Genomic DNA, 288,358 nt, shown 5'->3' on the forward strand with positions numbered 1-288,358 from the left:
CACAGTTTCAAGGATCTAATCCATTGATTGTCTAGTTTAATGATCCAGATTTAAAACTATACGTAAACAAACAATTCTTAGTTGGTTACATTCAAGGGTTTCTTCTTGATTCCGGTTTTTGGGGGCAGGGACAGGAAAACGTGTTCCTGGAAAATCTCCGAATTTTCAGATATTTTCACCCAAATTTTGAAATGAATTTATAATTCAATAAGTTTTAGTGTCCAAAGATAGTACTTTTAACTCAGCGTGTATGAAAAGTGTTTCCTGTTCACCATGTTGAGCTATCTCACCGATGGTCGCGCGTTCGAGCCGTCTATACCGCAACGCTAGCCATTTTATTTTTCTAAGTTTGAATAATGCTAAAAAAATATAGTTCTCAAAACACGAACTCAATCCTTCTTCCTGGAGAACATAAGGTTACATGTTCTACCAACAAACCACATTCCGGCTCAATCCCAAAAAACAGAATAAAATAACCTTGCATGTTACCAACTGAGACATGTTTACTTATGCCAACAGTTAAACCTAAATCGTTGTAATTGAAAACAAATGGATTATATATTATAACCTATGTAGATGAATGTGTCGGCTAACTTGTATCTTATTTTAGTAATATATAATATGTCTTATATGTAGTTCCGATGTGTTGGTCCAATAGCTCATATATAATTAATTAACATGAGATTAGAATGGGGCTATAGAGGGATATTAGATGTGTTTCTCTAATCATGAATTGACATCTGACTATAGTGTGATTTCGTCTGTATCCTCCAATAATGCATTGTATTTGAAGGTGACTCCTTCATCTCCTAGCAATCTAATGAGAAACATGGATGCATCGGGGAAATTGGTGAGCAGAAGATCTAGAACTTTCGTGTGTGTTCCATTGGTGGGTAGAGTAGAAAGGTGTCTAGGTCTCCACTAAAATTGAGTATCAAATAATTCATCTGGCTTTAATAACTCGCTTGGAAGGAGATTTCCCAGGCTTCACTCTCTTGAAGAAATAGGTTTTGATTGAGCACAGACTTCAAGTCTTGACTCTGTAACATTCACTTCGTCTATGCAACATAAAGTAGATCGAGTTTAAGATCAGATCTTCATTGCGCATACAGATGCATGCATGAGGCATATTAGTAGCCGGATGTATTGTACCCAACAATGGAACCCACACTAGAGTTATAGATCATCTTCTCACCAGTTGCGTCGATGCATTGATATTTGTCATTCCATTGTTACTTGCTGGAGGAGTCATCTTTAACCGCAATTTATTATTATAGGATACAGAAGAAATAATCACGCCGCAGTTTGATGTCAAATCATTATTAGATATACATGTATCACCTCCCGGCATGCCCCCACGCGGATATCATGTTAATTAATTATATATGAGTTATCGTACCAACACACTGGGAACTATATGTAAGACTTACTATATATTATTGACTTAAGGCAAAAACAAACAAACACATTTATCCACATATGTTAAAATAGCTAATCCATTGATTCTCAATTTTAGCGGTCTCGGTTGTTTAGAAGCATGGTTTTATTTCTTCATTCCAGTTTTTTGGTAGGTCCAGAAAAACTAGTTTTCGGCAAATTTTGAAATTTCAAAAATTTCACCCAAAATTTTCGAATGAATTTTTAGTACTTTTAACTCATCTTGTATGCAAAGTGCTTCCCTTTCCACCGTTCTGAATTTTCAGCCATCTCAACGAAGGTCACGCGTCCGACCCATCTGCGCCGCCATGCTCGCTTATTATTTTTTCTATGTTTGAAAAATACTTACAAACATATACTTATGAAAATGCGGACTCGATTCTATGACCTGAAGAACCTATGGTTACATGTTATACCAACAGGCCACATTCTAGCCCAACCTCAACAAAGCAGAATGAAGAAAAAAAATTATTGCTCGTAACCAACAGAGACATGTTTATTCACATCAACTTTTAACTCTAAAGCGTTAAAATTGACAGTCAATGGATTATATATTTTAACCTATGTAGATGGATGTGCTGGCTCGTTTATCCAATATTATAATAATATATAATAGGTCTTATATATAGTTCCAAGTATGTTGGTTTAATAGCTCGTATATAATTAATTAAGATGATATTAATATGGGGATATGCAGGGAGGACATACATGCTTATCTAATAATGAATTGACATTAAGGGTGATATTTTCGGCCGTATCGTCTAATAATGCATTGTATTTGAGGGTGCCCCTCCAGATCCTAGCAATTCAACGACAAACATGAATATATGAGCGAAAGTGGTGAGCAGATGATCTAGAACTATAGTGTGCGTTCGATTGGTGGATATAGTACAAAGGTGTCTGGGTCTGTACTAAAAATTAATATCAAATAATTCATCCAACTGCTCTGATTGGTTTAATAACTCGCTTGGAAGGAGATTTTCAAGCCTTCATTCTCTTGAAGAAATAGGTTATGATTGAGCACACAGTTGAAAACATCATGCTCGAACTTTCACTGCGTCGATGGGATACACACTATATCGGATTTAAGATCAGCTCTTCATTCCGCAGACAGATGCATGCATGAGGTATGTTTTTTTGAAAGCTTTGCATGAGGCATGTTAGCAGTCGGATGAATTAGTTGATACTCAATTTTAGTACAGACCAGGAAACTTTTGTATTCCACCATATCAGATGTCAATTTATTATTATATAAACACGTCTGACCTCCGTACATACCCCCATGCTAATATAATGTTAATTACTTATATATGAGTTATTGCACCAACAAACTCAAAACTATATATTACCTATTATATATCATTAAAATAAGAGATAAACAAGTCAACACATTCATATAATAGGTTAAAATATCTAATCCATTGGTTGTCAATTTGAATGATTAGATTTAATTGTTGGCGTAAATAAACTTGTCTCAGTTGGTTACAAGAATGGTTTTTTGATCTGGTTTTTTGGGGATGGGACAGAATGTATCCTGTTGGTAAAACAGGTAACCTTATGTTCTCCAGGGCGCAGGATCGTGTCTGTGTGTTGAAAACTATATTTGTTTTAGCACTAATCAAGCGTAGAAAAATAAAATAGCAAACTTTGTGGCTTAGATGGCTTGAACGTGCATCGGTGAGAGAGTTGAACATGCTGACAATGAAGTACTTTGTATACACACTGAGTTAAAAGTACTAAATTTGGACGCTAAAATTTATTGAACTAGAAATTCATTTAAAAATTTCGGGTGAAAAATATCCGAAAAGTCTGCGATTTTCCAGAAACAGGATTTCCTGGGCCTACCCCCCAAAAAGCGGAATCAATAAAAAATCCTTGAATGTAACCAACTCAGACATGTTTATTTACGCAATGTTTTAAGTCTGGATCATTAAAATTGACAATCAATGGATTAGATATTTTAACCTATGTGGATGAATGTGTTGGCTTATTAGTCTCATATTTTAGTAATATATAATAGGTCTAATATGTAGTTCCAAGTGTGTTGGTGCAATAGCTATAATATAATTAATTAACATCATATCAGCCATGGGGACATGCAGGCAGGCTAGACATGTCTATCTAATAGTGTATAGACATCTAGACCGATTGGTGATGTATTTTTCTGTATCCTCTAATAATGAATTGTTGTAGAAGGTGACTCCTCCGACTGCTAATAATGCAATGAGAAACATGATTGCATCAGTGCAACAGGTCGGCCGACTATCTAGAACTCTACTGTGAGTTCCATTTGTAGGCAGAGAGGAAAGGTTTCTAGATCTACACAAAAATTGAGTATCAAAATATTCATCCGGTTTCTATGATTGGTTTAATAAATCGGTTGGACGGAGATTTCCATGTCTTCACCCTTTTGAAGAAATAGGTTATTATTGAGCACACACTTCAGGTCTTCACTCTTTAACATTCTCGCAGCATGTATGCAAAGTGCTTCTCTTTCTACTGTTTAGCATATTCAGCTATCTCAACGAAGGATCCGCGTCCGAGCCATCTGTGCCAAAATGCTTGCGATTTTTTTCTAAGCTTGAGTAATAATAAAAAATATGTAGTTTTCAAAACGCGGACTCAATTATGTGACCTGATGAACGTAAGGTTACATGTTCTACCAACATGCCACATTCTAGCCCAACTCCCGAATAGCATAATCAATAAAAAACATGCTTGTAACCAACTGAGACATGTTTGTTTACGTCAACTTTTATATCTAAACTATTAAAATTGACAATCAATGGATTAGATAGTTAAACCTATATTGATGAATGTGTTGGATGGTTTATCTTCTATTCAACAGGTCTTATATATAGTTCAGAGTGTGTTGGTGCAATAGCTCATATATAATTAATTAATACGATATTAACGTAGGGGTATGCAGGGAGGTCAGACGTCTTTATCTAATAATTAATTGATATCTGGCTGCAGTGTGATACTTTCGTCTGCATCCTTTAATATTGCATTGTAGGTGAAGGTGACTCCTCCTGCCCCTAGTAATGCAATGACAAACATGGATGCATCAGCAAAAGTGGCGAGCAAATGATCTAGAACTCTAGTGTGCATTCCATTGGTTGGTAGAGTACAAAGGTGTCTTGGTCTGTACTATATTGAGTATCAAATAATTCATCTGGTGGCTGTGATTGGTTTAATAACTCATTTGGAAGGAGATTTCCAAGTCTTCACTATCTTGAAGTAATAGGTTATGATTGAACACAGACTTGAAGACTTTACGCTCTAACTTTGAAACATTCGATGGGACGCCAATTAGATCTTAAAATCATCTCTTCATTGCCCATACAGATGCATGCATGAGGCATGTTTGCAGATGAATTATTTGATACTCAATTTTAGTATAGAGCCCCTTTGTACTCTTGCCACCGATGCAACCCAGAGTAGAGTTTTAGATCATGAACAAACCAGTCATGCCGATGCATTCATGTTTTTCATTGCATTATTAGAAGCTAGAAGAGTCGCCTTCAAGAACAATGCATTCTTAGAGGATACAAACGATGACATCACACCACGGTCAGATGTCGATACATTATTAGATAGACATGTCTCGCCTCCCTGCATGTCCCCACGACTGATATCATGTTAATTAATTATATTTTAGTTATTGCACCAGGACACTCGGAACTAAATATTACACCTATTATATATTACTAAAACAAGAGACAACAAGCCAACACATTCATCCACATAGGTTAATATATCAAATCCATTGGTTGCCTATTGTAACGATCTAGATTTAAAACTTTCCGTAAATAGACATATCTCAATTGGTTACATTAAAGGGTTTTTTTTTCTTAATTCCAACTTTTCGGGTAGGGCTAGTAAAATCTGTTTCTAGAAAATATCGGAATGTTAGGATATTTTTCACCCAATTTTTGCTAAATGAATTTCTAACTGAATAAATTTTAGTGCCCAAAGATAGTACTTTTAACACATCGTGTGTGCAAAGTGCTTCCTATTCGGAATGTTGAGCTATCTCACCAATGGCCGAGTGTTCGAGCCATCTGTGCCACAATGCTTGCTATTTTATTTTTTCTTATCTTGAATAATGCTAATAAAATATAGCGGACTCGATTCTGCGCCTTGGAGAACAGAACATTACGTGTTCTACCACCATGCCACATTCTAGCGCAACCTGAGAAAACGCTATAAAAACCCTTGGTTGTAACAAACTGAAAGATGTTTGTTTACGCCAACAGTTAAATATAAATCGTTAAAATTGAACACAAATGGATTAGATATTTTAACCTATGTAGATGAATGTGTTGGCTAGTTAGATTCTTATTTCAATAATATACAATTAATTACGGAATAGCTCCTATATAATTAATTAAGGTGACATTAGCAGGGGGTATGTAGAGAGGTCAGACGTGTTTATCTAATAATGTATTAACATCTGAGTGCGGTGTATTGTTTTGATATGTATCCTCTAATAATGCATTGTAGTTGAAGGTGACTCCTCCAGCTCCCAACAATGCAATGAAAAGCATTGATGCGGCGGCAAAAGTGGTGAGATGATGATATAGAACTCTAGTGTGCATTCCATTTTTGAGTGGAGTACAAAGGTGTCTTGGTCTGTACTAAAAATGAGTATCAAAAAATTCATCCGACTGCTATGTTTTTGTAATAACTCGCTTGGAAGGAGATTTTCATGTCTTCACTCTCTTGAAGAAACAGGTTATGATTAAGAACACACTTGAATACTTCACGCTCTAACTTTCACTTCGTCAATGCGACACGCACTAGATCGGGTTTAAGATCAGCTGTTCATTGGGCATACAGTTGCACTCATGTGGCATGTTAGCTGCTGGTTGAATTATTTGATATTTAATTTTAGTACCGACCAAGATACCTTTGTACTCTACCCACCAATGGAACTCACAGTAGATTTCAGTATCATCTACTCACCAGTTCACCGATGCAATCATGTTTTTCATTGCATTATTAGCATCTACAGGAGTCACCTTCAACAACAATGCATTATTACAGGGTACAGACAAAGACATCACACCGTCGTCAAATGTAGATACATTATTAGATAGACATGTCTCGCCACCATGCATGTCCCCACGGCTGCTATCATGTTAAATAATTATGTTATAGCTATTGCACCAACACTCTCTGAACTATATATTGCACATATTATATATGTTAGTGAAACGAGACACAAACAAGCCTACACATTCAACCACATAGGTTCAAATATCTAATCCATTGATAGTCTATTTTAATAATCCAGATTTCAAAGTTTTGTTAAATAAACATGTCTTAGTTGGTAACATTCAAGGTTTTTCTTTATTCCGGTTTTTTGGAGGTAGGCACAGGAAAACCTGTATCTGGAAAATATCAGAATCTTCGGCTATTTTTGACCAAAATTTTTAAGTAAGTTTCTAATTCAATAAATTTTAGGGTCGAAAGATACTAATTTTAACTTAGCACGTATGCAATTCGTTTTCAACATGTTGAGCTATCTCTCCGATGGTCCCACGGTCGAGCCATTTCGGCCGCAACGCTCGCTATTTTATTTTCTAAGCTTAAATGATCCTAAAATAATATAGTTTTCACAGCGCGGACTCGATCGTGCGCCCTGGAGGACATAATGTTACGTGTTCTACCAACATGACACATTCTGGCACAACCCCCAAAAAACAGAATAAGAAAACCATCCTTGTAACGAAATGAGACATATTTATTTACGCTAACAGTTAAATCTAAAGTAGTAAAATTGAGAACCAATGGATTAGATATTCTAACCTATGTAGATGAATGTGTTGGCTTATTTGTCTCTTATTAATAATATATAATAGGTCATATATAGTTCCGAGTTTGTTGATGCAATAGGTCATAAATAATTAATTTACATGATATCAGCATGGGGTTATGCAGAGAGGTGAGACGTGTCTATCTAATAATGTATTGGCATCTAAGTGCGTGATGTTTTTGTCCGTATCCCCTAATAATGCATTGTATTTAATGGTGACAACTCCAGCTCCCTACAATCTAATGAAAAACATAAATGCATTCGCGCAACTAGTGAGCGGATGAGCTAGAACTCTAGTGTGCGTTCTATTGGTAGGTAGAGTAGAAAGGTGTCTAGGTCTGCACTAAAATTGAGGATCAAATAATTCATCCGTCTTGTGTGATTGGTTTAATAACTCGCTTGTAAGGAGATTTCCAAGTCTTCACTGTCTTGAAGAAATAGGTTATGATTGAGCACACAGTTCATGTCTTCACTCTCTAACTTTCTCTCTGTCTACACAACACGAACTAGATCAAGTATAAGTTCAGCTCTTCACTGCGCATACAGATGCATCCATTGTGCATGTTAGCAGTTGGATGAATATTTTTGTACTCCTTTGTAGTACAGAGCAAGACACATTTGTACTCTACCCATCAATGGAACCCACACTAAAGTTATAGATCATCTGCTCACCAGTTGCATTGATACATTGGTGTTTGTCATTCCATTGTTAGTAGTTGGAGGAGTCATCTTCAACGACAATGCATTATTAAAGGATATGAGCGAAAACATCAGACCCCAGTCGGATGTCAATACAATATTACAGAGACACTTATCACCTCTCTTTGAGCCCCCACGTTAATATCATGTTAATTAATTATATATGAGCTATTGCGCAAGCACACTCGGAGCTATATAAGACCTATTATATATTACTAAAATATGAGACAACCAAGCCAACACATTAGTCCCCATAGGTTAAAATATCTAATCCATTGATTGTCAATTTTAACGGTATCGATTTAAAAGTTTACGTAATTAAACATTTCATGGTTGGTTATAAGCAAGGTTTTATTTCTTCATTCCGGTTTTTTCGAGGTAGGTCCACAAAAGCCGGTTTCTGGAAAGTTTTGAATTTCGGAAAATTTCACCTGAAATTTTCAAATAAATTTTAGCGTCAAAATATAGTACTTTTAACTCAGCATGTATGCAAAGTGCTTCCCTTTCTATTGTTCAGCATGTTGAGTTATCTCACCGAAGGTCGCGCATTTGAGCCATCTGTGCCGCAATGCTCACTATTTTATTTTTCTAAACTTGGATAATGCTATTGAATAAAGTATTCATGCGGACTCGATCCCGTGACCTGGAGAACATATGGATACATGTTCTTCCAAGAGTCCACAATCTGGCCCAACCCCAAAAAAGCGGAATCAAGAAAAAAACTTATGAAACCAACACTACTACAGGTTCAAAAACAGTGGCATAATATCTATCACCAAACTACTGTACTAATGATATAACTATGGCCTAACCACAACTAATATAAATATGATATTGAATAAATCAGGGCATAACCAGGAACCCTATAGTTAATAGTTGGCATACACAGGAAGCCTAAACCCTGGCATTTGAGCAACACTATATCCAGGGCATGAACCGAAGATTATAACCAAGCACAATAGTAGCATGGTAAAGAGCCAAAGACAGAAGAAACCCCAATCTGAATTTCTCTTTATGTATACGTTTCCGTAAAACAAAACTAGTAGCAACCATCTGATGCGCACAAATGTAATACACGTGATAGACGCGTCAACAGCAATTCCAAAATGAGCTACCATCTTTTCTTTAAGCTGCTGCGTCGGGAAAAACCTGGCCAGAACCATTTTTTTACTTTGACGAAGCAAGAACAAGATACAATGCAACGACTACAAGACGTAACATGTAGCACATGATGTATGCACAAGAAAGTACATGGGAACAAAGTAGAGAACCGGAACGGGCTATGCGAAGCCACACCACGAACTTAGCAGCCGACTCCACTGGAATAGACTGAGAAGAGCAGGATGAGTGTGCTCGGGTTAGTTGGAAGGACACCCGAAATCGAGACAATGAAGAGGTAGAAGCCACCCGCTTGCTCAGCGATCACATTTCATCGTGAAAAGCTAGGAGAGTTGCAACCCCCGTCGAAGGGCATCCCATGGTGACTTCTTCCAATACCCACAATGACAGACCACGGTGGGAGGTCCAGGGGAGAGGTCGGCGAACGAGGGGTGAGGCAGACGTATCGGCCACGCTACCGCCAATGTCATTGTATAGGGGAAGGGCGCCAAATGTAAATTCTACCATACGCACACATTCACTTGAATTCAAAAAAAAATTGTAAATTTTGAAATTTATTTGAATTCTTGTGTACAGCTCAAATGGCTGGAATATTTGATTGAAATGTAAATATTTCGTAATCTACTGAAATTATTGTAATTCAGTGAATTTCATCGTCACATATCTCACTGAAACCGCACACTCCATGTGGGAGGGGACTAAGCGTTGCACGTGCCATACCGTTCATGGGCCTTCCAGAAATTAATTATTCTATATCATAAATTCAAACATATATATATCACGTCTCTCGAAGCAACAAGCAGCCAACAGGTTGGTTATCACGGCACTTCCAATAAGTTGTCGGCCATGGAAGGGTGGTTTAGCTGGTGTTTCATAGGCGTATCCACGATACTAGCCCTCTGGTTTCTCAAGTTCTTAGGCGGCAAGAGCAACCCCAAGAAGAAGCAACTGCCTCCTGGGCCATGGACTCTTCCTATCATCGGCAGCCTCCACCACGTTGTTAGTGTCCTCCCACACCGCAGGATGAGTAAGATGTCTCGCCGGCATGGGCCATTGATGCACCTCAGGCTAGGCGAGGTCCCAGCAGTGATCGTCTCCAGCGCCGAGGCGGCGGCACAGGTGATGAAGACTAACGACCTCGCCTTCGCAAGTCGGCCGCAAGGCCCGTTGCAGGATATCGTCGGTTGTGGCGGCAGGGGCATCGTCTTCGGCTCCTACGGGGACCGGTGGCGCCAGATGCGCAAGATCTGCGTCGTGGAACTCCTCAGCTCTAAGCAGGTGAGGCGCATGGAGGGCATCAAGGCCAATGAGGTAGAAAACCTCCTCCGTTCCATCACCGCCGCGGGTGCTACCGTCAACGTCAGCACCAAGATGGCGGCGCTCAGCAATGACATCGTGGCGCGGACAGTTTTCGGCGGCAAGTTCACACAGCAGGACGAGTATCTCAGCGAACTGGACAAGGTCATCAAGCTTATTGGCGGCTTCTGCCTCGTCGACCTTTTCCCATCCTCACGGCTGGTCCGGTGGCTAAGCAATGGAGAGCGCCACATGAGGAGGAGTTACGGCCGTATCCAGCATATCATCTCTAACATCATCGAGGGGCGCAAGGCGGCGCGAACAACCGACCGCCATGCCTGCAGCACCGATCATGAGGACCTACTGGGCGTGCTACTCAGGCTGCAGGAAGAGAACTCGTTATCCTTCCCTCTAACCACAGAGATTATCGGCGTCGTTATCTTTGTGAGTACAATTTTTGCAAGTATCCATAATAACTTTACTGATTGGATATTTCGTACAAATTTTTATGTTGACTTGAATAAAAGTTATAACTGACCGGTCCAAGCAATATAACGGGAAAATATTTGGAATTAATATATGGACCATGTCCTCCAGTGAAGCGGTTTACCTACGGCATGTGGATGACTTGATTAATCCAAAATACTGCATCATCAGACTGTAGGCATGCAAAGTATAAATTCATCACGTCACAATTCAAACAAAAATATGCATGACTTTTTTTTCTTCAAAAAAACAAGTTATACTGATGAAATGGTTTATGTTTGCATATATATATATATATATATATATATATATATATATATATATATATGTCATATTTTGTTTCAAATCTTTATTTGTCTTTTTTACCTTATATACCGTTGTTTCTAGGACATTTTTGGAGCTGCCACCGAGACCACAGCAACCACATTAGAGTGGGCTATGTCAGAGCTCTTGAATAACCCTGAGGCTATGGCTAAGGCACAGCTAGAGGTCCGGGAAATGCTAGGTCAAGATCGACATGTCATCAAGAGTACCGACCTTAGTGAGCTGCGCTACATGAGGATGGTCATCAAGGAGGTGTTTAGGTTGCATCCTCCTGTTCCCCTCCTCATCCCAAGAGAGACAAGAGAGGACTGTAAAATCATGGGCTATGACATGCCTAAAGGAACTAATATCTTTGTTAATGTTTTTGCAATTTCCCGGGATCCTAAATATTGGGACAATCCTGAAGAGTTCAAGCCAGAGAGGTTTCAGAACAACAAGGTGGATTATTATGGGACACATTTTGAATTCACCCCTTTCGGGGCTGGGCGAAGGCAATGCCCAGGGATGTTGTTCGGCACGTCAACCGTGGAGATGGTCTTGGCAAATCTTCTCTACCACTTCGACTGGGTGATTCCCAACGGGCCTACTGCAGAGTCGGTGGACATGTCTGAGAATTTTGGTATCACCTTAAGCAGAAAGTTTGACCTGCAGCTGATAGCTATTCCATATCCACGCTCCAAAGCTATTTCCATATAGACGTGGCAATGATATAGTAATATGAATATCTAGCACCTTTACCGAACCAGAATATCTCTCACTGTAAAAGTTGGACTATCAGACTATTTTTCATATTATTTTGGGTGATATTATCTGTATAAAATAGTATCTCTATCAAAATATTTGGAAGTACAATCTGAGCAAGTTTATCCGTGAGTCAAGTTTGATATATGCACACCTCTTGTACAGATTTGATTTTTGGTGACTTCCGTCCTATAAAATGGTGAGAAAATACACAAGTTTTTCACAACTAACTTGTAGCTAATATAACTGAACAACTCATGACTATCACTAGTGTTTTTATAATGTCCCGTCATAGTTATGTTATCCGTATAATCAAAACTGGCAGAGCATGTTAAAAGTAATGTAATAATTCATCGCAACATACAAAAAAATTGAATGTTAAGAAAAAGTAGTGCTCGTGAAATCAGTCATGATTATTTGCATCGTCAATGGCCGGCTTCATATCCTCGTCATTGGAGGAGGACATCCCGGCAGCGGTTGCTGCCGTTCATAGCATCTCCGACCCCTGCCCGCTACCATTCCACACAATATAAGTTTTGATTTCGCTCGCGGCCCACGCCACCCGAGATGCGTGGTCATCGTGTTCTCCTCAGTAGCTCCCAGCGGCAGCCCAGTGCCGCTGAGATTGCGGACCTCATCGCAGTGCCTCACAACGGCGACCTAGCACCGCAAGGGTAACCTGACCTTGTCGACACACGGATGGACAGGTCACCATAGAAAGTTAGCTCGCTGGGTAGCCCCCCTGTTGATCGGGTGCTGCAATGCAAGCAAGGAATAACTACAATACATGCATCCATGTTGTCTTCTAATCAAAGGAAACTATGATCGATAACATAATAATCGACTTGCACAAAGGCGGCAAAGAATGCTCCATTAATTTTAGAATACAAATACACTATAGTGAAAGTCATAATTTGAGAATTATATTAGACTAAAGCCAGTTCTCAATCGCAACCATTTTCTTATCATTGCTTGAATGAGTATTTACACTTCACATCTATATTTAACTGGATGTAAAAATGGTCTTGCTCACAATCGCAACCATTTCCTTATCAGTGCTCGGTCAATTTTCAATGTCCACGCAAACATAGATGTCGATTGTAGCACCCTGATTGGTGTCCCTTTTCCTTTTTCTTCTTCTTTAGTTGGTTTTTCTGCTTTTTGTTCTGCCTCTTCTGGAATCAACTCTTATGGACTTAGCAGATCTAGAAATTATTAAAACCCATCTACCCTATTTACTATTCACCTGCAAACATCTCAACTTTTGCTCATATCTCAGACTTAAAGAAGTATATTCTTTTTCTAAAAGAATATGTGCTCTATAGCACTTGAGTTGTGAAAAAACTAACTTCTCTGACTATCCATAAATCGTCAAATAATTCTCATAAATTCTTTGGGTCAAATATACTCCAGAAAGATCCCTGGCCCTCCTAGGAACTTTTGCATTTGAGCCCCTCCTCTCCCTTTTACGTTCTATACCCTTTTTCAACTTGCACAGCAAGTACCAGCTAGAAGTGTGCAAATGAACTAAATATTTTCCTAGAGACTCACCTTAGAGGCTGAACCAACTTCCCCAAAGATCACAACCAGGCCCCAGCTAGAGGTATTATGTAATTGGTACACCGCAAATACTACATACCCAGGAACTTCTAGAAAGATCAGTTGGTATCCCAATCCTCTCCAAAGCGAGTGCCAGCTACCCACACGTCCAGTGCATCACCCCCTAGCTACTGGACAAGGTTGGGACCACCCGTGACTATCCGGGCCAAAGATGCCTTGCTGACCAGGGGGTTGGTATGCTAGAGCGCGAGCTCTGCGCATTACCCTGTCCATGGGCACACGAACAATGCCCAGCAAAGTGCCCTAGGCCCTAGTGCCACGCACAACCCCGCCCTCGCATGTCCGAGACCCCACCATGTCACATTATGTCATAAATCAAAGGAAGAACTTCTCCGCGGGAATGTGTCGATGTACGACCTTTGCTGCGGCACGTTAACTACGTAGAGTGGGTATCATGGAATTTTCGAGGCGATGAGGCATTTCTCTATCCGCAGCATATCTTTATGAAGTCTCCTTAGATCTCCGAATCTGGCCCCTAGCGTTGCTTCAGGTAGGATTGGTTCACCGGGGATATGCCATTTTGCCGCACCGGGGATAGGTATATGGTCTTGAACCCGAGGCTGCTGAGGCGGCTTGATCATAGAAGCAGCTTTGTTCCCTTTCCTCGGTCTCTTCCTATGCTTCTTTGGTACTGGAAGGTCGTCTATAATACGTTCAGCCTCCGGAGGCGGCAATTCAGGCACCGACTCATGACGCTCAAACCCTGAGTAGGCGCCAGTATTGAGACATTGTTGAGTGTCATCGTCATCCTCATCCTCATCTATGGCGACGTCATCAGCGACTAATGGAGCCTCTTCCCCACCCCGTCCGCTATCACCCAGCATGACAGCCGACACTAATTGGGTAGGTAGGTGGGGTGTTGATGTTCATACCTAACTTCGTGCTCGTGGGTGTGCTCCCGGCCACCTCCAGACGAAGCAGTCTTTGGCCACAACAGGACCCACCCATTGAAACCACCAAGCCGCCGCAGGGTCTCGTCGTCATCCCCCCTAGTACCGGAGGAGCCAAATTCTCGTGGCCCGGTTTGACACTGGCCACGGAAACCTTGAAGATGTCCTGGGGGATCGGCCGGCCATGGAACAATGGTTCCTTCGACTTCATTATCGTCGCCTTCCCCACGTGCACCTTCTGGTCGCCGATGGTGTACAATATGGTGCACGGGGTTATGTCGGCCTGCAAAGACATGTCTGCGACGTGAGACGTCCGAAAAGGCAACGGAAACGGGAGATTATACATTTATTGAAGAGGGCCGGTGTGATAGATACCGTGAGGGCGTCGAGCTCAGCCAAAGACGAAGCAGGTGCGGGAGCCGGTGTAGGAGCTGGTGTGGGAGCCGGTGCAGGAGCAGGTGCAGGTGCAATGCTAGTCGAGCTGCTCCCGAAGAATCAGCAAGGGGAAAGTCCGCTGCATTTTTTTCTGGATTTTGCCTGCCCCAACTGAGAACGGCCGGCACCAAGACACCTGACATATCTGCAACCGCCTGTTTTGCGTCAGCGTATGCTCTTGCGACTGTCTCAGTTGATTTCTTCTCAACCGCAATCTCAACTTTCTTGTTGATGTTTTCTTCATCTGACCTCCGTCTTTCCTTTCTCTCATCTGTGGTCTCACGGTAGTACTTCTTCCACGTGGAGCCGTCTCCGACACCGTGCACACGTCCATACGACGGCCGAGTCTCCACCGAGAGTCCTTTCAACATGTTCAACGCCCGGTTGAATGGGCTGTCCCACTTCGGCCTCGCCAACGCTTCAGACGGCGAGTCATTTTCGGCCGCAATCCTGTGCTGCTCTCTCTACAAAAGGAACAAGCATCGTTTGCAAATATGACTAAACGTGCAGTCGAATTGATCAAAAACTAAAATTGCGAGCAGTCTCATGAACTCCGTCGTGACCGGGTCCGTCTCGAAAACCTTCTTGACTGGGACCCAATGGTGTCGGGTCCTGAGGACGTCACGCTCCTGCGGTACGGTGAAGTCCGCCAAGGGGTCTAGGATGCCCAGAGTTTAGCGTTCCGCGTCCTCCTAGGCCCATATGGACCTCTTCCCGCTGTAACCACGGCTTCCGATGTGGTGGGACCCCATGTTCCTCTCTTGAAGCCCCTTCATGTACTTCGACTTCTTTTTGGCAGATTCGGCCTCGCAAGCCGCCTTGAATATTTGAAACTGATCTTCCATGATTGTCGGATTATCCTTTACAATCTCGGAGTAGGGTTCCGTTTTCTTGACGATCCGATGTTTCACCCTTGCTTTCCAGGCGGCCAACGCATCGCTAAACTTGGTCATGGCGTGTTTGTTTATCTTCTTCATTGCCGGGTCTTCATCTGGATTTTTATATTCCTTTTCATCCCGGCCCGGGAACAAAAATATCTGGTGCAACTTATTTAGGAGGGAGGGCCTCATATTATTTATCTTATGTAGTTTCTCATCGTTGATGGTGGCGGTTGTCCGTAGGATACAGCCTATTTGATTGTCGTAGCACGCGCGCGCTTCCACAGGCGCTTTTGGCTCAAAAATGCCGTCGTCCACCTCGGTGACCACCAGTCTAGTAGTCATGAGCTGGTTTGGGCGCCGTTGCCTATTTGCTTTTGGTTCTATACCGGCTCCGCTAGTCTCGGCGTCGGTCTCATTCTCAGCGCCGGTCTCGATGCTGGTCTTAGTCACATCGCCGGCCTCAGTTTCAGCGCCGGTCTCGATGTCGGTCTCAGTCTCCGATGTGACAGGTGGGCCCAGCAACATCAACCGTTGATCATCGGCTTCCCTAAAAAATTCATCTGCCGCCAGGTAGACATTGTCGCAATCACCAGAACCCTGTCCTTCATCGTTGCTAGCGATGTTTCCTACGATTAAATCTAGTCAATTAATTCTAGACCTAATAAAATGAATAATGACATAAAAAAAGTCCTATGTTTTGCAGGAACGTTGACTCCTTCCCAGTGCGGCAAATCCCGGACACTCGATATGTCCTAGTTTGTAGCACAAGTCATGCCGAAATTCATGGAAAATTTCGGCATGACCTTTGCTAAAAAGTGGACAAATCGAGCACCTGAAATTTTCCAAAACAGAAATGAATCAACATTCCGGCAAAATATAGGCCACTCGGCTTCATTCCCTGGAAACAGTGTTCAAATATCCATCTTCGACACCGCAACACATCTCCAAATATACACGAGCAACCACATGTCCAAATTTCACAAGCTAATTCAAAAACTAAGTGTAGAAGAAAATTCATTTAACTACTAATAGAACAAAATTCAATTAACTTTAGTGCTCTATAATGATGAAAGGAAAAAATTCAGTGAACTACCACTGGTAGAAAAAAGCCCTTTAGTCCCGGTTCGCAACAGCCTTTAGTCCCGGCTGTGCAACCGAGACTAAATATGCGCGACTAAAGACCCCCCCTCCTTTAGTCGCGCCTCTTACGGACCGCGACTAAAGGCTTTAGTCCCGGTTCTTGTGGCTGACCGGGACTAAAGGCCCGTCCACGTGGACGCCCGTGGTCCGTCGGGGCGGAGGACCTTTAGTCCCGGTTCTCGTGGCCACCCGGGACTAAAGGGCTCCTCCGCAGGTTTAGGGTTTTAGCCCCCCTAAACCTGGTTTCTTTTTAGTTTGGAGTGTTTTATTTCTTTTATATTATATTTTGTGTTTTATTTTAATTTTGATAAAGTTTCAGTACACATATTCTACGCTACTATATACATGCATATGAAATTTCAAACAAGAAGAATTCAAGAGGAATATATAATATATATTCAATCTCGGGTGACCATATACAACTTCGAACAAGTTTGCATACATAATTAGGATGGATGACCATATACAACTTCGTACAAGTTTCAATCTCGGGTATGCATATAAATTTCTTCGTCCTCGGTATAGTGTTCTCCTTTAGGATTGATGACTTCCCTCATGAAAAATCCTGCTAATTCTTCTTGAATTGGTCGGAAGCGAGCTTCTGGACTAAGCCTCCTCCGCAAGTTATCCGTCGCGTTCCGCACGCTATCCGATGCCTTCCGCTCAGAGGTGTGTCTCCGGATGTTCTCACAAACATAGTATCCACATAGATTGGTCCCCGGTGGCTGCTTATCCACATTAACTAACCTTCTGAAATCTAGCTCATGTTTGAATTCACCGACAATTTCTTCTGAGAACCGTCTCCAAACCCTACAGGGCAAAGAAAATTAAATGAACAAGGGAGTTATTAGTTACTTGATATTAGGAAATGAACGAAAGAGACCGATCGATATAGAGCTCAAATGATTGAAAATAATTACTTTTGCAGCATTTTTCTCATGTTGGCCCAACGCTTTGGATCCGAATCCATAGAGTCCATGATTAGAACTCTGGAGGTGTGAAGTTCAATATTTAGCAGAATCCAGTGGAACCTGCGGACACGTTACATGCACAGTCATGCATAACTCATCGATTAGACATACCATGCATGGAGTAAACAAAAGAGAATGGGCACAAGAGAGAAACACTCACCCAAAATGGTAAGGAAATAGAATATGACTTTTGAGTTGATGCTTTCTAAGAAACTTGTACAAGTCTTTCTCCACGTCTTCGGGGTGATGTTGTAACACATGTCCATTAACGATATGTGGGTCAATGAACCCAACATCATGGATGTTTCTTATTTTGCATTCCCAAATCTTCAATCTGCATAATAGCGTACGCAACAATATAGTTAGGACAATATATATATATATATATATAGTGCAGGCAATGAAGAACGAGATGAGGTAGAAATAAATCACTTACAGAACGTAGCAACTCAGCATAGATTTGTCGAGGTCGCGCAGATTGAACAGCTGGAACAATTCACTCATATGAACTTCTACAGAGTACCGTTTGGTGTGATGCTCATCTGTAACATCCGCATAAATATATTCTTTGTCGGCCCATGTTATGAATTGCTTGTACCAACGTAGCAGATTTCGCATTTGTGGTGGTAGACTCTTTTCCCGCGCAGGCTCGACGAGAGGCCCATTCCGCACATATTGTAATGCTATCTCACATACTGGCGCATCCTCAAGGCCTAAGAAGGCACGAAGAGTCAAACCCATCTCGGACGCTTGTTTCATGGCACTCGCTACAGTCAATCCAAGTGCTGCCGCAGCTGCTATGATCTCGGGGTCCTCTTCCGGACCGGCTTTCACTATGAGCGGGGGGATCGATTGTTTCTTCTGCATCCCGAGCTGGTCAACTTGTTTCCCGCTTTTTTTACTTTCTTCTTTCTCCTCCTTCAATATTTTTGCTTGCCTACGAAGTTCATGTCCATAGTCGTCAGGCATATTCAGCTCGGCTTGGGACGGTGTGGTCAAAAAATCCTTAGCCCACTTCTTTTGCTTCTCAGTGAATACTTTCTTGGGCTCAGGCTCTTTTTTCGCCTTCATATCCGCCTTCCATTTCTCATAATCAGCAGACGCGGCCAATTTGGTTTCAGCTTCACTAAGTTCCCCAGGCCTTGGGAGGAGAGGCTTCAGTGATGGCTCCGGTACCCTTGTGGTCTTAGGTACATAAGGGTCCGGATTAATAGTCCAGGAGCGGGTTTCCTTGCTGTCCGCCTGCTTCTGCTTCTTCGCCGGAGGTGGATTGGGGGGCGTCGTACCCGCCGGAGGAGGATTGGGGGGCGTCGTACCCGCCGGAGGTTGTGGATCGGGGGACGGCGTCGAATGGCGTGAAGGAGGTGTAGGTGAACCACCACGACCACCACCACCGCCACTGTAGGGGAACGCAGCAGAAAACAAAAAATTTCCGACCTACGCACCAGCCCAGGACCACTATGGAGACTGCATACATGGTTTGATCTTTTTTCGTTACCGACTCGTAGCGCAGCGGGAAGTAGAGTCGATGACAATCGGCGGTGCAGATCCCCGCAGCTAGGATTTACAACCTCCCAACCGCGAGGATGTGTACCCTCATCTGCTCCTCAGACAGCCCTCCGGGAGGCGGTCGAACAGCCCCCCCGGACGGTGTCGCGGACAGCCCTTCGGGAGGACCTTCGAAACTCGAACGGTCACTCGGACAGCCCTTCGGGAGGACCTTCGAAACTCGGACGGTCACACGGACAGCCCTGCGGGAGGCACTCACGAACTAAGACCGAAACTACGATCTCTCTACAGAGTTGCACACATACGGTGTCATCTATCCAGCAGGGCTTCGCCGTCCAGAACTAGTTCCTGCCGGAACCCAGACAGCCTTACGGCTCTACGAAACTCTTTTCGTGGGAGGGAGAGAAGAAGCCAGATAATGCATGGCATGTGTATGAGAGCAAGGGATGGATGTGGAGGGCTGCCCCTCCACCTCTATTTATAGGAAATCCCAAGGGGGTAGGGTAGTTTCACAAAAAACCCAAAATGCACATGAATGAAGTCCTTCCACAAGGACCTAGGAGTGAAACAAAGGAACAAGAGGGTCCCAAAGGGGGGATACCTCATGTGGCCGGCCACACCCCCATGAGGGGCCCAAAAAATGGCTCCTATCCATCCATGTCATCCCCAAGATCTTTTGGAGCAAAGCCCCAAAAGGTGGCTTTCCATAAAGCAACCATAAAGCTGATTTTCACTATTCACGACGACATTTTTCAGCGTCTGATCGAACTGAAAATATTTATGTGGGCTAAGAACATTTCTAGTACCCACTAAAATGATTTTCAACGCGTTCCGAAACAATTCCGGTTTTAGTGATTTTCATCTGCGAAACGCATCTGAAGTGGCTCCGGCAGCTCCGGAACATTTCCGGTTTTTATCTCAGAAAATTCCAAAAAGCTTCCAGAATGATTCTGGCATCCTCCAAGAATTATCAGGCATGTGCCGAAACCAATTTGACTTAATGGTGTATCCCGAAACAACTTTTCGGTATCATCGAAACTTATCCGATGACCTCTCTCTGCGGTACGATTCCGCTGTCCGAAACTTTTCGGTGTCCGAAACTTTTTCGGTGATTTTCTCTCAGACTCCCTGTCTAGTATTCAGCAGATAGATGACCCTTAAGCGTGTGACCCTATAGGTTCGGTGAAGTATAGACATGACCCGGAACCCCTTCCGATCAATGATCAACATCGGAGCCGTGGACACCCATATTGACCCCTATACCCACACGAATAAATATTCGAGTGAACCTCCAGTTGCCGTGTGCTATTCCTGTTGCTTCGCGATATGTTACAAATACCCGAGGTGAGACATGTTGGCATTCCTGTGGATCAACAACTTGTCCACTATGCTAGTTACCTCGTTACCGGTATTGTTCTCTTTTCTCGTTATCGTGTTCCGGCATCCCCGTGATCAAATCACAAAGTGTCTGGCCAGACGATGATGGATACCGTAACACCGAGAGGGCCCAGAGATATCTCTCCATCGTCGGAGGAGCAAATCCCAATCTTGAGCTATCAAGTTACTTGACACACTTTTCCATGAACCCGTAAGCCGCCGTAATAGCCACCCATTTACGGATGACGTTTAACAAACCCCAAAGTTCATGAAGCAAGCATGAAGAAACTCGATACTCTCATGGTCTAAGGAATCATGCAAACGTTAACCATCTCTGTGTTATGTACCAATAAACTTGTGACGAATGAATCTCATAGCATAACATCAATCCGGGTCGATTCAACACAAATGTTCTCTTAACATTGTGCCCTCAAAGTTGCTGGCATAGACATGCCCATGACCAGGAAAACAGAATCATCATGCAACACTTGAGCTAGTCTTAGAGGCCAGACTAGGAATACTTTTTACCGTTTATTATTCCACACGTGCATTTGAGTCTTCCTCCGAGCCTCGTGGATATTGCAGACTCGAGAATCATTGCAGTTATAGCATGGAACATAAACATAATTATGAACTCGGAGATAAATAATATCATTTATTATTGCCTCTAGGGCATATCTCCTACAGACTCCCACTTGCACTAGAGTCAATAATCTAGCTTATGCTAATGCACTTCACACCTGTGGAACACCGGTGTAAATATGCTTCGCTTGTGGTATAGCCTGATGTCCAACGGATCTGACGACTTCAGTTCCGTGTGTATCTTTGTATGTCCTCGTGTTTTCACGTTTTCACAAAATTCATATTTTGTGTGGACTTGGCTTTGTATGTATGTGAATCACAGGTCGAACCTGGATTCCTCAGACTGAGTTATGGAGCAACTACCTGCAGTAGTGTCCCATTGTCAAAAGCCATCTTGGAACTATACTAAGTTCATGAATGAACTATATGATTCAACAACTTCTTTGTCGCTTCTAAAGCGTCAACATACTTAGCCCTTGTTATAGAATTCGCCACAGTAACTAGTTTGAACAAATTCCAACTAACTGTGCCACCACATTGTGTGTTACACAAAACCCTTAACTTAAATCGAAAATCGCACGGTGAAAAGATGAAGACTATCGATGTAACATTTTACAGCGAACTCTTCATGATCTCCGCTTGCAAGAAAACATATCATCAGTACTTACTCTAGTACTCAATGACATCTTTCACTGTTGTCCCACGATCAGTACTTTGATCACTTTAGTATCCATACTCGCAACACCTTGGGAGTATTGGACATATCTGGTTGTTTTACATACCATGGAATACATGATTAATCCAAACACAAAAGTGTGTGGAATCTGCATCATGTATTTTACTCATCAGTGTTTTGGGACACCGAGTCTTGCAAAAACTCCTTCCATGTGACTTTGGCAAGAATCACTCCTTGGCGTTTTAAATGCTAAAAGGTTTTAGCATCTTGTCAATATGTATTCATTACTTAGCCCCATTAGGTAAATCTATCTCCATAGATCATCATGCCTAATATTGAGGCTATTTAGCCTAAGCACTTCATCGAAAAACTATTTTCAAATGAAGTCCTAATTCGTGTCAAGAAATTTATTTCCAATTACCAATGTGCCAAGCACATAAGGTTTTTAGAAATATTATTACGCTCCCACTTACTTTCTTGAATTACAAGCATCTTCGTTACCCATTGATGAAGTCAAAACCCCTTTGACCATTTCATCAAAACACGAAGATTCCAACTCCATTTTGCTCTCTTCTGTCCATTGCTGGAACTCTGAAGTTTGCATACCTACTAGCATCCTCTGGATCGACAAATTACTTTGGACTGTATCATATACAAGTCCTAGCTTTCATTTCCATCAGATGGAAATGCTTTTATCATCCATGTTTCATATCTCATGATTGAAATATGTAATAATTGCTAGTTCAACCCGAACCGACTTTAAGCATCGCTACGATGAAAACAACCTCATCGTAGTCAACTCTTGAACTTGTTATTTCAACAAGTCGAGCTTTATGGATAAAACATTTTATCCGTATCAGTTTTAAGTTCCATAAATATTCGTTAGACTCTAAGTCTTCCGAAAGGTGTATCAAGGTTTTAATCCTGAATCACTTATATGGAAACTAACTCGGGTTGTATTGGCATTTAGCCAATTCCGGAGTCAGGGCCCATCAACGCTTCCTTGTGTATCGTAGGTATAATGTTGTCTAACAACAATATCTCGTTTGCGCATCTGAGAGGTTTGCACGAGCCTTGCCTACGTGGTTCAGCTGCAAGTTCGACCGAAGTTCATACATTTTATTGTAGAGACTTCCGTATCAGTCGCAGTAGGAAACTCTGGAATTACTTCCAAGGTCTCTTTCCTTTGATCTGATGAAGATACTGTTTATCTCGTCGAGTTGCGCTATTCTCCCACTCACCTTTTAGAAAGAACCATTCTCTTTTAAAGCATACCGTTCTTTGTGGCAAACCTATTTGCCTCGGTATAGTGAGGGAGGAATACCCAATGACTTGGGATAACCTACAAAGTAGCACTTGTCTGATTTGGAATAGGTTTGTAACCTTTTACACAAGCCCCATATTCCAAATGTTAAGAAAAGATACAACATGGTTGGGCGTACCATACCATGGCTTCATTTCAACAGACCCGATGTAGCTCTTTTCAGTGTAAAAGCCGCAGTCTCTAAAGCATCACTTTAAAAGGGATAATGGCAAATTTATTTATGTCATCTTTGACCTTACCATGTCATAAATGGTTTGATTACATCTCCACGGACTTTCCACTTGCAGTGGTGTTCCGGGAGGTGCAAGTTATGAAACCCCTTTCACAACTCATCAGACATTCGCTAAACATGTAACTCAAATATTCCTTTGTGCAATCAAATTGCAGAAGCATAATTTTCTTGTTACAATAACTTCTACTTTATTTTTGAGAACCTTTTGAATGATTTCAAAAGATCCAGACTTACGTCTCATCAAGTAAATATCCACATATCTACTTGAGTCATTTCTGCAGATAAATAAATCCACCATTAACAACACTTATCGAACTACACACATCAAATGTATGATCACTAATAAGTTTGTTGTTCGTTCCTTATGGCCTGTGAACGGTATTTTAGTCACTTCACTTTTCGGAGGAAAGTTGCAAGTGTCAGATGATTCAAAATCAAAAAGACTTCAAAATCCATCATAATGGAATTTTCCATGCGGGTTTCTCAAATGTGACCAAATGTAGTGCCACACTTGTGTGGTATTCTTTTAGTCTTGCGACATTTAGCGTCAGTGTTATGGATGTATCATATTACCCTCAATATTCATAACATACGTCCCATCGATGATGGAAGTATGGCCCTTATGTTATTCATAATACTTAACAACAATTGTTGTTTTTATGAACAACTCTTTTGCAACAAACATTGTGCAATGGGCTAGAGTGTATGAAACTCTAAAATGAATTATGAAAGTAAACCCAGAGGTATTGTATTATTATCAATATTCATAACATACATCTCATTCATAATGAAAGTATGGCCCTTGTGTTATTCATAACATCGAACATAAAAAGTTCTCTTATGAACAACCTTCTTGCAAGATATCTTATGCAATGGGATAGAGTTTGTAAAACTCTAAATGAATTATGAAAATAAATACAGATGGCAATACACCGATGGAAGGTATAGTAACATTTACTATGTTCCCTGTGTATACCTTAACCTCATTTCTGGCTAGTCTTTTTAGGCCACAGTAGCTCTTACAGTGATTCGCAATTGAATGCAATCGAGCGGGTATCTTTGTGATTAACTCACAATACCCAAGAATTAGTGATTAACATGTTTAACCAGAATTCCCAAGAACTATATCTTTGACCAGCCTACTATACAACAAAAACTTGTATGACATTCATACATGAGCTGGATATTCCAGTCATCTTTCTTTCTGCCTTTTTACTTCTAACAGTTTAACTTTTAGTATTTCTCCTACTCGCAAAAGAAGCACCCAACTTAAGAGTGGCGTTAGCCCCGGACTACCTAGGCGTGTAAGTCATACTAACACCCTTTGGACACTTCCTTTCTCTTTAAGTTGTTGTTTTATTCACCTTTCATTATATGATAGGCGTTCTTCTGGATCCCTTTCCCAACAGTCAAATGCATAGTAAACACTTTTACTAATACTTGCAAACAAACATTGCTTTGTTTGTATCTGAAAATAATTTTCAGTTCCATGAATATCATATAACTATCCCAACTTTCGAAGTTTGGGTTTCATGGAAGCAAACATATTGCACTTGACTGAAACGGAATTATAGCTTTTGGATTGAAGGACGAGAGTCACATGATCCATAGCTTTAGCGGGAGGATACGGAAAGCATGCGATAGGACAAAGTCCTTCTCGGCACTTTTGAGGACAATCCTCATATTACGTTACCAATCGTAAAGTTTTAACCAGATATTTAACAGTTATTCAATTTTAATAGGGAAGGTGGAAACGCGAGCCATTATTCTACAACTATTTTGCAAGAAACACTTAGACACTGTTCATAATTAATTGCACTGAGAATTAAACATGTTAATTCAACAGTGCGCTCCCACTCAAATCAATATCTCTCACAATTAATTTTGAGTGATACAAGATCCAGACTTCAATTCATCGCCATAGAATCATCATCTCATAACGGGAATTTTAATCGGTAGGACAACTTGCCGATCACATCTCTATGTGACTCTTGCTCATCTTTCGATGCGTGTGTTCCGAGCTCAGGACGATCCTGCCATGAACGTCAAGACAACCAAGTGATCTTGCTACGAGGTCTGACCTCACCCGCCTCACACTTCTCTAATCGTTCGTACCCATGCATCCATGGCGCACCCCGAAAAGATAGGTGCCATGACGGTGCTACACTTGGGAGAACACTAACTACTTGATATTTTAAGTGAGAGATCACCCTAATAAAAGCGACTACCGCGCAATCAAGAAGGGTGCATCATAAGGGATAAACATATCAGGCAATTCATAATAGCATGATATGGTATAGCCCTTTCTGACGGAGAAGTATTTCATTTCTTCGTCTTCGGCATTCGCGTCGGTGGTCACCTTCACGAAGATTGCCACCACCTTGTCGATGCACCAGATAATATTGCTATCTCTATAGCTAATAAAATAATGCATTACAACAAGGTTGACACGCAGGTCATTAAAATGCAATCATATGGCTCCAGCCATCATGCCGAATCATGACACGTAGGTCATGTTAATCAAATTACATCATATAGTCATCTCATACATAATCGAATTAGTATGAGCACTGCTATACCACATCACATGCACATCCTGCAAAACCAAGTTAGACGCCTCTAATAGGTTTATGCAAAATTTTATTTTACGTGGCTTCTAAGGTTTTGACTTAAACCGCAGCTACCAACGTTTTATCATCAAGTATGATTATTCAGGTTGCTAGATTAACATCTCGGGGTGTATGAAACACGGGATAATTAAATCTCGAGCCCCATACTAAACTTCGTCATACGCATGACCCCCGTGCAGATCATATCTGCAATGCCCTTTCATCTGCGAATTTCATCTTTCTTTTGACTACGGCAGAACCCAAAGAACTGATAGCACTTCCATGATCAATCAGGATCACGGATTGCCAGAACTTTGCCAAATTCCACCATGCTGTCTCGAGATTGAGCAAACGCAAATTCTAGGGAAGCAACAAGAACCTCGGGTAACAGATTTCATCTGTCACCCGCATAAATAATTTTCAGCAATAGATCTCATCTACTACCTAATTATATTATGCAATACCCATACATCTCCATGTATTCTAGATCGAAACCTGCATCTACGCATAGCACGGCTCTTGATGCCACTGTAGGGGAACGCAGCAGAAAACAAAAAATTTCCGACCTACGCACCAGCCCAGGACCACTATGGAGACTGCATACATGGTTTGATCTTTTTTCGTTACCGACTCGTAGCGCAGCGGGAAGTAGAGTCGATGACGATCGGCGATGCAGATCCCCGCAGCTAGGATTTACAACCTCCCAACCGCGAGGATGTGTACCCTCATCTGCTCCTCAGACAGCCCTCCGGGAGGCGGTCGAACAGCCCCCCCCGGACGGTGTCGCGGACAGCCCTTCGGGAGGACCTTCGAAACTCGAACGGTCACTCGGACAGCCCTTCGGGAGGACCTTCGAAACTCGGACGGTCACACGGACAGCCCTTAGGGAGGCACTCACGAACTAAGACCGAAACTACGATCTCTCTACAGAGTTGCACACATACGGTGTCATCTATCCAGCAGGGCTTCGCCGTCCAGAACTAGTTCCTGCCGGAACCCAGACAGCCTTACGGCTCTACGAAACTCTTTTCGTGGGAGGGAGAGAAGAAGCCAGATAATGCATGGCATGTGTATGAGAGCAAGGGATGGATGTGGAGGGCTGCCCCTCCACCTCTATTTATAGGAAATCCCAAGGGGGTAGGGTAGTTTCACAAAAAACCCAAAATGCACATGAATGAAGTCCTTCCACAAGGACCTAGGAGTGAAACCAAGGAACAAGAGGGTCCCCAAGGGGGGATACCTCATGTGGCCGGCCACACCCCCATGAGGGGCCCAAAAAATGGCTCCTATCCATCCATGTCATCCCCAAGATCTTTTGGAGCAAAGCCCCAAAAGGTGGCTTTCCATAAAGTAACCATAAAGCTGATTTTCACTATTCACGACGACATTTTTCAGCGTCTGATCGAACTGAAAATATTTATGTGGGCTAAGAACATTTCCAGTACCCACTAAAATGATTTTCAACGTGTTCCGAAACAATTCCGGTTTTAGTGATTTTCATCTGCGAAACGCATCTGAAGTGGCTCCGGCAGCTCCGGAACATTTCCGGTTTTTATCTTAGAAAATTCCAAAAAGCTTCCAGAATGATTCTGGCATCCTCCAAGAATTATCAGGCATGTGCCGAAACCAATTTGACTTAATGGTGTATCCCGAAACAACTTTTCGGTATCATCGAAACTTATCCGATGACCTCTCTCTGCGGTACGATTCCGCTGTCCGAAACTTTTCGGTGTCCGAAACTTTTTCGGTGATTTTCTCTCAGACTCCCTGTCTAGTATTCAGCAGATAGATGACCCTTAAGCGTGTGACCCTATAGGTTCGGTGAAGTATAGACATGACCCGGAACCCCTTCCGATCAATGATCAACATCGGAGCCGTGGACACCCATATTGACCCCTATACCCACACGAATAAATATTCGAGTGAACCTCCAGTTGCCGTGTGCTATTCCTGTTGCTTCGCGATATGTTACAAATACCCAAGGTGAGACATGTTGGCATTCCTGTGGATCAACAACTTGTCCACTATGCTAGTTACCTCGTTACCGGTATTGTTCTCTTTTCTCGTTATCGTGTTCCGGCATCCCCGTGATCAAATCACAAAGTGTCTGGCGAGACGATGATGGATACCGTAACACCGAGAGGGCCCAGAGATATCTCTCCATCGTCGGAGGAGCAAATCCCAATCTTGAGCTATCAAGTTACTTGACACACTTTTCCATGAACCCGTAAGCCGCCGTAATAGCCACCCATTTACGGATGACGTTTAACAAACCCCAAAGTTCATGAAGCAAGCATGAAGAAACTCGATACTCTCATGGTCTAAGGAATCATGCAAACGTTAACCATCTCTGTGTTATGTACCAATAAACTTGTGACGAATGAATCTCATAGCATAACATCAATCCGGGTCGATTCAACACAAATGTTCTCTTAACATTGTGCACTCAAAGTTGCTGGCATAGACATGCCCATGACCAGGAAAACAGAATCATCATGCAACACTTGAGCTAGTCTTAGAGGCCAGACTAGGAATACTTTTTACCGTTTATTATTGCACACGTGCATTTGAGTCTTCCTCCGAGCCTCGTGGATATTGCAGACTCGAGAATCATTGCAGTTATAGCATGGAACATAAACATAATTATGAACTCGGAGATAAATAATATCATTTATTATTGCCTCTAGGGCATATCTCCTACAACCACCACCGCCACCACCACCACCACCATCGGAGGGGGGGTGGACTTGCTAGCCTTGGCGCCTCGCCTGGAAACACTATGTACTTCTTTTTCCATAGAATGAACTGGCGCTTGACATCTCCAAGTCTTCTCTCCCCTTCGGGTGTAGGTTTGTCAATCTCCAGGTCCTCAAACCCTTGGACTATGTCTTCCACCGTGACACGAGCATAGCCATATGCAATGGGGTTGTTGTGGTGGAGTGCTCCAGGTGTACAGGGTAAAGCACTGCCGCTAGCTACCTTCGTGGAAACGTTCCCCACGGGATAATGCAGATCACATTCTTTCATCTCCTTTACATCATCCACGGGGTAGTGAGGCTCCGGTGCACGAATCTCGATCATCGGTGCACTAGCAGCAAGCGGGGCATCCGTGGAAGCCACGCTGCTTCTCCGCTGCTGGCTTCCGTGATCCGCTTCATGATCTTCATGCGGCCCTACAGCCGATTTTTCTTTCACTAGTTCATGCACGGTCTGCTTCAAGTCATGGAGTTCCGATGCAAACTTCGTCATAAGATCTGCATCCCGGTCCGTCTTTCTCTTACGGCTTCTGTAACAGTACGGGTCATTGTCCTGGGAAAACCCTACTTTCCACGGAACTTTGCCTTTGCCTCGTACACGTCCTCCGTGTTCATCATTCCCGAGGGCTGTTGTCAGTGCGTCTTTCTCTCTGTTGAACTTGATCAAGCCCTCTTGAGCTTGGGTCATTGCGTCAATAAGGGCTTGGGTGGGAGCAAACTGTCTCTGCCGGTGAACACACACCCCTGTCTCCGGGTCTAGCGATCCCCCATGCCCGTACCACCAGCTTTTGGCCCTTGGGTCCCATCCCTCTGTACCTAGAGGGATTCCTCGCACCCTCAGGTCCTCCTCCATCTTCTGCCACCTAGGCTCCGAAAGGCGGTATCCTCCTGGCCCCATAATAGGATGGAACTTTTTCTTACTCGCATTATCCTTATTTTTTTTTCGATATTTCCTTGAAATGCTCCGATTGCTTTTGCCTCACAAATTCTGGCCAATCATCTTTCAGTTTCTCATGTTGTCCATTGAAATCCGGAGTCTTGCCCTTGTTGACATAGTCACGGGTTAAATTTTTCTTGAAGTTCCGGAATGCTTCGCCCATCTTCTGAAGAGCGAACTCTTTAACTAGCCTCCTCCTCTGACGTCCACTCGGAACCTCGTTACCGAATTCATCGACTTTGTTGTATTCCGGAGGTAGAATGAAATGTTCCATAAGCTTTCTCCAGCAATCCTTTTTCGTTCTCTTGTCGACAAAACTGAAACCAAGACTTGCCTTCTTTGGCTCCTTCCATTCCTGGACGGTGATCGGGACGTTGTCTCTAACAACGACTCCGCATTGGTTGATAAACTTTGAGGTGTGCTGTAGGGGCTTGCCGGTTTCACTGACAAACTCAATGGCATATGTTTCTCCTGTTTTCATCGCCTTGGATTTGCCACGCTTTGTCGTACTCGATCCGGAGGGCTAAAAAAAGAAAGAGAGTCGCGCGCGTTAATACATATGTATTCACATTTCAGTAAGTTTGTATCACGAGAGGCTCAATGTATATATATACCTCGCCGGAGGTGGTTGCTACTTGCAATTCGAGATCGTCGGTTGTTGACGGTTGACCTCCGTCGACAATGTCCGTTCCTTCACCTTCTTGATCATCGACAATCTCTGTTCCACCGTCAAGGTTCAGAAAAGAAGAGACTACATCCTCTTGTTGCTCATATTCTGAGCCCGGCACATAAGGAATCTCGTTATTGATGATGTCCATTAAATAACGTTCAGCCTCCGGATCCCTAAGCGGCTCGGTTCTATCGTCCGCCATATGTCACTCCTGCATGTAGTAAAAATTCTTTAAGTATAAAGGAATTAAAAAATAATATTAAGGGGACATAGAGGAGGAGGAATTAAAAAATAAGATTCTTTAAGTAAAAATTCTTTTTTTCTTCTTCTTCCTTTCTTCTTCCTCTTTCTTCTTCTTCCTTTCTTCTTCTTCCTTTTTCCTTTCTTCTTCTTTCTTTCTTCTTCTTCCTTTCTTCTTCTTCCTTTCTTCTTTCTTTCTTCTTCTTCCTTTTTCTTTTTTCTTTCTTTCTTCTTCTTCCTTTCTTCTTCCTTTCTTCTTCTTTTTTTCTTCTTCCTTTTTCTTTCTTCTTTCTTTTGGTTTTCATTTGGTTTTCATTTTTTTTCTTCTTCTCTCTTTCTTCTTCTTCCTTTCTTCTTCTTCCTTTCTTCTTTCTTTCTTCTTCTTCCTTTTTCTTTTTTCTTTCTTTCTTCTTCTTCCTTTCTTCTTCCTTTCTTCTTCTTTTTTTCTTCTTCCTTTTTATTTCTTCTTTCTTTTGGTTTTCATTTGGTTTTCATTTTTTTCTTCTTCCTTTTTCTTTCTTGTTTTTTCTTCTTCCTTTTTCTTTCTTCTTTCTTTTTTTCTTCTTCCTTTTTCTTCTTTCTTTTTTTCTTCTTCCTTTGTTTTTCTTCTTCCTTTTTCTTTCTTGTTTTTTCTTCTTCCTTTTTCTTTCTTCTTTCTTTCTTCTTTCTTTTTTTCTTCTTCCTTTTTTTCTTCTTCCTTTTTCTTCTTTCTTTCTTCTTTCTTTTTTTCTTCTTCCTTTTTTTTCTTCTTTCTTTCTTCTTTCTTTTTTTCTTCTTCCTTTTTTTTTCTTCTTTCTTTTTTTCTTCTTCCTTTGTTTTTCTTCTTCCTTTTTTTTCTTCCTCCTTTGTTTTTCTTCTTTCTTTTTTTCTTCTTCCTTTTTCTTCTTTCTTTCTTCTTTCTTTTTTTCTTCTTCCTTTTTTTTTCTTCTTTCTTTCTTCTTCTTCCTTTTTCTTTTTCTTTCTTCTTCTTCTTCCTTTTTCTTCTTCCTTCTTCTTCTTCTGCCGGCGTCGGGCGGCGGGCGGCGGGCGGCGGGCGGCGGGCGGCGGGCAAGGGCAGGGCACGGGCGGAGGCGCCGCTCACTGGGGACGGAAGCGGCGGCGCGCAGGGCTTCGGCGTCGGCGTCGGGGCAGGGCTTCGGCGTCGGCGTCGGCGTCGGGGCAGGGCTTCGGCGTCGATCGGCGTCGGGGCAGCGCTTCGGCGTCGAGAGAGAGGAGAATGGGAAATGGCGAAACTGCTAAGTGCAGTATTTATAGACGCACCTTTAGTCGCGGTTGGGGAGGAGGACCGCGACTAAAGGTACCCTTTAGTCGCGGCTGGCCACACCAACCGCGACTAAAGGGTACCCTTTAGTCGCGGTCCGCCTCCCCAACCGGGACTAAAGGGTTTTGGCGCCGCTTTCGTTCCCGCGCAGAAAGACCCTTTAGTCGCGGTTGGGGACAACAACCGCGCCTAAAGGGTACCCTTTAGTCGCGCTCCGCCTCCCCAACCGGGACTAAAGGTCTGTGCTGGAACTGGCGCGGTGCGGTGGGATGTTTAGTCCCACCTCGCTAGCCGAGAGGCTTCGACAGTGGTTTATAAGAGCGGCTGCGCTCACCACTTCGAGCTCCTCTCAAATGCAGGCTTACGGGCCTATTCTGTCACTATGTGCCTGTGGGCCTACTGGGCCTTCTGTGGGCCTGAATCCTGGCCCATTAATGGGTTTCTAGTCGTATTCAGGCCGTGGTGGCCCAGTAGGTGGCATATTTTTTATTTTTTGCCTGTTTTTGTTTTCTTTTTTGCTTTATTTATTTTGTTTCTAATTACTTATTTATTTTACTTTATGATAATTGTTTTTCTTCTGTTTATTTTATTCTTGTTTTCTTCTGTTTTTTTCTTCCTTTTTTCTTCTGTTTTTTTCTTCTGTTTGTTTCTTCCTTTTTCTTGTTTTTCTTCTTTTTTTTCTTCCTTTTTTCCTTTTTCCTTTTTTCTTCTGTTTTTTCTTCTGTTTGTTTTTTTCTTCTGTTTTTTTCTTATGTTTTTCTTCTGTTTGTTTTTTTCTTCTGTTTTTCGTTTTTTCTTCTGTTTTTTTCTTCTGTTTTTTCTTCCTTTTTCCTTCTTTCTTCTTCTTCCTTTTTCCTTTTAAAATCAGAAAAATGAAACTAATTCATTTTAATATCTTAAAAATACAATTATATATCAAAAAAATCAGAAAAATAAAACTAATTCATTTTAAAATCCCTTGAAGGTTTGACAAAAGGTTTGATACATCATTCAGTTCATCGACCAAATACAAACTTTGGTACAATAAATTATTACACATCAATTCTTCCCTTGTGTCCCTGCTTGCTTACGATTGTGCCGTATCCATGGAGCATCCTCATCATTTAACTTAATGCTTGGGTCAGTGTTCACTTTGAAGGGTGGAATTTCACCAAACATATTATAATCTTCTGACATGTCTGTCTTGTCCTCCACTCCCACGATGTTTCTTTTCCCTGAAAGAACAATGTGGCGCTTTGGATCATCGCATGATGTACTGATCGTTTTCTTATCTTTCCGTTTCCTCGGTTTGCTACTCATGTCCTTCAAATAAAAAACCTGAGCGACATCTTTGGCAAGGACGAATGGTTCGTCAAGGTAACCAAGATTGTTGAAATCCACCATTGTCATTCCGTATTGCTCGTCCACCTTTACCCCACCTCCTGTTAGCTTGAACCATTTGCACCGGAACAAAGGGACCTTAAAGGAGGGTCCATAGTCAAGTTCCCATATCTCCTCTATGTAACCATAATATGTGACCTTTTGCCCATTCTCGGTTGCTGCATCAAAGCGGACACCACTGTTTTGGTTGGTGCTCTTTTTATCTTGGGCGATGGTGTAAAATGTATTCCCATTTATCTCGTACCCTTGGAAAGTCGTTATAGTCGAAGATGGTTTCTTGGCCAACATGTACAGCTGATCTCCAACATCATTGTCATTCATTAAATGTTTTCGCAACCAACTGCTGAAAGTCTCCATGTGGGCCTTTCTAATCCAGGATTCAGGTTTCCCCGGGTTGTCCGAGCGTAAAATATTCTTGTGTTGCTCGAAGTACGGAGCCACCAAGCTGGAATTTTGCAGAACTGTGTGGTGTGCTTCAGTCATAGAATGACCGTCCATACATATCGTGGATTCCCTTCCGATCTTGCCTTTTCCACTTAGTCTCCCCTCGTGCCGCGATTGAGGAATACCAATCGGCTTAAGGTCAGGAACATAGTCAATACAGAACTCAATTACCTCCTCATTTCCATAACCCTTGACGATGCTTCCTTCTGGCCTAGCACGGTTACGAACATATTTCTTTAATACTCCCATGAACCTCTCAAAGGGGAACATATTGTGTAGAAATACAGGACCGAGAATGGAAATCTCTTCGACTAGGTGGACCAGGAGGTGCGTCATAATATCGAAGAAGGATGGTGGGAACACCAACTCGAAACTGACAAGGCATTGGACCACATCGTTCTGTAACCGTGGTAGATCTTCTGGATTGATTACCTTCTGAGAGATTGCATTGAGGAATGCACATAGCTTCACAATGGCTACTCGAACATTTTCCGGTAGGAGCCCCCTCAAAGCAATCGGAAGCAATTGCGTCATAATCACGTGGCAGTCGTGAGACTTCAGGTTTTGGAACTTTTTCTCCGCCATGTTTATTATTCCCTTTATATTCGACGAGAAGCCAGACGGGACCTTCATACTGCTCAGGCATTCAAAAAAAATGACCTTCTCTTCTTTGGTAAGAGCGTAGCTGGCACGACCTTGAAACCATTCTGGATGCCGGTCATCTGGGTCTTTCAAAAGTTGCTGGTCCTGCCGTGCTTCCTTTGTATCATTTGTCTTCCCATACACGCCCAAGAAGCTTAGCAGGTTCACGCAAATATTCTTCGTAACATGCATCACGTCGATTGCATAGCGGACATCTAGGACTTTCCAATATTCTAGCTCCCAAAATATAGATTTCTTCTTCCACATGGGTGCGTGCCCGTCAACTCCACGCGGAACTGATTGTCCGCCAGGACCCTTTCCAAAGATGACTTTCAAATCCTTGACCATATCAAATATCTCAGCACCAGTACGTTCCACAGGCTTCGGCCGGTGATCTGCCTTGCCGTTGAAATGCTTGCCTTTCTTTCTTACGTTATGATTTCGGGGAAGAAACCGACGATGACCCAGGTACACGTTCTTCTTACAATTAACCAAACGTACACTTTCAGTCTGATGTAAGCAGTGCGTGCATGCATTGTATCCCTTATTTGTCTGTCCTGAAAGGTTACTGAGAGCAGGCCAATCGTTGATGGTTACAAAAAGCAACGCTCGTAGGTCAAATTCCTCTCCTTTGTGCTCATCCCAGACACGTACACCAGGTCTGGCCCACAACTGTAAAAGTTCTTCAACTAATGGCCTTAGGTACACATCGATGTCGTTGCCGGGTTGCTTAGGGCCTTGGATGAGAATTGGCATCATAATGAACTTCCGCTTCATGCACAACCAAGGAGGAAGGTTGTAGATGCATAGAGTCACGGGCCAGGTGCTATGGCTGGAGCTCTGCTCGCCAAAAGGATTCATGCCATCAGTACTTAGACCAAATCTTATGTTCCTTGCGTCAGCTGCAAAATCTTTGAACACTCTGTCGATCTTTCTCCATTGTGTTCCATCAGCGGGGTGTCTCAACTCCCCGTCGGACTTACGGTCCTCTTTGTGCCATCGCAACGACTTGGCATGCTTTTTGTTCATGAACAGACGTTTCAAACGTGGTATTATAGGAGCATACCACATCACCTTGGCGGGAACCCTCTTCCTGGGTTTCTCGCCCTCAACATCGTCACCAGGGTCATCGCCTCTGATCTTATAACGCAATGCAGTGCATACAGGGCATTCATTCAAATTCTCGTATTCACCGCGGTAGAGGATGCAGTCGTTAATGCATGCATGTATCTTCAGAACCTCTAAACCTAGAGGGCAGACAACCTTCTTTGCTTCGTACGTACTGGCGGGCAACTCGTTATTCTTCGGAAACATATTCTTCAACATTTTCAGCAAATTTTCAAATGATGAGTCACCTACACCTTCCTGTGCCTTCCATTTTAGCAAATCCAGTGTGCAGCCCAACTTTTTCAGACTATTATCGCATCCTGGATACAACGACTTTTTGTGATCCTCTAACATGCGATCCAAATTCTCCCTCTCCTTGTCGGTTTCGCAGCGTCTCCGTGCATCAGCAATGGTCCGACCAAGATCATCAGCGGGCTCATCATGTGCCTCTTCTTCACCTTCACCTAACCCTTCCCCACCTTCAGCATCATCCTCCATGAAAGTATCACCGAAATGATCATGATAGTTGTCATCGATATCATCCCCTTCTTCATCTTCTTCCATTCTAACCCCTCTTTCTCCATGCTTGGTCCAACAATTATAGCTTGGCATGAAACCGTGCCGAAGCAGGTGCATGTGAACGTCTCTTGAGGAGGAGTAACCCTTCTGATTCTTACAGACAGCACATGGACAAATAATAAAACCTTGCTGCTTGTTCGCATTTGCCACTACGAGGAAATCTTTCAAACCCGTAGTGAACTCGCCGGAGAGTCGGGGACCGTACATCCATTGCCGATTCATCTGCATTATTATTATATAAAGTATATAATTAACCATCATGCATTTGTTAAACTAACTAGCTAGAAATAATACAAATTAAACAATGAACTACACACATGCATATTTTATCAATGACACATGAAAGGTTCAAGTTGCTAACCGCGATCGCGGAGGAAAAATAAATGAGAAAGCTCAAGTGTGGCTCGGACACTTCATATCATGTTTGTTTCAGGCTCTCGGGCATTTCATCAAACACCTTGTGTGCATAGGAGGAACCAAAAGCAAACCCACCACCCCCTTCTGAAAATTGTGAAGTGAGCTGAGTGAAGTGAAGTGAGCTGAGTCCTATATATAGGGATGGGCCTTTAGTCCCGGTTGGCCTGGCCAACCGCAACTAAAGGCCTTCGGGGACCTTTAGTCGCGGTTGGCCAGGCCAACCGGGACTAAAGCCCCTCCCGTCCGCCAGCTGGATGGGCCTTTAGTCCCGGTTGGCCTGGCCAACCGCGACTAAAGGCCTTCGGGGACCTTTAGTCCCGGTTGGCCAGGCCAACCACGACTAAAGCCCCTCCCGTCCGCCAGCTGTCGACCGAGCGCGCTGGGCCCAGATAATTGGTCGTGGGTCTCGTACCGAACCGCGACTAAAGACCCCTTTGGTCGCGGTTCGATTGTTTTGGGGACTAATGGGGGCGTATGGAAGCCTCTTTTTCTACCAGTGTACTAATTTCATTCATTTAGGTTATTCATTTAACTTCACCTAATTGACCTACTGTACCACTACTACTAGTAGGACTACTAACCTAATTAACCTAGCAAAACCCTACTGCCCTAACTAAAAGACATCTAATTAATATCTACTAGTACCGCTACTGCCCAAACCTAAGTAACCTCTACTAGTATCACTATATACTACTAGCAACACTGCTACAACATTTTCTTCATTTTTTTCTATTAAAAGAACATCTATGAAAACAAAAACCCTAATTAAACCCCACTGCCGTAACTAACTTTTGCTTTAAACTAATTTTTTTGCTCTAAACTAAGTTTTCCTCTAACATCTACTACTTAACATCTTTTGCTCTAAACTAATTTTTTTGCTCTAAACTAACTTTTGCTCTAAACTAATTTTCGCTCTAAAATGCAGAGAGAGAGGAGGGGTGGGGGCTTACAGAGAGGGGAGAGACGGTGGCGGAGAGGTGCTCGGCGATGGCGGCAGGGACGGGGAGGGCGGGCTCGGGCTCGGGCAGCGGCGGTCCTGGGCGGGCTCGGACGGCGGTGTGGTCGAGGGCGGCGACGGTGAGGTCAAGGGCGGCCTCCGGCGGCGGCTTTGGGGTTGAGGGCGGCCTCGGGGGGATACGATGAGGTTGCGGGCGTCGACGTCGCCAGGAGACGGCGGCGACAGTGTTCAAATATCCATCTTCGACACCGCAACACATCTCCAAATATACACGAGCAACCACATGTCCAAATTTCACAAGCTAATTCAAAAACTAAGTGTATAAGAAAATTCATTTAACTACTAATAGAACAAAATTCAATTAACTTTAGTGCTCTATAACGATGAAAGGAAAAAAATTCAGTGAACTACTAATTTCATTCATTTAGGTTATTCATTTAACTTCACCTAATTGACCTACTGTACCACTACTACTAGCAGCACTACTAGCCTAATTAACCTAGCAAAACCCTACTGCCCTAACTAAAAGACATCTAATTAATATCTACTAGTACCGCTACTGCCAAACATAAGTAACCTCTACTAGTATCACTATATACTACTAGCAGCACTGCTACAACATTTTCTTCATTTTTTCTATTAAAAGAACATCTATGAAAACAAAAACCCTAATTAAACCCCACTGCCCTAATTAACTTTTGCTTTAAACTAATTTTTTTGCTCTAAACTAAGTTTTCCTCTAACATCTACTACTTAACATCTTTTGGTCTAAACTAATTTTTTTGCTCTAAACTAACTTTTGCTCTAAACTAATTTTTGCTCTAAAATGCAGAGAGAGAGGAGGGGTGGGGGCTTACAGAGAGGGGAGAGACGGTGACGGAGAGGTGCTCGGCGATGACGGCAGGGACGGGGAGGGCGGGCTCGGGCTCGGGCAGCGGCGGTCCTGGGCGGGCTCGGACGGCGGTGTGGTCGAGGGCGGCGACGGTGAGGTCAAGGGCGGCCTCCGGCGGCGGCTTTGAGGTTGAGGGCGGCCTCGGGGGGATACGGTGAGGTTGCGGGCGTCGACGTCGGCAGGAGACGGCGGCGAAGTGGGGCGACGGCGAATTGGGGAGACGGCGGCGAAGTGGGGCGAGGGATTTTGGGGAGAAGTTGTGGCCGGGGGGAGGAAAACCGCTGGTTAAGTCAAACATAGCGATAGCGCGTTACTGAAAACTCGCTATAGCTAAGTTAGCTATATCGCGTTTCCCTAAACGCGCTACTGCTATGCCTTTCTCCTTTTTTTCCTTTTTCATTTTTTTTCGTTACATTTTATTTTTCTTTCTCCTTTTTCTATTTCATTTATTTTCATTTACTTTTCTATTTGCTTTTCATTTTATTTTATTTTTGTTAGTAGTAGGGCCTTTCTCCGTAAACGCGCTGCTACAACAATATTAGCGGTAGCGTAGTTTTTATAAGACCGCTACTACTATGTGTAGCCTATCGGCATTGTAGTGGGAATTTTAGTAGTACCGCTTTTACCGTGGGACGCGCTACTGCTACATATGTATTTGTAGCACGGTTATCCTGCACGCGTTGCTGCTATGTAGCACTAGCGCGCTTTTTTAACAAGCGCTACTGCTAAAGTTCTGTGTATAAGGTTTTACCTAGTAGTGACCGTGCTCCCATGGGCCACCATCATCAGAAGCCTCCTGGTGGACGCAGAGGCGTTGGCCGCACCCTACCGGATTCCCATGGCCCCTCCGAGCAACATTGAATGTTGGGCATACGCCAGCGCAGGCTCAGCCTGCTGCCATCGCACAATGCGATGACACCATGGCCTTGCCAACCCTGCCAAGGTGGCCCTCACAACCTCTAAGACTCACACCCCCTCTACTCTTTCCCCTTGACCTCACATGCTCGAAGAGCATAACCACAACATCTCCTAGGTGGCAAATCGAGCGGAGCTTTGACACTCATGCATCATCGTCGGCAGCCTAGTTGACTTCACGCTAGCCCAAACCATGGCCACCGTTGGAACCCCCTCTCTCCATTGACTCAGAATCCAAACCCTAGCCCAACCAATCCCTTCATATCATCAGAATTCCCCGAATCCTGAAGACTGCCGCCGCCGGAGAGGAAAATGCGACGCCTTTAGGTCACCTCAAGAGGAGCCACTAGTACAGGGAGAATCGTCAAGCCATTGCTATAGTGAGACTATTCATGCACTACCTCAAGCCTAGATTTCGCTGGTGAGGCATCGCCAAAGAACCGTCGTCCCTCTAGCTCACCTCCTATGCACATGAGGTGTTCGATGAACTGCCCGAGCCACACTTAAGCTTTCTCCTCTCGAATCTCCTTGTCCAAGCTCCATTTTCCTCGAGATTTGTCTAGGTTTGGCGGTCCGTACGTCCTGTCCCATCCCCGTACTCACCTCCGTCGATCGCCCCCATAGATCTCTTCACCGGCACCACCATGGTGAGCCTCTTGTTCTTATCTTCTTTTTAAAAGGAAAACATTCTTACTTGTATGATTTAGATAGCAACTTGTATAATTTTCTTACTTTTATTATTGTTTGTTATTATATCGTGCCATGGTTTTGGTATCCGCCCCCGTCGGCTCTCGTCTTGTCGATGATTCGGATGTGGTATATTATCTTTTATAACTATTTGTTTCATTTATTGTTTATGAAAATTATTCCGACCAACATGACATAGATGTTTTTATCTAGGAGGTATGTGAACTGGAAATTCAACCGACCCTCTTGTCGAGAGGTTAAATTTGGTCTAAAAAGAAAACAAATATTTGAAAGAAAAATTGAAAAGAATTGAAGAGGAGAAGATGAAATTGGAGTTGCATGTTGCCGATGTCGTCGACGATCACAAGTTCTAGATGGATGCAATGCGCTTGAAGCTTAGAAAGATTAGGGAATATGCCATTGATAATGAGGCCTGGTATCATTATGCTGTTGGCTCAATTTTTACCTTAGTTGCGATTTTGGTCGCATTTGTTGTGGCATTTAAATGTTTTACATAGTTGTATGTTAGTTCCAATGTAAGTTTTAATTAGATGCTCTATAGAGCTGTATGTTGTTCTATGAGAACTATGTATGAACTTTGTGTATTAATTTTTTCAATAATAACATTTGATCACGACTGTACTTTGGTTTTAATGTGGTTATGAACTTGTATTAATTTGGTCACTTATCTATTCATGATGTTCTGTAATGGTTTTCGATACACTTAATTATATAATGCACACAGATGAACCGGCAATGGATGTACGGTGACCGATGCACCTCCGACTACATTGAAGGCCTGCACAATTTTCTCGAGGTGGCTGAGGCAAACAAGCAAAATGTTTTTATGTATTGTCCATGTATTGTCTGTGGGACTACGAAGGATCACTCTTCCTTGAAAACCGTTCACATCCACCTGCTTGAGAAGGGTTTCATGCCACACTATAATGTTTGGACCAAGCACGAAGAAAGAGGGGTTATGATGGAAGACAACAAAGAAGAAGAGGATGATGAAAATTATCGTATGTTCCCTGAATACGATGATACTGCCACGTGGGAAGCTAAAGATCAAGAGGCACCAGACGATGCGCCTCATGATGATCTTGGCTGGGTCATTGTTGATGTACAGAGAGAATGCGAAAGTGAAAGGGAGAAGTTGAAGTTCGATCGCATGTTAGAGGATCACAAAAAAGGGTTGTACCCAAATTGCGAAGATGGCAACACAAAGCTCAGTACCACACTGGAATTGCTGCAATGGAAGGCAGAGAATGGTTTATCTGACAAGGGATTGGGGAAGCTACTGAAAATAATTAAGAAGAAGCTTCCAAAGGATAACAAATTGCCTGACAGTGCGTACGAAGCAAATAAGGTTCTTTGTCCTCTAGGATTAGAGGTGCAGAAGATACATGCATGCCCTAATGACTGCATCCCCTTCTGCGGGGAGGAGTACGAGAATTTGAACGCATGCCCGGTATGCGGTGCATTGCGGTACAAGATCAGACAAGATGACCCTAGTTATGTTGAGGGCGAGGGCCCCAGGAAGAGGCTTCCTGCCAAGGTGATGTGGTATGCTCTTATAATACCACGGTTGAAATATCTGTTCAAAAAGGAAGAGCATGCCAAGGTGTTGCGATGGCACAAAGAAGATCATAAGAAAGACGGGAAGTTGAGAGTACCCGCTGACGGGTCGCAGTGGAGAAAAATCGAGAGAAAGTGGCGGGACATTGCAGATGACGCAAGGAACATATGGTTTGTTTTAAGTGTAGATGGCATAAATCCTTTTGGGGAGCGGAGCAGCAATCATAGCACCTGGCCCGTGACTCTATGTATCTATAAACTTCCTCCTTGGATGTGCAAGAAGCGGTAGTTCATTATGATGATAGTCCTCATCCAAGGCCCTAAGCAACCCGGCAACGACATTGATGTGTACCTAAGGCCATTAGTTGAAGAAATTTTACATATGTGTGGTAAAAAAAGGTGTGTGTGTGTGGGATTTGACCTACGAGCGTTGCAATTTGTAACCATCAAGGATTGGCCTGGTCTTAGTAACCTTTCAGGACATACAAACAAGGGATACAATGCCTGCACGCACTGTTTAGATGAGACTGAAAGTATATATTTGGACAAATGCAAGAAGAATGTGTAGCTGGGACATCGTCGATTTCTTCCAACCAAGCATAAGAAAGAAAGGCAAGCATTTCAAAGGTGATACAGATCACCAGAAGAAGCCCGTCCTCCGTACTAGTCCTGATATACTTGATATGGTCCAGGATTTACAAGTAATCTTTGGGAAGGGTTCTGGCCGATAATCTGTTCTGAATGACGCTGAGGGACACACACCCATGTGGAAGAAGAAATGCATATTTTGGGACCTACCCTATTCGAAAGACATAGAGGTCCGCTCTGCAATCAACGTGATGCACGTGACGAAGAATTTTTGTGTGAACCTGCTAGGCTTCTTGGGCGTGTATGGGAAGACAAAAGATACACCGGAGGCACGGGTATACCAGCAACGTGTGCACGAAAAAGATGGCATGCATCCAAAGCAGTATCAATGTCCTGCTAGCTAAACTCTTACCAAAGCAGAGAAGGAGATATTCTTTGAATACCTGCTTAGTATCAACGTCCCGTCTGGCTTTTCGTCCAATATAAAGGGAATAAAAAACATCCCAGAGAAAAAGTTCCATAACCTAAAGTCTCATGACTGTCACGTGATTATGATGCAATTGCTTCTGGGTGCATTGAGGGGGCTTGTACCGAAAATTGTTTGATTAACCATTGTGAAGCTATGTGCATTCCTCAATGCAATTTCTCATAAGCTAATCAATCGAGAAATCCTACCAAGCTGAAGGAATGATTTGGTCCAATGTCTTGTCATTTTTGAGTTGGTGTCCTCACCACCCTTCTTTAATATTATGACGCACGTCCTAGTTCACCTAGTCGATGAGATTGCCATTTTGGGTCCTGTATTTCCACACAGCATGTTCCCCTTTGAGAGGTTCATGGGAGTCTTAAAGAAATATGTCCGTAACCGTGCTAGGCCAGAAGGAAGCATCTCCACGGGCCATCAGACAAAGGAGTTCATTGGGTTTTGTGTTGACCTTATTCCTGACCTTAAGCCGACTGGTGTCCCTCAATCGTGGTATGAGGGGAGACTCACTGGAAAAGGCACGCTAGGAGCGGATTCAATAATATATAGGGACAGGCATTCTTTGGCGCAAGCACACTACATAGTTCTACTGAATTCTACCTTCGTGGCATCGTATATCAATGAACACAAGAATATTCTACGCACCAAAAACATGGAGCATTCTGACGACTGGATTACACGTGAACACATCGGGACGTTCGGCAGTGGGATGCAAACACATCTCATGCATAACAGCACTATTGGACATGAGTTGTACTTGTTGGCCAGGACACCATGTTCGACTGCATTGACTTACCAAGGGTAAGAGATAAATGGGAATACATTTTACATGATCGCACAATATAAAAATAGCACCAATCAAAACAGTGGTGTCCGCTGACAACCCACAAGTATAGGGGATCACAACAGTTTTCGAGGGTAGAGTATTCAACCCAAATTTATTGATTCAACACAAGGGAGCCAAAGAATATTTGAGAGTATTAGCAAATGATTTTTCAATTCAACCACACTTGGAGATTAATTATCTGCAGCAAAGTGATCAGTAGCAAAGTAGTATGATAATTTTGATAATAGTAGCTGCAGCAACAGTAACGGTAACAGTGATAGTAATAGTTTCATAGCAAGTGCAATAGTGATAGCAGCAGTAGTAACTTAGCAAGATCAATATGTAGGAAAATCGTAGGCATTGGATCGGTAATTTGTTGGATGGTATTCATCATGTGACAGTCATAACCTAGGGCGATAGGGCACTAGCTCCAGTTCATAAATATAATGTAGGCATGTATTCTGTAAATAGTCATACATGATTACGGAAAGAACTTGCATGACATCTTTTGTCCTACCCTCCCGTGGCAGCGGGGTCCAGATTGGAAACTAAGGGATATTAAGGCCTCCTTTTAATATAGAACCGGAACAAAGCATTAACACATGGTGAATACATGAACTCCTCAAACTACGGTCATCACCGGAGTGGTCCCCACTATTGTCACTCCGGGGTTGCCGGATCATAACACGTAGTAGGTGAATATAACTTGCACGATCGAATCTAGAACATGGATATAATGGCGATTACATAAATGGTTCAGAGCTGAAATCATGGCATCCGGGCCCAAAGTGACAAGCATTAAGCATAGATAAGTCATAGCAACATAAATATCAGAACATAATGGATACTAGGGATCAAGCCCTAATAAAACTAACTCGAATACATGATGAATCTCATCCAACTCCTCACCGACCAGCGAGCCTACGAAGGAATTACTCACTCCCGGTGGGGAGCATCATGGAATTGGCGATGAAGATGGGTTTGTGATGACGAAGATCGAACACCCCCCTCTCCGGAGCCCTAACGGACTCCCCATCTGGCCTCCCGATGAAGAACAGGAGGTGGCGGCGGCTCCGTCTCGCGGAACGGAATAATTATTTCTCTCCGATTTTTTCTGGAAAAATATGATTTTATAGCGTCGGTTTCAGGGTCTGCGGGGCCACCAGGTGGGGACAACCCACTTGGGCGCGCTTGGATGGGGTGGCGCGCCCTGGTGGGTTGTCCCCACCCAGGTGCCCCCCTCGGTGGTTCTTGGCTCTAGAAATTCTCTTTTATTGTATAAAAAATCCTCGCAAAGTTTCCTTCCATTCCGAGAACTTTTATTTATGTACGAAGACAACACCATGGTAGTTCTGCTGAAAACTGCGTCAGCCCGGGTTAGTTTCATTCAAATCATGCAAATTAGAGTCCAAAACAGGAGGAAAAGCATTAGGAAAAGTAGATACGACGGAGACGTATCAACTCCCCCAAGATTAAACCTTTGCTTATCCTCAAGCAATTCAGTTGATAAACTGAAAGTGAAAAAGAAAAACTTTTATGAACTCTTTTGCTCTTGTTTGCATAAATAAGCTTAAGTAGCACCCAAGTTTTCAGCAAAGATTATAACTAACCATGTCCACAATAACTCTTAAAAATTATATTAACTCATATAAATAATATAATCAGCTAGCGAGCAATAATAAGATATCTCAAACAGCAACACGTTGTCAAAACAATCATGATATAATATGACAATAGTGGTATCTCACTAGCCCTTTCTAAGACCGCAAAACGTAAATGCAGAGCACCTCTAAAGTCCAAGCAGAGGCTAAACATTGTAATTCATGGTAGAGAAGATCCAGTCATGATGCACCCAACATTAGCTAGACACAATGCATCAGCATGACAGCAGTGCTCTCAGGTTCTGGTGCTTATTTGAGAATTTGATGACACAACATTAAAGTAAATATATAGTCCCTTCGCGGAGGGAAGCAGTGATTTGCAGAGGTGCCAGAGCTTAATTTTTAAAACAGAGGTAAATGAAATTTGGAGAGGTGCACCCTTCTTGTTTACTTTGCGACCACCATTTATCTATATCTTCCATGCTAAACACATTAGTAGCGGTTCCCAAGCAATAAAGTGAAGGTTATTGCTCCATAGGAGTTTTTGTTTAATTATTTGTAAGTTCGTTTTGCAATTTGAGACTGGGAATCCCTATTACCGCCCTTTTCTGGTGCAATGGTCAGTGAATAAACACCCATCCTGAGAATAACCTGCTTAGCATGGAAGATACCGACTACCTCTTGTCGCTCTATGAACAATCCAGGCACACAAAAAGGATATTTATTTGAAGTTTTTAGAGGTGGCACATGCAAATTTATTTAGGACGGCAGGGTAATACAGCATATAGATAGGTATGGTGGACTCATATCGAATAACATGGGTTTCAGATTTTTCATGCACAAGCAGAATTCCCACTTAGTGCAGGCGAAGGCTAGCAAATAGGTTGATAAGTGGCCAGCTAGAGAGCAAAAACGGTCATGAACATGCATTATGCATAAGTAACATTGGATACTAGCATGAGTAGGATATGAACACCATGAACATAAATTTCATAGAGGCTATGTTGGTTTTGATTTAACTACATGCATGAACATGTGTCAAGTCAAGCCACTCGAACATTCAGAGGAGGATACCATATCATCATACTACATCACAATCATTTTAACATGATGTTGACATCCAAGATAAATCATTATCCACTCCTCGCTACTTATGCATGGCATGAGAAACTATAATCTCAAATTGCCATTGCAAACATGTTTGATCATAATAGGCTGAATCATGGATACTAGGTTAAACATATTTACAAAAACAAAACAAGTTTAGTTCGTACCCGTTTCTCTCTGCCACAGCTAGTTCATCAAATATCGTCATTATTGCCTTTCACTTGCACGACTGAACGATATGAAAATACTAATAGTGCAAGAGTTCTGTGGACTAAGCTGGAATCTGCAAACATTTTATTCAAAAGGAGAAGACAAGGTAAAATGGGATCTTTGTTAGATTAACAATAATGCATATGAGGGCCACTCAACATTTTCATCGTGGTCTTCTCCTCGGTATGACTCAATAAAAAGAAAAGAAGTTCAGAGAAACACACTGAAATATTTTTGGAATTTTTGGTTTTTCGTAAACGAGCAAATAAAAAGAAAAAACAAAAACGAGAAAAAGTATTTACACGGGAAAGCTCCCAACAAGCAAAAGAAGAACAATGAATTTTTTTTGGGTTTTTCTTTTTAGTGCTACAAGAATCTAAACTAGAAAGAAAAATCAAAAAGAAGCAGGAAATATATTTTTGGATTTTCTCAAAGTTTTTCGAACACACAAGAAGAAAGCAAGAACATAAATCTAACATGGATAATACAATGAAAAAGTGTGGACACCGACAACTGGAATGAAATGTGTGAACATAAATGTAATGTCGGTGGAAATGCGTACCCCCCCAAGCTTACGTTTTTGGCCTAACTTGGTAACACTACAGGAATCAGCTACTTTGCCGTCTGCCGTGGACGGCAAAAGGCTCCGGCAAAGTAGGCATCGGTAAAGAGCTTCTTTGCCGTCTGCTTTTTTGAAGCGGACGGCAAAGGGGCCTTTGCTATCAGCGGCTGACGGCAAAGAAAGCCGACGGCAATAAATGCGTTGTTAGTCCGTTAGGCGGCTAACGGCAGCCTTTGCCGTCCGCCGCTGACGGCATAGAGCATCCGGCCTTTCCCGTCCGCCGAATGACGTCAGTTGGACATCACGACGGGACAATCCTTTGCCGTCTGCTGCTGTAGGCAAATGTGGGCATTCTTTGCCGTCTGCCACTGTAGGCAAAGCATTTGCCGTCCGCCGCTTTAGGCAAACTGAGCAAATGGGTCAGCTCCCAGGGAGCACAGGTGGCCGCCGCGTGGCTTCTTTGCCGTCCGCGGCAGACGGCAAAGGAGCCTTTGCCATCAGTGGCTGACGGCAAAGGTGCCTCTTTTTTTCTTTTTTTTAAATCCAGCAATTTTCACAGCAAATATATGACATATATATATATATATATATATTTCATAGGGCTATTTAACAACAAACATATGACATATCCAGCACATAAGTTTCATCGTGCATACATATATAGTACCATCCATTCATACATAGCAAGTTGCACATACACATTGTTCCATCCATACATATTACAATGCAAAGTTTCATCAAGATAGCAAGTTCCATCATAGCAAGCTAGAAGAATACTAGAGGAGAATGAAAGAAAAAACAAGCACTACATCATAGCAAGCTAGCTTCCGTGAAGTGAATGAAATCTGCAAAATGGCAAATAAGAAAGTTAGAAAAAGGTGACTAGAAGAAGTATATGCCATTTATGAGCTAACTTAGGTGAAATGGATCATTTATGAGCTAACTTAGTTGAAATGGATCGTTTATGAGCTAACGTAGGTGAAATAGATCGTTTATGAGCTAACTTATCACATAGCGCCTCCAGATCGACTCTAGCCTTAGTATTATCCTTTGACTTCCCATATATGCTGAACAATGTACCAAAAAGTGCCTCGGCGATATTCTTCTCAGTGTCGATGTTGTGTGGGCAAAGGAGGTCTTTGAAGTAAGGCAGATCCCATAAGCATGTCTTGTGAGTCCAGGCGTGCTTAGAATTATACCCCTTGAAGTACCCTGGACGCTCTGGATCTGGCTCGAGAGCATATAACTGATCCAGGGTCTGTTGGCCTGTCAACGCAGGTGGTGCAGAGTTTTTGACAACTCTACCTCTGATGAAGTTCTTCTTGTCTTTCCTGAACTTATGGCGAGGATCCAGGAACTGTCTATGCATGTCGAAGCAAGAAAACTTGCGACTGGCCTGAAGCCAACGAAACTCAAGAGCTCCCTTGCATGTGGGGCAGGGGAACCTTCCATGCAGACACCAGCCAATGAATAGCGCATACGCCGGCAAGTCATGCGTCGAGTACATGTACCAGACACGCATTATGAAGTTCCGTTTGCTATAGTCGTCGTATGTCTTGAACCCATTATCCCAGGCTTCTTGCAATTTGTCCTTAAGTGGCTGCATGTACACATTCATATTTTTCCCTGGATAGTTGGGCCCTGGAATTATCAATGTCAGGAAAATGTTCTTTCTTTGCATAATCTGTCCGAGGGGAGATTGAGTGGAAAGACAAATACGGGCCAACAACTGTATTGGGCTGCTGTCAGACCAAACACACTAAACCCATCTGTGCTGATGCCGACTCGAGGATGCCTCAGATCTGCCTCTTTGTCAGCATGTAATTCATCAAACTTTTTCCACGCAACACCATCCGATGTGTGTACGATCATCAGATTCCCATCTGCATCTCGTTCGGTTCTTTTGCCTGTTTTGTGCCATGTCATCTGTCTAGCCGTCTCTTCGACCATGAAAAGACGTTGAAGTCATGGTACAATTGGCATATACCGAAGAACACTAACAGGGATTTTGGTCTGTGTCTTCTCACCCATACCGTTGTGTACCACAACATACCTGGAAGACTTGCAAATGGGACAATAGTTCAAGTCCGCATAGTCAAGCCTAAATAAGACACATCCTTTCTCACAGGCATGTATCTTCTCATAGGGCATCTTCAGTGCACGGAGGATTTTGTCCGACTGGTACAGGTTTGCAGGCATTACATGGCCTTTGGGTAGAAAGCGTCCAAATACTGTCATCATTGTGTCGTAGCATTCTCTGCCCAAGTTGAACTGAGCCTTCAGAGCCATTACTTGTGAGATGGCATCCAACTGACAAAGCTCAGTCTGCTCGTGGAGTGGACGCTTTGAAGACTCCAACATTTCATTGAAGGCCTTTGCAGATTCCTCCATCTCCTCGTCCGAATCCCGAGCATCATCGAAGTCTTGCACCATGTTTTCCATCCCGGTACCATGCTCGTCAGTGCGACGACGATCCACCTCAGCTCGGTCACGTTGGGCAGACTCACCATGATATGTCCACACCGTATAATCGGGCGTAAAACCACTCTTCTCCATGTGTTTGCCCATTTCAGCCTCTGTCCTCTTTTCCCAATTACCGCACCGTAAACAGGGGCACCAGGTTTTCCTCTGGCCATTTGCAAATGCGGCTTGCACAAACCCCTTTGTTTTTGTGAACCATTCAGTGCTCCATTTGTTCTGACCAGTGTGACCGGTGTACATCCATGCACGATCACTCATCTTGACTTTCAGAGCTACTGGACACACAACAAATATATATATATAATACACCATGTATATATTCATCAGTTGATCTACTTTGTCAATTTTATTATGTCCATGCAACCTACACTCTAATAGGTAATCATAGGTCCTAACCCCACCCGAGTATGTGTAGATTAGGTTCATTTTCCCATGCTATGCTCCGGATCCGACGCAAAATTTCGGCAGCACCTCCCTGCTGTTCTCCTAATACACGTCTCTGCAATAAACAGAGAGGATGTGTACCCGGAGAATCAACAGGGGAGGCACTGACGAAATATATGCGTCGGATCCGGAGCAAAGCATATGGGAAAACAAACCCAATCTACACATACTTGGGCTGTCCATGGATAGCGTTGGACAATTCGAAAGAATCACGGTTATAAATATGCAAATGCATGCATATTTATAACTATAACGCTTTCGAATGGGAGACACATATTGGTTACGCATACTGATGATTCACGACAGATATATAGCTAGCTATCAAGTTTCATCGGCACGAACACCGGAACAAAGCAAATAATTAAGGGGCGAGGAGGACATGTCATTTGTGCTCACCCATGAACGAAGGGGCAGAGCTCGTCAAACGCACGGGGAGGTCGTCGAGCACCAAACCTCGCAGCGATGAAACAACTGCACATTTAAATCTACCCGATCAACACAATTATATATGATGTTTTTCATAACAAAATCGAAAAATATATGACCTAACTCATAATTCACAAATATATGACCCCGTCGGCCTCTGGAAGGCCAAAGAGCACCTTTTCGGGAGGTGTCGGGGGTCGGGGTGTCGTGTCGGTGTCGGGGTGCCGTGTCGGGGTCAGGGTGCTGTTTCGGGGTCGGGCTTGATTGGGGTGTCGGGGTGTGGTGTCGGGGTGTGGTGTCGGGGTCGAGGTGTCGGGGTCAGGGGGTCAGGGGTCGGGGTGTCGGGGTGTGGTGTCGGGGTCAAGGTGTCGGGGTCAGGGGGTCAGGGGGTCGGGGTGTCGTGTCGGGGTCGGGGTGTCGGGGTGTGGTGTCGGGGTCGGGGTGTTGGGGTCAGGGGGTCAGGGGGTCGGGGTGTCGGGGAGTGGTGTCGGGGTCAGGGGTCGGGGGGTCGGGGTCAGGGGGTCGGGGTGCTTCCTTCTATCCTTCTTCTTCTTTCCTTTCTTCTTCTTCTTCTTTCCTTCTCTTCTTCTCCCCCTTCTACATATTCTTCTTTTCTTCTTCTTCTTTTTTCATCTTTTTTCTACTTCTTTTAATAATATAACTAATTATCTAAAACCTAACACTAACACTAACACATACACTAACACTAACACTAACACATATCTAGACCTAAATCTAACACAAACAATTAAACAGCAAAGAAAAAGAAAAAACAGAAAAAAATAAATCACCGGAGCTCGGGGGGTGGCGGGTGGCGACGGGGGTGGCAGGGCTCCGGGGCGGTGGAGCTCAGGGGGAGCCGGCAGGGAGGCGGGGCCGATGGGGCCGCGGTGGCGCCGGGGGCGACGATGGCGCCGGGATGGTGGGCGGGTGGTGGGGGCGGCGGGGCGCCGGGGCAGTGGGATGGTCGGGCGGCGACGTGGTGGGGCGCCGGGGCGGCGGGATGGTGGGGTGACGGGGCGTCGGCGGGTGGGGGGCGGCGGGGTGGTGGGGCGACGGGGCAGGCTGCGGCGGGTGGCGGGGGCGGTGGCGGGAGCGGCGGCGGGTGGGGGGGCTGCGGGGGGTCGATCTGGTCATGGAGAGAAACAGAGAGGAATGGGGTGGGGGGCTCGGCCGTTAGTTAGGTTAGTGAAGTTAGGTCTTTGATGTCCGCCGTTCTTTGCCGTCCGCTATTTTTCTCTCTTTGTCGTCCGCTAGCGGACGGCAAAGAGGGGAGCCGTTAAGTTTTATCTAATTAGCTCGTAAGTGGGGCCACCTCTCTCTTTGCCGTCAGCCAGCTCACGGCAAAGAATCTTTGTCGTCAGCTAGCGGACGGCAAAGAACCGGCTGATGGCAAAATCCTTATTTGCCATCAGCCAGTTCTTTGCCGTCCATTTTTTGTAAGCGGACGACAAAGACCTTCTTTGCCGTCAGCTAGCAGACGACAAAGAACTGGCAGACGGCAAATAAGCTAATTCCAGTTGTGTAATCACCAGTCGTAGAAGACATGGGGTCCAATGTTGAAGTGCTGAGGAGCGGGCACCTGAGGATCCCACTACTGAGGCTCCTCCTATGCCGCAGCTAGGTTGTTCTGGTAGGCAGCAATGTCCTCAGGCATAATCCTGTATCTGTGCCTGGCAATATGATCAAACAAAGTAGGTGCAGGCAGTGGAATAATGTCAGGAGTTTTATCACTAAAAACTAAATTATAAGGAATAGGAATATTAGGGTAATCAGCAGCAATAGACTCACTAGTAGAAAAAGGGTCATCTGTCCCGGTTGGTAAGGGCCATTTGTTCCGGTTTTTTAACCGGGACTAAAGGGTCGTTATTGCCCTAGCCCTTTGGTCTCGGTTCTTACACGAACCGGGACAGATGGGCCTCCACGTGGCCGGTGCGGCGAGCCCAGGCAGGAGGGCCTTTGGTCCCGGTTGGTGGCACTAACCGGGACCAATAGGCATCCACGCGTGAGCATTTCAGGGGCTGGGGTTTTTGTTTTTTTTAAAGGGCAGGGGGGTTGGGGGTTTTGGGGGGTTAATTTAGGTGTTTCATATATTGTGTTAGCTAGCTAATTAATAGAGAGAAGTGTCCTCTCTTATCTCCGTGCTTGGTCGACACTACGTACTATATACATATAGAGAGGACTAGACACGCTAGCTAGTAAGCAAATGAAGGAAACAGAAGATCTTCATGAACATATGCATACAGAGAGAAGTGATATCGACCACCTCTCCTTCTCCGAGTGATTGGTCGAACAACAAGTTCTCGTATATCTATCCGACACTACTGGCTACATATATACAATAATTATCTCTTACAATATAATCTCCTAATTAAATTGTAAGAACGCAGGGTCCACATAGTATTCTCCGTTTTCAACGATCACGTGGTCAAGGAAGAATGCCGCCAATTCCTCTTGAATTGCTCGCATACGATCTGGTGCTAGGACTTCATCCTGCATCCGAAAGATCTAATTTGAAGAAGGGGGTCAATACATATATATATGAATAAATGAAACTCAACACAAATGATGGTAATAAAATAAAATTGTGAATATTATTGCTTACGCACTTCATATTGTTCCTCAGAGTAGCCCCGCTCACACGTCGTGTGGCGGATGGACTCACAAATGTAGTATCCACAGAAATCATTCCCTTGTTCCTGCCACAACCACTTTACAAGAAATAGAGATCAATCAAACTGATAAGCAAGCATGTTAAATGGTATTGATGAAACTAGCTCTTAAATCACTAGGAGATGCGCGGAACATGCTACTGTAGTACATACTTTCGGGTGTCTAAATTGCAGCTTCTTCGGCAGTCCCGGAGATTTTTTGGTGAATTTTCTCCAAACCCTGCCAAACAAAGAAAACAATTACTTGATATCAAGAAATGAACAAAGTTGCTGATATGGTGGATAATGATCGATTTAACTTAGTTCTCGAGCATTTGAGTCATGTCCGCATAGTCCTGGGGATGTTTTCGTCTCGAGTCTAAGATGGTTACTACTCCCTGCTCAAGCTTAATCTCTAGGAGAATATAGTGGAAGCTGCACACGCATGCATAAGTCATCAATTACATTACTATAACCTGGACTAATAAGGGAAACCGAATATGCACAAGATAGTAACACTCACTTGAAGTTGTAAGGAAAGAGTATTATATCTTTGTTTTCATTTATTACCAACGATCATAGCAAGTTGGCCTCGGTATTTTCGGCATGATATTTAACCTCAGTTGCATCTCTGAGATTTGTGTTAATGAACCCAATATCACCGATTTGTCTTTTCTTCAATTCGGCGATCTTCAATCTGCATAATATAGTGAGGATAATTATAAATACATGCAATGAAAGAGCTGACCTATATAGAGAGACTTAATGACAGAAGTAGTAGTACTTACAGGCAGTAGCAAATGACCGTTGATTTATCGAGGGCCTTTTGATTGAAAAACTTGAAGAACTCCTGAAATGGAACATTCAACAGTTCAATTCCAACGAGGTCATGCTCCTCTTTAACTCTCAGCGTCAAAGTATTCCTCCCCCCAGACTCTCTGCAGGTTTTCATGTACCAGTCATGTAATATTCGCATCATCGTTGTTCGAGATCTTTCATCTTTGATGAGAGGCTTCAAGTAATGGTATTTGTGTTCGTCCACCTCCAAGAAATCATAATGTACATCGTCGGGCAGGTAATCTCCAAGATTTCTATAACTGGGCACCATCCTCGGAGCATTAGCGACGATGTCGCTAGACACCTTGAGTGGGGGGGGCACGATTGGTTCGCTTGTTCGCCGAGCTGGGCAATTTTTTCCCAGCTCTTCGTTCTTTTAACCTTTGATCACTGATAGTACTTCCCGACCCCTCCGCTTCGACAAATGTCTTTGCAATAATGCGCTCATAGTTGCCTCTCGGCGGAGCCTTTGGTGGTTTTGTCAGGGCAGCCAGAGTGCGCTTCGCTTTCACCGGATCTACCTTCTCCTCCGGAGGTGGATGTTTCTTTGTTTTCACCCCTTCAAAGAAGTTCGTCACTTCGGCTCGCATGATCTTCGTGGTTACCTCCTCGGTCCTCTCGTATGGTAACTTCTCTGGAGTCTTTAGAGAAGGACTGAATCTGTATTGCCTCCCGCCACTGGCTGTACTGCTAGACGCCGGCAGAGCAGACGGAGTGGCTACTGCTGTCTTCTTTCCTTGCTTACGAGGCGGAGGAGAAGGACTATGACGCGCCGGAGCAGCCGGAGCGGCGGCGGGTCTCTTCCGCCCTTGTTGAAGAGGCGGAGAAGGAGGAGGCTGGCTGCTCGGGCGCGCCGGCGCAGACGGAGAAGGAGGCGGAGTGCCGCCACGCGCTGGAGAAGGAGGCTGACTGCCCTGATCACTCACCGGAGGAGGAGGCGGAGTGCCCTTACTCGCCGGAGGCGTCCAGTTCGGAAGGTTGATAAGCTCCTTGCGCCATAGGCATGGAGTCTTCAGAGCAGAACCCAGCTGAGTCTCCCCTTCACCGGTAGGTTGGTCAAGCTGGAGGTCCTCAAATCCTTCCGTTATTTCATCCACCATCACCCTAGCATATCCTTCTGGAATCGGCCGGCAGTGGTAGGTTGCGCCGGGTTCAGGAGGTAAAACAGAGCCAACAGCCGCCTTGACTTTGAAGTTCTGCCATTGCGTCATAAGGTGGCAATTTTGAGACTCCGTGATAGCATCCACGGGGTAGCTAGCAGGAGCCGTCAAGACAAGCTCCGGCTGAAGCAGCTCGGTGGAAGCCACGCTGCTTCTCCGCTGAGATGGCGGGATAGCTTCGGGGGTAGTTTCGGCATGTCGATTGCCGTCTCGTTCCTCTAGCGCTTGAACCCTTTCGTGCAGCTTCTGAATTTGGGTCTGCTCCACTTTTTTCCTCCTTTCCTGGCTTTTGTAACCGCCTACGTCCGGAAAACCAGCCTTCCACGGAACGGAGCCTGGCATGCCTCGTGTCTGTCCAGGGTGCTCAGGATTCCCGAGGGCCATTGTGAGCTCGTCGATCTCTCTGTCTGGAACGAACGTCCCTTGCTGCGCTGCATCAATATAGTGCTGAAGCCTCTTGACTGGTATTCTAAAAAGCTCGTCCGTCCAAACGCACTTCCCAGATACAGGGTCCAATTTTCCGCCAGCCCCGAAGAACCAAGTCCGGCAACGGTCTGGCCAGTTCATTGTCTCTGGTTCGATCCCTTTATCAAGCAGATCATTCTCAGCCTTGGCCCACTTAGGCCGGGCTTTGAGGTAGCCACCTAACCCCGTGCGATGGTGAAGCTTCTTCTTCGCAGCATTTTTCTTGTTTGTCACTGACAACTTCTTACTCTTTTCCGATGTCTTGTGGGCCACAAATGCGGGCCAGTGATCTCTGATCTTCTCATATTTGCCGATGAATTCTGGTGTCTCTTCTTTGTCGACAAACATTTTCAGCTCATTCTTCCACCTCCTGAATAGATCTACCATCTTCTTAAGAGCATGAGACTTGATTAATTGCTCTTTAACTGGCTTCTCCGGATCCTCCTCAGGCGGTAGGGTGAAATTTGCCTTCAGCTTAGTCCAAAGATCATCTTTCTGCATATCATTGACATAAGACACCTCAGGGTCTTCCTTCTTAGGCTTATACCATTGGTGGATGCTGATCGGGATCTTGTCCCTAACAAGAACCCCGCACTGAGCAGCAGATGCTTCCTTTGTCTGGATGGGTTCAATCGGTTGGCCGTCGCGCACGATTACTGTGATCTCAAACCTTTCATCCGAGCGCAACTTTCTCTTCGGGCCTCATCTCTTTACCGAAGTTGTGCTCGATCCGGAGGGCTAGAAAAAAGAAGAAAGACGAGAGTTAATTAATATGTGTACATACCAAAACAATGAATGCATCAATTAGCTAGTCAGCGCAAGCTTAACTAATATATTTACCTGGCCGGACTTTGTTCGGTCACCGGAGCCGTCACCACGGGCTCCTTCTTGCACCAGCATTGGGTCACCGGAGCCATCATAATCATGTCTTTCCTCCTCCACTCTTCGATCACCGTAGCCTGCTTCTTCACCCTGTTCTTCTAGACCATCATTGTCGTTAAGATACGACAAGACATCACCTCCTGCTAAGATTATGTCCCCCAACACCTCTTCTGCTTCCTCGTCTCGTCTGTGCTCCATTGTTTCTGCAAATATTACAACATGGCAATTATTACACAAACATGACAGCAGGTGGATATATTAGTGCAAACGTAGACCTAGCTTATTCCGGGTTTGGGGTGGCCTCGGCAACGCTTCAAGGGTAGGGGCGCGGCGGGAGGGGGTAGGAGACTGACATCGTTTCTTTCTAGGTATTGGGTGTCCTCGAGAGTTTTGGTCGAGCGAGTAGGCCGGGTGGTGCTCCCGTGGTATAAGTTATCACAGTCGAGAGGGGGTGCTCACTTTTCTAAAAATCTAAATTTTGTATATATGAACATATATACACAGAGAACATACATACATATATACACTTTTCTAAACATGAAGCAGGTGGATATATTAGTGGCAAACGTAGACCTAACTTCTCCCGGGTTTGGGGTGGCCTTGGCAACGCTTCACGTTTGTCTAGCTAGTGTCAAAGGATTCAAAAAAAAACCTCGGCGTTCCTCGACCCTCGACCCCTCGACGACCCTCGCACCTCGAACCCTCGACGACCCTCGACCCCTCAGTGACCCTCGACCCTCCGCCCTAGTTCCCGACCCTCTTCCGCTCGGCGATCCTTGACACCCTCATTCCCGATAAAGAAGAAGAAGCAAAAAGAAGAGGAGGAGAAGAAGGAATAGAGGAGTGGAAGATTTCTATTTTTTTTCTTCTTCTTCCTCTTCTTATTTTGTCCGACGTCCCCCGTCATGTCATGTCCGACGCCCCCCCCCCCCCCCGGCCTCATGTAATGTCCGACGTCCCCCCTCACTTGCTTCGCCGCGGGTGCTCGATCGGTGCGATGTGGACTCGGTGGAAACACTTTATGACAATGCGGTGGTGGCTGGGCCGGGCGGTTTACTTTTCCTTCTTCATTTTTTCCTTTGTTTTTTCTTATATGTTTGTTTTTGTTTTCACTCTACATTTTCGTACATATGAAAAAATAAAGTTTCTATACAAAAGTGCACAATTTTTATGAACAAATTATAACATCTAAATTAACTACACATCTAAATAAATATTACTACACATCCGAGATTTTTCCTAATCTTAAAACTAAACTAAACATAAACTAAAATAATCTAAAAAACATTTAAAAACATCTAAGTATAGCATCTAAAAACATCTAAAAAAACATCTAAAAACATCAATAAAAACATCTACAAAACATCCTGACGGCGGAGGGGCCTGCGCCAGCGCCGGCGGGGCGGGGCGTGGGAGCATGCTAGTGCTCACAGGGGGCGGCGGGGCACGTTGGAGCAGGGGCGATGGCGACGGCAGAGAGCGGCGACGGCGACTCGGAGGAGCAGGGGCGTTGCGGCAGAGGGCGAAAGCGGCGGCGGCGGCGACGTTGAGCAGCCTGACAGCGTCGGTGGCGGCGGCGACGGCGACGTCGAGCAGCCTGACGGCATCGGTGGCGGCGGCGACGGCAACGTGAAGCAGGGGCGTCGGGCGGCGATGGCGAGGAGGAGCAGGGGCGTCGGGGGTGAAGAAGTGATGTATTTGGTCGAAACTGCTAAGTGTTTGCTTATATATCCAGGGCATTGGTACCGGTTCGTGGCACCAACCGGGACCAATGACCCCTTTAGTCCCGGTTTGTGCCACCAACCGGGACGAAAGGTCTCTTTTCAGCAGCCCAAAGGGCGGGAAGCGGCGGCCTTTGGTCCCCGTTGGTGGCACCAACCGGGACTAAAGGGGGGGCATTGGTCCCGGTTGGTACCACCAACCCGGACCAAAGGCCCCCTTTAGTCCTGGTTGGTGCCACCAACCGGGACGGAAAGCCTTGCACAGGGGCGTGGTGGTGGCAGTTTAGTCCCACCTCGCTAGCTGAGAGAGAGCCGCACCTGTTTATAAGGTGAGGTGCGCCTGAGCTGTCGAGCTCCTCTCTAAAGCAGGCTTACGGGCCTAACCTCTCTATACATGCCTGTGGGCCTAATGGGCCTTCTGCGGGACTGAATCCTGGCCCATGGATGGGCTTCTAGTCGTATTCAGGCCGTGGTGGCCCAGTAGGTGGCATAATTTCTATTTTTTGCCTGTTTTTTGTTTTCTTTTTTGCTTTATTTATTTTGTTTTGTTTCTACTTAAAACAAAAAACTTATTTATTTTATTTTATTTTGTTTCTAACTACTTATTTATTTTACTTTATGATAATTCTTTTTGCTATTAAAGTTTCTAACAAAAAAAGTTGTTTATGAAAATTCTTTTTGCTTTCAATGATTTTGAACAGAAAATACTTCGATAATTTTAGTTGCATCAATTTTATATAATTTTAGTTTCAATAATACTAGAGGTTGCTTATAATGTTTTGAACAGAAAATACTTTGATAATTTTAGTTTCATAAATTTTATTTATGTTATTAAATTTTATTTATGTTATTAAAGTTTATTTTATTTTGTTTCTACTTATATATTTTATTAAAGTTTATATTATTTTGTTTCTAATTACTTATTTATTTTATTTTTTATTTTTCATGCACCATTTTTCATGCATTTACTGATTATTTTGAGCTATAAGACCCTAAAATTGAAAAGCATTTCAAATGAACTCTAAAAAGGTTGAAAGTTGGCATGGTATCATCATTTCATCCACATAGCATGTGCAAGAAAGTTGAGAGGGTTACGGCAAAAACTGGATGCACTTCGTGTACAAAACGGACAATCTCTTTCGAAGTATCAGGATTTCATACGGAAACTCGTCTGTTACAACCCTTTCTGACTTCATTTGTTATTTTTCATGCATTTATTGATTATTTTGAGCTATAAGACCCTGAAATTGAAAAGCATTTCAAATGAACTCTGAAAAGGTTGAAAGTTGGCATGGTATCATCATTTCATCCACATAGCATGTGCAAGACAGTTGAGAAGGTTACGGCAAAAACTGGATGCACTTCGTGTACAAAACGGACAATGGTATCATACTCGTCTGTTACAAAGGTTGCATGGTATCATCATAATTGTTGCGGGAGAAAGTCTTCACTTTTTCTTCTCTTGTATCATTTGCTTATTGCGCCGTAACCATGGATAATCTTCATCGTTTATCAGGATGCTTGGGTCAGCCTTGACTTTGAAGGGAGGAATTTCATGAAACTTTTCATAATCTTCAGACATGTCTGTCTTGCCCTCCACTCCCACAATGTCCCTTTTTCTGAAAGAACTATGTGGCGCTTTGGCTCATCGTATGATGTATTCCCTTCCTTATCTTTTCTTTTTCTCGGTCTGGTAGACATGTCCTTCACATAGATAACCTGTGCCACATCATTGGCTAGGACGAACGGTTCATCAGTGTACCCAAGATTGTTCAGATCCACTGTTGTCATTCCGTACTGTGGGTCTACCTGTACCCCGCCTCCTGACAGATTGACCCATTTGCACTTAAACAAAGGGACCTTATAATCATGTCCGTAGTCAAGTTCCCATATGTCCATTATGTAACCATAATATGTGTCCTTTCCCCTCTCGGTTGCTGCATCCACTACTAGGAAAAGGCCTGCTAGTGGCGCACCTGTTTTGCCTACAAATGGCGCACTACAGGTGCGCCACTAGCACCACGCCATTAGATTTTATTACTAATGGCGCACCAGGTAGTGCGCCATTAGTATGCCATATGGTGCGCCATTAGAATGCCTCCCAGGGGGCCATATTTAACCATGTGCTCTGGTTACTAATGGTGCATGTGTTGCTGATGCGCCACTAGTGTGCATTTTGCAGGGCGCCACTAAAGTTCTAGGTGGTGCGCCACTAGTATGAATATTAGGGATTTTTTTCTTTTCTGATATTTGCACAGGTTACAAAACATATTAGTGCACAGAATATAGACAACACAACATATAAACAGCAGAGTTATCGAATACAATAGAAGATTAGTCTCCAAATACAATTCATCATATTAGTCTCCGAATTCAAAAGACCGAACAAAGTTAGAACATTACAAGTCTCGAAACCGCGAGTAGCGAGTTTGTCTTCACATTACAAGTCGATATCGATCATCTAAACTACCATCACATAGAAGAGAGCTGCGGTCATCACGATTAGCATCATCGCGATGAAACTGGTCTTCATCTGGTTCCTCCTCCGCTCCCTCCTCTCTCCCGCTAGATAGCGCGCGTATCTAGCTTCCGCCTCCGCCCTAGTGGTGTACCCTTTGTTACTGTTACCACTGAAACGGTGAACCTGTCTCCGTCACTCCTCCCAGTCGTCGTAGACTCCGGGAACCTTACCCTTGTACACGACATACGATGGCATCTCTATGCACTAGCCAAACAAAAAGTTAGTAGCAATTCACAGACAATACATAAGCAATATATAAGTATGCAACAAAAGGATCGGAAGAGAAAAGCAACACATTAATAGCATGATTCATGGTCCTACTAATAAATAGCATCGATTACATATAAGTTGAACGACTGTCCAAACCAAAGAGACATACAAGTTCATTAAAGTTTAATATTATAAAATGAGCCAATCGACATTTAAGAACTACATAGCATCACTACTTTCGACTCGACTCAGGGCCCGAGCGTGGATGAAGCCACCGTCTTTCGTGATGGTCATGAAATCGCGGGCGTTGTCAGCCTGCATTTGTAGCATTGTTTCTATCTCACTGTTGGACGGTTGATGTCTGAGATAGAACTGCCCCGATGTACGAAGGACATCTTGATGGATGATTTCCGCAAACTCCGACTGGATGCGAAAGAATTAATTCTTGTCTGATGTCCGCGTCCTGGATTGCCGACAAGCGTGCGGCCCAATCTTTGAGATTATTTGGTAGCAGAAGGTGATTTGTGTCCCGTACGATTGCCCGCATGTGATGGAGAGCGTAGTAGGCATCCTTCTGACCGCCAGGCGGCTGCTTGACGCAGGAGAACGCCGTATTGTGGCTGAAGATGTGCTTGCCATACCTACGAACTGGCCTGCTGAAGGTGCCTCCGGATCTGGCATAGCCGGGGAGAACATCATCAAGAACTTTCTTGATATTTGTGTAGTCTTTCTTCGACTGACGGTCCAGGTCGAAATACTTGGCCCTGGAATATTTCGGGCTTAAGAGGATGAGTGTGCAATGTGTGTCACTGCACAAAACACGGAATGTTAGAAAAAAAAGAGCGATCGAAATCTAAGAAAGCATATGTTACGGGGCGGTGAGGGGATGACTTACTCGGTAAAGTAAGGCACGAGGAAGTTATCCTTATCTGGGTTTGCCAGAATGACGCCTTCGAGGTATGAACTCGCGACTTGCCGGTCCCCCGCGCGGCCCAAGATCTTGGCACAGATGTAGAAGGGGTCGACTATCACGATGTCCGGGGTCTTGTCTCTAATGACCCGCATCTCCATACTCAGCGAAAATAGCCGAACGAAGGTGTAGTGCAGCGGATGAAGGTTAAACATAGCAAAGATGTCATCAAACCACAGGACGATCGTACCCCCGATGGCACTATCCACAAAGCCCTAGCCCTCTGGCACCTTGGCCATGAAAATCGGGTATGCCACATCATTCTCGGAGAGACGCCGCTTCTCCAAAGAAAGAACACTGTCATGCAGACTCCGCATAGCACCGGTTGCAGCATTGAGCAGATTAGTCGGTAGCATCGGCCTACCCGCCACATGCACCCTCCTCGAGATATCCTTAGGTGAAGGTGGCCCGTCCTGAGCACGGATTGTACTCGGTGCCGGCTGGCTCGAACCGCCCTTGTTATTCTTTAGTTTCCGTCCCTTCTTCCTCATCTCCTGTAATGGGATCGAGTTCTGCTCAGAGACCGCCTTCTTGAGTGTGTTGGGGCTGATAATATTCCGCACCTCGCCTATCTGAGGCTCGGTGAAGGCGGCAGCTAGAGGCGTCTCCTGGGAACTGAACGCCAGACGAAGCCTGTTGCAATAGGGTTTCTCCGCAGTACCATCTCGATCGCGGTCGTCCTTTTCAGGGTTGGGTTCTTGAGAAGGAGGCCCGAAGAATTCATCACCGTACCCATGTTCGGCAAAGTACTTATCGACGTTGGTAAATGTACCGTCGTCGTTGTCGTCGTCGTCCGGATCCTGTGCCATATGCATGTCTGGATCCTGTGCCATAAGGATGTCCGGCATGTCCGGTAGCGTTGCGGCGGTCTTGCCATGGCTTGGCGCCGACACGACTGGCGGTGTTTTCTGTGGGGTGGTGTCCCCCGCCCCCAAACGAATCTGGCTCTTCGGCCAAAGCAGGGGCCAGCATACGCAGGCGCTGAGGGTCGTCACATCATCTTCGTCGGCCCCAGCGGGTCGAATCGAAGGTAACAACTCATCGCAGCCTGGCAGCACCCGAACCAGTTCAACCCTATACACGGTGGGTGGCATCAGATTACCGTGGAACACGGGGTTGCCCGGTTGAACGATTCTGCCCTTGGCGACATTGATCAACTCGCGACCCACGAAGTGCAGGAGGGTGCATGGAACGTCGGCGGTGCCCTGCGAAAACATGTAGGGCGCCAGGGATGCCCAGTCAAAGGCAAGGAGATGAAGTCATCGGCAGAGAGGCTTAGTTACCGTGATGGCGTCGAGCTCGGCTAATGTCGAGGCACCGCCAACGGCGGGCGTGCAACTGACGGAGGGGCCGCTTGCTGCCGAGGTGTCGGATGGCGTACACCCGAGTGCATTAAGCTCCAATGCCCGTGCCGGCGCCGGAGACACCAATACCGCCTCCACCGGAGACACCAATGGCGCCGCCTGCGCGTTGTGCGAGTTGCTGGCCGTGAAGCTGGGAACCGGGGGCCGCCCCTGTTGGCCGCCCGCAATCCACGCCTGCAGCCCCTCAATCAAGCTAGGCACAATGGCGGTGAGCGTCGTTCCCAGTTGTTGTTGCACTTGCTCTTGGACAATCTCCGGAATCCGCGCCACTTGTGCCTTGAGTTCTTGAACCTCGCGCAACTGGCTTTCCGAGCTGGTCTTTTTCTCCTTTCGCCCACCAGCGTTATAGTATGACGACCATTTTGTGGACAAGCCTTTGCCGGCCACACGACCAGCTGACGACGACTTACTAAGCTTATCCTTGTTTTTCATTATGTTCAACGTTGTATTTAGAGTGTTGTCCCAAGCTGGGGAGCATTGAGACGACCCCGCGCTACTGCTTTCAGTCTCCTGCGGAAGGAATGTGAACCATTTAGAAATTTGGCTTCATTAATTAGAATGCAACCATATGGAGCTAATTACGCGGGGGTGTATTCCCTACCAGAACACGCTCAAGCGCCTTGGTCTTCGGATCCGTGGTAAGCTCCTTTGTTACCGGGTCCTCCTTGTACCGGGCCCTGACATAGTTCCTGGTCTGCTTCTCACGGTATTTCTCGAAGCGGGGTGGTAGGCCTTGCTCGGCACGCTCCACGTCCTCCTTGTCCCATATAGGTTCCGCCACTCTCTAACCGCCGGGACCGAGTTTGTGGACCCCTAAATTCAAGTCCCGCATCTCTTTCCCCCACTGACTTGATTCCTCGGATGTGCCGCTCTCGCACTTGATCTTGAACTCCTTGTAGTCATCTTCGGTGATCGAAGGATTTTTTGCCTTGATCTTCTCATAACTATCACCTTTGTTAATCATTCTCTTCACCGTGCTTCTCCAAGTAGACAGGGCCGTGCTCATCTTCGTAAGGGCGGCACTGTTCACTTTATTCCCTGAGAGGCGTGTGTTTGTAAACTCAGTGGGGAACTTGTATCGTTCGTGCAGCTTCGTGAAGAGGAGGTTGCGCAAATTCCCTCGGTCCTTATGCCTTAGGTTCTCGGTGTTGATCGAGACGGTGCTCTGGAGAATGCACCTGAGCTGAACCGAGTACCCCTTGACTAATTCTTTGGGCGCCGTTGGATCCCCGTCGCAGTTCTCTTCAGTAAATTCCACCTTGACGGTGCTGAGCACGTTCGGGCGCCAGTCCTTCCGTTGCCTCTTTGGTTGCTGCCATCTGTGCGTGCGCTGCCATCATCAGCGGTGGCATCCTCGGCGGCACCATCAGTGGTGTCATCCCCGACGCCACTAGGGGTTGTGTAGTCAGGATCGGTGTCTTCCGCAGCGTCCTCATAGCGGTGAGGTTCTTCCCCCATCTCCTGGGACAGCTTCCAGAATGCCTTGCCACCCGAACCGCCGGCCTCATCTTGTGGGCCATGTTTCGCTCTAAATAGGAAAAAAGTTTGGTCAAAAAGTTGGTTATTGTCAAGGAACAAGATCTCTAAGTTGACCAAATAACCTAATTCTCGAGGAATTTGCTGTTCTGTGTTGTTGCTAAGGTCCAAGTCCCTTCCTAACCCCCTTCTTCTTGTCTCCTCTCACTATCTCTCTCACACACATGGCAAGCAAGGGTGTCTGAGTGTGTGAAAAAATACTAAACTAATCCAAGGGCTGAAAATTGATCATTTAGGTTTTTATCGACACCGAGGCACCCTAAAAGCCAAGGTTTTATCATTTAGGGTTTGACTCTTGGCTAACCAACCTCAGCTCCTCCTCCTCCTCCTCTTCTTCGTCGTCTTCCTCTGATTAAATGGATTTCCAGGATGTAGGTGGATTCATGTGTATATATACACCTACACTAACTACTAGCCAGCCAGTGTGTTTAGACTAGATCGGGGGGTATTGTCTTCTGTTGTGTCATTTTCATAGTTTCTTTCTGATCACAGTGGATGAGGAGCTTGATTGGTTACTTTAATGGCGGCCAGGGCCAGGTAGGGGAGGTGGGCAGGCAGGACAGGAGCGAGGTCAAAGGCTCGTGAATGGATCACACGTGGCCGCCCCCCAGCTCCAATCATGAGATTACGCAGGCAAATAAACAAAGAGGATCCTACTTAATTAAGTACTAAGATACCCCGGCCCATGCATTAGTCGAAAGTACCCCATATGTCCTATTTTTAGCAAAATCATGCTAAAATTCACGGAAAATTTCAGCATGACCTTTGCTGAAAATAGGACATATGGAGTACCCGAATTTGCCGGAACAGAAGTTAATCGACATTCCGGCAAACTCAAGGGCCTCTCGGGGTACCTGAAAAATCATCTCTTCCTTTCTTTCTTCAGTTTGAAATAGTAGTGGCCATGGTGATGGACATAGAGGGCCAAATTGCCAGCCAGATTTGCCTTAAAGATATTGCTGAATCATTGTGTGGCATATGCTTCTCAATTCTCATCTGCTTTTCCTCAGAAGAGAAAATCTCATCTGCTGGACCATGACCAAAGCTTGACTTGACTAGATGGTACTTATACTACAGTGCACACTGAATTCATTCAGTTCACTCACACTTGCTTTGTATACTCATCAGTAAAGTGAAGAAAGAATCTTCTCTAAAGAAACACAAGGGCATGAAGGATTATCAATGATAGATGCTCTCATCAGAATTTAAAGCATCCACGCACTGGGTCAGGTGATGTGGCCCAATCACCAGGCTTTATTTGCCTGTGCAACAAAGTCCCTGATCCATTCATTAATCATACTACTCACTAATGTCTGTCAAATGCCTACCTGATTAGTACAGATGGCATGATCCAGTTGCTAGAGTAGATATAGTGTGTAACTAAAGTTTTGATTCTTGTTTAGCATCTATTGGGTGGAGATAAAGGCACATCGTATTAAATTCATCTACCGTATCCGTTTTGTGCAAGAAATGTGTGCCAGCCTGCACCCAAAAGCAGTGTTTTTTTCCCAACCAGTACAGGTTGTACTACTAGAAAACATAAGAAATTTACAGCTATCCTAATAAAAACTTACAACCCGCAAGGAAACTAGAGATGCACACAAGTAATGGCTTAGTAAGGTGGATGCTTCATGAGGGGCACCGTTTTGTAGGATCTCAACCACAGGGGAATTCTTTTTTAAAAGAAGGGTACAGTATCATGCTTATTAATTGATAGTCATGGTAAGTGAACTACTCGAATGTTACATTTCAAGATATTCTTCAGTGCTATCCATCATGTGAAAGAACAGTATGTAAGATACCTATGCCAGATAGTGAACTGCTCGAAGATTATCTTTCGGAGTGTTATTCAGTACTATCCCTCATAAGGATCAACAGAATTTAAGATTTCATACCTATATCAGATAAGTTGACTGCTCAAGGTTACATTTCCAGGTGTTATCCAGTGTTATCCCTTACCATATCTCGAAGTAGAACATAATTTAAGATTAGGTTGTACATATATTCTAGATTTCAGAAAGCATAACTCCACTATAACGCCGTTTAACCCAAGTCACAAACAATATCACTCAAGAGCGGCAACAGTAGAACATGATTACGATATCTAAATCGTGCTCAAATAAGGTCACTATCCCAAGTCCAAACAGCCTATCCAGTCAAGATTATGTCTATTCAGCGTCCTTGCCGCATCAACGACCCGCAAAGTATCAGAACTGGAATATCTCTGAATAACATGATGTTTTTTGTGGTTGAATATAAGCTCCCATAGCTATGACAGAAAGAAACTTCGATGCTAAGTTATGGACCTTTATCTATCACACTACTTCCGGTCAAGATAATGCACTCTGTGTTGAAATTTTGAGTCAAGATTACGTCTAACGGCTGGCATTTTTTTATTGTAGCAACTTTCTCCGGTCGACGCTTCCATCCATAGACTTTGACCAGACAAAAAGGGCTTCTGCACAAATACCTAAAGGCAGCTGTAGAGAAGTTGCATGTCTTTGTCATGGATTAGATCCTAACAACTAAACTACCTACTGGAGGATATTTTTATGAAAAGAATTTCCTACTTGCATCAACGTCCTATGAGATACTAGGTCAACCTAGATTCATGTTCTAGAGAAAAATGAGCTTTTGCTGTTGGGCCGAGGGGAAACAGAAGAGGGGAAGGAAGGGGAGCTCACCGCGGAGGCCCACGAAGGCCCGGCGGTGGATTAGGAGCAGCAGGCCGGCCGGACTTGAAGGAGAGGTGGCGGAATCCGAGGTGGAAGAAAGGCAGCAGCAAGGGCTACTTCCTTGGTAGCTTCGCCCCCTCCGCTCCAAGCCTACGGAGACGACGTAGACGCTGTTGGGGTGGGGTCGGCGATGGTCCGGTTCGTCGTGCTGGACTGCTCCGGCTTGCTTCGGTGCGGCCGGGCGGACCGGGCGGAGGGGGGTGGAGGGGAGGACCGGGCTGCCGGGCAGGGCGGCCGGGCAAGGGCCTCACCTCGAACGGGACGGAGATGGTGGGGGCGGAAGGGCTCGTCGCCGCGGGGGCGAGGGTCGGAGCGGGGGAGGCCACTACTAGAAAAAGGGCTATAGATGGGATTGACACTAATGGCGCACCAGCCAAGCGGTGCGCCATTAGTATATACTAATGGCGCACCACCTTCTGATACGCCATTAGAGTTGAAACTACTAATGGCGCACCAGGCGCAGGGTGCGCCATTAGTATAAAAAAAATATTTAACTAGGGCGCCTGTCCAAACATACTAATGGCGCATCCAGACAGAGTGCGCCATTACTAGTTGTAACTAGTAATGGCGCACCTGGCCCAGGGTGCGCCATTAGTATCAAAAATTTTTTTTAACTAGTGCGCTTGTGCAAACATACTAATGGCGCATCCAGACACAGTGCGCCATTACTGGTTGTAACTAGTAATGGCGCACCTGTCCCAGGGTGCGCCATTAATATCAAAAAAATTTTTAACTAGTGCGCCTGTCCAAACATACTAATGGCGCATCCAGACACAGTGCGCCATTACTAGTTGTAACTAGTAATGGCGCACCTGGCCCAGGGTGCGCCATTAGTATCAAAAAAAATTTTTTAACTAGTGCGCCTGTCCAAACATACTAATGGCGCACCACCAGAACGTGCGCCATTAGTAACCTGGATTACTAATGGCGCATTTAGAGTTGGTGCGCCATTAGTAAGTGGGCAGCAACAAGATATTTTGGACAGCCTCTCCTACCCACACTCACTTTCTCCCCACTTCATTCTCTCCACTTCCTCCTTGTCTCGGGTGCCTCCTCTTTTTCACCTCATTTCCACCATAGATACATTCAATTTAAGTGGTTAAATTACCTTGTTTTGATAGGTAAGTAAGGGGGGAAGCTATATTTATGTTGTTCTCCCTACAACAATGTGCACATGCACTTTTTATGGCCTAGCTAGATCTATGTATGTTCGTGGTGTTGCATATGTTTGTGGTGTTGCATATGTGTTTGTGTTTGGAGGTGTACCGGTATTTGAAATGCGATAGTTGCCAATATTTTGCCGGAATGTTGATTCATTTCCGTTTCGGCGAGAATTTTGGCATTAAGCATTCTTTTTGGTCCTATTTTTAGGGAAAGTCATGCCAAATTTTTTCTTGGTTCTAAAATATCGTTTTGCTCTACCCCGCAGGCGACCATGGTCCGCATGATGACCGAAGGCATCGTGAATAGGTTTTTGAGGTCCGCGAAGGCCGAGATGCTTCAAAAGAACGAGACGGAGATAAGATGTCCGTGTCGAAGATGCAAGCTGAAGAGCCTTATTGCGGACCCGGAATCCTGGCAGGTGCGGGACCACCTGCTCTTGCGTGGTTTCATGGATGGCTATCGGTGGCAAGGTGATGAAGATGACTACGAAGTCGTCCATGGGGGCCGGGCAAGAAATGAGGAAGGGCAGCAAGACAACCACCGCGGCTCGGGCGGGCGAGAAGACGAAGAATCCCCAGGAGATGATCATGACGGTGATGCTGTACACAGTCATCATGTAGAAGATGCAGGACATGATGATGAGGAAGATGCCGGAGCAGACGACGGGCATGATCATGAAGATGATGATGCCGGCGGAGCAGACGACGCTGGACCATCGATGGGCTGGGTGCAGGACCCTCATATTCAAGAGCTGCTTCTCAAGCAGACGGATAACGCAAGAGCTGCCGCCCGAGAGAAAGCCAAGATGGATCAACTTGAGTTAGACGCGGTTACTCCATTGTATGAAGGATGCAAGCCCGAGGATACCCGCCTGAAAGTAACGCTCATGGCTCTGGAGATGAAGGTAAAACACAAAATGACCGACGCATGCTTCGACGAGAACATGTCATTCTGGCACGAACGTCTTCCCAAGGGGAACAAGTGCCCGACCAGTTTGGAGGAGGCGAAGAAAATCGTGTGTCCTCTGGATTTACCGCACGTGAAATACCATGTGTGCATGAACAATTGCATCATTTATCGGGACGAGCACGCGGAGTCTACCATATGTCCGGTGTGCGGCGTCACTCGATACAAGAAGAGGAAGAAAGCTCCTCGAAAAGTGGTGTGGTACTTTCCGATCACTCCTCGTCTGCAGCGGTATTTCGCGGACACTAAGGTAGCAAAGCTCCTGCGTTGGCACGCGGATAGGGAGGAGAAGAAGCGAGAAGATGACGCAAATGATCCAGAGATAGATAAAAAAGACAAGATGCTGAGTCACCCTAAGGATGCGAGGCAGTGGCAAGCGTTGAACTTCGAAGACCTAGAATTTGGGAACGATCCAACGAACATCGTGCTGGGCGCGAGCACCGATGGAGTCAATCCGTTTGGCAGCCAGAGAAGCACACATAGCACCTGGCCTGTGTTTGTGTGGATGTACAACCTTCCCCCCTGGTTGTGCATGAAGAGGAAGTACATTCACATGAGTATGCTAATCGAAGGACCGAAACAACCAGGGAACGACATCAATCTGTATCTGGGGCTGCTGAAAGAGGAGCTTGACATGATGTGGAAAACGCCAGCCAATACGTGGGACGCCGCAGAGAAAGAATATTTCCCTATGAGAGCCGCGCTGCTCACGACGGTGCACGACTATCTCGGTTACGGATATGTCGCGGGGCAGGTGGTCCACAGATTTTCTGGATGCGTCAGGTGCATGGGTGACACAACGTATCGCCAGCTAGATAGAGATCCCGGGTCTTCGAAAACCGTGTTCATGGGACATCGAAGGTGGCTTCGCGACGATGACCCGTGGAGAAAACGCAAGGATCTATTCGATGGTGAAACCGAACCCCGAGGACGCCCACGTACGAGGAGCGGCGAGGAAATAGACGAGCTGTTGAAAAATTGGAAAGACTGCCCACTGCCGGGAAAGAAGCAAAAGGCGCCAGAGTCGGGAAAGAAGCGAAAGGCGCCAGAGCCGCTGCTGAAGGTATGGAAAACGAGGTCTGTTTTCTGGGACTTGCCGTACTGGAAGATCCACCGTGTGCCTCACAGCCTTGATGTCATGCATATCACGAAGAACGTGTGCTTGAGTCTGCTTGGTACCCTGCTCAACATGCCAGAGAGGACCAAAGATGGGCCGAAAGCAAGGGCAGACTTGAAATCAATGGGTATCAGGCAGGAGCTTCACGCTATATATGATGATGATGATGATGATGATGAGGCGAAGCAGGACACGGAAAGTCGTCGCAAAGGCAAAAAGGCCAAGAAGACCGGAAATGACTACCCTCCCGCGTGCTTCACTCTAAGTCAGGAGGAGATCGAGCAGTTTTTCACCTGCCTCGTAGGAGTAAAACTTCCTTACGGTTACGCGGGGAAGATAAGCAGATACCTAGATCTAGCGAAGCTGAAGTTCAGCGGGATGAAGTCTCACGACTGTCACGTGCTGATGACGCAGATACTTCCAGTTGCAATCCGTGGGATCATGGACGCGCACGTCTGTGAAACGCTATTTGGCCTATGCAACTTTTTCAACGTCATCTCTCGGAAGTCTGTTGGCGTGAGGCAACTCAGAAGGCTACAGGAAGAGATCGTGGTGATACTATGCGAGCTTGAGATGTACTTCCCGCCCGCATTCTTCGACGTTATGGTGCATCTGCTGGTCCATATCGTGGACGATATCATCCAACTCGGGCCGACGTTCCTGCACAGCATGATGCCGTTCGAAAGGATGAATGGTGTCATCAAAGGATACGTTCGCAACATGTCACGTCCAGAGGGAAGCATAGCCAGGGGCATTCTGACCGAAGAGTGCATCTCCTACTGCACGAATTATCTAGGCATCGAGAACCCCGTTGGTCTGCCCGTCAACAGGCACCTCGGCAGGTTCGCTGGATGGGGTCACCGTGAGGGTCGCCGCGAAATGCATGTCGACTTCGAGGGTCGACTCGCCGACTTTGAAAGAGCAAACCTAGTCGCGCTACAACACATAGACGTGGTCGATCCTTGGGTGGTAGAGCACAAAACCTTTATTAAGAAGACGTACAATGACCGAGGCCAACAGAGGACGGACGGAGATATACTCAAAGAGCACAACTCATGTTTCACGCGTTGGTTCAAGCAGAAGCTTCGGTCGTACCCTTTACATGAGGATTCTTCCGCGGAAGAACAACTCATATTCGCCTTGTCACAGGGCGCCGAGCACAACCTGATGACCTATGAGGCATACGATATCAACGGCTACACATTCTACACCGAGGCCAAGGACATGAAGAGCGATGGTTATCAGAACTCCGGGGTAACGATGGAATCCTACACCGGTAACGACAAGGACAGATACTACGGAAGGATCGAGGAGATCTGGGAGCTGAGCTACGCTGGAGAGAAGGTCCCGATGTTCCGTGTCAGATGGGCCAAGAGCGTCCTAAAAGAAGACCGGTATTTCACCACCATGGTTATACCCGAAGCCAAATCCAAGACCGCAGGCGCAAACGTCACCGCGAAAAATGAGCCATGGGTACTGGCTTCCCAAGTGGACCAATGCTTCTTCATTACCGACCCGTCAAAGCCCAGTCGTGTTGTCGTGAGGAGAGGCAAAAGGAAGATCATCGGAATGGATGGAGTAGCCAATGAGCAAGACTTCGACAAGTACGGCGACCCGAGAATCGAACATGACGACGATGATGAAGTAGCAGCATACACCACAAGAAGAAGCAGGACCACCCTACCTAAAGGACGTCCGTTCCACAGAAGAACTCCATTTGCGAAAAAGAAGGGCAAGAAGATTGTGAACAGATAGCTAGCTAAGATCGATTGTATTTAAATCGTAGCCTTCATTTCTCGAGTGTATTTCATGGGAACTTTTTGAACTATCATGAATATTTTTAAATTTCATGGACACTCGATCTCGATCCCCCTCCATCTCGATCTCTATCCCACCTCGCCAGATCCGGTCCCCCTCGTCGCCGAGCACCCCCCGGTCCACCGGCCCCCCGCACCCCGCGCACCCTCCCCCGCTCCACCGGCATTACTGTTTGATGATATTTTTTAAATAATTATTACTGTCTTATAAAAAAATATTACTGTTATGATTTAAACAAGTTTGAACATATTTAAACACAAATAAATATCAAACAGCATTTTAAATGCATAAAAAAATTGTGGAGCCTGGGAATCGAACCCAGGACCTCCTGGTGTGAGAACTGGCTGCTGACCAGTCGAGCTAGTAGAGGGAACTTGGTGTGGACCAGGTAAGGTGGAAGATAACCTGTTGGCTCGAGCAGAAATCAAAAAAAATACTAATGGCGCACCAGGGTGAGGTGCGCCATTAGTATGGATGTACTTATGGCGCACCAAGGGGTTGTGCGCCATTAGTATTGTGCCCTCGCCCTCGCCTATCCCCGGCCCAAACCTATCCCCTCTCTCTCCCTCGCCCTCGCCCTCGATCCCCTTCCCCTCTCCTCTCCCGACGCCGCTGCCCCGCCGCCTCGACGCCGCCCCGTCGTCCTCGTCTCCGCCCCGACACCCCGACGCCGCTGCTCCTTCCCCTCTCCTCTCCCGACGCCGCTGCCCCGACCTCCTCCTCGCCCCTCGACGTCGCCCTCGATCCCCTTCCCCTCTCCTCTCCCGACGCCGCCGCCCCGTCGTCCTCGTCCTCGCCCTCCTCCTCATCCGCGCCACCGCCGCGCCGCTCCGACCTCCTCCTTGTCCCCTCCGGCCTCCTCCGCCTCCTCAGGTACTGCCCCCACCTCTCCCTCCCCCTCCGGCCTCCTCCTTCCTCTTTGAATGCTTAATGTGGAACACAACTTACAGTAAGCAGGTACATGTTTTACAGATATTCAGTCATACACAGATGTTTCATACAAATCCTGAAATCAAATTGTAATCTAAAGTCAATCCGCACAAATCGAAATTCAGAAGAAATTTCAGTACTTGTATGTTCTCGTCAGAGAGTAATAATTTTGGTTCATTTGATTCTCAAGCCATCCTAAGATGCCGATTGAGCGTGCAGATAGGTGCTTACTACAGTACAGCCTTATCTATTTTGTGGGTTGACTAGACGATCTATGTTTCCCAACTGTCAATACTTCTATCGTCTCTAAGCAATGCTAAATAGATAACATCAAGCTTGATAGAACAGGCACAAGTGCAAGAGATTTTTCTTTCAAACGTGGAACACAGCCGCCAGGTTGAATGCTGAATGTGGAACACAACTTACAGTAAGCAGGTAAACGTACGGTACGTACACTATATGCTATACGAGTAGTGGTATATTGCTATGTCAAATATTATCTAGGAGGAGCAACAAAGACAATAAATAGAATGTAAACATGATATTTCTACTAATTAGGGTGTGTCAAAAGAAAAAACCTTAGTAAAAATGGTTAGGATGCTCATGCTGGACTAAAACAATGGAATAAAAAAGGCAGAGGTAACAGTTTTTTTGGCGGTAACAGAGTTTGTTAGCAATGCATAGAACACCATAACTTTAAATTAAACACCGGCTACTTACATACAAGGGGAATCTTGAGTAATCCTACTCATATTGAAGAGATAATAAGTTTCATTTTTTAGAGCACATGTTTCTAACCAACATATTTGAACAGTATATGAGCAGTAAAAGTAAGAGTGAGCAAACTCACCTCATGAGTAGAAGCTGTCTATCTGATTCTGAAGCAATATAGTCATCATTGTCTTGGGAAGAACCGTAGTTAGTTCTGCTTGTACCATTGTCCTGATGTCTTGCCATTGCAGGATTGCTCTTCCCCTTTTCAACAGCCCTTTTTACAGTACCAATCTGGTGGTTGTCCAAAGATACGAATCCAAAATAAATAGACTTCACTTTGCCAATCGTAAAGATAAAAGCACACTAACATAAATGTCATTCCCATCTGTCTCCTCTTTACATGCTAAAGGATGTCATCATATTCAGCTGTAATAGTTCCATCCATGCATGCTCAAGAGTACCCCATTTTTGTTCTAAAAAGGGAGAGAGTACATGTGCCTCATTGGTAATCCTATGATATAGCTAGAAGAAAAACAATGAAGGAAATCTGTAGTATAACTTGTTCAGGAACAATCCTCAAGCCAATCCAGTTATTAAAATAAAGGCAGAGGAAGTATGTAAATGAATGATGGAACACATAAAGAAATACCTGATTACGAGCAGAGCCAGTCCAGTTCCGTCGTCTGGAGAGTTCAACTTCATCGAGTCCATAATACGCTGGATCCCTTGATGCAACTGAAATTTACAGAAATGATGGAACACACAAAAAGCAACTATGGAACAAAACAACACAGCCAGGGTAGTCAGGTTAGCTTCAAAAATGTTACGGCACTTATTCTGGCAGTCACAGGAGCTGACGGAGTAGTCCAAACAACAGTGGCAAAAAAATTAGGTATAAAAAGAGTAGCAAACAAAAAAAGAGTAGCAAATATAGCTAGGGAAATTTTGTTTAGGTAGAAAAACAGTAGCAAATAAAAAAAAGCAGTAGCAAATTAAAAAAACAGTAGCAAAAAATTAGGTATAAAAACAGTAGCAAATATAGCTAGGGCAATTTTGTTTAGGTATAAAAAACAGTAGCTACAATTTGTAAAAAGCATGAGCAACTGATCTGATTCATCTCATCCTCTCTCGATCTCCAGGATACAAGTGGAACAAGGCAGGGGCGTAGGTGCTTGCTACTCAGGCACGGCGGCAGAGCCAAGCACACCCTCCTGTCCAGTACATTTTTTTGCTCAATTTGCTGCTGTCCAGTACATCTTGTTAAAATTGCTGCTGACCAGTACATCTTTGCAATATATGGTGATGTGTACCATTCTTGATAGGATGTATCAATTGTAGTAGATGGTCAAGAAGATGTATCAATTCTTCACATGCCAATGTATTTTCCATGTTGTGATGGAGGCCTTTTTTGCCTTGTCCACCCGAGAGGCCCTTGAGTTTTCGGGTACTCCATATGTCCTATTTTCAGCAAACATGGCCAACAACGGAATGTCGATTACTCCTTGTCCTGTTTTCGGGTACTCCTTGTCCACCCGAGAGGCCCTTTTTTGCCTTGTCCACCCGAGAGGCCCTTGTCCACCCGGAATGTCGATTAACTTCCGTTCCGGCAAATTCGGGTACTCCATATGTCCTATTTTCAGCAAAGGTCATGCTGAAATTTTCCGTGAATTTTAGCATGACTTTGCTAAAAATAGGACATATGGGGTACTTGTGACTAATGCATGGGCCGGGGTATCTTAGTAGTTAATTAAGTAGGATCAAGTGCCCCGGCGTACTTGTGACTAATGCATGGCTTTTAGGGTGCCTTGGTGTCGATTAAAACCGAAATGATGAAAGCTTAGGCTTTTAGGGTGCCTCGGCGTCGAAAAACCCTCAATGATAAAAGCTTAGCTTTTAGGATGCCTCGGTGTCGACAAACCCTAAATGATGAGACCATGATCTTGTTCCTTGACAATAACCAACTTTTTGACCAAACTTTGTTCCTATTTAGAGAGAAACATGGCCAACAACGATGAGGCCGGGGGTTCGGGCGTCGACAAGCCATTCTGGAAGCTGTCCCAGGAGATGGAGGAACAACCTCACTTGTATGAGGACGCCGCCTTCCCCACCGATCATGAGACCACTGATGGTACCGCCGAGGATGACCCCACTGATGCCACCACTGATGGTGCCGCCGAGGATGCCACCACTGATGGTGCCGCCGAGGATGCCACCACTGATGGTGCCGCCGAGGATGCCACCACTGATGATGGCGGCGTACGCACAGATGGCAGCCAACCGAAGAGGCAACGGAAGGACCGGCGCCCGACCGTGCTCCGCACCCTCAAGGAGGAAGTTACTGAAGTGGACTCCGACAGGAATCCAATGGCGCCCGAACGAATAGTCAAGGGGTACTCGCTTCAGCTCGGGTGCATTCTCCGGAGCACCGTCTCGATCAACACCGAGAACCTGAGGCATCCTGACCGAGGGAATTTGCGCAACCTCCTCTTCACGAAGCTGCACGAACGATACAAGTTCCCCGCTGAATTTGAAAACACAAGCCTCAAAGGGAATAAAGTGAACAATGCTGCCCTCACGAAGATGAGCAAGGCCCTGTCTACTTGGAAAAGCAACGTGAAGAGAATGATCGAGAAAGGTGAGAGTTATGAGAAGATCAAGGAGAAAAATCCTTCGGTCACCGAAGATGACTACAACGACTTCAAGATCAATTGCTCGAGCACCGCAAACTCCGAATCAAGTAAGTGGGGGAAAGAAATGCGGGAGCTGAACTTAGGGGAACACACACTCGGTCCCGGCGGTTACAGAGTGGCGGAGCCTATATGGGACAAGGAGAAGGCGGACCGTGCCGAGCAAGGCCTACCGCCCCTCTTCGATAAATACGGTGACAAGCAGACCAGGAACTTTGTTAGGGCCCGGTACAAGAAGGACCCGAAAACAAAGGAGCTTACCACGGATCTGAAGACCAGGGCGCTTGAGCTTGTTCTGGTAAGGAATACACCCCCGCGTAATTAGCTCCATATGGTTGCATTCTAATTAATGAAGCCAAATTTGTAAATGGTTCACATTCCTTCCGCAGGCGACTGAAAGCAGTAGCGCGGGGTCGACTAAGAGCAACCCTTGGGACACCACTCTAAATAGGGCGTTGAATGTAATGAAGAACAAGGATAAGCTCAGTAAGCCGACGTCAGCTGGTCGTGTGGCCGGCAAAGGCTTGTCGACAAAATGGTCGTCATACTATAACACTGCTGGGAGGAAGGAGAAAAAGACCAGCTCGGAAAGCCAGGCGCGCGAGGTTCAAGAACTCAGGGCACAGGTGGCGCGGATTCCGGAGATTGTCCAAGAGCAAGTGCGACAACAACTCGGAGCGACGATCACTGCCATTGTGCCTACCTTGATCGAGGGGATTAGTGCGTGGATTGCGGGCGGCCAACAGGGGCCGCCCCCGATTCCTAGCTTCACGGCCAGCAACTCGCGGAACGCGATGGCGGGGCCATTGGTGTCTCCGGCGGAGCCGGCATTGGTGTCTCCGACGCCGGCACGGGAGCTTAATGCACCCGGGTGTACGCCGGCCGGCACCTCTCCAGCAAGCGGCCCCTCCGTCAACTGCACGCCCGCTGTGGGCGGTGCCTCGACATTAGCCGAGCTCGACGCCATCATCACGATAACTAATTAAGCCTCTCTCGGCCGAGGACTTCATCTCCTTGCCTTTGACTGGGCATCCCTAACGCCCTACATGTTTTCGCAGGGCGCCGCCGACGTTCCGTGCACTCTCCTGCACTTCGTGAACAACGAGTTGGTCGATGTCGCCAAGGGCAAAATCGTTCAACCGGGCAACCCCTTGTTCCACGGTACCCAGATGCCACCCAACTTGTTTAGGGTTCAACTGGTTCGGGTGCTGCCAGGCTGCGACGAGGTGTTACCTCCGATTCGACCCATCGGGGCCGACGATGATGACGTGATGAACCTCAGCGCCTGCCTGAGCTGGCCCCTGCTTTGGCCGAAGAGCCAGATTCGTTTGGGGGCGGGGGACACCACCCCAAAGACAACACCGCCAGTCGTGCCGGCGCCAAGTCGGCCCCATGGCAAGACCGCCGCAACGGTGCCGGACATCCCTATGCCACTGGATCCAAACATGCATATGGCACAGGATCAGAACGACGACGACGACGATACATTTGCCAACGTCGATCAGTACTTTGCCGATCATGGGGACGGTGGCTACTTCATGGGACCTCCTTCTCAAGAACCCAACCCAACAAAAGACGTGTGCGATCTAGCTGGTACCGCGGAGAAGCCATGTTGCAACAGGCGTCGTCTGCAGTTTAGCTCTCAGGAGACGCCTCCAGCTGCCGACTTCACCGAGCCTCAGATAGGCGAGGTGCGAAATATGATCAACCCCACACACTCAAGAAGGCGGTCTGTGAGCAGAACTCGGTCCCATTACAGGAGATCAAGAAGAAGGCACGCAAAAGAAAGACTAACAAGGGTGCGGGCCAGCAGGCACCGAGTACGATCCGTGCTCAGGACGGGCCACCTTCAACTGCGGATATCTCGAGGAGGGTGCATGTGGCGGGTAGGCCGATGCTACCGAGAAATATGCTCGATGCTGCAACCGGTGCTATGCGGAGTCTGCATGACAGTGTTCTTTCTTTGAAGAAGCGGCGTCTCCGAGAGAAGGATGTGGCATACCCGGTTTTCGCGGCCAAGGTGCCAGAGGGCAAGGGCTTTGTGGATAACTCCATCGGGGGTACGATCGTCCTGCGGTTTGATGACATCCACGCTATGTTGAACCTTCATCCGCTGCACTACACCTTCGTTCGGCTATTTTCGCTGAGTATGGAGATGCGGATCATTCGCGACAAGACCCCGAACATCGTGATAGTCGACCCCTTATACATGCGTGCCAAGATCTTGGGCAGCGCTGGGGACCGGCAAGTCGTGAGTTCTTACCTCGAAGGCGTCATTCTGGCAAACCAAGATAAGGACAACTTCCTCGTGCCTTACTTTCCCGAGTAAGTCCTCCCCTCAACCGCCCCGTAACATATGAATTCTTAGATTTCGATCGTTTTTCTTTTAACATTCCGTGTTTTCTGCAGTGACACACATTGCACGCTCATCCTCCTAAGCCCCAAATATTCCATGGCCACGTATTTCGACCCGGACCGTCAGTCGAACGTAGACTACACAAATGTCAAGAAGGTTCTTGATGATGTTCTCCCCGGCTACGTCAAATCTGGAGGCACCTTCACCAGGCCTATTCGTAAGTACGGCAAGCACGCGTTCTCCCACAATACGACGTTCTGCTGCGTCAAGCAGCCACCTGGCGGTCAGAAGGGTGCCTACTACGCCATCCATCACATGCGAGCGATCGTACGGGACCATCATCAACTACTGCTACCGAGTAGACTCAAAGATTGGGCCGCGAGTGTGTCGGCAATCCAGGACGCGGACATCAGACAAGAATTCTTTCGCATCCAGTCGGAGTTTGCGGAAATCATCCATCAAGATGTCCTTCGTACCTCGGGGCAGCTCTACCTCAGAAATCAACCGTCCAACAGTGACATCGACACAATCCTACAAATGCAGGCTGACAACGCCCGTTGTTTCATGACTCCCACGATAGACGGCGGCTTCATCCACGCTCCGGTCCCTTGAGTCGAGTCGAAAGCAGTGATGCTGTGTCTAGTTCTGAAACATCGATTGGCTCATGTTGTAATTAAACTTTAATGAACTTGTAGTATGTCTCTTTGGTTTCGAGAGTCCTTCAACTTAGATGTAATCGATGCTATTAATGTCTTGCTTTTCTCTTCCGATCGTTCTGTTGCATACTTATATATTGCTCATGTATTGTCTGTGAATTGGCACTAACGTTTCGTTTGGCTACTGCATAGCGATGTCGTGGTATGTCGTGTACAAGGGTAAGGTTCCCGGAGTCTACGACGACTGGGAGGAGTGTCGGAGACAGGTTCACCGATTCAGCGGTAACAGTTACAAAGGGTACGCCACTAGGGCCGAGGCCGAATCTAGATACGCCCGCTATCTAGCGGGAGAGGGGAGGGAGCGTTGGAGGAACCGGATGAAGACGAGTTTCATCATGATGATGCTCATCGTGATGACCGCAGCTCTCTTCTATGTGATGGTAGTTTAGATGATCGATATTGACTTGTAATGTGAAGACAAACTCGCGGTCTCGAGACTTGTAGTATAATGTTCTATCTTTGTTCGGTCTTTTCAATTCGGAGACTAATATGATGAATTGTATTCGGAGACTAAAATGATGAATTGTATTCAGAGACTAATCTTCTATTGTATTTGATGAATCTGTTGTTGATGTGTGCTGTCTATATTTTGTCCAGTTATACATTTTGTAACCTGTGCAAAAAACAGAAAATTAAAAAATAAAAAAACCTAATATTCATACTAATGGCGCATCACATCATAGTGCGCCATTATTATGCCAGAGGATACTAATGGCGCATCACTAAACAGTGCGCCATTAGTATGCCGAAGTTACTAATGGCGCATCCAGTTGTTGTGCACCATTAGTATGCCAAAGCACCTGGGTATAGATGGCCCCCTGGGAGGCATACTAATGACGCACTGTTGTATATACTAATGGCGCATCTGGGGTGCGCCATTAGTATACCAGATACTAATGGCACACCAGTGGTGCGCCATTAGTAAAATATACTAATGGCGTGCTACTAATGGCGCACCACTAATGCGCCATTAATAGCCAAATTAGGTGCGCCATTAGTAGGCCTTTTCCTAGTAGTGGGCGGCGCGGGCGCGGGGGCGGCGGCGGCGCAGTACGGGTCGGGGCAGTGGGCGGTTCGGGGCAGCTGTGGGCGGGTGAGAGAGATGGGGAAGATAGAAATTTTTTTAGTGGGGGGGAACGGGTTAGCAATGGCGCACCCCCGAGCGGTGCGCCATTAGAAAGTTTTTTTATAGCAATGACGCATCCACACGCGGTGCGCCATTAGAAATATTTTTTTTGTATAGCAATGGCGCATCCCAGACAGGTGTGCCATTAGTAATCTTTTTTTTTGAATAGCAATGGCGCACCCCAGAGAGGTGCGCCATTAGTAATCTTTTTTTTATAGCAATGGCACTCGGGGGGGGGGAGGGGGGAACCGAGCGAGGATACATGGGAGGGTGCGGGGGGTCGGCGACGAAGGTGGAGCGGGGAGGGTGCGGGGGGTCGGCGGCGGCGGTGGAGCGGGGGAGGGTGCGGTGGGTGCTCGGCGGCGGTGGAGCGGGGAAGGGTGCGGGGGTCGGCGGCGGCGGTGGAGCGGGGGAGGGTGCGGTGGGTGCTCGGTGGCGGTGGAGCGGCGGAGGATGGGGGTTGCCCGGCGGCGAGGGGGATCTGGCGAGGGGGGAGAGCGATCGAGATGGAGGGGGATCGAGATCGAGTGTCCTCATGAATATTCAATATTTTTTCATATTGAATATGAAAAAATATCATCAAATTTGAAAAAATATTCATGAATTCAAAAAGTGCCCATGAAATTTAAAAATATTCATGAGTTCAAAAAATATTAACAAATTCAATACTTTTTGTGAGTTAGAAATTCAATACCATAATAAACATAAATAAATATTCATGAGGACACTAGAACAGAAGAAATATCATTTCAATATGTCGAAATACAATCGAGAAATGAAGGCTACAATTTAAATACAATCGATCTTAGCTAGCTATCTGTTCACAATCTTCTTGCCCTTATTTTTCGTAAATGGAGTTCTTCTCTTGAACGGACGTCCTTTAGGTAGGGTGGTCCTGCTTCTTCTTGTGGTGTATGTTGGTACTTCATCGTCGTCGTCATGTTCCATCTTCGGGTCGCCGTACTTGTCGAAGTCTTGCTCATTGGCGACTCCATCCATTCCGATGATCTTCCTTTTGCCTCTCCTCACGACAACACGACTGGGCTTTGACGGGTCGGTAATGAAGAAGCATTGGTCCACTTGGGAAGCCAGTACCCATGGCTCATTTTTCGCGGTGACGTTTGCGCCCGCGGTCTTGGATTTGGCTTCGGGTATAACCATGGTGGTGAAATACCGGTCTTCTTTTAGGACGCTCTTGGCCCATCTGACACGGAACATCGGGACCTTCTCTCCAACGTAGCTCAGCTCCCAGATCTCCTCGATCCTTCCGTAGTATCTGTCCTTGTCGTTACTGGTGTAGGATTCCATCGTTACCCCGGAGTTCTGATAACCATCGCTCTTCATGTCCTTTCCCTCGGTGTAGAATGTGTAGCCCTTGATATCGTATGCCTCATACGTCATCAGGTTGTGCTCGGCGCCCTGTGACAAGGCGAATATGAGTTGTTCTTCCGCGGAAGAATCCTCATGTAAAGGGTACGACAAAAGCTTCTGCTTGAACCAACGCGTGAATTATGAGTTGTGCTCTTTGATTATATCTCCGTCCGTCCACTGTTGGCCTCGGTCATTGTACGTCTTCTCAATAAAGGTTTTGTGCTCTACCACCCAAGGATCGACCACGTCTATGTGTTGTAGCGCGACTAGGTTTGCTCTTTCAAAGTCGGCGTGTCGACCCTCGAAGTCGACATGCATTTCGCGGCGACCCTCACGGTGACCCCATCCAGCGAGCCTGCCGAGGTGCCTGTTGACGGGCAGACCAACGGGGTTCTCGATGCCTAGATAATTCGTGATCTAGGTGATGCACTCTTCGGTCAGAAAGCCCCTAGCTATGCTTCCCTCTGGACGTGACATGTTGCGAACGTATCCTTTGATGACACCATTCATCCTTTCGAACGGCATCATGTTGTGCAGGAACGTCGGCCCAAGTTGGATGATATCCTCCATGATATGGACCAGCAGATGCACCATAACATCGAAGAATGCGGGCGGGAAGTACATCTCAAGCTCGCATAGTATCACCACGATCTCTTCCTGTAGCCTTCTCAGTTGCCTCACGCCAACCGACTTCCGAGAGATGACGTCGAAAAAGTTGCATAGGCCAAATAGCGTTTCACGGACGTGCGCGTCCATGATCCCACGGGTTGCAACTGGAAGTATCTGCGTCATCAGCACGTGACAGTCGTGAGACTTCATCCCGCTGAACTGCTGCTTCGCTGAGTCTAGGTATCTGCTTATCTTCCCCGCGTAACCATAAGGAAGTTTTACTCCTACGAGGCAGGTGAAAAACTGATCGATCTCCTCCTGACTTAGAGTGAAGCACGCGGGAGGGATGTCATTTCAGGTCTTCTTGGCCTTTTTGCCTTTGCGACGACTTTCCGTGTCCTGCTTCGCCTCATCATCATCATCATTAGCGTGAAGCTCCTCCCTGATGCCCATTGATTTCAAGTCTGCCATTGCTTTCGGCCCATCTTTGGTCCTCTCTGGCATGTTGAGCAGGGTACCAAGCAGACTCTCGCACACGTTCTTCGTGATATGCATGACATCAAGGCTGTGAGGCGCATTGTGGATCTTCCAGTACGGCAAGTCCCAGAAAATAGACCTCGTTTTCCATACCTTCAGAAGCGGCTCTTGCGCCTTTCGCTTCTTTCCCGGCTCTGGCGCCTTTTGCTTCTTTCCCGGCAGTGGGCAATCTTTCCAATTTTTCAAAAGCTCGTCTATTTCCTCGCCGCTCCTCGTACGTGGGCGTCTTCGGGTTTCGGTTTCACCATCGAATAGATCCCTGCGTTTCCTCCATGAGTCATCGTCGCGAAGCCACCTTCGATGTCCCATGAACACAGTTTTCGAAGACCCGGGATCTCTATCTAGCTGGCGATACGTTGTGTCATCCATGCACCTGACGCATCCAGAAAATCCGTGGACCACCTGCCCCGCGACATATCCGTAACCGAGATAGTCGTGCACCGTCGTGAGCAGTGCGGCTCTCATAGGGAAATATTCTTTCTCTGCGGCGTCCCACGTATTGGCTGGCGTTTTCCAGCGTGTCTAGCTCCTCTTTCAGCAGCCCCAGATACAGATTGATGTCGTTCCCTGGTTGTTTCAGCCCTTCAATTAGCATACTCATGTGAATGTACTTCCTCTTCATGCACAACCAGGGGGAAGGTTGTACATCCACACAAACACAGGCCAGGTGCTATGTGTGCTTCTCTGGCTGCCAAACGGATTGACTCCATCGGTGCTCGCGCCACTGGCTCCCATCCTTAGGGTGACTCAGCATCTTGTCTTTTTTATTTATCTCCGGATCATTTGCGTCATCTTCTCGCTTCTTCTCCTCCCTATCCGCGTGCGAACGCAAGAGCTTTGCTACCTTAGGGTCCACGAAATACCGCTGCAGACGAGGAGTGATCGGAAAGTACCACACCACTTTTCGAGGAGCTTTCTTCCTCTTCTTATATCGAGTGACGCCGCACACCGAACATATGGTAGACTCCGCGTGCTCGTCCCGATAAATGATGCAATTGTTCATGCACACATGGTATTTCACGTGCGGTAAATCCAGAGGACACTCGATTTTCGTCGCCTCCTCAAAACTGGTCGGGCACTTGTTCCCCTTGGGAAGACGTTCATGCCAGAATGACATGTTCTCGTCGAAGCATGCGTCGGTCATTTTGTGTTTTACCTTCATCTCCAGAGCCATGAGCGTTACTTTCAGGCGGGTATCCTCGGGCCTGCATCCTTCATACAATGGAGTAACCGCATCTATCTCCAGTTGATCCAGCTTGGCTTTCTCTCGGGCGGCAGCTCTTGCGTTATCCGTCTGCTTGAGAAGCAGCTCTTGAATACGAGGGTCCTGCACCCAGCCCATCGATGGTCCATCGTCGTCTGCTCCGGCATCTTTATCTTCATGATCATGCCCTTCGTCTACTCCGATATCTTCCTCATCATCATGTCCGGCATCTTCTACATGATGAATGTGTACTGCATCTACTTCGTGATCATGTCCTGGAGATTCTTCGTCTTATCGCCCGCCCTCGCCGCGGTTGTCTTGTTGCCCTTCCTCATTTCTTGCCGGCCGGCCCCCCATGGACGACTTCATAATCATCTTCATCACCTTGCCATCGATAGCCATCCATGAAACCACGCAAGAGCAGGTGGTCCCACACCTGTACAGAATCCGGGTGCATAAGGCTCCTCAGCTTGCATCTTCGACACGGACATCTTATCTCCGTCTCGTTCTTTTGAAGCATCTCGGCCTTCGCGGAGCTCAAAAACCTATTCACTATGCCTTCGGTCATCGTGCGGACCATGGTTGCCTGCGGGGTAGAGCAAAACGATATTTTAGAACCAAGAAAAAATTTGGCATGCCTTTGCCTAAAAATAGGACCAAAAAGAATGCATAGTGCCAAAATTCTCACCGAAACGGAAATAAATCAACATTCCGGCAAAATATTGGCAACTATCTCATTTCAAATACCGGTACCTGCAAACACAAACATATATGCAACACCACAAATATATGCAACACCACAAACATACATAGATCTAGCTAGGCCATAAAAAGTGCATGTGCACGTTGTTGGAGGGAGAAAAAAGTAGATCTACAACATAAAGAAAGCTTTCCCCTTACTTACCTATCAGAAAAAGGTAATTTAACCACTTAATTTGGATGAATCTATGGTGCAAATGAGGTGAGGCGGAGGAGGCAGCCGAGACAAGCTTGGAGGAGGAGGTGGAGAGAATGAAGTGGGGAAAGTGAGTGTGTAGGTGGCTGTCCAAAATATGTAGCTGGTCCCAGGTTACTAATGGCGCACCACCAAAAAATGCGCCATTAGTAACCCTGGTTACTACTAATGGCGCACCAGCTGGCGGTGCGCCATTAGTAGTTTTGCAAAAAAAACAAAAATTATAGTAGTGGCGCACGGGTTGACTGGTGCGCCATTACTAGTTAAAACTAGTAATGCGCACTATGCCCTGGTGCGCCATTAGTATTTTTGGAAAAAAGAAAAAATGTTAGTAGTGGCGCACCATTGTTGTGGTGCGCCATTATTAATTTTGGAAAAAATAAAAAAAATTGTTAGTAGTGGCGCACCATGGTAGTGGTGCGCCATTAGTGTCTACCACACTAATGGCGAACCAGCACACGGTGCGCCACTGCTATATAGTAGTGGCGCACCGCATGTCTGGTGCGCCATTAGTGTCCATATTATCTATAGCCCTTTTCCTAGTAGTGATCAAAGCGGACACCACTGTTTTGGTTGGTGCTCTTTTGATCTTGGGCGATCGTGTAAAATGTATTCATCACAGTCGAAGATGGTCCCCTCGACAACGAGTACAACTCATCACAAAGAATGGTGTCACCTCTGACATGTGTTTCCAACCAACTGCTGAAAGTCCTGATGTGTTCACATGTAATCCAGTCGTCACACTGCTCTGGGTGTTTGGAGCGCAGACTGTTCTTGTGTTCATCGACATACGGGGTCACCAAGGTAGAGTTCTGTAGAACTGTGTAGTGTGCTTGAGACCAAGAATTCCCGTCCCTGCATATTATTGAGTCCGCTCCTAGCGTGCCTTTTCCAGTCGGTCTCCCCTCATACCGCGATTTAGGGAGACCTATCTTCTTAAGGCCAGGAATGAAGTCAACACAAAACCCAATGACATCCTCTGTTTGATGGCCCATGGAGATGCTTCCTTCTGGCCTAGCACGGTTACGGACATATTTCTTTAGGACTCCCATGAACCTCTCAAAGGGGTACATATTGTGTAGAAATACGGGCCTCAGAATGACAATCTCGTCGACTAGATGAACTAGGACGTGCGTCATGATATTGAAGAAGGCCGGTGGGAACACTAGCTCAAAACTGACAAGACATTGCGCCACATCACTCCTTAGCCTTGGTATGATTTCTAGATCGATCACCTTCTGAGAGATTGCATTGAGGAATGCACATAGCTTCACAATGGCTAATCGGACGTTTTCCGGTAGAAGCCCCCTCAATGCAACCGGAAGCAGTTGCGTCATAATCACGTGGTAGGCATGAAACTTTAGGTTCCGGAACTTTTTCTCTGGCATATTTATTATTCCCTTTATATTGGATGAGAAGCCAGTCGGGAACTTCATACTGAGCAGGCATTCAAAGAAGATTTGTTTCTCTTCTTTCGTAAGAGCGTAGCTGGCAGGACCTTCATACTGCTTCGGAGGCATGCCGTCTTTTTCGTGCAAACGTTGCAGGTCCTCCCGTGCCTCAGGTGTATCTTTTGTCTTCCCATACACGCCCAAGAAGCCTAGCAGGTTCACGCAAAGGTTCTTCGTCACGTGCATCACGTCGATTGAAGAGCGGACCTCTAGGTCTTTCCAGTAGGGTAGGTCCCAAAATATAGATTTCTTCTTCCACATGGGTGCGTGTCCCTCAGCGTCATTTGGAACAGCTAGTCCGCCGGGACCCTTTCCAAAGATTACGTGTAAATCATTGACCATAGCAAGTACGTGATCACCGGTACGCATGGCGGGCTTCTTCCGGTGATCTGCCTTGCCTTTGAAATGCTTGCCTTTCTTTCGACATTGATGGTTGGTCGGAAGAAATCGACGATGGCCCAGGTACACATTCTTCCTGCATTTGTCCAGCTATATACTTTCAGTGTCATCTAAACAGTGCGTGCATGCGTGGTATCCCTTGTTTGTCTGTCCTGAAAGATTACTGAGAGCGGGCCAATCGTTGATGGTTACAAACAGCAACGCGTGCAGGTTAAATTCCTCCTGTTTGTGTTCATCCCACGTACGTACACCATTTCCATTCCACAGCTATAAAATTTCTTCAACTAATGGCCTTAGGTACACATCAATGTCGTTGCCGGGTTGCTTAGGGCCTTGGATGAGAACTGGCATCATAATGAACTTCCGCTTCACGCACATCTAAGGAGGAAGGTTATACATACATAGAGTCACGGGCCAGGTGTTGTGATTGCTGCTCTGCTCCCCGAAAGGATTAATGCCATCCGCGCTTAAACCAAACCATACGTTCCTTGGGTCAGCTACAAACTCAGCCCAGTACTTTTTCTCGATTTTTCTCCAATGCGACCCGTTAGTGGGTGCTCTCAACTTCCCGTCTTTCTTACGGTCCTCACTGTGCCATCGCATCAACTTGGCATGCTCTTCGTTTCTGAACAGACGTTTCAACCGTGGTATTATAGGAGCATACCACACACCTTCGCAGGAAGCCTCTTCCTGGGGGGCTCGCCGTCAACATCACCAGGGTCATCTCGTCTGATCTTATACCGCAATGCACCGCATATCGGGCATGCATTCAGTCCTTGTACGCACCGCGGTAGAGGATGCAGTCATTAGGGCATGCATGTATCTTCTGCACCTCCAATCCTAGAGGGCATACGACCTTCTTTGCTGCGTATGTACTGTCGGGCAATTCGTTATCCTTTGGAAGGTTCTTCTTCAATATTTTCAATAGCTTCTCAAATCCTTTGTCAGGCACATCATTCTCTGCCTTCCACTGCAGCAATTCCAGTACGGTACCGAGCTTTGTGTTGCCATCTTCGCAATCGGGGTACAACCCTTTTTTGTGATCCTCTAACATGGGATCGAAATTTACCTTCTCCTTTTTAAATTTCGCATTGCGTCCTTGCATCGACAATGACCCGGCGGAGATCATCATCATCGGGCACTGGTTCCTCTTGATCTTCAGCAGCTTCCCCCGTTGCAGCATCATTGGGCACATCGTCTGGTTCCTCTTGATCTTCAGCAGCTTCCCCCGTTGCAGCATCACCATATTCAGGGGGCACATAGTTGTTATCGTCCTCTTCTTCTTCGCCGTCTTCCATCATAACCCCTATTTCTCCGTGCCTCGTCCAAACATTATAGTGTGGCATGAAACCCTTGTAAAGCAGGTGGGTGTGAAGGATTTTCCGGTCAGAGTAAGACTTCGTATTCCCACATTTAGGGCATGGACAACACATAAAACCATTCTGCTTGTTTGCCTCGGCCACTTCGAAAAAATCATGCACGCCCTTAATGTACTCGGAGGTGTGTCTGTCACCATACATCCATTGCCGGTTCATCTGCGTGCATTATACATAATTAAGTGTGTCAAAAACCATTACAGAACATCATGAATAGATAATTAAGTGACCAAATTAATAGAAGTTCATCATCACATTAAAACCAAAGTACATACATAGTTCTCATCTAACAACATATAGATCTCCAGAGCATCTAATTAATTAAACCATACATTGAAACTATGTAAAACATTTCAATGCGAAAACAAATGCGATCATAATCGCAACAAAGGTAACAATTGATCCAACGGCATAATGATACCAAGCCTCGGTATGAGTGGCATATTTTCTAATCTTTCTAATCTTCAAGTGCATTGCATCCATCTTGATCTTGTGATCATCGACGACATCCGCAACATGCAACTCCAATATCATCTTCTCCTCCTCAATTTTTTTTATTTTTTCCTTCAAGAAATTGTTTTCTTCTTCAACTAAATTTAACCTCTCGACAATAGGGTCGGTTGGAATTTCCAGTTCACATACCTCCTAGATAAATAAAATCTATGTCACGTTGGTCGGCATAATTTTCATCAACAATAAACGAACCAATAGTTATAAAGATAATATATACCACATCTGAATCATAGACAGGACGAGAGCCGACGGGGGCGGATACCAAAACCATCGCACTATATAGTAACAAGCAATACAATAGTAAGAAAATTAGACAAGTATCTATCTAAAGTAAGAATTTTTTTCTTTCAGAAAGAAGATAAGAACAAGAGGCTCACCACGGTGGTGCCGGCGACGAGATCGGCGCGGGCGATCGACGGCGGTGAAGACGGGAATGGGACATGACAGGCCGCTAAACCTAGAAAAATCTCGAGGAAAATGGAGCTTTGAGGCCGAGCTTCGAGAGGAGAAAGCTTAACTAGTGTGGCTTGGGCATTTCATCGAACACCTCATGTGCATAGGAGGTGAGCTAGAGCACCACAAAGCCCTCCCCTCGCCGGCCAAGAAAAACAGAGCACTTGAGTGCTCTGCTCGCGGGCGAGGGGTATATATAGGCACCTCATTGGTCCCGGTTCGTGCCATGAACCGGGACTAAAGGGCAGCCTGTAGTCCCGGTTCAAGCCACCAACCGGGACCAATGGTGGTGGGCCAGGAGCGACGCCCATTGGCCCGGTTCGTCCCACCAACCGGGACCAAAGGGGCCAGACGAACCGGGACCAATGCCCCACGAGGCCCGGCATGCCCCTAGCCTCACGAACCGGGACCAGTGCCCCCATTGGTCCCGGTTTTGGACTGAACCGGGACTAATGGGCTGACCCGGCCTGAACCAAAGTCCTCTTGTCTACTAGTGACTGGTGGTGTTCTATAGCCCCGCGATATCGGTAAACCTTGGGCAAAGGGTAATCATGCTGGCGTATCTGAACGTAGTTTGTCATAGTTGGCCTCCAGATTCTTTTTCTCTTCTGTAAGATGCTGAATAGTAAGGGAACTCTCCAGGTTATCCTTCCTCCTATCACTCGTGTTGTCTTCATACATTTCCCAAAGCTTCTACAATGCATTTTGCATTGTGGGAGGTCACTCTGGATCAATCTATCCAACAAAACCACAATTCTGACCTTCCTGCAATATAAAAAAGACATGCATTAGAACCAACACTTTTATTATTAATCTCTAACTGAATTCTAATCGACACATGTCAAATTTTAAATATTAAGAAACAACATAGCGTATGCACTAAACAATCACCTAGTTGCCCAACTAAACAATGATAATTCGCACTTCAACCTAAGCTCCGGGACAAATGATGCAAACATCAATTCCATCAAATACTACAATAAACAATAAAGAACAGAGGGCATGAAGCTCCTGGCCAATTAAAACTGAACTTTGAACAACATGTATGCCTCAATTAAACAATGAGCTTCTGCACTGCTAACTAAGCTCCTGCCAAAATAAATATTAGCATCTTATGGCCAAATTAACTATACAAAAAGTGCATGAGCACATGCCGACACAACCTAGTCTAGTGAGCATCAATTTTAATACAAGCTAGTACTAAATGACTAAACAATGACCATCATCACTACTACTAAATGACTAAATAGAGGCAGCTACAATCTTGCTAGGACAGTGCCTAGACTAACTAGTACCAATTTTAGTACAAAGAACACAAAATGTGCATGATTCTTATTTGCTGAGCACAAACTAGAAACTCCCTGCCCGTCTAAAATCCTTCAAAATCTACACGATGCTCAGCTGGCAGCCGGGGGTGCTCGCAAAGAACCTGGGTCCCGTCTCAATGCCTATGTAGTCTTGGTCTACAATTCTAGCAGGAATCTACAGGAGCAAAAGAAACAATAACCGCCAAATCAAAAATCCAATCCCCAAATCACTAACCCTAAACCTAACCCTAGCTCTACCACTGACCTAGAACTGCATGCCGTCGTCGGACGAGCTGATGCACTGCAGGCTGGAGTAATGCTCGTTGCTCTCATCCTCGTACAACATGGCGCACCAACGATGGAGGACGACAGCGTGGTGGGCGGCAGACTGCGCGGAGAGTGGAGTGCAAGAGTGAGCTGGGCGCCTCGGTTCGACCCAGCCCAACCTTTTACACCGACCAGACGTCATCGTCCTATTTAGCAGAGTGGTACCCACCGGTTGGCCAGCGTGTCACCTAAAAGGTAGGGCCGCGCGGTCTGATACACTGTCAATACGTTGTTATACGGTGGTTAGACTGTTTTGCAACAACTAGGGACTTGTAAAAAAAGTGACTAATGGTACCAAGCCGTTACAGCCTGCCGAAGTGTAGTAGTTCCATGCAATTAACTTGTATCGCGGGAGGGTAGCCGACGGGGATGCAAATTCCGCTCGGTATCAGGTAGGTTTCAGTCCGCTCGTGTCGGTAAGCATTCTAACACCTGAATTGCTAGCCAGCGAATACCAAATCCAATAGGACGGGTCTAATTCAGACATCCGAACCTAGTGTTAGTAAATATTTTATTTTAGTAAATACAAAAAACTGGTGGCATGTATTTAAATTATAAGAAAATATTAATACAATTTTTATATTAATATGCACTCATGCCATATATTCATAACATGGTATAATTGAAATATAGCTAGACAAGAATATTTATAAAAACATTTGAAGTAATTGTGTTTCCTATTTATGAATATTTCTAAATTATGCAAGAAAATTCTCAAACAACATACTTTTGAATTAGAAAAGAATCAGATATTTGTTCCAATCTTTATATAATTAATTTAGATTTTACACATTGTAATTTACAATTAAGATAATTAATATACTTGCAGAGAAGAATCGTATGTTTGATTTACATCATGTGGTCATTCCATTACTATATTTGCAACTTGTAGTAATTCCATTACCATATTTGCCAGCTATTTTACAATGATTAGAAGAAAGGTTGGTTTGCAGGAACTAAGGATGTTAATTCCATTACCATGTTTTCAACTTGTGGTAATTCCATTACTATATTCGCAATGGTAATTCCATTACCATATTTGCCACCGATTTTACCATGGTTTCTAGAATGTGCATGTCACATAGTAATATATTTAACTCTAATACTATTTTTACCGTGGCTATTTTACCGGGATTACAAACACAACTAGTTTGTGGCGCAGAGTCTTGTGCGTGACTAGCAGTAACAAATTTAATTTCATTACTTTTTAAAAATAAAGAACACTATTTTATTTATATGATTTTAAAAACTAATCAATATTTATCTAAATAAGTTATTTTATTCGTATATTAAATATTTAAAACATTGGAATCATTGAACATTATTTATACTATTATTACTATAATTTACATAATTTCTACAGATTGTTTATAAACTAAAAACGCTAACATGTCCAAGATGGGGAGGTGGAGGTAGCGAAGAGAGAGAGAGAGAGAGAGAGAGAGAGAGAGAGAGAGAGAGAGAGAAGATCCAAATTGTAATCAGACATGTAAAGATTAAAACTTTTTCGTAACCGTGATGCGGCCGGCGGCGATGTTTTTCCGTTTAATTGAGATTAGGGGACGGGATGTGCATGCGGGTTTGGTCTCTCCAAATTGGTTTTTTTTAGAGAAACAGCCTACTGATAAACTGTGTTTTCTTTTCAGATAAACAGACTATTTGATGTCTAGGTGAAATGCTTGTGTAGAAAAGAAAAAAACGGAATAAACAAGGAACCAACTTACTCTAAAAAGAATCAACATAGTAAAAATCTGCTTCCATTGAATATTGAAAATCCGTTTTATTTACATCTCATGGAAATAATCTTTTGAACTAGTCTTTCGTTTTAAGCCGATTGTAATAGTTTACCAGAATGGGCTTAAAATAAGGGCCGTGCTACGTGTCAGCCCGCGCATCTTTCAAAAAATCCTCTGCCTCGGCAGTCATTAGATCTGACGAATCCTCCACCTCGACAGCCATTAGATCAGACGCCATCCAACGACCCAACCTCATCTTCACAATTGCAATAAAGGCAGTGGTGCGGAACATTTTGCAAGAGAGTTCATGTTGCAAATAAGAATTTGCAATAAAGGTTATGTTGCAGAATATTTTTTCAGCTTCGCGGCGTAGAGGTTGTCGCGTAAGGGACTTCTACAACATGGATGATATTGCAGATTGTTTTTGTAATAAAAGATGTTGCTGCAGCAGCTCTACCTTTGTTGTCGTTGCCGTTTTTTTAACTCTGGCGTTATTTCAGAAATTCGTTGGTGTCTGGCCGCAAGGCGTGGACAGACGCGCGCGCGGCTTCCGCTGCGTCAAGCCAGCGATGTCACGGCACTCACCAGCATCCACTTCGATGCCGGCGACGGGAACCTCCTGCCAGACTTGCGCCACAACAAAGCATGCAACCGGGACTAAAAAAGGCCTTTAGTCCCGGTTCGCAAAGGCCTTTTGTCCCGGCTGTGCAACCGGGACTAAATATGCGCGACTAAAGACCCCTCCCTTTTAGTCGCGCCTCTTACAAACCGCGACTAAAGGTTTTAGTCCCGGTTCTTGTGGCTAACCGGGACTAAAGGCCCGTCCTTTAGTCCCGGTTCTCGTGGCTAACCGGGACTAAAGGATCTTAGTTTATCAGAAGCTTGGTCTAAAATTCCCGAAAAATTAGCCTTTTATGATTATATTGGTAATAATCCGGCAAAAGGGGGATTATTCAGAGCAGGCTCAATGGACAATGGGGATGGAATAGCTGTTGGATGGTTAGGAAATCCCGTCTTTAGAGATAAAGAAGGACGTGAGCTTTTTGTACGCCGTATGCCTACTTTTTTTGAAAAATTTCCGGTTGTTTTGGTAGATGAGGAGGGAATTGTTAGAGCAGACGTTCCTTTTAGAAGAGCAGAATCCAAATATAGTGTTGAACAAGTAGGTGTAACGGTGGAGTTCTATGGTGGCGAACTTAATGGAGTAAGTTATTCTGATCCTGCTACTGTAAAAAAATATGCGAGGCGTTCTCAATTAGGGGAAATTTTTGAATTAGACCGGGCTACTTTGAAATCTGATGGTGTTTTTCGCAGCAGTCCAAGGGGTTGGTTCACTTTTGGTCATGCTACCTTTGCTTTGCTCTTCTTTTTCGGACACATTTGGCATGGCGCTAGAACATTGTTCCGAGATGTTTTTGCTGGTATTGATCCAGATTTGGATGCTCAAGTGGAATTTGGAACATTCCAAAAAGTGGGAGATCCAACTACAAGGAAACAGGCAGTCTGATACACATTGTTATAGTATCTTTCACCTCTCTTTTTTGATTTGACATGGGAAACATCTCCCATCCTTTCTTTGACTCTTTTTCTTTCTTTATATGGGAAATTCTCCCAAATGACAAATGAATAGGTGTGGAAGTTATAATTGTAAATAAACCAGGATCGAATCTATGGAAGCATTGGTTTATACGTTCCTTTTAGTTTCGACTTTAGGGATAATTTTTTTCTCTATCTTCTTCCGAGAACCACCTAAGGTTCCACCAACTCCAACTAAAAGAATAAAATAATTTCATTTAAGTAAGAAGTCCCCCTATCTGGGAGACTTCTTACTTAAATTAGTCTCCGTGTTCTTCGAATGGATCTCTTAATTGTTGATAGGGTTGCCCAAACGCGGTATATAAGGCATACCCAGTAAAGCTTACAAGTAAACCAGATATGGAGATGGCGACTAAAGTTGTTGTTTCCATTTTTATAGAATTTCAAGATTACAATGGATCTACGAAAAGATCGTGTATTTACAACTACAACGGAATAGTATACAGAGTCAACACCAATGATTAAATAGAATTTATGGCTACACAAACCGTTGAAGATAGTTCTAAACCTAGGCCAAAACGAACTGGTGCAGGTAGTTTACTGAAACGCTTGAATTCGGAATATGGGAAAGTCGCCCCGGGTTGGGGGACTACTCCTTTTATGGGGATCGCAATGGCTTTATTCGCTATATTCCTATCTATCATTTTAGAAATTTATAATTCTTCCGTTTTACTGGACGGAATTTTAACCAATTAGGTTTCTACTAACTAAAACTAGGAAGTTAGAGTTTTTCCATCCACAAAAGCCTTTCTAGTTTAAGATCTACATTTCTAGATATTATGGTAGTTCGACCGCGGAATTTTTTTGTTTCGGTATCTCTGGAATATGAGTGTGTGACTTGTTAGAATTGATCCTATTGATAATACATAGAAAGGGCCTGTTATCTCTATCAAGATGATTCTAATTCGTCAGATATTATTTATTCTAGTATCTGGAACACGAAATAGATAGAGTGGATCAAAAAAAATGGAACTATGATTCATACTCACTATTAAGACCTCGCAACCAGACTGAAAAATTCAAGTAGTTCTTAAATAAAAATAAAAAAGAAATTGTCTTCCTTCCAATTTTGTTTGCCCAAAAGACAACTTTTTTTCTCTCGATTTTGTCGAGTCATTACACTGATTCAATAAATGATTTTCAAGCGGTTCTTATTCGAAGAACCCTTGCCTTTTGTTTAGCTTGAGACTAAATCATCGTGGCTCTAGTATGAATCTAAGGTTTTAATTGAACTGATTCATAGGATCTCAACAAGATAATTTCTATATTACGCATAAAAAAACAAATCCTTTATAGGGAAGAGAAAAGTCAAGAAGCCTCTAATGACCAACATAAGGGAAAGGAAGAAAGAAAGACGCGCCAACTTGAGATTTTTTGGCATTATCATCACAAAGAAGATATTCCGGATTTTTCTTATTTGATATCTTCAAGGCAAATCGACGCAATTCAGTGGCTGATGAAGTTTTGAACCTTTTTTCTAATATTCGTTGAAATTTTTTGTGTTTCTGCTTGAGCCGTACGAGATGAAATTTTCATATACGGCTCTTAGAGGGGGACTTCGGGTTAGTTACCTATCTCAATAAAGTATATGATTGGTTTGAGGAACGTCTTGAGATTCAGGCAATTGCAGATGATATAACTAGTAAATATGTTCCTCCCCATGTCAACATATTTTATTGTTTAGGGGGAATTACACTTACTTGTTTTCTAGTACAAGTCACTACCGGTTTTGCTATGACTTTTTACTACCGACCAACCGTTACAGAGGCTTTTTCCTCGGTTCAATACATAATGACCGAGGCCAACTTTGGTTGGTTAATCCGATCAGTTCATCGATGGTCAGCAAGTATGATGGTTTTAATGATGATCCTGCATGTATTTCGTGTGTATATCACAGGGGGATTTAAAAAACCCCGTGAATTAACTTGGGTCACAGGTGTGGTTTTGGCTGTTTTGACTGCATCATTTGGTGTAACTGGTTATTCTTTGCCTTGGGATCAAATTGGCTATTGGGCAGTCAAAATTGTGACAGGTGTACCTGACGCCATTCCGGTAATAGGATCGCCTTTAGTGGAGTTATTACGCGGAAGTGCTAGTGTGGGCCAATCCACTTTGACTCGTTTTTATAGTTTACATACCTTTGTACTGCCTCTGCTTACTACCGTATTTATGTTAATGCACTTTCCAATGATACGTAAGCAAGGTATTTCGGGTCCTTTATAGGGAAGGCATATCATAGAGAATTATAATTATCATATATCATATCGGGTAGGTTTTGGTATTTCATTGCTACAAGCATGGGTTATTGTAAAATAACACATGTCATTTGGATACTTCTCTTCAACTCCAAAGTATTTTTATACAATACAAATAGTTGAAGTTAATTTTACGAAAGAAAAAAGGCGGATTATGGGAGTGTGTGACTTGAGTTATTGATTTGGCCATGCAGATAAAGAATTGGATCTGCCACATTAGAATTCACAACCAAAGGTGTCTCCGCAGCCAATCAACATGTAAGTCCCCTACCTAGGAAGGATAGGCTGGGTCACTTGAGGAGAATATCTTCTATGATCATACCGCAACCATGTCATCCATGAACAGGCTCCGTAAGATCCCATAGAGTAGAAATGGAATAAGTCATGTGACATGATCCAGTTCTCTATTTATTACACTTACCTTTTTATTATAGTATGGAAATGCATTCATTTTCTTTGCATCGATTGTGATCCGCAATACTATCGGAGTAAAAGAAGGGATCTAAGGAAGAATGTAGGCTAAACTTTTTGATTTTTTATTAGTAACAAGTAAATATTTTGTTTGGAGGTAAGAAACTTGCGATATTGAGGGGATAAATACCAACTAATCAAGAGACATGAGACAATCCACAAACCAATTGATCATGATCAAATTTGCAAGCCCACTTGGATATTGAGCATTTACCCATAAGAATAGGATTATTTTAAATGAGTAGTTGTAGGTGCAACTTCGGAAAAGAGAATCTGATAAAGCTTTTCTTGCCTAGAGTCATTGAGTCATTATAAACCTTAATTCTATTAAGGATCTTCCGCGGTCTTATTTCTTTCACTCTTGCTCGAGCCGGATGATGATAAATTCTCATGTCCGGTTCCTTTGGGGGATGGATCCTAAAGAGTTCACCTATCCCAATAACAAAGAAACCAGACTTAAATGATCCTGTATTAAGAGCTAAATTAGCTAAAGGGATGGGACATAATTATTACGGGGAACCCGCATGGCCCAACGATCTTTTATATATTTTTCCAGTAGTAATTCTAGGTACTATTGCATGTAATGTAGGTTTAGCGGTTCTCGAGCCATCAATGATTGGTGAACCGGCAGATCCGTTTGCAACTCCTCTGGAAATATTACCCGAGTGGTACTTCTTTCCCGTGTTTCAAATACTCCGTACGGTACCCAATAAGTTATTGGGCGTTCTTTTAATGGTTTCTGTTCCAACAGGCTTATTGACAGTACCTTTTCTAGAGAATGTCAATAAATTCCAAAATCCATTTCGCCGCCCAGTAGCTACGACCGTTTTTTTAATCGGTACTGTAGTAGCTCTTTGGTTAGGTATTGGAGCAACATTACCCATTGATAAATCATTAACTTTAGGTCTTTTTTAGATATTTTTTGATTCATTCAACCGTGAAGTACCATAGGTATCTAGGAAATAGTTACTTCCAAGTGAATCTTCCCTAGATACCTAAAATCCATTTTATTATGATCCATTTCGCGAAAATATAGATTGTACCAAAGATGCTAAATTGTTTTCTTTTTATTCTAACTCGAAAAAGAAGAAGAAAAAAAATTGCAATGGATTTAAAACGAGAGTTTATTCTTAAGTAAATCAATTGGGAGATGCTTCTCTAGAGTGTCCCATATATGTTTTCTATCTTCCATACGAAAACTGTCAATTCTCAGAAGATCTTCTTCAGTCTTACTCAAAAGGTCCAATAGTGTATGTATATTGGCCCTTTTTAGACAATTATACGTTCTAGAAGTCAATTCTAATTGATCAATAAAAATAGAATTCAATGGAATTCCTTTTTTGTTTTTCTTTAGATTAGTTAATCTTTTTTGAAAAGTAAAAAGGGGTGGAGTAAACCTGTTTTTATTTTCTTCGAAACTAGCGCCCTCTTCCTCCGCGTGTAGAAAAGGAAGAAATAAATCAATCAAATTACGAGAAGCCTCATAAAGTGCTTCCTTAGGGGTTAAACTTCCATTAGTCCATATTTCTAGAAAAAGTATCTCGTGTTTTTCATTTCCATTCCCACAAGAAAAAATACTATAATTCACATTTCGAACAGGCATGGATACAGCATCTATAGGATAACTTCCATCTTGATAGTTCTTTCTGAGTTCTGTCTGATATCCACGATCTCTCTTGATCTGTAAATCAATACAGAAATCAATGGGCTCTGTCAAGTTAGCTATAGGTTGTGCCGTATCAACGATTTCTACGGAAGGCGGTAAGATGATATCTTGAGCAGTTATGTATCTAGGACCTTTGACGCAAATGGATGCGTCTCTAACTCCATAGAGATTACTTCTCAATACAATTTCTTCCAAATTTAGTAAAATTTCTTGTACGGATTCTTCAATACCTGCTATTGTAGAATACTCGTGCGGCACGCTCCCAAATTTTGCACGTGTGATACATGTTCCTTCTATTTCTCCAAGTAAAGCTCTTCGCAAGGCAATACCGACGGTGTCCGCTTGACCTTTTCTAAGCGGGGACAGAATGAAACGACCATAATAAAGGCGCTTACTATCTACTCTTGATTCAACACACTTCCACTGTAGTGTTTGAGTGGATCCTGCTACCTCCTCTCGAACCATAATAGACTAGTATTATTATTTTATCATTGAATCGTTTATTTCTCTTGAAATGAAAGTTGAAAGCGGGTTAATTCTTTTACAGACGTCTTTTTTTAGGCGGTCGACATCCATTATGCGGCATAGGTGTTACATCGCGTATACAACTTAATCGCACACCACTTTTAGCAATGGCTCGTAATGCGGCATCTCTTCCACTACCAGCGCCCTTTACCATAACTTCTGCTCGTTGCAAACCTACTGTACGAATAGCATCTACTGCTGTTCTTTGACCAGCATAGGGTGATGCTTTTCTTGAGCTTTTGAATCCACAAGTACCGGCCGAGGACCAAAAAACCACCCGACCTTGTGGGTCTGTAACAGTTATAATGGTATTGTTGAAACTAGCTTGAACATGAATAACCCCTTTTGTTATTCTACGTGCACTCTTCTGTAAACTAAAACGTGCATTCCTACGTAAACCAATACGCACTTTCTTACGTGAACCAATTTTTGGTATAGCTTTTGCCATATTTTATTATCTCATAAATATGAGTTAGAAATAAAAAAAGAAAAAAAGATACAAAGATATCCGTTTCAGGGTAAAATAAACCCTTTACTTTAATTATTTTAAATGAAATTATTTTATTTGGAATTGGAACATTTCCGCGGGTACTTTTTTTTACTTTTTAGAAAGTAAAGTTCTTTTTCGAAAGATTACCCCTGTCTTTGTTTATGCTTCGGATTAGAGCAAATGACTCTAATTCGTCCACGCCTACGAATCAGTCGACATTTTGTACAAATTTTACGAACGGAAGCTCTTATTTTCATATTTCCGTATCCTTTTTTAAACTATGAATCTAATCTTTTGGAAAAAATAAGTCTCTTCGCTTGAATTTTAGAACTTAGAATTTATTACCCTAGAAAAAAAAGAAAAACCTAATCCTTTGAATCTTTGGTATCCTTCAAATCTTCGCTATCCTTCAAATCTTCGCTATCCTTCGAGTCTTCGATACGCTTCGAATCCTTATGGGGAAGTCTATAAATTATACGTCCCTTGCTTGAATCATAACGACTTACTTCAATTTTGACCCTATCCCCCATCAGTATTCGTATAGAACTAGACCGTATCTTTCCTGAAATATAGCCTAGGATGATGGTGTCATTCTCTAGCCGAACGCGGAACATTCCATTGGGTAGGGCTTCCGTAACTAAACCTTTGAAAGTTACTTTTGCTTCTCTCGGGTTTTTTTTTCTCTCCTATTTTTTTTTTCTGTCATATTTTTTTTCTCCTATTTTTCTATTTTTATTTTAAAAATAGGAAGGGCGAGATAGAATTCGAGCACTATAGGCGGGGCGATTACCATATATAACATAAGACTTCTCCCCCAATTCTGTTTAGTCGAGCTTCTCGATCTGTCATTATTCCTCGAGAAGTAGAAAGAATAGCAATTCCCATTCCACCCAAAACTTTAGGAATTCCTTGATAGTTGGTATAAATTCGTAAGCCGGGTCGGCTGATACGCTTTAAAAAGGTTCTTGTTCTATATATTCCTTTTCTAGTCTTTCTCTTTTGATGTCGCAAAGTTGAAACCAAGAAATATCTGTTACGTTCCTGATGTTTCCGAACACTTTCAATAAAACCCTCTCGTAGAAGTATTTTAACAATGTTTTCGGTAATATTTGTAGATACTACTCGAACTGTTCCTTTTTTATTCATGTCCGCATTTCTTATAGAGGTTAGTAAATCAGCAATAGTGTCCTTGCCCATAAGACTCTAATTCTAGGTTCCTCCTAATTTTTCTATAATCAACATGTTTTCTTTTTTTTTCATTTTGGATTTTAAAACATATACGTAAAACACAATCTACTAAATTAATTCTTTGGTCTCAATTTCGCCTACTAGTATTTATAATACTTCAGGAGCTAATGAAACTATTTTGGTAAAATTCAATTCTCTCAATTCCTCGGCAATCGCGCCAAAAACTCGAGTTCCTTTTGGATTGCCTTTTGGATCAATTATAACCGCAGCATTGTCATCATAGCGGATTATTATACCGTCTTCGCATTTGAACTCTTTACATGTACGTACAATTACAGCTCGAATTACTTCGGATCTTTCTAGAGGCATTTGGGGCAATGCGTCTTTGATTACAGCAACAATAACATCACCAATACGAGCATATCGCTGATTACCAGCAGCTCCTATGACTCGAATACACATCAATTTTCGAGCTCCACTATTATCTGCTACATTTAAAAGGGTCTGAGGTTGAATCATATTATTTTTTATTTTGATTTCAATTTGTTATTTCAATGCAAAAGGATGAAAGAAATATTGTCTTTCCAGAAAGAAAAACCGGGCATTTTTTTTATCTTCCATACCCCTTTTAGGGTTCTATATCTCTAATCGAATAAATTGACTTCGTATGGGCATTTTACTGGCAGCTATGGAGATAGCTGCTCTAGCTACAGTTTCAGATACTCCCCCCATTTCATAAAGTATACGACCAGGTTTAACAACGGATACCCAATATTCGGGGGACCCCTTTCCCGAGCCCATACGTGTTTCCGTGGGTCTTAGTGTAACCGGTTTGTCGGGAAATATACGTACCCATATTTTTCCACCACGACGTGCATATCGTGTTATTGCTCTTCGTCCTGCTTCTATCTGTCTCGCCGTGATCCAAGCGGGTTCAAGTGCTTGAAGAGCATATCTACCAAAACAAATACGATTGCCTCGGCAGGATTTCCCTTTCATTCTTCCTCTATGTTGTTTGCGAAATCTGGTTCTTTTGGGGTTATAGTCGATGGTTCTCTTTCTTAGTTCCATCTCTACTGCAAAACTGGACATGAGAGTTTCTTCTCATCCAGCTCCTCGCGAATGGAATGAGAAAGCATGTAAATTTCTCTAATTCATAATATTCAAAAATATTACGGTACGGATAGATACACATTAATAGATAATAGAAAAAGTTCGGTTTTTTTATATTGAATTTGTTAAAACAGAAAAATATAATATATAGTCAAAAAAGAAGATCTAGAATATATCCAGATGTGTGTGTATATTTATCTAAATTCTATATTTATAGATAATGTAATCCTTCTTAAAAAAATCCTTATTTTTACTCTTATTGAATCGCGGTAAAGTATTCTAATTCAATAAGAATTTCGCGGGCGAATATTTACTCTTTCCTGTCTTATTTGTTAATTTATAAACTTACCAAATAAGACAATTTTTTTTGTTTGTTCCGCCATCCCACCCAATGAAGTGTTAGGATTTTTTTCAATAAAATCCTATGGAATCATAGGTTCTGTCGTTCCCACTGCTTCTCCTTGAATGGTTAGGTCTGAATCCCGCAACGGAGCTTCCAAAAAATTTCTTTCCGAGTTAATTTTCTCAGTTTTATTAACCCGGGCGGCTCTTTATTATTGCTTTAAATTTGTAGTTCTTGTTTCAAGTTACAATTTTTAATTCTCTATTATTTTTATTATATTGATGCTTTATCACATTGCCTTTTATGATGTAATTCATAGACCATATTTAAACTAAGCTTTTGATAAACTAAGGCCCGTCCTTTAGTCCCGGTTCTCGTGGCTAACCGGGACTAAAGGCCTCCTCCGCAGGTTTAAACCTGGTTTTTTTGCGAATTTTTTTTATTTTCAAATTTCTGAATTATTTTAACCTCTAATCTCTAATCACCACCCCTCATCACTGCTCAATTTATCCTCTAATCTCTAATCATCCCTCATCATTCCAAATCATCTAACTTCCCAGACGGTCACCCATCCTCACACTACTCCAGCCTGAGCACGCTTAACTTCCGGGTTCTATTCTCCCTCGTTTCCAAGTCTGCACTTGTTGTTTTCCTGACAATAGTAGGATGTCAATTCTATTAACCCTCAGGAATTTAGCTTGAGCATGAAGTGACACATTTCACTGTTTGAGTTTGAAGCTATTGTTTTAAAAAACAATAATTATTTAGTAACACTAATATTTCTGGAATAATTAGTTTGACCATTGTTTTACCACAGTTTGACCACAGTTTGACCAGATTTGACCAAAATTTAAAAAAATGAAATAATTATTTAGTAACACTAATATTTTAGAATAATTAGTTTGACCATTGTTTGACCACAGTTTGACCATAATTTGAAATTTTTTGAATTTTTTTGCCTCTCCAGATCTTAAAAGCCCCGTATCTTTTTTTCTGTTAGGATTTTGAGGATTTAGAAAATGTTTAACGGGGTTCCCCCAGTTAAATTCGGATGTAACTTTTCGAGTAGATGATTTTTCATATAAAAAACTTTTTCATCCGAGTTAGTATGCAAAAGTTATGCCCATTTTAAGAATTTCCAGAGAGATTTTGCAAATAAAGTCGAAATTCATATTTGTTAATTTTCCCAACAACTAGACCACATATCACATGGGAAACTTATTTTATTTTATTTTTTTGACATTTCCATCATTTTTTTTGTTTTTTCTAAAACTGAAAAGGCGATCCAAGGGGGGGTGTGTGTTTGTGTGTGTGTGTGTAGAGTTTGAAAATGAGGCCTCAAATCCCTTTAGTCGCGGTTGGCCAGACCAACCGGGACTAAAGGTCTAACCTTTAGTCTCGGTTGGCCTAGCCAACCGCGACTAAAGGCCTTCGGGCCAGCCTGAGGACCTTTAGTCCCGGTTGGCCAGGCCAACCGGGACTTAAGCCCCTCCCGTCCGCCAGCGCGCGCTGGGCCTAGATAGTTGGTCGCGGGCCTCCTCCCGAACCGCGACTAAAGACCCCTTTAGTCGCGGTTTGATTATTTTGGGGACTAATGGGGGCCTATGAAAGCCTCTTTTTCTACTAGTGACCGTCCGCGTTGTGACACAAGGTCGTAGTTCCTCCTAGGTTCACCGGACGAGGTTGTTCGCTGCCGGTACCCAGGCGGCTTCGACGGCCACAGCTCAGGCCCGGCCACCCCGATCACTCCACCATGGTTGGGGAGGCCATCGCCGATGGAGTAGTGTCGTCGTTCCCTCGAGCCCAACCATGCTCGAGCCTACCTTGTAGTCGGTCTGCAACAAACCATTTTCTTAAACAGATAACCAGCTGCAATAATGGGAGTAGGCTACTAAAACACATTTGTTGCTAGCGGTTTCGGAGAGATAACGATGAAGGAGAGATGTGGTGCGTGGGCCCTATCAAGAGTTCAAGACATGTGGCAGGCGCAGGACGCGGCAGACGTAAGAGAAAAGACCGGTAGGTTGAGCACGATTTTCCCTTAAAATATTTTTTTATGAGAATACGTTTCATACATCCACCGCGAAACTACAATTTGTACTTGAGGTGACACCTGGGAGGTGTTGTAGAGGATCCTATGCATACTCTGACATCCCAAGGCTTATAAAAGGCCGCTCTCATTGATGCTATTCTTAGCAAGCAAAACTGCAAACCATCCGCATGGAGCTGAGCGGAGCCAGCCTCTCCTTCGTTTTACTCATCTCAGTGTACGTGATAATAGTTTCCTTGCTTAGCCGCAAATTATTAGCAAGTTGTAAGAAGCGGCGGCCTCCTGGCCCATGGAGTCTACCCTTGATCGGAAACCTGCACCAGATCCTCACGACGAAGCTGCCGGTCGTCCTCCGGGACCTGGCCGAGAAGCACGGGCCGGTTATGTACCTTCGGCTGGGCCAGATCGACGCGGTGGTGGTCTCCTCGCCAGCGGCAGCCCAGGAAGTGCTCCGGGACAAGGATCTCACATTCGCGTCCCGGCCGAGCATTCTGGTCACCGAGATCACCCTCTACGGAAATCTCGACGTCGCCTTCGCGCCATACGGCGCATACTGGCGGACGCTGCGCAAGATCTGCACGGTGGAGCTCCTGAGCGACCGGAAGGTGAGGCAGTTTTCGCCGGAGAGGGACAGCGAGACCATGTCCCTTGTTAGGAACGTTGGCGAGGCCGGCCGGGGTGGCAAGCCGTTTAACCTCGGCAGGCTGTTGGTGGCGTGCTCGTACTCAGTAACATCGAAGACGGCGTTTGGGGACAAGTGCAGCTCCGAGCTCCAGCAGCAGTTTGTGTCGGCCATGGATGCGGGGCTGAAACTCAGCGCCGGGCTCTGCGTCGGAGACGTCTTCCCGTCGCTGTGGTTCGTCGACGTGCTCACCGGGCTGAGAGGCCGGCTATGGCGAGCCCGCCGGCAGCAGGAGAAGGTCCTGGACAACATCATCTCTCAGTCGGAGATGCGGCCAGGTGATCACCTTCTAAGCGTTTTGCTTAGGATCCGGGACGAGGGGGAGCTTGACTTCCCGATGGAACTGGATAACATCAAGGCAATCATAATGGTAATTAAGTGATGATATGCATGCATGGTCTGAATTTTCTAGTTCACTAGTATTGCTCATGTTGTCTACTTTAAATGTTTAGGATATGTTCACGGCCGGCACGGAGACAACATCATCAGCCGCCGAGTGGGTCATGTCAGAGCTCATGAGGAACCCGGAAGTGATGACCATGGCGCAGGATGAGGTGCGACGAACGTTCAATGATAAGAGCCCACAAGACCATGATGGACACGTAGCGGAGCTGCACTACACAAAGATGGTAATCATGGAGAGCATGAGGCTAAATCCAGTGGTGCCGCTGCTGCTTCCCCGTGTCTGTCGAGAGACCTGCGACGTCGGCGGGTTTGAGGTCACCAAGGGTACCAGGGTTATGGTAAATACCTGGGCGTTGGGCAGGAACCCCGAGCACTGGCATGAGCCAGAGGAGTTCAGGCCAGAGAGGTTCAAGAATGGCGCAGCTACCTACAAAGGATCGCGGTTCGACTATTTGCCGTTCGGTAGCGGGAGGAGGAACTGCCCCGGCGATAACTATGGGGTGGCTGTGTTGGAGCTCATAGTGGCACGGCTTCTCTACTACTTTGATTGGAGCCTCCCCGCCGGAGTGAAACCAAGTGAGCTGGACATGGAAATGATCGCTACCGTAAGCTCAAGGAGAAAGAACCAGCTGCACATAGTGGCGACACCGTATGAGGCATGCAGTTGTTAATTGGACTTAACTTATGCTCGTTTTAGTGAATGGTAATGGTAATGGTTGAGTAGCCTGCGATAGGGGGGTTTGTGCGGTCTCTGTACGACTTAACGCTGAGTCCGTTCATATCTGGCCATGTGGTAATAAGCGAGCGGTGGGACGCTAGTCATGGTTCGCTTTCATAGTCATGGGATGGCGTGGCCATATCAGATGATAATATATTGTTCGAATATTAATTAAAATAAAAAATTTGTCCAACATTGAGCAGCATAAAAATATTTCCCTTTTTTCGATAAAGGGTGCTTTTTATTGATTTGGAATGTAGCATCAAGTGGATACAAACAAAATAAGCACATACCTAGCCTCTACATAACTGAGATGCACACTATGAACATGAACATGCACACACAAAGAATCACACACCAGCAAAAAGATAAGTCACACAAGATCAAAGATATGCCTAGATGGAGATAATTTAAAAAGAAAAAGAGCAACGATGATCCACCTCCAGTAGCTGATAACCCAATGAAAATGATGCAAGCACACACGATCCAGACGTGGACGCACGTAAACAGAAATTGTGCACAACAGAACCAAGCAGCCCAGCCAACAAGAGCACTACTGGGAAAAGGCTTATGGCATCAAAGGAGTGTCGGGCACTATATATTATCCTCCACTGCTATTTTTGAAAAATAGTACTGGCGGGTACAAAAGGTACCCGTAACTGCTTCAGGCATAACAGCGGCAGGAAATATTGAGTGCCCATCACAAGCAAAATCTTCCAAAGTTCCCCGCGGGTTGAAAAACAGTAGTGGCGTGGGCTACAGAAATGCCCGCCACTGCATTATTAGTAACTAGTGGCTGGCCATAAATATGCCTACCACACGTATCTTTCAGCACCACGCGCAAAATTCCAAAAGTTGCAGTGGCGGGAATTCAGGGCCGCTCGTCACATATATCGTAAGTCCGAAAAATACTTGAAAATTGTATTTACTAAACCTAGGAAGTGGCCAAATTTGTGCATTGGGCTGTGGATGGTGTGTATTAATTATGTGAAAAGTTTGATTTTCAAATGAAAAATTTGATTTGGGTGTGGCACATGGCATGTTTCAGTTTAAACTTGGGGGTGTTATGTTCACGACGCGAATCGATTTTTTGCCGCAATGATCTCAAAATTTTATCCGACCCTACAGGGGTCTAATGAAGACACCATGCCAAGTTTCATCACTTTTGGAGCTCGTTTGCATGTTCTTTCCAGCTAAAGAGCTTTGGCCCTTTTTAGCAGCCGAAAATCAAGTAATGCCTCGAAAATAGAAGACCAACTCAAAAAGTGGTCAAAGTTTAGTATTGGACTATGCGTGGTGTGTATTAACCACCAAAAATGTTTTGAAGTCCAAATGATTTAGAAAATTGTAATTGTGTGACATATAAGAGTCAATGGAGTAGTGTCGTAGTAGTGGTGGGTGTTGGGCCGCGCCCGACACTACTTTGTCCCCCATCTCGTGTGGCATGCGCTATGCCGCGCCCATCACAACTTCCCCCACCTGCGTTGTTCATTTTTCACAAAAAAAAACGGTTGCAAATCAAAACACCCCATTTCTTCCCGCCCACACCACCTGAATCGTGCCCCGCCGCGCCGCAGCTCCACTACTCGCCACCGGGGCCCTCCTCGCCACAGGCATGTCCTCCTCCTTGAACAGAGAAGGCATCACTTAGCCACCGCCGGCCATCTCCTTGCTACATGTGAGCTGCGTTGGGATTTTCCCCAAAGAGGAATAATGAAACAATATAGTAGCGGATATTATTTCCCTCAGTGAGAACCATGGTTATCGAGCCAATAGCAGAAGCATAGAAACGCATAGTAAACAGTACCTGCACACACAACAGCAAATACTTGCACCAAAGGCGGTCAAGAGGGTTGTCGATCCCCTTGAACTCGTTACTTGCAAGGATTAAATCTGGTAGAGGTAGATAGATAAATTGAAAAGTAAAATAAAAGAAAGAAAATTGCAGCAAGATATTTTTGGTTTTAGTAATATTATTAAAACAGACCCGGGGACATAGATTTGACGAGAGACTTCCCTCTTATAAATAGCATACAGTGGCTAAATAAATTACGGTTGGACAATTGATAGAAAAGCGCATAGTTATGACGATATTCATGGCAATGATAATGCATATAGGCATTACGTCCGTGACAAGTAGACCGACTCCTCCCTGCATCCAGTACTATTACTCCACCAATCGACCCACTCTTGCCTGGATCTATGGTATTAAGTTCATGATAAATAGAGTAATGCTTTAAGCAAGATGACATAATGTAGACAGAATAAAATGAAGCAATATGATTGAACCCTGTCGTGTTACCCTTAGTAGTAACAATACAATACATGCCTCCTATGCTTGCTATCATTGGGTGAGGACATCACGAGATTGAGCCCATTACAAAGCACCTCTCCCACTGAAGATAAATCAATCTAGTTGGCAAAACCAAACGGTTAGATCGGAGATAAATAAAAAGATACAACAATCATGCATAATAAAGTTCAGCAAATACTCAATTAATTTCAATGAATATTCCAATCATACACCCACGATTCATCGGATCCCAACAAACATATCGCAAAAGAAGATTACATCGAATCGATGTACGAAGAGAACATTGTATTCAATATCAAAGAGAGAGAAGAATCCATCTAGCCAATCACTATGGACCCTTAGGTCTATGGTAAACTACTCATACATCAGCGGTATGGGAAGAATAAGGAGAGGCAAGACTTCAAGCTTGGGGTGCCTTGTTAACATTCAAGGAGACTCGAGCATCTAAGGATGGGGATGTCCCGGAAGGCATCATATCTTTATTCCTCAACAATTGTGGGTACATCTCAATTTTTGTTTTGTTCACATGATATGCGTAAATTCTTGGAGCGTCGTGTGCTGTTTATTTTTATTTTAGTGATGCACCATGCTAGCATGAGATAGTCCTTGGTTGATTTATAGAATACTCTTTGCACTTCACTTATATATTTTAACCGTGTCTTTATAGAATGCTTCTTGTACTTCACTTATATCTTTTGAAGTTTGGATCCCTATTCTCTACACTTGCGACACCGTTATTTGTAGAATGCTCTTTTGCTTCACTTATATTTGTTAGAGCCTGGCCTAGTCTTTTGTAGAAAGAATTAAAATCTCTTGCTTCACTTATATCTATTTAGAAAGTTAACAGGAATTTGTCATTCACATGCAGCGGTGTGACCTCTCTTTTCCCTTTGTATTCTCTACTTAAACATGGTGCTTTATGCCACATATTATTATCCAATGAAGTGTTGCCTAGCTATGATGTTTGAGTAGAGTCTTTTGTTCCAACAGATTAACTGTGGTATGGTGTGATTGACGATGCCATAGACCTAGGTTAGGGTCATAGGCCTAACCTAGATACCCTACCCAAGGTCACTACCCTAGAGTCAAGAACATTCTAATTATAACAAAGGACTCCGACTGAAGAAACCTTGGAGTGCAATCCACTCAACCAATTACCCCACTCGGATATCAATTCCATTCGACCAAGAGGAAGTCACTCGACCATACAAGAAACCACTCGGAGTGCAGAAGATCTAAAGTCACTCAGGATGGCAACGGTCAGGCGTTCACTCTGTAGTATTAAGGATCATTTATAGCACTTTATAGCTAGCGTTACCAGTAACGCCCTGTCTAAATGTACATTGAACCCTGTGTAACGTGGGATGTCTGGGGTCCTGGTGCACTCTATATAAGCCACCCCCTCCACTGGCACAAGGGTTCGCACCCCTATAACACACACACCATATTCCAGTCGACAGCCTCAGGGCACCGAGACGTAGGGCTTTTACCTCCTCCGAGAGGGGCCTGAACTCGTAAACTCGTGTGTACAATCTCGCCGTAGTTAGGACCTTGCCTCCTCATACGTACCCCCTACTCTTACTGTTAGACTTAGTACCACGATAGTGATTGATATGAGTTGTATGTTAATATGGTGTTGTCGTATGGTGCCCTCCATGATGCGCACATGTGTGGGAATTACCGTTGTAGGGTGTTGCAATATGTTCATGATTCTGTTATAGTGGGTTGCGGGGGTAACATCAACCTAAACCCGAGTAAGAGGGTTGTTGCGTATTGGAGCAAAGGGGACTTTACATCTTTACTAGTCGAGGATGCTTGCTTGAGTTCCAATCATAATAATTAGTAGTCGAGGATGCTTGCTAGAGTTCCAATCATAATCTTTAGTACTCGAGGATGCTTGCTAGAGTTCCAATCATAAGAACATGTGATCCAATTACGGAAAGTATCTTAGTGTATGCCTCTCCCTCATTGCATATAATAAGTATCACGTGTGTCATATTGAATTGCCTATGGACAATCTTTATCCTTGTTTTCTAAAAGCTATAAACAACAAACTAACTTTTATTATCTCGCAAATTACTTCTAGTTTTATTCTCACAAACTAGTTTTATCTTTTGTCTAGGTAAGGCAAACGTTAGTGTGCATATAGTTATATCGGTGGACGACAGAACTTGAAGAGAATAGAAATTCTACCTCTAGCTCGCCGTTGGGTTTGACACTCTTATTTATCTAGAAAAAGCTACAAACGATCACCTATACTTGTAGGTTATCAGGCTTTCACCATCTTCTTGAATGAATAGGGTGAGATTTCTTCGTAGTTTAGTAATCCTGGAGCCCGAAAGAAATTTAGCCATAAATGTTCCAGCACACATAGGCCAGCTAGTTATACTTCCCTCGGGTAATCGATTATACCAATTTGTAGCATCATATTTCAAAGAATACCTAAAGACTCTTAATAGAACAAATTCTCAGGACACATCCGTCAATTTAAAACTTCCACATAGAATATCAAAGAACATAAGATGTTCTTGAGGGTCTTCCTCGGGTACCTGCAAAGGCATAGTTTTTTGAATTACATAATACTATCACATTCAATCGAATACTCTTTTGCATAATTTGTAGGATGTGCCGTGGGAGAGCTCTGGGTCATCACTGGAGCACAATAATCTCTTATATTCTTCTTTGGCTTCAGAGTAATTGACATTTCTGTAAACAAAGTGTTCAGCTCAACAGTTTGATTATTTTTTTATTTTCTATTAATGAAGCTTGTTGCTCCTGAGGAAAATGACCAACGTCTAGTAAATACATTTTTCCAGAACTAGTAAATCCCCTTTCACTTGCAGGAGGCATCTACAATAACAATACGTGGGAAAACAAGTTACGAAACAAATACTTGGTGGTTAAACAGGGTTATGTAGCATTTTCATGTAATTATCCCAATTATTTATCATCCCAACTTAGAGAAGATGAGAGTATTTATATTGGCGCTTCTGTCACACACACAACGTGTCACTGTTCATGTGTGATGTAACTACTTGAGGTTCTACAAGTACTTTTACTATCCTGGTGGAAGAATAAACTAGAATGACTAGGGTAAAAGGTTTGAAATAAAGATTAAAAACTCTTAAAAGTAAATAAAATAAAGTGAAAATAGATTTGCGTTTCCTACAATGAAGATATTAGGCACAGAGAGAATTCAGTTCATGGCAAGAATATATCAAGTGTGCCAGTGCGACAGTAATACCAGTTACCTTATATCATACTCATACTACTTGATATGTGTGATCTATAGGCGGATCACTGTAAATTTTGAAACTCCTCCTCTCAGGATTATATTTTATTCTATGGTCCTGCTTCACAGTTGCCACAGGGTGGTCGTCTCCACAATTATGGTCCTTGGACCGGAATTAAGCAGTAAGTATTGTGGATCACCGTTATCTCGTGTCGTCTATGGTTCTCATAGATATATCCACCTGTCAAGTCAGAGGTCACAGATTCCCTAAACAATATGTGTTACTTATTTAGGTTTTGAGATTGTGTTGCCTAGGCCCTTAAATTGGACAACTTTCACTAGCTTCACCATAGTATAACAACATACTAGAAAGATCATACTACTAGCAATACAAATTATGACATATAAATTAGCCACATATGAATCCTACCACTCACCTACATTTCCCATGCCTATGGGGGGTTACTCACACGTCATTAGAGAGAAACCAATCACACCAAAGATTAAACTCATGAAAACCATATTGATAATACTGTATTTCCCCAAAGAGGAAGGGATGATGTAGTACAACTACGGTAGGTATTTCTCTCAGTTATAAAACCAAGGTATCAATCTAGTAGGAGGACAAAGCAATACTATGTTAACGGTACCTGCACACAAAGAACAAATAGTTGCAACCCGATGCGTAAGAGGGGTTGTCAATCGCTCCTCGGTAAAAACATAGATTAAATTGTATGCGATTGGATAAATAGATATGAATATAACAGGAAATAAAAGATGCAAATAAAAAGTGCAGCAAAGTATTTTTGGGTTTTTGGAATAATAGATCTCAAAACAAAAGCGGTGAAAAATAGATTTGAAAGCACTATAATAAAAGATAGACCCGGTGGCCGTAGATTTCACTAGTGGCTTCTCTCGAGAAAATAGCACACGGTGGGTAAACAAATTACTGTTGGCAATTGATAGAAGAACAAAAAATTATGATGATATCCAAGGCAATGATCAATATATAGGCATCACGTCCAAGATTAGCAGATCGAACCAATTCTGCATCTACTACTATTACTCCACACATCGACCGCTATCCAACATGCATCTAGTGTATTAAGTTCATGGAGAAATGGAGTAATGCAATAAGAACAATGACATGATGTAGACATGATCTATTCATGTAGGAATAGACCCCATCTTGTTATCCTTAATAGCAACGATACATACGTGCCTCGCTACCCCTTCTGTCACTGGGTGAGGACACCGTAAGATCGAACCCATCCCAAAGCACCTCTTTTCATAGCAAGAAAGATTGATCTAGTTGGCCTAACTAGACCAAAGATTAGAAGAAGAAATACGAGGTTATAAATAATCATGCATATAAGAGATCAAAGACGATTCAAATAATATTCATGGATATAGATCTGATCATAAAGTCGAACTTCATCGGATCCTAACAAACACATTGCAAAAAGTCATTACATCAAATAGATTTCCAAGAGACCATTGTATTGAGAATCAAAAAGAGAGAAGAAGCCATCTAGCTACTTCCTACGGACCCGTAGGTCTATGGTGAACTACTCATGCATCCTCGGAGAGGCACCAATGAAGATGATGAACCCCTCTGTGATCGTGTTAGATTGGATCTCGTGGTTCTGGAACTTGCGGCAGCTGGAATTGTGTTTCGTGGACTCCCCTAGGGTTTCTGGAATATTTAGGTATTTATAGAGCGAAAAGGAGGTGCAGGAGGCCCCCGTGGGCCCCACAAACCATCAGGGCATGCCAGGGGCCTCTGGCGCGCCCTGCTGTCTTGTGGGCCCCACGGGCATCCCCCAGGTGCTTCCTTGGCTCCCAAGTTGTCTTCTGGTCCAAAAAAAATCTCCAAAAAGTTTCGCTGCGTTTGTACTCCGTTTGATAGGGATATTCTGGGAAATAAAAAACAAGCAAAAAACAACAACCTGCACTGGGCACTATGTCCAAAGGTTAGTCAATAAAAATGATATAAAGTTGCTATAAAATGATTTTAAAACGTCCAAAAATGATAATATAACAGCATGGAACAATCAAAAATTATAGATACGTTGGAGACGTATCAGCCAACATTCTTCTTTTCCTTGCCAGTCTGACCGTCGTCCGGGTTGGGATCCTTTGTGGTATCTGACTCAGCGCATCTGGTAAGGTCATCCATGAGCTCACCCATGTCCTGAACGGTCCGCATGAGTCGCCCGAGCTTCTAAACGAGGGGATCAAAATGATAGTTTTTCTCCATGATTAAGACGATTTTTGCAGCTAGTCTGCCATCTGAGGAGTGGATTATGTCCACGACCCGGTGAGCCTAATGATGGGCTGATTCCCCCTCATGCTGAACACAATGTTGAAGATCAGCAACGGTCATAGGACGCTTGAATGTCCCCTAGAAGTGTTTAACAAAGCACGCTTTCAACTCAGCCCAAGTGTTGATGGAGTTAGGGGGAAATTCTTTAGCCAGGTTCGGGCAGGCCCTCCAACATCATAGTTAAATACTTGGCGCAGACCGCATCACTAACATCATGTATGTCCATAGAAATTTCATAACTCTCAATCCAAACCGTTAACTCAAAATCAGGCATGTAGTTGGAAACCTTCCGAGGGCCCTTGAAGTTGTAACATCCCAATTTTCAATTTGGATGTTATACATAGGTCATCATATGCATATCATATTTTTATTTGCATTTTGTTTGTGGTCCTAGAAATCTTAAGCAACTCAAGGACCCAAGAAGAGAGTTGGGGATTTCATTTATTTTCATATTTGAATTTTCTCAAATTTGAAAAGAGGATCAATTTGGTCTTAATGTTTTTCTCTCCGAATATTTTCTATATTAAAAATAAAAGAGAGAAGATAATATGACTTCTTCAAAAAGAGAGGAATATTGGTGGAAATTTTTAAAATCAAACTTACGTTTTATTTGATATTTTATTTGAATTGGAAAATTTGCATTTTTGAAAATTGCATTTTTAGGCCAGAAAAATGTTCACTTTGTCCTAAATAATAGGTTTAGATGGTGAAAATTGTTTCTGATATTTTTAGAATTTTTATATATTTTATTAGGATTTTTCTTTGGGCGGAATTTTTTTTAACTTCCCTCGCGACTCGGCCGAAGCCCAGCCGAGCAGGCTGGCCCACCTGCGCGCCACCTCCCTCCCACGCGGAGCCCCGCCGCTGCACGGACGCCGAGGGGAGTCCGAGACGGACTCCACCCCGCGCCGCCGCCTTCCCCAAGGCGCCGCCCCCTGGCCCCTTTAAAAGCCGCCCACCCCGCCGCCTCCTCGCCCCACCGCAGTCCACCGCCGCCGCAGCTCGCGCCCACGCCGCCGCCGCCCCACCGCTCCGCCGCCGTCGCCGCACGCCGCCGTCGCCGGAGCCCCGCCTCGCCGGACTCGCAGATCCCATCGCCGCCGAACCGCCGGTTTTTTTAAGAACCGGTAAAAACCGCCGAACAGTCGCTCGGTTTTTTCATTAGATTGGTTTTTTTTCGAGATCGCTAATTAGCGAGCATTCGTTCGAACGTCTCTGTTAGCAAACGCATTCGTTCGTTTGTCCCTGATAGCGAACGTTCGTTCGATAGGTTTTTCTTCTTATTTTATTTTCCGCCAGGGACCTATCCGCGATTATTTTTATCGCAGATTAGCCCCTGATGTTCAAACGCTCGCAACATTTTGCTTGTTTATCCGAATCCAGTGAAACCAATGCCAAAATCTTCGTATCGATCCCCTCTTTCCAGATAACCAACTTTAACATGGTTTTGACAAATAAAAATTTGGTTGCAAGCACATTTGTATTTGAACTTCTTTTGACCGCAGTTTGAGTGTCGTACCTCCGTTTCGACTGATTCTTTTTGCAAATCAAAGCTCTTCAGTTGAAATTTCAACTTGGATCTTTTTATTCGAGTTTTACCCTTGCATCTATTGCTTGAGTCCTTATGTATGTTATTCTTTGTTTATGATAGAGTTTCCGGAGTGCGAAGCATGCTACTACGAGTCACTAGGGTTTTCAGATCGTCAGCAAGGCAAGTAACACTTTGATCATACCCCTTTATTACCCAGTTTTTATTCATTAGTTTCAAATCCTCAAACACTGCATGGTTAGGACTTGATAACATGTGGGTTTTCGGAAGTAGTTGTTGAGGTAGTACCTATTGCCCTTTTATTCAAACCTTAGGAGTTACTTCTACGTTGCGCTTATTATACTTGGCTATGCTATGCTAGTAGACGTGGTTTGGATTGAGTGATTCATGAAAGATGTGAGAATTATTATTAACTATGGGTTTATTAAGGTGGCTACTTTAACACACATCTGGTGGATTGGTTTGTGGGCACCTGGGGAGTCCAGTGCTGTCCAAAGGAGAATCCTGGGGTATTCGTGTGATTTTTCCTATGGTTCGCCACCCAGGCTCAAAGGGATCATAAGATTATTCATGCTAGAAACTTCCATGTGCAGCCACAAGCCATTATGGTCTCTGGCATAGTTGAGTAAGTTGTGGGAATCATTTCCACGATGGGCTAGCAGATGTAGGGGATTGTAGGTGTACCGGCCTATATATCGATTAAGGGGACCTCTTCAGAAAGACTGTGTCTCGATCATCCGTCTCTCAAACATCATGAAGTGCGAGAAATTGAATGGAGGAGATCGAGTCTTGTGGGGAAAGTGCGCAAACCTCTGCAGAGTGTACAAACTAATCATGGTTAGCCGTGTCCCCGGTTATGGACATCTTGAGTATCTGGTGCTTGAATTATTATGTTGATCTCATCAATTTAATCTAATTAATTTGGTGGGCTAATGATTACTTTAACTTGGGATTGAGATGGGGTTACCATTCTCAATGTTTTCAACAAACTTTGTAGTTAAATAAAATATATTCCTTTGTTGTAGGGAAAACTAGCTTTGTGCAAAAGCTAAACATAGAGCCTCCACCAACCAAATATGGATATAGATATAGCTGTTCATGTTCATTGCTCTACTTTGTTATTTTGCCAGCATATTCCGTGTGTTGACCTACACAGGATGCAACGTATTATGTTGCAGAGTTTTCAGACGACGAGTAAGGTGCGCTAGGTCGTTGTCATGCACTCGGCTATGCCGTTGGAGTTGATGGACTCATTTACCTTCGAAGATTCCGCTGTTATCTTATTTAGATGGCCTTCAGCCATATTATTGTAATAAGTTCTCTTTTGATACATTCGATGTATTAAGTGTCTGATTGAACTCTGTTATAAATCCTTCAACTACTGTGTGTGTCAGCATTACCGATCCAGGGATGACACTTATACACAGAGATTTGACCGTCTGAGGTCGGATCGCTACAAGGTGGTATCAGAGCACACGCTGACTGTAGGACGCGACCACTAAGATGAGCCATAGGAACCTCTTCTCTACTCATTTCTGACTCTTCTCCATCTTTCTACTCTATAGATGGCGGACCCAAGGAACAAGTTTGCTAAACCGGATGAAGATACACCTTTTGGACGACACTTGAAGGAAGCCACTAGGTACCTGAACATCGGAATACCAAGCTTCACCGGGACCTACATCACCACTTTACCAGAGGAGGAGCGTTGGATGATTCGAGTTCATGTTCCAGGAAGGACATTCACGCCAGTTACCGAGCCCATAGAATTTTCCTTTGATGCACCAACCTGGAGTCTATGAAAGAACATGGCAGCACACATCGCCATGGGACGCATCGGCGAAGTTTACCACAAGGATCTTAAGGACTCCATCTACCAGATATGCGAACACCGAGATGAGCAATGGGAGATGATTTGCACCAGGAGGGACAAGTCCATTGCAGCCTACATCCAGGAGTTAAACCAACACATTCGTCGTCAGGAGAACCAGATGTGCGCCAGCATGATAGACATGAAGAAGCTGATGACCAGGAACATGGAGCTAGAACAAGAACTCAAGTCTACACGTGATGGATATGAAGAAGAAATTGCAGTACTACTGGAGAAGAATGAAGACCTGAAGAAGAAGCTAGGAGTATTCATGGGAGATCCCGCACCCGAGGAGGACATCCACTCCGAAGACTACATCATCATCGACGATACTGACTCCGACCCCGATAGTGATAATGATTACGAAGAAGAAGCTAGAGCGGATGTCATGGAGTCTTCCACCGATGAATGTTTTTAGTTGACCTCCAAATATCATTAGTATTCTCCCATGTATATAGTAATTGTCCGAGTATTTTGTAACGATAGTTAGATCGATGGTATGCCCTTGTTTTGAATTGAGTGATGTGATTATGATTTTGTGTTGTCCCATGTTCATATGGGTAGTGATTTCCCTCTAGACCTCACTCTATTCTAATCTCTCCCCTCTAAACCCATAAGATGCCTCCAAGACGTGACCCCGGATTTGTCTTCCCACCGGCGCTCACTCAGTTGATCCAGTAGTAGAATGCTTTGATGCAGCTACTAGTCCAGAACCAAGGCAACAACAACAACAATAACAACAACCCACCGCCACCACCTCCAGTTGACAACTTAGCCCGTTTTCTGAGGTTGAATCCGCCGGTGTTTTCCAGTAGCACCGAGCCAATTGTTGCTGATGACTGGCTCCACGGGATTGGAAGGGAGCTGACCACCGCAGGTTGCACAGATGCTGAGAAGGTGCGCTTTGCCACACACCAACTGGATGGACCCGCAGCCTCATGGTGGGAGAATTACACAGTCACTTTTCCTATAGCCAATGTCACTTGGGATCAGTTTCAGCAAGCTTTCCATACTGTACATGTCTCAACTGGAGCTATGAGCATGAAGAAGCGTGAGTTTCGCAACTTATGCCAGGGAAACCATACCGTGGCACAGTACGTGGATGAGTTCAACAAGTTAGCTCGCTATGCCCCAGATGATGTGGCCACAGATGCCGCGAAGCAGGGGAAGTTTATGGAAGTGCTGAATGATGAGCTGAGCATGCAGTTGATGGTGGCCACATTTGCAAACTACCAGGAGTTGGTAGATAGGGCTCTTATGATCGAAGGCAAGCAGCAGCAGATAGAGAGCCGCAAAAGGAAGTATGGACAGGTTCTGGAGCTCAGCAGAAGCCTCGCTTCACTCCTAACTCAGGAGGTTACACCCATAACCATCGAGGCCATACTCATAATGGAGGAAGCACAATAACAACAGTGGCCCCAAGAATGGAAATGGGAATGGAGCAAGTAGCAGCCAGAACCGTTCCAATCCAGCAACACCCGCTAAGAAGGACCTGAGTCATGTTACCTGTTACAAGTGCGGGAAGACTGGACACTATGCCAATGATTGTTCAGAATTGAAGAATGGCAACGGAAATGGGAACTTTGGGAAGAAGCCCAACCCTTTCACCAGAGGACAAGTGAACCACGTTAACGTGGAGGAGGTTGAAGAACAGCCAGATGTAGTTATAGGTAAGTTTTAGATTAAGTCATTTACTACTATTGTTCTTTTTGATACTGGTGCATCACATTCATACATATCAAGGGGATTTGTGGATAAGTATAAGCTGCCCACCAAAGTTCTTAAGACACCTATGTTAGTAAGCTCGCCTGGAGCGGAGTATATGGCAAGCACAGGATGTTTTGAGATGCCATTGACTATAGGTAGGCACATTTTGCCCTCAGACCTAATAATCTTGGAATCACAAGGATTGGATGTGATATTAGGCATGGATTGGCTATCCATGTATGGAGGAAATATCGATTGTGCTAGTAGGTCAATTCTATTCACCACCCTAGAGGGTAAGTGGATCAAGTATGTATCACGACAGGCACCAAGGAGGATCCAAGTAAGTTCACTCTCAGGAGTTGTTCAGGAAGAAGTGCCGGTTGTGAAGGATTACCCGGATGTATTTCCAGAAGAATTACCGGGCATGCCATCAGATCGAGACATAGAATTCTTGATAGAGCTATTGCCAGGCACCGGACCAATATCGAACAGACCATATCAGATGCCCGCAAATGATCTGGAGGTAATTAAGAAGCAGATTAAGGAATTACTGGAGAAAGTTTATATCCGACCAAGTTCATAACCGTGGGGAGCCCCAGTGCTCTTGGTTGAGAAGAAGGATGGATCTTTGAGAATGGTTGTTGATTATCGTGCATTGAATGAAGTGACGATCAAGAACAAGTACCCACTACCGATGATCAACGATTTGTTTGACCAGCTGCAAGGAGATAAAGTATTCTCCAAGATCGATCTACGATTAGGATACCACCAGGTGAAGATTCGAGAACAGGATATACCTAAAACAGCTTTTACCACAAGGTACGGGCTGTATGAGTACATGGTTATGTCATTTGGATTGACTAATGCCCCTGCCTATTTTATGAGTATGATGAACAAGGTGTTCATGGAGTTTTTGGATAAGTTTGTTGTGGTGTTCATTGATGATATTTTGGTGTACTCGAAGAACGAAGAGGAACACAAGGAACACTTGTGCTTAGTTCTCGAGAAGCTCAGGGAACATCAGTTGTATGCCAAGTTTAGCAAGTGTGAGTTTTGGTTGAAGGAAGTTGGTTTTCTTGGACATGTTATATCAGTAGAAGGTATAGCAGTAGACCCCACCAAGGTTCAGTCTGTCACTGAGTGGTTGGCACCCACCTCAGTTGGAGAGATCAGCAGTTTTCTAGGCCTCGCAGGATATTATAGGAGGTTCATTGAGAATTTTCCCAAGATTGCGAAACCCATAACAGAGTTGTTGAAGAAGGACACTAAGTTCAAATGGACCGAGGAATGTGAAGCCAGTTTTTAGGAGTTGAAGAAACGTTTGGTTACAGCCCCAGTGCTAATTCTACCAGATATACGCAAGGATTTCCAAGTGTATTGCGACGCTTCTAGCTTAGGACTTGGAGGTGTACTTATGTAGGACGGAAGAGTCGTTTCATATGCTTCACGTTAGCTTCGACCGCATGAATTGAACTATGCCACACATGATTTGGAGTTAGCAGCCGTGGTGCATGCGCTCAAGACCTGGAGACATTTTCTTATTGGAAACCATTGTGACGTATATACGGATCATAAGAGTTTGAAGTATATCTTCACACAGAAGGAGCTGCATCTCAGGCAGAGGAGATGGTTGGAGTTAATAAAGGATTATGATATGAAGTTGCACTATCATCCAGGAAAGGCCAATGTCGTAGCAGACACTTTGAGCCGCAAGAGTTATGTCAATACCCTCGTAAGTGGAGGATTACCGCAGGAGTTAGCCGACGATCTCAAGGAACTTCATTTGGAGATAGTTCCAAGAGGTTTTGTTGCGGCAATGGAGGTTCAGTCTACGTTATTGGGAGAGATTCGAGAAGTCCAGAAGGAGGACAGGGAAATTGTTGAGATAAAGGAGAGGATGGGCAAAGGAAAAGCCAAGGGTTTTCGTGAGGATGAGCACGAGACTTTATGGTTTGAGGATCGTGTTTATATGCCTAATAATGCGGAGATCAGGAAGTTAATACTTCAGGAAGCTCATGACTCGCCATACTCGATTCACCCCAGAAACACCAAGATGTATTTGGATTTGAAGGAGCATTTCTGGTGGACAGGTATGAAGAACGATATTGCCGAGTATATATGTAGTAGTATGTGATGTATGTCAGAGAGTGAAGGCAGAACATCAGAAACCAGCCGGGTTACTACAGCCTATGCCGATACCTGAATGGAACTGGGATAAACTTGGCATGGATTTCATCACCGAATTACCCAGGACCCGATCGGGATATGATTCTATCTGGGTAGTAGTTGATCGCTTGACCAAGATAGCTCACTTTATCCCAGTGAAATCCACTTACACAAGTGAGAAGTTGGCCAAGATATATATGACCAGGATCGTATGTCTGCATGGAGTTCCGAGGACCATCGTATCAGATAGAGGAACACAGTTCACCTCGAAGTTTTGGAATCAGCTGCACCAGACTTTGGGTACCGGGCTAGAGTTCAGTACAGCCTTTCATCCACAGACAGATGGATAGACCGAGAGAGTCAATCAGATTCTGGAGGACATGTTGAGAGCTTGTGCGCTAGATTATGGATCTAGTTGGGATGATAATTTGCCTTACGCGGAGTTCTCCTACAACAACAGTCATCAGGCAGAAGAGCTATGCCAGTCATCAGGCAGATGGCACCTTTTGAAGCTTTGTATGGAAGGAGGTGCAGAACACCGTTGATATGGGATGAAGTTGGAGACCGTCAGTTGTTTGGACCAGATCTAATCAAAGAATCTAAAGAGAAGGTTAAGTTGATTCGAGATAGACTGAAGGTAGCTCAGTCCAGGCAGAAGAGCTATGCCAATACAAAACGCAAGGAGGTAGTCTATGAGATTGGAGACCGAACATATCTTCGTGTGTCACCTCAGCGAGGAGTTAAGGGAAAGTTAGCCTCGAGATTTGTAGGGCCATACCTATTTTTGGAACGTATGGGAGAGGTGACCTACAAGTTGGAGTTACCAGAAGGACTGTCAGGAGTTCACGATGCGTTTCACGCTTCCAAGTTGAAGAAGTGCCATGCGGAGATGGCCGATATTCCTATGAGAGATATAGTGCCCCTGGAAGCAATTCAATTGGATAATGACCAAACCTACGAGGAGAAACCTGTGAAGATTCTCGAGTTTGCCAGCCGGGTTACACGCAGCAAGGTTATTAAGTTTTGCAAAGTTCAGTGGAGCCACCATACCGAGGATGAGGCCACCTGGGAGCGAGAAGAAGACCTACGGAAAGACCACCCACACCTATTTTCTAGCCAACCCGAATCTCGAGGGCGAGATTCATCTTAAGGGGGGTAGGTTTGTAACATCCCAATTTTCAATCTGGATGTTATACATAGGTCATCATATGCATATCATATATTTATTTGCATTTTGTTTGTGATCGTAGAAATCTTAAGCAACTCAAGGACCCAAGGAGAGAGTTGGGGATTTCATTTATTTTCATATTTGAATTTTCTCAAATTTGAAAAGAGGATCAATTTAGTTTTAATGTTTTTCTCTCCAAATATTTTCGATATAAAAATAAAAGAGATAAGATAGTATGACTTCTTCAAAAAGAGAGGAATATTGGAGGAAATTTTTTTAAATCAAATTTACGTTTTATTTGGATTTTATTTGATATTTTATTTGAATTAGAAAATTTTGCATTTTTGAAAATTGCAGTTTTAGGCTAGAAAAATGTTCACTTTGTTCTAAATAATAGGTTTAGACGATGAAAGTTGTTTCTGGTATTTTTAGAATTTGTTTTTATATTTTATTAGGATTTTTCTTCGGGCGGAATATTCTTTTTTAAAATCTTCCCGCCTGACTGGGCCGAAGCCCAGCCGAGCAGGCCGGCCCACCTGTGCGCCGCCTCCGTCCCGCGCGGAGCCCCGCCGCCGCACGGACTCCAAGGGGAGTCCGAGCCGGACTCCACCCCGCGACGCCCCCTTTCCCAAGGCGCCGCCGCCCTGGCCCCCTTTTAAAGCCACCCACCCCGCCGCCTCCTCGCCACCCCGCCCCACCGCAGCCCACCGCCACCGCAGCTCGCGCCCGCGCCACCCCTGCCCCACAGCGCCGCCGCCTCCTTGCGCCGCCATCGCCGCACGCCGCCTCGCCGGACTCCCTGGATCCCATCGCCGCCGACCCGCCTTTTTTTAAGAACCGGTAAAAACCGCCGAACCGTCACCGGGTTTTTTTTATTAGATCGTTTTTTGGAGTTCGCTAATTAGCGAGCGTTCGTTCGAACGTCTCTGTTAGCGAACGTATTCGTTCATTTGTCCCTGATAGCGAACGTTCGTTCGATAGGTTTTTCTTTCTATTTTATTTTCGGCCAGGGACCTATCCGCGATTATTTTTATCGCAGATTAGCCCTGATCTTCAAACGCTCGCAACTTTTTGCTCATTTATCCGAATCCAGTGCAACAAACGTCAAAATCTGTGTCTCGATCCCCTCTTTCCAAATAACCAACTTGAACATGGTTTTGACAATTTAAAACTTGGTTGCAAGCAGATTTGTATTCAAACTTCTTTTGACCGCAGTTTGAGTTTCGTAGCTCCGTTTCGACTGATTGTTTTTGCAAATCGAAGCTCTTCAGATGAACTTTGAACTTGGATATTTTCATTTGAGTTTTAGCCTTGCATCTATTGCTTGAGTGCTTATGTATATTATTGTTTGTTTATGATAGAGTTTCCGGAGTGCGAAGCGTGCTGCTAGGAGTCACTAGGGTTTTCAGATCGTCGGCAAGGCAAGTAACACTTTGATCATACCCCTTTATTACCCAGTTTTTATGCATTAGTTTCAAATCCTCAAACACTGCATGGTTAGGACTTGATAACATGTGGGTTTTGGGAAGTAGTTGTTGAGGTAGTACCTATTGCCCTTTTATTCAAACCTTGGGAGTTACTTCTACGTTATGCTTATTATACTTGGCTATACTAAGCTAGTAGACGTGGTTTGGATTGAGTGATTCATGACAGATGTGAGAATTATTATTAACTAAGGGTTTATTATGGTGGCTACTTTAACACACATCTGGGTGGATTGGTTTGTGGGCACCTGGGGAATCCAGTGCTGTCCAAAGGAGAATCCCGGGGTATCCGTGTGATTTTTCCTATGGTTCGCCACCTAGGCTCAAAGGGATCATAAGATTATTCATGCTAGAAACTTCCGTGTGGAGCCACAAGCCATTATGGGCTCCGGCATAGTTGATTAAGTTGTGGGAATCCTTTCCATGATGGGCTAGCAGATGTAGGGGATTGTAGGTGTACCGGCATATCTATTGGTTAAGGGGACCTCTTCGGAAAGACTGTGTCTCGATCATCCGTCTCTCAAACATCATGCAGTGCGAGAAATTCAACGAAGGAGATCGATTCTTGTGGGGAAAAGTGCGCAAACCTCTACAGAGTGTACAAACTAATCATGGTTAGCCGTGTGCCCGGTTATGGACATCTTGAGTATCTGGTTCTTGAATTATTATGTCGATCTCATCACTTTAATCTAATTAATTTCTTGGGTTAATGATTACTTTAATTTGGGATTGATATGGGGTTACCATTCTCAATGTTTTCAAAAAACTTTGTAGTTAAATAAAATATATCCCTTTGTTGTAGGGAAAAACTAGCTTTCTGCAAATGCTAAACATAGAGCCTCCACCAGCCAAATATGCATATAGATATAGCTGTTCATTTTAATTGCTCTACAGTGTTATTTTGCCAGCATATTCCATGTGCTGACCTACATAGGCTGCAACGTATTATGTTGCAGAGTTTTCAAACGAAGAGTAAGGTGCGCTAGGTCGTTGTCGTGCACTCAGCTATGCCGCTGGAGTTTATGGACTCATTTACCTTCAAAGCTTCCGCTGTTATCTTATTTAGATGGCCTTCAGCCATATTATTGTAATAAGTTCTCGTTGTACATTCGATATATTAAGTGTGTGATTGAACTCTGTTATAAATCCTTCAAGTACTGTGTGAGTCAGCATTACCGATCCAGGGATGACACTTATACACAGAGATTTGACCATGTGAGGTCGGATCGCTACAGAAATCCTTAGGCATACACTCGCTGTGCAAGGCCGGTGCTAGGCACGGTATCCCAATGGATCGCGTGCTTGACCCAACACCCTGCAAAGACAGGGGGTCATGGGTGACTGATGGGCCGCCGCATTTGGGCTTGCACTTCCCGCCGTGCGCGAGCCGTGTCAACGATCTCTTGAGCGTTTAGAGCTTCAAGACGGGGCTGGTTATTCTGCTGCTCGTGTATCCGTCGGGCGTTGCTGGAGATGGCTGGCAACTCAACATGGCGACTTCTACAGCGACTCGGATGGGGGGTGCAGTGGAGCCACTGCTAACTATAGGAACAATTCCACTGTTGGACCACAACATTTTTCAACAAATCAATGGCATGGAAAGCTTCCCTCTCAATTCGGTTATTTCCCATGATCTGGAGTGCGGCGAAGATGGTAGCTGCTTCCACCAAGTTATCCACATGGTTGGAGAAGTGACCCACGGGCGTTACGAAGCGATCCGGAGTCGTCCTAACGAGCGGCTGGTTCTCGACCAGCTCATGATGATGCTGCTGAATGGGAGATGGCCCGCCGTGGCCATATTGAGGTACGACTCATTCCGTAGGAGTACTCGTGCCGACGGCTGGCGCAGGCGTGTTGAACAGACCTCTGCCCTCAAACCCAGGGGGTAAATAAGAGTCATTACGGCTCCTATGAACTGCTTCAGAAGGACGCTGACAGAGGCCCAAATGCCACACCTCTGTCCTTAGGACCTTTGTTTCATTATGGATCTGGGTCTGTAACTGGACCATGAGAGCACTCTCAGCATTGATGTCCTCCCGAGCTTAGTCATCTGGTCATGGGTTTTAGCTACTTCTGCATTGCGTTCTTCCTGGTTCTCTGCTGTGACGGGAGACTCAAGAAGTGTCGTCAATAAGGCAAACAACTCAGAGAGGACTTGAGTTGACGGCTTGTCTGGACCAGCCGCGTTTGGGTCAGGCGCCGCCGCACCAGTGCCGCCTATAGTACCTGTCGCGGTTGAGCCAAGAGCTGAGGCAGTTCCCAGCATGTAGACGGCGGTCCAACAGGGCCACTCATGATCGACTGGGGCCATCTCATCATTGGAATAGCCCCCCGCCTACTATCGTATAGAGGGCGGATGACTCGCTGTTGGAGTAGACTAGGGTGTCGCCCCCCGATGCTGAATTGTCTGAGAGGTCGACCCCCTGAGTGAAGCCGACGAAGACGTGGTTCCGACCAGCTCGAACCCTGGTGGGTTGCATGGGCTGAGCCGGCTCGACGATGTCGGTGAAGATGTCCGGCTCAGGTTCTAACTCACCGAACTTGCTGATGAAGACGTGGATCTTGCCGAAGGGGACCCTCTACCCGTACACGTTTGAGTTGGCCTCTGGGCTCCAGCTTGAATTATTGATGTAAAGCTTGCCGCGGCGACTCTTGGTCATGCGGCCGATCGCGTCTCCCTCGATCCCGCGGAGAGCTCCCTCCAAGAACTCTACACCACCGAGCGATAGCCCCATGGTGGGCACAAACTGTCGTCGTTTTATCATGGAAGGTGTCCTCGTGAAAGGAATTAGTCATGAGGCCATCGCCACAAGGTTATAGCTTGAATGGGGTTGATCGGAATCGAAAGACAAGGGTTTACCCAGGTTCGGCTCCTCACGATGGAGGTACAAGCCTACGTCATGCTTGTGTCTTATTAATGATGATGATCTCGAATACAAGGATGTGACTTTGCTAACATAGTACTGGAGAGCTTGTAACTTAGTCCTTTGGCCTCAGGGGCTCCCCTATATATATGGGTGGAGGCCTGAGGTTTACAATAGATTCTGGGTCGCATTATGATCCGTGACCTAGAATGTTTCCTATTTGTCTTGTTCCCTAAGTAAGGAAACTTCAGGTGGCGACTTGTACTTCTGGAGCACGAGTCGCCGTCTTCAAGTTCTGGCCCATGAGTTGGCCCACTCCTCAAGACGCTCTATAGGTCTTGAGGTCTTCAACATCTTAGCCCATCTTAAGTCCTATTTCATAAGTCGCCAATGAGATGACCCAACCCAATCAGGCGTGTCATATCGTCATGGGGTTACATCCCCAAGAAAGTTGGAATGAGCACATATCTACTAGATCGTGAGCATCTTCCTCTTCAGCCAGAGTTCGAGGATAATGTGGTGGTGATGGACTCTTCTCATCCCACATCATTTGAGGCTCAAGCAGCAGAAGCAGCAAAAGCAGCAAAGGAAGCCACAACTCCTAATGCCCCAATAGCAAATCTGAAGACAAAGCAAGACCAAATGACATATCAGCTGGAAGCAACACTGAGGATTGAGCGGACTCTGGCCAACTTAGCCAAGAACCAGGAGAGCGAGCGGATTGTGGATGACAAGATATACAACCTTGATGTCAAGGTCACAGCGATTCAGTCTATTGTGGAGAAGCTTAGAGATGATGCTGAGGATGGAGTTGAGCATCCTACTACTGACAGGTTTCAATCTGTGCCAAGGGCAACTAGGTTTTCAGTCATGCCAGTTGCAGACACGAGGACCAATTACTCTCCACCTGCCACCACTGCTCCAGTGCCACCTCCAGTTTCCACTCCACCAGTTCAGCAGACATCTACGGAAGCATTTGCAGACGCAGTTCTCTCAACACCATCTACACACACAGGAGTCAAAAGCCAGAAGACACCTTCAGGAGCTCTTGGGGATCGTGCCTAGAGATTTGCATAGACCTATACCTTTTCAAGCTTTTTGGTAACTTGTTGCCAAAGGGGGAGAAATTGTATGGATCATAGGCTTCGAGAGAGAGTGTCTCATTCTTTTGCTTGTTGGTTTTTATTGCCCGTTGCTAGTATGTCCATTTTATTCATGCTGCTTGATCATTTTTCTTCTGAGATACTACGTTTGGTTGTGTGGTTGATCATACTATGCTTAATTTGTGCCTAATGCTTATCTCTACAATTATTTGTGTATGATAATTCACTTTTGTATTTGGTGATGCGTGCATGTTATATCACTTATATCATTTTGTGTGCTCCACCAATATGTATGTGACATGGAAGAGTGACCCATGATTCTAATCGATTGTGCATTTGCATTCAAACGCAAATTTTTAATAATAATGCACAAATTTAGGGGGAGATCTTGCTTATCACGTACTTCTCAAAGCGATGATGTATTTCATTGATTTAATCATTTTTTGAACCTTTGATCTATATGGTGTCATCAATTACCAAAAATGGGGAGATTGAAAGTGCAATAATCCCTTGGTGGTTTTGATAATTCATAACAACATATAGCTCATTGAACTAATCTCCGTTCAAGATAAATATTTCAGGATGTTCAATGATTGGCATGCCATGGACAAGAAATGTGGACCCCTCAAAATCATAAGGACAAGGATTGGCAAAAGATCAAGACTCTTCATCTTTATTTTAGTGATCCAAGATCACATTGAGTCCATAGGAAACCCAATACTGTTAAAAGTGGATGAGGTGTTGCTTAATGGTCTACTTTCTCAAGTGCTTAGTAATATTGCTCCAAAACCCTCAGCCACTTTCTCCATCCAAATATGTCGAAACCATAATTCCAAACTCGGCCCCACCGACATATCCTACCCATAGCCACCAAGTTCATATTGACATAGCCACTGCCAAAAATCCTAACAGTTCGGTCACACCGACACGGATCTCAGTCTCACCGAGATGGCCTTACCAGCGCTCTGTGGCTTGTTGCATTCACTAAGGTCTCACCAAGTTCATGCAATCATCCCCATCGAGTTGGCTTGACAAATTCTCTGTTGCCCATTGCACTCACTTCAGTCTCACTGAGATGATGCAATCGGTGCCACCGAGATGAAGTTTGCCCTAGGACCTAGCACATCAGTCCCACCGAGTTGTTCCAGTCGGTCCCACCAAGATTCCTAACGTTCATATTTTTGAACAGATCGATGCCACTGAGTTTCCTAATCAGTGCCACTGAGATGAGTCAAAAGTGTGTAATGGTTGGATTTTGTGTGGAGGTGATTGTCGGTGTCAAAACCGGCAGATCTCAGGTAGGGGGTCCCGAACTGTGCGTCTGAGGTCGATGGTAACAGGAGACAGGGGACACGATGTTTACCCAGGTTCGGGCCCTCTCTATGGAGGTAATACCCTACTTCCTGCTTGATTGATCTTGATGAATATGAATATTACAAGAGTTGATCTACCACGAGATCGTAATGGCTAAACCCTAGAAGTCTAGCCTGTATGACTAAGTTAATGAGTATGTCCCTGATACGTCCATTTTGCATCATGCTTTTATATCAATATTTATTGCATTATGGGCTGTTATTACACATTATGTCACAATGCTTATGCCTATTCTCTCTTATTTTACAAGGTTTACATAAGGAGGGAGAATGCCAGCAGCTGGAATTCTGGGCTAGAAAAGGAGCAAATATTAGAGACCTATTCTGCACAACTCCAAAAGTCCTGAAACTCCACGAAAGTTATTTTTGGAAATAATAAATAATACTGAGCGGAAGAAATACAACAGGGGGCCCACACCCTAGCCACGAGGGTGGGGGGCGCGCCCCCTGCCTCGTGCGCCCCCTGTTGGCCCTCTGGTGCCCATCTTCTGCTATATGAAGTCTTTCGTCCGAAGAAAAATAATAAGCAAGCTTTCGGGACGAGACTCCGCTGCCACGAGGCGGAACTTTGGCAGAACCAATCTAGGGCTCCGGCAGATCTGTTCTGCTGGGGACACTTCCCTCCGGGACGTGGAAATCATCGCCATCGTCATCACCAACCCTCCTCTCATCGGGAGAGGGCAATCTCCATCAACATCTTCACCAGCACCATCTCCTCTCAAACCCTAGTTCATCTCTTGTATCCAATTCTTGTCTCTAAGTCTGGGATTGGTACCTGTAGGTTGCTAGTAGTGTTGATTACTCCTTGTAGTTGATGCTAGTTGGTTTATTTGGTGGAAGATCATATGTTCAGATCCTTTATGCATATTAATACTCCTCTGATTATGAACATGAATATGCTTTGTGAGTAGTTACGTTTGTTCCTGAGGACATGGGAGAAGTCTTGCTATTAGTAGTCATGTGAATTTGGTATTCGTTCGATATTTTGATGAGATGTATGTTGTCTATCCTCTAGTGGTGTTATGTGAACGTCGACTACATGACACTTCACCATTATTTGGGCCTAGATGAAGGCATTGGGAAGTAATAAGTAGATGATGGGTTGCTAGAGTGACAGAAGCTTAAACCCTAGTTTATGCGTTGCTTCGTAAGGGGCTGATTTGGATCCATATGTTTCATGCTATGGTTAGGTTTACCTTAATACTTTTGTTGTAGTTGCGGATGCTTGCAATAGAGGTTAATCATAAGTGGGATGCTTGTCCAAGTAAGGGCAGCACCCAAGCACTGGTCCACCCACATATCAAATTATCAAAGTACCGAACGCGAATCATATGAACATGATGAAAACTAGCTTGACGATAATTCCCATGTGTCCTCGGGAGCGCTTTTCTCTATATAAGAGTTTGTCCAGGCTTGCACTTTGCTACAAAAAGGATTGGGCCACCTTGATGCACTTTATTTACTTTTGTTACTTGTTGCTCGTTACAAATTATCCTATCACAAAACTACCTGTAACCTATAATTTCAGTGCTTGCAGAGAATACATTGCTGAAAACCGCTTATCATTTCCTTCTGCTCCTCGTTGGGTTCGACACTCTTACTTATCGAAAGGACTACAATAGATCCCCTATACTTGTGGGTCATCAAGAATCTTTTCTCGCGCCGTTGCCGGGGAGTGAAGCGCCTTTGGTAGGTGGAATTTGGTAAGGAAAAATTTATATAGTGTGCTGACATTTACTGTCACTTGTTACTATGGAAAGTAATCCTCCGAGGGGCTTGTTCGGGGTATCTTCACCCCGACCAGTACAGCAAAGAGTTGCTCCTCAACCTACTGAACCTTCTGAAAATGAAAATGTCTACTTTGAAATTCCTTCGGGTATGTTAGAAAAACTGCTAGCTAATCCTTATGCAGGAGATGGAACAATGTATCCTGATGAGCACCTAATATATGTGGATGAAGTTTGTGGATTATTTAAGCTTGCAGGTATACCTGAATATGTTTTTAAGAAGAAGGTCTTCCCTTTATCTTTGAAGGGAGATGCATTGACATGGTATAGGCTATGTGATGATATGGTATCATGGAACTACAAACGATTGAAATTGGAATTTCATCAGAAGTTTAATCCTATGCATCTTGTTCATCGTGATCGCGATTATATATATAATTTTTGGCCTCGCCAAGGAGAAAGCATCGCTCAAGCTTGGGGGAGGCTTAAATCAATGTTATATTCATGCCCCAATCATGATCTCCCAAGAGAAATAATTATTCAAAAATTTTATGCTCGGCTTTCTGATAACAATCGGACCATGCTCGATACTTCTTGTGCTGGCTATTTTACGATGAAGACTATTGAATTCAAATGGGATTTATTGGAATGAATTAAACGCAACTCTGAAGATTGGGATCTCAACAAAGGTAAACAGTCAGGTATGACACCTAAGTTTGATTGTGTTAAATCTTTTATGGATACCGATGTTTTCCGTAAATTTAGCACTAAATATGGACTTGATTCTGAGATAAACTATTGGAATCAGCTAATTTGCCATCTGCCAGCTCTTTGCCGTCTGCTAGCTGACGGCAAAGAAGCTCTTTACCATCAGCTACCCAAAAGCAGACGGCAAAGAAATGGCAGACGACAAAACAGGTCTTTGCCATCTGCGAGCTCTTTGCCGTCTGCTAGCAGACGGCAAGGAATCTTTGCCGTCCGCTGGCAGACGGCAAAGAGAGAGGTGGCCCCCACCCCCCGCCCGTTTGGAAAAAACTTAACGCCCCACCTCTTTGCCGTCTGCTAGCAGACGACAAAGAGACATAAAGGCGGACGACAAAGAGGAGAGTACCTAACGGCCCCTACCCCCCCCCCCCTCCCGCCCGTTACTCTCTCTTCTCTCCCTCTCTCCTCCCCGACACGCCCTGCCACCACATCCCACCCCACCACCGCCGCCGCCCCCGCCCCCCGCCGCCGCCCGGTCGCCCCGCCTCCCGCCGCCCCGTCGCCCCCTCTGCCCTGTCGCCCCCCACCCGCCGCCCGGCGCCGCCCCGTCGCCCCCTCCGTCCCGTCGCCCCCCACCCCTCCGCCCCGTCGCCCCCTCCGCCCCGTCGCCCCCCCACCCCTCCGCCCCCTCCGCCCCGTCGCCCCCACCCCTCCGCCCGGCCAGCGCCACCCCGCCGCCCCAGAGCTGTGGCCCCGTCGCCACCATCGCCCGGCCAGCGCCCCTCCGTCGGCGAGCAACCCCACCGCCCGGCGCCCCTGGGCCCTGCCAGCGTGCCACAGGCCTCCCACCCCTGCCGCAGGTGAGCCCCGGTCGCACCCCTCTTCTCCTTTTTTTTCTTCTGTTTTTTCTGTTTTTTAGTTTAGATTACTTTTAGTTTAGTTTTAGATTTAGTTTAGTTTAGATTACTTTTAGTTTGGTTTTATATTTTGTTTAGTTTAGATTACTTTTAGTTTGGTCTTAGGTTTAGTTTAGTTTTAGGTTTATGTTTAGTAATGAAAAAAACTAAGAATAATTAGAAGAAGAGGAGGAGAAGAAGAATAGCTAGGTTTAGGTGTAGTTTTTTCCTGTTTTGTTTTAGGTTACTTAGTGCTAGGTTTAAGAAGAGGAAAAAGGAGAAGAAGAAGAAGAAGAAGAAGAAGAAGAAGAAGAGGAGGAGGAGGAGGAGGAGGAGAAGAAAGAAGAAGAAGAAGAAGAAGAAGAAGAAGAAGAAGAAGAAGAAGAAGAAGAAGAAGAAGAAGAAGAAGAAGAAGAAGAAGAAGAAAGAGGAGAGGAGAGGAGGAGGAGGAGGAGGAGGAGAAAGCTAGAGGAGAGGAGGAGAAGAAGAAGACCACCGACACCCCGACCCCGACCACCGACACCCCGACACCTGACACCCCGACCACCGACACCCCGACCCCGACGACCGACACCCCCACCCCGACGCGACACCCCGACATGACACCCCGACCCCGACACGACACCCCGGCATGACACCCCGACACGACACGACACCCCGACACGACACGACACCCCGACCCCGACACGACACCCCGACCCCGACACCCTGACACCACACCCACCCTTACCCCGACCACCGACACCCTGACACCACACCCCGACCCACACCCCGACCCCGACCCCGACACCCTGAATTATTAGTTAGGTCATATATTTTTTGATTTTGTTATGAAAACATCATATATAATTGTGTTGATCGGGTAGATTTAAATGTGCAGTTATTTCATCGCTGCGAGGTTTGGTGGTCGACGACCTCGCCGTGCGTTTGACGAGCTCTGCCCCTTCGTTCGTGGGTGAGCACAAATGACATGTCCTCCTCCACCGTTAATTATTTGCTCTGTTCCGGTGTTCGTGCCAATGAAACTTGATAGCTAGCTATATATGTGTCTTGAATCATCAGTATGCGTAACCAATATGTGTCTCCCGTTCGAAAGCGTCATAGTTATAAATATGCATGCATTTGCATATTTATAACCTTGATTCTTTCGAATTGTCCAACGCTATCCATGGACAGCCCGAGTATGTTTAGATTGGGTTCGTTTTCCCATATTCTTTGCTCCGGATTTGACGCATAAGTTTAGTCAGTGCCTCCCCTGTTGTTCTCTGGGTACACATCCTCTCTGTTTATTGCAGAGACGTGTATCAGGAGAACAGCGGGGAGGTGCTGCCGAAATTTTGTGTAGGATCCGGAGCATAGCATGGGAAAATGAACCCAATCTAAACATACTCGGGTGGGATTAGGACCTATCATTACCTATTAGAGTGTAGGTTGCATGGACGTAATAAAATTGACAAAGTAGATCAACTGATGAATATATACATGGTGAATTATATATATATATTTGTTGTGTGTCTAGTAGCTCTGAAAGTCAAGATGAGTGATCGTGCATGGATGTACACCGGTCACACTGGTCAGAACAAATGGAGCACTGAATGGTTCACAAAAACCAAGGGGTTTGTGCGAGCCGCATTTGCAAATGGCCAGAGGAAAACCTGGTGCCCCTGTTTACGGTGCGGCAATTGGGAAAAGAGGACAGAGGCTGAAATGGGCAAACACCTGCAGAAGAGTGGTTTTACGCCCGATTATACGGTGTGGACATTTCATGGTGAGTCTGCCCAACGTGACCGAGCTGAGGTGGATCGTCATCGCACCGACGAGCATGGTACCGGGATGGAAAACATGGTGCAAGACTTCGATGATGCTCCAGATTCGGACGAGGAGATGGAGGAATCTGCAAAGGCCTTCAATGAAATGTTGGAGTCTTCAAAACGTCCGCTCCATGAGCACATTGAGCTTTGTCAGTTGGATGCCATCTCACAAGTAATGGCTCTGAAGGCTCAGTTCAACTTGGGCAGAGAATGCTACGATGCAATGATGACAGTATTTGGACGCTTTCTACCCAAAGGCCATGTAATGCCTGCAAACCTGTACCAGTCGGACAAAATCCTCCGTGCACTGGAGATGCCCTATGATAAGATACATGCCTGTGAGAAAGGATGTGTCTTGTTTAGGCTTGACTATGCGGACTTGAACTATTGTCCCATTTGCAAGTCTTCTAGGTATGTTGTGGTAGACAACGGTATGGGTGAGAAGACACAGACCAAAATCCCCGTTAGTGTTCTTCGGTATATGCCAATCATACCAAGACTTCAATGTCTTTTCATGGTCGAAGAGACGGCCAGACAGATGACATGGCACAAAACGGGCAAAAGAACCGAACTAGATGCAGATGGGAATCTGATGATTGTACACACATCGGATGGTGTTGGGTGGAAAAACTTTGATAAATTACATGCTGACAAAGTGGCAGATCCGAGGCATCCTCGAGTCGGCATCAGCACGGATGGGTTCAGTGTGTTTGGTATGACGGCAGCCCAATACAGTTGTTGGCCCGTATTTGTCTTTCCACTCAATCCCCCCCCCCCCCCGGACAGATTATGCAAAGAAAGAACATTTTCCTGACGTTGATAATTCCAGGGCCCAACTATCCGGGGAAAATATGAATGTGTACATGCAGCCGCTTAAGGACGAATTGCAAGAAGCCTGGGATAATGGGTTCAAGACATACGACGCCTATAGCAAACGAAACTTCATAATGCGTGTCTGGTACATGTACTCGACGCATTACTTGCCGGCGTATGCGCTATTCGTTGGCTGGTGTGTGCATGGAAGGTTCCCGTGCCCCACATGCAAGGGAGCTCTTGAGTTTCATTGGCTTCAGGCCGGTCGCAAGTTTTGTTGCTTCGACATGCATAGACAGTTCCTGAATCCTCGCCATAAGTTCAGGAAAGACAAGAAGAACTTCATCAGAGGTAGAGTTGTCAAAAGCTCTGCACCACCTGCATTGACAGGCCAACAGACCCTGGATCAGTTAAACGCTCTTGAGCTAGATCCACAGCGTCCAGGGTACTTCAAGGGGTATAATTCTAAGCACGCCTGGACTCACAAAACATGCTTATGGGATCTGCCTTACTTCAAAGACCTCCTTTGCCCACACAACATCGACGTGAGGCACACTGAGAAGAATATCGCCGAGGCACTTTTTGGTACATTGTTCGGCATAGATGGGAAGTCAAAGGATAATACTAAGGCTAGAGTCGATCTGGAGGCGCTATGTGATAGGCCGTTACAAAACATGAAAGAACCGAAAGGAAAGCAGAACTGGACGAAGCCAAAGGCATGGTTCAATCTTGGAAGGCCAGCTATGAGGGAAATTATCTTGTGGGTGAAAATGCAGTTGATGTTCCCCGATGGGTATGCAGCGAATCTAAAGAGGGGAGCCAGTCTTGATAAATTGAAGATATTTGGTCTCAAGAGTCATGATTGGCACATATGGATTGAGCGGGTAATGCCGGTGATGTTGTGTGGCTTCATCCCTGAGGATGAATGGCTAGTACTGGCAGAACTCAGCTATTTCTTCCGTGTTCTTTGTGCAAAAGAACTATCGCCTGGCGTGCTAGAAGAAATGGAAGAGTTGGCGCCGGAGTTGATCTGCAAGTTAGAGAAGATCTTTCCACCGGGCTTCTTTAATCCAATGCAACATTTGATTTTGCATCTCCCGACCGAGGCAAGATTGGGGGGGGGCCCGTGTGCTACTTCTAAGTCGATAGCAGTAGCGCATGTTATGGACGCGTGCTACTGGTAAGTAGAAGTAGCGCCTGGTTTTATCCAGCGCTACTGCTAAGTTTCTGTGTATAAGGTTTTCCCTAGTAGTGTGTCTTCATTCCTTTTTGGCCATTCAATGACAAAAGGGTGAGAAGCATATGGGTTGATAGTCTTCAAACGGGATTATATGGGTCGGGTGCTATACTTTTATTAGGTTTTGCAACTCTCGTTCGTGAACAGTTGGTTTTTGAGTTGTAAAACTTAAGTCTAGATGGGACGTCTACAACATTTTCTGCTACTTTGCAATGCGTGGTTCAATTTCTATCTTATGCGCATGAAATTATTCTATGGACACCCATTTATCATTGTGCCTGACATTATCTTCAATACATTTTTATTTGCACTCCGATTTGACTTCATGAAAAGAGGGAGATCTCCACAAAGCAAAACCTGCCATGTGCATTTGCATTGAAAAGCAAATTACTTATATTCACATCTTCAGGGGGGCCCTTTCAACTTCTTGAACCCAATGACCAAGTTCTTTAACTTTGACATATTCTTATCCCCGTTGAAAAACTTTAGTTTGTCATCAATCGCCAAAAAGGGGGAGATTGTAAGTGCATGTAGTGCCACCCCTAGTTGGTTTTGGAGTATTGACGACAAAGGTGGTTGAGGGACTAATGTGTTTGTTAGTTTCACAGGATAACATAGGTAGAAGTCCCTATTGATTCACATTACCCATCGAAGATAACCCCTAAAACTGCATGAAGACATTGAAGACAATGGTGGTTCGCAAAGATTTCGTGTCGAAGATAATGACACGTGAAGACACTCATTTGAAGACAATGGAGCGCGAAGACATAGCTATTTCGTAGTTTCATTTTCTTCTTTCTTGAGTCATAGGAACCACCGAACTGTCAGGTGGGGTTCAATTGAACAGAGTCAAAAAACAGACGTGATGCTCAACCAAAATCCTATGTCTTTGAGTGAAGACTAATGAGAGAAAACCTTATCCTGGGTTGGATAAGTCAACTTTACTTGTAGCCCAAGTCAAGTTGCAGCATGTGTTTCTAATCTGACCGTTGGACACATGTCGGTTCCTTAATGACACTGGAACATTTCGGACATATCATGTCGGTTTGCCTCCTAGCTATAAATAGCCCACCCCCTCCACCATAAATTGGTGGCTGCTCAGAGTTAGCGGACAGCTTTTGTCGTTTGAGAGCAACCCACCTCTGAAGCCTTTGAGATAGAATCCTTGCAAGGACAAAACCCAAAACACCTAGAGCCCAAAGAGTGTTTGGCATCACTGAAGTCTTTCTGTCTATGTGATCTGAAGACTTATTACACTTGAAGACTGTGATCTTCCAGCCGGTTAGGCGTCGCATTCTGAGGATCCAAGAGTCATTGTGGATCGCCGTTGAACAAAGTCTGTGAAGGTTTGGAAGTCTACCCTGAAGACTTACCTGAGTAATTTGGCGAGGACTAAGCGACCTTAGCTCAAGGGGAATAAGGTGAAGATGTGGTCTTCTAAGTTCAATCACACCAACTTGGACTAGTCTACCAAATCCTTGTCTTCGTCAAGCATCTATCACTTCACTCTCCTTCCTTCAGTTTAGCTTCATGAAGTCATTGCTTGCCTGTTCTAATTGAATACACTGTGTGAAGACTTTCACCCTGATTGCATGTTTGGCTTCACACTATCTTCCTATTCTGGTCTATCTACCTAGCTGCTATTTATCTTCGTGCTTTACTTGTATTGTTTCCTTGACAATGGCAATCTAGTGTAGTTTGTCGTCCGCTGCATCCTGTTTATGTGTTATTTGATTGTCTGTCTTCGAAGTATTTGCTTATTTCAAAGACTTTCATAAAAATTGCCTATTCACCCCCCTCTAGTTGATTACTAGCACTTTCAATCTCCCATCTCTAAATTACCAAAGGTAAATATGCAACTCAAAACAACACACACAATTAGACAACACATATCAAATAACCACTTACTCATCGACTGACCCATAGCCAACAATTACTAAGATAACATCACATAAGAGGGGGTTCATGAGTTGTTAAAACCCATCACGGAGACCATGATGGGGGAGGAAGAAGGGGTGAGAATGGTGGTGATGCGGCACAGCACCGGATGACGGTGGTGAAGGCGCGGCGACGACCCATGGCCGAGCCACGCCGGTGGCGGCTCCCTTTCGGTCTCCCTCTTGGTTGCCCCAGTGTTATCTTGACGTGGACGGCAGCTGGACGTGGAGATGAACCTTGATGAGATGAGAATGAGGTGGCGGCTAGGGTTGGAGGTGAATATATAAGAGCTTTCCCAGAGCCTCCTCCATTGATATAGCATCTCCTCTTTGGTCCAAGGTCTGTAGATGAGCGAAATACTCTCCCAAATCGTCCCTTGCAGGCCAAGCGAGTCATACGTGTAAGCGGGGACAAATTCCATGAAAAATCTCATGACGAGAGGAAAATTTCGGTGTTCTCTGGACTCCATATGGGCGCACATACGACCACACACGGTCGCATGAAACACCATCTTTCATACTGCTGCCCCCCTTGGATAAATCAGCCGCCATTTCTTCATACGAATTCAGAATTTGACGTTCTTGGGCTCGTTGGATTTGTACGAACGGTGCCGATCCATTTCTTGATTTGGAGAAATTTGTAAAAATGACTTTTTCCACCTTCAAAATGGCTAAGTTTGGGGTCCTGGGTGTCCACCGTTTGAACTCCTTTCATCGTGTTAAGTGCATGGGAAGTCACACAAGAAATGCTCGTGATGAAAACTAATAAAAACTAACAAAGAATAAATATTATGCAGTGCTCGCAATGAAAAGGATAAAAATTGGAAATCATGCATATCGACATGTAATTGGCTCAATGGAACATGATATGACTTGATATATATATGAAGATAATTAGCAACAAATGAGCTGTAAATATGCGTAAAATATGGAACCTATTTCTTAAAGAGATGGAAGACTTTTAATTCACCTTCCAAGCGAGTTATTAAACCATTCATAGTAGCCGAATGAATTATTTGATATTTATTTTTTGTATATACCAAGACAATACTTTATGTGCCAATGAAATGCAGCCTAGAGTTCTAGATCTTTTGCTCATCTCTTGCGTTGATGCATTCAAGTTTGTCATCGCATTGTTAGCTGTTGGAGTCACCTTCAAGTACAATGCATTATTAGTGGATACAGACAAATACAGCACACCATAGTCACACGTCAATACATTATTAGATAGATACATCTCACCTCCCTGCATGCCCCCACACTGATATATATGAGCTATTGCACCAACATACTTGGTACTGTATGTAAGACCTATTATACATTATAAAAATAAGAGACAAACCAATCAACACATTCATCTACATAGGTTAAAAATATCTAATCCATTGTTTGCCAATTTTAACGGTTTAGATTTAAAAGTTTGTGTAAATAAACATGTCTTAATTAGCAGGTTATAGGCAAGATTTTTTCTTTATTCCATTTTTTTCGGATTTGGTCAGACTGTGTTCTATTTGTAGAACACATAAACTAATGTTTTCTTGGTCATAGATCGTGTGCATGTTTCGAAAACTATATTTTTAGTATTATTCAAGCTTAGAACAATAAAATAGCGAACGTTACGGCACAGATGGCTCGAACGTGCGACCTTCAGTAAGATAGCTCAACATGTTGGATGGTAGAAAGGGAAGCACTTTGCATAGACGCTGAGTTATAAGTACTATATTTTGACGAAATATATTGAATTTGACATTCATTTGAAAACATCAGGTGAAAAATTTCCAAAAATCCCGTGATTTTTGGGAAACAAGTTTTTCCGTCCCAATCCCCAAAAAACAAGAATCAAGAAAAGAAAACATTGCTCGTAACCAACTGTAACATGCTTATTTACATAAACTTCTAAATCTAGACCATTAAAATTGATAATCAATGGATTAGATATTCTAATCTGTGTGGATGAATGTGTTGGCTTGTTTCTCTCTTATTTTTATAATATATAATAGGTGTGGGTCTTATATATAGTTGGAAGGGTGTTTGGTTAATAGCTCATATATAATTAATTAACATGATATCATCTTGGGGGCATGGTAGGAAGTGAGATGTTTCTATGTAATAATGTATTGACATGTGACTGCAGTGTGATGTTTTCGTCTGTATCCTCTAATAATGCATTGTAGTTGAAGATGCCTCCTCTAGCTGCTAACAATGCAGTGATTAACTTGAATACATGATGTAACTGATTAGCACAGGATCTAGAACTTTACTGTGGGTTCCATTGGTGGGTAGAGTGCAAAGGTATCTTGGTCTGTACTAAAAACTAGTATCAAATAATCCATCCCGCTGCTAACATGCCTCGTGAATGCATCTCTATGCACAATGAAGAGCTGATCATAAACTCGACCTAGTGCATGTCACATCGACGGAGTGAAGTTGAGAGAGTGGACACTTCAAGTGTGTGCTAAATCATAACCTATTTCTTCGAGAGAGTGAAGACTTGAATATGTCTTTAAAAATGAGTGATTAAATCAATCATAGTAGCCGGATAAATTGGTGCAGGGCGTTGGAGCGGATTTGGCAGCGGCTGTGTAGGGTTGGCGGTGGATGTGTCTGGCCCTGTGTTTTGATTTTCGGCCGCAAAAAGTGGATTTCGGCCATCTCGGCCTGAGGCGAAAAATATATTTAGGCCGAAATTGCTCAAATTTAAGTCAAATTGCAGTCAAATTTTGGTCAAATTTCAGTCAAAATTTTTGAAAATGGCCGAAATTCGGCCATCTCGGCCTATGGCGAAAAAAAGCTCAAACCAAAAATCAAAACACAGGTCTGGCCAGCATGATGTGCGACACGTGTGTGCACCACGTTGACAGCAAAGCATGTTGGCGGCTGCGTGCGTCTCCGACATCGTGTGCATGGCGCACGTGTTGGATGTGGTGTATGTGTCCGGCGTGCTGGGCCTAGGCCGTCCGCCATCGAACTTGAGACTGGCCCGCTGTGTGCACGAGACGACGACCTTCGACGTGCTCCAGCCGAACGCGGCCCTGGCGACAGGATAATCTGAGCGCATGCCGGCCTCGGCCCTGTCGTCGCTCCTCCCGGCATGGTCGTTCATGGCGTACGAAGGCTTCTGCCTAGCAACGCCATCAGGACTGACCAGCGTCGCCAAGTGCGCTCGGCGCCACGCCATCAGGAAACCACGCAAGACAGGCGCATGACGTGAGGAAGGCAAAGTCGGCGGCACAACGTCATGCCTAAGCGGCGCAACGGCAATTACTGATCCGAGGACATTATGAGAAAGAGAGGGGCAGGAGAACCTTATCCTTTCATGATATTTGTAATTTAGTCTTTCTAACACTAAATTAGTCTTATTGATTGTATTTAAGGATAAATCTTACATTATCTGTCCAACCCCCGGCTAACAATTCCTTCCAGTGTTTACTCCTTCGCTGTCAGCTGTACAAGAATCGACTTATGATTTGGACATGATGAATGTTTGATCTGACTAAGACATTATGTTACATACAAATCGAGACAATATTTTGTTACTATCACACATCATGTAAATCCTTTTTCCGGTTGTATGTCAGCGGCCCCTTCATCATCTCCCTAATTGTGATAGAGCAGGGTTTTTTTATTGGTGATGATGCTGGTTTTGGTATGGGCCGAACAATGTTGTATTAATCTTGGAAAAGTGGCGACAGGGAAGGCATAAGGCAGTGTAAGACATTTGGCAGGAATCCCCTTCATATCTCTGCTCGGCTGAACTTTTAAGAATTTCCGCCATCATGTATTCTTCTTCACTACTTACCTTTAGCTGAATTTGCAACAGCAATTTCCAGGTGGGTATCCACTGGTTCTGACTTGAAATATGATGCTAGAAGAGATTAGATGATGTTTGTGCAAAATGCGTACATGGTATGAAACCTAATAAAATCGAGTAATATTTTTACCAACAGTATGTGACCCTGCGGCTCCACATGATAGCATCTTCAACTGCATGTCAATTGACGTGTGGATTTAACAACACAACATTTATCTAGAAATGCTAAAAGGGAGTGATCGTGTGTATGAATGTTTTTCTTTAGATAGAATGTAATAAACGATAAAAATCTAATTCACAATAAATGAAAAGCGTATGAGAAAAATAATATATTGTAATATGGGTATGTGGATCGCAAATAGGATTTCAAATCTTTATCTCAAACATTTAAGTGATTTTAATTACTGGCCATACCGGTATGGTCGCATTATTAATTAAAGGGAAATTGGATCTGCTACTGTAGATTGGACTAGAGTCTTGACACCTGCAGACATGTAAATGATTTACCTCTCCGTATGTTTTTAGGTTTTTGAGTTTCTTCTCACGTTTATTTTTTTCGAAAAGGAGGAAGACCCCCGGCCTGTGCATCTGGATGATGCATACGGCCAATTTATTAATTATTAACACAAGACCTTACAAAGTCGTACAACAGTAAGACCAAAGCCACCATCTTTGCAACCTCTGTCGCTACTCCTATCTAACTGATGAAGGGGCGCTGATAGTCTGGGCCTAATACCAAACAGACCTCACAGTCAAACCTAACATCTAAGACCTGAGGTCCCAACCAGGACGCCTACCGGGTATGGGCACCCACCAGTCCGGCGTGCTCTTCAACCAGGACCCCTGCCGGGTATGAGGCCGCCGCAGCCACGTACCATCAATCCATCTTCAGAGCTGTACTGTTGCATGAACCGTGCCAGGTCTCTCTCCCATCAATGCCGCCACGACGCCAGACAGCGCCACCATCCTGCGCTCGTCCATCATCACACGCCCACCGGCGAAACCCCCACTGCTCCATGCCGCTGAGAATCGCCGTTGTCAACGTGCCAGATGCCACGCCGCTCCTCCGACACGAACACCAAAAACAAGAAATGCCCTAAAGATACAAGGGGCACTCTGCACAACATGAAGCCGCCGCGAGCAGCTGCAGAGAACCAGCCGGCGCCCAAAGCCCCCACCTTCATGAGCCCACACCCGAGTCCTAGCTCCCCAGGCAACGCCTCCAAGGAGGAGATGACGCCCATGGCGCCACCGCTGCCCAATCCAGGCCGGATTTTGGGTTTTCACCCGGGAGAGGACCGGAGGTGGCAAGAATAAGGACCACGACACCGCCTTCAGGAAGGATGCGTCGCCCGAAGCCGACGCCGCTGTCGAGCCGAACTAGCCGGCCTAGGGTTTCCCCCGGTCCCAATCTGCACCACCATCCCCAGAAGCACCGGAACCAGCAGCATCCACCGGCCTCAAGCGCAAAGGGGAAGGAGCGGGAACGAGGGAGCAACAGGCCTCCAGATCTGGCGAGGACGAAGGCCCCCGAACTGCCGCCGCCAAGCGCCGACTCCCCACCACCTGAGCGGTCGAGGACGCCGGGCAGAGTCCCCGCGCACACCGTCCAGGGCGCGAACGGCGGCGCCGAACCAGCAGGGCCGCCGCGCCGTGGATCCGGATCTCCCCGAAGGGATGACGAAGGCCCCGCCGCCACCTTCCTCGGCAGCCGCGCGACGCATCGGGGGCTCCTCTGGTGGCGACGAGGAGGAGAGGAAGGGGAGGGGAGGCCGGCGGCGGCGGCTAGGGTTAGCCGCCCGTGTCGCCCCTGTTGGAGCGACGCGGGGGCGGGGGCGGGGACAAATGATTTAGCAAATCAATGTAGCAAACAGTTTGTGTTTCAATCATTTATTTATCTAATTTCTAGAGTATGTTGGTGCTTATGTATTTATATCGCTCGGGCAGATCACATCACCAATGTTAACCTTATAGTTTTTATGACAGAGAGGAGGACAAGCTGTACCATGGGGGTTGATAGGTTGAAACAGACGACGTGTGCTTGTGTGTGTGCGCCTCAGGGGGAGGGCCGTGTGATGTTTTCTTTTTGGAAGGGAGTCTTTGCTTCATATTTATTGGGTTGGGGGCATGTGATATTTTTTCCGGTTGCAACGCAGGGGCATGTTTGCTAGTTATGAATATTACACGGCGCAGAGCTACGTGTGAACAACCGCCAACCACCAGCAGTCAATGGCTGACCACCACAATTACACCGTGTGTGTGTGTGGTGTTGAAGGCACATGGCATTTGTGGATGGCGTATGGCTTACTACGTACGACCTCGTCGCGCCGCCGTGACCTTCGACGGGCACGTCCACGTGACACGGCTGTACACCATGTGTGCTGCGAGGACACACGGCTTAGTGTACGCCGAGTGGTTTGCTACGCCGCGTGTGTTTTGGCCTTGCCACGGCATACTTGGTTACGGCGAGTACCATGGATTCGCCGTGCGCCGCATGCCGGACCCAGAGTTTATAGCCTTATTCATCGGGTGAACGATAGAAAACTCTCGGCGTATGTTGGCACAAGCCATCTCCGTGCCGTCGTGATCGATGTCGGGCGTACCAGGTCTGGTCCTTGGAGAGTGTGGCCGTGCGTGTGTCTGGGCAAGGTCTAACCATTGTATGGGCATAGTCCGACTAGTGTCTGGCCAATGTATGAGCCGTGGCGGGTACGTGTGTGTGGCGCGAGGTGTGCGTGTGTGCGTGCGCTGCTCGCCGTGTTAGTAGGACTAGGTCATTGGCGAACCCGGCGGGGTGAGCGTGGAGATCTGTTGTGGGCTGGCCGCGTCGCACGCATATGGGCGTGCATAGTGGACGCGGCCAGAGCGGGCCAGATCGTGCGCCGGGTCTCGTAGGAGCGTGGGGGTCATGTCCCAGCGCAGGCTCGCGTACAAAGCCGCCGCCGTGATCGTTGTAACGGCATGGGTTGGAGTTTGTGCTCCGGGAAATAGCTGTGTGTGCAGTGGGGTGTTCGTGCGCCGGAAACCCATCGTGTCCACTGTGCCCTTCCCTTCTTCCTTCTTCCTCCTTGGTTCGTGTCAGATATAGTATAAAGCAACAGTTTACTCTTTCACGCTACAATGTTGACACGCATAATGACACTAGCTAGTGAGCACTATAATGGGAAGTTGGGCATGATTAGGCGGCCACGCCACGGCGGCAGCGGTTAGGATCGATACATACATCGGAGCAGACATTGGCGCGACATCGACGACGCATGCCAATCCTTATAGTATGCTCGTCGGAGCGGATGCGGCACAGAGAAATCTGATGTCCTTTGAGTGCCTTTTTAAATAAGAAGAGCATGAAGAAAATTAAGTGGGGAGCGGCTAGCTACATCTTTAGATGGAAAAATGACAAGCACATAGTTGAGCGAGGCTATCAGGGACGCAGAACCAAGATGGTGATAAAAGTAGTAGAAAACCATACATACACTGCCAAGCTTATTACAGTAAGGAGATGACATTTAGAAGTAGAACGCCCATGGATGCGCCCAGACTTGTAGAACTTAGGGAGACGATGGCCCATCAAAACTGCCCGAACGTTAGCTGAAGACGATGGCACATACACCTGGTTGAAGATCCGGATTAGCTAGGAAGCCTCCCTTGAACCGACCTGCCCAACCTACTGAGGGGCCATAAGGTTACTAGTTGGTCTCATAAAATGCAGCGTGTTTTGAAGAAATGAAGTGTCTCTTACCTGGTCATGCTTTCCTGAGGGATACGGCTACCGTAGTTCGCGGGTTTCTGGCATGTTCGTCTTGCAAGCTACCCTCCAAGCTCCAGCGTCGCTCCAAAGTCCGCACGAATTCATCCATGACTTGTCCAAAATGCAGGACTATTATTGGCTCAAATACGGCTCTGATCACATTCACAAACCTGCTTGGGACCACGAGTGCGCTGTCCGGACCGCTTGGAGGTTCGTTCACCTGCATCTCCGTGATTGAGAAAGAGCCCTCATCTTGGATGATCTCCCTCAGCTCTTTATCGGAAGGTTCATACACAGGCAGGTAGAAAGAGTCAAACTTTGCTTTGTCAATCACACCCTGTCAATCATACCATAAGATCAGGAGGTCAAATAATCAAGCTTTTGAAAGCTAATGATAAAATGTTGTGCTAGAAAAAAATCAAACAAATGTACCTCTAAGACCATGATGCTTAGATTCTGAGCTATGAACTCCCACAGGTGAGAGAATTTGGGGGTGATCACATCAGAATCTCTCCCGGCAAGGGAAACAACCATCCGGCCTCCTGGGATCAGTTCTTTGGCTCTCAGCTCCAGGAAACGTGTGAAATCTTTCCTGAACTGTTGTGCATAAGCTTCAATGACCATAGGGCGCCTTTGAAGCCTGATATGCTCATCAATGTCATACGCCGTGATCTGGTTCCTTGTTAGATCTTCTGGGGCCTGTAATTGTTTACAGAATCGACAAGTGTAACAACAAATAAGTAATTAAGCGGTTTTAAAGTCACACCTTTGAGATCCAATGCAGGCTGTTTGACGAGAAGACAAAATGCAAGGAGCCACTTGTGAAGAGCCTCTCGTAAAATGACCCCGGTAAAACACCAGTGATTACAATAGGCTCGCAGTTGCTATGACGGAGCGTGTCCAGGCTCTTCACCACCGTGTTGAAGTCGCTGCCAGGCAGGTCGTTGAGGAGCACACACACTTCCGGAGGTGGCTGTAAGAACCGAAGGCAGTGATTGTGGATTGTCTCGACGGCGACCGACACTAGAGCTATAGCGTTTGGACCAGAGGAGCACCCCAGGTCGGCAACCACCATCTTTGTCAGTAACAAGGTGCCGGTGCTGGTGCAGAAATCAACGATAGCCGCTTCTATCAGAGGCTTCAGCCTCTTCTGCTCTGCATTCTACAATCAACCGAGGTGCAGTTCTTCAGAAAAGGTAGTCCTGACAGTATGCTCATTCTTCTTCAAAATGTTACCACTTCATGGTCTTATTCTTGTTCAAAATGTTAGTTTACTTAGTAATATAAGCCATGTGTGAACAAATCCTCGACATAATTGTCTTCATAAACCAAGTGAAAAACAACATAGTGAGTTAATCTAGAGGAAAAATATATATACCTGAAGAGAGGAGTTGCGAGCATAACTTGTTTCCCCTTGACCTGGATTCATATGCACCATGAGCATGGAGGCCATTGCCAGGTTCTTGTAGTAGGAGTGATCTTACCACCAGACTATAGATATCAGCAGGGAACCAGATTATAGTACCGGGAAAGGCCAGGCTACACTTACGTGCGTACCTGCTACTCCTTATATATCCACACAGGCACAACATTGGGAGTCCATGATTTAGCAACGTTTAGTCCACACTGGCTATTTTTTCTACGTTGTATTATTGCAGCGTTGCTTCTGGGTAGCTGACAAATGCAAATGAATCAACGGAATTATTTTTCACACATTTTAACCCATCACTTTCCCCATATTTCACTGGCAATGGATCAACTGTACAACCATTCCGACGTTGATTTTCCACACATTTTGACAGTCGTCGTTATTGGGTTTCTGTAGTCTTGTTATCGAGTCCTTCCACCGTTCGCCGTGAATGCATACCTGCAACTGTATAGGTATATAACTCCATTGTTTTTAATATGACAACACAGTAGATACGACTTTGTCTCCATATATATCACTGTTATGAACACGAATGTACGTGGTTCCTCTAACGAAACGTGTCAAGCAGAAACAAACTTACTACCAACCCTACTGCAGGGTCAGGTTGAAAATAGTGCATTGTGCTCCAGATGATAATAACCCATTTTGATTTTTTTGGTTACGGCAAAAACCCACCCGCGTCGCTCAAGGGGTGACTCTTGTTCGCAAACCCTAGCAGCCACCCGAGCCCCCCCCCCCCCCCCCCCTCGCTCTCTGACTACCGCCAGAGGATGCCGGCAAGCAAAACAAGTCCAATGGTTGGCCGCGACGGGGCTCTCTCTTCCCGGTGCAAGAGGGACTGGTGGTGGCGGGCTCGTTGGGTGTTCCGGTGACGTGTGGGCATCGGCTCCGGTGCGTACCGCGTGGAGAGCGTGTGTCTGCGGGGTAGTGTTCGGAGGCCCATCTGGGATGGATCTGGGCACGGCGGGTCGGATGCGGCTCCGGGGCTGTTTGCCAACTTGCGGCTCTAGTGGCGGTGGATGGCCGAGGTTGGTGGTTCTCCTCCCTTCAGTGAGCTTCGGCGCGTCGTCTGCATCCCCTGTGCACAGGGAAGTGGACCTCTTCGGTCCATGTGCGCGGCGTGCAACTAGGTTTGCCCACTGAGTTTTGTGCTTGGCGGCACTGGACGGATGGCTATGGCTTCTCTAGGTGAGTACTTCGATGCAGTTGGGCTGGCTGTACAGATCCGGGTGAAAAGTCAGCAACGACCTTGTCAGTGCCGGCGAGAACGGCGTCCATGGACGTCATGTTCCTCCTTGAAGTTGTCACCACGGAGCTGTCGCATCTAACCATCTCATGTCTTGTGTCTCCGGTTGAAAACCCTAGTCAGGCGCTGCCGGATCAGATGGTGGTGGTGTCCTCCACATCATTCTCTCCTTGGAGACGTCATTTGTGGCGTCTTTGACGGTACCTATCCGGGACTGTATTGTTGAAGGGGGAATTTGGGCTCGTGGTGCTGCTGGCAGGTGAGTAGCTTGGGGCATGTGTTTGGTTGGTAGTGGTGGAGGAAGTGCTATGCCTCTGTGTGCGACGCTAACTTTTTTGGTCCCCTTACTTCATTGGTTGACTCTTCTCAAGGAAGTTCGTGTCAACAATGAAGTCTCAGCGAACGAGGTCCTTCGATGGCGCTTGCGATTCTTGTTTCCTTCAATACTGCGCAGGGTCGCACGTTTCGTGATGGCCGTCGATTACGATGGCAAGAGGAGATGCATCAATTGTCTCAGCGGAACATGGCCCTTCGGTTGCATCTTTGGAGTTCTCTGTCGCCAAAAGGCTTCGGTGGTGGGATGCCATTCGACAGGGTTGCGACTCTCCTAGGTCTTCATGGTAAAGTGTGATCGTTGATCAAGCGGGTGGCTTCTACCTCTTCATTGTCTCGATTTTGGGCGTCGTTTCGACTAACCCGAGCACACTCATCCTGCTCTTTTCAGTATATTGGAGTCGGGTGCTAAGTTGGTGGTGTGGCTTCGTGTAGCTCATTCCGGTTCTCTTCTTTGTTCCCATGTACTTTCTTGTGGGTATGTCATGTGCTATAACTTGTAGTCGTTGCATTGTATCTTGCTCTTGCTTTATGAATTGCTGCTGGCGCGTCCCTCACGAACCCTATGAATTATTTGACAATAATTTTAGTTCAAACCTAGACAACTTTCTACTCTACCCACCAATGGAGCACACACTAGAGTTCTAGGTCATCTGCTAACCATTTGCGCCAATGCACTTATGTTTTTCATTGCATTGTTAGGAGCTGGACGAGTCACCTTCAACTATAATGCATTATTAGAGGATAAGGACGAAAACACTCAGATGCCAATAAATTATTAGATAGTCACGTATCACCTCTCTGCATGCCGGCCCCATGCTGATATGATGTCAAACTCGGAACTATATATGACCTATTACATATTATTAAAATAAGAGACAAACTAGCCAAGGCATCATCTACATATATAGGTAAATATCTAATCCATTGGTTGTCAACTTTAACACTTTAGAGTGAACTGTTGGCTAGAATGTGGCCCGTTGGTAGAATACATAACCTTATGCCCTCCAGGGCGCACGATCAAGTCCGCATTTTGAAAACTACATTTTTCAGTATCATTCAAGCTTAGAAAAAAATATCGAGTGTTGCGGCACAGATGGCCCGACCGTGCAACCATCGGTGAGGTAGCTCAATGTGTTGAACAGGAAGCACTTTGCATACTCGCTGAGTTAAAAGTACTATCTTTCGACGCTAAAATCTATTAAAGTAGTAATATTTTCAGAACACGGCTGAAAAATACCCTAAAATTCTAAGATTTTCCTGATACAGGTTTTCCTGGCCCTAACCTCAAAAAACAAGAATCAAGAAAAAAAACCTTGAATGTAACCAACTGAGACTTGTTTATTTACGTGAAGTTTCAAATCTGGATTGCTAAAATAGACAATCAATTAATTAGACTTTTAAACATATGTGGATGAATATCTGGGCTTGTTTCTGTCTTATTATAGTAATTTATAATAGGTCTAATACAAAGTTCAGAGGGTGTTGGTGCAATAGCTATAATATAATTAATTGACATGATATCAGATGTGGAGACATGAAGGGAGGCAAGGCATGTCTATCTAATAATGTATCGACATCTGACGATGGTGTGATGTCTTCGTCTGTATCCTTTAATAATGGATTGTTATTGAAGGTGACTTCTCTAGATGCTAATATGCAATGAAAAACATGAAGGCATCGGCCAACTGGTGAGTAGATTATGTACAACTCTACTCATTTCATTGATGGGGTCGAGTACAAAGGTGTCTTGGTCTATACTAAAATTGAGTATTAAATAATTCAATCGGGTGCTACCATGCCTCATGCATGCATAGGTATGCGCACTGAAGAGAAGATGGTAAACCCGATCTAGTGTGTGTCGCATGGACCGAGTGGAAGTTAGAGCGTGAAGTTTTCAAGTGTTTGCTCAATAATAACCTATTTCTTCAAGAGAGCGAAGACTTGTAAATCTCCCGCCAAGGGAGATGTTAAACCAACCATAGCAGCCGGATGAGTTATTTGATAATTATATTCAGTACATACTAGGACACCTTTGTAATCTACCCACCAATGGAATACACACTAGAGTTCTAAATCATCTGCTCATCACTTTTTTGCCGATGCATCCATATTTGTCATTGCATTGCTAGGAATTAGAGGAGTCACCATCAACCACAGTGCATTATTAGATGATACAGACAAAAACATCACACCGCAATCAGCTGTCAATACATTATTAGATAAACACATCTCACCTCTATGCATACCCCTCACAATATAATATTAATTAAATATATATGAGCTAGTGCACCATCTTACTCGGAACTATATATAAGACCTATTGTATATTATTAAAATAAGAGACAAACTAGCCAATGTATTTATCTACATATGTTAAAATATCTAATCACTAGTGCAGAACCTGGCTTTAGCGCCGGTTCGTAAGGGCCTTTAGTGCCGGTTCCACAACCGGCACTAAATAGTGGGGACTAAAGGTCCCCCCTCCCTTTAGTACCGGTTCATCACGAACCGGCGCTAAAACGCTACCACGTGGCACGAGCCAGGCTCGGGTGCGTGCAGGACTTTAGTACCGGTCGGTAACACCAACCGGTACTAAATGTTTGGGGGGTGTTTTGGTATTATTTTTTATTTTTCCTTTAATTTTGTGTTTTCAATTTAATTTAGTGATTATTTTAGTTGTTAAATCATTAGGTGAATGTACCGCAGATTAGTTTTGACTCGATGCATGTGGATACTAGCTAGCTAATTAATTGATCAAGTATATGCAATATCCATATTATACTTGATCACCTATAATTAAGTGATCAAGTATGGATATGGCATATAGTTGATCACTTAGCTAGGATGCATCCAGCTTAAACTAATCTGCGGTTTCTTTCATAAATGATATAATAACTCATCATCATCATATTAATATAAAAACTCTTGCATCATATCATCAACAACAGTATACTAGCTAGCTAAAAATCATCATAGTCGTCATTACCACTGTTTAATCATCATAGTCATTACCGCTATCTAATCACCACCAACACTAGCTTAAAGAAAAAACATTCACTTGTACCAGATGCAAAGATATCATCGAGTTCAACATGGTCATCATATTATAAGCGTTCAAAACACCACAAAAGCAAATCACCCTTCGAGATTAAGTTCAGGACGAAGAACACGGACATGAGAGGACAAAAGTACTAAGAGCATGAAGTAGCTAAATCACTCCTGCTGCTCTCTCTCAAGTAAAATAGCATAGAACATGTATAGCTCTCCTGATTCATCATACTAGAGCATGCAGATGAACCTGTCTCCTAATCGTGGGCTGCGCTTCTCATTGCTGCCCCCTAGTACTTCTCTACTGGGATCGTTAACAATTTTGCGCCAATCTTTCACTATTAAGCATTCATCGCTATTAGAAATCCTGAATGCACTCATGTGCAATGTAGGATATCTTCGCCGTAAGCTAACCATTGACATGTGACCTTTAGTCTCGATCCACTGAGGCACAACTGTCATCGGGAGTCCCTGTTAAAGAACATCATATAGTAATTAATATACTTAGCAATGAAAGCTTAGCAAAAAGATAATGTATGCAAAAGATGCACTGAGGACAAATAGTAAAAATCTTACCATCTTTCGTAAATAGATGTGACCGTAGTTCAATACGATCACTATTGGTCGCACATTTTGAGTTCTAACATTTCTAAGTGCAGGAAGAAAATTTGTCTTGACAGTATGAAGATCCTCAAGCCATGAAACGTAATGACTTACCGGTGCTAAAGGTTCGCCACGAACCGGTAATAAAGAGCTCCTCCCGCCTAGCCGTTGGAACCGGCACTAATGGACACATTAGTGCCGGCTCAAAATCAAACCGGCACTAATGCGCTTCACATTTGACCCTCTTTCTACTAGTGAATCCATTTGTTGTCAATTTTAACGTTTTTATATTTAACTGTTGGGGTAAATAAACATGTCTCGGTTTATTGCAAGCAAGTTTTCTTCATTCTGTTTTTTGGAGTTGGGCCCGAATGTGGCTTGTTGGTAGAACACGTACATATGTTCTCCAAGGCTCAGAATCGGGTCCCGTTTTGAAGACTATATTTGTTTTAGCAATAGTCAAGATTGGAAAATTAAAATTGCAGGCGTTGCGGAACAGATGGCTCGAATGCCAGACCATCCGTGAGATAGCTCAGTATGTTGAACATGAAGCACATTGCATACACGCTGATTTAAAAGCACTATCCTTGGACGCTAGTACTTATTGAATTAGAAATTCATTTAAAAATTTCAAGTGAAAAATATCAAAAAATTGGAAGATTTACCAGTAATAGGTTTTCCTCGCTCTACCACCAAAAAACCGGAATCAAGAAAAAAAACCTTGAAAGTAACCAACTAAGACGTGTTTATTTACACGAAGTTTTAAATCTGGATCGTTCAAATAGACAATCAATGGATTAAATATTTTAACCTATGTGGATGAGTGTGTTGTCTTGTTTGTCTCTTATTTTAGTTATATATAATAGGTGTAATATATAGTTCTGGGTGTGTTGGTACAATAGCTATAATATAATTAATTGAAATGATATCATGAGTGGGAACATGCAGGCAAGCAAGCGGGACATGTATCGACATCTGACCACAGTGTGACGTCTTCGTCTGTATCCTCTAATAATGCATTGTTGTTGAAGGTGACTCCTCTAACAGCTAATATTCGACGAAAAACATGAATGCATTCGCGCAGCTGGTGAGTAGATATGACGCCGGGTAATTAAGCTACAGTAATCCTCTGCTAATGAAGCCACGTCATCACTTTACTGTTGCTAATCCTTGCTTGATTCAAATCTTAATTTAAATTCAAATTCAAATTTAAGTCCAAAATTCAAAGTTCACAAACATGGAAACTAAAATGTTGATCATGTGACAAATATTCACTTCTTAATTTTGGTGGTGACCCAACATTTTGTAAAGTGTTTTAGTGCGCTAACATAAAATAAAACAGTAAAAGAAAACAGAAAAGGTTAAAGTTAAAATGTGAGAAAGAAAGAAAGAGAGAGCCCCCCAATTGGGCCTCGGCCCAGCAGGCTGCCAGGCCGCCAGGCCAGCCCAACCGTGCCCTCTACTAACCTCCCACGGGTCCCCGAAATCCTAGCGTCACCCCACTCCCCCCCCCTCACGCGATCCCCTCTCCACACGATCTCCCCCACGCCTCTTCCCCCCCCGATCTGGATCGGGGCTCGACCCTGACTGCCCCCGTCGCCGCATCGGCAACGACGCCGTCGCTAGACCTCTTCCCTGTCGCCGCCCGTCGCTTGCCGGACGCCTCGCCTTCCTCCCCGAAGACCGCCACTACCCCCTGGCGTCTCCCCGGCTTCGCCGCTCGCTATCGTCGGACCCCGGCGCCTTCGCCACCTCGTCGGCGTCGCCTCCCCGCCTCTCCATCGCCGGCCACCCCGAGCTTCCCTGAGCCCGCTGCCCTGTGACCTACGTTCCCCTCGTGAGCGCCCCCCCTTTTTCCCCTTTTGCCCCTCACCGGATCCGGCCCTTGCACGCGCTCACCACGCCCGCGCCTCCCCGCTAGCCCAGCTGCGCCCCGCGCCGTCCCGCTCAGGCCATGGCCTCGCCTCCCCGCGCGTTGCGCTTGCCGGCCGCGTCCTGGCCGTGCCCGCCGTTGCTAGCCGGCGCTGTCCACACGCGCGACGCCGCGCCCGGCGCTACTCGCTGCTCCCCGCGCCGCCGCCTGCTGCAGCTCTGCCGGCCGCGCCCGCCTCAGCCCGCGCCTGCCGACCTCCTCCTCTCAGCGCCGCCGTCGCCCTCATGCGCCGGGTCCGCCCACTGCCCCGCTGCGATACTCGGGGCCGCCAACGGCCACGCCCGCAAGCCCTGTCGGGCTGCGCCCGCCCCGTAGCACGCGCCCGTTAGCCCGATTGGCCACATGGGCCTGTGACAGTGGGCCTGCTCCTAAAAACGAAAATAAAAGGGTTCTAAAAATAATAATAATAATTAAAATAATTAATTAATCATGTTAATTAACCTATTTAACTATTAACTAATTAGACTGTTAATTAGTATCAGTCTATGACAGAATGGCCCCACGCGTCAGTTTGACCAAGTCAACTAACTGTTGACTGCCGACATCACCCTGATGTCATGCTGACGTCATAATGGCTTTTCCTAATTAATTTAATTCTGTTAATTCTAAAAATGTTTTAAAACTATGAAAAATTAATATAAAATAATCCGTAGCCCGGATGAAAATACTTTGTGCATGAAACTTGCTCAGAACAACGAGACGAATCCGGTTACGCAGGCCGTTCGTCCGCCAAACATCCCTAGCATAGCAACCATGCAACTTTCCCCCTCGGTTTCATCTATCTGAAAAATGCCAAACTTCGGGAAAACTTTCCCGGATGTTTCCCCCCTTCGCCGGTATTGTGTAGCACCGCGTTAGAACACGTCTAGCTCTGCCTGTTGTCCTGTTATGCTCTTGCTTTTTATGTATTTACTATTTCTTCCCCCTCTTCTCTCCGGTAGCCCCGAGACCGCTGTTGATGCCGCTGTGATCGACTACGTCGACGATGAACCCTTCTTCCCTTTCATCGGAGCTTCCAGGCAAGCCCCCCCTTTGATCAGCCCGATATCGCCCATTCCATTCTCTCATGCTTGCATTAGATTTTGCTACTGTATTTGATTGCTCCTATTCTAATGCATAGCCTGCTTTTGTAACTTGCTTATTGTTACCTACCTGCTTATCCTAAACTGCTTAGTATAGGTTGGATAGTGATCAATCAGTGTCCCCCACCTTGTCCTTGTTGCCCCTACTTCATCATCGACGAGTCGATCAACGTGATCGACGACCAGAGCCCGACACCTCACATCACATCACGCCCCTTTTGTTGCTCGACTCTGCAGAACTACTATCGAGTGCCGAGGGTGATCCCTCATAACGCACTCCTGATGATAATTCTGTAGTGTAGCTATTCGGTCGTGGTCATCGAGGGTGATTTCCTCTTTCACCATTCCCGATACGGCTCTGTCGTGCAACATCTCAAGTGTGAACCTCGAGGGTGGTCCCTCTTACGTTCACCTTGATGATTACATTGAGTGGAATCCACCGGGGGTGATTCCTCGGGTTTTCCCCTTGATGTCTGGACACACGGTTACCTTGACTTTACTTGAGACCCTTGGGAAAGTCGGGCAGGCCCGGAGAGCACCCGCAAGATGGTTACAAGGCACGGCCGGGCAGGCAGGCCGTCCCCGAGTGGGCTGGGCTAGCCCTTGCCGTATTTCCTCGACACGGGGCGACGGGGTCACATTATCGTGAGTCTCTGCTCGTCTCCGCAAGCTAATAACACACTATGTTTTGGGTATTTGTTCTGAGTTGGGCTTTGGCCTTTACGCACTAACCACCACGCGAGAATAGTTATGGGCCTCAATGACGTAGTATCAGCCGGAGCTTTGTCAGACGTCCAATTCAGCATTGCGGCACGGCTGGGCCGGCACCATCCATGTAGAGGTGGAGCCTGGACCCGCCCTGCTTGCAACGACCCGGAGTGCAACGGGCGATGGGCCCAGACCACAGACTGCTTAGGATGTAGACCGCCGGGGACCTCTCTGCTGATCCTAGGTAGGGCTACGACGTGTTGATCTTCCGAGGTCGGGCATTGACCCCAGAAAGGTGTGTCCGGCCAGAGTGATCGAGCCTGTTGGAAAACATGGTGGACCCCTGCAAGGAAGATTATCTATTAATAGCCGTGTCCACGATAACGGACGTTCAGACTTATATCCTGATCTTTTACAACTACAAATGGATACTTGAGATATGTGGCTCCGGGATTGCTTCCTCGCAGGGAGTCGAGGAAGGATCTCTGGGCGTTAATGTTACAACATGCTTGTTAATTATAAATTGCTATTCTTTACTCTTCCACATGCTGCAAACGCTTGGAGCTGCTTGAAGATGCTAGTCTTTGATATGCTAGGCCTTCCCCCCTATTCTGGCATTTTGCAGTTCAGTCCACAGATACAACCCTTCCATTTAATACCAATGCATACTTAGTATAGATCTGATGCTTGCGAGTACTTTGGATGAGTACTCACGGTTGCTTTGCTTCCCCTTTTACCCTTCTTTCTTATTTGTGGTTGTTGCAACCAGATGGTGGATCCCTGGAGCCAGATACCACCGCCGACGGATACTACTACATGGAGGCCACTGAAGACCAGGAGTAGTTAGGAGGTCCCAGGCAGGAGGCCTTGCCTCTTCGATCGTGTTGCTTTTGTGCTAGCCTTCTTAAGGCATCCTTGTCTAACTTATGTCTGTACTCAGATATTGTTGCTTCCGCTAACTCTTGTGTATCGAGCTTGTATTCGAGCCCTCGAGGCCCCTGGCTTGTAATATGAAGCTTGTATTATTTCATTTTATGTCTAGAGTTGTGTTGTGATATCTTCCCGTGAGTCCCTGATCTTAATCGTACACATTTGCGTGTATGATTAGTGTACGATCGAATTGGGGGCGTCACAGTAGATGATCTAGAACTCGACCGTGAATTTGATTGGTAGCTAGAGTACAAAGTTCTCTTGGTCCGTACTAAAATTGAATACTTCAAGTGTGTGCTCAACATAACGTATCTCGTCAATAAAGTTAAGACATGGAAATCTCTTTCCCAGCGAGTTGTTAAACCAATCATAAAAGACAAATGAATTATTAGATACTCATTTTTATTGCAGACTTAGACACCTTTCTACTCTACCCACCAATGAAACCGACACTAGAGTTCTAGATCATGTGCTCACCAAGTTTGTTAATGCATTTATGTTCTTCATTGCATTATTAGGACATGGAGGAGTCACCTTCAACTACAATGTATTATTAGAGGTTAAGGATGAAAACATGAAGACCGCACTCAGATGTCAATACATTATTTGATAGACACGTCTCACCTCTTTGCCTGCACCCATGCATATATCATGTTAATTAATTATATATGCGCTATTGCATCAACAAACTTGGAACTACATATAAGACCCAATATATATTCATCTACATAGGTTAAAATATCTAATCCATTGATTACCAATTTTAACAGTTTAGATTTAACTGTTGGCGTAATAAACATGTCTCTGTTGGTTAAAAACAAGGTTTTTATTCCGTTTTTGGTGGTTGGTCCAGAATGTGGCTTGTTAGTACAACATGTAACCCTGCGTCCTCCATGACACACAATAGCGAGCCTTGCGGCACAGATGGCTCGACTGGGCAACCATCAGTGAGATAGCTCAACGTGTTGAATAGGTAGCACTTTGCATACTCAGTGAGTTAAAAGTACTATCTTTCGACGCTACAATTTATTGAATACGTAATTTATTGAAAATTTGGGTGCAAAATATCCGAAAATTCTGTGATATTCCCGATACAGGTTTTCTTGGCCTACCACCAAAAAACAAGAATGAGGAAAAAACCTTGAATGTAACGAACTGAGACATGTTTATTTACGTGAAGTTTTAAATCTGGATCGTTAAAATAGACAATTAATGGATTAGACATTTTGACCTATGTGGATGAATGTGTTTTGTTTGTTTGTGTCTTATTTTATTGATATATAATAGGTGTAAGATATAGTTCATAGGGTGTTGGTGCAATAGCTATAATATAATTAATTAACATGATCTCAGATGTGGAGACATGCATGGTGGCGAGGCATGTGTATCTAATAATGTATCAACATCTGACGACGGTGTGATGTTTTCGCCTGTAACCACTAATAATGCATTGTTATTGAAGGTGACTTCTTTAGACGCTAATATGCAATGAAAAACATGAAGGCGTCGGTGCACCATTGAGTAGATTATCTAGAACTCTACTGTGAGTTCCATTGGTCGGTAGAGTACAAATGTGTCATTGTCTGTACTATAATTGAGTATCAAATAATTCTATCAGCTCCTAACATGCCTCATGCATGCATATGTGTCGAGGTACAAAATTCTATGGTACTGGAAAAGGCCCCTTTGTGGTTCGGGTGAGGGGATCACTGAGAACAAAGAGCAGATCCAGCAGAAGTCACACAAGTTTAATCAGGTTCGGTCTGCCATGAGGCATAAATCCCTACTCCTGCTTTGGTGGATTGATGTCTGGAGCTCAAACAACATCAGTGCGCATCTTGCTGGCAAGGTGCGCGGGAAGTTCAGCTACGTAGTGCCATTGAGCAGGGTTTTGCCCTTTGTAAATGTAGCCACGTGCCTCCTTTTAGAGACCAAGGGGTCTCCAAAATGGCAAAAGAGTAATTACATCAAGTGAATAGTGGCTACAGTGCCAAATACCTAACTCTGCCGAATTATGACAAAAGCATTTATCACGTCGTTAGGTGTCGCATTGGGGTGAAAGCCTGGCAAAGGCACCTCTTCTTCTGTGCCGTCAGCCTTCTACGCATGTCAATAAAGTTGATCTTCAGCGGCGAGCTGACACCTGCCCCGACAAGCCACACCTAAATACCTGCCCGCTCGACACCTGTTGACAAGTAACTAGCTGGTCGCTGAGGTGGAGCGGTGGAAAGGCAATGGGAGCATGCTGGCACAGAGCTTGTCGGATCTTTCACTTGCCGGTGTAGAGCTTCCCTGCAACTAGGATCTTGATCTTCAGTACTACTTTAGTAATTCTTGATCATCTGCCTGGAGGTCTTCTTCGTGTTTTAACAACCAACTCTTGAGTGTTTGATACAGTAATCCTCCTACAATCCCTTGCCTATGGGAAAAATTCTATTGTATGTGCATAAGTTAGGGTATGGAAACACCCATGTTTTTATAGACTGACAGGATCCCTTGGGCCTGGGCCACGCATGCATGGAGAGTGTTGTTGGGCTAGGCCCAAAAGCTTGCACAAACACACGTGGCGAAAAATTACATTTGTAATGATGGCTTTTACTGCACACCCATGACATGCATCCAGAATCCAGAAATAAGCACATTGGGAGATCATAAGCGTCCTCAGAGTTTAGCGAGTCTCGGCCATTGGATCGGTTTTTTGATGCGTTGTGGACCGTTTGATCTCGCTCCTAGCAGCCCTCGTCCGTCGGATCTAGATCGTCTACTGCTACAATGAACAGTCTACATTCCGTGCGGCTTGTCGGCGCGGCCAAGCGGGTAAATATCTTCTGCCACCGCTAGTAATTACCACGGCCCGACGAGGGCATTTTTGGTTTTTCATGTCTTTGCACTGTGCGTGGTGGACCCAGGTGGGGGCGGGTGGCTGGCTTGCCCTTGCGTGATCCCCATTCGCCTCCTTCTATCCGCAATTCCTCTCCTCTCGCCGCCACCGCCGCCCCGTCCTCCTTGATTTGCCGCCGCGTTCTTCAGGTGGCTTTCCTCTCGCTTGCTGATGACGCTCCTGCAGCCGCCTCTCGCGCTACTGCTGCCAAGACGAGGCCGCTGTCGAGCTTGCCCCTCGCCATCCCTGGGAGGGCATCGACGAGCTCGGTGAGTGCCAAGCGGTCATCCTCGCGTCGACCTGCCCCTCCCGGTGCGCTTGGCAGCCCGATGACTCTAGCGTGGTGTCCATGTTGGCACGCGGTGGGCTCAAGTGGCCCTTCCCGCCGCCTGGCCGGCAAGCACATCCGCGCGCTCATGGGGCGGGGGCACGGCCCTGCCAAGCCCAATGAGGCATCCATCCCCGAGGGCGGCGAGCCGAAGCTGGGCATGGACAAGGGATTCAGCTTCTGCAAGCACTTCTTTGGCAAGTACGAGCTCGGTGAGGAGGCCAGTTGCATTCACTTCGGATACACCTACGCCGCCAAGGCCAAGAAGGGCGAGCACAAGGGCCAGGACGTCGCCGTCAAGGTCATCCCCAAGGCCAAGGTCCGATACTCCTCCTCTCGCCATTGCCATGCCCTCTCATTCTCGACTTGCTTGCTGCCATTCAGTCTCTTGCTGTTTATGTTCAGTTGCATACTCTGCATTTTTACACTTCCTTTTCTACCCGTGATTGGGTATCAGGCATGTCCGTCTGAATGATCACTAGTAGAAAAACGGCCATTTGTCCCAGTTCGTAAGGCCCATTTGTCCCGGTTTTTGAACCGGGATTAAAGGGTCATTACTAAATCCCTAGGCCTTTAGTCCCGGTTCTTACACGGACCGGGACAGATGGGCCTCCACGTGGCCGGTGCGGCGAGCCCAGGCAGGAGGGCCTTTGGTAATAAAATAAAATTGTGAATATTATTGCTTACGCACTTCATATTGTTCGTCGGAGTAGCCCCGCTCACAGGTCATGTAGCGGATGGACTCGCAAACGTAGTATCCACAGTAATTATTCCCGGGTTCCTGCCACAACCACTTTACAAGAAATAGAGGTCAATCAAACTGATAAGCAAGCATGCTAAATGGTATTGATGAAACTAGCGCTTGAATCACTAGGAGATGCGCAAAACATGCTACTATAGTACTTACTTTCGGGTGTTTAAATTGCAGCTTCTTCGGCAGTCCCGGAGATTTTTTGGTGAATTTTCTCCAAACCCTGCCAACAAAGAAAACAATTACTTGATATTAGGAAATGAACAAAGTTGCTGATATGGTGGATAACGATCGATTTAACTTACTTCTCGAGCATTTGAGTCATGTCCGCATAGTCCTGGGGATCTTTTTGTCTCGAGTCTAAGACGGTTACTACTCCCTGCTCAAGCTTAATCTCTAGGAGAATATAGTGGAAGCTGCGCACGCATGCATAAGTCATCAATTACATTACTATAACCTGGACTAATAAGGGAAACCGAATATGCACAACACAGTAACACTCACTTGAAGTTGTAAGGAAAGAGTATTATATCTTTGTTTTCATTTATTACCAACGATCGTAGCAAGTTGGCCTCGGTATTTTCGGCATGATATTTAACCGCAGTTGCATCTATGAGATTTGTGTTAATGAATCCAATATCACTGATTTGTCTTTTCTTCAACTCGGCGATCTTCAATCTGCATAATATAGTGAGGATAGTTATAAATACATGCAATGAAAGAGCTGACCTATATAGAGAGACTTAATGACAGAAGTAGTACTACTTACAGACAGTAGCAAGTGATCATTGATTTATCGAGGGCCTTTTGATTGAAAAACTGGAAGAACTCCTCAAATGGAACATTCAACAGTTCAATTCCAACGAGGTCATGCTCCGGTTTAACTCTCAGGGTCAAAGTATTCGTCCCCCCAGACTCTCTGCAGGGTATGGAATCTTCGCATCATTGTTGTTAGAGATCTTTCATCTTTGACGAGAGGCTTCCCGTAATGGTATTTGTGTTCGTCCACCTCCAAGATATCATAATGTACATCGTCGGGCAGGTAATCTCCAAGATTGCTATAACCGGGCACCATCCTCGGATCATTAGCGACGATGTCGCTAGACACCTTGAGCGGGGGGCACGATTGGTTCGATTGTTCGCCGAGCTGGGCAATTTTTTTCCCAGCTCGTCGTTCTTTTAACCTTTGATCACTGACAGTATTTCCCGACCGCTCCGCTTCGGCAAATGTCTTTGCAAGAATGCGCTCATAGTTTCCTCTCGGCGGAGACTTTGGTGGTTTTGTCAGGGCAGCCAGAGTGCGCTTCGCTTTCAGCCGATCTACCTTCTCCTCCGGAGGTGGATGTTTATTTGCTTTCACCCCTTCAAAGAAGTTCGTCACTTCGGCTCGCACGATCTTCGTGGTTTCCTCCTCGGTCCTCTCGTATGGTAACTTCTCTGTAGTCTTCAGAGAAGGACCGAATCTGTATTGCCTCCCGCCTCTGGCTGTACTGCTAGACACCGGCAGAGCAGACGGAGCAGCTGCGTCTGTCTTCTTTCCTTGCTTACGAGGAGGAAGAGAAGGACTACGACGCGCCGGAGCAGCCGGAGCGGCGCCGGGTCTCTTCCGCCCTTGCTGACGAGGCGGAGAAGGAGGAGGCTGGCTGCTCTGGCGCGCCGGCGCAGGCGGAGAAGGAGGCGGAGTGCCGCCACGCGCCGGAGAAGGAGGCTGAGTGCCCTGATCACTCGCCGGAAGAGGAGGCAGAGTGCCGCCACGCGCTGGAGAAGGAGGGTGAGTGCCCTGATCACTCGCCGGAAGAGGAGGCAGAGTGCCGCCACGCGCCGGAGAAGGAGGCTGAGTGCCCTGATCACTCGCCGGAGGAGGAGGCGGAGTGCCGCCACGCGCCGGAGAAGGAGGCTGAGTGCCCTGATCACTCGCCGGAGGAGGACGCGGAGGAGGAGGCGGAGTGCCCTTACTCGCCGTAGGTGTCCAATTCGGAAGGTTGATGAGCTCCTTCTGCCATAGGCATGGAGTCTTCAGAGCAGAACCCAGCCGAGTGTTCCCTTCACCGGTAGGGTGGTAAAGCCGGAGGTCCTCAAATCCCTCTGTTATTTCATCCACCATCACCCTAGCATATCCTTCTGGAATCGGCCGGCAGTGGTAGGTTGCGCCGGGTTCAGGAGGTAAAACAGAGCCAACAGCCGCCTTGACTTTGAAGTTCTGCCATTGCGTCATAAGGTGGCAATGTTGAGACTCCGTGATAGCATCCACGGGGTAGCTAGCAGGAGCCGTCAAGACATGCTCCGGCTGAAGCAGCTCGGTGGACGCCACGCTGCTTCTCCGCTGAGATGGCGGGGTAGCTTCGGGGGTAGTTTCGGCATGTCGATTGCCGTCTCGTTCCTCTAGCGCTTGAACGCTTTCGTGCAGCTTCTGAATTTGGGCCTGCTCCACTTTTTTCCTCCTCTCCTGGCTTTTGTAACCGCCTGCGTCCGGAAAACCAGCCTTCCACGGAACGGAGCCTGGCGTGCCTCGTCTCCGTCCAGGGTGCTCAGGATTCCCGAGGGCCATTGAGAGCTCGTCGTTCTCTCTATCTGGAACGAACGTCCCTTCCTGCGATGCATTGATATACTGCTGAAGCCTCTTGACTGGTATTCTCAAAAGCTCGTCCGTCCAAACGCACCTCCTTGATACAGGGTCCAATTTTCCGCCAGCCCCGAAGAACCAAGTGCGGCAACAGTCTGGCCAGTTCATTGTCTGTGGTTCGATCCCTTTATCAAGCAGATCATTCTCAGCCTTGCCCCACTTAGGCCGAGCTTTGAGGTAGCCACCTGACCCCGTGCGATGGTGAAGCTTCTTCTTCGCAGCATTCTTCTTGTTTGTTGCTGACATCTTCTTACTCTTTTCCGATGTCTTGTGGGCCACAAATGCGGGCCAGTGATCTCTGATCTTTTCATACCGGCCGATGAATTCCGGTGTCTCTTCTTTGTCGACAAATGTTTTCAGCTCATTCTTCCACCTCGTGAATAGGTCAGCCATCTTCTTAAGAGCATGACACTTGATTAATTGCTCTTTAACTGGCTTCTCCGGATCCTCCTCTAGCGGTAGGGTGAAATTTGCCTTCAACTCAGTCCAAAGATCATCTTTCTGCATATCATTGACATAAGACACCTCAGGGTCTTCCTTCTTAGGCTTATACCATTGGTGGATGCTAATCGGGATCTTGTCCCTAACTAGAACCCCGCACTGAGCAGCAAATGCATCCTTTGTCCGGATGGGTTCAATCGGTTGGCCGTCGCGCGCGATTGCTGTGATCTCAAACCTTTCATCCGAGCACAACCTTCTCTTCGGGCCTCGTCTCTTTACCGAAGTTGTGCTCGATCCGGAGGGCTAGAAAAAAATAAGAAAGATGAGAGTTAATTAATATGTGTACATACCAAAACAATGAATGCATCAATTAGCTAGTCAACACAGGCTTAAATAATATATTTACCTGGCCGGACTCTGTTCGGTCACCGGAGCCGTCACCACGGGCTCCTTCTTGCACCAGCATTGGGTCACCGGAGCCATCATAATCATGTCTTTCCTCCTCCACTCTTCGATCACCGTAGCCTGCTTCTTCACCCTGTTCTTCCAGACCATCATTGTCGTTAAGATACGAAAAGATATCACCTCCGGCTAAGATTATGTCCCCCAACACCTCTTCTGCTTGCTCGTCTCGTCCGTGCGCCATTGTTTCTGCAAATATTACAACATGGCAATTATTACACAAACATGACAGCAGGTGGATATATTAGTGCAAACGTAGACCTAGCTTATTCTGGGTTTGGGGTGGCCTCGGCAACGCTTCATGGGTAGGGGCGCGGCGGGAGGGGGTAGGAGACCGACATCGTTTTTTTTTCTAGGGTTTGGGTGTCCTCGAGAGTTTTGGTCGAGCGAGAGGGCTGGGGGGTGCTCCCGTGGTATAATTTATCATGGTCGAGAGGGGGTATAAATATCGCCATTATGTCGAAGTTATCTGGGAGGGAGTTATATATATCGACAACGACGACATACATAAATGGGAAAATAATGTTATCGGGGAGGGGGTATATCGACAACGACATACCCGATAAAAAATAAGAAGGCGAAGAAGAAATAAAAAGAGGAGAAGAAGAAAGGAATAGATCAAAGAAAAAAATAAGAAAAAAAAAGAGGAGAAGAAGAAAGGAATAGAGGAGAAGAAGAAAAAATAGAATATCTGTTTTTTCTTCTTCTCCTCTTTTCCTTTCTTCTTCTCCTCTTCTTTTTCTTCTTTTTTCCTCTTCTTATTTATTTCTCCTCTTCTTCCTCTCCTCTTCTTCTCCTTTCTTCCTCTTCTTATTTTCGTTTTTCCTCTCCTTATTTTTCTTCTTCTTCCTTTCCTAGCAAGATATATAAAACTTTTCTAAAAATGTAACTTTTGCATATATAAAACTTTTACATGGATCATCATTTCTCATATATATCCATCTATATCCACATACATATATAAATGGAAAAAAAATATTCTATGAAAAAAAATACATATATACTTGGTAAATATTCTATGAACATCGTTTCTCATATATATCAATGCATACATCCATGGATCATCATTGCTCATATATCCATAGTCCTATATAAAAACTTTCTGTATATGAACAAAAAACTTTCTATGAGCAAAAAGACATTTTTGACATATTTAGCACATTCTAAATTTTCCTAACTCTTTTACAACCACAAAAATTACTCCAACTTCATGACAGTACCCACACTCCATTTCACCAAAAACCTTCTGATCTATAGTTCAAAATTTTCAAATTTCATTCAAATGAAATTTGAACCAGATTCAAATTCCTTGCTGAAAACCTATTCAAATTCCTTTCTAAAAATCTAACTTTTGCATATATGTATTTTTAAAACATCATTATAGTTGAAAAAATACATACATACATACAAAAAACATGTAAAAAATACATACATACATATATGAACATACATAAAAAAATACATATATCTAAAAAATACATCGGGGCAGAAGCGGCGCGCGGCAACGACGTCGGGCGAGGGCGCGGCGACGGCGAGGGCACGGGCGACGGCGACGACGGGCGCGGGAGACGGCGAGGGCGCGGGGCAGGGGCGGCGCGCGTCGGGCAGGGACGGCGCGCGGCGACGACGTCGGGTGAGGGCGCGGGCGACGGCGACGACAGGCGCGGGCGACGGCGATGGCAGGGGTGGCGGGTGGCGTCGGGGCAGCCTGGCGGTGTCGATGTCGTCGAGGGGTCGTCAGGGGCAACTGCGAGATGAAGATGAAAATTTTCACAAGTGTTGGTTATATACCCAGAGCTTTGGTCCCGGTTCGTGGCACCAACCGGGACCAATGCCCCCCTTTAGTCCCTGTTGGTGCCACCAACCGGGACCAAAGGTCTCTTTTCAGCAGCCCAAACGGCGGGAAGCAGCGGCCTTTGGTCCCGATTGGTGGCACCAACCGGGACTAAAGGGGGGCCATTGGTTCCGGTTGGTGCCACGAACCGGCACCAAAGGTGTGCATTGGTCCCGGTTCGTGGCACCAACCGGGACCAATGTCCTGCGCCTGCCAAAGCCGCGGTGCGGTGGGATGTTTAGTCCCACCTCGCTAGCCGAGGAGCGGCAGGAGCTGTTTATAAGCCCTGCCCCGCCATCTCCATTGAACTCCTCTGAACTGTAGGCCTTTGGGCCTAATCTTGCACTGCTATGCATGTGGGCCTGCTGGGCCTTCTGCGGGCCTGAATCCTGGCCCATTGATGGGTTTCTAGTCGTATTCAGGCCGTGGTGGCCTAGTAGGTGGCATTTTTTATTTTTCCCCAGTTTTTTGTTTTCTTTTTTGCTTTATTTGTTTTATTTTGTTTCTACTTACAACAAAATACTTATTTATTTTATTTTATTTTGTTTCTAATTACTTATTTATTTTACTTTATGATAATTCTTTTTGCTATTAAAGTTTCTATGAAAAAAGTTCTTTATGAAAATTCTTTTTTCTTTTAATGATTTTGAACAGAAAATACTTCGATAATTTTAGTTGCATCAATTTTTTATGATTTTAGTTTCAATAATACTAGAGGTTTCTTATAATGTTTTGAACAGAAAATACTTTGTTAATTTTAGTTTCATAAATTTCATTAAAGTTTATTTTATTTTGTTTCTACTTATATATTTTAATAAAGTTTATATTATTTTGTTTCTAATTACTTATTTATTTTATTTGTTATTTTTCTTGCACCATTTTTCATGCATTTACTAATTATTTTGAGCTATAAGACCCTAAAATTGAAAAGCATTTCAAATGAACTCTGAAAAGGTTGAAAGTTGGCATGGTATCATCATTTCATACACATAGCATGTGCAAGAAAGTTGAGAGGGTTACAGCAAAAACTAGATGCACTTCGTGTACAAAACGGACAATGGTATCATACTCGTCTGTTATAAAGTTGGCATGGTGTCATCATAATAGTTGCGGGAGAAAGTCTTCACTTTTTTTTCGCTTGTGTCATTTGCTTATTGCGCCGTAACCATGGATAATCTTCATCGTTTATCAGGATGCTTGGGTTAGCCTTGACTTTGAAGGGAGGAATTTCATGAAACTTTTCATAATCTTCAGACATGTCTGTCTTGCCCTCCACTCCCACAATGTCCCTTTTTCCTGAAAGAACTATGTGGCGCTTTGGCTCATCGTATGATGTATTCGCTTCCTTATCTTTCTTTTTCTCGGTCTGGTAGACATGTCCTTCACATAGATAACCTGTGCCACATCATTGGCTAGCATGAACGGTTCATCAATGTACCCAAGATTGTTCAGATCCACTGTTATCATTCCGTACTATGGGTCTACCTGTACCCCGCCTCCTGACAGATTGACCCATTTGCACTTAAACAAAGGGACCTTAAAATCATGTCTGTAGTCAAGTTCCGATATGTCCATTATGTAACCATAATATGTGTCCTTTCCCCTCGCGGTTGCTGCATCAAAGCGGACACCGCTGTTTTGGTTGGTGCTCTTTTGATCTTGGGCGATCGTGTAAAATGTATTCCCATTTATCTCGTATCCTTTGTAAGTCCATACAGTCAAAGATGGTCCCCTGGACAACGAGTACAACTCATCACAAACAGTGGTGTCACCGCTGAGATGTGTTGCCAACCAACTGCTGAAAGTCCTGATGTGTTCACATGTAATCCAGTCGTCACACTGCTCCGGGTGTTTGGAGCGCAGACTGTTCTTGTTTTCATCGACATACGGGGTCACCAAGGTAGAGTTCTGTAGAATTGTGTAGTGTGCTTGAGACCAAGAATGCCCGTCCCTGCATATTATTGAGTCCGCTCCTAGCATGCCTTTTCCAGTCAGTCTCCCCTCATACCGCGATTTAGGAAGACCTATCTTCTTAAGGCCAGGAATGAAGTCAACACAAAACACAATGACATCCTCTGTTTGATGGCCATGGAGATGCTTCCTTCTGGCCTAGCAAGGTTACGGACATATTTCTTTAGGACTCCCATGAACCTCTCAAATGGGAACATATTGTGTAGAAATATGGGCCCCAGAATGACAATCTCGTCGACTAGATGAACTAGGACGTGCGTCATGATATTGAAGAAGGATGGTGGGAACACCTGCTCGAAACTGACAAGACATTGCGCCACATCACTCCTTAGCCTTGGTATGATTTCTGGATCGATCACCTTCTGAGAGATTGCATTGAGGAATGCACATAGCTTCACAATGGCTAATCGGACGTTTTCCGGTAGTAGCCCCCTCAATGCAACCGGAAGCAGTTGCGTCATAATCACGTGGCAGTCATGAGACTTTAGGTTCTGGAACTTTTTCTCTGGCATATTTATTATTCCCTTTATATTCGAAGAGAAGCCAGTCGGGACCTTCATACTGAGTAGGCATTCAAATAAGATTTCTTTCTCTTCTTTCGTAAGAGCGTAGCTAGCAGGACATTCATACTGCTTCGGAGGCATGCCGTCTTTTTCGTGCAAACGTTGCAGGTCCTCCCGTGCCTCAGGTGTATCTTTTGTCTTCCCATACACGCCCAAGAAGCCTAGCAGGTTCACGCAAAGGTTCTTCGTCACGTGCATCACGTCGATTGAAGAGCGGACCTCTAGGTCTTTCCAGTAGGATAGGTCCAGAAATATAGATTTCTTCTTCCACATGGGTGCGTGTCCCTCAGCGTCATTCGGAACAGCTCGTCCGCCGGGACCCTTTCCAAAGATCACGTGTAAATCATTGACCATAGCAAGTACGTGATCACCGGTACGCATGGCGGGCTTCTTCCGATGATCTGCCTCCCCTTTGAAATGCTTGCCTTTCTTTCAACATTGATGGTTGGTCGGAAGAAACCGACGATGGCCTAGGTACACATTCTTCCTGCATTTGTCCAGGTATATACTTTCAGTGTCATCTAAACAGTGCGTGCATGCGTGGTTTCCCTTGTTTGTCTGTCCTGAAAGGTTACTGAGAGCGGGCCAATCGTTGATGGTTACAAACAGCAACGCGTGCAGGTTAACTTCCTCATGTTTGTGCTCATCCCACGTACGTACACCGTTTCCATTCCACAGTTGTAAAAGTTCTTCAACTATTGGCCTTAGGTACACATCAATGTCGTTGCCGGGTTGCTTAGGGCTTGGATGAGAACTGGCATCATAATGAACTTCCGCCTCATGCACATCCAAGGAGGAAGGTTATATATACATAGAGTCACAGGCCAGGTGCTGTGATTGCTGCTCTGCTCTCCGAAAGGATTAATGGCATCCGCGCTTAAACCAAACCATACGTTCCTTGGGTCAGCTGCAAACTCAGCCCAGTACTTTCTCTCGATTTTTCTCCACTGCGACCCGTCAGCGGGTGCTCTCAACTTCCCGTCTTCTTACGGTCCTCACTGTGCCATCACATCAACTTGGCATGCTCTTCGTTTCTGAACAGATGTTTCAACCGTGGTATTATAGGAGCATACCACATCACCTTCGCAGGAACCCTCTTCCTGGGGGGCTCGCCGTCAACATCACCAGGGTCATCTCGTCTGATCTTATACCGCAATGCACCGCATACCGGGCATGCGTTCAGATCCTTGTAAGCACGTGGTAGAGGATGCAGTCATTAGGGCATGCATGTATCTTCTGCACCTCCAATCCTAGAGGGCATACGACCTTCTTTGCTGCGTATGTACTGTTGGGCAATTAGTTATCCTTTGGAAGCTTCTTCTTCAATATTTTCAGTAGCTTCTCAAATCCTTTGTCAGGCACAACATTCTCTGCCTTCCACTGCAACAATTCCAGTACGGTACCGAGCTTTGTGTTGCCATCTTCGCAGTTGGGGTACAACCCTTTTTTGTGATCCTCTAACATGCGATCGAACTTCAACTTCTCCTTTTGACTTTCGCATTGCGTCCTTGCATCGACAATGACCCGACGGAGATCATCATCATCGGGCACTGGTTCCTCTTGATCTTCAGCAGCTTCCCCCGTTGCAACATCATTGGGCACATCGTCTGGTTCCTCTTGATCTTCAGCAGCTTCCCCCGTTGCAGCATCACCGTATTCAGGGGGCACATAGTTGTCATCGTCCTCTTCTTCTTCGCCGTCTTCCATCATAACCCCTTTTTCTCCGTGCCTCGTCCAAACATTATAGTGTGGCATGAAACCCTTGTAAAGCAGGTGGGTGTGAAGAATTTTCCGGTCAGAGTAAGACTTCGTATTCCCACATGTAGGGCATGGACAACACATAAAACCATTCTGCTTGTTTGCCTCAGCCACTTCGAGAAAATCATGCACGCCCTTAATGTACTCGGAGGTGTGTCTGTCACCGTACATCCATTGCCGGTTCATCTGCGTGCATTATATATAATTAAGTGTGTCAAAAACCATTACAGAACATCATGAATAGATAATTAAGTGATCAAATTAATAGAAGTTCATCATCACATTAAAACCAAAGTACATACGTAGTTCTCATCTAACAACATATAGCTCTCCAGAGCATCTAATTAATTAAACCATACATTGAAACTATGTAAAACATTTCAATGCGAAAACAAATGTGATCATAATCGCAACCAAGGTAACAATTGATCCAACGGCATAATGATACCAAGCCTCGGTATGAATGGCATATTTTCTAATCTTTCTAATCTTCAAGCGCATTGCATCCATCTTGATCTTGTGATCATCGACGACATCCGCAACATGCAACTCCAATATCATCATCTCCTCCTCAATTTTTTTATTTTTTCCTTCAAGTAATTGTTTTATTCTTCAACTAAATTTAACCTCTCGAGAATAGGGTCGGTTGGAATTTCCGGTTCAACCACCTCCTACATAAATAAAATCTATGTCATGTTGGTCGGCATAATTGTCATAAACAATAAATGAACCAAATAGTTATAAAATGATAATATATACCACATCCGAATCATAGACAGGACGAGGGTTGACGGGGGCGGATACCAAACCATCGCACTATGTAATAAGAAGGAATAATAAAAGTAACAAAATTAGACAAGTATCTATCTGAAGTAAGAATTTTTTTTCTTTCAGAAAGAAGATAAGAACAAGAGGCTCACCATGGTGGTGCTGGCGACGAGATCGGCGCGAGTGATCAACGGCGGTGAAGACGGGGACGGGACGTGACGGACTGCTAAACATAGAAAAATCTCGGGGAAAATGGAGCTCGGAGGTCGAGTTTCGAGAGGAGAAAGATTAACTAGTGTGGCTCAGACATTTCATCGAACAGCTCATGTGCATAGGAGGTGAGCTAGAGCACCCAAATGCCCTCCCCTCGACGGCCAGAAAAAATAGAGCATTGTGGAGTGCTCTGCTACGGCGATGTGGTATATATAGGCAGCTCATTTGTCCCGGTTCGTGGCTAGAGCCGGTACTAAATCCGGGCCTTCTGTCCCGGTTCATGCCAAGAACCGGGACCAATGGTTGTGGGCCAGGAGCGAGGCCCATTAGTCCCGGTTCATGCCTCTAACCGGGACAAATGGTTCCATACGAACCGGGACCAATGCCCACGAGGCCCCGGCCAGCCCACTGGGCTCACGAACCGGAACGAATGCCCCCATGGGTCCCGGTTTGTGACTAAACCGGGACTAATGGGCTTGCCATGCCCGAACGAAAGCCCTGTTTTCTACTAGTGTTCCTCATCCCCCGTATCGAAGGAGATGCCCTTTCCCACAGCATCACCTGGATTCCAAGGAGCGGCCTAAAGCAAACCAATCTTGATGGTCAGCTGCATCTGAAGTAGGAAGAATCGAGAGCAGATTGGTGTTGGATTAAGGAAGATAACTTCCCGGTGTTCTGCATGCGCTGAACAGAGAGGGTTTGGCATGGCAAGGATTGATGCTACCTCACAAGAACGACGTCAAGATCAACCTCGCTCTGGACCACATCATCCGCCTCAAGGCTACCGTCCTAACCATTGAGATGGTAGGCACTGATTTCCTTTGGCCCCACATCACCCCTCTACAGAAAAAGGAACGACGCACTTAGGAGTACAAATTGTTGCTGACATCATGCGGATGCATACTAGGCTTGGTAGCTACCTGATAGTGTTACAGCACGTCAGCCTCTATCATCAGCTCTTCCGCACCACCGACAAGTGCCACTTGCCAGCAAAGGTGGTTCCTTTGTGCATCAACTCCACCAAGGACTCGATCTTGATGATGATGCCATCATGCAATGCCCAAGGAGTCGAAGCCGACTAGCAGCAGCCATCCGCTAATGAAGTGAAGGCGTGGCCCCAGAAGGACTTGATCGGAGACACCACCAACAAGGAACTGGCTTATATTTCTAGGAAGGCGGCAAAAACACAAATGGCAGGATGTGCCAGTGGTTGCTGGTCTATGGCAACCAAAGAAGAAGAAGCTATTGATGAAGAAAAACTGACCAAAGAGCCGCAAGAGGAGCTTGCCGGGGAACTGGGCGACAAAGCCCCTCAAGAAGACGAGCAAGAGGAGCCCCCAGTTCCCCCTGTTCCGAAGATGAAGGCTTGTGTTCTCGCGAAAGCAGTCTCCGGAGAACCAGTATGCCCTCCTCGTGAGGGAATGAGCTTGTCGAGAAGAAGTGGACCACCAAGGTTGCCTCACAACAAGGTGCTCGACGACAAGCTTCACAGCAGCAGCAGCAGCAGACTAGGCACACATCCTTCAGGTGCCCAGCTGTATCAGCTGCCAGTGGAGCTTAGCCTTCATAGCCCACAGCTGCTCCGGCAACCAAGTGTGCTAGAATGCCCCTGATACGTCTTCAACGTATGTATAATTTTTGATTGTTTCATGCTGTTATATTATCATTCTTGGATGTTTTACAATCATTTTATAGCAACTTTATATCATTTTTTGGGACTAACCTATTGACATAGTGCGCAATGCTAGTTGCTGTTTTTTTGTTTGTTTTTTACATCGCGGAAAATCAATAACAAGCGGAGTCCAAACACATCGAAACTTTTTGGAAATTTTTTCTGGACTAGAAGACACCCGGTGGGCCGAAGAAGTATCAGAGAGGAGCTCCGAGGGGAGCACAACCCACCAGGGCGCGCCTGGGGGGCCAAGCACGCCCAGGTGGGTTGTGCCCACCTCGGTGGCCTCCCGCACCGCCTTTTCGCCCTATAAATTGCCAAGTATTCCAAAAACCCCGAAGATAACCCTAGATCGGAAGTTTCGCCGCCGCAAGCCTTTGTTGCCACGAAAAACTAATCGGGAGCCCGTTCTGGCACCCTGCTGGAGGGGGAAATCATCGCCGGTGGCCATCTTCATTATGCCGGCGGCCACCATGATGAGGAGGGAGTAGTCTACCCTCGGGGCTGAGGGTTTGTACCAGTAGCTATGTGTTTAATCTCTCTCTCTCTCTCTCGTGTTCTTGTGATGTCATTATCTTGATGTATCGTGGGCTTTGTTAATATAGTTGGATCATATGGTGTTTCCCCTCTCTATCTTGTCGTGAATTAAGTTTTCTCGCTGAGATTTTGTTTTATCAGATTGAATACTTTTATGGATTAGAGAACACTTGATGTTTGTCTTGCTATGAATACCCGTGGTGACAATGGGGTATCATATTGATTCACTTGGTATGTGTTTTGGCATTCAACTCGCGGATACCCGAGGTGACTTTGGAGTAATCTATGCATAGGGGTTGATGCACGTTCTCGTCTTTGTTTCTCCGGTAGAAATCCTGAGGCACTCTTTGAGGTTCTTTGTGTTGGATTATGAATCTGAAATTGTTTGATGCATATCGTATAATCAACTCACGGATACTCGCGGTGACATTGGAGTATCTAGGTGACATTAGAGTTGGATGATGTGTATCATATGGTGTTATTTTAGTACAAAATCTTTGTTAGATTGATCAGAAAGAAAAGCTTGGTGTTATTTTAGTACGAACTCTAGGATAGATTGATCGAAAAGAATAGCGTCGAGGTGGTTTCGTACCCTACAAATAATTTCGTCTTATCTTCTCTGCTAGATAGGATCTTTGAAGTGATTCTTCATCGCGCTTTGAGGGATGGTTATATGATCCAATTATATTAGCATTGTTGAGAGATTGCACAAGCGAAATTACGGACCCTAGGCCTCATTTTCAAGTATTGCAATACCGTTTGTGCTCACTTTTGTTACTCGTTACCTTGCTGTTTTTTATTGTTCCTATTACAAAAACCAATATCTACTATCATTACTATGCTTGTATCACCATCTCTTCGCCAAACTAGTGCACCTATACAAATTACCATTGTATTTGGTGTGTTGGAGACAAAAGAGACTTTTTATTATTTGGTTGCAGGGTTGTTTGAGACAGACCATCTTCATCCTATGCCTCCCACGGATTGATAAACCTTAGGTCATCCATTTGAGGGAAATTTGCTATTGTCGTACAAAACTTTGTGCTTGGAGGCCCAACACGAGTCTACAAGAATAAGTTTTGTAGTAGACATCAACCTCTTTTCTGGCACCGTTGCCGGGGAGGTGAGTGCATCAAGATATATCTTTAGATCTTGCAATAGAATCTTTTAGTTTCTTGTTCAATCACAAGTTTGGTTTATAAAAGAAAACTACAAAAAATGGAGTTGAGGTTGCATCATATTATTCATCTTTATAATGTCTTTCATGAAAATGATGGAAAGGAAAATTGTGCTCAATTGATAGAAGAAGAATTCTATAAAATGTTTGACAAAAAATATTTGAATGATGAGTGTGATTGCAATGTTGTTGGCATGAACTCTTTGAAAATCCATGATGCTAACGATATGCAAAGCCATTAGCTTGGGGATGCTATGTTTGGTGAAAATGATATTTTTAGTCCCCATTGTTTTGATGAGAAAATTTATTATGATGATTGCATGCCTCCTATTTATGATGATTATATTGATGAAAGTGGATTTGGAGAGGTCATGACTTTATTTAGTGATGAATCCACTATTTTGGAAGAGGTTTCAATTGACTATGATAAAAAAAGTTGCTATCTATGATGATTATGGTGATGACATGTATGCTATATTGAATAATGATAACCATGAAACTTGTCATCGTGATTTTAATTTTCAATATCATGATAGTTATTTTGTTGAGTTTGCTCCCACCACTATTATGGATGAGAAGAAATTTGCTCATGTGGGGAGTAATAAAAATTCTATGCTTGTAGATCATGAAAATAATTCTTCATGTGAAAGTTATATTGTTGAATTCATTCATAATGATACTGAAAATTATTATGAGAGAGGAACACATGCTTTTACATATCTCAAAAACATCAAGTTTTCTCTCTTTATGTTGAAAGTTTTGATGCCATGCTTGTTTTACGTTCCTATGCTACTTGATTCTTGCTTCCATAAATTGTTTGCTCACAAAATCCCTATGCATAGGAAGTGGGTTAGACTTAAATGTGCTAGTCATTTGCTTCACGATGCTCTCTTTGTGTTTCAATTCTTATCTTCAATGTGAGCATCATTGAAATCATCATGCCTAGCAAAAAGGCATTAAAGAAAGGCGCTTGTTGGGAGACAACACAACATTTAACCCTAAGATACTGTAGTAATCATGTTTTATAGCTTTTGTTTCAATAAAGTGCCACTACTAGGGAAAACCTTATACACAGAAACTTACCAGTAGCACTGGACAAAAAGAAGTGCTACTATAATTTACCACTTGCGCATGTTATCCAAACGCGCTGCAGCTAAGATCATAGCAGTAGCGCGTCTAACTGTAGAGGCTCTACTACTACAATTCCCATGACTATTCTCGCAAGGCTACCTATAGTAGTAGCGTGCCTAAGGAAAGCGTGCTGCTGCTAAGATTGTTGTAGCAGCGTGTTTCGCGCAGGAAGCGCTACTGCTAAGGAAAGGAAAATAAAATGAAAACATATACAAAAGTAAATGAAAATGAAAGAAATAGAAAAAGGGGAAGGAAAAAAGAAAATGTGAATGAAAATAAATGAAAAAGAAAAATACAGGAGAAATGCATAGTAGCAGCGGGCTTTATGGACAAGCGCTATAGCTAATGTAGCAGTAGCGCTTTCCGTGGAACGTGCTGCTGCTACTTTCCACTTAACCAACCGTTCTTCTTCCCCAATGCCCACTTCCCCCAAATCCAACACGCGTGCTGTCGCCGCCGTCATCGCCCGGCCGCCGGGCGCTCTCCCGTCACCCTCTGCACGCCGTTGACGCCGCCCCCGACCTCGACGCCGCCCCCGACCCCGACCTCGACGCCCCCCTGCATCGCGCCCTCCGCCGTGCGAGCGCCGCGACCCCGTCCCCGACCTCGACGCCGCGTGCCCCTCTCCCTAACTCCGCCGGCGCCCGAGGTGAGCATGCCCTCCTCCTCCTCCCCCTACCTCTGCCTAGCTATGGTTCTTAGGGTTAAATTTCAGAGTTCATCTAATTAGTTAGGGTTCATCAAATTAGATGCTAATTATGGCAGTAGTTGTTAAATAGAATTAGTTTTAGAGTTCATAAAATTAGTTAGGGTTAAATTTCAGAGTTCATCAAATTAGTTAGGGTTAAATTTTAGAGTTCATCAAATTAGTTAGGGTTCATTAAATTTTAGAGTTCATCAAATTAGTTAGGGTTAAATTTTAGACTTCATCTAACTAGTTTTTTTTACTGTTTTTAGTAAGTGTTTAATAGAATTAGTAAGAAAATTAATATAACCAGTTGACCTAGTTTATTTTTAGTAAAAACTAGTTTATTTTTATTTATCGTAAGTGCTTAATTGAACTAGTTGAGTTAATACAACTATATTATTTTTAATACGAAAATTAATAGAACTAGTTTACTCTTTTAGTTAAAGCAATTATTCCCGCATCGACGTCGACGATGCCTATCCCGCATCCTCGTCGTCGAGTCGGCGGAGGACACCTACGTCACCAAATGGGCCATGTCCAGGACTGGGCTCAGCCGAGGTGGGACTGGGAGGCGCTACCTACCGGGGGGCACAGGTTGGTGAGGAGTCAGCCCGTCGTTGACCCGAACCTTCTTTGGTGGCGGTCGCGTGGGCCAGTGATGGTCCAGAGGCTCGAGACCCCGCGAAGGTGGTGCGTCACCGTGTCAGTGAGGAGGACGTGCACGTCCGTCGCTACTTGTTTGCGTTGGAGCACAGGTTCTCCAGGGATCTCACTGGAGCTATGATCCTGTGATGGTTCCTTCTCTGTGGGTGTCCACCGCCCGCGCCGATACCCGTCGTGCGCTAGGGTTTTAGTTGTATTAATGATGTTATATGTATGATACTAATTGGGATGTATTAGTGATAATACACTAGTAGAAAACATGGCTTTCGTTCGGGCATGGCAAGCGCATTAGTCCCGGTTCAGTCACGAACCGGGACCCATGGGGGCATTCGTCCCGGTTCGTGAGCCCAGCGGGGAGGCCGGGGCCTCGTGGGCATTTGTCCCGGTTCGTATGGACCCATTTGTGCCGGTTCTAGGCACGAACTGGGACCAACGGTCCTCGCTCCTGGCCCACTACCATTGGTCCTGGTTCGTGGCTCGAACCGGGACAGAAGGCTGAGCTTTAGTCCCGGTTTCTACCACGAACCGGGACAAATGAGTTGCCTATATATACCCCATCGCCACAGCAGAGCACTCCACAATGCTCTATTTTTTCTAGCCGGCGAGGGGAGGGCGCTTGGGTGCTTTAGCTCACCTCCTATGCACATGAGGTGTTCGATGAAATGTCTGAGCCACACTAGTTAATCTTTCTCCTCTCGAAACTCGACCTCCGAGCTCCATTTTCCCCGAGATTTGTCTAGGTTTAGCGGTCCATCACGTCCCGTCCCCGTCTTCACCGCCATCGATCGCCCTCGCCGATCTCGTCGCCAGCACCACCGTGGTGAGCCTCTTGTTCTTATCTTCTTTCTGAAAGAAAAAAAATTCTTAATTTAGATAGATACTTGTCTAATTTTGTTACTTTTATTATTCCTTCTTATTACATAGCCCGATGGTTTTGGTATCCGCCCCCGTCGGCCCTCGTCCTGTCTATGATTCGGATGTGGTATATATTATCTTTTTAGAACTATTTGGTTCATTTATTGTTTATGACAAATATGCCGACCAACGTGACATAGATTTTATTTTTCTAGGAGGTGGTTGAACCGGAAATTCCAACCGACCCTATTGTCGAGAGGTTGAATTTAGTTGAAGAAGAAAACAATTACTTGAAGGAAAAAATAAAAAAAATTGAGGAGGAGAAGATGATATTGGAGTTGCATGTTGCGGATGTCGTCGATGATCACAAGATCAAGATGGATGCAATGCGCTTGAAGATTAGAAAGATTAGAAAATATGCCATTCATACCGAGGCTTGGTATCATTATGCCGTTGGATCAATTGTTACCTTGGTTGCGATTATGATCGCATTTGTTTTCGCATTGAAATGTTTTACATAGTTTCAATGTATGGTTTAATTAATTAGATGCTCTAGAGAGCTATATGTTGTTAGATGAGAACTATGTATGTACTTTGGTTTTAATGTGATGATGAACTTCTATTAATTTGGTCACTTAATTATCTATTCATGATGTTCTGTAATGATTTTGACACACTTAATTATATATAATGCATGCAGATGAACCGGCAATGGATGTACGGTGACAGACACACCTCCGAGTACATTAAGGGCGTGCATGATTTTCTCGAAGTGGCTGAGGCAAACAAGCAAAATGGTTTTATGTGTTGTCCATGCCCTACATGTGGGAATACGAAGTCTTACTCTGACCGGAAAATCCTTCACACCCACCTGCTTTACAAGGGTTTCATGCCACACTATAATGTTTGGACGAGGCACGGAGAAATAGGGGTTATGATGGAAGACGACGAAGAAGAAGAGGACGATGACAACTATGTGCCACCTGAATACGGTGATGCTGCAACGGGGGAAGCTGCTGAAGATCAAGAGGAACCAGACGATGTGCCCAATGATGCTGCAAGGGGGGAAGCTGTTGAAGATGAAGAGGAACTAGTGCCCGATATGAACGCATGCCCGTTATGCGGTGCGTACAAGGATCTGAACGCATGCCCGGTATGCGGTGCATTGCGGTATAAGATCAGACGAGATGACCCTGGTGATGTTGACGGCGAGCCCCCCAGGAAGAGGGTTCCTGCGAAGGTGATGTGGTATGCTCCTATAATACCACGGTTGAAACGTCTGTTCAGAAACGAAGAGCATGCCAAGTTGATGCGATGGCACAGTGAGGACCGTAAGAAAGACGGGAAGTTGAGAGCACCCGCTGACGGGTCGCAGTGGAGAAAAATCAAGAGAAAGTACTGGGCTGAGTTTGCAGCTGACCCAAGGAACGTATGGTTTGGTTTAAGCGCGGATGGCATTAATCCTTTCGGGGAGCAGAGCAGCAATCACAGCACCTGGCCCGTGACTCTATGTATGTATAACCTTCCTGCTTGGAGTGCATGAAGTGAAAGTTCATTATGATGCCAGTTCTCATCCAAGGCCCTAAGCAACCCGGCAACGACATTGATGTGTACCTAAGGCCATTAGTTGAAGAACTTTTACAGCTGTGGAATGGAAACGGTGTACGTACGCGGGATGAGCACAAACATGAGGACTTTAACCTGCACGCGTTGCTGTTTGTAACCATCAACGATTGGCCCGCTCTCAGTAACCTTTGAGAACAGACAAACAAGGGATACCACGCATGCACGCACTGTTTAGATGACACTGAAAGTATATACCTGGACAAATGCAGGAAGAATGTGTACCTGGGCCATCGTCGATTTCTTCCGACCAACCATCAATGTTGAAAGAAAGTCAAGCATTTCAAAGGCGAGGCAGATCATCGGAAGAAGCCCGCCATGCATACCGGTGATCACGTACTTGCTATGGTCAATGATTTACACATAATCTTTGGAAAGGGTCCCGGCGGACTAGCTGTTCCGAATGACGCTGAGGGACACGCACCCATGTGGAAGAAGAAATCTATATTTTGGGACCTACCCTACTGGAAAGTCCTAGAGGTCCGCTCTTCAATCGACGCGATGCACGTGACGAAGAACCTTTGCGTGAACCTGCTAGGCTTCTTGGGCGTGTATGGGAAGACAAAAGATACACCTGAGGCACAGGAGGACCTGCAACGTTTGCACGAAAAAGACGGCATGCCTCCGAAGCAGTATCAAGGTCCTGCCAGCTACGCTCTTACGAAAGAAGAGAAAGAAATCTTCTTTGAATGCCTGCTTAGTATGAAGGTCCCGACAGGCTTCTCGTCGAATATAAAGGGAATAATAAATATGCTAGAGAAAAAATCCAGAACCTAAAGTCTCATGACTGCCACGTGATTATGACGCAACTGCTTCCGGTTGCATTGAGGGGGCTTCTACCGGAAAACGTCCGATTAGCCATTGTGAAGCTATGTGCATTCCTCAATGCAATATCTCAGAAGGTGATCGATCCAGAAATCATACCAAGGCTAAGGAGTGATGTGGCGCAATGTCTTGTCAGTTTCAAGCTGGTATTCCCACCATCCTTCTTCAATATCATGACGCACGTCCTAGTTCATCTAGTCGACGAGATTGTCATTCTGGGGCCCATATTGCTACACAATATGTTCCCATTTGAGAGTTTCATGGGAGTCCTAAAGAAATATGTCCGTAACCTTGCTAGGCCAGAAGGAAGCATCTCCATGGCCATCAAACAGAGGATGTCATTGGGTTTTGTGTTGACTTCATTCCTGGCCTTAAGAAGTTAGGTCTTCCTAAATCGCGGTATGAGGGGAGACTGACTGGAAAAGGCACGCTAGGAGCGGACTCAATAATATGCAGGGACGGGCATTCTTGGTCTCAAGCACACTACACAGTTCTACAGAACTCTACCTTGGTGACCCTGTATGTCGATGAACACAAGAACAGTCTGCGCCCCAAACACCAGGAGCAGTGTGACGACTGGATTACATGTGAACACATCAGGACTTTCAGCAGTTGGTTGGAAACACGTCTCAGAGGTGACACCACTGTTTGTGATGAGTTATACTCGTTGTCCAGGGGACCATCTTCGACTGTATTGACTTACAAAGGATACGAGATAAATGGGAATACATTTTACACGATCTCCCAAGATCAAAAGAGCACCGACCAAAACAGCGGTGCCCGCTTTGATGTAGCAACCGAGAGGGGAAAGGACACGTATTATGGTTACATAATGGACATATGGGAACTTGACTACGGACATGATTTTAAGGTCCCTTTGTTTAAGTGCAAACGGGTCAATCTGTCAGGAGGCGGGGTACATGTAGACCCACAGTAGGGAATGACAGCAGTGGATCTGAACACTCTTGGGTACACGGACGAACCGTTCGTCCTAGCCAATGATGTGGCACAGGTTATCTATGTGAAGGACATGTCTACCAGACCGAGAAAAAGAAAAGATAAGGAAGCGAATACATCATACGATGAGCCAAAGCGCCAGATTATGAAAAGTTTCATGAAATTCCTCCCTTCAAAGTCAAGGCTGACCCAAGTATCCTGATAAACGATGAAGATTATCCGTGGTTACGGCGCTATAAGCAAATGACACAAGCGAAGAAAAAGTGAAGACTTTCTCCCGCAACTATTATGATGATACCATGCCAACTTTGTAACAGACGAGTATGATACCATTGTCCGTTTTGTACACGAAGTGCATCTAGTTTTTGCCGTAACCCTCTCAACTTTCTTGCATATGCTATGTGGATGAAATGATGATACCATGCCAACTTTCAACCTTTTCAGAGTTCATTTGAAATGCTTTTCAATTTTAGGGTCTTATAGCTCAAAATAATTAGTAAATGCATGAAAAATAACAAATAAAATAAATAAGTAATTAGAAACAAAATAATATAAACTTTATTAAAATATATAAGTAGAAACAAAATAAAATAAACTTTAATAGAATTTATGAAACTAAAATTAACAAAGTATTTTCTGTTCAAAACATTATAAGAAACCTCTAGTATTATTGAAAGTAAAATCATAAAAAATTGATGCAACTAAAATTATCGAAGTATTTTCTGTTCAAAATCATTAAAAGCAAAAAGAATTTTCATAAAAAACTTTTTTTTGATAGAAACTTTAATAGCAAAAAGAATTATCATAAAGTAAAATAAATAAGTAATTAGAAACAAAATAAAATAAAATAAATAAGTATTTTGTTGTAAGTAGAAACAAAATAAAATAATAAAGCAAAAAAGAAAACAAAAAAACTGGGAAATAAATAGAAAGATGCCACGTACCGGGCCACCACGGCCTAAATACAACTAGAAACCCATCAATGGGCCAGGATTCAGGCCCGCAGAAGGCCCAGCAGGCCCACAGGCATAGCAGCGCAAGATTAGGCCCGTAAGCCGGCAATGGAGAGGAGCTCGAGAGGGTTGGCGCAGGAGCGCTTATAAACCACTCTCGAGCTCTCTCAACTAGCGAGGTCGGACTAAACTTTGGCCGCGACGCGGGCAGAACATGTCCTTTGGTCCCGGTTGGTGGCACCAACCGGGACTAAAGGGGTGTATTGGTCCCGATTCGTGGCACCAACCGGAACCAGTGCCCCCCCTTTAGTCCCGCTTGGTGCCACCAACCGGGACCAAAGGCCGCCGCTTCCCGCCCTTTGGGCTGCTGAAAAGAGACCTTTGGTCCCGGTTGGTGCCACCAACCGGGACTAAAGGGTGCATTAGTTCCGGTTGGTGCCACGAACCGGGACCAAAGCTCTTGGTATATAACCAACACTTGTGAAAATTTTCATCTTCATCTCGCAGTTGCCCCTGACGACCCCTCGACGACATCGACGCCGCTAGGCTGCCCCGACGCCGCCCGCCGCCCCCGCCGTCGCCGTCGCCCGCGCCCGTCCTCGCCGTCGGCCGCGCCCGTCCTCGCCGTCGGCCGCGCCCTCGCCCTCGCCGCGCCCTCGCCCGACGTCGTCGCCGCGCGCCGTCCCTGCCCCGACGCGCGCCGCCCTTGCCCCGCGTCCTCGCCGTCGCCGCGCCCTCGCCCGCCGCCGTCACCCGCGCCCGTCGTCGCCGTCGCCTACGCCCTCGCCGTCGCCACGCCCTCGGCCGACGTCGTCGCCGCGCGCCGTCCCTACCCCGACGCGCGCCCTCGCCGTCGCCGCGCCCTCGCCCGTCGCCGTCGCCCGCGCCCTCGCCGTCGCCGACTGTAATGATGTTTTAAATATATTTTTTAGATATATGTATTTTTTATGTATGTTCATATATGTATGTATGTATTTTTTACATGTTTTTGTATGTATGTATGTATTTTTTCAACTGTAACGATGTTTTAAAAATACATATATGCAAAAGTTAGATTTTTAGAAAGGAATTTGAATAGCTTTTCAGCAAGGAATTTGAATCTGGTTCAAATTTCATTTGAATGAAATTTGAAAAGTTTTGAACTTTGGATCAGAAGGTTTTTGGTGAAATGGAGTGTGGGTACTGTCATGAAGTTGGAGTAATTTTTGTGGTTGTAAAAGAGTTAGGAAAAGTTTTATATATGCAAAAGTTACATTTTTAGAAAAGTTTTATGTATCTAGCTAGGAAAGGAAGAAGAAGAAAAAGAAGGAGAGGAAAAACGAAAATAAGAAGAGGAAGAAAGGAGAAGAAGAGGAGAGGAAGAAGAGGAGAAATAAATAAGAAGAGGAAAAAAGAAGAAAAAGAAGAGGAGAAGAAGAAAGGAATAGAGGAGAAGAAGAAAAAATACTATTTTTTCTTCTTCTCCTCTATTCCTTTCTTCTTCTCCTCTTTTTATTTCTTCTTCGTCTTCTTATTTTTTATCGAGTATGTCGTTGTCGATATACCCCCTCCCCGATAACATTATTTTCCCATGTATGTATGTCGTCGTTGTCGATATATATAACTCCCTCCCAGATAACTTCGACATGATGGAAGGTCGATACTTATACCCCCTCTCGACCGTGATAACTTATACCGCGGGAGCACCCCCCGGCCCTCTCGCTCGACCAAAACTATCGAGGACACCCAAACCCTACAAAAAAATGATGTCGGTCTCCTACCCCCTCCCGCCGCGCCCCTACCCTTGAAGCGTTGCCGAGGCCACCCCAAACCCGGAATAAGCTAGGTCTACATTTGCACTAATATATCCACCTGCTGTCATGTTTGTGTAATAATTGCCATGTTGTAATATTTTTAGAAACAATGGAGCACAGACGAGACGAGCAAGCAGAAGAGGTGTTGGGGGACATAATCTTAGCCGGAGGTGATATCTTGTCATATCTTAACGACAATGATGGTCTGGAAGAACAGGGTGAAGAAGCAGGCTACGGTGATCGAAGAGTGGAGGAGGAAAGACATGATTATGATGGCTCCGGTGACCCAATGCTGGTGCAAGAAGGGGCCCGTGGTGACGGCTCCGGTGACCGAATAGAGTCCGGCCAAGTAAATATATTAGTTAAGCCTGTGCTGACTAGCTAATTGATGCATTCATTGTTTTGGTATGTATACATATTAGTTAACTCTCGTCTTTCTTCTTTTTTCTAGCCCTCCGGATCGAGCACAACTTCGGTAAAGAGACGAGGCCCGAAGAGAAAGTTGCGCTCGGATGAAAGGTTTGAGATCACAGCAATCGCACGTGACGGCCAACCGATTGAACCCATCCGGACAAAGGATGCATTTGCTGCTCAGTGCGGGGTTCTAGTTAGGGACAAGATCCCGATCAGCATCCACCAATGGTATAAGCCTAAGAAGGAAGACCCTGAGGTGTCTTATGGCAATGATATGCAGAAAGATGATCTTTGGACTGAGCTGAAGGCAAATTTCACCCTACCGCCAGAGGAGGATCCGAAGAAGGCAGTTAAAGAGCAATTAATCAAGTCTCATCCTCTTAAGAAGATGGCAGACCTATTCAGGAGGTGGAAGAATGAGCTGAAAACGTTTGTCAACAAAGAAGAGACACCAGAATTCATCGGCCGGTATGAGAAGATCAGAGATCACTGGCCCGCATTTGTGGCCCACAAGACATAGGAAAAGAGTAAGAAGATGTCAGCGACAAACAAGAAGAATGCTGCGAAGAAGAAGCTTCACCATCGCACGGGGTCAGGTGGCTACCTCAAAGCCCGGCCTAAGTGGGCCAAGGCTGAGAATGATCTGCTTGATAAAGGGATCGAACCACAGACAATGAACTGGCCAGACCGTTGCCGGACTTGGTTCTTCGGGGCTCGCGGAAAATTGGACCCTGTATCAGGGAGGTGCTTCTGGACGGATGAGCTTTTGAGAATACCAGTCAAGAGGCTTCAGCAGTATATCAATGCAGGGCAGGAAGGGATGTTCGTTCCAGACAGAGAGAACGACGAGCTCACAACGGCCCTCAGGAATCCTGAGCACCCTGGACGGACACGAGGCACGCCAGGCTCCATTCCGTGGAAGGCTGGTTTTCCGGACACAGGCGGTTACAAAAGCCAGGAGAGGAGGAAAAAAGTGGAGCAGATCCAAATTCAGAAGCTGCACGAAAGGGTTCAAGCACTAGAGGAATGAGACGGCAATCGACATGCCGAAACTACCCCCGAAGCTACCCCGCCATCTCACCGGAGAAGCAGCGTGGCTTCCACCGAGCTGCTTGAGCCGGAGCATGTCTTGACGGCTCCTGCTAGCTACCCCGTGGATGCTATCATGGAGTCTCAACATTGCCACCTTATGACGCAATGGCAGAACTTCAAGGTTAAGGCGGCTGTTGGCTCTGTTTTACCTCGTGAACCCGGCGCAACCTACCACTGCCGGCCGATTCCAGAAGGATATGCTAGGGTGATGGTGGATGAAATAACGGAGGGATTTGAGGACCTCCGGCTTGACCACCCTACCGGTGAAGGGGAGACTCGGCTGGGTTCTGCTCTGAAGACTCCATGCCTATGGCGGAAGGAGCTCATCAACCTTCTGAACTGGACGATTCCGGCGAGTAAGGGCACTCCGCCTCCTCCTCCGGCAAGTGATCAGGGCACTCAGCCTCCTTCTCCGGCACGTGGCGGCACTCCGCCTCCTCCTCCGGCGAGTGATCAGGGCACTCAGCCTCCTTCTCCGGCGCGTGGCGGCACTCCGCCTTCTTCTCCGCCTGCGCCGGTGCGCCAGAGCAGCCAGCCTCCTCCTTCTCCGCCTCGTCAGCAAGGGCGGAAGAGACCCGCCGCCGCTCCGGCTGCTCCGGCGCGTCGTAGTCCTTCTCCTACGCCTCGTAAGCAAGGAAAGAAGATAGCCGCAGCCGCTCCGTCTGCTCTGCCGGCGTCTAGCAGTACAGCCAGAGGCGGGAGGCAATACAGATTCAGTCCTTCTCTGAAGACTCTAGAGAAGTTACCATACGAGAGGACCAAGGAGGAAACCACGAAGATCGTGCGAGCCGAACTGATGAACTTCTTTGAAGGGGTGAAAGCAAATAAACATCCACCTCCGGAGGAGAAGGTAGATCCGGTGAAAGTGAAGCGCACTCTGGCTGCCCTGACAAAACCACCAAAGTCTCCGCCGAAAGGCAACTATGAGTGCATTCTTGCAAAGACATTTGCCGAAGCGGAGCGGTCGGGAAGTACTGTCAGTGATCAAAGGTTAAAAGAACGATGAGCTGGGAAAAAAATTGCCCAGCTCGGCGAACAAGCGAACCAATCGTGCCCCCCGCTCAAGGTGTCTAGCGACATCGTCGCTAATGATCCAAGGATGGTGCCCGGTTATAGCAATCTTGGAGATTACCTGCCCGACGATGTACATTATGATATCTTGGAGGTGGACGAACACAAATACCATTACGGGAAGCCTCTCGTCAAAGATGAAAGATCTCTAACAACTATGATGCGAAGATTACATGATTGGTACATGAAACCTGCAGAGAGTCTAGGGGGGGGATACTTTTACGCCGAGAGTTAAACCGAAGCATGACCTCATTGGAATTGAACTGTTGAATGTTCCATTTGAGGAGTTCTTCCAGTTTTTCAATCAAAAGGCCCTCGATAAATCAACGATCACTTGCTACTGTCTGTAAGTAGTACTACTTCTGTCATTAAGTCTCTCTATATAGGTCAGCTCTTTCATTGCATGTATTTATGATTATCCTCACTATATTATGCAGATTGAAGATCGCCGAATTGAAGAAAAGACAAATCGGTGATATTGGGTTCATTAACACAAATCTCATAGAACCAACTCAGGTTAAATATTGTGCCGAAAATACCGAGGCCAACATGCTACGATCGTTGGTAATAAATGAAAACAAAGATATAATACTCTTTCCTTACAACTTCAAGTGAGTGTTACTGTCATGTGCATATTCGGCTTCCCTTATTAGTCCAGGTCATAGTAATGTAATTGATGACTTATGCATGCATGCGCAGCTTCCACTATATTCTCGTAGAGATTAAGCTTGAGCGGGGAGTAGTAACCGTCTTAGACTCGAGACGAAAAGATCCCCAGGACTATGCGGACATGACTCAAATGCTCGAGAAGTAAGTTAAATCGATCATTATCCAAACTATCAGCAACTTTGTTCATTTCCTGATATCAAGTAATTGTTTTCTTTGTCTGGCAGGGTTTGGAGAAAATTCACCAAAAAAGCTCCGGGACTGCCGAAGAAGCTGCAATTTAAACACCCGAACGTAAGTACTATAGTAGCATGGTCCGCGCATCTCCTAGTGATTCAAGCGCTAGTTTCATCAATACCATTTAGCATGCTTGCTTATCAGTTTGATTAACCTCTATTTCTTGTAAAGTGGTTGTGGCAGGAACCCGGGAATAATTACTGTGGATACTACGTTTGCGAGTCCATCCGCTACACGACCTGTGAGCGGGGCTACTCTGACGAACAATATGAAGTGCGTAAGCAATAATATTCACAATTTTATTTTATTACCATCATTTGTGTTGAGTTTCATTTATTCATATATATATATGTATTGACCCCCTTCTTCAAATTAGATCTTTCGGATGCGGGATGAACAACTAGCACCAGATCATATGCGAGCAATTCAAGAGGAATTGGCGGCATTCTTCCTTGACCACGTGATCGCTGAAAACGGAGAATACTATGTGGACCCTGTGTTCCTACAATTTAATTAGGATATTATATTGTAAGAGATAATTATTGTATATATGGAGCCGGTAGTGTCAGATAGATATATGAGAACTTGTTGTTCGACCAAGCTCTCGGAGAAGGAGAGGTGGTCGATATCACTTCTCTCTGTATGCATATGTTCATGACGATCTTCTGTTTCCTTCATTTGATTACTAGCTAGCGTGTCTAGTACTCTCCATACGTATATAGTACGTAGCGTCGACCAAGCACGGAGATAAGAGAGGACACTTCTCTCTATTAATTAGCTAGCTAACACAATATATGAAACACCTAAATTAACCCCCCAAAACCCCCAACCCGCCCTTTAAAAAAAACAAAAACCCCAGCCACCGAAATGCTAATGAGTGGATGCCTATTGGTCCCGGTTAGTGCCACCAACCAGGACCAAAGGCCCTCCTGCTTGGGGTCGCCGCACCGGCCACGTGGAGGCCCATCTGTCCTGGTTCGTGTAAGAACCGGGACTAAAGGGTTGGGGCATTAGTAACGACCCTTTAGTCCCGGTTCAAAAACCGGGACAAAAGGCCCTTACCAACCGGGACAATAGGCCCTTTTTCTACTAGTGATATTCGACGATGTATGGACGCATGAGATGATTTACTTTTGCTTATTGAATGCATGCTAATTTGAATACTTATTTATTTTACGATTTGGTTTTGCTTATTGAATGCTCATGTGAATATGAGTCCTATCAGATATTTTGAAATGTAAATCTTGTGTTGCTCAAATAGGATATGTGCTTGCCCAAGTGGCCGGTCATGTTTGCAGGTTACACCTCCGAGTGGCCTATGTTTAGCCGGAGTGTTTATTCATTTCCGTTCTGGCAAATTTCAGGCGCTCGATATGTCCTATTTTAGCAAAGGTCATGCCGGATTTTTCCGTGAATTTTGGCATGACTTGTGCCAAAATATGTAGTAAATATCAAGTGCCCCGGATTTGTGTGTTGAGTATCCTGGTAGTTGCCTTAGATCGATTTTCAATTAATGTTTCAACTACGAACATAGGAAATGTCTGACGACGAGAAGGATTTCGATATTTGCGAATACTGCGAAGACGAGCGCGGCCTGTGTGACAGAATCTTCCTAGATGATGATAGGCGCTTCAACATCAAGCTGGACGAGAACTTCGAAGTGGATACAGTAAGTCACAACGACAAGTCTTTTTTCGTAATTAAGCATGACATCTGCTTCATTTGCTTCGACTTATAATTTAACTTTTTTACTATTCTACTAGTGTATCCCCTACCATGCAAGAGTTTTTGTCTTGGATAAGATAGGTTTCAGTCCTATGCAAACTACTACGGAGGTAAAGAGAGTTAACTTGAAGACCGAGCATGGTTATACTTTCCACGCAAAATTATACAACGCAGACACCTACACCTATTTTGAATGCAAAACTTGGCAAGCACTATGCAAGGCTTATGCATTTGAGCCTGATATGTTTATCACCTTTGATATTCGTCCCGAAGATGATATTGAAGGTAATAGAGACATCTGGGTCGATGTGTAGACGCCGCCAGTTATACCATTATGTGAGTTTCTCAACATATTTATGTCTTTGATATTGTTTATTCAAAAATAGTTGACAACTAATTTCTATCGACAGCTTATTTCCATTCAAGCAAACATGTCCGACGCTTGGTAGACATGACCGTCCACTATCCCGGGGCTGAACTAAACTGCGAGGAGATAGGTCATTATGTTTCATGGCTTGAGGATCTTCATACTGTCAAGACAAATTATTTTTCTGGACTTAAAAATCTTAGTACTCAAAACGTGCATCCAGTAAGTGTTCGTACTGAACTACGGTAACATCTCTTTAGGAAAGATGGTAAGATTGTTACTATTTGTCCTCAGTGCATCTTTTGCATACATTATTTTTTAAGCTAAACTTCATTGCTAAGTATGTTACTATACGATGTTCATCAATAGGGACTCCCCATGAATGTTGTGCCTCATTGGATCGAGACTAAAGGTCGCATGAGAATTGTTAACTTACGGCCAAGATATTCTACAATGCACTTTAGTGCATACATGATTTCTAATAGCGAGGAATGCTTAATAGTCAATGACTGGAGCAAAACTGTCAACGATCGTAGAGAAGTACTAGGGGGCAGCAATCAGAAGCGCAGCCCACGATTAGGAAACAGCTTCATCTGCATGCTCCAACTTGATGAAGCAGGAGTGCTACACATATTTTATGCTATTTTACTTGAGAGAGAGCAGCAGGAGTGATTAGCTAGCTAGAAATGAGTTATGATGATTAAATAGCTAGTGTTGGTGGTAATGACTATGATGATTATTATTAGCTAGTGTTGGTGGTGATTAGATAGCTACCGCAGCTAGTGTTTGGTGGTGATTAGCTAGCTAGTATGAGTTTGAAGATGATGATGTGTACTGTTGGTGGTAATGACTATGATGATGATTAAATAGCTACTGTTGGTGGTAATGACTATGATGATGATTAAATAGCTTGTGTTGGTGGATTAGATTCAAGTGGAGGCAACATGTGGTGCACATAGAAAGTACTACTAGTCCAAACTAGATCAAGTTTGGATTAGTAGTATACTTTTGACATGCACCACATGTTCCCTCCACTTAAACCTAATCCACCTTCATTTGACACACTGTTATGGACATATTGATATAACAACTTCATAATTGGTATTCTCCCAAAGTTTGTATAACGGCGTATAAATACACTAAAAATTAAAAAAATGAGAAAAAGAATACTAGTAGCGATGGAGAGTAAAGACGCTACTACTAGCTATATTAGCAGTAGCGCTGGGGTGAACAAACGCTGCTGCTATATGTCTTAGTAGCAGTGCATGTAGCACGCGCTACTGCTAAGGAATAGCTGTAGCGCCTTATCAGTAGCGCGTCCTCCCGCGCTACTGATAAGCAAAATACCCGCGCTACTGCTAGGGTTTTCCCTAGTAGTGTGCCAAGTAAAGCCTTTGGGGTAGTGTGCCAAGTAAAGCCTTTGGAGTAGAAGGAGTATGGTTTTTTGCAGGTCATTATAGACTGTTCTGTTTTTGACAGATTCTGTCTTCAATGCATAGTTTGCTTGTTTCCTAGTTTCTCTGGCTTATATGGCTCAATATAAATTGTGGAAATGATAAGGTACAGTAGGCATTGTGTGATAACAATTATGAATCTTGTCTTTGACAGTACCAAAGTGAATGATTTGCTTTATCATACTAACCTATCTCACGGAGTTCCGTTAAGTTTTGTGTGCTTGAAGTTTTCAAGTTTTGGGTAAGATATCGATATGAGGAAAATAAGGAGTGACAAGACCCTAAGCTTGGGGATGCCCAAGGCACCCCAAGTTAATATTCAAGGAAGATCCAAGCAACTAAGCTTGGGGATGCCCGAGAAGGCATCCCCTCTTTCATCTCCAACATTATCGGTAATCTTACTTGGGGCTATATTTTCATTCGTCACATGATATGAGTTTTGATTGGAGCATCATTTTATTTTGTTTTTATTTGCTTGCTGCTATTTATAATAATGGTTTGCATCTTTTACTTCAATAAAAATATCAAGTATAGCCTTTGCCATGCTTATTTTGCAAGTATATCAGTTGTTGTATCAAAACAGAAAGTTTATCGATGTTGCAACAATTCTCTAGAAAAGTCAGAATGTGATAAAATGTTGAAACTTTTTGCACAATAAGCTATGATAAATTTTCTACAGTATGGTAATTTTTTGGAATATTTTTAAGTTAAATAAGTACGGATCCTTCTCCATCCTTTTCAGACTGTTCTGTTTAGACAGATTGCTGTGAGGATTGCATTGTTTGCATAATGTTTTCTTGTTTAATGATTCTATTTGAGGATAGGAGTATTAAATATGCAGAGGCATTTAGTTTGAAATGTTAAATTGTAATTTTATTTATTTGCTATAGTAGAGAATGATATGGTGTTGCATTGATTTATACAAACGTATCATACGAGTTCTTGTTGAAGTTTTGTGGGGATGAAGTTTCTAAGAATTAGGGAAACCGTGTTATGGGACGAATGAAGAAGACACAAGAGCTCAAGCTTGGGGATGCCCAAGGAATCCCAACTTAGTACTCCAAGAAGTCTCAAGCATCTAAGCTTGGGGATGCCCCTGTAGGCATCCAACCTTTCTTCATCAACAATTATCGGTTAGCCTCGGTTGAGCCTAAGTTTTTGCTTCTTCACATGATGAGTGCTATCCTTAGAGTTTCATTTTATTTTGTTTTGCTTTCTGTTTTACTAAAATACTTAGATCTGAAAGTGTTTAAATAAGAGAGAGTCCTCATATAGCAACCTATTTACTTAACTACTCGCTTGATCTTCACTTATATCTTTTTGGAGTAGTTTGTCAAATTCTCTCATGCTTCACTTGTATTATTTTGAGAGATGAATATGTTTATGATCATGTTCTTCACTTAAATTTATTTGAGCTTGCCAAAAGCAACTGCAAAATATGAAACTAGTCCCAAAGTGATAGATATTAAGAGGGATATAATAAAAACTTTCCTGAAGATCATTGGAAAAAATAAATTTCATTCTTTGTAATAGTTTTGAGATATGATGATAGTGATATGTTAGTCATGTTGATGAGTAATTATGCTTTAGTAAGAATATTGGTGTTAAGGTTTGTGATTCCCTATGCAAGCACGAAAGTCAATAGTTATGCAATGAAATTACATCCTACTTGTGGTGCATTATTCGGTGTTAGTTATGATTAATGCTCGCTTATGTGATTTTTCGTTTCTTGGTTGGTTGCTTCTCAATCTTCTTGCTAGCCTCCACTTGTACTAAGTAGAAATACTACTTGTTCATCCAAAATCCTTAAACCCCGTTTTGCCTATGAGTCCATCATACCAACCTATCTGCGGTATTTCCGTGTTGTTCTAAGCAAATTTGTATGTGCCATCTCTAATTGTTGAAATAATTTCCTTTTTGTGTGCTCGTACCGCTCATGAAGCGGCAGGGGGTGGCCAATATTTTTCATGCTAGATGTGTTATTCTCAAGATGAGTGTTTATTCACTTGTCACTACACGAGAGTATGGCAAAGGTAATAGGGATGCCCAGTCCCAAAATGCAAAAGAAATTTACTTTATGTTGTCAAACAATAAATTCCTCTGAAAGTGTTGGTATGGACGGTAACCGTGGATAGAGCTAGCTGTGGAGTGAGAAAGTATGGTGGAAAAAGGAATAAACTTCATTTTCTGTTTGGGAACCGCCTATGATATATCTAGCTTGGAAAGTTTTGGGAATTACCCGGTCGTTTTTGTTGATGGGAAAAGTATGCCTCCCAAACTATTTTTACATCTCAATTTAAGCTTTGAGCTCTAGCACCTCAACAAATCCCTACTTCCCTCTGTGAAGGGCCTATCTATTTACTTTATGCAATTTTTATTTTTATTTATGTCTCCATCTTCTCTTATAAAGCACCAACTAAGGGGCACTATGATCGTACTTGAGCATTGGATGTAGCTAATATGCGAGTATGTTTCATGAATGGATCAATGATTGAGCATGATGGGCTAGGGATAACTTTCTTTAGTGTTGATATTGTGAAAGACATGGTTGCTTGTTGATATGCTTGAGTATATATTGAAATCTTCATGTCAAAACTAGCATATTGCTTTGAACCATATAAAACTCCATAAGTCCATGCTACAAAGAAAAGAATATGTGATGAACATGTTAGGTAGGATTTCACATCAAAATTTCTGTTTTTATCATTTACCTACTCGAGGACGAGCAGCAATTAAGCTTGGGGATGCTGATACGTCTCCAACATATCAATAATTTTTGATTGTTTCATGCGATTATATTATCATTCTTGGATGTCTTACAATCATTTTATAGCAACTTTATATAATTTTTGGGACTAATCTATTGACATAGTGCCCATACCAGTTGCTGTTTTTTGCTTGTTTGTTACATCGCAGATAATCAATACCAAACAGAGTCCAAACGCAGCAAAACTTTTTGGATATTTTTTCTAGACTAGAAGACACCCGGTGGGCCAAAGAAGTACCAGAGAGGAGCTCCGAGGTTGTGCCCACCTCGTTGGCCTGCCGCACCGCCTTTTCGCGCTATAAATTGCCAAGTATTCCAAAACCCCCAAAGATAACCCTAGATCAGAAGTTCCGCCAACGTAAGCCTCTGTTGCCACAAAAAACCAATCGGGAGCCCATTCCGGCACCCTGCTGGAGGAGGAAATCATCACCGGTGGCCATCTTCATTATCCCGGCGGCCACCATGATGAGGAGGGAGTAGTTCACCCTCGGGGCTGAGGGTTTGTACCAGTAGCTATGCGTTTAATCTCTCTCTCTTTCTCTTTCTCTCTCTCTCTCTCTCGTGTTCTTGAGATGTGAAGATCTTGATGTATCATGGGCTTTGTTAATATAGTAGGATCATATGGTGCTTCTCCCTCTCTATCTTGTTTTGAATTGAGTTTTCCCTTTGAGATTTCGTTTTATAGGATTGAATATTTTTATGGATTTGAGAACACTTGATGTATGTCTTGCTATGAATACCCGTGGTGACAACAGGGTATCATATTGATTCACTTGATATGTGTTTTCGATTCTCGAGGTGATATTGAGGTAATCTATGCATAGGGCTTGATGCACGTTCTCGTCTTTGTTTCTCCGGTAGAAATCCTGAGGCTCTATTTGAGGTTCTTTGTGTTGAATTGAGTATTATGAATCGGAAATTGTTTGATGCATATTGTATAATCAACTCACGGAAACTCACGATAACATTGGAGTATCTAGGTGACATTAGAGTTGGATGATGTGTATCATATGGTGTTATTTTAGTACGAACTCTTGGTTAGATTGATCGGAAAGAATAGCTTGGTGTTATTTTAGTACGAACTCTTGGATAGATTGATCGAAACGAATAGCTTTGAGGTGGTTTTCGTCTTATGTTCTCCACTAGATAGGAACTTTGGAGTGATTCTTCATCGCACTTTGTGGGATGGTTATATGATCCAATTATATTAGCATTGTTGAGAGATTGCACTAGCGAAAGTACGGACCCTAGGCCTCATTTTCAAGCTGCAATACTGTTTGTGCTCAGTTTTGTTTCTCGTTACATTTGTGTGTTTTATTGTTTCTATTACAAAAACAAATATCTACTATCATTACTACGTTGTATCACCATGTCTTCGCCGAACTAGTGCACCTATACAAATTACCATTGTATTTGGTGTGTTGGGAACACAAGAGACCTTTTACTATTTGGTTGCAGGGTTGTTTAAGAGAGACCATCTTCATCGTACGCCTCCCACAGATTGATAAACCTTAGGTCATCCACTTGAGGGAAATTTGCTACTGTCCTACAAAACTCTGCGCTTGGAGGCCCAACACGAGCCTACAATAACAAGTTGTGTAGTAGACATCAGCCCCCTCCTCCTCCAGCTTCTAGTGCCGGCAATGAACCTGTCTGGGACCTCTGTGGCACCCCGGCTCAGAGCAACCGGTTTACCTTGCATTGCCAGCCCAGAGATCAAGTCTTCTGGCAACACACAACAGTGTGGTACAGAAAAGAACCGCTTTATTGATGCTAGCGGAAACATCGGTTCGATATTACATCAAGTAGCGAGGCCAAACGGCACACACGGTGCGGCTGAACAATATGTACATTATTTAATGAACATGAGAGGGCCTCGATCACGATAACTACGCGACAGTGGAATGACGACTAAGTGGAACTCAATAGCACAGGGACACCGATGTGGACGCGATCTAGACACGGGAAGCTCTCCGATCCGATATGACTTTCCTGAAATCTGGCATGACACGCCAGGTCAGTACATTGAATGTACTTGCAAGCTCACAACAAACATAAGCATAATGGCAAACAATATCATAACAAATAATCAGGTTAATGCAATGCAAATCATACTACTGATGCGGTGAGATTAACTTGTGCACCGAGTGACTCAGACTCTCTTACTAGACGAGTTACCTCGTAACCGAACAGTGATCATACCCGGATCACAAATGAAACCAACACATTGGTGCCCACCATGATAATCTTCATTATCTCTCGAATCATTACATAACCAGTGCCAACAATAACTATTTACTGTGCAAGATTACTTATTAATGTTGATCCATGGTGTGACTTACTCACGAGCTATATCCGTAACCGAGGACGCGGCTATCGATAGATTGAATACACTCTGCAGAGGTAGCGCACTTTACCCACACCACGGAACCCATGGCCTCGTCTTCCCATTCGGGTGGACCAACGGCATTCCGACGAAACCCTCCCATTGCCATGACACTCTCTCGGCCACTCCGACTAACTCCCCACTGGGCTAAGTCATGGGTGGCCCCATGCCTACAAAAGGCATCAACGGCCACCGTCGTGGCAAAACGGTCCCAAATGGGGACAAGGTACCATAACAACAAACGGGCACACAACGTTATGTCTGCTTACCGGGCCAGGGTACCGCACGCCCATAACATTCCCTCATTGGAGGTACCGACCAGAGGCATGACAATGGGCCGAATCAAGACCTTCCCATAAAGGCAAATGTGGTCCCACTGGGAAAAACTCGATTCAGTCGCACCATGACTTGATCAACGTTATGTTCAAGTTGAATTATCATTAGTTTTTAACTTGAAATAGAATACTCGAGTCACCATATTCCATGATCATGCAACTATTCGACATGCAAAATATACCACTCAAAGTAAACAGATCAACATCATCAAAGTTTCCTTCGTGCACTACTCACAATTAAATTTTACTAGTTCTACTTTACTGATTTTTATCACACATCATCTTAGTTATATCATAAGATATTGAAATCAATTTTCTCACATAAAGAAACTGCCATTATTCATAAAAGCATAATCACACACCATAAAAAATTCTTCTACTGTCTTAAACTAGCTCATGCATTCAACCAGTACCATAACAAGCATTTCAAGCATGACAAAATAACTAGCACTAAGCAATATTCATTTAATTAATTAAATGCATGAAAATAGCTCATATTCAAGTTGGAAAAATCATATATATATTGAAATGACACCATACAAATGTTGGTGGTAGAGGTTATCTTCGGATCTCCGGACAACTTCCGAAGCGAGGAGTTAATCTTCGATATCGTCCCCTTCTGCAGCGGCTATCACACACTGCTTGGACGAACCGCATTTGCTCGATTCAATGCGGTACCTCACTACGCTCATCTCAAGCTCAAGATGCCCGGACCACGCGGTGTCATAACAGTTAATGGCAATACGGAACGCTCCCTCCGTACCGAGGAGCATACGCTGCCTTAGCAGCAGAAGTACAACGTGACCTTTTCCAGCAGAGCCTTAATTCGGCGGCTCAGCTCCCGGACACCATTAAAAAAGTTCGGACTATTCTACAGCAAGACAACCCGGCTTGTCATGAGCTCGACTAGCAATTTGGCCTCCGTCCAGGTCCCGATCAGATAGTGACATTCGTACCGCGTGTACATAACTACGCACTCAAAATTCCATGGGCATCGACGGTGGCATAGCTAGCTCGTGATCTGCAGTACGGCTCGACCGACCCCGGATGCACACATACTTTCACTATTTCATTTTGTTTTCCTCTTCAGGTTTCCTTTTCACATGCTCTCTTCGAAGGCCTGATCACTGATCCTCTCGAAGGATAAATACACCAAGGCGGCAAGCAGCTCGGACGCATAAGGAAAGCTTTAGGCGGTCCCTTCAACGATCACTCTACTTGTTTTTGGTACCCATACGCTGCTTTGCCTTAGTTGTGGCATGTTAAATAGCCCTATTGCTTATTGCACTTCTTGTACAAATAAGCTTTGACGTATTAATTACACTATAAGGGAAAATAGTTCACAGGCCCAATTTCTGTGGCATAAGCTTACTATCCTTTTCCTCTCTTTGTTTTTTAAATTTTTTCTTCATCAATTGCACACGTACACACTGGTACGCTTTCATTTTCCAGGGGCTTCATTATGTCCCATAACACGGCGACAAAGTCTGAACACTTTTACAGTACAGTCATCAGTCCCCATGGGGGCTTTTTCCCCAATATGTCCTTGGACGCCATCCTGACGATCTCCGGAACCCCCCCCCGGCCTGGGACGGTCATTTGGGACACCACCTCGTCGTCGCCCTTGGGCGAGACAGAGTGAGCGGGTGGCGGTGACATGCTAGCCATCTCCTTTGAGTCTAGCGAACCCTCTGTTGAGGATCGCGAGGAGCTGTAGCGGGCCGGACTGCAATGGCACAATTTAAACACGTTAAATATTACGAAGCGGAAAGGCTAGACATCTGATGTGCATAAGATTTGGGGTACTTATGAGGCGGCCCGAGGCTTGGTCCGGGGCATTTGCTCCGGACTGCTATCAACATCCCACGCGGAGTTATCCGCAAGGGAGCCCTTCCCCCTCTTGGGCGCCTTCGCCTCCAGTTTTGTGGCGGCCCCCCTTTTCTTCCTTCCCCCCACAGGGGGGAACCGCATTCTTCCTCCTCCTTGTCGTCATCTTCGGCGGCCGAAGAGTCAGTCTCGTCTTCGGACGACATGTTCGAAGCACCCTTTCGGCGAAGGCCACTCCTTGTCCGTTTGGCCGGCTTCTTGGCCTTCTTCTCCGGCACATCATAAGGCACCAGAAACAGCATCTTCGTCAGAAGTGGGAATTCTTGGTCTCCGGGTAGCGGAGCCGGATAGTTAATCCGCCCCGCTGTCTCTATCCAGGGCTGAAAAAATTTGATAGGAAGGCTTACACTCCTTCCTCAAAATGTAGCAGTAAAGGGTATACACTAAAAACATGAAAGAACTTACCGAATTAGCCTGGCGTTTTAAGCTGAGCCCGCGATACTCGGTCGTGGGCGGTGGTGTCTCGCTGGCCTTGAAGAGCACTTTCCAGATGTCTTTGTGCGTCGTGCCGAAGAGCTCTACTAGCGTCTGGTGCTTGGCCGGATTGAACTCCCACAAATAGCAAGTCCGGCGTTGGCACGGGAGGATCCGACGAATGAGCATAACCTGGATCACGTTGACGAGCTTGATTTTCTTGGTTATCATGTTCTGGACACACGTCTGTAGCCTAGTCAGCTCATCCGAGGAACCCCAGGTTAGGCCCTTCTCTTGCCAGGAGGTGAGCCGCATCAGAACTCCGGATCGGAATTCAGGGGCCGCCACCCAGTTGGTATCACGCGGCTCGGTGATGTAGAACCACCCCGACTGCCACCCCTTCACCGTCTCCACAAAGGAGTCTTCGAGCCAGGTGACATTGGGCATCTTGCCCACCATGGCACCTCCACACTCTGCTTGTTAACCACTCACCACCTTCGGCTTCACATTGAAGGTCTTCAGCCACAGGCCGAAGTGAGGTGGGATGCGGAGATAGGCCTCGCACACGACTATAAATGCCGAGATGTTGAGGATAAAGTTGGGGGCTAGATCATGGAAGTCAAGCCCGTAGTAAAACATCAGTCCATGGACAAACGGGTGGAGATGGAATCCCAGCCCGCGGATGAACTGCGCAAGGAACACCACCCTCTCATGAGGCTCGGGGGTAGGGATGAATTGTCCCTTGGCCGGGATTCGGTGAACGATCTCCTTGGCCAGGTATCCGGCCTCTCGGAGTTCCTTGATATCTCTCTTCTTAACGAAAGAGGCCATCCACTTGCCTCCAGCTCCGGATCTGGAGATGGTTGGAGTGCTTTCTCGGGCGGGGAAAGCTAGAGCTTGGGCACTAGAGCTCAAGAATGGATGGGCAGAGGAAGGAAGAGGCGTAGGTGAATGTGGGCGAATCCTTATCCCCTTATAAAGGCCGCGAATGTCAAACGCCTCCCCACTCGCCCCAAAACGCGCATATTCCCAAGGGCTGTGTAAACAACACGGTTGGGTTACCCATACCCGTATTGATGATAATCCCATAATAAGGGGACACGATCTCTGCTTTGACAAGACGTGCCAATGGCAACCGCGTCTCGAAACGTGGAACGGCAGATGAAAAACGGTTCGGAATTATGACCGGGCAGACGTGATGCCATGTTACCAAAAAGTTGTCAGCGGATTGGACTCATGGAATATTATACCCTCGGCGGTTGTGTGTGAAGGAAATATGACCTAGAGGCAATAATAAAGTTATTATTTATTTGCTTATTTCATGATAAATGTTTATTATTCATGCTAGAATTGTATTAACCAGAAACTTGATCCATGTGTGAATACATAGACAAACAGAGTGTCACTAGTATGCCTCTACTTGACTAGCTCGTTAATTAAAGATGGTTATGTTTCCTAACCATAGACATGAGTTGTCATTTGATTAACGGGATCACATCATTAGGAGAATGATGTGATTGACTTGAACCATTCCGTTAGCTTAACACTTGATCGTTTAGTATGTTTGTAGCGACCAGACCTCAAATGGTCTATGCTGCTGTGCACCAGTGTCATCCCTGGATCAGTAAAGCTGACACGCACAGTACAAATGGAGGATTTATAACAGAGTAGCAATCACACACTTATTACATCGAATATCTCCAAAGAGAATAAGTATGATAAATATGGCTTAAGGCCATCTAAATACGATAACAGCGGAAGACTTGGAAGATAAGTGAGTCCATCAACTCCAGCGGCATCACTGAGTATAAGACCACGACCTAAAGCACCTTACTCGTCGTCTGAAAAGTCTGCAACATGAAACGTTGCAGCCCGAAAACGGGTCAGCACATAGAATATGCTGGCAGAATAACACATGGAGAATAATGAACATAATAATGCTATACTACATGCATATATGGCTGGTGGAAAGCTCTATGGTTAAAGTTTTTGCGGAAAGCCAATTTTTCCCTACTGCAAAGGAATAAATTTTATTTAACTATCATGGTGGTTGTTAAACATTGAGATGGTTGACAGCATCTCAATCCCAATTAAAAAGTCATCATTAACCCAGCAAAATTAATTAAAACTAACATGGTGATGAGATTCAAATGATAATCCAGGTACTAGATACTCAAATTGTCCATAACTGGGGACACGGCTAACCATGATTAGTTTGTACACTCAGCAGAGGTTTGCACACTTTTCCCCACAAGACTCGATCGCCTCCGCTTGATTCTCGCACTACATGATGTTTGAGAAACGGATGACCGAGACACAGCCTTTCAGGAACAATCACTCTTTACTCCGGGTGGACAGTTACACCTACTTTCCCCTACATCTGCTAGCCCACCTCTTCAAGAGATCATGTAACCTACTCAACTATGCTAGAGCCCATAATAGCTTGTGGCTGCACACGGAAGTTTCTAGCTTGAATAATCTTATGATCCCTTTGAGCCTGGGTGGCGGTCCTTATACAAACAGACAGCACTGGATTCTCCAGGTGCCTCAATCCACCCAGATGTGAGTTTTAGTTGCCACCTTTGGTAAACCATTATTAACAATCTCACATCTGTCATGAATATCTCTCAAACCGAATCCACGTCTACGAGCATAGCATGGCAATATAATAGCAACGTAGAAGTAACTTCCAAGGGTTTGATAAAAGAACAGGTAATAGGTACTACCTCAACTACTTCCCAATTCCCACAATTTAATTAGATCCTAATCATGCAATTGTTTGAAGAATAGATCTAATGCAATAAAAACTGGGTATGGAAAGTATGATCAAAGTGTTACTTGCCTTGCTGATGATCTGCGAAACCTAGCGATTCGAAGTAACAAGCGGCACACTCCGGGTACTCTATCGCAAACAAACAAGCAAACAATAAGTACTCATGTAATACACAGGTAAAACTCGAATGAAAGATCCAACCAGAAAGTTCAACTTAAGAACTCCGGTTTGCAAAAAGAATCAACTCGAACGAAGCAACGGAAGTCAAACGGCGAAAGAAACAAGCTTCGTCTACTAATCTGGATCTAGGTCAAATTTTACAGTAGCAAAAACTTGTTTGAGAAGGTTAAACAGAAAGAGAATTTCGAGACGAAACTCTAGGCGCTTGAATCGCCTGATTCCGATAAACGAGCGAAAAGTTAAACAGAAACGAAGATTCGATCAGAAATCGAGATCTGAGATAATCGTGGAAAAATCCGACGAAAAAGAAAAACGGACGAACGGTTAAAGAACGGACGTTCGTTAACACAGAAAATCTGACGAACGCGTTCGCTAAAACGAACGGGTCGGTGAATGTTCACAAAATAACAAAACCGAAGAAATAAACCGATCTAGGGTTTTTTTGTTTTAAAAAAACGAACGGTTTTTTTAAAATAAACCGGCAAACGACGGCGAGGTAATACCTCGTCGGGGCGGGGCTCCGGCGGGGCTCGACTGGCTCCGGCGAGGGCGGCGGGGTGCAGCGGCGGCGAGGGGCGGGGCGGCGGCGAACGGCGACGGTGCGGGCTCCCAGCGGCGGCGGCTCGGGCGGGCTCGGGGCACGGGTACGGGGTGAAGGGGGGGCGGCGGCGGCTTATAAGAGGGGGGGGTGGCGGCTTGGAGGAGGGGGCAAGGCGGCGGGGCTCCCGTGCTCGAGCCGGACACGGCGCGACGGCGGCGCTGGCGTACACGGGGAGGAGACGCGGGGGTGGGCCGGCGGCTCGGCTGGGCCTCGGCCCGGTCGGGCGCGGCGCAATTTTTTTTTTAAAACGTTCCGCCGAAAAAAATTCGTAGAAAAATAAATAAAATCCAAAAAAGATAAAACAAAATTTCCCCGTCTAGTTAGAATATTTAGAACAGGGTGAACATTTTTTTGACACAAAATAAATTTTTGAAAACATGCAATATTTTTTTAATGCAATTAAAATTGCAAATAAAATCCGAATAAAATCCAATTAATGATTTTAACATTTTTCCTCCAATATTTCAATTGTTTTGAAGAAGTCATATTTTCTCCTCTCGTTTATTTTTAAATGAAATATCTTTCCGGAGAGAAAATAATTAAAACCAAAATCCTCGTTTTATTATTTGATGAAAATCAAATATGAAAATTTTGAGAAAATCCCCAACTCTCTCTGTGGGTCCTTGAGTTGCTTAGGATTTATCGAGGATTCGTCAAATGCAATAAAATATGATATGCAAGATGATCTATGTATAACATACCAAATTGAAAATTTGGGATGTTACAAACCTACCCCCCTTAAGATGAATTTCGCCCTCGAGATTCGGGTTGGCTAGAAAACAGGTGGGAGTGGTCCTTCTGTAGATCTTCCTCTCGCTCCCAGGTGGTTTCATCTTCCGTGTGGTGACTCCACTGGACTTTGCAAAACTTGATAACCTTACTGCGGGTAACTCGGCTGGCATACTCAAGAATCTTAACTGGTTTCTCCTCATAGGTCAAATCACTTTCAAGCTGAATCGCTTCCAGTGGCACAGTATCTCTCAGTGGTATCTCAGCCATCTCTGCCTGGCACTTCTTCAACTGGGAAACGTGAAATACATCATGAACTCCAGACAATCCTTCGGGCAACTCTAGCTTGTAGGCAACTTCTCCCATACGTTCCAAAACTCTGTATGGTCCGATATAACGGGGCGCTAACTTTCCCTTAACTCCAAAGCGCTTCAAACCTTGAAGTGGTGATACTCGAAGATAAACTCTTGTCTCCGACTTCGTGAACTGTCGCCTTTCGTTTAGAATCAGCATAACTCTTCTGCCTGGACTGGGCTACCTTGAGCCTATCGCGAATCAACCTCACTTTCTGTTCAGACTCCTTAATCAAATCTGGTCCAAACAACTGACGTTCTCCAACTTCGTCCCATAACAACGGTGTTCTACACCTCCTTCCGTACAAAGCTTCGAAAGGGGCCATCTTCAAACTGGTTTGATAACTGTTGTTATAAGAAAACTCCGCATATGGCAAATTGTCGTCCCAACTAGATCCATAATCTAGTGCACAAGCTCTCAACATGTCCTCCAAAATCTGGTTGACTCTCTCGGTCTGTCCATCTGTCTGTGGGTGAAAAGCTGTACTAAATTCTAGCCTGGTTCCCAATGTTTCGTGTAACTGCTTCCAAAACTTCAAGGTAAATTGGGTTCCTCTGTCTGATACAATGGTCCTCGGAACTCCATGCAAACATACGATCCTGGTCATGTATATCTTTGCCAACTTAGCACTGGTGTAAGTGGTCTTCACGGGAATGAAATGAGCCACTTTCGTCAAACGGTCGACTACAACCCATATTGAGTCATAGCCTGAACGAGTCCTGGGTAATCCTGTGATAAAATCCATGCCTATTTTATCCCACTTCCATTCGGGTATCGGCAATGGTTGTAGCAATCCTGCTGGCTTCTGATGTTCTGCCTTCACTCTCTGACATACATCACAAACTGCTACATACTCTGCAATATCCTTCTTCATTCCTGTCCACCAGAAAGTATTCTTCAGATCCAAATACATCTTGGTATTTCCTGGGTGAATCGAGTACGGTGAATCATGGGCTTCTTGCAAAATCAACTTCCTGATCTCCGGATCTTTTGGCACATACACGCGGTCCTCAAACCATAAGGTATCGTGCTCATCCTCACGAAATCCCTTGGCTTTTCCTTTGCTCATCTTCTCCTTTATATCTTCAATCCCCTTGTCTGTCTTCTGAGCTTCTCTGATCCTTTCCATCAAGGTAGACTGAATCTCCAGTGTCGCTAAATAGCCTCTGGGGACTATTTCCAAACATAGTTCGCGAAGGTCCTCGACTAACTCCTGAGGTAACTCTCCTGTCAGGAGGGTGTTGATATGACTCTTGCGGCTCAACGCGTCTGCTACTACGTTAGCCTTCCCTGGGTAATAATGCAATCTCCTATCATAGTCCTTTATGAGCTCCAACCATCTCCTCTGTCTGAGGTTTAACTCCTTCTGCGTGAAAATATACTTCAAACTCTTGTGATCCGTGTACACCTCACAATGGTTTCCGATGAGAAAATGTCTCCATGTCTTCAACGCATGCACCACGGCTGCTAACTCCAAATCATGTGTAGCATAATTCTTCTCATGGGGTTTAAGTTGTCATGAAGCATATGACGCAACTCTTCCTTCCTGCATAAGCACTGCTCCAAGTCCTCGAGGAGAAGCGTCGCAATAAACTTCATAGTCCTTGCGTTGATCTGGTAGAATCAACACTGGTGATGTAACCAATCGTTTCTTCAATTCTTGGAAACTAGCTTCACATTCCTCAGTCCAATTGAATTTGGTGTCCTTCTTCAATAGCTCAGTCATGGGCTTAGCAATCTTCGAGAAATTCTCGATGAATCTCCGGTAGTATCCTGCAAGTCCAAGAAAACTCCGGATTTCTCCAACTGTCGTGGGTGATTCCCAACTTGTCACTGTGTCCACCTTGGCTGGGTCCACTGCTATTCATTCTCCAGAAATAACATGTCCAAGAAATCCAACTTCCTTCAGCCAAAATTCACATTTGCTGAACTTGGCATATAACTGATGTTCTCTGAGCTTCTCAAGTACCAATCGCAAATGCTCCTCATGCTCTTCCTCATTCTTGGAAAAGACTAAAATGTCGTCAATGAACACCACGACAAACTTATCCAAAAACTCCATAAACACTTTGTTCATCAGGTTCATAAAATAGGCAGGTGCGTTAGTCAGACCAAATGACATAACGGTATACTCATACAGTCCATATCTGGTGGTAAAAGCCGTCTTGGGTATATCCTGCTCTCGAATCTTTAACTGATGGTATCCTGATCGTAGATCGATCTTGGAAAATACTTTAGCTCCTTGTAGGCGGTCAAACAAATCATTGATCATCGGCAGCGGGTACTTGTTTTTGATGGTCACTTCATTCAATCCACGGTAATCAACAACCATCCTCAGCGATCCATCTTTCTTCTCCACTAGAAGTACTGGTGATCCCCAAGGTGACGAACTTGGGTGAATATAGCCTTTATCCAGTAACTCCTTGATCTGCTTCTTAATTTCCTCCAAATCTTTTGCGGGCATCCGGTACGCGGTCTCTTAGATATTGGCCCTGTGCCTGGCAAAAGTTCAATCAAAATCTCAATGTCTCTATCTGGTGGCATGCCTGGCAACTCTTCTGGAAATACATCCGGGTAATCCTTCACCACTGGTACTTCCTCCTGTACAACTCCTGATAAGGAATTTACTTGGGTCCTCTTCGGCATATGCCTGGATACATACTTGATCCTTTTTCCTTCTGGGGTGGTAAGCAAAATCGTCTTGCTGGCACAATCGATGTTTCCTCCATACAACGATAGCCAATCCATTCCCAAAATCACATCCAAACCTTGCGACTCCAAAACTATGAGGTCTGAGGGGAAAACATGCCTACCAATGGCCAATGGCATCTGAAAACATCCTTGGCTTGCCATATACTCTGCTCCTGGCGAGGTTACTAACATAGGGGTTCTGAGAACCTTGGTGGGCAGCTTAAACTTATTCACAAATCCCCTTGATATGTATGAATGCGATGCACCAGTATCGAAAAGAACGGTTGCAGTAAATGACTTAACCAAAAACTTACCTATTACTGCATCAGGCTGAGCTTCAACCTCCTCCACGCTCACGTGGTTCACGTGTCCTTTGTTGAACGGGTTCGGCTTCTTCCCAGAGCTTCCATTACCATTTCCATTCTGGGCTTCAGGACAATCAGTTGCATAATGTCCAGTCTTCTGGCACTTGAAACAGGTAACGTGACTTAGATCCCTCTTGGCTGTGGTAGATGGGTTGGTGCGGTTCTGTCCGTTGGTTCCTCCATGCCCATTACCATTCTTGGAGCCATTATGGTTGTGCGAACTACCTCCTCCATGGGTATGTTGAAACTGTCCTCCCGGCTTCGAGGCAAAACGTGGCTTCTGTTGAGCTCCAGAGTTATACTTCCCTTGTCCATACTTCCTCTTACGGTTTTCAATCTGCTGTTGCTTCCCTTCAATCATGAGAGCTCTATCTACCAGCTCCTGGTAGTTGTTGAAGGTTGCTACCATCAACTGCATACTCAGTTCATCATTTAGTCCTTCCAAAAATTTCTCCTGCTTGGCAGCATCTGTAGCAACGTCATCAGGTGCATAACGTGCTAACTTACTGAATTCCTCCACATACTGGCCTACGGTGCGTCCTCCTTGGCGTAGGTTGCAAAACTCACGCTTCTTCAAAGCCATAGCTCCTGCTGAAACATGAGCTGTACGGAAAGCTTCCTGAAACTGGTCCCATGCGACAGTGTCAATAGGGTGTGTGGCAGTGTAATTCTCCCACCATGATGCTGTGGGTCCATCAAGCTGATGTGCGGCAAAACGCACTCTTTCCGCATCTGTGCATCCTGTAGTGGTCAACTCCCTTCCAACTTTGCGGAGCCAATAATCTGCAACAATCGGCTCGGTGCTACTAGAAAACACCGGCGGGTTTAGCCTTAAGAAACGGGCTAAGTGATCAACAGGTGGTGGTGGCGGTGGGTTGTTATTGTTGTTGTTATTGTTGCCTTGGTTCTGCACTAACACTTGCATCAGGGCATTCTGTTGCTGAATCAACTGGGTGATCTCCGGTGGGAAAACAAATCCGGTGTCGCGTCTCGGAGGCATCTGATGGGTTAGAAAAGATGAGAGTTAAGAATAGAATGAGGTCTAGAGGGAAAACACTACCCATATGCTCATGAGACAAATACAATCAATATCACTCAATCAATTCAAACAAGGCATAACAATCGATCTAACTAGCGTTACAAAGTGCTTGAACTATACTATTAAATGGGGGAAAACTACTACAAATAGGGTGGTCTACTAGAAATTCTGATCAGTTGAAGACTCCATGATGTCTGCTCCAGCTTCATCAACAAAGTCATCTTCACTTGGTTCCGAGTCGGTGTCGTCGATGATGATGTAGTTGTCAGGGCAAGTGCATTCGTCATCCTTTGCTTTTGGCACTGGATTTCCCATGAATACTCCAATCTTCTTCTCCAGGTCGTCATTCTTCCCTACTAGTGCGATGATTTCCTCCATATAATCCTCGCGTGTAGCCTTGAGTTCTTCCTCCAGCTCCTTGATCTTGGTTAATGCCTTCTTCAGTTCTTCCTTGTCCATGCACATCTGGTTCTCCTGGCGACGGATGTGTTCGTTTTGCTCCTGGATGAAAGCTGCGATTGATCCATCCTTCTTGGTTCTGATCATCTCCCATTGCGCGTCTCGGCGTCCACAAATTTGATAAATTGTATCCTTAAGCTCCTGGTGGTAGACTTCTCCAATGCGTCCCATAGCGATGTGGGCTGCCATGCTCTTCCCTAAACTCCAGGTTGGTGCTTCAAAAACCAATCTTATGGGTTCCGTAACTGGCACAAACGTCCTTCCTGGAATATGAACTTGAATCTTCCAGCTCTCCTCTTCGGGTAATGTGGCGTTGTAGGTTCCGGTGATGCTTGGTATTCCTATGTTCAGGTACTTAGTGATTTCCTTCAAGTGTCGACCAAAAGGCGTGTCTTCATCGGGTTGCATGAACTTGCTCCTTGCATCCGCCATTCCTAAAAGAGTAGAAAGTGGAGAGGGGTCAGAAATGAGAAGAGAGAAGCTTTCTAGGGCTTAAGCTTAGTGGTCGTGTCCTACAGTCAGCGTGTGCTCTGATACCACCTTTGTAGCGACCAGACCTCAAATGGTCTGTGCTGCTGTGCACCAGTGTCATCCCTGGATCAGTAATGCTGACACACACAGTACAAATGGAGGATTTATAACAGAGTAGCAATCACACACTTATTACATCGAATATCTCCAAAGAGAATAAGTATGATAAATATGGCTAAAGGCCATCTAAATACGATAACAGCGGAAGACTTGGAAGATAAGTGAGTCCATCAACTCCAGCGGCATCACTGAGTATAAGACCACGACCTAAAGCACCTTACTCGTCGTCTGAAAAGTCTGCAACATTAAAACGTTGCAGCCCGAAAATGGGTCAGCACATAGAATATGTTGGCAGAATAACACATGGAGAATAATGAACATAATAATGCTATACTACATGCATATATGGCTGGTGGAAAGCTCTATGGTTAAAGTTTTTGCGGAAAGCCAATTTTTCCCTACTGCAAAGGAATAAATTTTATTTAACTATCATGGTGGTTGTTAAACATTGAGATGGTTGACAGCATCTCAATCCCAATTAAAAAGTCATCATTAACCCAGCAAAATTAATTAAAAGTAACATGGTGATGAGATTCAAATGATAATCCAGGTACTAGATACTCAAATTGTCCATAACCGGGGACACGGCTAACCATGATTAGTTTGTACACTCTGCAGAGGTTTGCGCACTTTTCCCCACAAGACTCGATCGCCTCCGCTTGATTCTCGCACTACATGATGTTTGAGAAACGGATGACCGAGACACAGCCTTTCAGGAACAATCACTCTTTACTCCGGGTGGACAGTTACACCTACTTTCCCCTACATCTGCTAGCCCACCTCTTCAAGAGATCATGTAACCTACTCAACTATGCTAGAGCCCATAATAGCTTGTGGCTGCACACGGAAGTTTCTAGCATGAATAATCTTATCATCCCTTTGAGCCTGGGTGGCGGTCCTTATACAAACAGACAACACTGGATTCTCCAGGTGCCTCAATCCACACAGATGTGAGTTTTAGTTGCCACCTTAGGTAAACCATTATTAACAATCTCACATCTGTCATGAATATCTCTCAAACCCAATCCACGTCTACGAGCATAGCATGGCAATATAATAGCAACGTAGAAGTAACTTCCAAGGGTTTGATAAAAGAAGGTACTACCACAACTACTTCCCAATTCCCACAATTTAATTAGATCCTAATCATGCAATTGTTTGAGGAATAGATCTAATGCAATAAAAACTGGGTATGGAAAGTATGATCAAAGTGTTACTTGCCTTGCTGATGATCCGCGAAACCTAGCGATTCGAAGTAACAAGCGGCACACTCCGGGTACTCTATCGCAAACAAACAAGCAAACAATAAGTACTCATCTAATGCACAGGTAAAACTCGAATGAAAGATCCAACCAGAAAGTTCAACTTAAGAACTCCGGTTTGCAAAAAGAATCAACTCGAACGAAGCAACAGAAGTCAAACGGCGAAAGAAACAAGCTTCGTCTACTAATCTGGATCTAGGTCAAATTTTACAGTAGCAAAAACTTGTTTGAGTAGGTTAAACGGAAAGAGAATTTCGAGACGAAACTCTAGGCGCTTGAATCGCCTGATTCCGATAAAGGAGCGAAAAGTTAAACAGAAACGAAGATTCGATCAGAAATCGAGATCTGAGATAATCGCGGAAAAATCTGACGAAAAAGAAAAACAGACGAACAGTTAAAGAACGGACATTCGTTAACAGAGAAAATCCGACGAACGCGTTCGCTAAAACGAACGGGTCGGTGAATGTTCACAAAATAACAAAACCGAAGAAATAAACCGATCTATGGTTTTTTTTTAAAAACCAACGGTTTTTTTAAATAAACCGGCAAACGACGGCGAGGTAATACCTCGTCGGGGCGGGGCTCCGGCGGGGCTCGGCTGGCTCCGACGAGGGCGGCGGGGTGCTGCGGGGCTCGGGGCGGGGCGGCAGCGAACGGCGACGGTGCGGGCTCCCAGCGGCGGCGGCTCGGGCGGGCTCGGGGCGCGGGTACGGGGTGAAGGGGGGGTGGCGGCTTGGAGGAGGGGGCAAGGCGGCGGGGCTCCCGTGCTCGAGCCGGACACGGCGCGGCGGCGGCGCTGGCGTACGCGGGGAGGAGACGCGGGGGTGGCCCGGCGGCTCGGCTGGGCCTCGGCCCGGTCGGGCGCGGCGCAAATTTTTTTTAAACGTTCCGCGGAACAAAATTCGTAGAAAAATAAATAAAAATCCAAAAAAGATAAAACAAATTTTCATATTTAGAACATGGTGAACATTTTTTTGACACAAAATAAATTTTTGAGAACATGCAATATTTTTTTAATGCAATTAAAATTGCAAATAAAATCCGAATAAAATCCAATTAATGATTTTAACATTTTTCCTCCAATATTTCAATTGTTTTGGAGAAGTCATATTTTCTCGTCTCGTTTATTTTTAAATGAAATATCTTTCCGGAGAGAAAATAATTAAAACCAAAATCCTCGTTTTATTATTTGATGAAAATCAAATATGAAAATTTTGAGAAAATCCCCAACTCTCTCCGTGGGTCCTTGAGTTGCTTAGGATTTATCGAGGATTCGTCAAATGCAATAAAATATGATATGCAAGATGATCTATGTATAACATACCAAATTGAAAATTTGGGATGTTACAATGTTGCAATTGCTTTCTTCATGACTTATACATGTTCCTATGACTATGAGATTATGCAACTCCTGTTTACCAGAGGAACACTTTGTGTGCTACCAAACGTCACAACGTAACTGGGTGATTATAAAGGTTCTCTACAGGTGTCTCCGAAGGTACTTGTTGAGTTGGCATATTTCGAGATTAGGATTTGTCACTCCGATTGTCGGAGAGGTATCTCTGGGCCCTCTCGGTAATGCACATCACTATAAGCCTTGCAAGCAATGTGACTAATGAGTTAGTTGCAGGAGGATGCATTACGGAACGAGTAAAAAGACTTGCCGGTAACGAAATTGAGCTAGGTATTGAGATATCGACGATCGAATCTCAGGCAAGTAACATACCGATGACAAAGGGAACAACGTATGTTGTTATGCGGTTTGACCGATAAAGATCTCCGTAGAATATGTGGGAGCCAATATGAGCATCCAGGTTCCGCTATTGGTTATTTAGCGGAGACGAGTCTCGGTCATGTCTACATAGTTCTCGAACCCGTAGGGTCCGCACACTTAACGTTCTGTGACGATCGGTAATATGAGTTTATGTGTTTTGATGTACTGAAGGTAGTTCGGAGTCCCGGATGAGATCGGGGACTTGACGAGGATTCTCAAAATGGTCGAGACGTAAAGATCGATATATTGGACGACTATATTCGGACTTCGGAAAGGTTCCGAGTGATTCGGGTATTTTTCAGAGTACCGGAGAGTTACGGGAATTCATCGGGGAGTATATGGGCCTTATTGGGCTTTAGGGGAAAGAGAGATGGGAGGCTGCGCGCCCCCCCAAAGCTTAGTCCGAATTGGACTAGGGGGAGGGGCGGCGCCCCCTCCTTCCGTCTCTTTTCTTTTCCCTTTCCTTCTGTCCTACTCCTACTACTTGGAAGGGCTCCTAGTTCTACTAGGAAAGGGGGAATCCTACTCCCAGTGGGAGTAGGACTCCCCTAGGGCGCACCATAGAGAGGGCCGGCCCTCCCCCTCCTCCACTCCTTTATATACGGGGAGAGGGGCACCCCTTGGAGACACAACAATTGATCTCTTGATCTCTTATCTGTGTGCGGTGCCCCCCTCCACCATATTCCACCTCAATCATATCGTAGCAGTGCTTACGTGAAGCCCTGCGTCGGTAGCAACATCGTCACCATCATCACACCGTCGTGCTGACGTAACTCTCCCGTGAAGCTCTGCTAGATCGGAGTTCATGGGACGTCATCGAGCTGAACGTGTGCTGAACTCGGAGGTGCCGTACGTTCGGTACTTGGATCGGTCGGATCATGAAGACGTACGACTACATCAACCACGTTGTGCTAACGCTTCCGCTTTCGGTCTACGAGGGTACGTGGACAACACTCTCCCCTCTCGTTGCTATGCATCACCATGATCTTGCGTGTGCGTAGGAATTTTTTTGAAATTACTACCTTCCCCAACAGTGTGTACAGGTCCGGATACAATCATTCCGTCCGAAGACTATCTTGGAGTTCGGAGAGGGGAACCTGCCTTGCAATGCCGAAGAAAAATCTGCGCACCGGACTCCTCGTCATTGAAGCCAGGTTCAGGGGCTACTGAGGGAGTCCTGGACTAAGGGGTCCTCCTACGTCCGGCCTGTTAGCCGTGGGACGGACTGATGGGTTGTGAAGACACGAAGGCCGAAGACTGCACCCGTGTCCGGATAGGATTCTCCTTGGCGCGGAGGGCAAGCTTGGCGATCAACTATGTAGATTCCATTCCATGTAACCGACTCTATGTGACCCTAGATCTCCCCGGTGTCTATATAAACCGGAGGACTTAGTCCAGAGGGGGACATATTCATTACCATAGTCATACAGGCTAGACTTCTAGGGTTTAGCCATTACGATCTCGTGGTAGATCAACTCTTGTAACATTCATATTCATCAAGATCAATCAAGCAGGAAGTAGGGTATTACCTCCATAAAAAGGGCCCGAACCTGGGTAAACACCGTGTCCCCTGTCTCCTGTTACCATCGACCTTAAACGCACAGTTCGGGACCCCGTACCCGAGATCCGCCGATTTTGACACCGACAGCGTTTTTCCTAAACGCGCTACTGCTATGCCCAGTTAACCCCTGATACGTCTCCAACGTATCTATAATTTTTGATTGCTCCATGCTATATTATCTTCTGTTTTGGACATTATTGGGCTTTATTATTCACTTTTATATTATTTTTCGGACTAACCTATTAACCGGAGGCCCAGCCCAGAATTGTTGTTTTTGCCTATTTCAGAGTTTCACAGAAAAAAAATATCAAACGGAGTCCAAACGGAATGAATCCTTCAAGAACGTGATTTTTGGAACGAACATGATCCAGGAGACCTGGACCCTACGTCAAGCATCCAACAGGGAAGCCACGAGGTAGGGGCGCGCCTACCCCCCAGGGCGCGCCCTCCACCCTCGTGGGCCCCCTGTTGCTCCACCGACATACTTCTTCCTCCTATATATACCTACGTACCCCCAAACGATCAGATACGGAGCCAAAAACCTAATTCCACTACCGCACCCTTCTGTACCCACGAGATCCCATCTTGGGGCCTGTTCCGGAGCTCCGCCAGAGGGGGCATCGATCATGGTGGGCTTCTACATCAACACAATAGCCCCTCCGATGAAGTGTGAGTAGTTTGCTTCAGACCTTCGGGTCCATAGTTAGTAGCTAGATGGCTTCTTCTCTCTTTTTGGATCTCAACACAATGTTCTCCCCCTATCTCGTGGAGATCTATTCGATGTAATCTTCTTTTGCGGTGTGTTTGTTGAGACCGATGAATTGTGGGTTTATGATCAAGTTTATCTATGAACAATATTTGAATCTTCTCTGAATTCTTTTATTATCTTTGCAAGTCTCTTCGAATTATCAGTTTGGTTTGGCCTACTAGATTGATCTTTCTTGCAATGGGAGAAGTGCTTAGCTTTGGGTTCAATCTTGCGGTGTCCTTTCCCAGTGATAGTAGGGGCAGCAAGGCACGTATTGTATTGTTGCCATCGAGGATAACAAGATGGGGTTTTTATCATATTGCATGAATTTATCCCTCTACATCATGTCATCTTGCTTAAGGCGTTACTCTGTTCTTATGAACTTAATACTCTAGATGCATGCTGGATAGCGGTCGATGTGTGGAGTAATAGTAGTAGATGCAGGCAGCAGTCGGTCTACTTGTCTCGGACGTGATGCCTATATACATGATCATACCTAGATATTCTCATAAGTATGCTCAATTCTGTCAATTGCTCAAAAGTAATTTGTTCACCCACCGTAAAATACGTATGCTCTTGAGAGAAGCCACTAGTGAAACCTATGGCCCCTGGGTCTATCTTCATCATATTAATCTTCCAACACTTAGTTATTTCCGTTGCTTTTTGCTTTGCTTTTATTTTTACTTTGCATCTTTATCATAAAAATACCAAAAATATTATCCTAATTATGATATCTATCAGATCTCACTCTCGTAAGTGACCGTGTAGGGATTGACAACCCCTTATCGCGTTGGTTGTGAGGATTTATTTGTTTTGTGTAGGTGCGAGGGACTCGCGCGTAGCCTCCTACTGGATTGATACCTTGGTTCCCAAAAACTGAGGGAAATACTTATGCTACTTTGCTGGATCACCCTTTCCTCTTCAAGGGAAAACCAACACAGTGCTCAAGAGGTAGCAAGAAGGATTTCTGGCGCCGTTGCCGGGGAGGTCTACGCAAAAGTCAACATACCAAGTAACCATCTCAAACCCTTATCTCCCGCATTACATTATTTGCCATTTGCCTCTCGTTTTCCTCTCCCCCACTTCACCCTTGCCATTTTATTCGCCCTCTCTTTTCCGTTTGCCTCTTTTTGCCCGTCTCTTGTTTGCTCGTGTGTTGGATTGCTTGCTTGTCACGATGGCTCAAGATAATACAAAATTATGTGACTTTACCAATACCAACAATAATGATTTCCTTAGCACTCCGATTGCTCCTCTTACCGATACTGAATCTTGTGAAATCACTTTAGGAGAAAGATGTTGATTTGTGTGATATGCAAAAGAAGAAAGATGTTGATAATGATATTTTTAAACTGAAGAGATTTCCTTTTTCGCTTAGAGATCGTGCTAAAGCTTGGTTTTCGCCTTTGCCTAAAAATAGCATTGATTCTTGGAATAAGTGCAAAGATGCTTTTATCTCAAAGTATTTTCCTCCCGCTAAGATTATCTCTCTTAGAAACGATATTATGAATTTTAAGCAACTTGATCATGAACATGGTGCACAAGCTTGGGAGAGGATGAAATTAATGATACGAAATTGCCCTGCTCATGGTTTGAATTTGTGGATGATTATACAAAAAATTTATGCCGGATTGAATTTTCCTTCTAGAAATCTTTTAGATTCGGCCGCGGGAGGCACTTTTATGGAAATCACTTTAGGAGAAGCTACTAAACTCCTAGATAATATTATGGTTAATTATTCTCAATGGCACACTGAAAGATCTACATTAAAAAAGTGCATGCGATAGAAGAAATTAATGTTTTGAGTGGAAAGATGGATGAACTTATGAAATTATTTGCTACTAAGAGTGTTTCTTCTGGTCCTAATGATATGCCTTTGTCTACTTTGATTGAGAATAATAATGAATCTATGGATGTGAATTTTGTTGGTAGGAATAATTTTGGTAACAACGCGTATAGAGGAAACATTAATCCTAGGCCTTATCCTAGTAATTCCTCTAATAATTATGGTAATTCCTACAACAATTCTTATGGAAATTTTAATAAGATGCCCTCTAAATTTGAGACTAGTGTTAAAGAGTTTATGAATTCGCGAAAGAATTTCAATGGTTTGCTTGGAGAAAAATTGCTTAAAGTTGATGAATTGGCTAGGAACGTTGATAGAATTTCTCTTGATGTTGATTCTTTGAAACTGAGATCTATTCCTCCTAAGCATGATATCAATGAGTCTCTCAAAGCCATGAGAATTTCCATTGATGAGTGCAAGGAAAGAACCGCTAGGATGCATGCTAAGAAAGATTGCTTTATGAAAGTGTGTTCTTCAATTTTTTATGAAAATAAAGATGAAGATCTAAAAGTTATTGATGTTTCCCCTATTAAATCTTTGTTTTCCAATATGAATCTTGATAATGATGGGACTGAATATGATCCACCTATACCTAGAAGGCGTTCCAAAAATTCGGAGTTTTTAGATCTTGATGCTAAAATTGATAAAAGTGGGATTGAAGAAATCAAAACATTAGATGTTAATAAACCCACTATTTTGGATTTCAAGGAATTTAATTATGATAATTGCTCTTTGATAGATTGTATTTCCTTGTTGCAATCCGTGCTAAATTCTCCTCATGCTTATAGTCAAAATAAAGCTTTTACCAAACATATCGTTGATGCTTTGATGCAATCTTATGAAGAAAAGCTTGAGTTGGAAGTTTCTATCCCTAGAAAACTTTATGATGAGTGGGAACCTACTATTAAAATTAAGATTAAAGATCATGAATGCTATGCTTTGTGTGATTTGGGTGCTAGTGTTTCCACGATTCCAAAAACATTGTGCGATTTGCTAGGTTTCCGTGATTTTGATGATTGCTCTTTAAACTTGCACCTTGCGGATTCCACTATGAAAAAACCTATGGGAAGAATTAATGATGTTCTTATTGTTGCAAATAGGAACGATGTGGCCGTATATTTTATCGTTCTTGACATAGATTGCAATCCTTCATGTCCTATTATTCTTGGTAGACCTTTCCTTAGAACGATTGGTGCAATTATTGATATGAAAGAAGGGAATATTAGATTCCAATTTCCATTAAAGAAAGGCATGGAACACTTCCCTAGGAAGAAAATAAAATTACCATATGAATCTATCATGAGAGCCACTTATGGATTGCCTACCAAAGATCGCAATACCAAGATCTATCCTTGTTTTTATGCCTAGCTAGGGGCGTTAAACGATAGCGCTTGTTGGGAGGCAACCCAATTTTAATTTTATTTTTTTGCTTTTTGCTTCTGTTTAGTAATAAATATTTGTTCTAGCCTCTGGTTAGATGTGTTTTTATGTTTTAATTAGTGTTTGTGCCAAGTTAAACCTATAGGATCTTCTTGGATGATAGTTATTTGATCTTGCAGTAATTTCCAGAAACTTTTGGTTCACGAAAACAATTGTTAAAAATCACCAGAACGTGATAAAATATTGATTCAAATTGCTGCTGATCAATAAACAAAGTTTCTAGGTCGTCCTATTTTGGCTGATTTTTTGGAGTTCCAGAAGTTTGCGTTAGATACAGATTACTACAGACTGTTCTGTTTTTGACAGATTCTGTTTTTCGTGTGTTGTTTGCTTATTTTGATGAATCTATGGCTAGTAAAAGAGTTTATAAACCACATAGAAGTTGGAATACAGTAGGTTTAACACGAATATAAATAAAGAATGAGTTCATTACAGTATCTGGAAGTGGTCTTTTGTTTTCTTTCACAAACGGAGGTCACGAGATTTTCTGCTGAGTTTTGTGTTGTGAAGTTTTCAAGTTTTGGGTGAAAGATTTGATGGAGTATGGAACAAGGAGTGGCAACAGCCTAACTTGGGGATGCCCATGGAACCCCCAAGATAATCTAAGGATACCAAAAAGCCAAAGCTTGGGGATGCCCCGGAAGGCATCCCCTCTTTCGTCTACTTCCATCGGTAACTTTACTTGGAGCTATATTTTTATTCACCACATGAATGTGTTTTGCTTGGATCGTCTTGTATGATTTGAGTCTTTGCTTTTTAGTTTATCACAATAATCCTGGCTGTACACACTTTTTGAGAGAGACACACGTTATTCAAAAATTATTAGAATACTCTATGTGCTTCACTTATATCTTTTGAGTTATATAACTTTGCTCTAGTACTTCACTTATAACTTTTAGAGCACGGTGGTGGATTTTTTTTATAGAAACTATTGATCTCTCATGCTTCATTTAGATTATTTTGAGAGTCTTAAATAGCATGGTAATTTGCTTAAATAATCCTAATATGCTAGGTATTCAAGAATAGTAAAAATTCTTATGAGTGTGTTGAATACTATGAGAAGTTTGATGCTTGATAATTGTTTTGAGATATGAAGATGGTGATATTAGAGTTATGCTAGTTGAGTAGTTGTGAATTTGAGAAATACTTGTGTTAAAGTTTGTGATTCCCATAGCATGCACGTATGGTGAACCGTTATGTGATGAAGTCGGAGCATGATTTATTTATTTATTGTCTTCCTTATGAGTGGCGGTCGGGGACGAGCGATGGTCTTTTCCTACCAATCTATCCCCCTGGGAGCATGCGCGTAATACTTTGCTTTGATAGCTTGTAGATTTTTGCAATATGTATATGAGTTCTTTATGACTAATGTTGAGTCCATGGATTATACGCACTTTTCCTCCTTCCACCATTGCTAGCCTCTCTAATACCGCGCACTTTTCGCCGGTATCATACACCAACCATATACCTTCCTCAAAACAGCCACCATACCTACCTATCATGGCATTTCCATAGCCATTCCGAGATATATTGCCATGCAACTTACCACCGTTCCTTTTACCATGACACGCTTCATCATTGTCATATTGCTTTGCATGATCATGTAGTTGACATTGTATTTGTGGCAAAGCCACCGTTCATAATTCTTTCATACATGTCACTCTTGATTCATTGGGTATCCCGGTACACCGCCGGAGGGATTCACCTAGAGTCATATTTTGTTCTAAGTATCGAGTTGTAATTGTTGAGTTGTAAGAAAATAAAAGTGTGATGATCATCATTTTAGAGCATTGTCCCAAGTGAGGAAAGGATGATGGAGACTATGATTCCCCACAAGTCGAGATGAGACTCTGGACGAAAAAAAGAGGCCATAAAAAAAGAATAGGCCCAAATAAAAAAATGATGAGAGAAAAAGAGAGAAGGGACAATGTTACTATCCTTTTACCACACTTGTGCTTCAAAGTAGCACCGTGATCTTCATGATAGAGAGTCTCCTATGATATCACTTTCATATACTAGTGGGAATTTTTCATTATAGAACATGGCTTGTATATTCCAATGATGGACTTCCTCAAAATGCCCTAGGTCTTCGTGAGCAAGCGAGTTGGATGCACACCCACTTAGTTTCTTTTGTTGAGCTTTCATATACTTATAGCTCTAGTGCATCCGTTGCATGGCAATCCCTACTCACTCACATTGACATCTATTGATGGGCATCTCCATAGCCCGTTGATACGCCTAATTGATGTGAGACTATCTTCTCCCTCCTTTTTGTCTTCTCCACAACCACCATTCTATTCCACATATAGTGCTATGTCCATGGCTCACCCTCATGTATTGCGTGAAGATTCAAAAAGTTTGAGAATATCAAAAGTATGAAATAATTGCTTGGCTTGTCATCGGGGTTGTGCATGATTTAAATATTTTGTGTGGTGAAGATAGAGCATAGCCAGACTATATGATTTTGTAGGGAATACTTTCTTTGGCCATGTTATTTTGAGAAGACATAATTGCTAAATTAGTATGCTTGAAGTATTATTATTTTTATGTCAATATGAACTGTTGTCTTGAATCTTTCGGATCTGAATATTCACACCACAATTTAGAAGAGTTACATTGAAATTATGCCAAGTAGCACTCCGCATAAAAAATTCTGTTTTTATCATTTACCTACTTGAGGACGAGCAGGAATTAAGCTTGGGGATGCTTGATACGTCTCCAACGTATCTATAATTTTTTATTGCTCCATGCTATATTATCTTCTGTTTTGGACATTATTGGGCTTTATTATTCACTTTTATATTATTTTTGGGCTATTAACCGGAGGCCCAGCCCAGAATTGCTGTTTTTTGCCTATTTTTGAGTTTCGCAGAAAAAGAATATCAAACGGAGTCCAAACGGAATGAAACCTCCGGGAACGTGATTTTCGAAACGAACATGATCCAGGAGACCTGGACCCTACGTCAAGCAACCAACAGGGAAGCCACGAGGTAGGGGGCGCGCCTACCCTCCCAGGGCGCGCCCTCCACCCTCGTGGGCCCCCTGTTGCTCCACCGACGTACTTCTTCCTCCTATATATACCTACGTACCCCCAAACGATCAGATACCGAGCCAAAAACCTAATTCCACCGCCGCAACCTTCTGTACCCACGAGATCCCATCTTGGGGCCTGCTCCGGAGCTCCGCCGGAGGAGGCATCGATCATGGAGGGCTTCTACATCAACACCATAGCCCCTCCGATGAATTGTGAGTAGTTTACTTTAGACCTTCGGGTCCATATTTGGTAGCTAGATGGCTTCTTCTCTCTTTTTGGATCTCAATACAATGTTCTCCCCCTCTCTCGTGGAGTTCTATTCGATGTAATCTTCTTTTGCGGTGTGTTTGTTGAGACCGATGAATTGTGGGTTTATGATGAAGTTTATCTATAACCAATATTTGAATCTTCTCTGAATTCTTTTATGTATGATTGGTTATCTTTGCAAGTCTCTTCGAATTATCAGTTTGGTTTGGCCTAGTAGATTGATCTTTCTTGCAATGGGAGAAGTGCTTAGCTTTGGGTTCAATCTTGCAGTGTCCTTTCCCAGTGACAGTAGGGGCAGCAAGGCACGTATTGTATTGTTGCCATCGAGGATAACAAGATGGGTTTTTTATCATATTGCATGAATTTATCCCTCTACATCATGTCATCTTGCTTAAGGCGTTACTCTGTTCTTATGAACTTAATACTCTAGATGCATGCTGGATAGCGGTCGATGTGTGGAGTAATAGTAGTAGATGCAGGCAGGAGTCGGTGTACTTGTCTCGGACGTGATGCCTATATACATGATCATACCTAGATATTCTCATAACTATGCTCAATTCTGTCAATTGCTCAACAGTAATTTGTTCACCCACCGTAAAATACTTATGCTCTTGAGAGAAGCCACTAGTGAAACCTATGGCCCCCGGGTCTATGTTCATCATATTAATCTTCCAACACTTAGTTATTTCTATTGCTTTTTACTTTGCTTTTATTTTTACTTTGCATCTTTATCATAAAAATACCAAAAAAAATTTATCCGATCATATCTATCAGATCTCACTCTCGTAAGTGACCGTGTAGGGATTGACAACCCCTTATCTCGTTGGTTGCGAGGATTTATTTGTTTTGTGTAGGTGCGAGGGACTCGCGCGTAGCCTCCTACTAGATTGATACCTTGGTTCTCAAAAACTGAGGGAAATACTTACGCTACTTTGCTGCATCACCCTTTCCTCTTCAAGGGAAAACCAACGCAGTGCTCAAGAGGTAGCAACCCCCCAAATCGATCGCCACTCCTCTCTTCATATCGCCTCTTTTCACCCAAATCCCTCGTCGCGCCGTGCGCCGAAGCCCTGCCCTAGCTGTGCCTCTGCGCTCGCCACCGACCCCGACCCCGACCGACCCCAGCGTCGGCTCCGCCCCCGACCCCGACCCCGACCGACCCCGGTGCCGGCTCCGACCCCGACCCCGACCGGCCCCGGCGCTCGCCCACGACCCCGGCCCCGACCCCGACCCCGGCTCCGGCCCCGGCGCTTGACCCCGACCCCGACCCCTCCCAACCTCGGCCGTCGTCAGTCCTGCACCCTCTGTAAGCCCCCCACTGCTCCTCCTCTCTCTGGTAGATAGGTGTTTTGGTTCATTTAATTAGGTTTTTAGTTAGGTCAGATGGTTAATTAGGTAAATTTAGCTAGGTTTTTTCTTCAAGTTCTATATTTTTCTTCCTTTTATGTGCAAATTTGAAGTTGACATGTGATATGTGGACATGTGATGTTTTGGACATGTCATATTTGGAATTTGGACATGTCATTTGGATGATTATGTGCAGCGTAAATGATCCGAGTGGCCTATGTAATGCCGGAATGTTGATTCATTTCCGTTCCGGTGAATTTCAGGTGCTCGATATGTCCATTTTTTAGCAAAGGTCATGCTGAAATTTTCCGTGAATTTTGGCATGATTTGTGCTAGACAGTAGGCATATCGAGTGCTGCGAGTTGCTAGGAAATGACATTCGGGCAAACATAGATTTCTTTTTTATGTCATTTCTCTTTTTTCATAGTTTTAGAATTAAACGAGGAGACTTAATCATAGGAAACATGTCGAACAACGAAGAAACTAGGCCTTCTGACCAAGATGCAGACGAGATGGATTATGAGGGTGAACAAGAGTACCTCGACTATTTTACTGCTAAGAAAATGCAAAGTCAAGGTTTGCAGGTCGGCCTCGATGATGGTACTGACGCCGACATCGACACCGACGGCGCCGGCGCCATACTCTACTTGACATATGTGTTTGCAAGCCGAAGAAACCCCGTGCACCATACTATACTTGATCAAAGGCCAGAAGGTGGACGTGGGAAAGGGGATGATAATGAACCCCTTGCAACCCACGTTCCAAAACCAGCCGATCCCCGCTGGGCACTTCAGGGTTAACTTGTCCAGTGTGAAATCAGGGCACGAGGATTTGCCTCCTCCAGTACAGTATGTGGGAGAGGACGACGAGACCCCGCCGCGGATTGGAAGCTGCAAGGGTTGGGTGCTGCTATGGCCGAGGAATCTTATTCGTATGGAGCCGGCCGAGAGCACACCAATAACCACACATCAACAAGCATCTGCGGAGACCACCACCCCGCCTACGGAATTACCAGCTCCTGTAGTGCCGGGTGAGAGCGGCGGACGACGTGATGAAGGGGGTGCAATAGGACTGGCTGATGTAATTGGTCCTGTAGAACAGAGAATGGATGATGAGACGGAGGTTGACCCTATGGGTTTCCTCAATACAAACGCGTATGACCATGACATAGATATGATGAGTCAACCATATGACAAATCGGGCTATCAGCATGCTAATGAGGATATGGATGATCTGCCCGGGCAAGAAGGTCGTAGTAGGGATTGCAAAAAGTATCTCTTCATGAAATCCTCACAGGACACGCCTGAAGATGCCGCCTCAACACAGGCTCAACTAGCAGGGGGTCATACAGTGCTTAGCCCGGGAACACTGGGGCAGGGGTTAAGGAAGGGTCTGGAAGGTGTGCCCAAGAAAAAGGAGAGGAAGAGATCGGGGAAGATAGCTGCCTCCAAACAAGCCAGAGCAGATAGCAGCATACGATGGATTCTGAAGAGCGTGTACCCATGAAAGGTGCGGCCATGTTCCATCTCACGGGCGAGCCGATGCTACCGCTGAAACCGCTGGAAGCACTATTAGGGGATCTCAGGAGACTGCACGACCATGTGCTGTCGACTGAGAAAAGCCTACTAGCCTCGAAGGATCTAGGATATCCGACATACGCGGCTCGTGTGCCTGAGGGGAAGTGCTACGTCGACACACGGCCCGCGGAGGTGTTCTTCCTGCGGTTTGACCATATCTTTGAGATGTTTCTGACAAGGCGGCTCGATTTTACAATCGTCCGCCTTTTTGTGCTACATATGAGCTCCTTCATGAAGAGAGAAGAAGTCTCGCAAATCTGTGTGGCAGGTCCGTACTACATGCACGAGTCTTTCTTGAGTCTCGGTGACTTTGAGCGTGAAACTGCTAGGGACTACCTCCAAAACTTCATGGTATAGAATAAGGACCAGGAAATTGTCCTCCTGCCTTATCATCCAAAGTAAGTCAGTTCCGGACAACCCTTTCGTATATTTCAATCATTTCTTCTCGCTCATATGGACAATAATTTGAGGTGCCTTTTCCCCGCAGCAACGGGCGCGCCATCCTTATCGTTCTTTACCCGCGAGTCTCCCATGCCGTGTATTTCGACCCTTCCAGAGACTACGAGAAAAAGGACTACACCCACATAATGAATATTCTAGATGATGCTCTCCAAGGCTTCATCATTAGAGGTGGCCACATGCAGATCAGGAAACAAAGGAACAAGACGATGGGTTTCGCGCATAAAACTAACTTTTGCTGCATCCATGTCCCAAAACCAAGCAAGAAGGATGGATTCAACATCTTCCATCTCATGATTGAGTTCAGCACGGATCACCAAAAGCTTCGCATGACAAGCATAAATGATGATCATATCCACAAGTGGCTAGAATCTCATGGAGAAGCGGATTATAAGCTCAGAGATGACTTCTTTCGCATCCAAAGGGACATTGCGATGATCATCATGAAAGAAGTCGTCGATGAGAAGGGGATGTTCCACCATGGCCCTATATCGCGAGCTGACGTCCAAACTTGCATAGGCATGCAACATCTAGACCTCACGCCGTTCAAGAAGCTAGGGTCCATCCTCGATGATATGAAAGGATGGAACTTCTGGTGATTTACGATGCCGATGATGATGATATGTGTCGGTTGAACTTGTATACTTTCTGTAGCGATGAAACTTTGTGATGTCCACGGTCCCTGCCGAACTTGCGTAACGCTACTTTGTTAGTTTGCGTACGATGACCTGCGTACCTCTAGTTAATTAGTGTGCATACTGTATGTTGCATCTAGTTGATAACCCTTTCTTTTTCGTGTTGATCTAGTATATTTTGTTGCATGTGATTGTACATCCTCTTGATGAAGATGCATCTCTAACAGGTACCTAGTTTCTTGATGGTGAGATGGCAGTGCTATGTCATGTACAAAGGGAAGGTTCCGGGGGTGTACAATGAGTGACCTAAGTGTCAGGCGCAAGTGAATGGGGTCTCGGGCGCCAGCCATAAAGGCTTCAAAAGCAGACAAGAAGGAGAAGCTAGTTACTTGAGGTTCACGCTAGCGCGAGAGAGGAGTCGTAACCGCCGCCTCATGTACTGCATAGTTCCGCTCTCACTCATAGTGATAGCTCTTCTCGCGTATACCATTGTTTAGATGGATGACATTGTAGTTGCAAGTATTCGAGACTTGCATGTATCGCTATTTTCGAGATGATGACGAGATACCACTTTGTGTTCGATGATGATCATGATGAGACTATTTGTATGTATATGCTATGATTACATTTGTGGTCTCACAGCCATTTGTACATGTATCATGATGACATTTGTATCTGCTAAAGATTCTTGTATAAAGCCCGTTCAAATACAAAACAAGTATGCAGAAAAAAAAACAAAAACTACTAAAATTAGCAGTAGCGAGTGGAGAAAAGTTAGCAGCAGCGTCACAGTAGCAGTAGCGCGTCCAGGCAAAGCTCGCTAGAGCTATTAGCAGTAGCGAGCTTCCACAAAGCACGCTCCTGCTACACTTGTATAGCAGTAGCGCGGGTGCGCATGCGCTGCTGCTACGGGTTAGCTGTAGCGCCTTATTAGTAGCGCCGGTCCCTGCGCTACTAATATACCTAGAACCCGCTCTGCTGCTAGGTTTTTCCCTAGTAGTGGGTGCTGGTTTCGGTTGCTAGAGTAAGAAAATCAGAGATTGAAGAAGTAGCGCGGTCGTTGGATGTTAATCCAACGATCACTCTTGGTAGAACTGTTTGTTGAATAGGTTAACAAAGCCCTAAGTACGTGTCAACTTAGTAGGCCCATAGGTCAGCCTCTAAATCAGGTGGGTCCGAGATAGCAGGGGGAGGAATCGTTTTTCTTGTGCATAATAAGGAGGCACTTCTTTCCATGAGAAGATGTAGCTCGTGGATCCAAACTATCATGGGGGCAGAACTTTTTTTTCGCGTAATAAGAAGGAACATCCTTGCTTGCAAAGATTGCAGTTGGTGGGTCCTACCTATCAGGGGGAGGAATCGTTTATTCCCGCATAATAAGGAGGCACTATCTTGCATGCGAAGATATAGATGGTGGTTCCCAGTTGTCAGACTCTTGACGTACTCCATGTTGGCTCTCGTTGTTCACCACGCATCATCGAGCAGACCACGGCGGTGGACGACGGCGAGGCCTAAGATGGGAACGATCTGGAGTCATGGAACAAGGGGCACTGGAGTCCCTGTCGGAGGGCAGTACGAGGGATTGGTTTGGCTTTGGGGTGAGGCTGTCATCACCGGAGAATAACAGAAGGTCTCGGTGAGTACAAGTATGACCTGGCTACCGTTAGGAGTAGGGTGGGGCGGCGAGGCCTTCGCGGCAGGCTTCATCCTAGTGGGCCAACAAAGTCAACTTCGAAAGCTATGGCGGAATGCGGCCCATTTATTTAGGTTTTACAACCCATTTCATTTTGTTGGCCAATACATCTATTTCCTGGGCTTTGACTAAGAAACTGATCTATTTCCTGGGCATGGTAAAGATAATAATAGTCGATTTACTATTTATGATAATTTACAGCGCATTTGATTATTTATTCGAAACACTAATTTACTCGGCTGTGTGAAAAAATAATATTCCGTACATGCAACCCATTTATTACTTCTGATAATTTGCAACCCATTTGATTTTAGTGAAAATGAACCCATTTTCTGGGATGGGTGAAAAAACAATGATGGTCTGGACTGAGCATTTCGTATAATAATTAATATCGAGATAGGAATATTGTTAAAAAACTAAAGTTGGGCTTGGTAATCTTATTATATAAAAAATGAAGTAAGTTGTGCATTTTATTAAAAGAAACATAGGCTAGGCTTCGCTTATTTTAGGATATTGTGTACAACGGTCGGCCCAGTTGTATTTTTGTTATTCAACAAAAAGGCATGTGTAGTACAGTACAACTTTACATAGCTACTCAGCCGACATTAAACGACGCATCTAAAGGCCCAAACAAAGCTTGTGTATACCTTTTTGAAGTCACTGAGCTCAATTTATAACTTAAGAGAAAAGTTAGAGTATAGTGGAACCTAACTAAAAGCTGTCAAGAGTGAAGAAATAATTCAATGGGTCCCACTTGTGTCGATGCTCGTGAATACATTTTTCAGCCATATACATTGCTGATGCTCATAAAAACTTATATAGTTGCCCCAATCATATACAACTTCATAGCACATTGAACATGCATACAAAAATTTCACGCAGGCGGCACAATCAGGATGGAAGCAGTGGATCGCTACGGGAAGGGCTATGTTGAAACCAACAAACTCGTACATATCTGTTTATCATCTTTATCAATGACGGGGAAATATCTTGAATGCTGCGCAAAGAAAATAGACAGACAGCACAATAAGTTCTGCTAGCACATTAAGTTGACATACACCCCTTTCTTAAAAATGTTCATGTACAGAAATAGAACTGTTCACAATCAAATGTACTGGCACATCAGTGCTACACACTGATAGCTTTGATTTAATTACTATCTGAGAAGATTCAGTTATGACATCAAATTAGAGCACATCCTAAGAAGCAGTGGCCTCCGCCAGGCGATGGAGTAGGCCCTGTGCCATCTATCGTTCCGAGCAACATGGGGAAAATCTGACATTGACTCATGTAATGGATGTCGTCGATGGACCCTTGCTCCAGCGGCGGCGGCAGGATTTCTATTGATGGATTGACCACTTCTTCGACATGCACGAACACTCGATACAGGTAAATCCCTAACGTGGTCCGTGGCGGCCTAAGTGGCGACGAATAGTACAACCCCGGTTCCTGCATTGGTATCTCAACATCAATCACCTTCGGTATGATGGACGACTTCTTCATGCACGCCATAACCGTCAGAGCCCACCTGTTTGGAGGAACAAACATACTTATGAGCTCAGCTCCTAGGTCGTTGATAAGGTCATTCATGGACTCGCTGTTCCAAGCACGTCAAGGCATGTCGTGGAAGGTAAGCTTTGTTAAAAATTCAAGCTCAGAGGGCACCGAGCCCCATCCCGGGTGCCACCGATCAAAGCTCACTAGTGCGCCATCGCAGAACAAACGCATGGAAGATTCGAATACACGACTGCAGTCGAAAATTGTCCGGAACGTGACGAAGAAATCAGCTGGTGGTAGATAGACTTCGACGAGCACGTCACTTATTTGGATGCCTTGCGCAATGCCAAGAGCTTTGACAAGGTCATCCAACGAGATGGGAGGCCAGTCGTTGTTGATGGTTACCATCAACACTTTGTCGGCAAATTGGTCGTCAAGCGCTACCATGCAACTATTGACCGATAGCACACATCGCCCGAAGGCACGACGGGACCTCAAGATCTCTAGCTCGGAGATCCGCGTTGATCGGTGACATGATAGTGCGCTTGAGTACAGGCAGTACAGGAGGGGATTTGTTGGAATTGGAGTAGGAATCGAGATTCCAGAGGTGGGGGAGGGCTGGGAGATTGGGGATGAAAAGGTAACATGAATTTCGAACACGTGCTAATATGCTCTCGGCACGCAAGCACACGAAAACACCGGTAGCGCCCACATGTCGGCCCAAGAGTCCATTTTCTTTCTTTTGTTGAGCGCCCAGCCTGAGAGTCATGATTCATATGTTTGGCTTTGCGTTACTACTCAGCCCATATTCAACTACACCTTACATTGGCGCAAACAAGTTTACATTATCAAAAGTCACTGAGCTCAAATTATAACTTGAAAAAAGGATATATACACTGAACACTGGAGAATGGTCACGCCATATATTGCTCGAACACAATCGGAACTATATCTAACACCTATTATATATTTTTTAAATAAGAGTCAAACTAGCCAAGACATTCATCTACATAGGTTAAGGTATCTAATCCATTGATTGTCGATTTTATCAGATTTGATTTGAAAGCTCACGTAAATAAACATGTTCCGGTTGGTTACAAGTATGTTTTTTTATTCTGGCTTAAAAAATTAAATAGGGAGTAGTGCGGCACAAATGGTTCGAACGGGTGACCATCGGTGAAATAGCTCAATATGCTAGAGATGAAACACTTTGCATACAAGCTGAGTTAAAAACACTATCTTTGGACAGTAAAATTTATTGAATTAGAAATTCATTTAAAATATTCTCGTGAGAACATCCGAAAATTCTAAGATTTTCCAGAAACATGTTTTCCAGACCGTACCCCACAAAAACCGTAATCAGGAAAAAAACCTTGAGTGTAACCAACTAAGACATGTTTATTTCCGTAAAGTTTTAAATGTGGATCGCTAAAATAGACAATCAATCGATTTGGTATTTTAAACTATGTGGATTAATGTGTTGGCTCCGCACTACTAGGGAAAACCTTATACACAGAAACTTACCAGTTGCGCGGGACAAAAAGAAGCGCTACTATAATTTACCAGTAGCACATGTTATCCAAACGCGCTGCAGCTAAGATCATAGCAGTAGCGCGTCTAACTATAGAGGCGCTACTACTGCAATTCCCCTTACTATTCTCGCCAGGCTACTTATAGTAGTAGCATGCCTAAGGAAAGCGCGTTGCTGCTAAGATTGTTGTAGCAGTGTGTTTCGCGCAGGAAGCGCCACTGCTAAGGAAAGGAAAATAAAATGAAAAACATATAGTAAAGTAAATGAAAATGAAAGAAATAGAAAAAGGGGAAGGAAAAAAAGAAAATGTGAATGAAAAATAAAAATAAAGGAGAAATGCATAGCAGCAGCGGGCTTTATGGACAGGCGCTATAGCTAATGTAGCAGTAGCGCTTTCCGTGCAACGCGCTGCTGCTACTTTCCACTTAACCAACCGTTCTTGTTCCCCAATGCCCACTTCCCCCAAATCCAACATGCGTGCGTCTTCTGTCGTTGCCGTCATAGCCCGGCGGCCGCACGCTCTCCCGTCGCCCTCCGCACGTCGTCGAAGCCGCCCCGACCCCGACCTCGACGCCCCCCTACATCGCCGCCCTCTGCCATGCGCCCGCCGCACCGACCCCAACCCCGTCCCCGAACACGACGCCGCGTGCCCCTCTCCCTAACATCGCCGGCGCCCCAGCTGAGCACGCCCTACTCCTCCTCCCCCTACCTCTGCCTAGCTAGGGTTCTTAGGGTTAAATTTCAGAGTTCATCTAATTAGTTAGGGTTCATCAAATTAGATGCTAATTATGGCAGTAGTCGTTAAATAGAATAAGTTTTTGAGTTCATCAAATTAGTTAGGGTTAAATTTTAGAGTTCATCAAATTAGTTAGGGTTAAAGTTTAGAGTTCATCAAATTAGTTAGGGTTCAATAAATTTTAGAGTTCATCAAATTAGTTAGGGTTAAATTTTAGACTTCATCTAACTAGTTTTTTACTTTTTTTAGTAAGCGTTTAATAGAATTAGTAAGAAAATTAATATAACTAGTTGAACTAGTTTATTTTTAGTAAAAACTAGTTTCTTTTTATTTATAGTAAGTGCTTAATTGAACTAGTTGAGTTAATACAACTATATTATTTGTAGTACGAAAATTAATAAAACTAGTTTACTTTTTTAGTTAAAGCAATTATTCCCGGATCGACGTCGACGATGCCTATCCCGCATCCTCGTTGTCGAGTCGGCGGAGGACACCTGCGTCACCAGATGGGCCATGTACGGGACTGGTCTCTGCCAGGGTGGTACTGGGAGGCACTACCTACCGGGGGGCGCAGGTTGGTGAGGAGTCAGCCCGTCGTTGACCCGAACCTTCTTTGGTGGCGGTCGCGTGGGCCAGTGACGGTCCAGAGGCTCGAGGACCCCGCGGAGGTGGTGCGTCACCGTGTCAGTGAGGAGGACGCGCACGTCCGTCGCTACTTCTTTGCGTTGGAGCACAGGTTCTCCAATACCTGGCAGGTTCTCCAGCGATCTCACTGGAGCTATGATCCTGTGATGGTTCCTTCTCTGTGGGTGTCCACCGCCCGCGCCGATACCCGTCGTGCGCTAGGGTTTTACTTGTATTAGTGATGTTATATGTATGATACTATTCGGGGTGTATTAGTGATAATATTCGATGATGTACGGACGCATGAGATGATTTACTTTTGCTTATTGTATGCATGTTAATTTGGATACTTATTTATTTTACGATTTGGTTTTGCTTATTGAATGCTCATGTCAATATGAGCCCTATAAGATATTTTTAAATGTATATCTTGTGTTGCTCAAGTAGGATATGTGCTTGCCCAAGTGGCCGGTCATGTTTGCAGGTTACACCTCCGAGTGGCCTATGTTTTGCCGGAGTGTTGATTCATTTCCGTTTCGGCAAATTTCAGGCGCTCGATATGTCCTATTTTAGCAAAGGTCATGCCGGATTTTTCCGTGAATTTTGGCATGGCTTGTACCAGAATATGTAGGAAATATCGAGTGCCCCGGATTTGTCTGTTGAGTATCCTAGTAGTTGCCTTCGATCGATTTTCAATTAATGTTTCAACTATGAACATAGGAAATGTCTGACGACGAAAAGGATTTCGGTATTTGCGAATACTGCGAAGACGAGCGCGGCCTATGTGACATAATCTTCCTAGATGACGATAGGCGCTTCAGCATCAAGCTGGACGAGAACTTCGAAGTGGATACAGTAAGTCACAACGACAAGAATTTTTTCGTAATTAAGCATGACATCTGCTTCATTTGCTTCAACTTATAATTTAAATTTTTTACTATTCTACTAGCGTATCCCCTGCCATGCAAGAGTTTTTGTCTTGGATAAGATAGGTTTCAGTCCTATGCAAACTGCTACGGAGGTAAAGAGAGTTAACTTGAAGACCGAGCATGGTTATACTTTCCACGCAAAATTATACAATGCAGACACCTACACCTATTTTTGAATGCAAAACTTGGCAAGCACCATGCAAGGCTTATGCATTTGAGCCTCATATGTTTATCACCTTTGATATTCGTCCCGAAGATAATATCGAAGGTAATAGAGACATCTGGGTCAATGTGCAGATGCCTCCAGTTATACCATTATGTGAGTTTCTCAACCATATTTATGTCTTCGATATTGTTTATTCAAAAATAGTTGACAACTAATTTCTATTGACAGCTTATTTCCATTCAAGCAAACATGTCCAGCGCTTGGTAGACATGACCGTCCACTGTCCCGGGGCTGAACTAAACTACGAGGAGATAGGTCATTATGTTTCATGGCTTGAGGATCTTCATATTGTCAAGACAAATTATTTTTCTGGACTTAAAAATCTTAGTACTCAAAACGTGCGACCAATAGTGTTCGTACTGAACTACGGTAACATCTATTTAGGAGAGATGGTAAGATTTTTTCTATTTGTCCTTAGTGCATCTTTTGCATACATTATTTTTTAAGCTAAACTTGATTGCTAAGTATGTTACTATACGATGTTCGTCAACAGGGACTCCCCATGAATGTTGTGCCTCATTGGATCGAGACTAAAGGTCGCATGAGAATTGTTAGCTTACGGCCAAGATATCCTACAATGCCCTTTAGTGCATACATGATTTCTAATAGCGAGGAATGCTTAATAGTGAAAGACTGGAGCAAATTGTGAACGATCGCAGAGAAGTACTAGGGGGCAGCAATCAGAAACGTAGCCCATGATTAGGAGACAGGTTCATCTGCATGCTCCAACTTGATGAAGCAGGAGTGCTACACATGTTTTATGCTATTTTACCTGAGAGAGAGAGAGAGAGCAGCAGCAGGAGTGACTAGCTAGCTAGAAACGAGTTATGATGATTAAATAGCTAGTGTTGGTGGTAATGACTATGATGATTATTATTAGCTAGTGTTGGTGGTGATTAGATAGCTACTGCAGCTAGTGTTTGGTAGTGATTGGCTAGCTAGAATGAGTTTGAAGATGATGATGTGTACTGTTGGTCGTAATGACTATGATGATGATTAAATAGCTACTGTTGGTGGTAATGACTATGATGATGATTAAATAGCTTGTGTTGGTGGATTAGATTCAAGTGGAGGCAACCTGTGGTGCACATCGAAAGTACTACTAGTCCAAACTAGATCAAGTTTGGATTAGTAGTATACTTTTTACATGCACCACATGTTCCCTCCACTTAAACCTAATCCACCTTCATTTGACACACTGTTATGGACATATTGATATAACAACCTCATAATTGGTATTGTACCAAAATTTGTATAACGGCGTATAAATACACTAAAAATTAAAAAAATGAGAAAAAGAATACTAGTAGCGATGGAGAGTAAACACGCTACTACTAGCTATATTAGCAGTAGCGCTGGGGTGAACAAACGCTGCTGCTATATGTCTTAGCAGTACCGCGTGTAGCACGCGCTACTGCTAAGGAATAGCTGTAGCGCCTTACCACTAGCGCGTCCTCCCGCGCTACTGATAAGCAAAATACCCGCGCTACTGCTAGGGTTTTCCCATGTAGTGCCGTTGTCTCTTAATTTAGTAATATATAGTAGGTGCAATATACAGTTCTGAGTATGTTGGTGCTCTAGGTATAATATAATTAATTTACATGATATCAACCGTCGGGACATGCAGGGAGCCGAGACATGTCTCTCTAATAATGTATCGACATATTCCTGTGGTGTGATTTCTTCGTTTGTATCATCTAGTAATGCATTGTTGTTGAAGGTGACTCCTCTAGCTGCTAATATTTTAATGACAAACATGGATGCATCGACCCACTGGTGAGTAGATGATCTAGAACTCTATTGTGAGTTCAATTGGTGGGTAGAGTATAAAGGTATCTTGGTCCGTACTAAAATGACTATCAAATAATTCATCTGGCTACTAACATGCCCCATGCATGCATCTGTATGCGCAACGAAGAGCTGATCTTAAACCAGATCTAGTGATTGTCACATCGACAGAGCGTGAGGTTTACAAGTGTGTGCTCGGTGATAACCTATTTCTTCAAGAGAGTGACCATTTGGAAATCTCTTTCTATGCGAGTTATTAAACCAATCATAACAGCGAAATCAATGATTTGATACTCATTTTTTAGTACAGAACAAGACTCCTTTGTACTGTACCCACCAATTGAATGACCGCTAGACTTCTATATCAACTGCTAACTACTTCGGCCAATGAATCCATATTGTTCATTACATTGTTAGAAACTGGAAGAGTCACCTTCAACAACAATGTATTATTAAAGGATACGGACGTAAATATCACACCGTAGTCAGATGTCAATTCATTATTAAATAATACGCCAGACCTCTCTACATATCCCCATGCCAATATAGTGTTAATTATTTATATATGATCTATATTGCTCAAACACAACCGAAACTACATCTAACACCTATTATATATTTTGAAAATAAGAGACTAACTAGCCAAGACATTCATCTACATAGGTCAAGATATATAATCCATTCATTGTCAATTTTCACATATATGATTTAAAATTTGACGTAAATAAATATGTTTCAGTTGGTTACAAGTATGTTTTTTTCTCTTGATTCTGGCTTAGAAAAATTAATTAGGGAACATTGCGGCACAAATGGCTCGAACGGGTGACCATTGGTGAGATAGCTCAACATGCTCAACATGAAGCACTTTTCATACATGTTGAGTTAAAACTACTATCTTTGGACAGTAAAATTTATTGAATTAGAATTCATTTAGAATATTCTGGTGAAAACATCCGAAAATTCTGGGACTTATCAGAAACATGTTTTCCTGACCGTACCCGCAAAAAACCGTAATCAAAAAAAGAACTTGAATGTAACCAACTGAGACATGTTTATTTCCGTAAAGTGTTAAACCTAGATCGCTCAAATAGACAATCAATGGGTTAGATATTTTAAACTATGTTGACCAATGTGTTGGTTCGTTTGTCTCCTATTTCAGTAATATAGTAGCTTTAAAATATAGTTCCGAGTGACTTGGTGCTCTAGGTATAATATAATTAATGGACATGACATCAACAGTTGGGACATGCAGGCAGCCGAGACATGTCTACCTAGTAATGTATCGACATATGCCCGCGGTGTGATGCATTCTATAGTATCGTCTAGTAATGCATTATTGTTGAAAGTGACTCCTCTAGCTGCTAATGATGTAATAACAAACTTGAATGCATCGACGCAACTGGTAAGTAGATGATCTAGACTCTATTATGAGTTCAATTGGTAGGTCGAGTAAAAAGGTATCTTGGTCTGTACTGAAATGACTATCAAATCATTAATCTGGTTGCTAATATGCCTCATGCAGGCATCTGTATGCGCAACGAAGAGCTGATCTTAAACCCGATATAGTGTGTGTCGCGAGTGAAAGTTAGAGCATGTAGTTTCCAAGTGTGTGCTCAATGGTAACCTATTTCTTCAAGAGAGTGACCAATTGGAAATCTGTTTCGATGCGACTTATTAAAGCAATCATAGCGGCGAGATGAATGATTTGATACTTATTTTTTAGTACAGACCAAGAGACCTTTGTATTGTACCCACCAATGGAATGCACGCTAGACTTCTAGATCATCTTCTAACTACTTCCGCCGATGAATCCATGCTTTTCGTTACATTGTTAGAAGCTAGAAGAGTGACCTTCAACTCGAATGCATTATTAAAGAATACAGACGTAAATATCACACCGTAGTTAGATGTCTATTAATTATTAGATTAATATGTCGGACCTCGTTACAAACACAAGCCAATATAGTTAACACAATCAGAGTTATATCTAACACCTTATATATTTTGAAAATTAGAGACCAACTAGCCAAGACATTCATCTACATAGGTCAAGATATCTAATCCATTGATTGTCAATTTTCACATATATGATTTAAAATTTGATGTAAATAAATATGTTTCAGTTGGTTACAAGTATGTTTTTTTCTCTTGATTCTGGCTTAGAAAAATTAATTAGGGAACATTGCGGCACAAATGGCTTGAACGGGTGACCATCGGTGAGATAGCTCAACATGCTGAACCTGAGGCACTTTTCATACATGTTGAGTTAAAAGTACTATATATCTTTGGACGGTGAAAATATTCTGGTGAAAATATCCGAAAATTCTGGGACTTTTCAGAAACATGTTTTCCTAACTGTACCCCGCAATAAACCATAATCAAGAAAAAAACTTGAATGTAACTAACTGAGACATGTTTATTTCCGTAAAGTGTTAAACCTAGATCGCTCAAATAGACAATCAATGGATTAGTTATTTTAAACTATGTTGACCAATGTGTTGGTTCATTTGTCTCCTATTTTAGTAATATATAGTAGCTTTAATATATAGTTCCGAGTGTCTTGGTGCTGTAGGTATAATATATTTAATGAACATGACATCAACAGTTGGGACATGCAGGCAGCCTACACATGTCTATCTAGTAATGTATCAACATATGCCCGCGGTGTGATGCCTTCTATAGTATCGTCTAGTAATGCATTGTTGTTGAGGGTGACTCCTCTAGCTGCTAATGATGTAATAACAAACATGAATGCATGGACGCAACTGGTGAGTAGATGATCTAGACTCTATTATGAGTTCAATTGGTGGGTCGAGTACAAAGGTATCTTGATCTGTACTGAAATGAATATCAAATGATTAATCTGGTTGCCAATATGCCTCATGCAGGTATCTGTACGCGCAACGAAGAGCTGATCTTAAACCCGATATAGTGTGTGTCGCGAGCGAAAGTTAGAGCATCTAGTTTCCAAGTGTGTGCTCAATGGTAACCTATTTCTTCAATAGAGTTGCCAATTGGATATCTATTTCGACGCGACTTATTCAACCAACCATAGCGGCGAGATGAATTATTTGATACTTATTTTTTAGTACAGACCAAGAGACCTTTGTATTGTACCCACCAATGGAATGCACACTAGACTTCTAGATCATCTGCTAACTACTTCCGCCGATGAATCCATGTTTTTCATTACATTGTTAGAAGCTAGAAGAGTGACTTTCAACTCGAATGCATTATTAGAGAATACAGACATAAATATCACACCGTAGTCAGATGTCTATTAATTATTAGATTAATATGTCGGACCTTGTTACAAACACAAGCCAATATAGTTAACACAATCAGAACTATATCTAACACATATTATATATTGTGAAAATAAAAGACAAACTAGCCAAGACATTCATCTACATAAGTTAAGATATCTAATCCATTGATTGTCAATTTTAAGAGATTTGATTCAAATATTTACATAAATAAACATGTTTCAGTTGGTTAGAAGTATGTTTTTTTTCTCTTGGTTCTGGCTTAGAAAAATTAAATAGAGAACATTGCAGCACAAATGGCTCGAACGGGTGAACATCGGTTGGATAGCTCAACATGCTGAACATGAAGCACTTTGCACACACGCCGAGTTAAAAGTACTATTTTCGATGGAAAAATTTATGGAATTAAAAATCCATTTCAAATATTCTGATGAAAACGTCCGAAAATTCTGAGATGTTCCAGAAACATGCTTTCCTGACCGTACCAGACAAAACCGTAATCAAGAAAAAAACGGATGACCCACAAATATATGGGATCAATTGTAGCATTTTCGATAAGTAAGAGTGTCGAACCCGTCGAGGAGCAGAAGGAAATGACAAGTGGTTTTCAGCAAGGTAATGTGTGCAAGTGCTGGAATTGTAAGTAACAGAGTAGTTTGATAGCAAGATAATTTGTAACGAGCAAGCAACGATAATAGTAACGAAGGTGCAGCAAGGTAGCCCAATACTTTTGAGGCAAAGGACAGGACAAACGGTTTCTTATAATAAGCAAAGAGTTCTTGAGGGTACACGGGAATTTTATCTGGTCACTTTCATCATGTTGGTTCGATTCGTGTTCGCTACTTTCATAATTTGATATGTGGGTGGACCGGTGCTTAGGTGCTGTTCTTACTTGAACAAACCTCATACTTATGATTAACCCCCTCGCAAGCATTCGCAACTACGAGTAAAGTATTAAGAATAAATTCTAACCATAGCATTAAAACTTTTGGATCTAATCGGTCCCTTACGGAATAGTGCATAAACTAGGGTTTAAGCTTCTGTCACTCTCGCAACCCATCATCCAATTACTACTCCACAATGCATTCCCTTAGGCCCAAATATGATGAAGTGTTATGTAGTCGACGTTCACATGACACCACTAAGGGAATCACAACATACATACTTTCAAAATATCGAACACATATCAAGTTTACATGATTACTTGCAACATGATTTCTCCAGTAACCTGAAGAACAAAAGTAACTACTCACAAGTGATAAACATGTTCATGATCAGAGGGGTATTAAATAGCATAATTGATCTGAACATATAATCTTCCACCAAATAAACCATATAGTAATCAACCACAAGATGTAATCAACACTACTAGTCACCCAAAAGCACCAATCGATAGTTCTGGTACAAAGATTGAAAACAAGAGATGAACTAGGGTTAGAGAGGAGATGGTGCTGTTGAAGATGTTGATGGAGATTTCCCTCCCCAAGATGGGAGAGTTGTTGGTGATGATGATGACGATGATTTCCCCCTCCGGGAGGGAAGTTCCGCCGGCGGAATCGCTCGCCGGAGGTCAAAAGTGCTCCTGCCCAAGTTTCCCCTCGAGACGGCGGCGCTTAGTCCCGAAAGTCCTCTCCTTATTTTTTTCTAGGTCAAAATGACTTATATACTAGGAGATGGGCACCGAAGGTGGGCTGGGCAGAGCACAACCCACTAGGGTGCGCCTAGGGGGCTAGGCGCGCCCTGGTGTCTTGTGCTCACCAGGTGGCCCCCCTCCGGTAGTTATTTGCTCCAGTATTTCTTATTTATTCCATAAAAAATCGCCGTGAAGTTTCAGCTCATTTGGAGTTGTGCAGAATAGGTGGCCTGACGTAGCTTTTCTAGGTCCAGGTTTCTGGCTGCCAGAATTCTCCCTCTTTGTGTGTACCTTGCACATTACGAGTGGAATTACTCCAAAAAGCATTATCTATTTTTATATAAAAAGTAAATGATGGGTTAATTAGAAGCAAGAGAATTAGTCTAGAAAATTCTACATTAATTAGAAAATACTGACCCTCGATCTGGTGGTTCTTCCGAAACTATAATTATATAACCGTTAGATATGTGTAACATATATTCCATAAAAAAAGATATGCATAACATGTATACAATTGTCCTAATCGACAATGAGTCCTGACATACCTCAGTTTTTTTACATGCTAACATGTCATACTTGGTGTATCCCATAAAAACACAAACTCACTTTTGGAAGGTCTGCTACGGAAGGGTGACTATAGATCTAGGACAATGCTTACGCCCACACGTGTGGTGTGAGCCAAACCAACCCACACACCATATAACACACAGACTGCGCCACATCATCGCATGCATGCACGTGAGAATCTTTTTGGGTTTTCAGTTTTTAAAATGTTTTATCTCTTAAATGTAAAATCCGATTGAAGATCCGTTTTCACCATTAAATCCCTCGCAACGAGATCTTCGAAACTAGATCTCATATCAATATATTTCGACGAAATATTTTAGGGTTAAAAGTTGCCATGTCTATTGCACATGAATTGCCATGATGTTTACACTGAAGTTGCCATGATATATTTCAGCTATTTTCTTCTACATTTAAAAGTAAATTTTAACATTTATAAAATAGGGAATTAAGAAACTAGACTTTCCATGAACCATAAACTAAAATTGCCATTATACATGAACTTAAAATTGCCATGGTTCATATAAAAAATAATTTTTGTGGTCAAAGTATTGGAGTTGCCATCATCAAAATACTAAAATTGCCATGCTCTACAAATTGAAATTGCCACATGGCAACTTTAGTTTAAGCACTATGGCAATTACAGTGTAAACAACATGGTAACCTTTGGCCAAATTTTTTTTCGTTGAAACATATCAACATGGGGTCTAGTTTTGAGGATCTCGTCGAGTGGGATTTAATGGTGAAAACGGATTTTTAATTCGATTTTTTAGTTAGGAGATAAAACATTTTTAAGCAAAAAACTCAAAAGATTCCTGCTGATTTCATATGTTCACATGTGGCAAAATGAGTGGTAAAGAAGGCGTGTGGGGGATGTACAAGATGGCAGACGTGTGGGCGTTAGTTTTTTCCTAAATCTAATACTACCGATTAACATTGGAGACGAAAAGAAATTACCCACTTAAACCATTACTATTTCTATTGTCGTTCAGAATTCCAAGAAAAATGATCTAGGTTCCTATCCTACAGAATTCGTAGGAAACTAATCTAGGTTACGATCTCTGACGAGAACAAAAATGAAAGAAAGCTGTGTGCGTCTTCTCAAACTATTTTATCTCATACCATCTCGATCTCTCTACCCAACAAAAGAATATGTAAGCAAAAATACGATGCCACAGCAGTGATCGCCTCTCACACATCATGATGGATGAATCTTTTGGTCGTCCTTCCGTCTCAAGCTAATTGCGCCTTGAATCACAGCAACCCGGCCAGAAGGCGATGGCCTCTAATCAGAGCACTGAAAGAACGGATGTTTCTCATATCAGGGATGGTCCTGTATCCTGAACCGACACAGCCATACAGCAAGATGATTGCCCCTTTGGTGGTCGCCGCCCTCCACAACCTCATTGGGGTGACACAACTCCATCTTTGGAAGCTACACCCGCTCGGCGCATTACAACGCAAGCATGCGACCAACGCATGATCCCTTGAAGCCTACCAAGGATGCATAGAGGCAAGAAAGCATGATCAACGTCTATGTCATCCTACATGTACCGATGTTGGGGAAAACGACACCTATGGGATCCCGAGGACCCCTACTACGGTTGGCGGGGGCGAAGGAGCTGCGCAAAGAGCAGGTTTAGCGATCAACACGAGGGGATTTTTACCCAGGTTCGGGCCGCAAATGATGCGTAAAACCCTAGTCCTGCTTGTCTGTGTTTATCTTGTGCTCTTCAGTTCTTGTACTAGCTACTATGCGTGCCCAGTCCAAAAAGTCCAAATCCTTCCACGGTACGGCTTGGGCCTCCTTTTATATGTCAAGGGGTCGCCACAGTGGCACACAGGAGGTGGAAAGTATTTACAGTGTACAAGTTTATCGCCTGACACCGTAGGAAAAACACATTTAATGCGCCGCCTACGTGCCCTCTTGCTTTATCGGGGACGGCAACAGAGCTCGTCCCACCCGTCGCCACCTCGCCTTGCTTCGACGCGCGTCCAAGCTGACGAGGCATGTAGCGCCATGCTGGCTGGCTGGTCGCTGTGCTGGTGCGGTGACAGGGTCTTCACGAAGATCGGCATGCCACCACGCAGGCGCCCCCGAGTCATGGTCTCGACGTTGTCGATGGTGTCAGAACTCTCAGGCTCAAGGGTGGCGGCTTTGCTGGTGTTGGGCAAGTCGCCCCGGCAAGGCCCTTGCCGGGGCTATGTAGGCTGCCCCGGCAAGGGTGTTGCCAGGGAAAATCCATCTTGCCCTTTTGCTCTTCATGCCTCTGGCTTGAGTGCTGCCCGACACCTATGGGATCCCGAGGATCCCTACTACGGTTGGTGGGGGCGAAGGAGCAGCGCAATGAGCAGGTCTAGCGATCAACGCGAGGGGATTTTTACCGGGCTGCAAATGCTGCCTAAAACCCTAGTCCTGCTTGTCTGTATTTATCTTGTGTTCTTCAGTTCTTGGACTAGCTACTGTGCGTGCCCAGTCAAAAAAGTTCCAATCCTTCCACAGTACGCCTCGGACCTCCTTTTATATGTCAAGGGATCGCCACAATGGCACACAGGAGGTGAAAAGTATCTACAGTGTACAAGTTTATTGCCTGACACCGTAGGACAAACGCAGGGGTGTGTTCCTCCTCTAGTTGACCACCTCTTCCACCTCCATGCTCCATTGTTGCTCCAAGCTCCATTTTCGCCCGATCTCCTTCCCTAACCAATCAAACTTGTTGATTCTCTAGGGATTGGTTGAGAAGGCCCTGATCTACACTTCCACCAAGAGAAATTTGAATCCCCCCACTAATCCCTTGTGGATCTTATTACTCTTCGGTGTTTGAGCACCCTAGACGGTTGAAGTCACCGCGGAGCCATAGTCCATTGTGGTGAAGCTTCGTGGTATCGTTGGGAGCCTCCAATTAAGTTGTGGAGATTGCCCCAACCTTGTTTGTAAAGGTTCGGTCGCCACCTCCAAGGGCAGCAATAGTGGAATCACGGCATCTCGCATTGTGTGAGGGCGTGAGGAGTATACGGTGGCCCTTGTGGCTTCTTGGGGAGCATTGTGCCTCCACACTGCTCCAACGGAGACGTACTTCCTCTCAAGGGAAGGAACTTCGGTAACACATCCTCGTCTTCACCGGCTCCACTCTTGGTTATCTCGTGCCTTTACTTGTGCAAGCTTATTTGTGTTGTATCTCTTGCTTGCGTGTGTGCTTATTGTTATTGCATCATATAGGTTGCCCACCTAGTTTCATATCTAGACAACCTACTTTGATGCAAAGTTTAAATTGGTAAAGAAAAGCTAAAAATTGTTAGTTGCCTATTCAACCCCCCCTCTAGTCAACTATATCGATCCTTTCAGGTGGAATACCTAAGAAACTAGGAGATCCAGGAGTACCAACTATACCATGCTCCATTAAAATAAACTATGTTAAAACTGCTTTATGTGATATTGGAGCCGGTGTTAGTGTTATGCCTCTCTCTTTATATCGTAGACTTGATTTGAATAAGTTGACACCTACTGAAATATCTTTGCAAATGGCTGATAAATCAACTACTATACCTGTCGGTATTTGTGAGGACGTGCCTGTTGTAGTTGCAAATGTTACTATTTTAACGGACTTTGTTTTTCTTGATATTCCCGATTTCATGTTAATGGTAATGAGCATAAGGTCCATTTTCCGAGGACACAACCTCATGTTCATAGTATAAATTCTATTGGAAAAATTCCATCAATTATTTTTGGAGGTTTTGAATTTCCTCTACCTACTGTCAAGAAGAAATATGATATTCTTATTATTGGGGATGTGCATATCCCCGTTGAGGTAACATAGTGTTATTCTAAATTTCTCCGGTTCCATGTTAGTCGGAATGAGTTTGTTAACAAGACTTGATCAACCTTGTTAGTGGATTCCTTTTGATGAGCAGGAGATGGATGAAACTAGAAGGCACAGCCTTCTGTACCCTCCTTTTACTTTCTGTTATTTAGTTAAAATAAAGCAAAAATAGTATTTTCCTGTCAGTTTTCTGAATTATCCATGCAATATAAAAATACCCCGAAAATAAAAGTTCTCCAAATGCCCTGAAATTGGAATATGATTTTTTCTGAAATATTTGAGAATATCTGGCACTGAGAACACAGCAGGGGGAGCAAGCACCTGGCCACGAGGGTCCAGGGCACGCCCATCCCTACAGGGCACGCCCCCAGCCTCGTGGGCCCATGGTGGCTCCCCTACACTTATTCCTGCACCCATACACTTCTTCCTCCCAAAAAAATCACCATCCAGCTCAAGCACCAGTTCTAGCTCATTTTGCTGCGATTTTCGATCTCCTTGCTCAAAGCACCTCTCACAAAACTGCTTTGGGAGATTGTTCCTTGGTATGTGAATCCTCCATTGGTCCAATTAGTTTTTGTTCTAGTGCTTTATTCATTGCAAATTCATGCTGCCTAGGTGACCATGTTCTTAATCTTGCATGTCAAATTTATTTGGTTCCAAGTAGTTCTAATGCATGATATAGTCTCTAGGCACTTGTAGGAGTAGTTGCTATCAATTTTATTAAGCTTGGTTCACTTTTGTTTGAAGTCACTAAAAATTTCAGAATTTTTCAGAAAATGATGAAGAGATTTTTGAGGGGATCATCGAGCCGAAGCTCGAAGGAAAAGCAAAGTGAAGAAGAAGAGAGGCCCAATATAATCTGCCTCACACCGCGGAGGTTCGGCCGTGTGAATGGCCTTCCCATGATTTCTTGAGATCATCAGGTATTTATGATGATTTTTATGAATTGGCTGAGAATGCAGGCCTCACCGACTTCCTCCGCGACCAACGCGAACAGTATCTCTTACTCACCAATACTTTTGTGCAAAACTTCTACTATTATCCTAAGGAATCACCTCCTGCAGTAGAGTTTCATTTATATGATGTGGTTAAGAAGATGTCACTAGATGAATTTGGCAAGGTTTGCAAAATACCTTTTGAGGGTAGCTTAGAAGAACCACATCGTAAAGATGTGGACGGGTTTATTGACACTATTACTGTAGGGGAAACTAGGAAGGTTTCCGATGCAAGAATCACTAGCATACATTTTCCTGTTTTACGCTACTTTGCCATATTTGCTAGTCGTTGCTTAATTGGTCGCGGAAACTTTGGAAACCTTAGTGTTCCTGATATTATTATTTTGTTCCATGGTTTATTCTCTGATAATACTGTTAGTATGGGCGGTATTGTTGCCAAACGGTTAAGTTTGAACCATACAAAGGGCCCCATCTTTGGAGGTATTTACGCTTCACGCCTTTCTGCACACTATAACATATCTATTAGGCACTATGAAAAAGAAGAAAAATTGCTGCCCACTGTTTATTTAGATTATAAGAGTATGGTAGCACATGACTTTATTGTTAAGAATAGGGAAGGGGCGCTTAAATACAAATTGTTCTTTGATAAACATCACCCTGAGACTATTACCTTGCCTGCTCCTTCCTTGTTTGATTTATCTGCAGGTCCATATCTCGTTCCGCTGGCGGCCATTCACGCCTACCGGAACCCTACATCAGTCATGGAGCCGGAACCACAATTTGAACCTCCACGACAGTCTAATTACCAGTGGGATCCGGAGATGATTGCCAACCAGTGGCAATCAGGGACTTCTTTATCTCAGTACCACCCCGGCTACAACTATGGATATCCGCCAAGCCACCTGTGGCAATAAACCAACTTAGGCCAAAAGCCTAAGCTTGGGGGAGTACGTATTTCTCACCGACATTACATTCATGTTCACACACTCATTGCTAGTTGTCGGTGCTCATACTCTTTCACTGTAATATCCATGCTAGTTTATTTTCCTTTTTCTTGCTTTCTTCTTGTGTGTTTAATAAACCTTAAGAAAAACCAAAAAAAATAGTGTAGCTTTTAGTTAGTTTACTTTTCTTGCTGTAGTAGTAATAATTAAAAAGAAAACCCCAAAAGATTTCCCGTTCTTCTTTTGCTTGTTGGGAGCTTTCCCGTGTAAATAGTTTTATTTCTTTTCTTTTCTTTGGGGTCGTTAGGAGAAGACCATGATTAAATTGTTGAAGTGGCTCTTATATGCATTATTGTTGATTTAACCAAGAGCCCATATTGCCTTGTCTTCTCCTGTTAATTGAATGCTTGCAGCTTCCAGCTTAGTCCAATGCACATGCACTCTTATTATTTTCACATCGTTCGGTCGTGCAAGTGAAAGGGAATTATGATGATATACGATGGAGTGACTGAGATGAGAGAAGCTGGTATGAACTCGACCTCTCTTGTTTTTGTAAATATGATGAGTTCATCGTTCCTGATTCAGCCTATTATGAATAAACATGTTTGCAATGACAATTAGAGATTATAGTTGCTTGTGCCATGGTTGATTAGCTATGAGTTATAATGGTTTACCTTGCGTGCCAACATGCTATTAAAATGGTTGTGATGTGGTATAGTGGAGTGGTGTCCTCCTTTGAATGATTTAAGTGACTTGACTTGGCACATGTTCACACATGTAGTTGAAACAAATCAACATAGCCTTCACGATATTTATGTTCATGGTGGATTATATCCTACTCATGCTTGCACTCAATGTTTATTAATTTTAATGCATGTTCATGACTGTTGTCGCTCTCTAGTTGGTCGCTTCCCAGTCTTTTGCTAGCCTTCACTTGTACTAAGCGGTAATACTGCTTGTGCATCCAATCCCTTAAACCCCAAAGTTATGCCATATGAGTCCACTATACCTTCCTATATGCGGTATCTCCCTGCCGTTCCAAGTAAATTTGTATGTGCAAAACTCTAAACCTTGAAATGAAATTCTGTTTTGTATGCTCGAATAGCTCATGTATCAACTAGGGCTGTCTGTATCTTCCATGCTAGGCGGGTTATTCTCAAGAGGAGTGGACTCCGCTCCTCGCTCACGAGAAAATGGCTGGTCCGCGGGATGCCCAGTCCCATGCTTTATGCAAATCAAATAAAAATAATTTCAAACAAAACTCCCCCTCGGACGGTTGTTAGTTGGAGGCACTCGTTGTTTCGAGCAAGCCATGGATTGATGCTTGTTGGTGGGGGGAGTATAAACTTTACCATTCTGTTTGGGAATCGCCTATAATGTGTGTATCATGGAGGATATCGCCATCTCTCGGTTGTTAGGTTGACAATGAAAGTATGCCGCTCAATATTTTATTTATCTCTGCTTTAAAATCGAGCTCTGGCACCTCTACAAATCCCTGCTTCCCTCTGCGAAGGGCCTATCTATTTACTTTCATGTTGAGTCATCACCCTCTTATCATAAGCACCAGCTGGAGAGCACCGCTATCATTTGCATCCATTACTATTAATTTATATTGGGTATGACTATGATTGGATCTCTTTTACCATGAATTACAATGTTTAGTCAGTCCTTGATCTTTAAAGGTGCTCTGCATTTATGTTTTGCAGTCTCAGAAAGGGCTAGCGAGCTACCATCTTGTTATATCATATTATGATTGTTTTGAGAAAGTGTTGTCATCCGAGATTTATTATTATCGCTCGCTAGTTGATTATGCCATTGATATGAGTAAATATGAGACCTAAGTGTTATTGTGAATGTGGTTAGTCATAATCTTTGCTGAAAACTTGAATGCTGGCTTTACATATTTACAACAACAGGAGCAAACAGAGTTTGTTCAAGTTTTTCTTTATCACCTTCAGTTTATCAACTGAATTGCTTGAGGACAAGCAAAGGTTTAAGCTTGGGGGAGTTGATACATCTCCGTCGTATCTACTTTTCCAAACAATTTTGCCCTTGTTTTGGACTCTAATTTGCATGATTTGAATGGAACTAACCCGGACTTACACTGTTTTCAGCAGACTTTCCATGGTGTTATTTATGTGCAGAAACAAAAGTTCTCGGAATGACCTGAAACTCCATGGAACATATTTTTTGGAAAATATTAAATATACTGGAAGAAGAATCCACGTCAGGGGGGCCTCCACCTGTCCACGAGGGTGGGGGGCGCGCCCCCCTGCCTTGTGGGCCCCCTGACGCTCCACCGACCTCAACTCCAACTCCATATATTCGTGTTCGGGGAGAAATAATCAGAGAGAAGGATTCATCGCGTTTTACAATACGGAGCCGCCGCCAAGCCCTAAAACCTCTCGGGAAGGCTGATCTGGAGTCCGTTCGGGGCTCCGGAGAGGGGAATCCGTTGCCGTCATCATCATAAACCATCCTCCATCACCAATTTCATGATGCTCACCGCCGTGCGTGAGTAATTCCATCGTAGGCTTGCTGGACGGTGATGGGTTGGATATGATTTATCATGTAATCGAGTTAGTTTTGTTAGGGTTTGATCCCTAGTATCCACTATGTTCTAAGATTGATGTTGCTATGACTTTGCTATGCTTAATGCTTGTCACTAGGGCCCGCGTGCCATGATTTCAGATCTGAACCTATTATGTTTTCATGAATATATGTGAGTTCTTGATCCTATCTTGCAAGTCTAGAGTCACCTACTACGTGTTATGATCCCGCAACCCCGAAGTGACAATAATCGGGACCACTCCCGGTGATGACCATAGTTTGAGGAGTTTATGTATTTACTATGTGTTAATCCTTGAGAATATTCTTTGGCTCCCCTTGTGTCGAATCAATAAATTTGGGTTGAATACTCTACCCTCGAAAACTGTTGTGATCCCCTATACTTGTGGGTTATCAGTATCTCAATACCTAGGTCAATCTCGTTACGGCAAGTCTCTTTACTCATTCCATAATACATCATCCGCAACTAACTCATTAGTTGCAATGCTTGCAAGGCTTATAGAGATGTGCATTACCGAGTGGGCACAGAGATACCTCTCCGACAATCAGAGTGACAAATCATAATCTCGAAATACGCCAACCCAACAAGTACCTTCGCAGACAGCTGTAGAGCACCTTTATAATCACCCAGTTACATTGTGACGTTTGGTAGCACACAAAGTGTTCCTCCGGTAAACGGTAGTTGCATAATCTCATAGTCACAGGAACATGTATAAGTCATGAAGAAAGCAATAACAACATACTAAACGATCAAGTGCTAAGCTAACGGAATGGGTCAAGTCAATCACATCATTCTCTAATGATGTGATCCCGTTAATAAAATGACAACTCATGTCTATGGCTAGGAAACTTAACCATCTTTGATTCAACGAGCTAGTCAAGTAGAGGCATACTAGTGACACTCTGTTTGTCTATGTATTCACACATGTACTAAGTTTCCGATTAATACAATTCTAGCATGAATAATAAACATTTATCATGATATAAGGAAATAAATAATAACTTTATTATTGCCTCTAGGGCATATTTCCTTCACAACAGGTCTATGTTTATCCTTTTTATCAGGTCTGGCAATTCTAGCAGCTTCATCCCAGAAGTAAATAACATGCCCATCTATATTTTCTTCTAGGAGATCCTTAACCATAGCTATACTAGGTTCGACCTTGATTTGCTCAGCTGGCTTAGGTGTTCCGATATAACTTTTATTGACCACAATTGTAACTTTAGCATGTTCCTTCATGCAAACAGGGAAAGGTGGTTTCCCAAAATATAAATAATAGTTCCATATTTAGCTATTACCGGTTCTTTAATTGGTGGGTGATATTTAAACCACTTCTCTTTAGGGATATCAACATGAGTAGCAAAAGATTCACAAAAGGAAGCTACTATCCCAGATTCAAGTCCATATTTAGTGTTAAAATTTTCAAAAGTATCTGTATTCATAAAAGATTTAACACAATCAAACTTAAGCTTAATACCCGACTCTTTACCTTCGTCGAGTTCCCAATCTTCAGAGTGGCGTTTAGTTCTTTCTAAGAGATCCCACCGGAATTCAATAGCCTTCTTCATAAAAGAACCAACACAAGAAGTATCAAGCATGGATCGATCATTATGAGAAAGTTGAGCATAAAAAATTTGAATAATAATTTCTCTTGAGAGCTCATGATTGGGGCATGAATATAACATTGACTTAAGCCTCCCCCAAGCTAGACCGATACTTTCTCCTTCACGAGGCAAAAAGTTATATATATAATTCCGATCACGATGAACTAGAAGCATAGGATAATTTGTTTGGTGAAACTCCAATTTCAATCGATTCCAGCTCCAATATCCAATATCATCGCATAACCTATACCATGCCAATGTTTTTCCCTTCAAAGATAAAGGGAAAACCTTCTTCTTAATTTCCTCTCCGGGTAAACCTGCAAGCTGAAATAATCCACAAATTTCATCGACAACTCCAAATGAGCTGAAACTTCACGGAAATTTTTATGGAGTAAATAAGAAATACTGGAGTAAATAACTACCAGAGGTGGGCTGGGCTGAGCACAACCCACCAGGGCACGCCTGGGGGGCCAGGCGCGCCCTAGTGTCTTGTGCTCACCAGGTGGGCCCCCTCCGGTAGTTATTTACTCCAGTATATATTAATTATTCCATAAAAATTCCCCGTGAAGTTTCAGCTCATTTGAAGTTGTGCAGAATAGGTGGCCTGACGTAGCTTTTCCAGGTCCAGATTTCCAGCTACCGGAATTCTGTCTCTTAGTGTGTACCCTGTATATTATGAGAGAAAAGGCATTAGAATTACTCCAAAAACATTATTATGCATAAAAACAGTATAAATGATGCAAAATGGACGTACACTAGTGGAAAAAGGGGCTTTTGGCCCGGTTGGTAAGGCCCTTTAGTCCCGGTTTTTGAACCGGGACTAAAGGGTCGTTACTAATACCTCCCCCCTTTAGTCCCGGTTCTTACACGAACCGGGACTATAGGCCGCAGCCACGTGGAGCTCCACCTTTAGTCCCGGTTGGTAACACCAACCGGGACTAAAGGAAATTTTATGATTTTTTTGAATTTTTTTTATTTTCAAATTTCTGAATTTTTTTAACCTCTAATCTCTAATCACCACCCCTCATCCCTGCTCAATTTATCCTCTAATCTCTAATCACCCCTCATCATTCCAAATCATCTAACTTCCTGGACGGTCACCCATCCTCTCACTACTCCAGCCTGAACACGCTTAACTTCCGGGTTCTGTTCTTCCTCGTTTCCAAGTCTGCACTTGTTGTTTTCCCGACAATAGTAAGATCCTATCAACCCTCAGGAATTTAGCTTGAGCATGAAGTGACACATTTCACTGTTTGAGTTGAAATTATTGTTTTAAAAAACAATAATTATTTAGTAACACTAATATTTCTTGAATAATTAGTTTAACCATTGTTTGACCACAGTTTGACCAGATTTGACCAAAATTCAAAAAAACTGAAATAATTATTTAGTAACACTAATATTTTAGAATAAGTAGTTTGACCATTGTTTGACAACAGTTTGACCAGATTTGACCACATTTTTTCCAAAAAAAAATTTGAAACTATATTTTTTTCTATTACTAGTGGCGCACCTAGCAAATGGTGCGCCACTAGTAAGTTTGAAATTTTTTCGATTTTTTTCCACTCTAGATCTTAAAAGCCCCTTAAATTTTTTCTGTTAGGTTTTTGAGGATCTTGAAAATGTTTAACGGGGTTCCCCCGGTTAAATTCGGATGTAACTTTTCGAGTAGATGATTTTTAATATAAAAAACTTTTTAATCTGAGTTCGTATGCAAAAGTTATGCCCATTTTACAAATTCCAGAGAGATTTTGCAAATAAAGTCGAAATTCATATTTGTAAGTTTTCCCAACAACTAGACCACATATCACATGGGAAACTTATTTTATTTTTTGACATTTCCATCATTTTCTTTTGTTTTTTCTAAAACTGAAAAGGCGGTCCACTAGGGGGGGGGAGAGTTTGAAAAGGGGACCTTTAGTACCGGTTCGTGCCATGAACCGGTACTAATGCCTCAAAGCCCATTAGTACCGGTTGGTGGCACCAACCGGGACTAAAGGTCTAACCTTTAGTCCCGGTTCATGGCATGAACCGGTACTAAAGGGCCCAGGTGAACCAACCGGGACTAATGGGCATCGCACCCTTTAGTCCCGGTTCGTGGCACCAACCGGGACTAAAGGGCACAGGTGAACCGGGACTAATGCCTTAGCCGCACGAACCGGGACCAATGCTCACATTAGTCCCGGTTCGTGACTGAACCGGGACTAATGTAAATACTGCCCTGTGACCAAAGCCCTGTTTTCTACTAGTGGTATCAAAAACCTTGAATGTAACAAACATGTTTATTTTCGTTAAGTGTTAAACCTGGATCGCTCAAACAGACAATCAATGGATTAGATATTTTAAACTATGTTGATCAATGTGTTTGCTCGTTTGTCTCTTATTTTACTAATTGATAGTAGGTCTAATATATAGTTCGGGGGGTCTTGGTTCTCTAGGTATAATATAATTAATGAACATAATATCAACAGTTGCGACATGCAGGCAGCCGAGACATGTCTATCTAATAATGTATCGACATCCGCGGTGTGATGTCTTCGTCCGTATCGTTTAGTAATGCATTGTTGTTGAAGGTGACTCTTCTAGATGCTAATAATGTAATGACAAACATGAATGCATCGACGCCACTGCTGACTACATGATCTAGAACTCTATTGTGAGTTCGATTGGTGGGTAAAGTACAAAGGTATCTTGGTCAGTACTGAAATGAGTATGAAATAATTCATCTGGCTGTTAACATGCCTCATGCATGCATCTGTATGCGCAAGGAAGAGCTGATCTTAAACCCGATATAGTGTGTCTCGCGTGCGAAAGTTAGAGAGTGAAGTTTTCAAGTGTGTGCTCGATGAAAACCTATTTCTACAAGAGAGTGACCAATTTGAAATCTCTTTTGATGCGAGTTATTAAACCAATCATAGCGGCGAGATGATTTATTTGATACTTATTTTTTAGTACAGACCAAGACACCTTTGTACTGGACCCACAAATGGAATGCACGCAGGACTTCTAGATCATATGCTAACTACTTCCGCCAATGAATCCATGTTTTTCATTACATTGTTAAAAGCTAGCAGAGGGACCTTCAACTCGAATGCATTATTAAAGAATACAGATGTAAATATCACACCGTAGTCAGATGTCTATTAATTACTAGACCTCGTTACAAACCCCCAAGCCAATATAGTTAACACAATCAGAACTATATCTAACACCTATTATATATTTTGAAAATAACAGACAAACTAGCCAAGACATTCGTCTACATAGGTTAAGATATATAATCCATTGATTATTAATTTTAAGAGATTTGATTCAACTGTTTACGTAAATAAACATGTTTCAATTGGTTAGAAGTATGTTCTTTCTCTCTTGATTTTGGCTTAGAAAAATTAAATAGAGAACATTGCCGCGAAAATGGCTCGAACGGGTGAATATCGGCGAGATAGCTCAACATGCTAAACATGAAGCACTTTGCATACACGCTGAGTTAAAAGTACTATTTTCGATGGCAAAATTTATGGAATTAAAAATCCATTTAAAATATTTTGATGCAAACGTCCGAACATTCTGATATGTTCAAGAAACATGCTTTCCACACCGTACCCCCAAAAAACTATAATCAAGAAAAAAAAACCTTGAATGTAACAAACTGAGACATGTTTATTTCCGTAAAGTGTTAAACCTGGATCGCTCAAATAGACAATTAATGGATTAGATATTTTAAACTATATTGATCAATGTGTTGGCTCGTTTGTCTCTTATTTTCGTAATTTATATTAGGTCTAATATATAGTTCGGGGGGTCTTGGTGCTCTAGGTATAATATAATTAATGAACATGATATCAATAGTTGGGACATGCAGGCGGCCGAGACATGTCTATCTAATAATGTATCAACATCCGCGGTGTGATGTCTTCGTCCGTATCTTGTAGTAATGCATTGTTGTTGAAGGTGACTCTTCTAGATGTTAATAATGTAATGACAAGCATGAATGCATCGACGCAACTGCTGACTACATGATCTAGAACTCTATTGTGAGTTCGATTGGTGGGTAAAGTACAAAGGTATCTTGGTCTGTACTGAAATGAGTATGAAATAATTCATGTGGCTGCTAATATGCCTCATGCATGCATCTGTATGCGCAACAAAGAGCTGAACTTAAACCCGAAATACTGTGTGTCACGTGTGAAAGTTGGAGCTTGAGGTTTTCAAGTGTGTGCTCAATGATAAGATATTTCTTCAAGAGGGTGACCAATTGGATATATCTTTCGATGCGAGTTATTAAACCAATCATAGCGGCAAGATGAATTATTTGATACTTATTTTTTAGTACAGACCAAGACACCTTTGTACTGTATCCACCAATGGAATTCACGCTAGACTTCTAGATCATCTTCTAACAACTTCCGTCAATGAATCCATGTTTTTCATTACATTGTTAGATGCTAGAAGAGTCTCCCTCAACTACAATTTATTATTAAAGGATAAAGATGTAAATATCACACCGTAGTCAGATGTCAATTCATTATTAGATAAATACGTTAGACCTTGCTACATACATTCATGCTAATATAGTGTTAATTAATTATATATGATCTATATTGCTCGAACACAAACGGAAATATATCTAACACCTATTATATATTTTGAAAGTAAGAGACAAACTAGCCAAGACATTCATCTACATTGGTTAAGATATCTTATCCAGTGTTTGTCAATTTTAACAGATTTGATTTAAATATTGACGTAAATAAACATGTTTCAGTTGGTTACAAGTCCTGATTCGGGCTTAGAAAAATTAAATGGGGAACATTGCAGCACAAATGGCTCGAACGGATGAACATCAGTGAGATAGCTCAACGTGCTTAACATGAAGCACTTTGCATACATGCTGAGTTAAAAGTACTAGATTTGGACGACAAAATTTTAGAATTGGAAATTCATTTATAATATTCTGGTAAAAACATCCGAAATTCTAAGATATTCCAGAAACATATTTTCCTGACCGTACCCCCAGAACACCGTAATCAAGAAAAAAAACTTGAATGTAACCAACTGAGACATGTTTATTTCCATAAACTGTTAAACCTGGATCGCTCAAATAGACAATCAATGGATTACATATTTTAAACTATGTTGATGAATGTGTTGGCTTGTTTGTCTCTTATTTTAGTAATTATAGTAGGTCTAATATATAGTTTCGGGGGCCTTGGTGCTATAGGTATAATATAATTAATGAACATGATATCAACAGTTGGGACATGCAGGCAGCCGAGACATGTCTATCAAATAATGTATCGACATCCGCGGTGTGATGTCTTCGTCCGTATCATGTAGTAATGCATTGTTGTTTAAGGTGACTCCTCTTGCTGCTAATAATGTAATGAAAAACATCGAGGCAACTGCTGAGTACATGATCTAGAACTCTATTGTTAGTTCAATTGGTGGGCAGACTATAGTGTTATCTTGGTCTGAACTGAAATGAATATCAAATAATTCATCTGGCTGCTAACATGCCTCATGCATGCATTTGTATGTGCAACGAAGAGCTGAACTTAAACCCGATATAGTGTGTGGCGCGAGCGAAAGTTAGAGTGTGAGGTTTTCAAGTGTGTGCTCAATGATAACCTATTTTTTCAAGAGAGTGACCAATTGGAAATCTCTTTCGATGAGAGTTATTAAATTTATTGAATTAGAAATTCATTAAAAATATTCTTGTCGGTGTACAAAAAGAGGGGTGCGTTTTTGTACCCCTTTACCTGTACACGGGCAGTCGGAGTCGCGCCCGCGGTCACGCCAAGCAGAACAGGGGTGATGAGGCAAGGTAAGACCAAAGCCCAAGACGGTCAGAGCAACGCAAAGGCCAAGACCACAAAGAGCAGAGGGACGAAGCAGGTTCCCCCGGCAAGACCCTTGCCGGGGCAGCTCGCCCCACACCAACAGAGCGAGCCACCCCTGAGCCCACGGTCCCCAACGCCATCATCCACGTGGGGCCAGGGCTCGAGAAGGCACCTCTGTGGTGGCATCCAGATCTTTGTGAAGACATATTCAAGATCAGATGAGGATTAGAAGACGACGATCCTTGGCAAGATCCTTGCCGAGGAAGGCCACCAGACCCTCGGCAAGGCCCTTGCCGGGGACGACAGCGCGCCACGACAAGAGCCTTGCCGGGCCACACGGCAAGACCCTTGCCGGGCCACCCGGCGAGGCCCTCACCAAGGACGCCAGCAGGGCCACCGCCAGGCCCGCGCCAACCCAAGCTTCCACTGCCGTTCACATGCAACTGCCAGCCCAACCAGCTGGGCGGGCACCTGCGTGGCAACATGCAGCTCCCAGGCAAACTCATCGAGCGCCTGCGTGGCGGCATGCAGATCTTCGTGAAGGCTCCACCACCGCGCCACCTCAGCTGCCTGCCTGCCTACATGGTGTCGCACTCATCACTGGCCGAGGCGCGTGTCGAAGCAAGGAGGAGCGGTGACGGACGGGATGGGCCTCGCCCCCGTCCCCGATAAAGCAAGAGGACACCTAAGCTACGCATTAAATGCGTCTTGTCCTGTAATACGAGCGATAAGCTTAGGGCACTCTACGATATGCTACCTCCTATGTGCACCTGTGGCAGCCCCTTTCGACTATAAAAGGAGGCCCATGGCATACTGGAGAAGGATTCGACTCCTTCGAACCACGCACTCACCACAACTAGTTCGAGAGCTCAAGAACTCTCTGAAATACACCCACCAATCAGGACTAGGGTTTTACGCATCCTCGCGGCCCAGACCTGGGTAAACGATCCTTGTGCTGTCTACTAGCCCTGCTCTTCTCGCAACCCCGCGCCCCGGCAACCGTAGTAGGGATTCTTGTGATCCCATAGGTGTCGTTCCACACCGACATCTTTGGCGCGCCAGGTAGGGGGCGCAATTGTGAGAATCTGGTCTAGTAGTTAGCCTAGCAGTTCTTCATCGCGATGGCTCCTAAGAAGAAGACGGCCACGGCGATCGGCTCATTGGGAGCCGAACGGCCCGTGCCGGTGCGGACGGGCAGTGGACCGGTCGCGAATAGGACCTGGGCCGCGGTCCGCGAACACCAGCATCGCCCAGGCAGTCAGAGCCTGGCGAGCAGCGTCGTTCGCGCGCCAGACGACCGGCCGCACGCCGCCAGATCCAAAGACGGAGCCGGCCCCCCCGCAGGCGGCGCGGGGCCCTCCAGGGGTGTCGTTGTGCCACCTCCGGGCGGCGTAGCGACCTCCAAGACGCTCACACCGGCGACCACCACGCGCTCTTCCCATGGTGTGCACGCCGAGCAGCGTCACCACGTTGGTGACCCTGGGCACCGCCGTGGGAAGAGCCCTGTGCGTCACCCGCTAGATGAAGGGGTTCAGCGCTCTCGCCGAAGCGCTTGCAGAAATGGCACGCAGCCGCTGGGTCGTAACGGAGCTCCTTCTAACGTAGTTAGAAGTCGAAGCGTGTCGCGATCCACGCATCTATCGCCGCCGCCCATGCTAGCGGAAGCTTTGGCGCGCGCACAGCTGCTCCTCGACTTCCCTCCTGCTGCAGAGAAGCTCGACGAGTGCAGGGCCACCATCCGGAGCCTCGTCGCCGTCGCAAACAAAGACGATCCGCGACCGGCGGGGCCCTCGGGTCGGCGCTCCACCGAGCCACCACATGCTGGCGCTGGGAGGACCGGGGGAGCTGTGGCCACGGTGCACTCTCCTCCTCCTCCCCAGCCGCCGAAGGGCGTCGGCCCGTCGCGACGACGCTTGTGATAACATCTCCATAGCGTCGTCCGACCCGTGGACCCTCCGCGACCAGCGCCAGGTCCTTCGAGAGCGAGCTCACGAAGACGCTCGAACCACCATCGAGCGTCTACGCGAAATGCGCTGCCAGTCGGACAAGCGGGCGGGACCCGCTATGGACCACCCGGCACCGGGGGGCCCGGCGGCCTACCTTACGAGGTGGGCTGCCCTTCTTTTACCCGTGAGCTGCGGCAGTTCCAGTGGCTGTCCCACCGCACGTTCAAGCCCGACGTCGGCAAGAAGTACACTGGCAAGACCGATCCGTCCGAGTTCCTCAGCATCTACACCATTGCGATGCAGGCTGCTGGGGCTCGCGACGACAAGGTGCTTGCCAACTATTTCCCGCTGACGCTCAAGCCTAATGTGATGTCTTGGTTGATGCACTTGCAGGTGGATTCCATTTCTTCTTGGTCAGATCTGTGCCATGACTTCGTTGGCGCCTTCACAGGAGGCCACCAAGCTCATGGCCAGGCCAGTGATCTGCATATCGTTCCCCAGAAGGAAGGGGAGACCCTAGGCAGGTACATCAATAGATTCAGCCGGGTGCAGTACAACATCCCCGACGTTCATCCCGCCGCTGTGATTAGCGCATTCCACCAGAACGTGCGCAATCGCAAGATGCGCAAGGAGCTGGCGATGACCAAGGTTAAGGATGTGGCCGAGCTCTACGTTCTGGACGATAGGTGCGCCCGGGCTGAAGAGGGAACGAAGTACCCCGACGAAGGCGCCGGCACGGAAACCGACTCTACCGATGAAGACGCCGCCACCCCGACGAAGAAGACCCGGCGTCGCAACAGGAAACGCAAAGGCAAGGCCGTGCGTGCCGTTGAGGGATCTGACGATACCCGTGCCGGCAAGAAGGTCAAGGCAGACGCCCCCTGCAAGGAGATTGCCGGGTGCGCCGCCTGCCGGGCCTTGGCGGCTACCGACAAGCCAGGAAGCTCCAGCAAGCAATACTGCAAGATCCACCGCACCAAGGGCCAAGACCTCCAGAACTGCCGACAAGTCAAGCTGCTTGCTGAGAAGCAAAAGGCTGAGTACGAGAGGTGGGACAAGGAGAAGGATCAGGAAAGTGCTGAGGGATCCGGCAATAAGCGTGGCGGCCAAGGAGGCCGCCCCGGCAAGGACAACCAGCAAGAGAGGCCCGCCCGGGGCCGCGACAAGAAACAAGAAGACGATGATCACGACGAGGACGACGAGTCTGGTGAGCAATGGTTCCAGAAGGCCACGGAGGCCATGTGCGTTGATGGCGGCGCCTTGCTGCATACCTCTCACCGCTAGCTCAAGCAGTGGGCGCGTGAGATTACAGCAGCAGAGCCGTCGTTCGACGCTCAGAAGCCGCGGAAGTGGTCCAGCACGCCCCTCATCTTTGACGCCGAGGACCACCCTGACCCCACTACCGCGGTTGGGTGTTTGCCATTTTTGGTCTCACCAACGATACGCAACCTCAGGGTGAACAAGATGTTGGTTGACGGCGGGGCCGGCCTGAACCTGATCTCGCCTATCGTGATCAAAAGGTTGCAAATCCCTGATGGAGACCTCGAGGAAACGGGCACGTTTCAAGGGGTCAATCTGGGGAGGAGCTAGCCTAAGGGAAAGGTCACACTGCCCGTGACATTTGGTGGAGAGTTGAACTACAGGACGGAGAGGATCATCTTCGACGTGACCGAGATCCCCTTGCCCTACAACGGGATCCTCGAGCGCCCGGCACTAGCCAAGTTCATGGCGGCGTCACACTACGCCTACAACATGCTAAAGATGCCCGGGCCGTTGACCATCATCTCCGTCCCCTCCGACAAGAAGGACGCGCTGATCTACGCGGACCAACTCTACCGGGAAGCAGTTGCAGCAGCTGGCGTCAAGGCACCTGCTCCTGCCGCTGAAGGCCCGGGAGGGAAGAAGGAGCCCGGCAAGACCTCTCGCACACACTCCGGCAAGCGCACCTCCTCGAAGTATTGTGCTATCATTGAGGACGTGCCAGAGAGCTCTACCGACAAGAGCAAGAGATCCAGAGCCGAGCCGCTGTAGACCTAGAAGGTGCCTGTCGGGGAGGATGGCACGGGAGGGGCCTTCACCGTAGGCTCCACCATCGACAGCAAATAGGAAGCCGCGCTCGTCACCTTCCTGCGGGCAAATGTCAACGTGATTGCATGTGACGCCCCTGATTTGACCGTACACTAATCATGCACGCAAATGTGTACGATCAAGATCAGGGACTCACGGGAAGATATCACAACACAACTCTAAAACATAAATAAGTCATACAAGCATTATAATACAAGCCAGGGGCCTCGAGGGCTCGAATACAAATGCTCGATCACAGACGAGTCAGCGGAAGCAACAATATCTGAGTACGGACATAAGTTAAACAAGTTTGCCTTAAGAAGGCTAGCACAAACTGGGATACAGATCGAACGAGGCGCAGGCCTCCTGCCTGGGATCCTCCTAACTACTCCTGGTCGTCGCCAGCGGCCTACACGTAGTAGTAGGCACCTCCAGTGTCGTAGGAGTCGTCGTCGACGGTGCCGTCTGGCTCCTGGTCTCCAGCATCTGGTTGCGACAACCAGGTAGAAGGGAAAAGGGGGGGAAAGAGGGAGAAAAGCAACCGTGAATACTCATCCAAAGTACTCGCAAGCAAGGAACTACACTACATATGCATGGGTATATGTGTAAAGGGCCGTATCAGTGGACTGAACTGCAGAATGCCAGAATTAAGGGGGGGACAGCTAATCCTGTCGAAGACTATGCTTCTGGCAGCCTCCATCTTGCAGCATGTAGAAGAGAGTAGATTGAAGTCCTCCAAGTAGCATCGCATAGCATAAATCCTACCCGGCGATCCCCTCCTCGTCGCCCTATTAGAGAGCGATCACCGGGTTGTATCTGGCACTTGGAAGGGTGTATTTTATTCAGTATCCAGTTCTAGTTGTCATAAGGTCAAGGTACAACTCCGGGTCGTCCTTTTACCGACGGACACGGCTATTCGAATAGATAAACTTCCCTGCAGGGGTGCACCACATAACCCAACACGCTCGATCCCATTTGGCCGGACACACTTTTCTGGGTCATGCCCGGCCTCGTAAGATCAACGTGTCGCAGCCCCACCTAAGCACAAATGGGATCAGCACGCTGGTCTAACCCTATGCGCGCAGGGGTCTTGGCCCATCGCCCTATGCACACCTGCACGTTGCGTACGCGGCAGGAAGCAGACCTAGCCTAGTGGCGTTCCAGTCCAATCCGGCGCGCGCCACTCAGTCGCTGACGTCACGAAGGCTTCGGCTGATACCACGATGCCGGGATACCCATAACTACTCCCGCGTAGATGGTTAGTGCGTATAGACCAAATGGCCAGACTCAGATCAAATACCCAGAACTCGTTAAGCGTGTTATTTATCCGCGAACGCCGACCAGGGCCAGGCCCACCTCTCTCCTAGGTGGTCTCAACCTGCCCTGTCGCTCCGCCACAAAGTAACAGTCGGGGGCCGTCAGGAACCCACGCCCACCTCTACCGGGGTGGAGCCACCTGTCCTTTCGGCCCCCTCATCAGAATCACTTGCGGGTACTCCTCGAGCCGACCCGACTTTAGTCACCACATGTGTCATGTATATAATGTATATAGGATATACCCGTGATCACCTCCCGAAGTGATCACGGCCCAGTAGTATAGCATGGCACACGGACAAGAGTGTAGGGCCACTGATGGGTCACTAGCATCCTATACTAAGCAGTAGGATAGCAGGTAAGGGTAACAACTGCAGCAACAATGACAGGCTATGCATCAGGATAGGATTAACGGAAAGCAGTAACATGCTACACTACTCTAATGCAAGCAGTATAGAGAAGAATAGGCGATATCTGGTGATCAAGGGGGGCTTGCCTGGTTGCTCAGACAAGAAGGAGGGGCCGTCGGTGACGTAGTCGACCACAGGGGCATCAGCATCGTCACGGGGTCTACCGAAGAGAAGAGGGGGGAGAAACAGTAAATACATAGCAAGCAAGTGCATAACAGGACAACAGGCAGAGCTAGACGTGTTCTAACGCGGTATGAGGTGATACCGGTGAAGGGGGGAAACATCCGGGAAAGTATCCCCGGTGTTTCACGTTTCCGGACAGATGAACCGGAGGCGAAATGTTGCAGGTTCACTATGCTAGGGACGCGTGGCGGACGAACGGACTGCGTATTCGGATTCGTCTCGTCGTTCTGAGCAACTTTCATGTTGAAAATAATTTAATCCGAGTTACGGATTAAAAGATATGGTTTTCTAAAGATTTTATTAATTTCTGGAATTTAATTAATTATTTAATTTAATTCGAAATTGGAATTATGAAATCAGCATGATGTCATGCTAACGTCAACAGTCGACAGGGATTGACTGGGTCAAACTGACGCGTGGGTCCAGTGGGACCCACGTGTCATACTCTGTTAGGTTAATTAGGGTTTAGTTAAACTATTTACTGTTTAATTAACCTAACAGGTTAATTAGGATTAATTAAATTTATTTAATTTTATTATTTGTTTTATTTATATTATTTTTTTGCGTTCCAAGGGTGTGGGCCCCATCTGTCATTGACACAGGGGTGAGGACCCGCTGGTCAGTGGTACAGGGGCCCGGCGGAGCGGGCGTAACGGGTGGCGGGGCGGGACGAACCCGCCAGGGCTCGCGAGCACACGCCCGAGGCGTGGCCGCGGCCAAGGCGCGCCGCCGGCGAGCAAGGTGCGGCGGGGCGGGGCCTGCGGCGGCCGAAGGCGGGAGGCGGGTGCGGGCACGCACGGGGCGCGGGCACGACATAGTGAGCACGGTCGAGCGGCGGTGCCCACGGCCAAGATAGAGAGGGGGGAGGGCATGGCCCTCACCGGCGTTGCAGGGGTAGGGGGAGCGGCGAGGCTCGGTGGAGCCGGTGATGAAGAGGCGGGGACGGTGCATTCCGGCACGAGGGCGAGGAGGCGACGGCGTTGACGGAGTTGGGCGGCGCTGGGGATGGACGCACGTGGCGGGGGCGCGAGGCTCGATGGAGCCAGCGAGGGAGAGGTAAGGAGGCGAGGCGGTCCGGTGGCGGCGGCGTCGGGGTCCGGCCACGGCGGTTGGCGTCGAGGTCGGGGCAGCGGCGGTCGGCCCCGACCTGACCGAAGCAGGGGGCAGCGCCGCGGGGAACGGCGTCGGGGTGGCGGGGCACGGTTCGATCTGGACGGCGGAGTGCGATGGCGGACCGGGGCGGCGGCGAGGAGGCCAGGAGGGGCGGCGAGGCGGGCGACGGGTGGCGTCGGGGGCGCCCGCTCCCGATCCAGAACGGGGGAGGGAGAGGGGGATCGAGGGGGAGCGAGAGAGAGGGGATCGGGGAGAGTGGGTGGGGTTCGGTTTGGGTTAGGGTTTGGCTGGGGGGTGAGTGGATAAGGGGAGTGGGGTTGGGCCGCAGCTGGGCCGGCCTGTGGCTACCTAGGCCATTCGGCCCAGGGAGAGGGGGGTTCTTTTGTTTTCTTTTTTTGTTTTCTTTTCTTTATCTAATTTCTTTTCTATTTTTTTAACTTTTGTTTTATAAAATATAAATGCAACTCCTAGATTAATGTTATAACTTATTCTACTGCCCCAAAAAGTTTGACACCTAATTAAAATAGTTTGCATTATTATAATTTTGAAAAGGCATTTAATTAATTGACATAGCTGCTGTTTTAATTAATTAAGAGCCTTTAAACATTTTATAAAAGTGTGGTTTCCCCACTAGTATTATCCATGGTTTATTTGACACATTTTGGACATTTTAGTTTTAATGTTTGTAAACTTTTACCGCTTGATTCGATTTTGAATTTGAATCGGTTTCGAACTAACGCGAGATTTAGCAACAGTATCCTGGTGACGTGGCATCGTTAACGTGGGATTACTGTAGCTTAACTACCCGGGCGTCACTATTCTCCTCCACTATAAGAAATCTCGTCCCGAGATTTAAGAGGGGAGTAAGGGGGGAAGGTCTGGTTACGAAATTCTAACGAATCTCCTCGGTCTTGGTTGCTCTTCTCGATGAAGTTAATCCCTTTCATTGATGTCTTCATTTCTCTGCTTCAAGTCACCATGAGCAAGTCGGCGTCCTTTCTTCAGGATCTCCATCATACTTACGATAGAGTAAGGGGGGTATTCCGGAAGAACGGACCTCTGCAAGGTTGACTATCTGGTCGATATCATCGGGGAAGGTGGCGGAAAGTAATTCTCGAATTGAAACTTAAGAAAATATCGAGAGCAAAATAAAGAGGTATCATGGGAAGTTTCAAGCAGGCAGGCAATCGTTCGATGCCTGAAACAAAGTGTGAAAGGGGTTGAGATCAACGGGAATAAGTATTGTGTCTGATACTAGAATATATCACTTGGCAGATGGCCCGTGAGTTACATAAGAAGTGAAGCGCGAGGAATATCTTTGATAACATGGTGTACAGGAGAGTCAGGTTTCGATCCTGTGGAACTGTGGGTTATGGGCCCACCATGTGGGTTTTTTTTATAGGAGCAGTGATATCTTGCACGGTCATGATAGCAAGGCATGTCAGAGAATACCCTGTCAGTTATGTCGGCAACACGTTGGTACCAAGGGCGAGGGACGAAGAGAACCCTTTTCCTGCTCGTTGAAACGAGGCGGACCATTAGGCAAAGTTCTCGTCCATCGGTGGCTACCGGGATGTCATCAACAATAGTAACAGGGTCTTGCTGTCAGAATTGTACACCGAGGTGTTTACATAAGCAGGAGAATATTACTGCTTAGATCATATAGAACTCAAGAAGGGTTAAACAAAAGAATGGAAAGGAAAATATCAAAATCTGATTAAACAGAACAATGGAAAGGAAAATGTGTTTAAACACATATTTCAAGGGTATATTCTTCCCAAGGGTAAGCAGAGCATGATATCCATGTTGGGATATAACGTAGAAAACCCTTTAGGAAAGAGGAGAGAAATTTCATGCCATTACCCATACAACGGGGTTTGGATAATTGATAAAGAAAGTTTAGGATTATGCTTCAAATGTTCTTATTAAAATTCGGAGTACCATAGACATGCTTCGAGATAGCATTGACATGGTCTTCAAGCAAAAGACAAACTTGGAATACACAAGGATTCATCAGGAACAACATATAGAATAAGTCTTTCAATTTCCTCATGGAAGAATGGTTAAACTTGCTAAAAAGGAAATTATAACAAAAGGTCCTCTGGCTAGGGGTGCTAAGCAAAGACACCACCTTATCGAGTTATGTAGAGACCAATGTTATAACTCTTGGAAATATGTTCCAACCATCATATCTGACCGAGATTCAGATCTGATTGGTGTCTCGATTCCTCAGACTTAGGATGCCTAAGAAGAAAAAGGTGCAACACCAATTGACGAGATGACATTGTAAGATTCTCGGGAAACGCACTATGGAAGCAAGTCCCGAAACAAGAGTCCATCAGTATACCAACGAGAGGATGAGGAGGTGGCTGATTGACTCAGCGACAATCCATTGAGATTTACAAAAGATGGATTTCCACAACTATGTGAACAAGGAGATAACATTTGTCAGATCAAATGGTATAATGATGTATGCTCGAGGAAAACATACACAATTAAACATTGGTTGAAAGGGGCACCCGAAATATGGGCTGGGTTGCACGACCAACGTCGGAATGGAAATTTAGCAACCAGCACACTACATTGGAATTATTGTCCATAAACTCTGAAGTAACAGGGTTGCTAGAGATATTAAATTCTCATAACAGAGTTCACTCAACACGGGGACCAAGAGAAGAATGATGATGGTGAGAAGCATCACTGTATCAAGAATTTCTTAAGAGGTGGTGAAACTCTCACGACATTCTTGACATAAAAGATGGTAATACTCCAGTGTAAAGAAGAACAATTGCTGGATTGCAAGGAACTCAAGGTATAACACAAAACAAGAACAAGTTTGTGTTGGAGGAAAGGTAGTAGAAGTGTCGATGATAATACTAATCATCGAGGGCAAGGATGGTCTTTCTCATCATGAATTCCATTGATATCCTGGAAGAGCTCGGAATGCTGGTGATGATCACGACACCTTTGTCGAGAGAATTCATGAAGATGTAATCGATTGGCGATGACATCAAGTCAAGGGAATGATGGAGCAAAAGGTTATTGGAACCAGGGGTACGACACAAACTCGAAATCAAGTTTGTTGTTTAAGGCTAAATGATATAGCAAGGAAAATCGATGTAAGATTAGCTCACTGTTGAAATTTGTGCGCTGGGAAGGACCAGGTAGCACAGTTAAAATCGGCACGATAATGACATAGCTGAGCAGGCTAGGGATGACGTGATCGAGTACGAACTCGTAAGCAAAGGAGATTACTAAGAGTTGTTTAATCGTGATGCGGACTCGATTCAGTTATCGATAGAGTGTTTAATAACTCGGAGCCCGTGAACAACTGGAATCAATGAGAATGTAATACTTCATGGAGAACTCATAAGAAGTTATGCAGTTCCGTGATAATCTCCAGATACCAGGGGGTAATACTCGACGACAGATTAAAATAGAGGTTGGATTGGTTATTGCTCTACAGAACTCAAGTGCTTAAACTTGCACGAGAAATGGTGTTTAAAGGAGAACATGGTCGGAACCACGATTGCAAAAGGCCAGATCCCAGATATAAGATGAACTTATACCAAGGTAATAATTAATTGAAGAGAAGCTTTTAATGATAAGATCTACATCGTGTCCATGGGCATGAACACAAAGTTCAAGGTCGACTCCCACTTCTGCAATGCATAACCTTTCATTCACTTCTCATTTTCGAAGAAGTTGTAGTGTTGAAATATTATCTGGCAAAATACCAGATGAGTATGACTCGTGAAAACTTTCGAGTTCACACATATTAGGGAAGGCATATGTTCAACCCATCGGGGTATCGTGGAAACATATACCACAAGCTTCAATAGTAAATATCACCAGCTCGAAAACAGAGCATGGTTGGGAAAGCAGAGGATACAATTTACCAAAGGCTTTATATATCCGTGGAAAGGCTCACAAGGTTATTTGAATATGGAGGACACTGCCGGATAATAATCCAACAAGAGGTCTGGTGGTCTACAACGGAGCTAATGTGAGTATCGGTACTCTATCAAAGGAAGAAGGAATGCAAGTGCATCGGATTATAGAAACAACTGACTAACTCAAAGCTCAAATGCAAAGGAATTATGAATTCCAAGACAAGGGATCAAAGCAATGCTCTGATTAAGGATGGATAAGTTGAATAGCCTTAGGGGTACAATCGACGGCAATTTGATTGGTCGAGATCCAGCTCATGTTTAAAATGACGTCTGAGCCAGAAGATAATTTAAAAAGGATCAACTGATGATTGCGTGCATTCACACTCATGTTGAATCAATAGGATCAAAATGACGGTGCCTAAGGATACTAACGAAAATTGCCAGACATATGGAAAGCATCCATAATGCAAGCAGACAAGTATTGCAGAGCAATAAGCTACTAAGGGTTTTTAGAGGATCGAATAGTATTTCGAAGACCATTGTGAAACACATGATCAACTGGGGATGAACGGATACTCGATAAGGGCGAGAAATTATCCGTAAGGGTATTCAGGTGGCAAGGAACTGCAAGGCAGTAGGCACAAAGGATTCTCAAGATATTGGCAAATTTTTCATGGTATCTAGTAATAACAAGAGCAACCTCGACTGAAGGTATGAATGGCAAGTGTATGTATTTAGCCATAGGGATATATCGGTGATAGGGAATTGAAAAAGCAACGGGCACAAAGTCTCGAGAGAACATCGAAGAGTATCTTCGAAATTCTTCGGTGCAGCCGGCGATCATCTGGACTGAAGGGGCTCTCCGGGAGAAATTGTTTTCGAGAACCTAAAGTTAGATTTTAGCAAAATCATTCAACCCGAATAGAAGAGAGTTCAGAGTCCCAGAGTAAAGGTCGAGGAATAAAAGATCCTAATACCACCAAATGGCGACGTGGGCCCGTAAGCCACACAACCATGTTAGTAAAAGTTTTTCAATGACTAGACTCGACTTCGGCCAAGGAGTTGGAAAGTGGGATTCCTACAGGCAGTCGGCTCTGATACCAACTTGTGACACCCCCGATTTGACCGTACACTAATCATGCACGCAAATATGTACGATCAAGATCAGGGACTCACGGGAAGATATCACAACACAACTCTAAAACATAAATAAGTCATACAAGCATTATAATACAAGCCAGGGGCCTCGAGGGCTCGAATACAAATGCTCGATCACAGACGAGTCAGCGGAAGCAACAATATCTGAGTACAGACATAAGTTAAACAAGTTTGCCTTAAGAAGGCTAGAACAAACTAGGATACAGATCGAACGAGGCGCAGGCCTCCTGCCTGGGATCCTCCTAACTACTCCTGGTCGTCGTCAGCGGCCTGCACGTAGTAGTAGGCACCTCCAGTGTCGTAGGAGTCGTCGTCAACGGTGGCGTCTGGCTCCTGGACTCCAGCATCTGGTTGCGACAACCAGGTAGAACGGAAAAGGGGGGAAGATGGAGAAAAGCAACCGTGAGTACTCATCCAAAGTACTCGCAAGCAAGGAATTACACTACATATGCATGGGTATATGTGTAAAGGGCCGTATCAGTGGACTGAACTGTAGAATGCCAGAATTAAGGGAGGGATAGCTAATCCTGTCGAAGACTACGCTTCTGGCAGCCTCCATCTTGCTGCATGTAGAAGAGAGTAGATTGAAGTAGCATCGCATAGCATAAATCCTACCCGGCGATCCCCTCCTCGTCGCCCTGTTAGAGAGCGATCACCGGGTTGTATCTGGCACTTGGAAGGGTGTATTTTATTCAGTATCCAGTTCTAGTTGTCATAAGGCAAGGTACAACTCCGGGTCGTCCTTTTACCGAGGGACACGGCTATTCGAATAGATAAACTTCCCTGCAGGGGTGCACCACATAACCCAACACGCTCGATCCCATTTGGCCGGACACACTTTTCTGGGTCATGCCCGGCCTCGTAAGATCAACGCGTCGCAGCCCCACCTAAGCACAACAGAGAGGTCAGCACGCCGGTCTAACCCTATGCGCGCAGGGGTCTGGGCCCATCGCCCTATGCACACCTGCACGTTGCGTACGCGGCCGGAAGAAGACCTAGCCTAGTGGCGTTCCCGTCCAATCCGGCGCGCGCCACTCAGGCGCTGACGTCACGAAGGCTTCGGCTGATACCACGACGCCGGGATACCCATAGCTACTCCCGCGTAGATGGTTAGTGCGTATAGACCAAATGGCCAGACTCAGATCAAATACCCAGAACTCGTTAAGCATGTTATTTATCCGCGAACGCCGACCAGGGGCAGGCCCACCTCTCTCCTAGGTGGTCTCAACCTGCCCTGTCGCTCCGCCACAAAGTAACAGTCGGGGGCCGTCAGGAACCCACGCCCACCTCTACCGGGGTGGAGCCACCTGTCCTTTCAGCCCCCTCATCAGAATCACTTGCGGGTACTCCTCGAGCCGACCCGACTTTAGTCACCACATGTGTCATGTATATAATGTATATAGGATATACCCGTGATCACCTCCCGAAGTGATCACGGCCCAGTAGTATAGCGTGGCACACGGACAAGAGTGTAGGGCCACTGATGGGTCACTAGCATCCTATACTAAGCAGTAGGATAGCAGGTAAGGGTAACAACTGTAGCAACAATGACAGGCTATGCATCAGGATAGGATTAACGGAAAGCAGTAATATGCTACACTACTCTAATGCAAGCAGTATAGTGAAGAATAGGCGATATCTGGTGATCAAGGGGGGGCTTGCCTGGTTGCTCAGACAAGAAGGAGGGGCCGTCGGTGACGTAGTCGACCACAGGGGCATCAGCATCGTCACGGGGTCTACCGAAGAGAAGATGGGGGAGAAAAGTAAATACATAGCAAGCAAGTGCATAACAGGACAACAGGCAGAGCTAGACGTGTTCTAACGCGGTATGAGGTGATACCGGTGAAGGGGGGAACATACGGGAAAGTATCCCCGGTGTTTCACGTTGTCGGACAGATGAACCGGAGGCGAAATGTTGCAGGTTCACTATGCTAGGGACGCGTGGCGGACGAACGGACTGCGTATTCGGATTCGTCTCGTCGTTCTGAGCAACTTTCATGTTGAAAATAATTTAATCCGAGTTACGGATTAAAAGATATGGTTTTCTAAAGATTTTATTAATTTCTGGAATTTAATTAATTATTTAATTTAATTCGAAATTGGAATTATGAAATCAGCATGATGTCATGCTGACGTCAGCAGTCGACAGGGATTGACTGGGTCAAACTGACGCGTGGGTCCAGTGGGACCCACGTGTCATACTCTGTTAGGTTAATTAGGGTTTAGTTAAACTATTTACTGTTTAATTACACTAATAGGTTAATTAGGATTAATTAACTTAATTAATTTAGTTAATTAATTAATTAAATTTATTTAATTTTATTATTTGTTTTATTTATATTTTTTTGCGTTCCAAGGGCGTGGGCCCCATCTGTCATTGACACAGGGGTGAGGACCCACTTGTCAATGGTACAGGGGCCCGGCGGAGCGGGCGTAACGGGTGGCGGGGCGGGACGAACCCGCCAGGGCTCGCGAGCACACGCCCGAGGCGTGGCCGCGGCCAAGGCGCGCCGCCGGCGAGCAAGGTGCGGCGGGGCGGGGCCGGCGGCGGCCGAAGGCGGGAGGCGGTTGCGGGCACGCACGGGGCGCGGGCACGACATGGTGAGCGCGGTCGAGCGGCGGTGCCCACGGCCAAGATAGAGAGGGAGGGAGGGCATGGCCCTCACCGGCGTTGCAGGGGTACGGGGAGCGGCGAGGCTCGGTGGAGCCGGTGATGGAGAGGCGGGGACGGTGCAGTCCGGCACGAGGGCGAGGAGGCGACGGCGTTGACGGAGTCGGGCGGCGCTGGGGATGGACGCAGGTGGCGGGGGCGCGAGGCTCGATGGAGCCAGCGAGGGAGAGGTTAGGAGGCGAGGCGGTCCGGTGGCGGCGGCGTCGGGGTCCGGCCACGGCGGTTGGCGTCGAGGTTGAGGCAGCGGCGGTCGGCCCCGACCTGACCCAAGCAGGGGGCGGCGCCGCGGGGAACGGCGTCGGGGTGGCGGGGCGCGGTTTGATCTGGACGGCGGAGTGCGATGGCGGACCGGGGCGGCGGCGAGGAGGCCAGGAGGGGCGGCGAGGCGGGCGACGGGTGGCGTCGGGGGCGCCCGCTCCCGATCCAGAACGGGGGAGGGAGAGGGGGCTCGAGGGGGAGCGAGAGAGAGAGGGGATCGGGGAGAGTGGGTGGGGTTCGGTTTGGGTTAGGGTTTGGCTGGGGGGTGAGTGGATAAGGGGAGTGGGGTTGGGCCGCAGCTGGGCCGGCCTGTGGCTAGCTGGGCCATTCGGCCAAGGGAGAGGGGGGTTCTTTTGTTTTCTTTTTCTGTTTTCTTTTCTTTATCTAATTTATTTTCTATTTTTTTAACTTTTGTTTTATAAAATATAAATGCAACTCCTAGATTAATGTTATAACTTATTCTACTGCCCCAAAAACTTTGACACCTAATTAAAATAGTTTGCATTATTATAATTTTTTAAAGGCATTTAATTAATTGACATAGCTGCTATTTTAATTACTTTAGAGCCTTTAAACATTTTATAAAATTGTGGTTTCCCCACTAGTATTATCCATGGTTTATTTGACACATTTTGGACATTTTAGTTTTAATGTTTGTAAACTTTTACCGCTTGATTCGATTTTGAATTTGAATCGGTTTCGAACTAACGCGAGATTTAGCAACAGTATCCTGGTGACGTGGCATCGTTAACGTGGGATTACTGTAGCTTAACTACCCAGGCGTCACATTGCATGGCAAGCGTCCGACATCCCCGGTGTTCCCAGGGAGGTGATTGGGCACCACCTAGCTGTCTGCCCCCACGCGCGGCCCGTCAAGCAGAAGGTCAAAAAGCAGGCTCTGGAGAGGCAGGAGTTTATCACAGAGGTGATCAGGAAGTTGGAAGCGGCAGGTTTTGTGAGAGGAGTGCTCCACCCGACGTGGTTGGCCAATCCGGTAGTGGTGCGCAAGGCGAATGGGAAGTGGAAGTTGTGTATTGATTACACAGATATTAATAAGGCTTGTCCTATGGACCCCTTGCCATTGCCGCGCATCGACCAGATTGTTGACTCCACAGCCGGGTGTGATCTGTTATCATTCCTGGACGCCTACTCAGGTTACCACCAGATCTTCATGACAAGAGAGGATGAAGAGAAGACAGCATTCATCACCCATGTGGTACGTATTGCTTTTTACGGATGCCTTTCGGGTTGAAGAGTGCCGGCTTAATGTTCGCAAGAGCAGTCCAAACTGGTTTTGAACCTCACCTCAATAGAAATATGGAGGCATACATGGATGACATAGATTGGTCAAAACCAAGGACGGGCCAACTCTTGTGCAAGATATGGAAGAGACATTTGCCAACCTGCGCAAGATCAACCTCAAGCTGAACCCTGATAAGTGTGTCTTCGGTGTTCCATCCGGCAAGCTTCTCGGGTTCCTTGTGTCGCAGCGCGGGATCGAGGAAAACCTAGACAAGATCAAGGCTATTGAGCAGATTGAGGCGCCCAAGCCGATTCATCTCCAAGTCCGCTAAGCACGCCCTTCCTTTCTTCAAAATCTTGAAGAAGGCGAGCCTAATAGAGTGGACACCAGAAGCAGAGACAACATTGCAGGATCTGAAGAAATACCTTTCCTCCACTCCCATACTGGTTGCGCCTAAACCACATGAGCCGTTGTTGCTATATCTGGCGGCGACGAACCAAGTGGTCAGCACCGCACTGGTGGCACAGAGGGAGGTCGACGAGGAGGCAGTGGCGGTGGCAGAACCAGCGGATGGCAAGCCAAAGATTCCCCCGGCAGGGCCTGGTGCCAGCAAGGCGCGACCCCGGCAGAGTCTGATGCCACCAAGGCAGTGCCCGCGCAGGCGAGTGAGGTGGTGCAGAGGAAGAAGACGATGCAGCACCCGGTTTACTTTGTCAGCTCCCTCTTGCAGGGAGCTAGATCGAGGTACTCCGGTGTGCAGAAATTGCTCTTCAGCCTCCTTACGGCCTCGAGGAAGCCGCGTCATTACTTCCAAGCCCACGAGATCACTGTCGTCACCCGCCTCCCATTGCAACGGATACTACACAACCCAGATGCGACTGGAAGGATTGTGGAATGGGCCTTGGAGTTGTCAAGCTTTGGTTTAAGGTTTGAAAGTACCTCGACAATTCAAAGCAGAGTCTTGGTGGAGTTCATTGCAGAATGGACCTCGACACCTGACGAAGAAATCCAGGAGACCACTCTCCCCGGCAAGGAAGCAGACAGCGACTAGATCATGTACTTTGATGGGGCTTTCTCGCTGTAAGGCGCCGACGCCGGTGTGCTGCTCGTTGCACCCACCGGAGAGCACCTCAAGTACGTGATCCAGATGCACTTCCCCAGGGAGATGTCCACCAACAACACTGCTGAGTACGAGGGATTGCTTGCCGGTCTCAGGATCGCGGCAGACCTCGGGTTAAGAAGCCCATCGTCAGGGGTGACTCGCAGCTCGTTGTCAGACAGGTCAACAAAGATTATCAGAGCCCATTGATGGAAGCTTACGTAGATGAGGTGAGGATGCTGGAGGAACGCTTTGACCGTATCCAAGCGGAGCACATCCCCCGAGTGGAGCACGACATTGCCGATTACCTGTCAAAGCGTGCTGCATTCAAGCTACCTGTGGAACCAGGTACCTTTTTGCTCCGGCTAACTCAACCATCCGTCGAGCCATCAACGGGGCAGAACAGGCGGAGGAAGTCATGTCCCGGCAAGTGCTTTCCTACCGAGCCCCCTGGGGCTGCCGGCAAGGGTGCTGCCATGGACGCTGAACCTGCCCAAGAGCAACTGGCTCCGGCAGGGCATCAAGCCCTGGCCGTAGAGACAGCCGCTCCCATGGTGGAAGAAATGCCTTTGGTCCTTGCCGTCGAGCCCCAGTCCCCGGCATGGGTGCAGCATACCGTCCATTTCCCCCAAACAGGGGAGCTTCCTGAGGAGCAGGAAGAAGCGGAAAAGTAGCCCGTCGGTCCGCCCTGTACCAGTTCGTCGATGACGTCCTGGACAGGAGAAGGGCAAACGGTGTGAAATTGAAGTGCATCCCCCGGGAGGAAGGACTGGTGCTGTTGGCGGAGATACACGGAGGCATATGGCAAGGTTTCTTCTGGCCCACCGCCCTCCAGGATGCAACGGCACTAGTAACCAAGTGTGAAGCGTGTCAGTTCCATACAAAGAAGCTTCATCAACCAGCTCAAGCCCTTCAAACAATCCCTCTCTCCTGGCCATTCTCGGTCTGGGGGCTCGATATACTGGGCCCTTTCCCCCGCGCCGTCGGGGGCTTTGAGTACTTGTACGTTGCGATCGACAAGTTCACAAAGTGGCCGAAGGTGGAAACAGTGAGAAAGGTGACTGCTCAGTCAGCTGTCAAGTTTTTCAAGCGACTGGTCTGCCATTTTGGTGTGCCAAACAAAGTCATCACCAACAACGACACGCAGTTCACGAGCCACACCTTCATGCAATACATTCAAGACCTCGGCAGCAAGGTCTGTTTTCCTTCCGTGGCACACCCACAGAGCGACGGCCAAGCGGAGAGGGAAAATGCTGAAGTGTTGCGAGGCCTAAGGACAAAGACTTTGACAAGCTGCGCAAGAGCGGAAGACGCTGGATTGATGAATTGCCGGCGGTTCTTTGGTCGATCAGGACGACGCCAAATTGAGCCACCAGCCAAACACCTTTTGCCCTGGTCTATGGGGCAGAAGCAGTTCTCCCCATGGAACTCATATACGGGTCACCTCGAGTGCTCGCTTATGATGAGCTTGAGCAAGAGCAGTTGCGCCGAGATGACGCTACGCTCCTTGAGGAAGATCATCTTCGGGCGGCTGTGAGAGTAGCGTGCTACCAGCAAGCCTTGCGCCGCTACCATAGCCGCAAGGTTCATGCCCGAAGCTTTGAGGAAGGCGACCTTGTTCTTCGGCACGTTCAGTCGGCCAAGAATACCAACAAGTTGACGCCAAAGTGGGAAGGCCCTTATCGGGTGAGTCACCAAGCCTGGCGCAGTCCGCCTGGAGACCGAAGATGCCGTCCCAGTGAGCAACTCCTGGAACATCGAGCATCTTCGCAAGTTTTACCCATAACGCGCGGCTTGCCGGGCCTCCCGGGAAGCCACCTTTTGTACAAGCTTTGTCGGCAAGGCATGTGACCCTTGGTACAAAGCCAGGCTCAGACCCTGAGCATAAATAAATGAAGCGTTGGCGCCCTAAGTTATAGCATGCATGCTAGGTCGAGTCTCTTCCATGCTTAGGGTTGATATTGCTCAGCAGTGACTAACCCCTAGCTTAGAGGTCGAGTGAGCGTCTATCTGTTTATCTTCTGTCCTCTTTTGGTTCGCAGGGCACATGAGCACTTCTGCCGAACTACTTGGAAGAAAGAACACAGACCGGCGTCCCAATCCTAGCAAACCAGAGTCGCCGGGGGCTGCAAGCACAAGGATCCAACCGCGGCAAGATGAGATTGCCGGGGAGCTGCAGATCCAGTTAAGTCTTCTATCCTCTCTCATGCATTTCGGAATAGAACTGGGGCATGTGAAACCTCGTTTTTATCTCTAGGCTGCCGTGCTCCCCTTTTTCCTATACCTAAGGATTATTTCCTGGGTCCGGGTTTGGTTGTAGCCGCGGCGGCAAGGAGGTAGAACGAGGAGCCTAAAACCCACTTCATTCCTGCCTCCGCCAAGAGCGCGAGAACAGTCGAGTGGAGTGGGGGGACGGCAAGGCCTGTTGCCAGGCAAAAAAATGTTTATCTTAAAATATAACAAGGACTCGCTCCTTGTCGCGGTATTTACCCACGAACGAAAAACCCGACAAGCATCCCTTTTTCATTAAAAAACATCCCATACAGGTACAGTTCATACCGAATGAAAAACATGAGCAAGGGGATTACAAGTTCTAAATTAAACAAAGGCCCGCACGCTTACAAACTAAAAAAGAGATAAGATGCCCGTAATCCCTTTCTTGTCCCTCTCCTCAGAAGGTAGGTCAAGGAGGCGAAAGGGCAAAAGGGGCGCCTAGGCGAGCTACGAGCAGCAGAAAGCACCAAGAGAACACCTCGGTGGCCGCCCATGGGTGGGCCGGTGATGACGGTGCCGGGAAAGGAGCTGGAAGATGAGGCGGCAGGACCGGCAATACGCGATGAAGGCGTCGGTGCCCACGTACTACGAGTTGACGGCCTTGCCACCCGCCCTCTTCCTCTTCCGCGGCCTCCCGACGCCAGCCGCCCAAGGAGACGGCCCCGAGAAGTTCAAGGAGCCGGCCCCACCCCCGGCAAACCTCTGCCGGAGGAGTGGCCAGGTGCAGATGCTGCTACTGCCGCACCCGCCCAGGTGCGGGGCGTCCGACGCCTAGTCGGACTCATCCCCGTCATCTGCCCCGCTGTCCTCCTCATCGCTTTCGCTCGAGGAAGAGCTTCCATCGTCGGAATCTCCATCGGAGGAGCTCTCCACGCAGCACTTCAGGCGAGTCCCGAACTCTCCGAAGACCTTGACAGAGAGCAGGCCGTCCTCCATTAATTTGACGTAGAGGAAGAGCCCCGCCGTCAGGCTGTGGATGCGAGCGAACGTCTTCCACCCACGACGGAGGTACATGACCCGAGGAGCCGGGAAGTCGACGTCGACCCGCGTGCCCCCATTCCCACAACCCCTCATGTGCAACCTAAGGGATTGGGGCCGGTCACGCTCCATCTCCCGAGCAAACAGGGCGGGAAGACGAAGACGGTGACGCGGAGGCCGGCGCAGCCTGATGAAGAACTCGCGGGGCTGGTCTCCGACAAGGCCTTCCATCGCAAAAGGCATCATTGGCGGGGGCGAAGCCAGCGCGCCGCCCCGTCCTCCTCTTCCCCGAGCACTGCAACCTCTACCCCGGCCTCGCCCATGGCCTCGCCCCCTCCCCCTTCCCCTCGCGGCCGGCTCCACCACCGCGGGCTCAGGAGGAGGAGGGACGCGTTGTCGAGCGGCGACCCTCGCCGCCACCATCGAAGGACCAGGATTCCCTTTCTCCATGGCGAGTGAAAGGAAGAAGCAGAATTAAGAGGAGATGGATGGCAGAAGAATGCGGGACGCCATCTCCCCTTCCCCCTCCTTATAAAGGAGCGGGGTCGGGGCTCGGCCGCCCCGCTTAGCCAATCCAGCCACCAGAGGCGTATGGAATCAGGACCGACCCGCTGCCCCAACCATCGACGACCCGGTTTCCCGCCTCCCCCACTTGCCACCCCAGGTGCATGGAGGACGCGTGGCGGACGTGCAGAACCGAGGGGACGGGCGAAGCAACTTCTCCCCACCTCGTGATCGTGGGGAGTGGACGCCTTGAAGACCGTGCCCCGGGCCGTTCAGTAAATGAGCCGCGCCTCCACGCCTTCCTCTTCTTACGGGGAAGGCGCGAGCCGCCTCCTTACTGTGATGTGACGCATGCGTGAGGAAACCGCCCCACGCATGCCGCCCACGTCATGCACTCCCCTCCACAACGCGCCACGCGCGCGGGTCGTGGGAAGCGCCGCGCGCGAAATGTCTTACCGCGGTAAAAACCGCTCCGCATGCCTGCGCACCATTTTGGGCCTGGCCCAACAAGTTGTTTCGTTTATGTGTGGCCTAGGCCCGGGGGCTCCTGTCGGTGTACAAAAAGAGGGGTGCGTTTTTGTACCCCTTTACCTGTACACGGGCAGTCGGAGCCGCGCCTGCGGTCACACCAAGCTGAACAGGGGAGATGAGCCCAGGTAAGACCGAAGCCCAAGACGGTCAGAGCAACGCCAAGGCCAAGATCACAAAGAGCAGAGGGACGAAGCAGGTTCCCCCGGCAAGACCCTTGCCGGGGCAACCCCGGCAAGACCCTTGCCGGGGTAGCTCGCCCCACACCAACAGAGCGAGCCACCCTTCAGCCCACGGTCCCCAACGCCATCATCCACGTGGGGCCAGGGCTCGGGAAGGCACGTTTATGGTGGCATGCAGATCTTTGTGAAGACATATTCAAGATCAGATGAGGATTAGAAGACAACGATCCTTGGCAAGATCCTTGCCGAGGAAGGCCACCAGACCCCCAGCAAGGCCCTTGCCGGGGATGACAGTGCGCCACGGCAAGACCCTTGCCGGGCCACTCGGCGAGGCCCTCACCAAGGACGCCAACAGGGCCACCGCCAGGCCCCTGCCAACCCAAGCTTCCACCGCCGTTCACATGCAGCTGCCAGCCCAACCAGCCGTGCGGGCACCTGCGTGGCAACATGCAGCTCCCAGGCCAACTCATCGAGTGCGTGCGTGGCGGCATGCAGATCTTCGTGAAGGCTCCACCACCGCGCCACCTCAGCTGCCTGCCTGCCTACATGGCGCTGCACGCATCATTGGCCGAGGCGCGTGTCGAAGCAAGGAGGAGCTGCGACGGACGGGACGGGCCTCGCCCCCGTCCCCGATAAATTAAGCAAGAGGACACCTAAGCTACGCATTAAATGCGTCTCGTCCTGTAATATGGGCGATAAGCTCAGGGCACTGTACGCCTTTCCACCTCCTATGTGCCACTGTGGCAGCCCCTTTCGACTATAAAAGGAGGCCCATGGCATACTGGAGAAGGATTCGGCTCTTTCGAACCACGCACTCACCACAGCTAGTTCAAGAGCTCAAGAACTCTCTGAAATACACCCACCAAAGCAGGACTAGGGTTTTACGCATCCTCGCGGCCCGAACCTGGGTATACGATCCTTCTGCTGTCTACTAGCCCTGCTCTTCTCGCAACCCCGCGCCCCGGCAACTGTAGTAGGGATTCTTCTGATCCCATAGTTGTCGTTCCACACCGACAATTCTGGTGAAAACATCGGAAATAGATTTTCCAAAAACACGTTTTCCTGGCCATACCCCCAAAAAACCCTAATCAAGAAAAAAACTTGAATGTAACAATTTGAGACATGTTTATTTCCATAAAGTGTTAAACCAGGATGGCTCAAATAGACAATGAATGGATTAGATATTTTAAACTATGTTGATCAATGTGTCGGCTAGTTTGTCTCTTATTTAAGTAATTTATAGAGGTCTAATATATAGTTACGGGGCTCTTGGTGCTCTAGGTATAATATAATTAATGAACATGATATCAATAGTTGGAACATGCAGGCAGCCGAGACATGCCTATCTAATAATGTATCGACATCCGCGGTGTGATGTCTTCATCCCTATCGTGTAGTAATGCATTGGTGTTGAAGGTGACTCCTCTAGCTGCTAATAATGTAATGACAAACATGAATGCATAAACGCAACTGGTGAGTACATGCTCTAGAAGTCTATTGTGAGTTCAATTGGTGGGCAGAGTACAAAGGTATCTTGGTCTGTACTAAAATGAGTTTGAAATAATTCATCTGGCTGCTAACATGCCTCGTGCATGCATGTGTATGCGTAACAAAGAGCTGATCTTGAACCCGATATAGCGTGTGTCGCGAGCAAAAGTTTGAGCGTGATGTTTGCAAGTGTGTGCTCGATGATAACCTATTTCTTCAAGAGGGTGACCAATTGGAAATCTCTTTCGATGCGAGTAATAAAACCAATCATGGCGGCGAGATGAATTATTGGATACTCATTGTTTAGTACAGACCAAGAAACGTTTGTATTGTACCGACCAATGGAATGCATGCTAGACTTCTAGCTCATCAGCTAACAACTTCCGCCGATGAATCCATATTTTTAATTACATTGTCAGAAGCTAGAAGAGTTTTGTCGTGGAATTGTCAATTCTCAGCTGGGTCTCAAGTAAACCGCCAAGTCCGGCCGGGTTATACTTCCGACCGGTTTACGCCGCGGGGTATATCCCCGACATTAGCCCCCAGTTTAATTTGGATTTATCCATGTTAAACTAATCCTGTAAAACAAACACAAGAACAAATTTGACAGATTATGCTCCGGGTGAAGAGTTCTTGTAAACCGGCATCTGATCATCCTTAAGTCCTTGTCATTTCCTCCTTCTAGAAAATCCGAGTCAATAGACCAGCTTCATAATCAATTTGCTTGCAGAAGATATTTCGTAAATAAAGAACCCATTTGAATTGGCCTTCAATGCTCTGATTTGACAAAAATATTGGTCTTCAAATATTCAACTGATATTCAGCCGGCTTGAAGAGGTAGAACTTGCTGGTTTATGATTACCACCATTTTCGGGTTATAAAAACTGATAATTCCGGGTCATGATTGTTGGCAACGCCGGTTCATGATTGTTACCAACGCCGGTTCATGATTGTTACCAACGCCAGTTCATGATTTGATGATGCCGGGTTATGATTGTTGCAGACACCGGGTCATAATGATTGGTGACGTCGGGTTAATCTGGTTTGCTCAAAACTTAGACTTTGAAAATATTTCTCCTTATATCCGTATTACCTGTAGCCCCCAAGTCTTGAGCAGAACAAAGTGATGACTTAAGACTTACTTCAATATAAATACTGCCACTTTGAAGAAATCCATGTTGTTCATGTCAGTCACTAGTAAAAACTGAATACTCCATATATGTAGCCCCCAAGTGCCGGGTTGTCATGCTTGGAGCAACCTGGGACTTGTAATTTCCTGATGCTCAAAAAACATCAACCAGTGTAGCCCCCAAGGGCTGGGTCATTATGCAATAATGAGCAGGGACTTTGTAAATATAATCATGTAAATTTGAGCAATAACCTGTAGCCCCCAAGGGCCGGCTCAGTAAGATAATATTGAGCTGGTACTTTATATATACTTCATTGAAAATAACATCATATGATGTAACCCCCATCATGGTGCTTGAATCCACGTCCACAAGGTTAAGAGCTTTGTGCTTTACCAACTGAGCAATAAACCTTTCAATAATATATGAAAATTTGAGTACCTGCAATTGTTTGACAGGAGCAATTGGTAGCCCCCAAGGGCCGGCTCATTACAATGTGATGAGTCGGGTCTTCAATAAGGTGAGCAAAAAATGACTTTGCATTAGCCCCCAAGTGTCATGGTGCATGCTTGCAGCGACATGAGACTTGCATATTTGATGTAATCTCAACTTGAAATAATGTAGCCCCCAAGTGTCGGGTCGTAAGCCTGCAGCAACTTGGGACTATTCCTTCAATTGTAGAATAAATCATATCCATTGATAATACGATAGCCATTGCGCTAAAGCGACTTTGAAAACCTTAATCATAATACTGGTTATTGATAACCATAATAAAAATCCAGCCATGTTGGCTATTAAAGATTTGAACAATATACCCAATGATTTATAAGCGCATGATTCCAATGGCACAATCCAAATTGATACTGGCGACTTATAGTCCAAAGCCAGGCCGGGTTAACAAACACCGGTGATTTATAATTATGCTTTATTCAACCTGTTTCTGCATACAGCAAGTTTAAAGTGTCCTGGCGGTTTACCGCCGGACGGGTCATAATGCCCAACATATAACCTGGGTTGATAACCAAGGTTGCACTTAAAAATAATCAAATATGAAATATATCATACCTGTGACATCAAATCACATCATTGGTTGGCCAGCTTTATTGTAGTAAAAGGTGATAACACCTATCTTGAGTACTGATAACTCCTTCCATATTGCGCCGGTTTATGATAAAACCGTACCGGGTTGTGATAAACACCGGATTAACCATATATAATACTGGCGACTTGTAGTCAAAACCAGACCGGGTTGATAATCTCCGGATTATGACTGATCATATACTGACAACTTGTAGTTGAAAGTCAAGCCGGGTTAATGGACGCCGGATAAACCATTTCACGAAGAGAGAAAAAACTTGGCAAAAAGAAAATGAAAACTTGTAGTCGAGGCTTTTCACGGGCTGCCAGGCCCCAAATTCGAGGCTTTTCATGGGCTGCCAGGCCACTGAGTTAAACCATTTCACAAAGCCTTTTAAGATGGTCCTCAATCCTTAACCAATCATCGTTTTAACTTGACAAGTTCAGGGTCCTTTTTTGGAGTAACTTGTCAAAGTTCGAAGGGTCATACCAGGTTTACCTGGGCGGAGTGACTTACTTAAATAGGCAGGCTAACCCGGGGTTTTAGGTGTATACACCAGGCTTCCAAGCGATGGCTTGATAGCCTATTACAAGTGTAGGTTCTTTGTTCATTTCGACAGCAAAGAATCCCCAAGTAACATTTTGAGCTGTGCTCAGTGGGTGCCTATGTTTGAGTTGTTGTTTTACAACACTCTCTTTGGCCCCGGAGTAATTTGGATTTGAGCCGATCAAGAGGTGTGACTATGGTTCGGATACGACCAAGCCCCCAAGTGATGTTGTGGCATTGCACCGATCAAGAGGTGTAGCTATGGTTCGGATACGACCAAGCCCCCAAGTGATATTGTAGAAAGCTTTCATAAGCTGAATCAAGGGGTAAACCGGACGCCGCTTTATAAACAGAAGCTCCATGTGATTAATAATATGATATGCCAATAAGGCGGGATACCCATGTTTGAACCGCGCATCATGGCAACAGGTCCTCTTCGGCAACCTTTAACTTTTTGCAAGAGATAAATTCTTCTTGAACCGGGATTTTGAATCGGATATTGGGAGCTTCAATGTTTTATGGGAGACATCTTTCCCTTGAACCGGATCTTAAACCGGAATCTTCATTTTCAGCCGGAAATTTTTCTGACGACCTTTAAACTCGAACTTGCGAGAAGTTAATTCTTTTTTGAACCGGACATTCTTAAACCAGATTTGAGAGCTCTAGAGCTTTGTGGGGGAACAGATTTCCCTTGAACCAGATCTTAAACTGCCATTCTTCATTTTGAACCAGAAATTTTCTAACGGCCTTAAAATTTTCATCAAGATGGTAGTAGCCTCCGGGACCGGGTTATCTTTCCCTCCAATCGTCCTGGGGTTCTTGACTTCACTGAAAAACGACAACATTTGCTGAGTCATATCATTGCAGCCCCCGAGTCTCAAGGCGACTCGAGGAGTTTGCTTGAGATTCTCCATATTTGACCGTGATATAAACCGGCATAAGTTGTATATCATTGTTGTTGATAGCATGATGTGAATCCACAGAAGGTTGAGGTGACTGCGGCGGGTTATAGATGATCCCGTATGAGTCGTGTCAGCAACTCGGCCAATGGTTCCTTCCAACTGGCGATTTGAAGTTAACCAAACTGTAGTGGCGGCGACTTGTGCGCCTGCCCATTGAGCCACCCAGTGCAGACGGCGGTTGATAGTATATGATAATTTGCCTCCATTTTGTTGAAAGAAAACCGGGCTATCCAAGCTGTGACTAGCTCATGCTCAATAAACAGCTCATGCAGACAGGTGCGACTCGGTATGTTGATGTAGACCAGGCCGCGAGAGACGGTCGAGAAAGACGACCGCGGCTTCAGAGGCGGCACAGACAGATGAGTCGGCCGCGGCGTTGTAAGCCGGCGCGGGCGGGAGAATCGGCCGCGGGGGCGGACAATAAATCAATCGCGTGTGCTAATATAGCGGGGCTGGCAACCTGCGCAGGATGAGCGCTAGTGCAAAAATAATATTTGCTCACGCCCCTTTGCAACACCTTTTTGCAAGCAATAATGGCCCTGCGAAAAAATATCACAGACCAGAGTAATTGTTTTCAAATGATTTAATATGTGCTGACAAAATACATAGAAAGGATAGCACCTGCTATTTTTTGTTGCACGAACGGGTTGGCCGTGGCGTTTGTAAGCCAGTGCGGACGGGCGAGTCGGCCGCGAAAGCGGACGGGCGAGTCGTCCGTGGCGTTGTAAGCCGGTGCGGATGAGCAAGTTGTCATCTGCGTTGTAAGCCGGTGCGGACGCGTGAACCGGCCGCAAGGGCGAACGGGTGAATCGTCCATGGCGTTTGTAAGGCGGCGCGGACGGGTGAGTCGGCCGGTGTGTTGATGCAATCTGATGTATTCGGACGATAGCTCTGTACGCCGACCCTGTCTCCGGGTCCTCTTGACCATCAAATTAATACGGAGAGGCTCCAAGGCAGGAGATCGACCCGGCGGCGGCTCAACAGTGGAACAAGCCGGCTCGATGCCGCGAGAAGCAGCAGTGGCCAGACGGCGCGGGGCAGAGCCGATGCTGTGGGCCGAACAGAGTGCAGAGACCGTAGATACTTGGGGAGGCCGCGGGCGGCTCGCGGCTCGCAGTCACGTCGGGTCAATGGAGTAGGGGGCGGCTCAGACGCGGTGACAGCGACTGACGGACCGGCAGCAGTCAGCATGCGAGCGACAGGCTGGTGAAATCAGAAGTGACGCTAACGAGGGGAAAAACGCAGCGGCGGCTGAAGGCAGGCGTCCTTGTTTTGTTCTGTTCGGATGCAATCATTTGGACTGGATGGTTGATGCATGTGCTTGTGCCCATACATTAAATTTGCACTGTACGATGTCCAAATAACCATGCATTGAGAGTCTGCGTGCCTAATCCATATGTTAGGTGGTAGCACTACTAGCTCATGGCAACGTCTTTTTCTTTTCCTTGGGCCCGGAGCTCTTTCCCATCGGGAATCTTTTCTACAGATTGATTTCTCCTTTTTTACGCTAGTCCAATCTCGACCGTTTTCGATTCCAGTAACGAGCAGTAAACCAACCAGTCAAATATCCTGTAACTTGCTACTACAACGCTCGATCGCCTCGGGACTTTCCTTGCTTTGGTTGATGTTGTAGCAATGTACGGCGGCTATCCGGATCAGCGATCCAATGGAAAACCAAAACTCCTGTGGATCTTTAGACAACTCAATCACGCTTTAATTTTACAGTAGCGCACCAGAATCAATCTGCCTTACGGGTCCTGTGCGGCGGCGTGCACGGATCCCTAATCTCTTGAACGCGATCTTCCATCTGTTGTTTCAAAGATTGACCACAATTTTGAACAAAAAAACGATGAATTTGTCAGTCCTGCCGAGACTTGTCCAGTACCGGTTCTTCTTTATCCGGCTAATCACGGACTTCTCGATCCTTGAGACAAAAAAATCCCTCCAAGAACTCATCACCACCGTGCGCCAGGCCCCACGGTGGGCGCCAATGTGGAATTGTCAATTCTCAGCCGGGTCTCAAGTAAACCGCCATGTCCGGCCGGGTTATACTTTCGACCGGTTTACGCCGCGGGGTATATCCCCGACAAGTCTCCTTCAACTACAATGCATTATTAAAGGATACAGACGTAAATATCACACCGTAGTCAGATGTCAATTTAAATATTGACGTAAATAAACATGTTTTAGTTGGTTACAAGTCTTCATTCTGGTTTAGAAAAATTAAATAGGGAACATTGCGGCACAAATGGCTTGAACGGATGAACATAAGTGAGATAGCTCAACATGTTGAATATGAAGCACGTTGCATACACGCTGTATTAAAAGTACTATCTTTGGACGCCAAATTAATCGAAATAGAAATTCATTTAAAATATTCAGTTGAAAACACCAGAAATTCTGAGATTTTCTAGAAACATGTTTTCCTGGCCCTACCCCCCAAAAAACTCTAATCAAGAAAAAAAACTTGAATGTAACCAACTGAGACATTTTTAAAGTATGTTTATCGATGTGTCGGCTTGTTTGTCACTTATTTTAGTAATTTATAGATGTCTAATATATAGTTACAGGGGTCTTAGTGCTCTAGGTATAATATAATTAATGAACATGAGATCAACAGTTGGGACATGCAGGCAGCCGAGACATGTCTATCTAGTAATGTATCGACATCCGCGGTGTGATATCTGCGTCCGTATCGTGTAGTACTGCATTGTTGTTGAAGTTGACTCCTCTAGCTACTAATAATGTAATGAAAAACATGAATGCATCGACTCAACTGGTGAGTACATGCTCTAGAAGTCTATTGTGAGCTCAATTGGTGGGAAGAGTACAAAGGTATCTTGGTCTGTACAAAAATGAGTTTGAAATAATTCATCTGGCTGCTAACATGCCTCGTGCATGCATGTGTATGCGTAACAAAGAGCTGATCTTGAACCCGATATAGTGTGTGTTGCGAGCAAAAGTCAGAGCACGAAGTTTTCAAGTGTGTGCTCGATGATAACCTATTTCTTGAAGAGAGTGAGCAACTGGAAATCTCTTTCGAGGCGAGTTATTAAACCAATCATGGCGGCAAGATGAATTATTTAATACTCATTTTTTAATACAGACCAAGAAACCTTTGTACCGTACCTACCAATGGAATGCATGCTAGACTTCTAGATCATCTGCTAACAACTTCCGCCGATGAATCCATTTTTTTCATTACATTGTTAGAAGCTAGAAAAGTCTCCTTCAACTACAATGCATTATTAAAGGATACAGACGTAGCAGACTAAGGCATAGCCTAGTGGCGGGAAGGGGTTGATGCCTTCCCACCCAACCAGGTTCAAGGCACGGTACTTGCAATTTGGGTCTGTTGCACCAATTATACTGTAGGGGTTCCCTTACAGTCTTTCTATCAAAAAAAAGAATACAGACGTAAATATCACACCGTAGTCAGATGTCAATCCATTATTAGATAAATAGGTCTGACCTCGCTACATACATTCATGCTAATATAGTGTTAATTAATTATATATATGATCTATATTGCTCGAACACAATCGGATCTATATCTAACACCTATTATATATTTTGAAAATTAGAGACAAACTAGCCAAGATATTCATCTACATTGGTTAAGATATCTAATCCATTGTTTGTCAATTTTAACAGATTTGATTTAAAGATTGACGTAAATAAACATGTTTCAGTTGGTTACTAGTCTTGATTCTGGCTTAGAAAAATTAAATAGGGAACATTGCGGCACAAATGGCTCGAACGTATGAACATCAATGAGATAGCTCAACATGTTGAATATGAAGCACTTTGCATACACGCTGTATTAAAAGTACTATCTTTGGACGGTAAAATTAATTGAATTAGAAATTCATTTAAAATATTCCGGTGAAAACATCGAAAATTCTGAGATTTTCCAAAAACATGTTTTCCTGGCCGTACCCCCCAAAAAACCATAATCAAGAAAAAAAATACTTGAATGTAACCAATTGAGACATTTTTATTTTCGTAAAGTGTTAAACCAGGATCGCTCAAATCGGAAATCAATGGATTAGATATTTTAAACTATGTTTATCGATGTGTCGGCTCGTTTGTCACTTATTTTAGTAATTTATAGATGTCTAATATATAGTTACAGGGGTCTTGGTGCTCTAGGTATAATATAATTAATGAACATGATATAAACAGTTGGGACATGCAGGCAGCCGAGACATGTCTATCTAATAATGTATCGACATCCGCGGTGTGATGTCTGCGTCCGTATAGTGTAGTAATGCATTGTTGTTGAAGTTGACTCCTCTAGCTGCTAATAATGTAATGACAAACATGAATGCATCGACGCAACTGGTGAGTACATGCTCTAGAAGTCTATTGTGAGCTCAATTGGTGGGTAGAGTACAAAGGTATCTAGGTCTGTACACAAATGAGTTTGAAATAATTCATCTGGCTGCTAACATGCCTTGTGCATGCATGTGTATGCGTAACAAAGAGCTGATCTTGAACCCGATATAGTGTGTGTCGCGAGCAAAAGTTAGAGCATGAAGTTTTCAAGTGTGTGCTCGATGATAACCTATTTCTTGAAGAGAGTGAGCAATTGGAAATCTCTTTGGAGGCGATTTATTAAACCAATCATGGTGGCAAGATGAATTATTTGATACTCATTTTTTAGTACAGACCAAGAAACCTTTGTACTGTACCTACCGATGGAATGCATGCTAGACTTCTAGATCATCTGCTAAAAATTTCCGCCGATGAATTCATTTTTTACATTACATTGTTAGAAGCTAGAAAAGTCTCCTTCCACTACAATGCATTATTAAAGGATATAGACGTAGCAGACTAAGGCATAGCCTAGTGGTGGGAAGGGGTTGATGCCTTCCCACCCACCCAGGTTCAAGGCACGGTACTTGCAATTTGGGTCTGTTGCACCAATTATACTGTAGGGGGTTCTCTTACAGTCTTTCTATCAAAAAAAATATACAGACGTAAATATCACACCGTAGTCAGATGTCAATCCATTATTAGATAAATACGTCTGACCTCGCTACATACATTCATGCTAATATAGTGTTAATTAATTATATATATGATCTATATTGCTCGAACACAATCGGATATATATCTAACACCTATTATATATTTTCAAAATTAGAGACAAACTGGCCAAGATATTCATCTACATTGGTTAAGATATCTAATCC

The 288,358-nt window shown here is 44.9% G+C and overlaps 3 protein-coding genes and 1 pseudogene across 4 annotated transcripts; 3 read left to right on the plus strand and 1 right to left on the minus strand.

Moving 5' to 3' along the window:
* The first annotated feature begins 9,883 nt into the window (after positions 1-9,883).
* Positions 9,884-12,055, plus strand: LOC109784326 (desmethyl-deoxy-podophyllotoxin synthase). The gene is made up of 2 exons (XM_020342922.4): positions 9,884-10,816; positions 11,246-12,055. The coding sequence occupies exons 1-2, from the start codon at positions 9,923-9,925 to the stop codon at positions 11,876-11,878; spliced, it is 1,527 nt and encodes a 508-aa protein (XP_020198511.1). The 5' UTR covers positions 9,884-9,922; the 3' UTR covers positions 11,879-12,055.
* Positions 12,056-41,078: 29,023 nt separating this feature from the next.
* LOC141023235 (uncharacterized) lies at positions 41,079-183,214 on the plus strand (annotated as a pseudogene).
* Positions 105,092-106,808, plus strand: LOC109734305 (cytochrome P450 99A2). The gene is made up of 2 exons (XM_020293514.4): positions 105,092-105,994; positions 106,077-106,808. Exons 1-2 carry the CDS (start codon positions 105,113-105,115, stop codon positions 106,698-106,700), a joined length of 1,506 nt encoding a protein of 501 aa, XP_020149103.1. The 5' UTR covers positions 105,092-105,112; the 3' UTR covers positions 106,701-106,808.
* On the minus strand, positions 146,267-148,140 carry LOC109734304 (probable jasmonic acid carboxyl methyltransferase 2). 2 transcript variants are annotated; one of them, XM_020293512.3, is made up of 5 exons: positions 147,967-148,140; positions 147,355-147,750; positions 147,021-147,287; positions 146,580-146,925; positions 146,267-146,504 (listed from the first exon to the last, which is right to left on the minus strand). In XM_020293512.3, the coding sequence occupies exons 1-4, from the start codon at positions 148,039-148,041 to the stop codon at positions 146,584-146,586; spliced, it is 1,080 nt and encodes a 359-aa protein (XP_020149101.1). In that variant the 5' UTR covers positions 148,042-148,140; the 3' UTR covers positions 146,267-146,504; positions 146,580-146,583. The 2 variants fall into 2 exon arrangements, with proteins under 2 accessions (XP_020149101.1, XP_020149102.1); XM_020293513.3 differs by having other exon boundaries at positions 146,267-146,507.
* Positions 183,215-288,358: the final 105,144 nt, after the last annotated feature.

This window comes from Aegilops tauschii, chromosome 5 (assembly GCF_002575655.3).
Source record: "Aegilops tauschii subsp. strangulata cultivar AL8/78 chromosome 5, Aet v6.0, whole genome shotgun sequence".
NCBI lineage: Eukaryota > Viridiplantae > Streptophyta > Magnoliopsida > Poales > Poaceae > Aegilops > Aegilops tauschii.

Excerpts from the sequence above, each read along its gene's own strand:
- LOC109734305 (XM_020293514.4), top strand. The coding sequence starts at position 105,113 with ATGGAGCTGAGCGGAGCCAGCCTCTCCTTCGTTTTACTCATCTCAGTG. Across the intron at positions 105,995-106,076 it reads ACATCAAGGCAATCATAATG|GATATGTTCACGGCCGGCAC; the intron begins GTAATTAAGTGA and ends TTAAATGTTTAG.
- LOC109734304 (XM_020293512.3), bottom strand. The coding sequence starts at position 148,041 with ATGGCCTCCATGCTCATGGTGCATATGAATCCAGGTCAAGGGGAAACA. Across the intron at positions 147,288-147,354 it reads GCCTGCATTGGATCTCAAAG|GCCCCAGAAGATCTAACAAG; the intron begins GTGTGACTTTAA and ends AAACAATTACAG. Across the intron at positions 146,926-147,020 it reads TAAGCATCATGGTCTTAGAG|GGTGTGATTGACAAAGCAAA; the intron begins GTACATTTGTTT and ends TATGATTGACAG.
- LOC109784326 (XM_020342922.4), top strand. The coding sequence starts at position 9,923 with ATGGAAGGGTGGTTTAGCTGGTGTTTCATAGGCGTATCCACGATACTA. Across the intron at positions 10,817-11,245 it reads TTATCGGCGTCGTTATCTTT|GACATTTTTGGAGCTGCCAC; the intron begins GTGAGTACAATT and ends CGTTGTTTCTAG.